Raw genomic sequence first — 288,358 nt, forward strand, 5'->3', positions numbered from 1 at the left:
CACAGGACAGCCCCCCAAAGAATTGCATAGTCCAAAAAAATGCTGGTATTGCCATTGAGAAGTCCCGCTATAGAATAATCCTGCTACCCAGTAATTCAGCAGACTGGTTCTACCCTTTAACTCTCACCCTTAAGGAAACATTTCTGGTTTGCACTAAGAAGAAGAACAAAACGTTGTGGGGATCACCTCAATTACATTAATATGAAAATGCAGACTGAAATTTTATATTTAATTATTCAAGGAATATTTAGGCCATGCAAGGTGGCTCATGCCTGTAATCCTATCACTTTGGGAGGCCGATGTGGGAGGTTCATTGGAGGCCAGGAGTTCAAGACCAGCCTGGGCAACAGCAAGACCTCTTCTCTCCAAAAAAAAAAGGAATAGTTTTGTTAGTTAACAATGTATCCTCTCTTATTTTTAAGGTATTTTTGTATGTTACATGTTACTACAGTTCATGAATAGTTTTATCTTCTTGTTTCCATTTTTCTTCAAACAGTGGGTGTTTACTTACTTCTATATATTTACCTCTCTGCTAAATTCCTCACCTATCCTGAGGTTTATAATATAGTCCCTGCCCCCAAGGACTATACAGCCTCTGAGGAAGTGGATTAATGCACATGCAACAATTAGGGAACAATACAAGATAACATATAATTAAGCTCTAATTGCAACACCCAGAGTAAAGTGGTTCAGAGGAAAGGGAAATGAGTCCGGCAGCAACAGCCCAGGGCTTGCCTTTGAGACTAAGGTGTTCAGGAAATGTTTATTGAGTGAAATGAAACAGTGAATGTTTCTTACATGAGGTAGGACTAGTATGTAAACTCCATAAGAGGATTTAAAGTGCTAGGATTCATCAATGGATGTTGGTGTCTGGTTGTGAATTTATTCTTTAGTTTTTGTTTGTTTGTTTTTGAGACAGGGCCTCACTCTGTCACTGAGGCTGGAGTGCGGTGGCGGATTACAGATCACTACAGCCTTAATGTCCTGGGCTTAAACGATCCTCCCACCTCAGCCTCCTAAGTAGGTGGGACTATGAGCGTGCACCACCATGCCCAGCTAACTTTTTTATTTTTTGAGAGACAGGGTCTCACTATGTTGCCCAGGCTGGTTTCTAACTCCTGGGTTCAAGCAATCCTCTGGCCTCAGCCTCCCAAAGTGCTGGGATTATAGACCTGAGCCGCTGTGCCCAGCCAATTTATTCTTCCTAAAACATTAGTTTAAGCTTTTAACCAAAACTATATATTTCTTTAAATGATTGCACTTTAATAAAACCAAAACACTCATTCGTTTGACAAATACATGAGTGCGTCTTACGTGCAAAGTGAGCCAAAATAGTCTCTACATTTCAACAGAATTGTTCTGTTTGAGAACTTGTTATGTTTGAGACTGTGTCTTGCAAACACAGGCCTTCAAAGGACATATGCTCTCTCTCTGCATAAATTGGATGCATATCTCTTTACTGCAGGTAGGTACTTGCACAGTATGCATTCCAGAGTTTTGCACATTAACACAGATGCAGAGAAATCATCCCAATACAAACATCCATTCCCAACACACACACACCCAGCGCTCAGCACCTTCACACAGAATCCAGGCCCTGACCTGAATACACACTGCACAACACTCACATTACACAAAGCAAGATGTACTTACAAAGACAATCACTTTTTGGTTTCTAGTCTCATTCCCTCTTCCCCCTTCCCCTATAAATGACTAAGGCTTGCCCTTCCTGGGGGACTGTCCCATCTCAGAACTGCCCTTCACCTTGCTTTCTCCCACACCCTGGCCCCCCTATTAAAATGTAGGCAGGCTGGGTATATTGGCTCATGTCCATAATCCCAGCACTGTGGGAGGTTGAGGCAGTAGGATCACTTGAGGCCAGGAGTTCAAGACCAGCCTGGGAAACATAGGGAAACCCTGTCTCTACAAAAAAAATTTTACAAATTAGCTAGGCATGGTGGCATATGCCTCTAGTCCCAGCTACGTGGAGGCTGAGGTGGAAGGATCATTTGAGCCCAGAAGTTGCAGGCTGCAGTGGGCTATGACTGAAACCACTGCACTCCAGCCTGGGTGACAGAATGCGACCCTGTCTCTCTTTGTCTCTCTCTCTCTCTTTTTTTTTTTTTTTTTTTTTTTTGAGATAGATTCTTGTTCTTGTTACCCAGGCTAGAGTGCAATGACTCAATCTCGGCTCACTGCAAACTCTGCCTCCTGGATTCAAGCCATTCTCTTGCTTCAGGCTCCTGAGTAGCTGGGATTACAGGCACGTGCCACCATGCCTCGTTTCTTTTTGTATTTTTAGTAGAGAGAGTTTCACCATGTTGGCCAGGCTGGTCTTGAACTCTTGACTTCAGGTGATCCACCCACCTCAGCCTCCCAAAGTGCTGGGATTACAGGCATAAGCCACTGCGTCCAGCTGACCCTGTCTCTTAAAAAAAAAAAAAAAAAAAAAAAAAAAGTAGTTATATTCTGCCTCATTTCCATTAAGTAATTAGCTCTTTGGAGAGTGTCTCCCATTAGCTGAGATTAAGCACAGCAGACCCAGGTCCGACCTCCCTTCCCTGCTTCATATGCTATGGACTCATTTATAGGTGCTATTTTAGAGCAGTAAGAGTCTGAGATTGCCACCCTCCCAACTCCCGGATGCAACTGCTTCCAGGCTTGCCTCCCCACAATCCACTCTATTTCCTCAACCTCTTGCCTCTGCTTAAAACTCCTCAAAAGCTTTCAATGGCTTTGATAATAAAGTCCCAACATTGCGCATTAAGGTCCTTCATGGTGTGCCTTCCAGTGACATCTCCAGCCTCTACCTGCCCCTCTGCCTCTATCCCTCACATGGCACTCCAGACGCCCAACTGATCTTCTGTTCTTTGCCTGAACAGACTTTCTCTGCTTGTTACATGCTGTTTTCTCTGCCTAGAACACTCTCTACCCTACCCTCTGACCTCTTTACTTGGCTATCTCTGCTTATCCTTCAGGGGTCAACCTAGATAGCATTTTCTCTGAAATGCTTTCATGGGCCTCCAAGACTGGAACTAGGTGCCCCTCCCATGTGTCCAAAGCACTGTGACTCATTGCACTGAAATCTCCATTTTCTTGTCCCAACACCTCAAAAGACTAAATATTTTGTGAGTACAGGGAGTATGTCCTGTTTTCCATTGTATACCCAATACCTAGTACGGTGGCTGGCATGTAGTAGGCACTTTTCTTTGAGTGTGAAACAGGGCTTCACTCTGTCACCATCATAGCTCATTGCAGCCTCCAAATTATGGGCTCAACCAATCCTCCTGCCTCAGCCTCTGGGTAGCTGGGACTACAGGCACATGCCAGCACACCCAGCTAATGTTTTACAAAAATTTTTGTAGAGACAGTATCACTATGTTGCCCAGGTCTTGAACTCCTGGGCTCAAGTGTTCCTCCCACCTCGGCCTCCCAAAGTGTTGGGATTACAGTCATGAGCCACCACACCTGGCCTGTAGTAGGTACTTAATAAGCATTTGTTAATAAATGAATAGCCAGTTGCATATGGGGGACAGATTAGAGTTATTCCATGGTGCAGGTGATCCCTGCTTCAAAGCATGCCTCAGATGCTCAGTAGATTCCTGGGATACTGAAGACCTCTTGCCCATATATTTAGAGCAGATGAGGCCAACAGAATGAACTGAGGCTTCAGGCTCCACCAGAGGCTTGATTTATACCTAACTTGGTTTCCTGAGCTCCAGACTCTTAAAACCAGTTACCTACTTAGCATCTCCACTTGGATGTCTAATTAGATCTCAAATGTACCATGTCCAAAACCAGACTTCTGATTTCCCTTTAAAATATGCTCCTTCCCATTTCAGTAAATTGCAGTTCCCTTCTTCTAGTTGCTCGGGAAACAAACAAACAAAAACTTGGAATTATCCTTAACTCTTTTTTTTATTATTATTATTTTATTTTCTCATACTCCATATCTAATCCATCAGAAAATCCTATTGGTTCTAGTGAAATACATCCAGAATTAATTAATGTTCCAGCATTTCCAGCACAACTTCCCTGGTCCAGCCACCATCTCTCTAGCCTGGCCTTCCACAATGGGCTCCCCCTGGTCTCCCTGCTTTCTCTATTGCCTTTCTAAAAGTCTATTCAACATCCCAGCAGCCACAAAGATTCTTTTGAAACCTAAGTCAGGCTGGGCACAGTGGCTCATGCCTGTAATCCCAACATTTTGGGAGGCCAAGGCGGGCCAATCACTTGAGGCCAGGAGTTCGGGACCAGCCGGGCCAACAAGGTGAAACCCCATCTCTACTAAAAATACAAAAATTAGCTGGGCGTGGTGGTGCATGCCTGTAATCCCAGCTACTCAGGAGGCTGAGGCAGGAGAACTGCTTGAAACCGGGAGGCAGAAGTTTCAGTGAGCCAAGATCGTGCACTGCACTCCTGCACTCCAGCCTGGGTGACAGAGTGAGACTCTGTCTCAAAAAAAAAACAAAAAACAAAAAACCTAAGTCAGATCATATCACTCTTCTGCTCAAAACTCCAACAGCTTCCCATCTCACTCACTGCAAGACCCTACATGATCTTTGTCCCACTCAGCTCTCCAGTCCCACCACCCCATCGCTCTTCCCTGGCTCCTGAAGTTCCAGCCACACTGGCCCCCTTACTCTTCCTCAGCCCCACTCCTAACTCAGTCTTTCCAAGGCTGTTCCTTGAGCTGGAATGATCTTCCTCCAGATACCCATGGAACTTGTTCCATCATTTGATTCAGGTCCTGCTCCAATGCACTCATTGTAAGATACATAACTATAATACCACCACTGAACTGCCCCTTTGCCTGGCCTTTTTTCTCTTCTTTGTACTCATCACTGCCTGATAGTCTGTCTCATCCACTCAACTACAAATTCAATGAGAGTAGAGACTTTGCTTTTACTTACTGCTATATCCACAGCTTCTAGAATAGTGTCTGGCATATACTAGACACTCAATAAATAATCATGAATCAAGGGTCTGGTTAAACTTCCAAGAAGTTGCCCATCAGGATGCCAGATACTAAATTCTTTGCCGCTATGCTTCTCATTCACTTAGACTAGGGACCACATTACCTCTGTGATCCACAGTTCTTTTTTGAGACAGTCTCGCTCTGTCTAAACTGCAGAGTCTCACTGTAGGCTGGAGTGCAGTGACATGATCTTAGCTCACTGCAGCCTCTACCTCCCCCATTCAAGTGATTCTCCTGCCTCAGCCTCCCAAGTAGCTGGGATTACAGGCATGCAACCCAAATGCCTGGCTGATTTTCTTTCTTTTTTTTTTTTTTTGAGACGTAGTCTTGCTCCGTCACCCAGGCTGGAGTGCAGTGGCGCGGTCTTGGCTCACTGCAAGTTCCATCTCCCGGGTTCATGCCATTCTCCTGCCTCAGCCTCCCAAGTAGCTGGGACCACAGGCGCCAGCCACCACGCCCGGCTAATTTTTTGTATTTTTAGTAGAGATGGGGTTTCACCATGTTAGCCAGGATGGGCTCGATCTTCTGACCTCGTGAACTGCCCGCCTCGGCCTCCCAAAGTGCTGGGATTACAGGCTTGAGCCACTGCGCCCGGCCGTGCCTGGATAATTTTTATATTTTTAGTAGAGATGTGTTTTTGCCATGTTGGCCAGGCTGGTCTCGAACTCCTGGCCTCAAGTGATCCACCTGCCTCAGCCCCCGCAAAGTGCTGAGATTACTGTCTCACCACACCTGGCTTGTGAGCCACAGTTCTAAACAAAGCTTTCATACCACAATCTCAAACCACGCTGTGAGTTTCAAATGAAAAGAATAATACTATTAATGTTGCGTCTGTGGCATACTTTGTGCTTTTCTTTTGATTGAGGAAATTACAATGTATCTTAGTGGACAAAAACAGGCCCAGCACCCACTGGAAGTATTTTCACTCTAAGAAGCACAAGAGTCAGGAATTTTAAGAGAAAGTGGTGGGGCAAGTGTGCCCTGGGGCCAATGGCATCTTCTCTCTAATCTACTCAATCTGTAAGGCTTTTCTGGAAGAAGTGGGCTTTGCATTCCATTGAAGAGAAAGGATGGATAGGTTGCAAATAGGTGTTCAAAGGTTAAGGGTATCCCTGAAGTTTCTTGCTTTGAACTGCACAGTGACATTTTCACACCAAGCCCCCATATGTGTAAAGATGGCCACGGGTACACCCCAACACATAAACACCCAGATCTGTGTCTCCTTCCTCTTATCTCTGAAACTCAGTGAATTTGAGCAAATTTCCATATTCAAAAAGGGGGAAAATGAGCTGGCTTTGGGAACAGGGAACATAAGGCCCTATGACTCTTGGTATGAAGGAATGTGTAAGCCTGGGCAGGCTCAGTGTACACATCTGGTTTTTCCCTTTTATGCTTCTGTGGTTTCTATGACACAGGAAATCCATTCTGGAACAACCCTGTCTGCTTTCTAGTGAGTGCATTAAAAGTGGGGATTAAAATTATGTTTATCTCACTGCTCAGGCCATGATGATAAAATCCAGAACAGAACCATTTTGGGGGTGAATCAGCTGAGGCTTCATCCTACCTTGTGCCCCCAGGGAGGAGCTCGTAACTAACACGGGAGGAGTGGGAAGCCAAGGAAAAGATTTATGCACAGGTTAAAAGAATATCTAGACATGGCCAGCCATGGTGGCTCATGCCTGAAATCCCATCACTTTGGGAGGTTGAGGCGGGCAGATCACTTGAGGTCAGGACTTTGAGACCATCCTGGCCAACCTGGCAAAACCCTGTCTCTACTAAAAATATAAAAATTAGCCAGACGTGATGGCGCATGCCTGTAGTCCCATCTACTCAGCAGATTGAGGCAGGAGAATGGCTTGAACCCAGGAGGCAGAGGCTGCAGTAAGCTGAGATTGTGACACTGCACTCTAGCCTGGGCAATAAAGCGAGATTCCATCTCAAAAAGAAAAAAGAAAAAAAAATCTAGACATGGCTCTCCCTCTGAAGCAGACCAGGTCCAGGAACATACCACGTGGTGAAAACACCAATTCAGCTCAACTCAACAGACAGAATTTGAGTAGTCCCCAATCTCACTGGGACCCTCTCCCTTAAGGTGCCACACTACAGCCTCTGCAGGAATACTCTTCTCATAGAAGGTTCTTAACAGAGGCTAAATTCAGTGGCCAGTTTTTCCCACTCACAAGGGAGATAACAGAGCTGTGAAAGAAATAAATAACATTAAATGGCCAGGCACGGTGGTTCACACCTGTAATCCCAGCACTTTGGGATGCTGAGGCGGGTGAATCACCTGAGATCAGGAATTCGAGACCTGCCTGGCCAATATGGTGAAACCCCGTCTCTACTAAAAATACAAAAACTTAGCTGGGCGTGGTGGCACACACCTGTAACCCCAGCTACGAGGGAGGCTGAGGCAGGAGAATCGCTTGAACCTGGAAGATGGAGGTTGCAGTGAGCTGAGATCGCACCATTGCACTCCAGCCTGGGCAACAAGAGTGAAACTCCATCTCGAAAAAAAAATAATAGTAATAATAACAACAATAATAATAATATTAAACAATACGGCAGAGCACCGAGAACCTTAGACTTACAAGATGACCCCGAGGAGAAGCCTGAAGTTATCTGACCCCTTGGATAACAAATGGTACCAGAGAAACTGATTGGGGGCTCCCAAAAGAGAAGGAGGAGAGATACAGCAGAAGTAAAATAGCCAATAAGAAGCAAAGAATTGGGCCGGATGTGGTGGCTCACACCTGTAATCCCAGCAATTTGGGAGGCAAGTGGGCAGATCACTTGAGATAAGTAGTTCGAGACCAGCCTGGCCAACATGGTGAAACCCTGTCTCTGCTAAAAATGCAAAAATTATCTGAGCATGGTGGCACACATCTGTAATCCCAGCTACTTGGGAGGCTGAGGCAGGAGAATCACTTGAACCCATGAAGCAGAGGTTGCAGTGAGCCAAGATTACACCACTGCACTCTAGCCTGGGCAACAGAGTGATACTGTGTCTCAAAAAAAAAAAAAAGAAGTGAAGAACTGGCAGGAAAGTGCACATTGGGAATACTCACCCCTGACACTGTTAGTTTCTTGGGTCCAAATCAACATATAATAGTTATTTTACTGGGTCAGGTGCAGTGGCTCATGTCTGTAATCTTAGTACTTTGGGAGGCCAAGGTGGGAGGATCACTTGAGCCCAGGAGTTTGGGACCAGCCTGGGTAACATAAGGGGACCCTGTCTCTGTAAAATAAAAAATAAAACCTAGACGGGTGTGGTGGCACAGGCCTGTGGTCCCAGCTACTCGGGAGGCTGAGGTAGGAGAATTGCTTGGGCCTGGGAGGTTGATGCTGCAGTGAGCCAAGATTGCACCACCACACTCCAGCCTGGGCAACAGAGCGAGATCTGCTTCAAAAAAAAAAAAAAAAAAAATTAGCTGGACATGGTCGTATATGCCTGTGGTCCCAGCTACTTGGGAGGCTGAGGTGGGAAGCTGAGGTGGGGGGATCACTTGAGCCCAGGAAGTCAAAGCTGCAGCGAACCATGACCATGCCACTGCACTCCAGCCTGGGTGACAGAGTGACACCCTGTCATACACACACACACAGGTTATTTTTCTGCAGTGTGTTTATTGTCACATGACTTTGCTCTTAAGGACCACTTTTGTCCCTTGGCAGTATCACCCCTAGCCCTCCACAGAAGGGGGCTGGTGGCCTTTTCTTTAGTGAACTTACCAGAGTTTCATTTTGGTTCAGCTGTTAAACGTCATCATCTCTCAAATATATTCCATTCTGGTCACCAGCCCCACATGAGCATTCCATCCTTCTTCCTTATCCTTCTACAGCGGCAAACTGCCGCCCAAGGCAGATGTGCCTTCTGCAACCCAGCCTGCCCAGATGGTCAAGAATGGCCCAGATCTTGCGACAATGATCACGCAGAAATATCACAGATCTTGACAAAGCACACAGGGTGATCTTGCATACTGTGGAATGGCAAAGCCATGAAGCATTGGGAAACACTAATAATAATTATTATATATAATAATAATTATTATTATTTCCACAGGGCCACAACAGCAATGTGCTAACTAACCATTGCACAGGATGTGGGGTTGATCAACTGAACAACCTCTTGACAAGCAAAATGAAAAGATTAAAAAACAAAAGTCTGTAACCCCATATGCCAATCAGATAAAACCCCAAATATAAAAGTCTGTTTCTAAAAGCATTTTAAATGGTGCCAATCATTTTATGACAACTTCTGGCCCTTCAGAATTGAATAGCGGATGCTGTTTGTACCAAATATCTTATTGTATTCACAGTCAGCACAGTTTCTTACATCCATCAGAGATCGGCCTCCATCACTCCCCAGTGGTATACCCAACTTCACAAGACTGGTTTGTAAGACACTGGGAGCACAAGTGGGTTCACACACAGCATGAAATTCCCTATTGAGCCAGACACAGTGGCTCACCCCTATAATCCCAGCACTTTGGGAGGCCGAAGTGGGCAGATCACTTGAGGTCAGGAGTTCGAGACCAGCCTGGCCAACATGGTGAAACCCCGTCTCTATCAAAAAATACAAAAATTAGCCAGGTGTGGTGACAGGGACCTATAACCCCAGCTACTTGGGAGGCTGAGGCAGGAGAATCACTTGAACCTGGGAGGTTGAGGTTGCAGTGAGCTGAGATCATGCCACTGCACTCCAACCTGAGCAACAGAGCAAGACTCCATCTCAAAAAAAAAAAAGAAAAAAAAAAAAGAAATTCCCTCTTGAGTTTCAGTATAGATAGCAAGGTCTGACACCTAGATTCTCCTTCCAGTTTAATTTTTCTAAGTGCTATGTTTTGAATGTGTCCCCCAAAGTTCACTTGATCACCAGTGCAGCAGTGTAGGGAAGTGGGGGCTAATGGAAGATGTTTGGGTCATAGTGCACCATCCTCCTGAATGGATTAATGCCCTTATTATGACAGTGGGTTCCTTATAAAAGGATGAGTTCGGCCCCTCTTACTCTCTCTCTTGCCCTCTCTTTGCCCTTCCACCATGTTGTGACATAGCAAGAAGGTCCCTGCAAGATGCCCACACCTTGATTTTGGACTTCCCAACCTCCAGAACTGTGAGGAAATAAATTTCTGTTCATTATAAATCACCCAGTCTGTGGTATTCCTTTACAACACAAAACAGACTAAGACACCAAGTTTGAATCATTTACTGGCAAAAAGTTTCTCCTTGTTTCATAAGCCTACCTAAATTCATTTAGGTGAGGAAGAATGATACTTTTTTTTTTTTTTTTTGAGATGAAATCTCTCTTTGTCTCCCAGGCTGAGTGCAATGGCACAATCTCGGCTCACTGCAACCACTGCCTCCCGGGTTCAAGCGATTCTCCTGTCTCAGCCTCCTGAGTAGCTGGGATTACAGGCACATGCCTCCCTGCCCAGCTAAATTTTTTTGTATTTTTAGTAGAGACAGGGTTTCACCATGTTGGCCAGGCTGGTCTCAAACTCCTGACCTCAAGTGATCCACCTGCCTCAGCCTCCCAAAGTGCTGGGATTACAGGCATAAGCCAGCGCACCCGGCCAAGTATGAGACTTATCTTTAGTTTTTTTTGGAGAGAATCAATACAATATTTGCCAATAAAACACAGAGTCTTACCTTGATAAGATATGTAGTTAACTATTCTTCTAACCTGCAGTTCATCTGACGTTAGGCCACATCTTGCCCTAGTAATCCTTATAATACATTGGAGCAGAAGTCTTGTGAATTATTAAAATCCTGTTCAATTACCCTTTTATATTATCCACCTGGGAGCAGTCTGATTTTCCAATGCTTGTCTTAGAGATGGCCCATCTCACAATCTTCTCACTTATAAGCTGTTGATTTACAAATCCCAGTCTTCTCCCTCTTATACTGCAATTGATTGCTTCTCAAATCACCCCTGACAAACTGTCAGTGATTCCTGAAGGCACAAGAAATGAGTAGCATCTAGGTGTTTGGTAATTCAGCACCCAAGGTAGGAGTGAAGATCTGTCCTATATAGAAACTAGATCTCAATCCACTTCTAGACCATTCTAGATTGTTGTTCCTCTGATATTTCCCTTCTTTCTTTGTGGCTTATCTCTTGATCCAAACCCCAAAGAGACACTTCACTAGTCAATGAGTTGCCAGGCTCCTTCGAATGAATACTAACAGCCAAATGACCGGAAAATCATTCCTATAATGTATTTTAGCATCCACCCACTCCATTCCCAATGTGCTAACCCACCATTTGATAAATGGAAGTATTCATTTTCACCCTGACCTCATGTATGTATTGGGGAAAGGCACAGGAGGTAAGATGCTACAGCACCTTTGGTTAGCTGCAAAGGTTGTGAAATACTGAAGACAGACTTGTGACGTCTGGATGACACAGCCAGGAGAAAAAACAAATCCAATTGAAAAAAGCCTTTAAAGTAATATGTCTTTGTTGACATTCTTATAGGAGGAAGTCAAGGAGGAATTTCATTGCACAACACATAAGAAGCTTTCAAAAATCCTCTTTCCAAATTTCTCCCACCAAAATCCTACTGCCTATAGCTGCTGTTTCTCTCTCTTCCTCCTTCTGTCTTCTACTGTCCTCGACCTTGTTCTCCTCACTTCCTAACTACTCCTTTCCTTTCTTTTCTTTCTCAAGTAGAGAAATACAGCCTGCTCCTGACTTCCCAACTCTCAACTTTGTCAAAGGCCTAGCAGCTGACACAGCCAGCAAATACCCTGTCCCCTTTGTCTGTCAGGGGAAAATATCTAATTTTTTTTCTTTTCATGGTGACAATATCAGACTAGTCTCAGTTTACCTGATGTGTTCCCAAGGAGTACGTATAGGGCCTCTATAATTTTATCCCCAGACCCCTCAAATGCCCATGACTGGCAAAGGATATGAAAAGACCAGCCCTCCCTCCTCTCCATGGACCACTGACCACCTTTTGCTTGGTGACCTACCCAGCTGTCCATCACTGGAATTGTTCAACAGGAAGGAGAATGATCTGTCAGGGACTCTCTCTCTAAGATTCTGTGATTCCAAATGCCCCTGCTCCTTGCAATTCATGTTCTGTCCTCTAATTGCTTCTTTAAAACTGACCCTCTCACCTTTTCCATCCTTCAGCTTTAACCAACTGATAGAATAGTTGTTATTATTATTATTATTATTATTATTATTATTATTATTTGAGAGGGAGTCTTCCTATATTGCCCAGACTGCAGTGCTGTGGCATGATCTTGGCTCACTGCAACCTTGGCCTCCCTGGTCCAAGCAATCTTCCTGCTTCAGCCTCCCAAGTAGCTGGGACTACAGGCACCCATCACCACGCGTGGCTAATTTTTGTATTTCTAGTACAGATGGGGTTTCACCATGTTGGCCAGGCTGGTCTCAAACTCCTGACCTCAAGTGATCTGCCTGCCTCAGCCTCCCAAAGTGCTGGATTACAGGTGTGAGCCACCATGCCTGGCAAGAATAGTTATTATTCTATCAGTCTTTCTTTCTTCCTTTCCTTTCTCTCCCTTCCTTCCTTCCTTCCCCCTTTATTCCTTTCTTTTCTTTCTTTCTCTCCTTCGTCTTTCCCCATGTTGCTAAAAACCTTCTAGTAATCTCACCTCGACAATCTCAGTCTTACCCCCTGCACGATCCAGGCCATCATCATATCCCAAGGTCAAGTGTTATCTGTCCAATCTCTAACTTGGGTCTGTTGAATTGTTTTCTGTGTATAAAAGCAATAATATTGAGGAAGAATTAGATTTTCACGGGACTCACACTTGCTATGACTCATTCTGGGAAGTGAACACTTAAGAAATGATAGCTGTGGCCAGCACCCAATTTCCATTATTCTTTGAGGGATAAATAAATACCACTGTGCCAAACTTATTAGTCAGGCCTGTTTTTGGAGACAAGTGACAGGAACTCAATTCATGCTAGCTTAAGCAAAAAAAATGAACTTGTTAACTTCCTTAACTGGGAAACTCAGGAGTATAACTGGCCCCAGGCACAGCAAGACCCTGGGTTTAAACAAAGTTGGTAGGGTCTGTTCTCTAAATCTCTCATTTCTGGTTTGCTCCTTCATATCAGTCCCATTTTTTCCTACTTCAAAAGAGCCCCCAGCCCTCAAAAATGAGCTTCCCTCGTGCACTTGGGAACATGGCTGCTGGCAGCTCCCAGCTATGACATCCTAATTTAGCAACACCAGCAGAAAACAAATTTTTCTCTCGCACATTCATATATTAGTTCCAGGGAAAGACTGTAATTGATTCTGCTCAGTGAAAATGCTCACCCTTTGGACCGCTGTTGCCAGAGATGGAATCCTACTGTGGCCAGTCCAAATAAAACCACAGGGAATAGAGGAGTGAGGTCCCATAGGAAGGGACGCGGGACAGAGAAAATCACATATGTCCATTACACGAGAGGGAAGGGACACCTTTAAGAGTCAAAGGACACGTGCACTTTCACTAGCTGTACGACCTCTGACAAACCGCTTTGCCTTTCTCAGCCTCCGTTCCTCAGGTGCAAAACAGTTACCTGGGTGGTTATTAGGACATTACCAAATTACGTGTCACAGCGTCTCTCTACTCTGGATTTCTCAGATAATGGAAAACTGACTTCGTGGAGGAAGGCACTGCAACCGAGCCTGCTGCCCTCAGTGTTCATGCAGATACCCTCGTGGAGCGCTCCACGGTTTACGGAAAACTCTTGCATCGATTGCATAAATTAGAAAATGAAGCGTAGGAGGCCAGACTGCCTAGAGTACAGACTCAGATCAGCTCAGTGCGTGACTGGAGTCTCACGCAGGCACACAAACCATAGGGCGATGCTGCCACCGAGTCATTTCCTGGATTAGGAGAAGTGGCAGAGACGCCCTCAGGGACACACGTGTCAGATCTCCACCTCCCAAGCAGCGATGCCCGGACGCGCCGCTCAGGGCCCAGAGCGCTGCGTGCACGCAGCCTCCAGCAACCACTTACCGCGTGTGTGCGCGTGTGTACGTGTGTGTGCACGTGTGTATATGTGTGGGTGCGCGCAGGCGTGTGCGCATGTACGTGTGTACACGCGCGTATATGTGTAGGTGCGCGAGTGTGTGTACGTGTGTGACGCGTGTGTACGTTTGCACGCGTGTATGCGCACGTGAGAGTGCACTCGGGTGTATGTGCTTGTGTGTGCACGCGCGCGTGTGTATCCGTGTGTGTGCGCGTGTATTTGTGCATGTGTGAGCGCGCCCGTGTGTGCACGCATGTGTGTACGTATGTGTGTCGTGTGTGCGCGCGTGTGTATGTGCGTGTGTGCGCACTCGGGGGTGTAGGTGTGTGTGAGTGCGCGCGCGCGCACGCGTGTCTGTGTGTGTGGCATGGGAGGGGGGGCGGCAAGGAAAGCAGGCGAGACATTTTTTAAATAAAATAAGAAAAATAAAAGCCCAGCCGTCCAAGGCGTCTTCAGCCAGCCCCTCCCTCCCTCCCTCCCTCCCACTCCACCTCCGGCTCCGGGGCCGCGGCTCCGGCGCCGCGTTTTCCCGGTCGCCCCGCGCCCGCGGGTTAAAGCTCCCCCTCCAGGAGTAAACAGCGCCCCAGCCGGCAGCCGGCAGCCCCGCCCCTCGGCCCGTTTCCTGCGCCAGCCCTGGCAACAGGCCCCGCCCTTCGCGACAGGCCCCGCCCCGCGCCGTCCGCCTGGCCCTGCGCCGTCCGTCTGGCCCTTCGCCGTCCGCCTACTAGCGGCGGGGTCCCGGCCCGTGCCGAGTGCCCAGCCAGCCTCGACCCTCCTCCCCCGGGACTCTGCGGCTAGAGCCCCAGCCGAGGGAGGGTGCGTGTCGCGCACGTGACTCGTGTTGTAGGCGGGGCCTGCGCGGCGGCGGTGGAGAGAAGAGGGGAGGAGGAGGTGGGAGGGAGGAGGGAGGAGGAGGTGGGAGGGAGGAGGGAGGAGGAGGTGGGAGGGAGGAGGGAGGGGGAGGTGGGAGGGAGGGAGGAGAGAGGTGGGGAGGAGGGAGGAGGGAGGGGGAGGTGGGAAGGAGGAGGGAGGACGTGGGGAGGAGGAGGGAGGAGGTGGGGAGGAGGAGGGAGGACGTGGGGAGGAGGAGGGAGGACGTGGGGAGGAGGAGGGCGGAGGAGGGACGGGGAAGGAAGGAAAGAGAGTGGGGAGGGAGGAAGGAGGGGAGGAGAGGGGAGAAGGAGGGGAGAAGGAGGAGAGGAGGGGAGAAGAGGAGAGAAGGAGGAGAGGAGAGGGGAGAAGAAGGGGAAGAGAGGGGAGGAGGAGGAGAGAAGGAGGGGAGGGACGGAGGGGAAAGCAGGGGAGGGGGAAGGGGAAAGCAGGGGAAGGGGAAAGCAGGGGAAGGGGCGGGGCGAGGGTCCGGCCTAGCATCCTCCAGCTCCGCGGAGCCCGCCTGGGACGCCGCTCTCCCGCCCCCGCCCCTCCTCGGGTCCAGCTGGGAACTGGCTCTGGCCTCCCCGCCCGGGGAGGGCCCCAGTGGGTTCCCCGACGACTTTGCCGCGGTTGCTGCTTCTGCCAGCGCAGCCTCGGAGCGCTGCCCGGCTGCAGGGCTTCCACCTCTTCCCCAGGTCCCTGCTCAGCAGAGCCTCTTAAGCTTCCTGCCTGTGTCCACACAACCCGATATCTCAAGCCCCCTGAACGCACAGGCTCCTGCTGCATAAACACCCCGCCCTCCTGCCTCCTGCGCACACAGGCCTACATTGTAGGGCCTCCCACGCCTCTCCGTTCCTGGAATGGAGCTCACCTAACCCTGTGCTCGTCCTGCTGTCTTCTCTTAAGGGTGGGGAAACTTGAGGTTCAGAAAGCTGGAAGGATTTCAGTGTGCACCATACATCGACCACACATCAGTCCCACTCCTAGGTATTACCCAAGAGAAATTAAAACAGATGCCCACACTAAGACTTATAAGTGCATCACAGCCAACCAGAAAATAATTACAATATCCATGAACAGGAAAGTGAATAAACAAATTGCAATTTACCCATGCAATGGGACGCTACTCAATAAAAAGAAAGAAACTTCTGATGCAGACACTACCTGGGAGGAACCTCAGAAGTATTCGCTCTGGTGGACCCGGCACAGTGGCCCAGCATTGTAATCCCAACACTTTAGGAGGCCAAGGCAGGAGATAACTTGGCCAGGAGTTTGAGACCAGCCTGGGCAACATAGTGAGACCACCCCCATAACCCGCATCTCTTCAAAAATTAAAAAATTAGCCAGGCATAGTGGTGCAGTCCTGTAGTCCCAGCTGCTGGAGAGGTTGAGGTGGGTGGATCACTTGAACACAGAAGTTCAAAGCTGCAGTGAGCTGTGATCTCACCACTGCACTTCAACCTGGGCAACAGAACGAGACCCTGTCTCTCAAATAAATTTAAAATAAAAATACATAAAGTATTAGCTATGTGAAAAAAGCCAGACATACCGTAATGATTCCATTTCTTTGAAATTCCAGAAATGACAAAACTGTAACGGCAGTGAGCATCGGAGGTTACCAGGGGACAGGGTCAGAAGGAGGGGATTGACTAGAAAGGGGCAAGAGGAAATTTGGGGGGATGATGGAACTGTTTTATATTTTGATTGTTGTGGTGGTCACAAGGCTATATACAATTGTCAACATTCATTGAAATGTGCACTTAAAGTTGGTAAATTGTGTTTTATCTAAATTATTCCTGAATAAAACTGATATTTTAAGAAAGGAAAGGTGGAAAAATTTCCTAGATCTGAACCAAGACTGGAACTCAGAACTCCTGTTGCCAAAGGCTTCTTTCTACCCTGATCTCTTTGCGTAATTCAGGGGCAAATGGAGGTAGAAAGCGGGACTCAACTCCAGAGGTGGGGCTTGGACACTGGACCAAACTGAGCACTAACTAAAACAGGGACAGAGAGGAAGCAGCTTTCCCACCAGTGAAGTGGAAAAGACACTTCATGGTGGGAAAGACACGCCCACCATGTCAGGGTATCATTGCCATGGCAATACCCCAGAATGACTGCCCCTTTCCATGGCAATGACTCAATGACCAAAAAGTTACCACCCTTCTCCTAGACATTTCTGCATAAACCACCCCTTAATCTGTTACATGTAATTGAAAGTAGGTATAAATCTGACTGCAGCCTGAGCTGCCACTCTCAGCACACTGTCTTATGGGGTAGCCCTGCTCTGCAGGAGCAGTTGAGGGGGTGTAATGCTGCTGGAGTTGTAACACTGCCACTTCAGTAAAGCTGTTATCTTCTACCCTGCTACCAACTCACCCTTGAATTCTTTCCTGAGCAAAGCCAAGAACCCTCACGGGCTAAATCCCTCTTTGGTGTTCACCTGCCTCGCATCAAGATGACTACCCGGAAACTGGCAGTATCCAGCTATTGCCATCCAGTTAACACCCTCCAGATCTTCCCTCCCAGGGAAAATGCCCGTTACCTTTTATCTGTCTCAAGGTAGCTCCAGGAAATAGATCAGAGCTGGCGGAAAAGGAAGCTGGAGAACCTTCACTAAACCTTCACTGCAAGATAAGCAGTCATGGCCGGGCGCGGTGGCTCACGCCTGTAATCCCAGCACTTTGGGAGGCCGAGACGGGCGGATCACGAGGTCAGGAAATCGAGACCATCCTGGCTAACACAGTGAAACCCTGTCTCTACTAAAAATACAAAAAAATTAGCCGGGCTCGGTGGCAGGCGCCTGTAGTCCCAGCTATTCGGGAGGCTGAGGCAGGAAAATGGCGTGAACCCGGGAGGCGGAGCTTGCAGTGAGCCGACATCGCGCCACTGCACTCCAGCCTGGGCCACAGAGCCAGACTCCGTCTCAAAAAAAAAAAAAAAAAAAAAAAAAAAAAAAAAAAAGAGAAGCAGTCATTTCAGGTAGGCATTGAGAGAGAATGAACTATAGAGCCAGACTACCTGAATTCCAAACCAGCTCCTCCACCTACTTGCTCTCTCGGACAAGTCATTTGACTTATCTCTGCCTCCGGTTCCTCATTTGTAAACCTGGGATGGTGATAGTAACTAAGGCTTAGAGATGTTGTTGGGATTGAATGAGCGAATGTAGGTAAAGTGTGCAGGCAGCATTTGGCATCTAATAAAGCCATCAAAACAATCACTCTGTGCTGTGTTCTTAGTGTCCCTACCACTCTTCCTGATCCTTCCCTCACCTCAGCTTTAGGACTGACTTCAAGATTACCAGCAGAGTGAATGGAGGGTTGGAGGGCAAGGTAGCTCTGTTGACACAGGTGTGCATGATGCGGTGCTGGAATGGGGAAATATGGGGTTCAGAGAAGGAACTCATGGGTCCAGGCAGTGGAGTGGGGAGACAAAGTAACTCCCAGATACAATGTGGACGGGTACTCTGACATCTCCTGGTCTCTGAGCTCTTGATTCACAAGTGAGTATGTAAGTCTAGCCTTCCCTTGCACTGTATGTTTCCTGAGAGCAGACACCGTGTTTTGTTTACTGTTATTCATCCTTTAGCACCTAGCTCAGTGCTTGGGGTGTCAGTGATCAACAGATGTTTGAATATTTGTTCAATGAGATTTTATTTTATTGATTTATTGATTTTTGAGACAGGGTCTTGCTCTGCCAACCAGGCTGGAGTGCAGTGGTGCAATTATAGCTCACTGCAGCCTCAACCTCCTGGGCTCAAGCGATCCTCCCACCTCAGCCTCCCAAGTAGCTAGGACTACAGGCATGAGCCACTACATCCAGCTAATTTTAAATTTTTTTTTGTAGAGACAGGGTCTCTCTGTGTTGCGCAGGCTGAGCTTTTATATGTATCACCACACTGAGCCCTGTGGAGAGGTTCCTAATTTTAACGAATTTTAGAGTTCCCTTATCCAACTCTTTCACTTCAGAGTTAAAGGAATCAAGGAAAGATATTTGCCTGGGGTTATACGACAAGTTGGAAACAGAGGCCAAGTCTCTGCTTTCAACCTGATGTTATTTCCTTGACACCGCTCTGTACTTACAATGCAATTGGAAGGAAAAACAAACTCTCTAAAACTTACAGAATTAAATGAGGCAGTGTGTGGTTAAGACTCGAATGCATGGTACATATGGTAGGTGTGGCTCAAGTTGAGAGGACTGGATTCCCCAGGGCCTGGGATTGGGCAGAAAATGCTCACTGCAAAAGAGGGCTTGAATTTACCCTGAAGGATGGGTAGGATTTGGGATTCAGGAAACAGAAGTCCTGGGAGTGGAGGTAGCTTTCTGCTGAGGCCATGGTGAATGGGTAAGGGTCAATGGGAAAACAAGAGGGGTTTGCACTGGACCATAGTAAGACGAAATGTTGGAGGATTAGGTTGAGGCCAGATTGTGGGAAATTTCAAATGCCAGGATAAGGAGTTTCTACCTTAGTCTATGGGCAGTGAGGAACCCCTGTATATAGACACAGCTAGGCACTGAACCAAGACAAGACACCAGGCAAAGGTCTGCCAATGTGATCTGATTTGCATCTTTTGCAGACAGTTGCTTGCCATATATATGCATTTACTGAATTTACCCCCACACAAAGGAAACTCTACCAGCTAGCTTGTCTATATTTATTTTGCCTCCATATACACATGATACTTGTTGGGAGCAGAGGAAGGGGAGGGAGATTAACGTGGTTGGTGTGTCTGCTGTAGACCAGACAATTTCACCTGCAGTAGTATCTCATTTAATCCTGCCAATCTTGTGGGGAATGGGTGTTATTGCCTCAGTAGCCCCGAGAGAGGGTCAGTAACTTTCTCAGCGCACAGGGCTAGGAAGTGGTGGAGCCAGAATTCAAACAAATTCAGCTTTGACACCGAAGCCCTCTCCAATTGCTTCTCGAAACCTTCCCATGAGAAGATACAGGAATTGGGGTCTCAATGCCAGGTTCCTTGAAGTCAGACAAAGCTGGGTTTGAATTTCCATTTCCACTACTTACTAGCTGGTGGCAGAGGCTCATGACTCTGATGGACCTTAAGCTTCAGGCCCCCTCACTTTACACAGGCCCCTTGCAAGCCTGCTGCTCAATTTTCAAATCCCTAATTTTGCATTATTGTCCTGAAAGAGGGCTCCAACGATGGCGTAAACCTTGGGCCTCATGAAACATGGATCTGCTGAAGGTAGATGATCTCTATCAAGTTACTTGCTGAGACTTAGTTTCTATATCTGGATAAAATCATCCTGGACTCTGGTCTACCAGCTTAACATCCAGTTGACACATAATACTAGAGATGCTGCAGTAACTTGAACCTGATCTCACCTAGCCTTACCCCAAAGGCAAAGGTTCACAGAGCCCCTAGGTCAAAAGAAATACCTAATGGATTGTTAAGTACGCAGGTCCAAACAACTTAATAGGTATTCATGTCTTAACAATTTAGTAATTATTTGCAAAAACAATACATAGAAATTGAAGGAAATTGATGTTTTTATTTTATTTATTTATTTTTTTTTTGAGGTGGAGTGTCGGCCCTTTTTCCCAGGCTGGAGTGCAATGGCAAGATCTCAGCTCACTGCAACCTCCGCCTCCCGGGTTCAAGTGATTCTCCTGCCTCAGTCTCCTGAGTAGCTGGGATTACAGGCACGCGCCTCCACGCCCTGCTAATTTTGTATTTTTAGTAGAGATGGGATTTCACCATGTTGGCCAGGCTAGTCTTGAACTCCTGACCTCAGGTGATTTGCCCACCTCTGCCTCCTAAAGTCTTGGGATGACAGGCCTGAGCCGCAGCACCTGGCCTTTATTTTATTCTTTTTTTTTTTTTTAATTTTTTTTTTTTTGAGACGAAGTTTCGCTCTTGTCCTCCAGGCTGGAGTACAATGGCACGATCTTGGCTCACTGAAACCTCTGCCTCCTGGGTTCAAGCGATTCTCCTGCCTCAGTCTCCCGAGTAGCTGGTATTACAGGTGTGTGCCACCACGCCCGGCTAATTTTTGTATTTTTAGTAGAGACGGGGTTTCACCATGTTGGCCAGGCTGGTCTTGAACTCCTGACTTCAGGTGATCCACCCACCTCGGCCTCCCAAAGTGCTTGGATTACAGGCATGAGCCACCGCGCCCTGCCTATTTTATTCTTAAATGACTGCAATTTCTTTCTAACAGGATGAGTGCACCTGTTGAGCACTGCAAAATTTCCCAAACCTTAGAATCAGATGCACACAATCATCCTGATTTCCTATTTCCCATCCATTTTCATATGCAGTGCTTGCTTTTTAACACAGTATCCAGCAAAACCCAATTCTGTCAAGATACGATGCCACCGAAAGGAATGTAATGCAATGTAATGTTGAAACTGTGCATTGCCTTTGACTAACAGTTCATGCAGTGTGTGACAGATGGCAGGCATCACTGTGTCCCTCTGCAACATTTAAAATATCTTGATGAGGCCGGGCGCAGTGGCTCCCGCCTGTAATCCCAGCACTTTGGGAGGCTGAGGTGGGCGGATCACTTGAGGCCAAGAGTTCAAGACCAACCTGGCCAACACGGTGAAACCCCATCTCTACTAAAAATACAAACATTAGCCTGGCATGGTGGTACACTCCTGTAGTCCCAGCTACTTGGAGAGGCTGAAGCAGGAGAATCACTTGAACCCAGGAGGTGAAGGTTGCAGTGAGCCGAGATCATGCCACTGAATGCCAACCTGGGCGACGGAGCGAGACTGTCTCAAAAAAAATAAAATATCTTGACGTGCCCCTGTGAATTTGTGGCAGCACCCTAGGGCACCTCGACACACAATTTGGGATACGTGGACTTAAGGTAACTGTTAGAGGCTATATCAGGAAGCAACCAAAAGGCAGCATGGGCCAGGCGCGGTGGCTCACGCCTATAATCCCAGCACTTTCGGAGGCCGAGGCCAGCGGATTGCCCGAGCTCAGGAGTTTGTGACCAACCTGAGCAACACAGTTAAACCCTGTCTATACTAAAATACAAAAAATTAGCCGGGTGTAGCGGCGTGTGCCTGTATCCCAGCTACTTGGGAGGCTGAGGCAGAATTGCTTGAAGCCGGGATGCAGAGGTTGCAGTGAGCTGAGATTGCGCCGTTGCAGTGAGCTGAGATTGCGCCACTGCACTCCAGCCTGGGCAACAGACTCCATCCCCACCCCCCCCAAAAAAGCAGCATGGTTCTTTACAGGAGAATAGAAGCAGGGAACCACCTGTATGTATCCTTGTTCACAGTTGGCCACCCTGTCATTGTTCCATGGTCTGCAGGAAATCTTCCTGAAATCTCTCTTCCTAGTACCTCCTTCCACCCTGGGTTATGGCTATTTACATAACATTAGCAGAGGAGAGAATAATGGTTGGTTGTTAGAAGGCCTGGGCTCAAGTCTCAGATCTGCCACTCAGGAGGTACAACACCTTGGTCATAACCTCCTCTTTTTAGAGTCTCTTCCAGCTTTAAATATCTATGAATCTATGCATCTTCCCTCAAGCTTTCTCCTAAGAGGTCAACATTTTGCACTTAATTTTAACTTAGCCTCATCAGAGCAAGAAGGAAAGAAGGAAATGTTTCTTCCGTTGTACACATTCTGCATGCTAGGAAGCTGGGAACTTTAAATCAAACAAAAATCAATTTTCACATCAGGTAAATTTCTGAAAAGAGAGAAGAAAGAGCAAGAACATAAAGCTCTCTACGAGGTGCCCTTGTGTATGGGGTGCTGGAAATGTTTCTCGATCTGAATGCAAATAACTAGGTGTCTTCAGTCTGAAAAAATTCATCGAACTGTACATTGTGATTTGTGTATATTCGACTTTAATTCATTTTAAGGGCAGGAAAGCAAATTGCAGAATTGAAACAATATAGAAATTACATAAAAATACAACACAAACAATACTATTTTCTTTAAAAACTTGATGATGACTTGTAAAGGTGTGAATATGCTATATGCTTGTGGTAATTTTTAAAATAAATTTTAAGTCATTGAAAAACACAATAGGCCAGGCATGGTGGCCCACATCTGTAATTCCTGCACTTTGGGAGGCCGAGGCAGGAGGATTGTTTGAGCTCAGGAGTTCGAGACCAGCCTGGGCAACATGGTGAAACCTTGTCTCTACAAAAAATACAAAAAATTAGCCCAGCATGATGACACATGCCTGTAGTCCCAGCTACTTGGGAGGGTGAGGTGGGAGGGTCACCTGAGCCCAGGAGGTCAAGGCTGCAATGAGCCATGCTCGTGCCACTGCACTTCAGCCTGGGTAACAGAATGAGACCCTGTCTCAAAAAACAAAAAAAGAAAAAGAAAAAAAATAATAAAATAAGGCTTTTGCCAGCTTAATAAGGAAGGTTTGAGACACAGACCAGCAAAGGGAGGCTCATGTCCTCTGCATGGTAGAGTCTGGCTTCTTCGAAGGCAGCCTTTTACTGCTCTGTCCCTGTCACACTACAAAGGGTCAGATGTTCAGCCTATGCAAATCCATAAGAAGGACAATTTATCAGGCTGGGTGCAGTGGGTCACACCTGCAATCCCAACACTTTGGGAGGCTGAGGCAGGAGAATGGCTTGAGTCCTGGAGTTTGAGACCAGCCTGGGCCACATAGTGAGACGCCATCTCTACCAATTTTTTCTTTTTTTTAATTAGTGTGGTGTGGTGGTGCCTGTGGTGCCAGCTACTTGGGAGGCTGAGGCTGAAGGATCTCTTGAGCCCAGGAGGTCAAGGCTGCAGTGAGCTGTGATTGCGCCATTGCATTCCAACCTGAGTGACAGAGCAAGACCCGGTCTCAAAACAAAACAAAACAAAACAGAAAGGAGCAACCATTCTGAGGAGCCAAGGGGCAGAAGCCTGGGCTTGGCCTGCCGGTGCTGATATGTTATCTGCTCCCATAAGCGACAGGAGCTGGCTCTGAAGCTAGAACCAAAGAAACAGCCAGTGCCCAGAGGCTGCTTGTTCTACAAGAAAGAGCACTGTCCTAGCCTTGGGGACACAACTAGCAGAGTGACCAGAGCAAACCATCCATAAAATTATGACCAGGCCAGGCGCAGTGGCTCAGGCCTGTAATCCCAGGCTGAGGCAGGCGGATCACTTGAGGTCAGGAGTTCGGGACCACCCTGGCCAACATGGTGAAACCCCCTCTCTAGTAGGCATAGTGGCACATGCCTGTAGTCCCAGCTACTTGGGAGGCTGAGGCAGGAGAATCACTTGAATCCCAGGGAGGGGGCAGAGATCGGGCCACTGCACTCTAGCCTGGGTGACAGAGTGAGACTTCGTCTCAAAATATATACATATAAAACTAGACAGTGGATAGGAAACCCTATCTTTAAAAAAAAAAAAAGGAGCTTTAAAAGTATTTGTATCATTTGATCCTTTAAAAAATGAAAATGATTACATTTTGGTACAGCTGTACAATGTTAACATCGAACCATTAAACATATTTATGATGTGTTTAAGGAAATGGGAAATGTTTCTAAGATATTAAGTACAAAAAGCAAGACACTAATGACTTGCACAGAATGATCAAGTCTGTGAAATAGAGCAAAACGTGAAGAAATATCCCACTACGTAGTGTTTGCTTCGGGTGGTGGAATTATGGGTGCTTTTCTGCGGGGTTTTTTTTTGGGGGGGGGTCTAATTTACACTTTTCTGTATTTGCCATAGTGTATACACTAAGCACATATTACTTTTATTATAACGCGGCGGGAGGAGGTTGAAAACGATCTCCAATCTCCTCGGTTTCCTTCCCAATCCTTTGCATCAGGTTGATTTCCTCCAGGCCCTTTCCTGAAAGTTCTGCAGGTGACGCAGGGCGCTCTAGGCGCGCAGCCCCGCGCGGGCCGCCGCCGGGAAGATTTGGGAGGCCGCCGGCCAGGGAGCGGCGGCGTCGGGTTCCGCGCTGCTCCCCCCACGGCGAGTGCGGACGAGGCTGCCGGGCCACGTCTGTCCTCAGGCTCGCTGGGGCCCGGCAGCCCCTCTGCAGCGCGGGGCGAGTTCCTGGAAAGGCTGCGTTCGCGCTCCCCGGCCCTGCCCTCGAGGCGGGCACAACCCGCGGCTTCAGCCCGGCGTCCCCCTCCTGCTCGGTCCTCAACCCCGGCTGCGGCCGGCGGAAGCGCCCGGGCCTGGGAGGGAGAGGGAGGCACTTCCCCGCCGGCTCAACCCCCTGGGCAAGGGGCCGGGAGGGCGCGGCTGGGACGTGCCCGGGCCCACGAATGCCTCCGCCCCACCCCTGCGCGCCGCATGCAGGGAATACGGGGCAGGGCGCCCCCCGCCGCCCAGGCCGCTCGCTGCAGGCCGCCGGCGGTGCGCAGGGGACCAGGCGAGGGGGCGGGCCGTGATCCGGGAGCCTGGCAGGCTGTGCCTGCGGCCCCAAAGCTCAGGTCTCGCTGCCGGCTGCTGGACCGGCCCCTTTGTCCCGTAGTTCTGCTCCGCGGGGGATCCTGGGGAGCCAAGCCGAGCGCGCGCGCTGGCATCTGTGTGGACAGCGGGGGAGGCTGCCCGGCCTGATCCCTTGGCGCGCGCCCTGGCACGGCGTCCCCACGGCCTCTCCGGGGCCCGATCCCCGGGCAGGCCTGAGCGCTGAGCACTGCATCCGGTTTTCTTTGGGCGCGTGGCTCGTCCTCGGCCTGCTGCGGCCCCCTCCTTGCCCTGGCTTTGTTTTTCTTTTTCTTTCTTTCGTTTTCTTTTTCTTTTCTTTTCTTTTCTTTTTTTTTTTTTTTGAGACAGGGTGCTGTGTGGCCCAGGCTGGGGGGCGGTGGTGTGACTATGGCTCACTGCAGCCCTAAGCTCCCAGGTTCAAGCGATCCAGCTGCCCCAGCCTCCTGAGTAGCTGGGACTATACATGCGCGCCACCACCCCCAAATAATTTTTTAAAAAACTTTTTGTAGAGACAGGTTCCTGCTATGGGGCTTGCCCAAGCTGGTCTTGAACTCCTGGGCTCAAGCGATCCTCCTGCCTGCAGCCTCCTAAAGGGCTGGGATTACAGGCATGAGTCACCGCGCCCGGCCAACCCCACTGTTTTTCTACCTCCGCTTCTTTGTCTAAGTCTGATCCACCAAAGGCCTTGGGCCCATCTTTCACCTCTATCTGTAAACCCATCCCTGCCGGCCCCTCAGTCTGCCCTGCAGACACACATGCCCGAGGCGAAATCCAAGTTTACTTCCACTTTGACGGTAGGACAAGATCCTGCCCTCTCACTGTCACCCCGAAATATTCCCAAAGGCAAGAAGAGTTGACTCTTGCTCTATTACCCTGGGTCCGCTGCTGCGTAATTTGCAGGGCCCAGTGAAAAATGAAATTGAGCAGAGATGGAGCCACTGTATTCCAGCCTGGGTAACAGAGCCAGACGCTGTCTCAAATAAATAGAGACAGGGTCTCACTCTGTCGCCCAGGCTGGAGTGTGATAGCATGATTGTGACTCACTGCAGCCTCGACCTCCCATGCTCAAGAGATTCTCCTACCTCAGCCTCCCGAGTAGCTGGGATGACAGGTGCGCACCACCACCCCTGGCTAATTTTTTTTTTTTTTTTTTGTAGAAATTAGGCTTTCCTATGTTGCCCAGGCTGGTCTAGAACTCCTGGACTCAAGTGATCCACCTCGGCCTCCCAAACTGCTGGATGACAAGTGTGAGCTACCGTGCCTGACTTTTCCTTCCTTCCCTCCCTTCCTCCCTCCCTCCATCCCTCCCTTCCTTTCCTTCCTTCCTTCCTTTCCTTCGTTCCTTCTTCCTTCCTCACTCCCTCCCTCTCTTCTTTCCTTCCCTTTCTCCTTACCTCTCTTCTTTCCTTCCCTTTCTCCTTCCCTCCCTTCCTTCTTCCCTTTTTATCAGTCTTCTTTCCTCCCTTCCCCGCCCCCTTCCTTCCTGAGCAAAAAGCAAACCGAACGTCGTACCCTTCTAAGTCAGGATGCTTTGCAGCTATGCAGGTGGAACACTCCCAAACCCAGGCTTGCCAGCAGCCTTTCAAAGCATCTCCTCACAAAATATTTCAGTAATTAGAAAGCCCTTAGAAGTAATTTTACCATGGTGAGACCAGGCACACATCATCCTAATCAAATCATGAACATGAACCCACAGATAAAGAGATAAGTTGACATTGCGTGCCACCTGGTGAAACCCAGTGAGGAGTTGCAGCGTGACTTCTGCCACGTTCCCGTCAAAGATGCAGGACCCAGGTCTTATGAGGAAACGCTGGACAAACCCAAATTGAGGGACAGCCTACAAAATGGTCTGTAATATTCAAAAAAGTCAAGACCTTGAGAGCCAAGGAAACTTGAGGAGCCGCCCCAGGTGGAAGTAGATTCAGCAGAGCAACTGTGTCCAACGTGTGATTATTGTGCTGTAAAGAATGTCATTGAAGTCTGGGCGCGGTGGCTCACGTCTGTAATCCCTGCACTTTGGGAGGCTGAGGCGGGCAGATCACTTGAGGTCAGGAGTTCGAGACCATTCTAGCCAACATGGCGAAACTCCGTCTCTACTAAAAATCCAAAAATTAGCCGGATGTGGTGGTGGGTGCCTGTTGCCCCAGCTACTTGGGAGGCTGAGGCAGGAGAATCACTTGAATGTGGGAGGCGGAGATTGCAGGGAGCTGAGTTCGCACCACTGCACTCCAGCCTGGATGACAGTGCGAGACTCCATCTCAGGAAAAAAAAAAAAAAAAAAAAAAGAATGTCATAGAGGCCACAGATGAAAGGTGATGAGTCTCTGGGCAGAGAATAGGTGAGTTATTTTGTTCGATTCTTTCAGATAATTTCCTGTCAATTTGAAATTATTTCAGAATAAAAAGAAAGAATAAAATTTACCATCACAACCCCCCCTCCACACCAGCTTTCCCTCTAGACTTCGGTCAATAGCAGTGACATTCCCTGAGTCACCCGAGCTTAAACACTTTGGTATCCTCTTTGATTCCTCTTCCATCCCTCTGCTGCCCACTTCCCCACCACCCTAACACTAAGTTCTGCTAATTCTTTTTAAAATGCCTCTCACATAGCTACCTTTTTAATTAAATCTCCAAATTAAAAAAAAAGACTCTACCTACCTCACATAATCATTTTAAGTAGTGTCTGTGAAAAGAATTTGTATACCTAAAGTACTGTGTAAACACAAGATCTTCTTGCACCAACTCAAGCCTGGATTACTGCTGTTTACTGCTGCAGTCTCCTAACGGGTCTTCCTGTCTCTCCTTGCTCCCTTTACCAACCCATCCTGTATAGGGTTACCGGAGTAATCTGCCTAAAAGCACATTTTATCCTTTCAAGACCTTGCTTCCCACGGTCCACTGCAAGACTTAATCCATGTTCCCTGGGAAGACTATGGTCTATGAGCTGAACCAAAACGGTCTGCCCTTGTATCAGATAACCCTGACCTTTCCCCAATTCATAGAGAAAAGAAGTTAGTGGATAGAACTTTCTCAGTTTGTAAATATTTTTTCCCTATATGTACTTGTTTTTCTGTAGTAGTAAATCCAAGCTTTCCTCTGCTACTCTTGTAGATGACAAAATGAATGATTAAGCAGCAAATAAATCGTAAAGATTTGGCCACAGCAGATAATATTTACTTCGATAGATTGGTTTTCTCATGGGCACATACGGGTGGTTGTGATTTTTATAATGCATGTCAATTAATTATATAGCCATTTTCTTTCTTAAAAAGTGTTTCTGTTTGTTTCGTGATGGAATGCAATATATCAAAATTTTATCATGAATAAGTTAGAGAAAACACTGCCCTCCCGAACAAATACTTGGCCTCTTATTCACAGTTTTTCCAGCCAGATCTCAGCTACTCCCCTTGATAGCAAAGTTGCCTAATCTCTGTTCATTTTTGCTTTCTTATTTGTTTGCTTTGCATAAACCACTCCATGTCCCTGGTACTCTCCCCTATACCTGTCTGCAGAAACCTCCCCAACCTTAAAAGACCAAATCAACTCTCTACTTGGTGAAAACTTCAAAAATCATGACGACTCCTAACTCAGAGCATGTCTTGCCTCTGCTAGTCATCTGGCACTTAATCAAGTACTGCCTAGTGGATTCTTACTTTTTTGTGTGCTCAGCTGTAGTTAACTCATTCTTCTGGTCGGGCACTGTGGCTCACACCTGTAATCCCAGCACTTTCGGAGACAAAGGTGGGTGGATCACCTGAAGCCAGGAGTTCCAGACCAGCCTGGCCAACACGATGAAACCCGTCTCTACTAAAAACACAAAACATTAGCTGGGCTGGTGGTGCATGCCTGTCATCCCAGCTACTCTGGAGGCTGAGGCAGGGGAATCGCTTGAACCTGAGGGGCAGAGGTTGCAGTGAGCCGAGATCATGCCGCTGCACTCCAGCCTGGGTGACAGAGCTAGACTTTGACTCAAAATAAAAAATAAAATAAAATAAAAAACTCAAATCTTCTACTTGTCAATGCAAGGATACTTTCCTTTCTGAATTGCATCGGAAGCAGAGAGTTCAAGTGTTGGAGTAAGATAAAATAAGATTGAAAAGCTGTTGGAGAACTTTGTTAGGAGTTCAGATTTTGTTTTGTAGGACAAGATTTCCTACTTTACAAGCTTTAATATGCAAACAAATGGAGGGAGAGCTTATTAAACATGCAGATTCTGTGCTTGCCTCAGCAGTGCATATACTACAGTCGAAATGATATAGAGATTAGCATGGCCTCTGTGGGAGGATGACACGCCAATACATGAAGCATTCCATGTCTTTAAAGAAATCAGCTGGGTGCAGTGGCTCACACCTCTAATCCCAGCGCTTTGGGAGGCCGAGACGGGCAGATCACGAGGTCAGGAGTTCGAGACCAGCCTGACCAACATGGTGAAACTCCATCTCTACTAAAAATACAAAAATCAGCCGGGCGTGATGGTGCACATCTGTAGTCTCAGCTACTCAGGAGGCTGAGGCAGGAGAATTGCTTGAACCCGGGAGGCAGAGGTTGCAGTGAGCCGAGATCATGCCACTGTACTCCAGCCTGGGCAACAGAGTGAGACTCTTGTCTCAAAAAAAAAAAAAAAAAGAAAAGAAAAGAAATCATGGGGATTCTAATTCATTAGGCTTGGGGTGGGGACCAAGCTTCTGCATTTCTAATATGTGCCCCATTAATGCTAATGCATTTTCTCTACTAGCCTTGTAGATGACAAAATGAATGAACAAGCGGCGAATAAATCATAAAGATTTGGCCACAGCAGATCATATTTACAACAGCTTGGTTTTCTCATGGGCACGGAAGAATCACCCCGCAGCAAAGCTGTAGGGAAAGCGGAGATAAATGTACCCTTCTTTAAAGAAGGGAGTGACTTAGAAAAGAAACAAAATGATCAAAGACTAAAACTTTAATATTTTATGAAAGTCTGCAAGTCACTCATAGCATATTTGGAAAAACCTGTCGGATTATGTTTACTTTGTTTAACAACATGCATCAATTGGAATGTAGATGCCGTATGGAGAGTTTTGGCACCAGCCTTCCAGAAGTCTGGGCTAGAGGCTTTATCAGCCCTTGGTAATCAACTTGTACTCTGCTTCCTTGACTCACCCTCCAACCCCTACCCTGTTTTGTTTTGTTTTGTTTTCTCAAGGTCCATCATTTTAATCCATCCATTTCTTTTTTGAGATGGAGTGTCACTCTGTCACCCAGGCTGGAGTGCAGTGTCATAATCTTGGCCCACTGCAGCCTCCGCCTCCCAGGCTCAAGCAATTCTCGTACCTTAGCCTCCAGAGTAGCTGGGATTACAGGCGTGTGCCACCATCCTCGGCTAATTTTTTTTTTTTTTTGTATTTTTTGTAGGGATGGGTTTTGCCATGTTGGCCAGACTGGTGTCGAACTCTTGACCTCAAGCAGTCTGCCTGCTTCGGCCTCCCAAAGTGCTGGGATGACAGGCGTGAGCCACTTTGCCCAGCCTAATCCATCCATTTATTTTCATCAATACCACTGTCCTTAATCTAGTCCCAAATTATTGCTGCAGCATCTAAAGTCATTTATCTACTTACAGTTTTTCCCCCTCAGATCTATCCTATGTCCCACGAATCTTCTAAAAATATTTCTTTTATCATATCACTTCTGTATGCAGGAACCTACAAAGGCTCTGGTAGCAAACTCTTTCCTCCCTTTGTCCTCATGCTACTACTATTACCTCCTCCTCTGTGTCTATCCAAGCATCACCCTTCTTGCTTCCAGGCTTAGGTCAAGATTCACCTTCCTGTAGCTGGGTGCGGTGGCTCACGCCTGTCATCCCAGCACTTTGGGAGGCTGAGGCAGGTGGATCACTTGAGGTCAGGAGTTCAAGACTAGCCTGGTCAACATGGTGAAACCCCATCTCTACTAAAAATACAAAAATTAGCCGGGCGTGGTGGCACATGCCTGTAGTCTCAGCTATTCGGGAGGCTGAGGCAGGAGAATCACTTGAACCTGGGAGGCAGAGGTTGCAGTGAGCCAAGATCGTGCCACTGCACTCCAGCCTGGGTAACAGAGACAGACTCTGTCTCAAAAAAAAAAGATTCACCTTCCTTTTTGTATCTGGCTTATTTCACTCAGTGTAATGTCCTCAGGGTTCATCCATGTTGTAGCAAGGGTCAGAATTTCCTTCCTTTTTAAGGCTGAATAATATTCCATGGTATGGATGGACCACATTTTGCTTCTCCATTCATCTCTCAATGGAGATTGAGAGCCTTGGGCTGCTTCCACCTCTGGGCTATTGTGAAGAATGCTGCTGTGAACATGGGTGTAGAAACATCTGTTTGAGCCCCTGCTTTCAATCCTTTTGTGTATTTCCCCAGATGTATGATGACTGGATCACATGGAAATTCTGTTTAGTTTCTTGAAGAACGTCATATTGTGTTTTGTTTGTTTTTTGAGACAGAGTCTCACTCTGTCACCCAAGCTGGAGCGCAGTGACATGATCTCAGCTCACTGCAACCTCTGCCTCCCAGGTTCAGGCAATTCTGCCTCAGCCTCCTGAGTAGCTGGTATTATAGGCACACACCACCACGCTCCGCTGATTTTCTGTATTTTTAGTAGAGACAGTGTTTCACCATGTTGGCCAGGCCGGTCTTGAACTCCTGACCTCAAATGTTCTGCCTGCCTTGGCTTCCCAAAGTGCTGGGATTACAGGCGTGAGCTACCGCTCTCGGCCCACACTGTTTGTTTGTTTGTTTTTTAATTGCAGGTGCACGATTTTACATTCCCATCAGCAATGCACAAAAATTCTAATTTTTCCACCTCCTGGATAACTTATTTTCTGTTTTGTTTGTTTGTTGTTGATAACAGCCATCCTAATGGGTGACATGGTTAGTTACTTTTTTTTTTTTGAGACAGAGTCTTGCTCTGTTGCTAGGCTGGAGTGCAGTGGTGTACCTCCCTGGTTCAACCAATTCTCCTGCCTCAGCCTCCCACGTAGCTGGGACTACTGGCGCGCCGCCACCATGCCCAGCTAATTTTTGTATTTTAGTAGAGAGGAGGTTTCAACATGTTGACCAGGCTGGTCTCGATCTCCTGACCTCGTGATCCGCCCGCCTCGGCCTTCCAAAGTACTGGGATTACAGGCGTGAGCGAGCGCGCCCCACCAGTTGGTTACTTTTTAAAGTGGTTATGTTTCTTTAGACTATAAGTTGTTCAAAAACTGACAATGTGATTATTTGCTTGAATGATTCTAATGGAATCAAAGACTTGAGTGGAATAAGTGAGTGATTCTCTAAGGGTGTCAGCATATATATTCAAAATTTCCCAGAGCCCCCTCCCTAGTAGTGGTGAAAGCTGTGTTTTCAGGAACGTCAGTCCTGTTTGAGTTTTTGAGACACAAATTGTTAGTAGTGATGTGCCCTGAACTCAAATAAGAGGGGAAGGAGCGCCCTCTTGTGTCCATTCTGAGCTGGTGTCAGCTACAGAAGCCGGCTGAGAAATGTACATTTCGGATCTTCCGAAGACATTCCAATGACAGTGCTACTGTCAAACGCCAACCATGTGTCTACTAACGTGAAAGAAAACGTGGAAATATGGAATGAATGAAACTGGAATCCTTTGAAGAATTCCCAGCCTAGTGGGGGAATAAGATACATGCAGAAATCACTCGAGTAGAAGACAGATTGAGCAAAATGGACAGAGTATATGTAACGTGAATACAGGAAGATCAAGACTTCGAAGGGGAGAGAAGTCCAGATTCACACCAAAATGTAAACCTGGCTGGTTAAGGAGGAGTTTGAGATGGCACTGCGGTTTTGTGTGTTTTTATTTTTGTTTTTTTGTTTGTTTGTTTGTTTTGTGTATGGAGATGGAGTCTCACTCTGTCGCCCAGGCTGGAGTGCAGTGATGCAATCTCAGCTCAATGCAACCTCCGCCTCCTGGGTTCCAGTGATTCTCCTGCCTCAGCTTCCTGAGTAGCTGGGATTACAGGCGCCCACCATCACGCCCAGCTAATTTTTGTATTTTTAGTGGTAACGGGGTTTCACCATGTTGGCCAGGCTGGTCTTGAGCTCCCGACTTCAAGTGATCCGCCCACTTCGGCCTCCCAAAGTGCTGAGATTACAGGTGTGAGCCACTTCACCCAGCCAGCACTGGGGTTTTTTAATGGTACCAGCTTCCGCTTGTCTGGACCTGGGAGGGCCAACCACATAGGTCTAGTTGTCGGGTTCCCTAGTCCTTTGGAGCGAGGACCCCAGACCTCACAATTTCCGTGTCTTCTCAGTAGTGCCCTTCCCACAGCTATCTCTCTCTTGAGTTTTATCCCCCGAACTCTCCCTTTCCTAAATTGGCTGATGGCAGGGGCACTGCCTCCATAGCTTCCGCTGTCCGTCACGCACACAAAGAAACTTACATAGGTCCTCTGGTTTTGGGATTTTGCAAATATAATCAGGGTAGGGATGAGTTACAAAGGATTAAGTAACTCTTGAAATCTCTGTTTCTGAGAGCAGCCTTCTGCCATCCTCTTAGAGCCCTGAGGAGGTGACACTCCCAACTCTTGGTCTGCATCCTTCTGTCTCTCTCTCTTTTTCTTTTTCTTTTTTTTTTTTTGTAGCATAAGAATGTAAGTGTTCGACATTACAGGCTTGGCAAATGTGTGTGTGTGTGTGTGTGTGTTTTGTTTTGTTTTTTTGTTTTGAGTCTCTCTCTGTCGCCCAGGCTGAAGTGCAGTGGCGCGATCTCGGCTCACTGCAACCTCCACTGCCCGGGCTCAAGCGATTCTCCTGCCTCCCTGTCCTGAGTAGCTAGGATTACAGGTACCCACCACCACACCCAGTTAATTTTTGTATTTTTAATGCAGACGGGGTTTCGCCATGTTGGCCAAGGTGGTCTTGAACTCCTGACCTCAAGTGATCCACCCGCCTCAGCCTCCCAAAGTGCTGGCATTACAGTCATGAGCCACTGCACCCGGCCATGCATCCTTGTTTACTGTACTGGAGCTAACCTCTCTTTTTTTATTTGGCTTTGGCTTGTTTGTTTTATTTAGAGACAGAGTCTGGCTCTGTTACTCAGACTAGAGTCTTGAACTCCTGCAGCTTTGAACACCTGGGTGCAAGTAACCCCTACTGCTTCAGCCTCCCAAGTAGCTGGGACTACAGTCATGCACCACTGTGCTCAGCTAATTTTTAAAAATTTTTTTTGTGGACACGTGGTCTCACTACGTTGCCCAGACTGGTCTAAAACTCCTGGCCTCCAGCAATTCTCCCACCTCAGCCTTCCAAAGGGCTGGGATGACAGGCGTTAGCCACCAAACCAGGCCTGGTGCTGATCTCTCTTCCTCGGAAGTACTGCTTCTCAGCACAAATGCTGAATGAAGGTGGAATCAAAGCATGGCAGGAGATAGGGAGAAATACACAGGCAGAGAGAAACCAGAGTTTCTGGGGAAGCGGCAAGGTGGAAAGAGCAGATCTTCAGAGTCAAACACATCTGGGTTGAAATCCCAGCTCTGCTTCTTCATAGTTGTGGCCACTTTTAGCACATGAGGATAAAAATACCTACCTACTACCTCATAAGATTCTTGTGAAGATTGGATAAGATAGAACACAAAAATAATTGAGGAAGTATGTGGTTTAATAAATACCTGTCGCTTTCCCCCTTGCCTTCCACACCTCCTTTGTATCCTGAAGTTTCTGTAAGTCTCACGGCTCTGTCTGAGGCTTCTAGGTCAGTTGCACAATAACTGAGATGACTTTTAAGGCAACAAGAACTCCATGGGAAGCAGAAGCATCATTGCTTTGTTGGCATTCTGGGGTAGGGTGGTGTGGCGAAGATATTTCCAAACCATCCTAATTACCTCCCAAAACTCCAGTTTCCCAAGCCAGAAAACTAAGAGTCCTTAATTTCTCCTTCTCTCTCCTCCTACCTCTAAGAAAGTTCTTTTTTTTTTTCTTTTTATTTTTTTTCTTGACGGAGTCTCTCTCTGTTGCCAGGCTGGAGTACAGTGGCGCGGTCTCGGCTCACTGCAACCTCTGCCTCCCTGGTTCAAGCGATTCTTGTGCCTCAGCCTCCCAAGTAGTTGGGATTATAAGTGCATGCCACCACACGCAGCTAATTTTGTATTATTAGTAGAGATGGGGTTTCACCAGCTTGGCCAGGATGGTCTCAATCTCCTGACTTCGTGATCTGCCCACCTCAGCCTCCCAAAGTGCTGGGATTACAGGCCTGAGCCACTGCACCTGGCTAAGAAAATTCTAAGTTCTGCTATTTCTCCTGAAGACATTCTACAACCTCCTTGTTTTCTCTCCACCCTCCTCCACTACTTTCAGTTCAAGTCACCAGCATCTTTTCCCTGGAAAACTGTGATGGCCCCAAACTGGTCTTCAGTGTTGCCCCTCTCCTGCATTATCCAGAAGCCAGAGCTCTTTCAAATGCAAGTCCTAGCAAGTCACTCTCTTCTTTAAAATCCTGTCCTGATTGCTCAGCTATCTTGGAGATAAAGTCTTAACTGCTTGGCTTGGCTTCCCGTTTGGGCTCCTGGCTACCTTTTCGGCTATCTCTCTTTTCCAACCCTGCTGCAACCCAGCCCCACTTCTCTAGGCTCCAGCTGCACTGGACATTTTACAAGGACCACTCACAGTGACAAGGGGTTTCCCGGATGTGGATCTTGTGGTGCTAACGCCAGGACAGCCCTGGCAAACCGGGATGCTTGGTCACCCAGGTTTGGCCTGGGGTCTCTGCTTATTTTATTCCTCTCCTTCCTCTCTCTGGAATGCTCCTCCTTGTACACTCACCTTCTAGTTACTATGAAATACCGTTCATCCCATCCCAGGTTTCTTTATCTTTCTTTCTTTCTTTTTTTTTTTTTCTTTTTTTTTTTTTTTTGAGACAGGGTCTCGCTCTGATACCCAGGCTGGAGTGCAGTGGTGCAATCTTGGCTCACTGCAACCTCTGCCTCTTGGGTTCAAGCAATTCTAGTGCTTCAGCCTCCTGAGTAGCTGGGACCGCAGGCGCGTGCCACCACGCCTGGCTAAATTTTGTACTTTTTTAGTAGAGTCGGGGTTTCACCATGTTGGCCAGACTGATCTCGAACTGGGGACCTCAAGTGATCCACCTGCCTCGGCCTCCCAAAGTGCTGGGATGACAAGCGTGAGTCACCGTGCGTGACCCATCTGGAGTTTCTGCTTGGACATCACTTCTGCAATGCCCCGTGGAGTGGCTTACTTCTTCCTTCTGTGAGCTCTCACAGCCTGGCTGCTCTGTCTCCTTCGCAGCTATGATCAGCTCACTGAAGGCAGGAACAGTTTCTTTCTCAAACCTATATTCCCAGAGACTCGCATAGAGTCCGGTGCAAAGTGGGCGTTCATAAAGTTTTGCTGAATGTGGCCAGGTGCAGTGGCTCACGCCTGTAATCCCAGCACTTTGGGAGGCCGAGGGGGGTGGATCACCTGAGGTCAGGAGTTCTAGACCAGCCTGGCCAACACGGTGAAACCCCGTCTCTACTAAAAATACAAAAATTAGCCAGGCGTGGTGGCAGGCACCTGTAATCCCAGCTGCTCAGGGAGGGGGGGTGCCGAGGCAGGAGAATCGCTTGAACCCAGGAGGTGGAGGTTGCAGTGAGCCGAGATCGCGCCATTGCACTCCAGCCTGGGGACAAGAGCGATACTTAAAAAAAAAAAAAAAAAAAAAAAAGTTTTGCTGAATGAATATCAACACAGTTTACCCACCATTACCTGGTTCCTACCACAATGGGAGATGTGCCTACTTCACATGCCTGTGTCCTATGTATGGCAAGAGTTGCCCAGGGAACCATCCTGAGGCAGAGAGTCTACCCCAAAATGATCACAAGGCTGTTTCCCATCCCACATGTTCTTCTAGAACCTTGCAGCTCTCCCAAGTCTATGTTCTCTCTGCTTGAAATTGGACAAACCCCTCTGGCCAACTGAGGATGGTGGAGGAGACTAGGAGACTTCCAAGGCTGGGACCTCAAAGCTGATTCCAGTTCAATCTGGCTCTCTCTTGGGACCCTCATCCTTAGAACCCAGCTCCCCTGCCATGAGAACCCCAGGCCACATGGAGAGGTAAAGAGGCCCCGCCCTCAGTCCTGACTGAGCTCTCAGTGGGTGGCACACAACCATTTTCCAGCCATGTCCCTGTATCCCCTCGGACATGGATCCTGCAGCCCTCGGTTGAGAGGACCTGGAGGATGCTGTGTGGGTCAGAGACAAGCCCTCCCCACAGAGCCCAAACTGCAGATTTATGAGGAAAATGACGGACTTGTTGCAAACAAGTGCATTCAGGGTGATTTGTTACACAGAAATAGATAACCCAAATACAGCTTAAGACAACATGCAGGCCGGGTGCAGGGGCTCACGCCTGGAATCCCAGCACTTTGGGGGGCCAAGGCGGGAAGACTGCTTGAGCCCAGGAGTTCAAGACCAGCCTGGGCAACATAAGGAGACCCCATCTCTACAAAAAATTAAAAAATTAGCTGGGTGTGGTGGCACATGCCTGTAATCCCAGCTACTCAGGAGGCTGAGGTGGGAGGACCGCTTGGGACCTGGGAGGTCGAGGCTGCAGTGAGCTGTGATGGCACCACTGCACTCAGCTTGGGCCACAGAGAGAGGTCCTATCTCAAAAAAAAGACAACATGCAGTCTCTGGCACTGGAGGAGCCCTTCTTTCTCCTGACATGTCCTTGCCCCAGGGGATCTTGGCTTATTCTGAAAGGGGTTGGGAACAGACTCTGGTCTGGCCCATTCAAACATCTGCTTGCAATGTGACAGGCTCATGATATAATCAAAGAATGCACTGGGACAAAGGGGGTCGGACATGCGGAACTGCAGGCCATCCCAGCTTATCCGTTTGTCCCTGGCTCCTGGGGGCCGCCCAGGAGGAAACCCTTCCTGACAGCCGTCTTCTTTTGGAACACATGGGAGGAACACAAGGTCTCAACTCAGGGAGACACATTCGCTTCACCCTGGATGGGACACACAAATCAACTGAACCCACCTATCATTTGGGCATTGATACCACTGTGTCTGGGGCCATCTTCCCAGGCCACTATCTTAAACCATGCAAAAGTATATATTTACAGTATGTAGCATAAGGACACAAGTATTCAACATTACAAGCCTGGCAAACGTGTGTGGTTTTTTTTGTTTTGTTTTGTTTTAAGACAGAGTCTTATTCTGTCACCCATGCTGGAGTGCAGTGGTGCGATCTCAGCTCACTGCAACCTCCACCTCCTGGGTTCAAACGATTCATCTGCCTCAGCCTCACAAGTAGCTGGGACTACAGGTGCCTGCCACCACACCCGGCTAATTTTTGTATTTTAGTAGAGATGGGGTTTCCACATGTTGGCCAGGCTGGTCTCGAACTCCTGGCCTCAAGTGATCCATCTGCCTCGGCCTCCCAAAGTGCTGGGACTACAAGCGTGAGCCATGGTGCCCAGCCTGTTCTTCTTTTTTTTTTTTTTTGACAGGTGCTTGCTCTGTTGCCCAGGCTGGATGGCAGTGGTGCAATCACAGCTCACTGTAGCCTTGACTTCCTGAGCCCAAGCCATCCTCTCACCTCAGCCTCCTGAGTAGCCGGGACCACAGGCACATGCTACCTGGCTAATTGTTCTTTGGTTTTTTGTAGAATCAAGGTCTCCCTATGTTACTCAGGCTGACCTTGAACTCCCAGGCTCAAACTTGGCCTCATAAAGTGTTGGGATTATAGGCATGAGCCCCCGCACCCAGCTAACATTTGTTTTTCTATCATTCTGCTTTACCTAGATAAATAAGAATCCTAGAGGCTGGGCATGGTGGCTCACGCCTGTAATCCCAGCACTTTGGGAGGCCGAGGAGGGTGGATCACCTGAGGTCAGGAGTTCGAGACCAGCCTGACCAACATGGTGAAACCCCGTGTCTACTAAAAATACAAAAATTAGCCAGGCGTGGTGGCGGACGCCAGTAACCCCAGCTACTCAGGAGGCTGAGGCAGGAGAACTGCTTGAACCTGGGAAGCGGAGGTTGCAGTGAGCCGAGATCACACCACTGCACTCCAGCCTGGGCGACAGAGTAAGACTCTGTGTCAAAAAAAAAAAAAAAAAAAAAAAAAATCCTAGAATGGTAACTTCTAGGACATTGAATTGGTTACATGAGTAGGTGTTTTAGTTCAGAATGTATGACTAATATATTTGCAGCTAAGTGACATTTTCTGTTTTCTAATAACTCCTCCAAGCCCTTTCCCATTGCTCAAACACAGTGGCAGTTCCTCCCCTGGAAGTGTGTGCTTTTCTTCCGCTGTGCTGTTCATTCCTGAGCATCCCACTCACACCCCACCCTCCCGACCCAGACCCACGGGCCACCCTTGCCAGCCTTGTCTCTGCCTTGGGAAGCTGGCATCTGCCAGCACTCTGGGGTTCTCGGCTCTGACTTCCAGATGGGTTTAATCAAAGAGAGGTGCTGTTGAAAGTGAGGAAGGCTGGGAAGGGAGAGAGGTGGGGTCTTCTCCCTCTTCCCTCCCTGCTACGCCTTGGGGTTTGTTGTTGTTGTTGTTGTTTGGTTTTGTTTTCTAGAGATGGAGTCTCACTATGTTGCCCAGGCTGGTCTCAAACTCCTAGGCTCTAGTGCTCCCACCTCGGCCTCCCAAAGTGCTGGGATTACAGGTATGAGCCACTGCACCCAGCTCCCAGGCCTCAGTTTTGATGTGGCTGTGTTGCTCGGCCACACTGCACATGTCCTGGTGGACGGCGCCTCTTCTGTGGCTACAGCTCTCACTGGCCCCAGGAACTCCACCTTCTCTCTCCCCTTTGCCTCTCCAGCCTAAGGGATGATAAGGTTTTCTGCTGTTGCCAGTTCCTGGGCACTTCACCAGCCCTTCTTCATGCTCTTTTTATTTATTTATTTTGAGACAGAGTCTCACTTTGTTGCCCAGGCTGGAGTGCAGTGGCGTCATCTCGGCTCACTGCAACCTCTGCCTTCCCGGCTCAAGCGATTCTCATCATGCCCCAGCCTCCAGAGTAGCTGGGACTACAGGCATGTACCACCATGCCCAGCTAATTTTTTCTTTTTTTTTTTTTTGTAGAGATGGGGTTTCACCATGTTGCCCAGGCTGGTCTTGAACTCAGGGGCTCAAGCGATATGCCCACCTCAGCCTCCCAAAGTGCTTGGATTACAGGTGTGAACCACTGCACCCAGCTCCTTCTTCATTCTCTTAACTCTGCCCACAGCATGTGCTATGGGCTACACTATGTCTCCCACAAATTCTATGCTGAAATCTTAACCCCTGGGACCCCAGAATGTGACTGTATTTGGAGATAGACTCTTTAAAGAGGTGTTTGGGATTAAATGAGGTGGTTAGGGTGGGCTGTAACCCAGTAGGACGGGCGTCCTTTTAAGAAGAAATTAAGGCCAGGCGTGGTGGCTCACGCCTGTAATCCCAGCACTTTGGGAGGCCAAGGCCAGTGGATCACCTGAGGTCAGGAATTCGAGACCAGCCTGGCCAACATGGCGAAACCCCGTCTTTACTAAAAATACAAAAAAATTAGCTGGGCGTGGTGGCGGGTGCCTATAATCCCAGCTACTCCAGAGGCTGAGTTGGGAGAATTGCTTGAGCCCAGGAGGCGGAGGTTGCAGTGAGCCGAGGTTGTGCCATTACACTCCAGCCTGGGCAAAAAGAACAAAACTCCATCTCAAAAAAGAAAAAAAAAAAAAAAAAAGGAGAAGGAAAAATTAAGAAACAGACATATACAGAGGGATGACCACATGAGGACGCAGGGAGAAGACGGCATCTACAAGCCCAGAGAGAGGCCTCAGGAGAAACCAACCTTGCCAGATCTTGGACGTCTAGCTTCTAGAACTGCAAGGAAATAAATTCCTGTTGTTGAAGGCTCCCGGTCTGTGGTGCAGCCCTAGCAAACTAAGATACCATGGTAAACAGCCCCTCCATTCAACTGTTCATGCAGCCTTGGGAGTGCGCCTGTAGCCTTCTGGGACCTACCTCACCCACCCAATATTACCAATGGTGCCATCATATGTCCCATCACCAACCTCATGATATCTATCATCATGTTTCTACATCTGTAAATCTGTCCACATTTATGCCATGAATTCCTTTTTACTGAAATACTGTAGGACTCACTACCACAATAAGTACTTAAGCTGAAAGAGTTTCTAATGGGAGCCAAGTAAATTCAGCTCTCCACCGTGCAAAGCATCTTGTCATTTCTATAATAAAAGTCTTTCCATGTTCAGTCCACTTTGGCTCTGGAACCTGGATGAGTCATGCTTGGGGCCCAAGGTGCCTGTGAAGATGTTGCATGAGAATTTCAGCTGTGGTGGCAGTGGCTGGGAGTCCCACTGACTCAGGGGGAGGCCAGGTGAGATGAGCTGGAACTTTTAGGGACAGCTGGAACTTAGGGACATCTAGAAAGGAAAAAGGAATCATGAAAGCGAGGGTTATTGAAACACCACGGGAGCTATCTAGTTAAACTTATTTTTAACGACATAAAACAATTTTACAAAATTATAGGGCTGGATGGGATTTATTGAGATTTCCCAACTTCACTCCCCTCTGCCCCCAGGCAATCTTCACCCTGAGCTACAGATAATACGGTCTTTAGCGTCCAAAGTGCTCTCACTAACATTATTTCATCTGAACCTCAAGATCACATGTGGTAGAGAGGATAGTATTAATAAGTTTCATTTTGCAAATAAATGAAACTGAGGAATTTGAGTGACAGTCCAAGTTCACACAGCTAAAAAGTGTCACAGCTGGGGCTGGAGACTTGGGATTTTTAGATGAGAGTATTGGCATCATTCCCATATTTTAATTTTAAATATTTTTTAAAATAGATATTTTTTAGAGATGAGGTCTCCCTATGTTGCCCAGGCTGGTCTTGAATTCTTTGATCCTCTCGCCTCCGCCTCCCAAAGTGCTGAGATTATCAGCGTGAGCCACCGTGCCCAGCCCGTTCCCATAATTTACACTCTCCATTAATCAATACATGCGCACGATCTCTCTAAAAAGGCGAATGTCACAGGTTGACATCACAACCGAAACTCACAGTGGGAAGGGATTTCTCCTCGACATCTGGCCGCGAGCAGGAAAGGGAAGAGAATGGAGAGAGGAAAAGAAAGAAATAATCCGAGCTGAGCTTGAAGGGAGAGAGAGTGAGGCATTCTTTAAAGTTCGCCCTTATCTTGGTTCCAACTGTGCAAGGAGAGACCTAAGAGGATTGGGCTGAACACAGATACCGCAGCCTCCCCCGAGCACAATGCCCCCCCGTTACTCCATACTAAGCTGGCAAGTCACAGGAGTCAGATCAGAGTCCTTGTCACATCTCTCTAACACTGTGGCAGGTATGTTTGCAATACACAGGGTTTCTGTAAGTCTGTGAAAATCCTACTTTAGACTTTCATTGACTCAGCAACAACATCTGCCGATGACAGCTCCCTGGTCCTCCCCTCCAGCTAACGTGCTCCCTCTCATTCCACAAGGAAGCTCCACACCTGCCTGAAGTGCTCTCTGTAGTCCTCCCGTAAGTCTAACCTGTCCTTCCAGGCCTGCCTTCCTGCAAGAAGCTTACATGTCTCCATCCACAGGAAGTTTCCAGCAGGTGGATTCCTGAAGCCTTTATTATCGACTTCTCTGGCTTTGTGTTGAATGTATGCTCTAAAGCATTAGTACTCTACTCACTTCTAAGTGTAATTCTTTGTCCCTCAATGAGACTGCAAACTCCCTGCAAGCAAAACACAAATCTGTATTTTATTTTATTTTTGAGACAGGGTCTCACTTGGTCTCCCAGGCTGGAGTGCAGTGGCATAATCACAGCTCACTGCAGCCTTGACCTCCTGGGTTCAAGCAATCCTCCCACCTCAGCCTCCCGAGTAGCTGGGACTACAGGTGCGCACGACCATGCCTGGCTAATATTTTTACTTTTTTTTTTTTGTAGAGATGAGGGTCTTCCTATGTTGCCTAGGCTGGTCCTGAACTCCCGAGCTCAAGCAGTCCTCCCGCTTTGGCCTCCCAAAGTGCTGGGATTACAGGCCCACTGTGCCCAGCCAAAGCTGGAAGCTTACACTTCATTAAATCGACAGGTGTCTGCCTATAGTAGGTGCAGACATGTTTGTTGATTTTTCTGGGAAAGAGTGGGCAAAACTGGGGTTAAAGTAGCAAGTTGTTAGCATCGAAAAGGAAAAGGGGTAAGAGATGGGAGTAAATAATCTTCCCTCGTTTGAAGTTTTCGGTGTTGTTTAAGGTCCCTGTAGCAGAAGTATTTTCATTCCTGTTTCAAATAAACAGGAAGTTTCCTCTATGCTCTTTTAGTAACAATGAAGATAAAAATAATACCTGTTGAATGGCCAGGCGCAGTGGCTCATGCCTGTAATCCCAGCACTTTGGGAGGCTGAGGCGGGTGGATCACCTGAGATCAGGAGTTGAGACCAGCCTGGCCAACATGGTGAAACCCTGTCTCTACTAAAAATGAAAAAAATTAGCTGGACATGGTGGTGGCCGCCTGTAATCCCAGCTACTCAGGAGACTGAGGCAGGAGAATGTCTTGAACCTAGGAGGCAGAGGTGACAGTGAGCAAGACCACACCATTGCACTCCAGCCTGGGCAACAAGAGTGAAACTCCATCTCAAAAAATATAAATAAATAAAATAAAATAACACCTGTTAAATGAAGAAAAAGCCTAGCTCTCTATGATACAAGAATGGGCTAGTCACATCTCACCTGTAACAGTTTCAAATTTAATCCTATTACCATGCAACGCTTATCTGTCACTGCATTTGCAAAACCCCTTTCTCCTGAGTCCCCGGGCAGTTCACAGGTCCAGGCAGGCTCCTCACAGCCCTCCCTTTTCACCGTGGCAGGCCCCAGGGCCTCCCCTGCTCTCCTCTCCTCTTGGTAGCTGTCACCACCCATCCAGACTGTGGCATTTCTCTTCCCTCCAAGATGGGCTGAGGCAAGATGGTCTTCTGGCCACCATTCCTTGTGGTCCCGGAACACAAGCTCACAGACCGTCTTCATTTTGAGACTTTCATGTCCATTATTACAAGAGAAAAGGCAAGATTTAAGGGAGAAAACATGGGGAAGTTCTATAAAAGGGTAAAAATCTTATAGTTCTGGATCCTGCTCTATAGCACCTGACTATCTGGCTGAAATAACTAGAAGTTTCTTCTATACCAATGTTGGGGTCTTCAAAACCTTTTCTTTCCTACTGATCTTTTCCCCTGGCTGTGAATCCACCCCCACCTTCTTCCCCCAGAAAGGTCCATCTTTCTGGGTCCCACATAGACTTAACAGCAAGAAGCATCTTAGCGGGATAACTGAGGCCTAGTTTCACATGGTTTAACTTCTGAGCACCTCGAGACGCGGGAAGGCACATTTCATGCCACCTCTATTCTCCATGAGAATCTTCCCTAAAGGGCATTTTCCTATGACTCCTCAGGGATTATTTTTGCTTTTCTCGTTCTTTGAAAATAATTAAGATTGTTTATTTTTGAATAGGTTACTTTTCTACATAGTTCAATATTCAAAAGGTACAAAAGCAATCAGTGAAAAATCTCCCCCTACCTCATCCTCGAGCCTCCTATTTCCCTTTCTCAAAGTTACCAGGGTTGTATTTTTTTGTTTTTCTGTTTTTTTTGTTTTGTTTTGTCTACTTCCAGTGATATTGTATATGTAGGTGAGCAAACGTAGACATAAAACGCAAATTGTCTCCCTTTCCTTTTTCACACAACTGGCAGCACGCTGTGAACACCACTGCTGTTTGCTCACTATATATGTGAGAGGCTATGTATGGAGTGTGTGTGTGTGTGTGTGTGTGTGTGACTGTTACAAATCAATACACGAGGCTGGGTGCAGTGGCTCACGCCTGTAATCCCAGCACTTTGGGAGGCCAATGTGGGCGGATCACCTGAGGTCAGGAGTTCGAGACCAGCCTGGCCAACATGGTGAAACCCCATCCCTACTAAAAATACAAAAATTAGCTGGGCATGGTGGCGGGCGCCTGTAATCCCAGCTACTCAGGAGGCTGAGGCAGGAGAATCGCTTGAACCTGGGAGGCAGAGGTTGCAGTGAGCCAAGATCGCACCACTGCACTCCAGCCTGGGCAACAGAGTGAGACTCCATCTCAAAACAAAACAAAACAACAACAACAACAAAAACCCAAATTAATACAGGAAGAACTTCCCTAATCTTTCATTGGCTGTAGAGCAGTTCACATCCAGATGAACCATACCGATAAGATATTTGGGCCATTTTCAATGTCTTGCTTTTACAAACGATGCCAACATGAATGACCCTTTACGAATGTGCAGGCTCCTCTGCTGCAGCTGTCTGCTTTCTGGTAGGTGGACATTGCCAACGGCCATGCCGTCCATCAGCATTCCTAGTGCTGCCCTGGAACACCATCATAAGAATATTCCAGCCAGGCGTGTTGGCTCACACCTGTAATCCCAGCACTTTGGGTGGCCAAGGCGGGTGGATCACCTAAGGTCAGGCATTCAAGACCAGCCTGGCAAACATGGTGAAACGCCATCTCTACCAAAAATACCAAAGAAATTAGCTGGGCGTGGTGGTGCACTCCTGTAATTCCAGCTACTTGGGAGGCTGAGACGGGAGAATCACTTGAACTTGGGAGGCGGAGGTTGCAGTGAGCCGAGATTGCACCACTGCACTCCAGCCTGGGCGACAGAGTGAGACTTCATCCAAAAAAACAAACAAACAAAAAACAGACAAACAAAACATAACAACAACAACAAAAGAATTTTCCAATCCTCCATCTGTCCCTATGAAGAGGGATGGGATCAGGTAATTCAAAGATATTTTTCTCATCGGTTGAGCTTTGTGTTCTTTTTCTAGAGGTATTCGCCCAATATCCTGATGTGCCGTTATTGTGTCTTTAAAGCGAAGGAAATAGAAGAGAAATGCAAGGCCATGCGTTTGACATTGGAATTCTCCAGGGTTCTGCTCTTGGCCTGCTTCCTGGCCAATCAGTGCCTGAATCTTCCATGGCTGGATGTGTTTCTGTTGCCCTGCTGTTCCCCTGGGCTCTGGGCCCATCTATTCAGCTCTTTTCTGAACTCATATACTTGTGGTCCCATAGTTACCTCCAACCTGACATTTCCTGCTAGGTTTCCCGTCCCAGTGGGGAGAGGCATGAACCTTAATACAACTGCCTGCCCAAGATTCCTGGGACTTTTCCCTTCCTGGGCCGGAAGCTCTCCCGTGTAGCCTGGAAGCTCTTGAGGGCAGGGGCTGTGTCTTATGATTATCTCCCTAGGGCTAGTTCAGTGCCTGTAAAATCCTTGTTCATTAATGATAAACATGCCAATGTTTCCTCCTTCTTTCTCGTCTCAGGGCAATGGCTGAAACAGCCTTGCAGGTGCACTTTGCATGGGGATAGAAAATTCCTATTTTCAGGCTGGATGTCACTTTATTGGGCACAGAGAAGTGGGTGAGAATGCCAAGAGGCTACTGAGGGTGAGGGGCCCAAGAAAGACGAGGGTCCCACAGGAGGCTAAGGCCCAAGAAGAGGTAGAAACAGGAACAGCCTGTATATACCAGCTTGTCTACAGACCTGTGTTTTTCACTCCCTGATTTTTTTTTGTTTTGTTTTGAGATAGAGTCTCACTCTGGTGCCCAGGCTGGAGTGCAGTGGCACGATCTCCGCTCACTGCAACCTCTGCCTCCTGGGCTTAAGCTATTCTTCTGCCTCAGCCTCCTGAGTAGCTGGGATTACAGGCATCTGCCACCACGCCCAGCTAATTTTTGTATTTTTGGTAGAGACGGGGTTTCACCATGTTGTCTAGGCTGGTCTTGAACTCCTGACCTCAGGTGATCCACCGGCCTTGGCCTCCCAAAGTGCTGGGATTACAGGTGTGAGCCACTGCACCTGGCCCCTGATTGATTTTTTTGTTTGTTCTCCATTCATGTTATTTGCAGACATTTGCAAACGATCACTGATGCAAACAACACCATTGGATCAACCCAAGGATCAGTTAAGTGAACACATTAGGTAAAGAAGTATGTGGATATGGAAAATAGATAAATATAGTAACAACAATGACAGCACCTGCTTTGTGCCAGTCCCTCTTCTAGGAATACCAATGACAGTAATAACTGCAAATATCTGACAGCCAGGCATTATGCTAACATGCATTTATTAATTCATTTCTTCTTCACGACAAGCCTGTGATGTGGTAAAGAATCTTACCACATCTTCACTTTTTGTGACAATCTTCACTTTGTAGAAGATTCACCTCCTCCCTTTAAAAAAATCTCCCTCTCAACGTTTTATTATGACTCCCAGTTGAGGAGCTGATGCAGGATTTTTCTCGGCCCCTTTGCTAGACTTGCAGCAGGGGTGCCCTGTCTATTTGGCCTGCTGTGCTCAGCCCCTTGCGGGAGGGAGCACGCGAGTGAGTGAGTGCGGGACCCGGTCGGCCCCTCTAAGCGCCAACACAGGAGCAAGCTCCGTGCAGGGCCTGAGGCCAGGCCAGGCATGTTACCTCAAGGGAACGTGGTGGCTCCCAGACAAGGGTGCCCATGACCCTGAAGCCCCAGAGGGGGCGTCAGTGTGCTAATTAGCTCTTTTAGTTCCGTTGTCCATAGCCCAATGGACTGCAGCATGTTAGCAGCTCAGTTGGCCCCTGGCCCTGTCGTGTGGGGCAGCTGCCCTCTGCTGGTGAGGGCAAAAGGCCAGTGTGACAGCCTTTTTGGGTACCCACACTCAGTGGGTCCTGAGCTCTTGCCCAGCGTCCAAGAAGAATGAGGTCACGCTGACAACTGAAGGGATGAGGGCAGATTTTTTTTTTTTTTTGAGACGGAGTTTCACTCTTGTTGCCCAGGCTGGAGTGCAATGGCATGATCCTGGCTCACTGCAACCTCTGCCTCCCGGGTTCAAGTGATTCTCCTGCCTCAGCCTCCCGAGCAATTCTCCTGCCTCAGCCTCCCAAGTAGCTGGGATTACAGGTGCCTGCCACCACACCTAGCTAATTTTTTTTTGTATTTTTAGTAGAGATGGGGTTTCACCATGTTGGCCAGGCTGGTCTTGAACTCCTGACCTCAGGTGATCTGCCCACCTCGGCCTCCCAAAGTGCTGGGATCATAGGCGTGAGCCACCGTGCCTGGCCTGAGGGCAGATAATTTAATTGAGGACAGAACAGCTCTCAGCAAAGCGGGGATGCAGAGGGGTAAGGAAGTTCCCCACCCCCACAGTTGGGTGGTTTCTCTCTCCGCATGTGGCTGGGTCAGGGCTTTTTATGGACTCAGAATGGGGAGTGCATGCTGATTGGTTTGTGAGTATACAGAAAAGGTTAAAGCAAAGACACCATTCAAAGGTGGGCACAACGGTGTAGAAAACCGATTAGGAAAGGGTAGGTACATGTAAAATAGGTGAAGGGTGGGGATCAATCAGGGGAAAGCACGCCAAATGGAAAGACAGATTCTCAATTGGTCTGTGGATTTGACTCGTAGCGTGGCTTTCAGGCTTTCAACTGTCTAAAGGTTGGCGGTGGGATTTCACCAGGGACCCCACCCCTATCTCTCCAGGCATTTGGCTGCCTCCTGCTGCTATCAGAGTGATGTGGTAATACTGTATATAAATATGGATTATTGTGTTTGAAAAACATAAAATCAGAAGTTGTTGGTTTTAGCAGTGCAAGCACAGTTTAAACTCACCCCTGTAAATTGCCTAAAGCACAGGCTGGGGGCTGAGGTCATGAGTAGAGACAAAGGCTCAGAGTGCAGAGGAGATGGCTGAGGAGGTCCTCCCTGGGGGACCTTCTTCTAAGAAGAAGGCCTAAGAGGCTGATGCTAGTCCCAGTCCCAGCTTCATCCAGTTGATAGGATGCTTAATCCTCAGGATGGAGTTGCTTCAAGGACTTTCCATCTAGGAATTCTGGAGAAGGACCCCTGCTGTCTCCTGTCTGCTCAGGAGCCCAGAAAGCTGCTCAGTCCTGTCTGGATACCTTCCAGAGGGCCCCTGCTTTGGCTAACGCCTATGAGCGAAACATTCCCTTTTACTCCCAGCTTATGCTTCTGGTGGAAATAGAGGCAAGGTGTTAGAAAGAAATAACCAACGCAGTTTTAAAGAATCCACAGGCCTGGCTTTGTGTTTATCTTTTAAGTAACCTTGGGGTAATATTTTTAGCTGCAGAGGAAGGCTAAGCAACTCGAGCCAGGGTTTTGAAATTCAAATCCAAGACTATGTGACTACATCTTTCAGCCTTCCAAGTAGGTGAAATAGGTAGGGATGTGGTGCAAACATTCAAAGGCCATAAGCTCTGAGTGGTTGGTTGTTAGTAATCATTGTGAACTCATATTTCAAAACACCTGTGTCTTAGAAAATTGGCTTCCAGTGTAGTTTGTGGTGAAATACTATATTACGAAACACACATACACACACACATGCTACATACATATATCTTATTTTATGTTATATATATATTTTTAAGAAAGGGTCTCACTGTCACCCAGGCTGAAGTGCAGTAGTGCAATCATAGCTCACTGCAGCCTCGACCTCTCAGGCGCAAGCAATCCTCCCACCTGAGCCTCCCCAGTAGCTGGGACCACAGGTGCGCACCACCATACCTAGCTAACTTTCATTTTTTGTAGAGATTGATGGGTTCTCATTATGTTGGCCAGGCTCATCTCAAACTCCTGGACTCAAGTGATCCCCCTGCTTCAGCCTCCCAAAGTGCTGGGATTACAGGCATGAGCCACTGCATCCAGCCTACATACATATATATAAAACCCCAATGGTAACAGTGGCTAAAGCATGTTATAACAATACGTATATAACTAATAATATTATATAAATCACAAACACAGTTCTCTTCTGGTAGGTCCTGAATAGAAGTTAATTTTTGTCAAATATTTTGTGTTAAAATAAAAACAAATAGCCATTTGGCATTGGTCTAAATGCTAAGTGAACGAGAGCAGGTAGAATCATTTCCATTGGAAATGCCACAGTAATTTATTATGGATAGCCTGATGAAACAAGAGGCAACAAGACAGAACAAGTAAACTCAGCTCTCTTCCAGGCAAAGGAGAAATGCAAAGACTCCAAGTAGCGGGCTCACCTGAGAGTTGATTTTGCCCCCAGGATTCTTCCCAGGGAGGCTTTTTCATCTTTTAGGTATCAAAAATTAACAACAACCAAGATTGTAGTTCTTAGGCTGTGGAGTGCACATAGCATATAATCCATGGCACTGAGTTCAACACACATGCATTCTTCAGTCTAGGAGCATGGAGTAAGAAACAAAACACTGGCTAGGTGCCGTGACCCACACCTGTCATCCCAGTGCTCGGGGAGGCCAAGGCGGGAGGACTGCTTGAGGCCAGGGGTTCAAAAACAGCCTGGGCAACATAGTGAGACCCTGTCTCTACCAAAATTTGAAAAATTAACCAGGTGTGGTGGTGTGCATCTGTAGTCCTAGCTACTCGGGAGGCTAAGGCAGGAAGATCATTTGAGCCCAGGAGGTCAAAGCTGCAATGAGCTCTGATTGCACTGCTCCACTCCAGAATGGGCAACAGAGTGAGACTCTGTCTCTAAAAAAAGAAAAAGAAAAAACAAGAAACACCACAATGATGAGGAGTCCACACATAGGCACAAGACTATATGGAGGCCATGCAGGAGCTGAAAATATATGGCTTATATTCCACACAGCTATTGATGCAACTGTTCCTTACACAGTGGAAACTGACTATAAGGGCCAGATGCAGTGGCTCACATCTGTAATTCCAGCACTTTGGGAGGCTGAAGCAGGCAGATAGCTTGAGACCAGGAGCTCGAGACCAACCTGGGCAACATGGAGAAATCCCGTCTACTAAAAATACAAAAATTAGCCAGGCATGGTGGTACCCACCTGTAATCCCAGTTACTCGGGAGGCTGAGGCATGAGAATTACTTGAACCTGAGAGGCAGAGGCTGCAGTGAGCCAAGATTGCATCACTGCATTCTGGCCTGGGCAACAGAGTAAGACTCTGTCTAAAAAAATAAAGAAAAGAAAAGAAAAGAAACTAAATGAAACTGACTATAAGGAAGAGAAAAGACAAACGGGGAAGAAGAAAAATGGGGAAGGTCAAGGAAAAAGCAAAAAGGAGACTCTTGTTCTATGGGCCAGGGCCTCCCGCCAATGCCTTCTGGCAGCCTGGCGGGTCCCTCCTCCACCTGTGTCTCAGCCACAGCTCACCATCAGATTTCTCTCATCTTTCCTTGTGGGCTCTGGTGATGGCTTAGTGTGATTTTTACTGCTGTTACTACTACTATTACTACCACTAGCTTTGAGCTAGGTACTGTGCTAATGCTTTACATCGTCCTCCCAGTTCAGTGACGTTAGTTAGTCCTGTTACTAACTCCATTTTACACATGAGGAAAAAGAGGCTCAGAGAGGTTACATAACTTGGCCAAGATCACCAGACTACTAAAATAGTGGTACGATGGGAATTGAACCTAGGCTATTTGCATCCCAATCTATGTCCTTAGAAAGCAAAATAGGTCAGGCGTGGTGGCTTATGCCTGTAATCCCAGCACTTTGGGAGGCTGAGGCAAATGGACTTCTTGAGGTCAGGAGTTTGAGACCAGACTGGCCAATATGGTGAAATCCCGTCTCTACTAAAAATACAAAAATCAGCCCGGCGTGGTGGCAAGTGCCTGTAATCCAAGCTACTTGGGAGGCTGAGGCAGGAGAATCGTTTGAACCCAGGAGGCAGAGGTTGCAGTGAGATGGCCCCACTGCACTCCAGCCTGGGCAACAGAGTAAGACCCTGTCTCAAAAAAAAAAAAAAAAAAGAAAAGAAAATAGAAAAATAACATAATATTGAATGAGAGCACGAACACGTATTACATGCTTAATATAATATACCGGGGATTTAGGTAGATGTCATTATTCCCACTTTACAGATGAAGAAACTGAGGCTTAGAGAGGTTAAGTAACATATCTGAAGTCATACCGTTTAGTACAAGAACCCAGGTCTGTCTGACTGCAAAGCCCATATTCTTTGTTATTCTTCCTTCCAAATGGAATTCCCAGGAATTTCATTGCTTGAATTAAATAGTTAAAAATCTCTCCGATGGATATTTTTGGTTCTGCACATTCAAACCAAACAGACATTGTTATAAAATGAACACCCGGCCGTGCACAGTGGCTCATGCCTGTAATCCCAGCACTTTGGGAAGCTGAGGCAGGAGGATCGCTTGAGGCCAGGAGTTTGGGACCAGCCCAGGCAAAATAGCGAGACCCTGTCTCTACAAAAAATACCCCCAAAAACCACAATTAGCCAGACTTGGTGGTGCACAGGTCCCAGCTACCTGGGAGGCTGAGGTGGGAGGATCCCCTGAGCTCTGGGAGTTGTTGAGGCTGCAGTGAGCTGTGATCACGCCACTGCACTCCAGCCTGAGTGACAGAGTGAGACCCTGTCTCAAAAAAAAAAAAAAAATTAAATTTAAATTAAAAAAACCCCAAACACCTGAGAAGTGCATCAGAATTTGATAAGAAGTATATCAAAGATTGCCTGCAAGGAACCTTCTACAGAAACTCTGTTTTATAAATTCTTCTGTTTTGGTTCATTATACTTCCTAAAGTTCAAAGAAAAAGATTGGAAACAGAAATTAGTTTGTGTTGGTTTAAAATTAGGATTCATGAATGTAACGGATTTTTTTTTTTGTATTCTACATAAAGCCATTTTAATTACAGCTGTGTTCTTCAGGCATCAGGGGAGAAAGGGGTGTGAACGCCTAGAAACCCATGGGGCCCCATAGCAAACACTCATTTTATTACTACTACCATTATTATTATTTATTTAAGTGCTCTGTCACCCAGGCTGGAATGCAGTGGCACAATCATGGCTCACTGGTCCCTTAACCCCCTTGGCTCAAGTGATCCTCCTACCTCAGCCTCCCAAGTGGCTGGGACTACAGGCATGAGACACCACACCTGGCTAATTATTTTATTTTTTTGCAGAGACAGGGTCTTACTAAGTTGCCCAGGCTGGTCTCAAACTCCTGGCCTCAAGCCATCCTTCTACCTCGGCCTCCTGCGTCCTTGGGATTACCCAGCCACTGCACCCACCAAACTCATTTTATAAATGAAGAAACAAAGACTCTGGGAATTTGAGTGACTACTCGTTAGTGGTAGAGTTGAAACTACAACTGGGGTTTCCTGATGCTTAAACCATTGTTCATTCCACAGTATGATCCAGGATTCACTTTAGAGTATATTCTTGTGCGTGGTTTTTCTTCTTTTTTTCCCCCCCCCTCTTTTGAGTGAAGGAAAAAAGGTGAGAAAGCTTGAAGAAGCACTTTTAAAAATTAGGACACTAAGAGTAAAGTTATCCCTGGAAAGAGGTGAAGAAGGTAATTTCAAAGGCTGGAATTAGCAGAGCACAGGAAAAGATAAGGTGTAATCTAAGGCAATCAGGGTAAGCAGGCAGTTAAAGACTTTTGTTACTTGTATTTAAGTGAATGCTCTGAAACGGCAGGCTTTTTGAAATCCATGGCGAACCAGGACCTAGAAAGTGAGGACATTTAACTCCCAAGTAAAAGTTCAGTGTTAGACAAGAGGTATGTGTATTCATACTTGATACAGGAAAAAACAAAGAAAAGAAACAAGATGTCAGCTAGGGTCCTCTTAGCCCAATTCCAGGGCCTCGGAAGTTCAAAGCCCATCTACTTGTTTTCTGTGAATTGTCCTAAGGAGTGTTCATTTTCTTAGCATTCTAGACTTCTAAGATCTTGCTTCCATGTGTAAATGGAGTAGAATTTACTGCAGAGATGGAGGGAGGTATTTACATCCCAGTAACAGCAAACAGGTTTAATTGGAACAGGTGGTATCTAATACTGTTCCCGCCTCTCTCCCCTACCTAATCTTGGCTTCTCTCCTCCTCTTCCTCCTACCTCTTTCCTCCCTACTCCCTCTCCTCCTCCTCCTCTTCCCTTCCAGGAGCAGAAACAACAAATTCTTCCCCTAATCTCTAGCCCAGCAGGTTTTCCCTGCCTCTGAAGTCCTAGAGTCTGCTGACATCCTTGCTCTCAAGGCCTCCTCCCTCCCTATGCGTTTAGCAGTCTCTTCCTCAAGAAGACAGCTCTTTCCTTCCCTAATAATTACATGGATCTGCTGTTAAAATTAAAAATATAGGGCTGGGCGCAGTGGCTCACACCTGTAATCCTAGCACTTTGGGAGGCCAAGGTGGGTGGATAACCTGAGGTCAGGAGTTTGAGACCGGCCTGGCCAACATGGCAAAATCCTGTCTCTACCAAAAATACAAAAATTAGCCAAGCGTGGTGGCAGGTGCCTGTAGTCCCAGCTACTCGGGAGGCTGAGGCAGGAGAAGCGCTTGAACCCAGGAGGTGGAGGTTGCAGTGAGTCAAGATCGCGCCATTGCACTCCGGACTGGGCAACAAGAGCGAAACCCCGTCTCAAAAAAAAAATTGTATATCTTTACACAAGGTTGAAAATCTTTGAAGTTTAATGAAGATGGTATCTGACTACTGTGGAGTTTATATATGTATGTGTGTATATATATAAACTCCACAGTATATATATACATATGTGTATGTGTATATAAATGTGTATATATATGTGTATGTGTATATATATGTGTGTGTATATATGTGTGTATATATATATGTGTGTGTGTGTATATATATATTTTTTTTTTTTTTTTTTTTTTTTTGAGACAGTGTTGCTCTGTTGCCCAGGCTACAGTGCGGTGGCGCAATCTCCGCTCGCTGCAACCTCTGCCTCCCAGGTTAAAGCAATTCTCCTGCCTCAGCCTCCCAAGTAGCTGGGATTACAGGCACGCACCACCATGCTTAATTTTTGTATTTTTAGTAGAGACGGGGTTTCACCATGTTGGCCAGGCCAGTCTCCATCTCCTGACTTCGTGATTTGCACTCTTCAGCCTCCCAAAGTGTTGGGATTACAGGCATGAGCCATTGTGCCTGGCTGGAGTTTATATTTTTAATTGCTTTGTTTTATATGGAATCTTGTTCTCATAACTAATTGTAATGGGAGTGTCTTGACATTTACATAATTTTCATAAGGAGTCTTCAAAACTGCAAAGGATTAGCAATCAGGTCTAAGCTTTATTCCCATCTTTTTTCTTTTTTTTTTTTTTTTCGAGACAGAGTCTTGCTCTGTTGCCCAGGCTAGAGTGCCATGGTGCGATCTCAAGTCACTATAACCTCCGCCTCCTGGATTCAAGTGATTCTCTTGTCCCAGCCTCTCAAGTAGCTAAGATTACAGGTGCCTGCCACCACACCTGGCTAATTTTTGTATTTTTAGTAGAGACGGGGTTTCACCGTGTTGGCCAGGCTAGTCTCAAACTCCTGACCTCAGGTGATCCGCCTGCCTCAGCATCCCAAAGTGCTGGGATTACAGGTGTGAGCCACCTCACCCAGCCCATCTTTTATCAATCATTCACCCCAAAAAGTGGTTAGACTAAGTGGTTCTGACTAAGGCAGCACTTGGGGTCCGCTTTAGAATCAAAAGCGGAAGAGCAAATCAGGTACACTTTCAAGGGGGCGGGTTTTGAAACCTCAAACTCATCGAATAATAGGAAACATGACAAGCTCACCGCAACATGTGCAAGATGTGAAACCGTTTCCCCAAGTATGGTTCTGTTTTTGGAGACAGCGCTCACATCTGAAGGCTCTAAGTAATGACAGGCAAAAAGGGAGGCTGGTGTCAGTGATCTGACAGCCACATCCCCAGAGAAATGGACTAAGGAATATTACTTGTCCTTTTTTTTTTTTTTTTTTTTAGGTAGGGTCTCACTCTGTCACCCAGGCTGGAGTGCAGTGGTGAGATCATGGCTCACTACAGCTTCAAACTCCTGGGCTCAAGTGATCCTCCCACCTCAGCCTCCAGAGTAGCTGGAACTACAGGTGTATGCCCCTGCCATGCCCAGCTAATTTAAAAAAGTTTTATTGTACAGATGGGATTTTGCTGTGTTGCCCAGGCTAGTCTCAAACTCCTGGCCTCAATTATTCTCCCATCTCAGCCTCCCAAAGTACTGGGATGACAGGTATGAGCCACTGCCCCCTAGCCATGTGTCCTCTTTTATTCTCCCATTATCTTCTCTCTTCTTGCCCTTTCCATTTAACAAAGCCTCTTTCCTGATAATAGGAGCGAGGAATCTTCAAGTGTTCAGGTCTCAGGTAACCTCCTAGGTTTGGGGGTCAGGGTTTGGGGGTATGTCACTTTCATCTTTGCCTTTAGAAGGTGCTCCCCTAAGTTTGTCCTGCTCACCCACTTCTCTAGGTCCTCCTGAAATCTTCCTCCATAAACCTGTCGAAATGATGGGGGAACTTTCTGTCAGAGGTGTTTGAACCAGAGCAACTCCATCTTGAATAGGAGCTGGGTAAAATGAGGCTGAGACCTACTGGGCTGCTTTCCCAGATGGTTAAGGCATTCTAAGTCACAGGATGAGACCGGAGGTCAGCACAAGATACAGGTCATAAAGACCTTAATGATAAAACAGGTTGCGATAAAAAAAAAGCCAGCCAAAACCAAGATGGAGACGGGAATGACCTCTGGTCATCCTCACTGCTACACTCCCATTAGCGCCATGACAGTTTACAAATGCCACGGCAACGTCAGAAAATTATCCTATATGGTCTAAAAGGGGGAGGCATGAATAATCCACCCCTTGTTTAGCATATAATCAAGAAAGAACCATAAAAATCGGCAACCAGCAGCCCTCGGGGCTGCTCTGTCTATGGAGTAGCCATTCTTTTATTTCTTTACTTTCTTAATAAACTTGCTTTCACTTTATGAACTTGCACTAGATCTAAGAACCCTCTCTGGGGGTCTGGATCCAGACCCCTTTCTGGTAACATTCATGTATCAAATGAATACATGATTTTCTGCACTGGAATCACACCTAGGCTGTGTCTACTGTAACAAATTCACTCTATGGCTGCAGTTACCAGAGTTTTACCCTCACTTTCCTTTGTTCCCCTGATTGGATTTCCTCAGTATCCATTTCCTCTTCTCTTGCCTCACATCCAATATTTCTTCTCCTTTTTTTTTTTTTTTTGAGATGGAGTCTCGCTCTGTCACCCAGCCTGGAGTGCAGTGGCGTGATCTCAGCTCACTGCAACCTCTGCCTCCCGGGTTCAAGCAATTCCCCTGCTTCAGCCTTCCGAGTAGCTGGTACTACAGGCGTGTGCCAACATGCCCGGCTAATTTTTTTTTTTTTGAGACAGAGTCTTGCTCTGTCGCCCTGGCTGGAGTGCAGTGGCGCGATCTTGGCTCACTGCAGGCTCTGTCCCGGGTTCACGCTGTTCTCCTGCCTCAGCCTCCCGAGTAGCTTGGACTACAGGCGCCCGCCACCTCACCCAGCTAATTTTTTGTATTTTTTTAGTAGAGACGGGGTTTCACCGCGTTAGCCAGGATGGTCTTGATCTCCTAACCTCGTGATCCGCCCACCTCGGCCTCCCAAAGTGCTGGGATTACAGGCGTGAGCCACCGCGCCCGGCCTTTTTTTTTTTTTGTATTTTTAGTAGAGACAGGGTTTCACCATATTAGCCAGGATGGTCTCAATCTCCTGACCTCGTGATCCACCCACCTCAGCCTCCCAAAGTGCTGGGATTATAGGCGTGAGCCACTGTGCCCGGCCTATTTCTTCATTTTCACAATCATCTTGCATCACTTAGGAGGCCGATGAGGGCAAACTACCATCCTGTGGAGAGAGGAACTGAGTCACACCCGCCTTGTATCCCAAACAGCCAAGCTTGTCCTTGGCAAGCTCATCACCGGCATGAGTCAAAATATCACAGCATACTTTTTGGGGGATTTAATGATGCCTTATGCTCTTTATCAAAACTACGAAACATAAATAGTGATTATAATTAGTATATTTACAAAAAACACAAGAATAGACAGATACAATCATGAGCCTCATTCACGAAGAGCTAATTCTTCTCTCATTGCTTAACTCTGGTTTCCCTTTCAGCCTTAATTAGCACAACGTTTTAACTTTTTAATTTATAATGAATGCTTTCACTTAAGCAAGTCCTGCTAGTGTTTGACAGATGGTTAATGTCAAAAGCCCATGGGGATGGCTTAGCTTTGGGTTTTGTGTTTTCGAAGCAGGAGAAATGTTTGACTGTGCTGATAATTTCTCAGCATATATCACCATCAACTTTTATTGTCCTGCAAATTCCCCATTCTCCCTTGGATTTCTCTTCCACTCCTTGCCTATCAGGGGCTGGAAACCAGGCAGAAGCACGACATAATGGCCCATGTGATAAGCCTCATAAAGTTATTTTTCTCAATTAATGGCTTCACTGATAATTTTACTGCTTTGCTCTAAGCTCCCCCGTTCCCTTGGGCATCAGGACACATGTCTATGGTAAGCCTCATCCAGTCCAACAAAACTGGCCCTACAGAATTCAGATGGCCCTGTTTAAAGAAGCTCATCTCTCTCTCTTTCTTTTCTTTCTTTTTTTTTTTTTTTTTGCAACATAACACTTGAAAATACATTTAAACAGAAAGTTATAGAGCTTTAAAGCAGAGCTATAAAAGTGATTTATTCCTGAGTACTTACTTATTCCTCTCCCAGCTGACATCCATTTTATCTTAATTTTCCTTGAGTGTGTATCTTCATCTCTTTTCTAAATCCTTACTACTATATATGAACTTTTAATTCCACCCTTATTCCTTTCTACTTCGTGCCAAAGACTTGCATAATGTGCTGAAAGAGTTCCACAGGGCTTTGGAGCCACGATTTGGGAAACTCTGCTAGGCAATGATAATGCTCCCTAGTCACAATTACTGGCTTTATTAGGTAGTCAATTCGCTGTTTTTTAATTAGGAAAGGAAAAGTTCTTAATTCATTTTTTCCAAAGTTACTTTAAATGCATTTTTCCTTTTTTTTTTTTTTTTTTTTGAGACAGCTTCTCGCGCTGTTGCCCAACCTGGAGTGCAGTGGTGCGATCTTGGCTGACTATAACCTTTGCTTCCTAGGTTCAAACCATCCTCCTGCCTCCCCCGCACCCGCCACAGGCATGTGCCACCACGCCAGCTAATTTTTATATTGTTAGTGGAGACAGGGTTCCGCCATGTTGCCCAGGCTGCGCTTGAATCCCTGACCTCAAGTGATCCTCCTGCCTCAGCCTCCCAAAGTACTGGGATTACAGGCATGAGCCACCATGCCTGGCCTAAATGCACTTAGATCAGGAGAACCTTCACTTAGAGATAGCAATTTCTGATAGCACCTCCCCCTGCCCCAAAGGACTCAGCAGAAGAAAGAACCACTGATAAAAAAAATACTGCCCTTGGCCAGGCGCGGTGGCTCATGCTTGTAATCCCAGCACTTTGGGAGGCCGAAGCAGGTGGATGACCTGAGGTCAAGAGTTGGGAGACCAGTCTGGCCAACATGGAGAAACCCTGTCTCTACTAAAAATACAAAAATTAGCTGGGCATGGTGGTGGCACCTGTAATCCCAGCTACTTGGGAGGCTGAGGCAGGAGAATCACTTGAACCCAGGAGGTGGAGGTTGCAGTGAGTCGAAATCACACCATTGCACTCCAGCCAGAAGACAAGAACAAGACTCTGTCTTAAACAAACAACAAAAAAAACTCCCCTTATATCATACAGTTTTCAAAGCAATTTCTTACACATCAGTTCATCCAGTCTTTTTCCTTTTTTAACAGATGAGAAAACAGAGGCTCAGAGAGATTAAATAAAGTCTATCTTCAAGGTCATGGCTTCTCTGTCAGTCAGTGTCAGAAACCCAAATTTAAATCACCACTCCATGATTCTGATTAAATAAACGAATTCAATTTTGCAAATAGGATTAGAGATCTGGAGATTTTCATTAATGTTATGGTGATGAATCTTTTATAAACAATACTTACCATTGATTGTGCTTTTCTTAGCCTAGTTCTGTCCTGCAATTTGTTTTTCTTATCATGTGACTGTCGGCTGAAATCTGGGGTCATTTGGTTTCTTTTTCTTCCTCTGTAAGTTGGAAAGCAGTGGGAAAATTACAAAGTATCTTTTTAAAACTCGGGTGGTTTGCATAGCTATTTGTCTGTTTGAGTTTGTTGTTCCTGTGATTTAAAAGATTGTCTCCACTTAACTGGAAATAAGCCAAATGTCTATCAATAGAGAACTGGTTGCATCAACTCCGGCATCTCCACACAATGCAGTACTATGAGCTGCAAAAGGAAGGCAGGATGTTCTATATTCAACTGTGGAAGGATCTCCAGGATATACTGTTACATGAAGAAAGAAGGGTGGATGAGATGGTATGTACTGTGTGCTGCCATTCATTTCAAGAAGGTATTAAGATCTCTGCCTCTATATATTGTGCATATGTATTTACTTGTACTTTTTAAAATGGAAGGAGTATGGCCAGGTGGGGTGGCTCACGCCAGTAATCCCAGCACTTTGGGAGGCCAAGGCGGGTGGATCACCTGAGGTCAGGGGTTTGAGACCAGCCTGGCCAACATAGTGAAACCCCGTCTCTACTAAAAATACAAAAATTAGCCGGGTGTGGTGGCACACACCTGTAGTCCCAGCTACTTGGGAGGCTGAGGCAGGAGAATCACTTGAACCCAGGAAGCAGAGGTTGCAGTGAGCCAAGATCGCACCACTGCACTCCAGCCTGGGTGACAGAGTGAGACTCCGTCTCAAAAAAATAATAATAAAATAAAATGGAAATATTAAACCATAAAATGAAAAACAGTTACCTGTAAGTAGGATCCCCATGTGAACTGATCAAAAACAGGGAATGTGAGCTGGGCACGGTGACTCGTGCCTGTAACCCCAGCACTTTGGAAAGGTGAGAGGGAAGGATAACTTGAGTCCAGGAGTTTTGAGACCCACCTGGGCAACATGGTGAGACCCTATCTCTACAAAAGATTAAAAAATTTAGCTGGGCATGGTGGTGCATGCCTGTAGTTCCAGCTACTCAGGAGGCTGAGGTGGGAGGATCGCTTGAGCCCTGGAAGTCCAAGCTGCAGTGAGCCATGACTGTGCTACTGCACTCTAGCCTGGGCAACAGAGTGAGACCCTAAATCAAAAAAAAAAAAAAAAAAAAAAAGAAAGAAAGAAAAGAAAAAAAAGGAACAGGTAATACGGAGGAACAGGGACCAAAAGTTAGACTTCTCCAAGTATAGCTTATTTTGTATATTTAATTTTGGAATCATCTAAATTTTTCTCAAAATCATAAAATAAAATGACGTGAAAAATACCTAAAATCTGAAAAGCAAAATGAAACAAATATATATCTATTGAGTTGGTGGCATTACTACACACAAGAGTTACTTCATGTGAATTTAATGCAGTAATTTGTCTGAATATTCTTGATAGAATATATCTGAGAGATAAAAAGACAGGGAAGTCAAACTGTTTTCAGTAATCATACCACTTGCTTTAATATTAGCATTTGTTTTCTAAAACTCCTGTATGTATTACGATAAAGCAAGGATCCTCCAACCACAGTCCACAAGCTCAATCCAGCCTGCTGCCTGTTTCTGTAAATAAAGTTTTATTGGAACATAGTCATGCTTATTTCTTGCGCATGGTCTATTACTATGTGCAGACCGATGCACATAGTCTACAACGGCAGAGTTGAGCAGCTGTGACAGAGACCATATGCCCTGCAAAGACTAAAATATTTCCTGTCTTGCCATTTACAGGAAAAGTTTGCCTGATGTAATGGATCTAGGCGATGAGTATCCATGGCTACCAACCAGAAATGATGTGCGTTGTGACAGAAGTACATATCCCTGTTTAGCATATACATAAGCCTCTAGGTCTGACTCTCAGTATAGCCAGGTACGGGGGACAGAAGAACCTGTTAAGATGCATGTGGGCGGTGCAATCAACAAAATCCAGAATGTGAGAAGTTCTCCAGGATAAATGATCTGATAGTTAAACAAATTGCAAGGAAAAAAAAAGGACAGAGGGGAAATCTATGGACAAAACAAAAGAAACGAAAATGCTGAAGTGACATGTAGATCAAATGCAATACGTAGACTTTTTTTTTTTTTTTTTTTTGAGACAGGGTCTTGCTCTGTCACCCAGGCTGGAGTGCAGTGGCACAACCATGGCTCATTGCAGCCTCCAAGCCTCCACTTCCTGGGCTCAAGCAATCTTCCCATTTCAACCTCCTGAGTAGCTGGGACTACGGGCATGCACCATTACATTTGGCTAATTTTATTTTACTTTTATAGAGACAGGTTCTTGCTATGTTGCTCAGGCTGGTCTCAAACTCCTAGACTCAGGTGATACTTCTGCCTCAGCCACCCAAAGTTCTGGGATTACAGGTGTTTGCCACCACACCTGGCCTGATCTTCTTGGGCGTTCACTCCAACCACTCAGCTCAGCTCCCTTGGCCCAATAAAGAAGGGTGATACCGGTCAGGTGTGGTGGCTCATGCCTGTAATCCCAGCACTCTGGGAGGCTGAGGCGTGAGGATCATGAGGTCAGGAGTTCGAGACCAGCCTGGCCAACATGGTGAAACCTCGTCCCTACTAAAAATACAAAAATTAGCTGGGCGTGGTGGTGCGTGCCTGTAATCCCGGCTACTAGGGAGGCTGAGGCAGGAGAATGGCTTGAATCCAGGAGGCGGAGGCTGCAGTGAGCCAAGATCATGCCACTGCACTCCGGCCTGGGTGACAGAGCAAGACTGTCTCAAAAAAAAAAAAAAAGAAAAGAAAAAACAAAAAACAAAAAAAGAAGGGTGATTTGCATAAATGTCCCAAAAGAAGATCAAAATTGGGGGACTCCCACTTTCTGGTTTTAAAATATATTACAGAGCTACAATAATCAAAACAGTGTCATACTGGTGTAAAGACCAACATAGAGACCGATAGAATAGAATAAGGAGCCCAGAGTTAAAACCCTCACATATATGGTCTATTGACTTTCAACAAGGGTGTCAAGACTATTCAGTGGGACAAAGGACAGTCTTTTCAACAACGGTGCTGGGGAAACGGGATATCTACATGCAAAACAATGAAGTTGGACCCCAACTTTATACCATATGCAAAAATTAACTCAAAATGGGTCAAAGACCTAAACTGCAGAACTAAAATCACAAAACTCTTAGAAGAAAATATACAGGAAAATTGCCATGACATTGGATTTGGCAATGATTTCTTGGATATGACACCAAAAATTTAGACAATTTGGACTTCATCAAAATTGAAAACTTTTGTGCTCTAAAAGATGCTATCGAGAGAGTGAATGTCTTGGGTGTCAGGTCTACTTGGGGAAATGAGCTTCAGGGTTGCTCCGTTTCATTTGTTTAATCTTTGCACTATCTCTTGATTTTTCTGTCACCAACCTGACTCCAGCTCAGTCTCTTTGGCTTGCTCCATTCCCAGGACTCTAATCTCAATTATGTGCCTCTGAAATTGGACCTCTGTGGAGTAATACCTCAGCCTTTCTTGTACCTATGTGCTGGTTCATACTGGGCTGGTACTGTCCATCATGCCAGCAGTAGGCACCAAAACTAATGAAGACCTAACAACTAGCCAGGTACGGTGGCTCACGCCTGTAATCCCAGCACTTTCGGAGGGTGAGGTGAGAGGATCACTTGAGTCTGATCGCTTGAGTCTGGGAGTTAGAGACCAGCCCTGGGCAACATAATGAGACCCCATTCTACAAAAAATAAAAATAATAATTTTTTTAAAAGGCTTAGCAATTTTTAAAAAATGGCTAAATCCTTGACAGATCCAATCCAATGGTCCTTGATTTGTGTTTCATTCATCTAGAAGTGAAAGGTAATGCCCTTTACTAAGGGAAACATTTAAGCAAGAAAGAGGCACCTCCATCCCTGCACTCACCCAGACTTCTTTCAAGTACAATATTTTAATAAACAACAAAGGAGCTCCACCAGGAAACCCCAAAGATCCAAGGCTGTTTCACATATTCTGCATCTTTGGGGAGAGCTGAAGAGTCACTTTCCGCTTAAGATATTGTACTAGAGCCCTTTTGGCTCCTGACAGGATGTTTTTTAGGTTTGAAAGACACTCATGAAGAGATTTCTGGTGTGTTTGTCAAAGAACCAAAAATCTTTTTTCTTTGTGTTCTTTCTCTCTTTCTGTCTCTCTCTCTCTTTTTTTTTTTTTTTTTTTTTGAGATAGGGTCTAGCTATGTTGCCCAGGCTGGTCTCAAACTTCTGGGCTCAAGCGATCCTCCTGCCTTGGCCTCCCAAAGTGCTATGATTACAGACACATGCCACCTTACCCAGCTTTACTTTCAGAATGTATTTATAAGTAAATATTATATATACATATATATATATATTACAATCAATAAATCTAATGAGTGTCAGGTTTCTTACCATCAGAAAAGGGAGTCACAAATACAGAAAGAATAAAGGCTAGAATGAGCCCTTTGGTGCCGGACTGCAATTTAATATTAAAATATTAGAAGAGGCCAGGCACAGTTGCTCACGCCTGTAATCCCAGCACTTTAGGAGGCCGAGGCATGTGGATCACCTGAGGTCAGGAGTTCAAGACCAGTCTGGTCAACATGGTGAAACCCCTGTCTCTACTAAAAATACAAAAATTATCTGGGCATCGTGGTGGTCGCCTGTAGTCCCAGCTATTTGGTAGGCTGAAGCAGGAGAATTGCTTGAACCCGGGAGGTGGAGGTTGCAGTGAGCTGAGATTGCACCACCGCACTCCAGCCTGGGTGAATGTCAGAGCGAGACTCCAGACTACGTCTCAAAAAAAAAAAAAAAAAAAAAAAAATTAGAAGAAGCAATGTTAAATCCTTACTATTACAAAATGCAAACAAACTGTAACCAATAGAGCAAATTTGCTAGTAATGGTTAGCATCCTGTTCTATTACTTTTTGCTTCTATGTACTGAAAAGTTTTTGTATTTCACAGTAAGTTCTATTTTCATCTCTTCATATACTGAAATGCCAATAAATTATTTTTAAAAACAAAGAAGTTGAGAAGAGCACGGAGCTTCTTACCCTTGCCAGACAGTCTCCATGGGGTCACAGTTGTCTAGGTAATTAAAACGAATGATATCTGTCGGATGCTTATCAGAAGATCGCCAGGGTGGAAGTGCTTTCTCCCCTGAGTTATTCTTCTTTCTTAAAGAGGAAGAGGACCGAAAAGCTGATAAAGGGGACTGTTTTTCCTCTGGAGAATTGCTTGTAACTAGTTGAACGTCAGCGATTACAAATCCATCCTTTGGGGGTGTCTAGAAGAAGAAAGTTAATTATGTTCTCAAAACACTATAATACGCTGGGTGTGGTAGCTCACGCCTGTAATCCCAGCACTTTGGGAGGCCAAGGCAGGCGGATCACCTGAGGTCAGAAGTTCGAGACCAGCCTGGCCAACATGGTGAAACCCCGTCTCTACTAAAAATACAAAAATTAGCCGGGTGTGGTGGCGGGCACCTGTAGTCCCAGCTATTCGTGAGGCTGAGGCAGGAGAATCACTTAAACCTGGAAGGCGGAGGTTGCAGTGAGCCAAGATTGTGCCTTTGCGCTCCAGGCTGGGTGACAAGAGTGAGACTCCATCTCAAAAAACAAAACAAAATGAAACAAAACAAACAAACAAAAAGCCACACACTATAATAATAACAACAACAACAAAACAAAGAATATATTGATGTGAGTTGCCTGAAGGATAAAAAAAGAAATAAAAAAATAAAGAAAAAAGGAATAATATCATCATCATCATCATTGCCATCATCATCACCATCACCAATGTCATCATCGTCATCATCACGATCACCATTACTATGGTGATAATGATTATAGCAGCCACCACTCCAGGAGTACTTGCCATGTTGCAGGCACTGTCTGAGGCAGTTTTCATGCATTATATTGTTTAACCTTCACAATAACTCTATAAGGTAATCATTACTACTTCCATTTTGCAGAAGAGGAAATAGAATATAGGAGAAACTAATTAATTTGCCCACCACTACAAAAGTAGTAAGTTGGAGGGCCAGAATTTGAATACAGGACTGTCTTGCTTCAAGCCCACACATAAGACCTCCCTAACCTACTCTTGTACTATGCAATTGTCTAGTTTGTCACAACTGCAGCTAATTTATTCATAAAAAGTACACATTCCCCCAAAAAAGTACTCCAGCTCTCATGACTTCTAACACATAGAAACAACTTTGAGTTGTAGAGAGGTAGACTAGAAATTTTATCAATTATCAAAACCTCAACCACTCCCAAAGAATACTTTGCTTTAATCTCCAAAACTGAAAGCCTGTCTTGTGTGTGTGAAATTCATAACGTTTTTATGTGGTTGTAGCCTAAGGAAAGTACTATTGGTATGTTGAGAAGCCATTAAGGGCTTAATTTTTGTTCATTAAGAGATTAGGGAAGCTTTGCTTGGTAAATCAGTTTGCTTCCATTGCTAGTGAAAATCAAGAAATTCCCCAGTTCCTCCAAGCATAATCAGTTAGCTTCTCATCCTTGTTTCAACAGCTCTTTGTATACAATTCTATTACAGGATAACGCTTAGTACTCAGTGTTGTAATTATTTATTTATTTGTCTATGTCCTGGGCTACTAGACTAGTCTCTGTGAAAACAGGGTTGGGATCTTTCTATGTTTAGCACCTAGCTCACAACAGTGTTCAATAAATATTTATTCAGGCCAGGCATGGTGGCTCACGCCTGTAACCCCAGCACTTTGGGAGGCCGAGGAGGGTGGATTACATGAGGTCAGGAGTTCGAGACCAGTCTGGCCAACATGGTGAAACCCCGTCTCTACTGAAAATACAAAAAAATTAGCCAGGCGTGGTGGCGCATGCCTGTAATCCCAGCTACTTGGGAGGCTGAGGCAGGAGAATTGCTTGAACCCCGGAGGCGGAGGTTGCAGTGAGCTGAGATTGTGCCACTGCACTCCAGCCTGGGTGACAGAGCGAAATTTATTTATTCAATGAATGACTGTAACCTAGAAGCAGATTAAGAAGATATTTCATATTTACATAATTGATAACTCATTATTGGTTTAGTATTCAGTATTTTGTGCAAGTCTCATTTAGAATGGACATTCATTTCATTTCCCTGAGCTTATATTGAATTAAATCTGTTTTTGCTGGAAGAGGTCTAGTTTAATACTGCTGGGAATAAATAACGTATGATAATAAAAAATAACTTCAGGGGGAAATTTTAGGCATAAATGCTAGTAGTTACATGTAAAAAATCATTAATTCTGGCCGGGCGCGGTGGCTCAAGCCTGTAATCCCAGAACTTTGGGAGGCCGAGGCGGGCAGATCACGAGGTCAGGAGATTGAGACCATCCTGGCTAACACGGTGAAACCCCATCTCTACTAAAAATACAAAAAATTAGCCGGGCATGGTGGCAGGCGCCTGTAGTCCCAGCTACTCGGGAGGCTGAGGAAGGAGAATGGCGTGACCCCGGGAGGCAGAGCTTGCAGTGAGCCGAGATGGCACCACTGCACTCCAGCCTGGGTGACAGAGCAAGACTGTCTAAAAAAAAAAAAAAAAAAATCATTAATTCTGTGTAATACAAAATGCTTACACTTTAACAAAATAGGTAATAGTGAAATCTGTGATAATTTATTTGTATTAAGTAAAAAAATTTCTGTTCACATCACCTGAAGTCTTTTTGAGAATTTTTCTAATCATGAATAGATGTTGAATTTTGTTAAATGCTTTTGTTTGGATATATTGAAGTGATCATATATCTTTTCTCTCTTTAAAAAAAATATGGAATGCTTCACGAATTTGCAAGTCTTCTCTGCATCGTTCCAATTTTCGTATATGTGCTACTGAAACATGCACTTTTTTCTCTTTTATTTCATGAATTACATTGATTTTTTTTTTTTTTTTGAGACAATCTTGCTCTATCGCCCAGGATGTAGTGCAGTGGCTTGATCTCGGCTCACTGCAACCTCCACCTCCTGGGTTCAAGTGATCCTCCTGCCTCAGCCTCCTGAGTAGCTGGGATTACAGGTGCATGCCACCATGCCCAGCTAATTTCTTTTTTTTGACACACTCTGTCACCCAGGCTGGAGTGTGGCACAATCACAGCTCACTGCAGCCTCAACCTTCTGAGCTCAAGTGATCCTCCCAACTCAGCCTCCCAAGTAGCTGGAACTGCAGGAGTGTGCTACCGCACCCAGCTAATTTTCAAATTTTCTGTAGAGACAGGGTCTTCCTATGTTACACAAGCTGGTCTCAAACTCCTGGCCTCAAGCAATCCTCCCGCCATGGCCTCCCAAAGTGCTGGGATGATAGGCATAAACCACTGTGCCTGGCCCCAAAGTCAGTTACATATATAAAACTCACAACTTCTTTTCATTTTACTAGTTGGTTAATCACTTTTCTCTCTTCTGCCCCTGAACAGCCTGAGCTTCAGCTATTGCTCCCTAACTGAGAATGAGATGCAAGAGAAGTCTCACTAGGAAAGGAGTCAGAGCTACGGGAATTTTCAAGAGAACTTTGAAAATTCTTCACTTAAAACTCTCTTTTTAAAAGAAATCCTCGTGGAGCATACCAACTACTGAAATCAGAAAGAGTTTTATCATTGCAATTGTAACAATATTAATTATGCATAGTTTATTACTGTATTAAGTGTAGGTGGAATCTATTTCAAGAAAACACAATAAAGCCTAAACCAAAATAAGCAAGCTAGGAGTTGACTGTTCATATTTCAAAAGGATTCTCCAATTTTAACAGGATTCATTGCCGTTTTTTTCACAAGCTTTAATACCTCTGTGGTTTTAAAAAATCATTTTAAAAATTTAATTTACACATAATTTTTCCGGAACTCATCTATTGTATACAATGATGCACAACTCTGCATGTGTATAGATAATGCTATAAACAAAGGGCTCATAACATTTTCCCATAAATTATCTCATTAGCTGGGACTATACAAATGAATATAAGCATTGGTTAGAATGCCTAGGAAGCCACTAGAAAAAAATATTCTTGCATTATTTACTTTTTATGAATATATGTAAATGCTCTACATTGCTTAGTTCCTGGCAAAAACTAAGAATGCTAATATGCTCATGAGGCCCTTCCCTGATGACTTATTTATTAGAAAACTTTTCCTTATAAATGATACAAAAATAAACTTCAGCTCACCTGGTAGAATCACAGAAAATTTGAATTAGTAAAGTAAAACTTGAAGACTCATAGGTAACAAATACTTCATGTTACCCACAGAGTCCCCATGTCAGAACTGTCTGATGTCACCGTCAGAGACACAGAAACCAGGGACCTAGACAGAGAAAGAAGTTCCATGGTCCTAACCGCCGGGATGCAACTGTGGTTTGGGAGTGGCAAATGAGGGCTCTCAACTAACATGAATGTCTTGAAAACAACTATCAAGTCTCAGAAAAGGAGAATTTTGAAATCATAGTATAGGTTCTTTGAACTACCTCCCTTCCCCAACTTCCAATCTGATCCTTTATTCTTAGTTCTAGAATTTGCAAAGAGCTGATGTTTGCAAGCTTGCGGCTTTCTGTCTAAAATTCACCTTAGGCTTGGTAACATGAAGTTCTTTCACCATTTGAATATAGTGCTTCTTCCAGATCCCCTGCTCAAACGGAGTTGGAGAGAAATTGATGTACCAGTTAAACCGTAAACATTTCAGCATCCAGAGCTGGTCCAGCTCAGCAAGGTTCTTCCAATGCCAGCACACCTGGAAAAACAATTAACAATTAAACAGAACCAAATCAAACAACCCCCTCAGTTTACATGCCCACTTTCTCTAGGTTTTGAGCTGTCATCCTGGACCTGAGATAACTTTTTTGTCCTTTGCCTCCAAACCATAGCTTAAATGGTTACCTCCTACCTGAAGTGTTTCCTACTCAGGCAGATTTAAAGTAAATTAGCATTTGCTTTAAACGCTAATTCAGATTTAGAATCAGAGTCAATTAATATTTATGGAGCACCTATTAATTATCTTCATAGCAACCTAGGGAGGTAAGTACAATTATTACTCTCATATTGCAAATGAGGAAATTGAGGCTCAGATAGACTTTGGAACTTTCTAGAGGTTTCTGAAGGACATATAAAAGTTGTATAAGGATTATATAAACTCAGGTCTGCACTTTGTTTATTCTTTTCATGGTGTGCTTCCTTTTCCCTTCTGTATTAGTCCATTTTCACATTGCTGATAAAGACATACCTGAGACTGGGTAACTTATAAAGAGAAAGAGGTTTAATGGACTCACAGTTCCATGTGGCTGGGGAGGCCTCACAATCATGGCAGAAGGTGAAAGTCATGTCTTACATGACAGCAGGCAAGAGAGAATGAAAGCCAAGCAAAAGGGGAAACCCTTTATAAAACTATCAGATCTCATAAGAGCGACTCACTACCATGAGAACAGTATGGGGGAAACCACCCCCATGATTCAATTTTCTCCCACTGGGTCCCTCCCACAACACATGGGCATTATGGGAGCTACAATTCAAGATGAGACATAGGTGGGGACATAGCCCAATCATATCACCTCCATTCTTTCAATTTCACTAAATGGAATATAATCATTGATACTATGTGATGTATAGAGCCTTTAGGATTCTACAAAGCATAAAGCACTTATTATGTACATACCAGTTCCATAGCATTATGGATAATCCCACCCATCCAGCAAATGGCAGAGATGGCCCTACCATGTGTAGCAATATTTATAATAATTTACCCAAGGGTTTGAGTAAGTCTTGCCAGTATCAAGTTCACATATAAAGCTGAAACTAGGGATTCAGTGTCTTAGTTGTAAGAGCTGCAAAGATGACATACAACCTTCAAGCCCAAATTTCACCCTTAGAAAACTGGCCTCTTTTTCAAGATTAATTAAATAATTAATAATTTTTGAGTGCCCCCTCACCCCCAAAAGGGGAACACTCTGTAATGGCCCTTGCTATCCATACACCTATTTTTCTATTCCTCTCTGCCTCCCTCCTTCCACCCACCATTTATTGAGTTCCTACTATGTTTAGTATTGTTTTATGTGCAGAAGATGAGACGTTGAGGAAAGAGTAGGGCACAATTAGAAGAAATAATCGATTCAGGAAAGGTTAGGGAAGGAGGAAAAAGTTTAGAGGATTTGATAGAGCCCTGCAGGCAGCAACAGAAATCACATTTAGTTTGTTCGACCCAGAAATGAAACAACACCCACCTCATCTCCACATGGTAAATTAGCTCAGAATTCAATGGAGAGATGGAGTTTTTGGGAAAGGGAAGGGGGAGAAAAGTCTCTCAATTCTCATTCCTTTTCTCCTTTTCTTCTTCTTCTTCTTTTTTTTTTTTTTTTTTGAGACAGAGTTTTGCCCTTGTTGCGCAGGCTGGAGTGCAGTGGTGCGATCTTGGCTCACTGCAACCTCCACCTCCCGGGATCAAGAGATTCTCCTGCCTCAGCCTCCTGAGTAGCTGGGATTACAGGCATGCGCCACTATGCCCGTCTAATTTTGTATTTTTAGTAGAGACAGGGTTTCTCCTTTTCTTTAGATCATGTTTTGACCTGAGTACTTAAGTTGTTTTTCTTCCCAAGGCAAATACAGTTTTCGTTTTTTGTGTTTTTGTGTTATTTTGTTTGTTTAAAGGTAGAGAGGAATGAAGAGAATTGAAAGGTAAGTAAGAGCTTTCAAATCTTCAAGACACAATTCCTCCACAACCTTCCATCTTTTTAAAACAGCAATGACTTTATATGGTTTACTTTAAATCTAGCTGAAGAATGATGGTCTGTGTCTTCCCCACAGTCAGTGATGAGAAGAAATTATGACTTATAGTGCATACAGATGATAGAATTAGCTATTTCAAATGACATTTCCCTCTAACAATAATATTATCCTTGTGGAAAATGAAAAATTCTGAGAAGTTTAACCCATGACCCTGTTAATCAGAGATGACCATTATTGACAACCTGGTAGAGTTCTTTTCCTTTCAGTCTTTATTTGAAGTATATACAAAAGAAAATTGGGAAACTCTATATACAACTTAAAATCTTTCTTTATTTTAAATATTATAGTATCTCTGTTCTTCCAAAACATGTTTACTAATGGTTGCATAATAATGCATCATAGGCTGGGCGCAGTGGCTCACGCTTGTAATCCCAGCACTTTGAGAGTCCAAGGCAAGTGGATCACCTGAGTCCAGGAGTTCCAGATCCGCCTGGCCAACATGGCGAAACCCTGTGTTTCCTAAAAATACAAAAATTAGCTGGGCATGGTGACATGTGCCTGTAATCCCAGCTACTCGGGAGGCTGAGGCAGGAGAATTGCTTGGACCCGGGGTGGGCAGAGGTTGCAGTGAGCCGAGGATCGAGCCATTGCACTCCAGCCTGGGCGACAAGAGAGAGATTCTGTCTCAAAATAATAATAATAATAATAATAATAATAATAATAATAATAATAATAATGCATCATATATGGCTGTATGATACCCTCTTATTGCTGGGCATCCAGATTGCTACGTTCTTTTAAAAAATCATTTCAGGCCAGGTGCGGTGGCTCAGGCCTGTAATCCCAGCACTCTGGGAGGCCAAGGTGAGCGGATCACTTGAGGTCAGGAGTTTGAGACCAGCCTGGCCAACATGGTGAAACCCTGTCTCTACTAAAAGTACAAAAATTAGCCAGACATGGTGGCACATGCTGTAATCCCAGCTACTCCAGAGGCTGAAGTAAGAGAATCGCTTGCACCCGGGAGGCAGAGGTTGCAGTGAGCCGAGATTGTGCCACTGCACTCCAGCCTGAGCAACAGAGCAAGACTCCATCTCAAAAAAAAAAAAAAAAAAAATCATTTTTGGAATAGGTATCTGCAAATTAATACCAAATTCAAAGAAACAAAAAATCATTTTTGGAATAGGTATGTGCATATTAATACCAAATTCAAAGAAACAAACATCACTATCCCCCAGTTACCCATTCTTCTCCTTGGATGAGACCACTGTTACCAGTTTCACCAGAATATTCTAGGCATATAGTAACATATATATATTTTTTTTTTCTTTTTTTTTTTTTGAGACAGGGTCTCACCCTGTTGCTCAGGCTGGAGTGCAGAGGTGTGATCATAGCTTACTGCAGCCTTCAACCCCCCAGGCTCAAGCAATCTTCCTGCCTTACTTAGCCTCTCAAGTAGCTGGGACTCTAGGTACATGCCACCATACCTGGCTAATTTTTTTTTTTTTGGAGACAGGGTGTCACTTTGTGACCCAGGCTAGAGTGCAGTGGCATGATCTTGGCTCACTGCAGCCTCCAACTCCCAGATTCAAGCAACCCTCTTGCCTCAGCCCCCAAGTACCTGGGATTATAGGTGCACACCACCACACTGGGCTGATTTTTGTATTTAAAATAGAGATGAGTTTTCACCATATTGGCCAGGCTGGTTTCAAACTCCTGACCTCAAGTGATCTGCCCACCTTGGCCTCCTAAAGTGCTAGGATTACAGGTGTGAGCCACCTCTGCGCCTGGCCGACTTGGCTAATTTTTAACTTTTGTAGAGATAGGGTCTTGCTATGTTGCCCAGGCTAAAGTACAATGCTGCAGTCTTGGCTCACTGCAACTTTAACCTCCTGGGCTTCTACCTCAGCCTCTCGAGTAGTTGGGAATTTGGGCATGTGTCACCACACCTGGCTAATTTTTATATTTTTTGTAGAGATGGGGGTCTCGCTATAATACCCAGGCCAGTCTCAAACTCTTGGCCCCAAGCGATCGCCAGCCTTGGCCTCCCAAAGTGCTGGGATTACAGGCAAGTCACTGTGCCTGGCCATATATATTCTTTATACTTTACAAAATGGTAGGACAGCTCTACAACTCTGCTTTCTTTTTTTTTTTCCAATGACATATCTTGAGACAGTTGCAACTTATTTACCCAGTCCCTCCTGGTAGACATTTTCGTTGTTTCCAACCTGTTGCTAGGACAGACAATGCTGCAATAGTCTTACACAGGTATGGCTTTTACCATGTTGCAGGATATCCATCAGACAAAGTCCAAGAAGTGGAACTGCTGGGGCAAAGGGAATTTTTATTTGAAATGTTAACACTGCCCAGTGGTTCTCCATGGTGGTTACATCAATTTATCTACCAGCAATATATGAAAGTTCTTGTTTCCCCACATCCTCACCAATATAGAATATTATCATCTAAAACAAATCTCAATCTGAGTCATGAAAGATGGCATGCCATAATGAGGCTAAGCATCTTACGTATTTTAGAGACATCTGCATTTCTTTTTCCATAGATTACTTGTTCATTTCCTTTGCTCATTTTTCTGCTGGGTTGTTGGTCTTTTTTTTTTTTTTCTTAATATAGATTTATAAGAGCTCTTTAAAAAAAAATAAAGAAATTAGCCCTTTGCAATGCAATCGATTTTTTTTCCCTGCCTACTGTTTGGATTTATTTATGGTGTTCTGTTCCATGAATAATATTTTAATTTTTATAGTCACAATTTAAAAATCTGCTTCTTCATTCTTGCTCATGATACATAAAATGAAGAAAGCAAGATTTTAAATTGCGTATTTTCTTTTAAGACTTCTGGGTATCATGGGATACTCACAAAGGCTTCCTTTCCTGTTTTCTTTGAGGACTTTAATAGTTTCCTTTGGTTTTATCTTTTATCCTACTGAAATTTTTTTTTTCCAGAGAGTTGCTCCATTGTCCCTACACCATTTATTGAATAATACATTTTTTTTTGAGACAGAGTCTCACTCTGTTGCCCAGGCTGCTGTGTAGTGGCACAGTCATAGTTCACTGAAGCCTCAACCTTCTGGGTTCAAGTAATCCTCCCACTTCAGCCTCCCAAGTAGCTGGAACCACAGGCACACGTCACCACACCCACCTAATTTAAAATGTTTTGTAAAGACAAGGTCTCCCTATGTTGCCCAGGCTAGTCTTGAACCCCTAGGCTCAGGCAATCCTCCCACCTCCGCCTCCCAAAGTGCTGGGATTACAGGTGTGAGCCACCACACCCGGACCCATCTTTTCTCCCGCATTCATTTTCTTAATTTTAAAAACTAAAATTAACATGTCACACATATATGAATGCACACTGGCGGGTAATTTCTGGTCTTGCCAAACTCTATGAAATGACTCAACAAAATGACTACCAGTTTTATATCTAAAATAATTTAACTTCACTTTAATACAGGACAGAATTACTTGTAAAAGAAAAAAAAATAACAATCAGCTCCTTTTCCAAGGCCTGTATGAGCACACCTGCACACCTGGATCCCTGGATCTCTTTTAGTCTCATTCTCTTTTGTACATATCTCATTAGGCCCTTATTTTGAGCTTTTTTATTCATTAGTGCCCTGTGCTCTACAATTGAGGACCTTATTGCAGCTGAATGCTGTGCAGTATAAGACCGTCCTGCTGATGAACCATTTCTTACATGTGTATTTAGAGTCCCAACTAGCTAATACTTCTTTGTTGTACACTAATGTGGCTTATGCTTTTTTCCCCATTTGAGTTCTAAATAGAGTTGGGCACAAAGATGGTGGAGGTTAATCCAAATGTACAAACATATTGATCATCCCTTCTCTTTCTTAGTTTTGTGTGTGTATGTTTGTGTGTGTATGTGTGTTTGTGTGTATGTGTGTATATGTGTGTTGTTTGTGTATGTGTTTGTATGTGTGTTTATGTGTGTCTATGTGTGTGTGTGTTTATTTGTGTACACGTGTTTGTGTGTGTTTGTGCACGTATGTATTTGTGTGTGCATGTGTATATGTATGTGTATGTGTGTATGTGTATGTGTGTTTGTGTGTATATTTGTGTTTGCATATATGTGTGTATATGTGCGTGTGTTTGTGTTTGTGTATATGTATTTGTGTGTGTGTATGTGTATACGTGTGTGTATATGTGTATATGTGTGTGTTTATGAGTACACGTGTGTCTAAGTGTACATTTGTGTGTGTGTGTATGTGTGTATATGAGTGTGTGTATCTGTGTGTTTGTGTGTATGTGTGTATATGTGTGTGTGTGTATGCCTGTTTCCCCTTAACTTCTAGTTTCAAGTTTCAAGTTTCCTAAGGCTGTCCTCACAAAACACCACATACCCCTTCCTTGCCTTTACCTGTGCACAACGACAAAGGCTCCGGGGGTCCAGGAAAGAAAAGATGTATAAAGATAACACCCTTGGAAGCTTGGTCGTAAAGTCCAGGGCTTCTGCTGGAATTTTCTCTTGAAGCTTTCGACAGCAGAACTTTTGCTGGGACAGTGAGCAGCGCTCCAACAGGCCTGTGAGGATTCTTCTTCTTTGAGAGTCTGTCCATTTGTCAAACTAGAAAAACAAAACAAAGCAAAATGCAAAAACTCCAGGTTTAGTCTGATAGCAGATTCATTACGAGTAAGAGATGACAATGGCATAGAAAGGGAGTTTAGTAATTTATTTCTAGTGTTTATTTCCCTAATCGGCAAATTCCATGCTTTGCCACCTGTCTTCTCTGACATTTATATGGGAGCATGTGCATGACCTAAGTGTGCACACAGAAGTGCATGTGACCTCAAAACTTGCAGTCACATATGAACAATAAATTGGGAGCTGGCCATATTCATAAACTGAGAATATATCTGCTTATAAAAGACAATTTTAAGATAAAATAACTGCGCAGCTCCTCCCCTCAAATAGTTTCTGCATTATCCCATCAGTGCTTAAAACAGCAGGACCAGAAACAAACCCTTGTATTCACAATTGGAGAGAAAGTATTACAAGCAAATATCCCTCAGAAGGAAAGTATATTGGGGTAAATTCTCACTAGTATGTAAATGACTGATATGATTGGAGAGGATGTGTTGATAAAGGAGGACTTGAAGAGAGGAAGTGAATGCCAAAGGAAGCCAGGGTATGTCCAACAATTGGCTACTTCACAATTTTCCTCAGAGATTACCCTGAACAACACCCAAGATCAGGGAATGACCAAGCATGAGCACCTGGAGACTGCCCAAAACCAAAAGAGAAAAAGGGAACAACACCTACCAGCTCAGTGAGCCACTTCACTGGAAGTCTAAATCTCTTTTCTTCCCTGGCCCATTGGGGAAGAGAAAATAGGGAAGTTTGAGCTGGTTGTATCTTTGTATATTATTGCATTTCACATATAGATATTCAGTACAGTTATTATAAACAGAATTTTTTTTTTTTGAGACGGAGTCTCACTCTGTCACCTAGACTGGAGTGCAGTAGCGCAATCTCGGCTCACTGCAACCTCCACCTCCTGGGTTCAAGTGATTCTCCTGCCTCAGCCTCCCGAGTAGCTGGGATTACAGGCACGTGCCACCACGCCTGGCTAACTTTAGTATTTTTAGTAGAGACAGGGTTTCACCATGTTGGTCAGGCTGGTCTCGAACTTCTGACCTCGTGATCCGCCCACCTTGGCCTCCCAAAGTGCTGAGACTACTAGCGTGAGCCACTGTGCCCGGCTATACACAGAATTTTATAATCTGTTTATAATATTTTAGTCATAATCATAAAATACACTGACTACCTAAAAAGGCATGTAAAGGAAAAATTTATTTTTTGCAAGCCTTAGAACAAGTTAACTTCGTCACAGTTGCGCAATGTATTTTAAATTTAATTTGATGTTTTTTTTTCTTTTTGGCTTCTCAAGGGTCAATTTGATATATATTTTTCAATTAGTAGTGTTAAAAAACAAAATGTCAACAAATTGTGTTTAAAGATCTAATTGGCTTTTATTAGCGATTCATGAATCAGGTAGCATCCCATCAAAAGAACAGATAAGAGCTCCTCAGAGCTGAGCAGAGGAGGTTGGTTGGCTTCAGAGGCAGAAAAGGGTTGAAGAAAGGAGAAATAGGCCCCGTGTGGTAGCTCATGTCTGTAATCTCAGCACTTTGGGAGGCAGAGGCAGGAGAATCTCTTGAGCCCAGGAATTCGAAACCAGCCTGAGCAACATCCCATCTGCACAAAAAAATAAAAAGTTAGCTGGGTATGGTGGTGTACGCCTGTGGTCCCAGCTACTTGGGAGGCTGAGGTGGGAGAATTGCTTGAGCCCGGGTGGTGGAGGCTGCAGTGAGCTGTGGTCATGCCATTGCACTCCAGCCTGGGCAACAGAGAGAGGCCCTGTCAATAAAAATAAAAATAAATAAAAAATAAAAAAGCAGAAATAAGGAGCAAAAAGTGGATTGATTGTTTCAGAGTTACTTTCCTCATAAGATTAAAACAGAGGGGACTTTCTTATGCCAGCTCAGATAAACTGGGGCCCTTCAGATTGGGTTGCTGTGAATCTCCTGTTTTGGGTTTTGTTTTTTTTTTTTTGGTCCTGGTTTTCATTTCTAATTTAAACTGGCACTTTTTAAAGTTCAGTTTGATTACATGAGAGTGCCTCCATTCTGGGTTGGTTTGGTCTGTTGGGGCCTAGTATAGGAGCTCAGTCCAAAACAACAGCCTTCCATAAATTTTAACATTAGAGGCGCGGTGGCTCATGCCTGGGAGGCTGAGGCCGGTGGATCACGTGAGGTCAGGAGTTCAAGACCAGCCTGACCAACATGGAGAAACCCCGTTTCTACTGAAAACACAAAATTAGCCAGGCACGGTGGTACGTGCCTGTAATTCCAGCTATTTGGGAGTGTGAGGCAGGAGAATCACTTGAACCCAGGAGGCGGAGGTTGTGGTGAGCCGAGATTGCGCCATTGCACTCCAGCCTGGGCAACAAGAGCAAAAACTCCGTCTCAAAAAAAAAAAAAAAAAAAAATTAACAGTAGAATAACAGTAGAAATACTTCCTAATTAAAACTATTCACTACTATAGATTTATTCTATGACCCACAAATCTCACTTTGGAAACTATCACTGCAGTGGGGAGGAGGGGGACCCTAAAATGAAAAAACAAAAACTTTAACTGTGAAGACCACAGGAATAAAACTGATTCACGTGTGAGTGTTCCCTGCCTTCTCCCAGCCCCGTTTCTATACAAGCCATATCTCCAACTCCCATAAAAGAAGACTTCTGGCCGGGCGTGGTGGCTCACGCCTGTAATCCCAGCACTTTGGGAGGCGAGGTGGGTGGATCATGAAGTCAGGAGATCAAGACCATCCTGGCTAACACGGTGAAACACCGTCTCTGCTAAAAAAAAAAAAAAAAATTAGCCGGGCATGGTGTCAGGCACCTATAGTCCCAGTTACTCAGGAGGCTGAGGCAGAATGGCGTGAACCCGGGAGGTGGTGCTTGCAGTTAGCTAAGATCATGCCACTGCACTCCAGCCTGGGCAACAGAGCAAGACTCCATCATTAAAAAAACAAAAAGAGAGAGAGAGACTTCTTTCCCAGCTCTTTCAGATGGGTTCTCAGGAGAATGAGTGAAGAGAAACCAGGCAAGAATGGCTAAGGCCGGGGGAACTGGCCCTAGAAGCTGAACTGATCTATAAAATAAAGAGCCAAAAGGAAGGTGAGAGGCGAGAGAGGAAGAACAGTTGGGAAGTTGGCTTGACGGGAATTGCGGGGCTCACAGAGGCGATGGTAGCCTCTATGGCAGCTAGTGTGGGAGAGCTGGGGAGTGAAGGCAGATTGGAGGAGTATGGCTGTGAGTTTTGAACTGGATCTCCTGTTTTCCTTGAAAGAGACAAAATGAAGATTGGAATTCATTTTATTTATTTTTTATTTCATTCTGTTTTTTTAGAGACAGGGTCTCACTGTGTCGCCCAGGTTGGCGTACAGTGGTGCAATCCTAGCTCACTACAGCCTCAACCTCCTGGGCTCAAGGGATCCTCCCACCTCAGCATCCTGAGTGGCTGGGATGTGCTACCACATCCGGCCTGGAATTCATTCTAAAATTACTTTCGGGCAGTGCTATGTGAGTCTGGCGGGGCTGAGCTACGTTGAGACCCAGGATGATTACGGTTACAAAAAATTTTCATAAGATATTATGGCTGCCACAACAAAATCAAAGATAACTCAAAATGCCTAATAGTAGGGGATCAGCCAAACAAACCATAATATATCAACATGATAGGGGAAAGCAGGACATTATGGGTTGATGGTGGGCTTAGGAATAAGACAATTTGGTGTCTCACTCCCAATATTCTATTAGTTCTTTTACTCATCAGAAATATGTCAACCTCGATTTCCTCATTTATACATTAGAGATAATTACATCTACCTTGTAGGGTGGTTGTGAGGATTAAATACAATAATATATGTATAAAATTCCTAATAGAGTGCATGACTCATTGTAGACATGGCAGCTACTATTAGAAAATGTCACAGTGATGTTAAAAATAATATGTATGTGGGTTAAGTAACTATAAAAAGATGTGCGCATAAAATTACCATGTTTGTACATTGACAAGGATGGAAAGTGCATTGAGAATAAATGAGGTTAGCTCATCTACTTTCCTGCTGTCCCCAAAAGAGAATGGGCTTAGGTTGCAGAATGAGTGATTTAACATGAATATAAAAGAACATTAGTATTATACAATACTGAAGAAATCTATAAAAGAAAACATTAAAACACTTTCTCCAGCGATTAAAAAGATAATTACATTGGTTCCTCATTTATTTCCCTGATTACAACGGTCAGAGGTAATTTGTTTGGCTTTGATAGGTGTTCTTTGCCTCAAGGGATTTTCCTTTCTAATTGTGTTTGTTTAGGCTAATAGAAAACTAATTTACATTCCTTAAACTACCAACTGAAGAAGGTTAGATGACTCAGAAGAATGCTGAACAGCAGGGGAAAATCCCTCTAGGATTTAGAAGGTGCTAGAAATAATCCAAAAAGTAGATAATCCATGGAGGGGTTAACTGTACAGGAATTCAGTTATCCCCCACATCTCTTGCGTCACCTCTCAAGCAAAAATAACCCTAACTGAGTAGCCAGGGACCTCATGTATGAGACTGGGGGACTGTCAGGACCATTATTCTCCTATTCTAGCATCACGTACGGTACCTTGCTTCCCGATTCATTCCTGAAGGATGCCTTTTTTAAGGCTTTCTTGACTCAATATAACTGTGCACATCCTATTTTTAGAGTAGTTGTTACAAGGATTCTTGCTGCCATTTCAGGAAGTGAGAAGGTTGCTAGGGCGATCAGGTTCCACCCACCTCACACTGAATGGCAAAAAGAGGGTGGGAGGGGGATAAAAAGAGAGGCTTGTTTCTGTTGGCTTATTGGTTATATGATCTCTTCTGGTTGAGTTTCTGAGTCCTATTATCAAAAATTTAATTTCACCAAGTGTAAATACGTTTTTGTCTTAAAAGTTTCAAACAGGGCTGGGCAAGGTGGCTCAGGTCTATAGTTCCAGCACTTTGAAAGGCCAACACGGAAGGATTGCTTGAGCCCAGGAGTTCAAGACCAAAACCAGCTGGGCAACATTGCGAGATCCTGTTTCTTAAAATAAAAAATAAAATAAAATAAAAAATGGGCATGTTGGCGTATGCCCATAGTCCCAGCTACCTGGGAGGCTGAGGTGGGAGGATCACTTGAGCCCAGGAGGTAGAGGTTGCAGTGAGCTGAGATCACATCACTGCACTCAAGACTTAGCTACAGAGCAAGACTCGGTCTTGAAAAAAAAAAAAGTTTCAAGCAGGCACATATAGAATCAATAGAATAAAAAATGAAAAGCTTCTTTAACACTGCTCCCCATCAAATCTCACTTCATCTCCCACAGATAACCACTGTTCAAAAGTTTGATGTTCATGCATTTCCTTTTTTTCCAATTAAAAAAAAATTTTATTAGGGCTGGGCGTGGTAGCTCATGCCTGTAATCCCAGCACTTTGGAAGGCCAAGGCAGGCAGATCACCTGAGGTCAGGAGTTCGAGACCAGCCTGACCAACATGGAGAAACCCCATCTCTACTAAAAAAAATTACAAAATTAGCTGGGCGTGGTGGCACATGCCTGTAATCCCAGCTACTCGGGAGGCTGAAAGAGGAGAATGGCTTGAACCCGGGAGGCAGAGGTTGTGGTGAGCCGAGATTGCACCATTGCACTCCACCCTGGGCAACAAGAGCGAAACCCTGTCTCAGGGAAAAAAAAAAAAAAAAATTGTTTTCAGAGACAAAGTCTTGCTATGTGGCCCAGGCTGGAGTGCAGTGGCTATTCACAGGCATGATCATGGCGCGCTACAGCTTCAAACTCCTGGGCTCAAGTAATTCTCCTGCTTTAGTCTCTGGATTAGCTGGGACTTGAGGCATGGCACCACCATGCCTGGAAGATGGTCATGCACTTCTATACATTCACACACACACTTATCTCCATCAGCTTGGTGGCAGTGAAATAAATTAGAGTACACCCATCCCAGGGAATACTATGTAGCAGTTTAAAAAATAAACAAAATGGCTGGGCGTGGTGGCTCACGCCTGTAATGCTAGCACTTTGGGAGGCAAGTGGATCACAAGGTCAGGAGTTCAACACCAGCCTGACAACATGGTGAAACGCTGTCTCTACTAAAAATACAAAAATTAGCTGGGCATGGTGGCGCACGCCTGTAATCCCAGCTACTCAGGAGGCTGAGGTAGGTGAATCTCTTGAACCCAGGAGGCGGAGGTTGCAGTGAGCCGAGATCGCGCCAATGCACTCCAGCCTGGGTGACAGAGCGAGACTCCATCTCAAAATAATAATAATAATAGTAATAATAATAATAATAATAACAATAATGGGCCGGGCACAGTGGCTCACACCTGTAATCCCAGCACTTTGGGAGGCTGAGGCGGGTGGATCACGAGGTCAGGAGATCGAGACCACGGTGAAACCCCGTCTCTACTAAAAATACAAAAAAAATTAGCCGGGAGCAGTGGCGGGCGCCTGTAGTCCCAGCTACTCGGGAGGCTGAGGCAGGAGAATGGCGTGAACCTGGGAGGCGGAGCTTGCAGTGAGCCTAGATCGCGCCACTGCACTCCAGCCTAGGCGACAGAGCAAGACTCCGTCTTAAAATAATAATAATAATAATAAATAAGTAAACAAAATGTAGCCACACATGTCCTGACATGTAATGAGCTCCAGAGCCTTTTGTCTTCTCATTAAGTCATAGTAGGATGAATATGGCATTTTCTATTTACTCAATTTACTACTGATACCATTACTACTGATACCTTTCCAATAGGAAGAAAGAAAAAGGAGGAGGAGGAGCAATATCTTGGCACATGCTTTTTCATGCCTTTTCATGTTCTGAATGAATATTTCTCTAGCATACATAAATAGAGGCTCAAAGCATACGTGCATTTAAAATTTTAACAGATCCTGTCAAATGGTCTTTAAAAGGTCTTTACCATTTTACATTCCCTCCAAGTGAGTTTAAAAGTATCTTCCTGCTTTCCAGTAAATCCTTTCTTACAGGGTATATTATATATGTAATATATATAATGAAGAGCTATATATATTATCTAGCTCTTCAATTTTTGCCATATAGGCAAGGAAGAGAGAATTTGGGAATTTCGTTGTTTTCATTTGCATTTCTCTGATTTTGGTAAAATTGAGCATATTTTATATGCTTATTGTTCTTTTTTTTAAATATTCCTCATTCTTATATTAGCCCATTATTCTGTAGGGATATTTGTATTTTTCTTATTGACTTGTAGGAACTCTTTATATATCCTGGATATTAATCTTTTTTCTATCATGCAATTTGCAAAATAGTTTTCCTTGTTTCTCTTTTGAATTCTAACTCTGATTATGGTTGTTTCCAGCAAGTTAAAAGTGATGCCATCTACTTTATTAAAATGGGTTATTATATTACTATTATTTATATTAGCAACAGAGCAGAAGCTGAGAGAAAATCTGAGATTCTTTCTCTTTTCACTTCTCCTGTGGTGTTCTCTCTCAATTTGGGAGGGAATCGCCTTTTCTAACAGGGATTGAAGGGCAGAGAAGATTTGAGAGGAAGGGGATTAAGTAGTAGCATGAAACAGCAAAGTAGAAGAGCTTTTCAGTTTCTCTTATTTGCTGTTGTACAGAACATTAGACAGAATCATGTGCAAATAAATGAACAAAAATTGCCAAATTCTATGGCCAAATATAAAAATACTTCTGGACTGTCTATCATTGAATACAATTCATATTATATCTGTCACTGTCTAGATTCTTTTTTAAAAAATGATTTCACTTCTAATACTAGATTAAACTTTAAAACTCAGACAGTGCTTGATGCCTACAGTGAAAATCCCAAGTAATGCTAAGTAAAAACACTGGTATCCTTATTTCCCCTTCCTTCCTTCCTTCCTTCCTTCCTTCCTTCCTTCCTTCCTTCCTTCCTTCCTCTCTCTTTCTTTCGAAAATGCATTTCTTATGTTACTGTCTTGTCCATGAAACACACAAACAAAAGAAATCTAAAAATTAAAATGGAGACAGAAATGTAAATAAAAATAAATTAGAAATATCTCCCTTAAGCCCAATTCATTGGGTTTTTGCAGGGGTACATAGGCTACCATATGACTTAGTGATTTTAAGGAATAAGTTTGTTTGGGGAAAGGAGAAAAACAAGAGACAATTATTTATTGATTTAGAAAATATCTGTTAATGCCTGGTAAGCATCAAGGAATGTACAACGAAAAACAGGAAGAAGCCAGCCCTGCCTCCGTAGATTATTCTCTTAAAGAAAGAAAATAGAGAATCTCAAAAAAAAAAAATGCCCAGAGATAGATATTTTGATCATCACCCAGGGATGGCCATTGAGACTTTGTGTCCCTCCTTTTGAGGAACAGATGAGAAAGTCCTAGTTTTTGATGAAGGATAGTTGTATCTTGTTAGGTAAAAACATAACATTGTTATAGTTCTTGTATGGAAGTGTCAGGATCTATAGAAGGGTATATATGAATGCTGAGTAGCCAAATGGGTAAACTGTGCTGGTTACTAAGCTACTGTCCCTCAGATCCAAATTCATCTTTCTATTTTGGGGTTTGTTTGTTTGTTTTGAGACATGGTCTTGCTCTGTTGCCCAGGCTGGAGTGCACCAGTGCAACAGCTCACTACAGCCTTGAACTCCTGGGCTCAAGCAATCCTCCTGCCTTACCCATCCCAAGTAGCTGGGACTATAGGAATGCACCACCACGTCTGGCTAATTTTTTTAATATTATTTTTGTAGATATGGGGTCTTGTTATGTTGCCCAGGCTAGTCTCAAACTCCTGGCCTTAAGCTCTCCTCCTCCCTCAGCCTCCCAAAGTACTGGTGTTACAGTTGTGAGCCATTGCACCTGACCCAAATCCACCTTTCTGTGCTCTACTTTGTGAGCATAGAAGGCAGGATCTCTTGGGCTGGGCATGTGGTTCACACCTGCAATCCCAGCACTTTGGGAGGTGAAGGGGGATGGATCACCTGAGGTCAGGAGTTCAAGACCAGCCTTGCCACATGGTGAAACTCCGTCTCTACTAAAAATACAACAAACTAGCCAGGCATAGTGGTAGGCACCTGTAATCCCAGCTAATCAGGAGGCTGAGGCAGGAGAATCACTTGAACCCGGGAGGCAGAGGAGGTTGCAGTGATCTGAGATGGCGCCATTACACTCCAGCCTGGGCAACAAGAGCAAAACTCCGTCTCAAAAAAAGAAAAGAAGGCAGGATCTCTATCACCATATTTCTCCTTTGACAGCTGGCTCCCTGATAAATGCTGCCAATGAGGAGGAAGGTGCTAGAGGGAAATTGAGGGAGGAGAAACTTACTCCTATTTGGTTGCTGTTCGTATCAGGATCACCTAACTCTTGATCCTGACAGTAGCTGTTGATTCCAAGGTCCAGCTTTTTTTCCCATACACCCAGAACCATCATGCTTCACCAACTGTATCAGAACCAGCTGGCTGTGATGTCATCTACTTTATTCTATAGAAATCTGGCTTCCCCATGGGGCTGAAGCTCTTCCCTCTGAGCTCCCAGTACCAGGAAAGCTGATGGTAACTAATTCCCGCAGTTCTATCTCCCTGGAACCTCAGCATTCCCTTTTTGTCTCTTCTGCTCTCCAATATTTGCTTAACGAATCCTTTTCATTAATTATGTCTGTTAAAATAAGATACGACTTCTGTTTTCCTGCCCAAATCCTAACTGATACCTACAGAAAGCACCTGCCATGCTTCTCAGGAAATGAAGAAGCACTCCCTTAAATCCATGCTGAATTCTCTGGCCTCTGTGATAATGCTACAGACTGAATGTTTACATCACCTCAAATTCATGTTGAAATCTCAACCCCCAGTGTGATGGGATTAGGAGGTGGGGCCTTTGTGAAGTGATTAGGTCGTGAGGGTGGGGCCCTTATGAAGGGGATTATTGTCCTTATAAAGTAGACCCCAGATAACTCATTCTCCCTCTTCTGCCAAGTGATGATGCAGTGAGGAGGTGGCTGTCTATGAAGAGAGGCCTCAGCAGACACTGAATCTGCCAGCACCTTGATCTTGAGCTTCCTAAGCCTCCGGAACCATGAAAAATAAATGTCTGGGGTTTTTTTCTTTCTATCCAAGTTGAGTAAAATATGTCTGTTATTTATAAACCACGCAGTCTGATTTTTTAATAGCAGCCTGAAAGACGAAAACAGATAATATAACATAATGCAAAAATAGTATATTTTAAATGTTTACCCATTTGCCAAGCAGGGCTCTTCTTTCTTCAAATACCTACAGTAAGTAAAAAAGAATATGGTAATTTCATATATCATAGTTCAAAATACCCATTACAAGAAAGATATCATTAAGCGATCGGTGAATAAACATTCATTGTATCAACTGAATATTAAAAGACAGATTTTACTTCTGAGGTTATGTATTTTTACCCTGGGCAAGGTTTCTCTCTCTTTTTTTTTCTTTCAGTTTCTACATGTGGAATAATTCATATGAAAGAAAAAGTAATAAGGCTGGGTTCAGTGGCTCACACCTGTAATCCCAGCACTTTGGGAGGCCGAGGCAGGCAGATCATTTGAGCTAGGGAGTTTAAGAGCAGCCTGGGCAACATGGTGAGACTCCACCTCTACAAAAGTACAAAAAATTAGCCAGGCATGGTGGTGTGTCCCTGCAGTCTCAGCTGAGGCTGAAGTGGGAGGATCGCTTGAGTCCGGGGAGTTGAGGCTGCAGTGAGCTATGATCACGTCACTGTACTTCTAACCTGGGTGACAGAGCCAGACCCTGTCAAAAAAAAAAAAAAAAAAAAAAAAAAAAAGAAAGAAAAGAAAAGAAAGAAAAAATGGTTTTTTTAAAGTGAAAGAAATTTTAAAAATGGAATTATAAAGAGAAATCAATTTTAGAATTTGAAAGATGAAAAAACTACGAAAAAACAGGAACATGAAACTCCCCCATCTGAAATGTTTCAATATTAATAGTATGAGAATTTACAAAACAAGTGAATGATCAGTTCTGTTTTTCTATTTCAGTGTATACACATATCACATATGTGATAAGTACGCACATATGCGTATAAGTACGTACACATGTGTAGGATTAGAAATGTGTGTGTGTGCACCTCTGGGCTTCCACTTGAATATTTGTTGGTATAGGTTTATTAAGATATATTATTTAGGATAGAAACTAAGTCTTATTCATCTTGACATCTCCAGTAGAGTGCTTACAGAGCATGTTACAGGTATCTATGTTTATTGAATTGAAAGAATGTGATTGTGAGAACGAATATCCTTATGGATGTATCAGTACAATGTGAGTACCTTTACATATTGGTGTCAAGGTGCTTTTCTGAGCATCAGTGCATATGTATATTTCAGTGAGTGAGGAAAGGAAGACTAATGTGGGGACACGTGACAGAGAAGGGGGTTATTAAGAGAGGAAGAGAGAGTAATGAACATACGTGAATGTCTCACTTGCTTTATCCCATACACCCTCTGTCAGCTTTCAAAATTGGGATTGATGTTTTTCCCTCCTCTTGGCAATTGCTACATTCTCTAGTGCTGTAAGAATGTTCCCATTTGGAGAGGTGGCACAGGCCTATTTCTTCTCTTTTTATGGAAGAGGCTGAGGAGCTGGTTTTATGCTTCCCACAGATGATGCTTTCCTTCCTTTTTTAACTCTCAAGCTCTGGTTGCCAAGGACATACAAAATAGGAATTGAAATAACTGGTTCAACCACCACCTTGGGACCAGTGAAATGTCAGTTTTGCTCTTGGCCAGGGAATCTCTTCTGTCATAGACAGTTTTTGCACATAAGAGAAGAAGAAAAAGACCCTCCCCCGCAGCTAACTGCCACCTGGGCTACCAGGACCCTCAAATAATGGCAACAGATAAACTCAGAAATTCTAGATGAAAAGAAGTAGAGGAGAATCTGTAGAACACAGGAGACTCAAAGTATCCGGATTCAAATATTGTCTGAATTCTTCTCTATCAATCATGCATCGCCCAACCCATGCAACCAATGTTGTCACTTTTCTGATGCCCAGGGATTTTTCTCCTCCTAACTCCCACTCAATTTATAGTTCACGCTTCACTTAGACTTTACAGTGTTTGTTTTGCTCTCTAGTGGTTTCTGTTAATTTTATCTTCCCAAGTAGATTACAACCACTTTCTCTTACGTGCTCCACAGAACCCTCAAGTACAGAGTCCATGGAAGGCCCTCAATAAATCATTTTGCTGATTGACTAACAACAACAAGAAAGCTTCAGAAGTCATAGAATTTTAGAGCTAAAAGGAATCCTAAAGGTCTTTTTGTTCGATTCCTATATTTTAGAAAGGATAAGCAGAGGACCAAAGAGGTTATATTTACAGATATTTTAAAAATCCCTGGGTCCAAACTATGTGTTCAGCTCAACACTGCACTCGATTCCTCACCAGATCCTTGGTCTTCCCCATTCTGACTTCCAGCCTTACATTCTTGATGAACTTCTGCCCATGCTTTGGTCTGACTATAGGAAGAAGAGACCACAACAGAGCTTCAAGAGGAAGTTGAAGCATGGTGTCCAATGATGGTGTGGCCCATTGGAAACAAAAGGAAACTGACTTAAAGGGGAAAAGACAGTCAACAAGAAGCTGTAGAAAAGGAATGGGGTAGATGCTGGGAAGTGCTACGCAGGTTAAAACACGAGACAAAGTCTAAATGGAGTCCATGCAAGTCCAGCTCTTTACCAGAAGGCATCTAGACTCAAGTAGAAACTGATGGGACAGAAGGGGTAGAGGAAAGACACTAGACTGAAAGTCAAGAGACCTCAGATCTGGTTCTGACTCTACCCTTGACAAGACGTATCATTTTGGGCAGACAATTTTGTTGTCAGGTTCTCAGTTGGACTTACAGTCTTATACACCCTGGTTTGGAGCAAGTCTTTATTCCAAAGATTTGCAATCAGGTTCTTCATTTTAAAGAGCTGGAAAACAAAGTATTTCTTCCAAATGGAAATATTAAAACGGATCTTCTTTTCTTGCAAGATGCTGCAGTCTGTTTATATCACAGTTTACTCAAAGCCTGCTGTTAAGTCAAAATCCCACGGTTGTTATTTTAGTCTGTTGACACTGTAGTTACATATTTTACCGTGTGACATCATTATAATGTAGGAGTGAGATATTTAGGGGCCCCTAAATAATGATTGATTGATGGTAACTGGGTGCTTTTTCTCAGAACACTTTTTTAACATGTACTGTACAACATGTGTGAACCATACCCTAAAAGAAATATGGATCACTTTCTTTTCTTTTAAAAAACTGTGTATATTTAAGGTATACAACTTGATGTTTTGATATACACATACACAATGAAATGTCAAGGAAATTGTCCTATCCGTCATCTTCCATAGTTACCTTTCTACGTATGTGTGATAAAGATCACTTTCAATTAAAACACTAGTTGGCAAAGAAATACACACTTTAAAAACATTCCTTCACCCAAAATTCACAATGCTTGAATAACTTACTAATCTGTTATATATGCCTATCCTGATGATGCAGTTTTTTTTTTAGGCGTCTAAATTTGAATTTAGAGAATTCAATCTTCTGCTTAAAGCCTGCTGTGAAGTTAAAATCCTGTGACTCTTATTTTGTCTAAGATAGTTACATATTTCACATTTTACTACAGAATAGAAGAAAGACAAAATTAAAACAAAAACAAAAAACAGGGCCTTAAAATTTCACTGATCATTGGTGACAAATGCCCTCATTTAGAAGTGTGGAAGCCCCTTGAAATTATTGTCTGGATGCCTTTTGGCCAGCTGTCTCCTTGGGCATCTATTTTTAATTCCTTTCACACAGTTAGAACGTTAGATCCAGAAGGGACCTTCAAGGTCATCTGATCCAATCCACTCATTTTACAAAGGAGGATAAAGCCCAGAGAAGGTAAAACTGGTACAGCTGATTTGAAACCAGAGTTTTCAATTCCAGAGTTATTGTTCTTTGTTTACTTATATGTATGGGGGTGTGTGTGTGTATAATATACGATACATATTTATGTTCTAATTTGTTTTAAAATTGGAAACATTGCTGCATTGTATGAAGTAAGAAAATGAAAGCTCTCTCTTCTAACACACCCTCCTCTGTCCACCAACACCCATATAACTCTTTGGGAAAAAGCAGTATTAACAGTTTGATATAGCTGGGCATGGTGGTTGATGCCTGTAATCCCAGAGCTTTGGGAGGCTGAGACAGAGGCTCACTTGCACTCAGGAGTTTGAGACCAGGCCTTTTCTCTAATAAAAACAAAAAAAATTAGCCGGGCATGGTGGTGTGAGCCTGGTGGTCCTAGCTACCTGGGAGGAGGAGACAGGAAGATCGCTTGAGCCCAGGAGGTGGAGGCTGCAGTGAGCCGTGATTGTGCCACTGTACTCCAGCCTGGGTGACAGAGTGAGATCCTCAAAAACAAACAAACAAACACCAGCTTGGCATAATCATATACAAATTCTATATGTGTGACTCTGCATTTGTACACATACTTATGTGTATATATACACACAAAGATTTTTAAAAATTAATTTACTCCACACAAGAACCTAACTAAACCAAAAAATTATTATTATTATTTTTGGAATAAAATGGGAGTTCGGGACAATAAAGTACATATTATCTTGGGACGTGATCGTTACATTGGATAAAAATCTATTAAAGAAACAACGAGTGCTGTGATGCACTCGTTCCCCTCCAGAACTGAAGGATTTATTTCCCCACCTGTTGGAAGGCTGCTGGTTGACAGTTATGAGCTTGAGAGAGCTGCCTTGCCCAAGGTCAGACCTGGCGGGGGTGGGTAGGCAGCTAGCAGCCACTGAATGTTCGGTCAGTGTGGAAGTATAAAGACCAGATCCTCTTCCTCCCTTTCCCCTTGCCACAATGTAAGACAAATGTTGGGGTTTGGATCTCCGTCCCCACCAAATCTCATATCAAATTATAATTCCCGGCTGGGCACAGTGACTCATGCCTATAATCCAGCACTTTGGGAGGCCAAGGCCAGCGGATCACTGAGGTCAGGAGTTCAAGACCAGCCTGGCCATCATGGTGAAACTCCATTTCTACTAAAAATATGAAAATTAGCCAGGTGTGGTGGTGGGTGCCTGCAATCCCAGCTACTCAGGAGGCTGAGGCAGGAGAATCACTTGAACTGGGAGGCAGAGGTTGCAGTGAGCCAAGATCACGCCATTGCACTCCAGCCTGGGCAAAAGAATGAATTCTGTTTCAAAAAAAAAAAAAAAATTGTAATCCCCTATGTTGAAGGTGGGGCCTGGTGGGAGGGTGATTGGATCATGGGGGCAGTTTGTCATGGCTTAGCACCATCCCCCTAGCGCTGTCATCAGCGGGAGTGAGTTCTCACGAGATCTGGTTGTTTAAAAGTGTGTGGGACCTCCCCTGTCTCACTCTTCCTCCTGCTCCTGCCATGTAAGATGCCTCCTCCTGCTTTGCCCTCTGTCATGATGGAAAGCTCCTTGAGGCCACCCCAGAAGCAGATGCCATTATGTTTCCTGCACAGCCTGCAGAACTGTGAGCCAATTAAACCTCTTTTCTTTATAAATTACCCAGCCTCAGATATTTCTTTACAACCAATCTGAGGCATCTTGGCAGCTTCAGGGAGTCCTATGGGGTCAGTGGAGACCTCATTGAGACTGCATTCCAGCCCAACTTCTTCCTTTGCCCCACATCTGCCCCTTTTCTCTCCTTTTCCTTTTATTTCCTTCCCTTCCCAGGTGCTGATCCTGAAAGTCCTCTCCAGTCAACGCTCTACATGCTAATCTCAGAATCAGCTTCTCTAAAAATCGAACTGCAAGAGGCATTTAGGCAATTTTTTGCCTCCTAAGACACTTTTCTTCTCCGCAGCTGCTAAATTGATCAAGACTCGTAATTTTTCGAAGAAAATTTCTGAAAATCAAGGAATTCAATGAATGCGTATTTGAATTGAAGTCACTTTTTCACATGTGTGTAAAACCTTCACAATTCTATAGGAAGACAGAATTCAAAATGAGACCCTGAAGTTTTGGTAGGGGAAGCAGATAAGCTGTTACATAAACTGTTGGAGAGCTTCGAGCATTGCAAACAGGTGCTCAGTAAATTACTGTTGAGCTGGATAAAAACAATTTTCTTTCTTTCTTTTTTTTAGAGACAGGGTCTCTCTCTGTCACTCAGGCTGGAGTGAAGTGGTGCAATCGTGGCTTACCCCAACCTCCAACTCCTGGGCTCAAGCGATCCTCCTGCCTCAGCCTCTCAAGTAGCTGGGACCATAGGCACGCACCATCATGCCAGGCTAATATTTTATTTTACTTTTTTTTTTTTTTTATAAAGATGAGGTCGCACCATGTTGCCCAGGCTGGTCTTAAACTCTTGGCCTCAAGCGATCCACTGGCCTCACCCTCCCAAAGTGCTGGGATTACAGACCTGAGCCACTGTGCCTGTCCCCCAAAATTTTTTCAATAGATTTGCTTGGTGTTCATGGCTAGATGAAGGCTGAGTCTCTCTGTCTCCCTCTTTCTCTGCCTTTCCTTTTGTTTCTCCTGGTCCCTCTATTTTTTTCTCATTCTCTTTCCTCTTTCCTCATTTCCTTTATCATTTTCCTCTTTCAGTCTCTCTCCATTTTATTTCTCACTATTCCAATCTCTACTTTGGCCCTTCTGTTCCTCTCCTAAAATTGCTCATCAGTAGAAACTGATTCGACCAGAAACAGAAAGTACTGAGCAGGAGGGTTCAGGTTTGATGACAGCTTTGCCAAGGGATGAGCCCATCTGTTGAGTTTAGAGGGGCAAAGGGGCAAATCCAGGCTAAGGACACAAAGATGAAGAGGCAGGAAGACAAGAGTCAGTGAAACAGGTACCAGGGAGTAGACCTGAACTCTGATTCAATTTCTTTTTTCTTTTTCTTTCTTTCTTTTTTTTTTTTTTTTTTTCCTGAGACAGAGTCTCACTCTGTTGCCCAGGCACTGAGTGTAGTGGTGCAATCTTGACTCACTGCAACCTCCATCTCCTGGGTTCAAGTGATTCTTCTGCATCAGCCTCCCGAGAAGCTGGGACTACAGGGGTGCATCACCATGCCCGGCTAATTTTTATATTTTTTAGTAGAGACAGGGTTTTACCATGTTGGCCAGGCTGGTCTTGAATTCCTGACCTCAGGTGATCCACTCGCCTTGGTCTCCCAAAGTGCTGGGATTACAAGTGTGAGCCACTGTGCCCAGCCCTGACTCCATTTCTTATGCTTCAGGAACCAAACCAGGTTCCTGGAGGTACAGAAAGAAAAGACGGAATCTCAACTCTTCATGCATGGGAGTTGACTGGGAAAGCCAGTAAACAGTGATGACAGCAAAAAAAAAAGGAAGCAGGATGCAGGGGGAGGCTTCACAGAGGAAAGGACATTTGAATGGACTCAGATAGGAGGCGAGGGCGAGAGCACATGCAAAGGCATGGATGTGTGGGAGAGCAGGGTTCACCTGGGGGCCTTGAGCCGGGCCTGGGCATCGAATGTGAGGGAGCAGTGGCAGGGGTGGAGCCGGGAAGTTGACTGAGGTCAGATCATGAAAGATCTTCAACGCTATGCCTGGGGGTGTTGGAATTTACTCTTGGGAGTGGAGCCTGTTATTGGTTTCACATAATAGAATCGGAATCTTAGAAAGATCTCTCTGGGACAAGAATAGAGGATGGATTGGCAGGGACAGAGCCAGTGAAAGCAGTTGGGGGTGCCTGCAGTGTACTAGGCAAAGGGTGCAGACAGTGTGAGCTCAGAATGGAGCTGGAAGTAGATAGGCGGGTGGAGAAGACAGGCCTGAATGAGAGATTGGGAGGAGGACTCAGAGTACTGGAAAGCAAATTACATATGGAGGCAAGGGAGCGTTGGTAGACACTTCTCTGTGTGTCTCTCACACTCCAAAACATCTTGGCATGCCAAGAATGCAAGGGCCTGAGCACTCTTGGCTGAGTGCGCTGGCTCGCGCCTGTAATCCCAGCACTTTGGGAGGCTGAGGCGGGTGGCTCATGAGGTCAAGAGGTCAAGACCATCCTGGCCAACATGGTGAAACCCTGTCTACTAAAAATACAAAAATCAGCTGGGTGTGGTGGTGTGCGCCTGTAGTCCCAGCTACTCAGGAAGCTGAGGCAAGAGAATCGCTTGAACCCGGGAGGTGGAGGTTGTAGTGAGCTGAGATCGCACCACTGCACTCCAGTCTGGTGACACAGTGAGACTGTTTCAGAAAAAAAAAAAAAAGAATGCAAGGCCCTGAGCATTCGTGACTTGGGCCATTCTTGCAGGTTGTGTCTGCAGTAAGGCAACCTTGAGGGATGAGGTAACATCTCCCTTTGGGAGCAAGAGCAGGCTGACTTACTGCTTACTATGAAAAGCAGTGAATGCCCTGGGCTCATTGTTCCTCAGCTGTGGTGCAAACCACTGTTACGTGTATCATTTACCTGGGCCCTATGCGTCACACCTGTGGGACGGGGAGGACCAGCAGAACCCACGCAAACATAATGTTCATGCCACTCGCTGCTTTGTGAGTAAAGTTGTTTTTGACCCAAGAATCTCATCTTTTATTGTGAAACAACAGAGTCTTCTATTCCATAAGCCACAGGCTAACTTATTAACTTGTAATCTGGGGGAAAATCAAATCCCAGACTGGACAGGGAGAAGCAGAATTTCTGGCTTGATTGACTTGGTATAAAGTAGTGCCTCTCATCAGGGGGAGGAATTGGTGTGTAGGAGCAAGAGGATGATGTCAGTTTTATACATGGTGATTGTGTTTTCCTGACAAATAGGTGTGGTCCTTGCATACAGCGATTGGTCACTGGAGCTCACAGACCTGTTGGTAAATTCTGTCCCTAACTGAAGCAGGAATAGAAACCCCTAGAGGTTGGTCAGTCCCACACCCCAGCCGTCCACCATGATCCTTTAGTGTATTCCGCTAGCACCTTCCCAGAGTGCAGGTGGAAAATAAACGTCTTTGTTGTTGTTGTTCTTATTGTTGTTGTTGTTGTTGAGACAGAGTTTCCTCTTGTTGCCCAAGCGGGAGTGCAATGGTGTGATCTCGGCTCACTGCAACCTCCGCCTCCTGGGTTCAAGCGATTCTTCCGCCTCAGCCTCCCGAGTAGCTGGGATTACAGGTGCACACCACCACGCCCAGCTAATATATATATTTTTTGTATTTTTGATAGAAACAAGGTTTCACCATGTTAACCAGGCTGGTCTCGAACCCCTGACCTCAGATGATCCACCCGCCTCGACCTCCCAAAGTGCTGGGATTATAAGCATGAGCCACCGCATCCAGCCATGAAAATAAATGTCTTAAGAGAACCTGAATAATGTGAATAATCAGTTGAAATGTATGCATTTTATATATCTTATTAAATGTGCAGCATTACCCAGCAACCTCAACTATACCAAGAAAACTGGGTTTTGGGGAATGCCATGGACCACTCTCTCTTTTCTCAGTCCTGGTGGTTCCAGGGGAGAACAAGTGATGGAAGAAAAAAGGCAAGTGGGGTGGGAGAGGAAGGTGACAGCGGTGGAAAGAACAAATCCAAGACTTTTTCTTCTTGGGCAAGGACTTTGGGTCTATTGCCAGCCTTGCCCATATAGCAAGGGTTCAATAAAAGTTTTTGAATATCTTCATTTTGGTTTTTATTCATCCATTACACAATCCTAAATAATCCCTGTTCATATTTTGGTAAGTAAAATTTTAATATCTTTTTTCCTTTAAGTCATGGATTCAATTGTTAAAATAGTTCTGTTCACTTACCCGGTCATTCAATAGCTGATGGTTTAGGGGTGTCCAGGTGCTCATCTTTGTGTGCATTTTGGGACCATCTGTGTTTTTCGGAGGTGCAAATGCCATCATGAAACAACTGGATATCCTTCCGTAAGAAAAAAACACCTATCAGAAGAAGTGAATCATATAACCCTCAGAAAACAAAAATTACTAATACCAGCCGGGCACAATGGCTCACACCTGTAATCCCAGCACTTTGGGAGGCTGAGGTGGGCGGACCACTTGAGGTCAAGGATTCGAGACCAGCCTGGCCAACATGGTGAAACCCTGTCTCTACTAAAAATAAATGTAATAAATAAATAAATAAATAAATAAATAAATAAAAAATAGCCGGGTGTGGTGGTGCATGCCTGTAATCACAGCTACTAGGGAGGCTGAGGCAGGAGAGTCACTTGACCTCAGGAGGTGGAGGTTGCAGTGAGCCAAGATGGCGCCACTGTACTCCAGCCTGGGCAGCAGAGTGAGACTCCACCTCAAAAAAAAATAACAATACTAATACCATATAATTTTTTAGCATGTTGGCAGAGGGAATGCGTGGGAAGAGCATTTATTGGGGGCATCTTATATGTCAAGCACTTCATACAACTCCTCAATGGAAGTGCACAATTACCTGGTGAGGTGGTGGGTTTTAACTCATTTTACATATGAGGAAAATTTGGCTTATTGATGTTACCCTGTCCAAGGTCATACAGATAGCAAGTGGTGGAATTGTAGTCGGACCCAGGTCAGTTTGATGCCACTTTATTTTCACTGGACTCTAGGGGGAAATCCAGAATCACTCCTAGCTAAGGACATACTATATTGGCCAGGAAGAGAAGTATTTTAAATTTAAAATCATCATGCAATATGAAACACTTCATTCTTGTCCCTTGTGATAGTAACTCTCCTCCTCCCCTCTTAACTTCCAGATATCCAAGTAACAAGAACTCCTGCCTGACAGCGTATTGAAGAGGTAGCACGGTGGGAGAGACAAAGCCAAGGCTTTGGAAATGAACAGATTTGAGTTTATTGGGGGAAATTTGCTATTTTTAGTTATCCAGTATATGTCTGCCTCCTTTTGATTAAAGCACTTCAATTTTCAGGAGGAATTACTTTTCCCTCATTGTTTACAGCCTGATGGTTTAACTAATTAAGGTAGCCTGTCCTTCCCTAGCCAAGAGATGGTCATGAGACCAGGCTAGGCCAGTTGGGCTGGCAATAGCTTACTCTTAATCTTATTTTATTTTATTTTATTAATTGATTTATTTATTTTGAGACAGAGTCTCGCTCTGTCGCCCAGGCTGGAGGGCAGTGGTGCGATCTGGGCTCACTGCAAGCTCCGCCTCCCGGGTTCACGCCATTCTCCTGCCTCAGCCTCCCAGGTAGCTGGGACTATAGGCGCCCGCCATCACGCCCAGCTAATATTTTTTGTATTTTTAGTAGAGACAGGGTTTCACCGTGTTAGCCAGGATGGTCTCGGTCTCCTGACCTTGTGATCCGCACCACCCCCCCCCGGCCTCCCAAAGTGCTGGGATTACAGGCGTGAGCCACCGCGCCCGGCCGAGATGGAGTGTTGCTCTGTCACCCAGGCTCAAGTGCAGTGACACGATCTCAACTCACCACAACCTCCGCTTCCCAGGTTCAAGCGATCCTCCTGCCTCAGCTCCCCTAGTAGCTGACCGAGAGTAGTTTTGATACATACATTCGGGGTTGCAGGCTTCTGCATTTTCCACTCTGTGATGGTGGGTTTCACAAGGACAGGTAGCAGAGATGGCTAAGGGGACCAGGGCCTGCTTGCCTGATCAATGAGCTCCACAAATGACCCCACAGCAACAGATACTGGATATTTTTTATTTTTTGAGAAAGAGTCTTGCCCTGTTTCCCAGGTTGCAGTACAGTAGCTGGGGTTACAGGTGTGCCTGGCTAATTTTTGTATTTTTTTAGTAGAGATGAGATTTCGCCATGTTGGTCAGGCTAGTCTCAAACTCCTGGCCTCAAGTGATCCGCCCGCCTTGGCCTCCCAAAGTGTTGGGATTACAGGCATGACCCACTGCACCTGGCCATTATTTCACAGGTGAGGTGGTCATTCAAAGTAGCATTGGTGCCCTGGGCTGACTGTTCAGTTGTCCCTGCTATTTCATTGCGCCTCCCTACTCCCTAAAAAAGCCCCATGTCCTTTCTAACATGGGGCTAATGTAAGCAAATAGGAAACTTATTGCAGTATCCTTGCGATAAACTTCCTATTTGCTTACATTAGCTAGAATCTGTTTCTGTTGTTTGCAACCAATTTTTTTTTTGTTTTTTACTTTATACAGGTTTAATCCTGGCTCTAACCTGTACTAAGTGTGTAGCTTTATGCCAGTTATTTAATCTGAGACTCAGTTTCCTCATTTGTAAAATGAAGATGTATACAATCACTCTCAACTGCTCTTTCAAAGATTAGAGAAAAAGGGTCTGGCAGAGGGCCTGACAGGCAGGTGGTCTTGATAAGTGGAAACCTTCCTGAAGCTTTTCTTAGAACTTGTCATTCGCAGAGTGCCTCAAAACCTGTCCTTTGAGGCCAGGTGTGGTGGCTTATGCCTATAATCCCAGCACTTTGAGGGGCCAAGGTGGGTGGATCACCTAAGGTCAGGAGTTCGAGACCAGCCTGGTCAATATGGTGAAACCGCATCTCTACTAAAAATACAAAAATTAGCTAGCATGCTGGCGCATGCCTGTAATCCCAGCTACTCAGGAGGCTAAGATGGGAGAATTGCTTGAAACCAGGAGGCGGAGGTTGCAGTGAGCTGAGATCGCATCACTGCACTGGAGCCTGGGCGACGAGAGCAAAACTTTGTGAAAAAAAACAAAAACAAAAACAAAAACAAAAACCCTGTCCTTTGGAGAGCCATGACAAAATATTTCAAGGTGCGAGACACTTACAGCAGATTGAGAGTAGTTTTGATATATACACTCAGGCTTGCAGGCTTCTGCATATTCCACTCTCCGATAGTGGGTTTCACAAGGACAGGTGGCAGAGATGGCTAAGAGGACCAGGGCCTGCTTGCCTGATCAATGGGCTCCAGAAATGACCCCACATCAACAGATACTGGATATTTTTTATTTTTTGAGAAAGAGTCTTGCCCTGTTTCCCAGGCTGCAGGATAGTGGTGCAGACACAGCTCACTGCAACCTGCACCTCCCAGGTTCAAGTGCTTCTCCTGCCTCAGCCTCCTGAGTAGCTAGGACTACAGGCACCTGCCACCACGCCTGGCTAATTTTTGTATTTTTAGTACAGATGGGGTTTCACCATGTTGGCCAGGCTGGTCTCGAACTCCTGACCTCAGGTGATCTGCCCACCTCAGCCTCCCAAAGGGCTGGGATTACAGGCACAAGTCACTGTGCCCAGCCTTGGATATATTTTTTTTTAAATCATGATTTTTTGGCTGGTATGGGATTTTCCCAAACACTATCTGAGATCTTTGAGTTTCTCATTTGACATTAATATTCTCTCTCAGGAAGATAAAGCCCACGTTTTAAACCCTCTGGGGTGTCAAGACAATGCCTTCCTGCAGTTGCCTGCTGCCAATATGCCACTGGAATGAGGGGCGCACAGATCAGCTCTCAGGGTCTTCTCAGCCTCAACAGCTAACTATCGGACTCACATTTAGGTATGTTACTAAGCAGAAAGAAATGATTTTATTACAGTACTATTAACTGGAGCTAATGATAAAAGTACATGTGAGCAGGCAAGTTATAGATACAGGCTGGCATTGTGGCTCACACCTGTAATTGCAGCACTTTGGGAGGCTGAGGCAGGTGGATCACCTGAAGTCAGGAGTTCGAGGCCAGCCTGACCAACATGGTAAAACTCCATCTCTACTAAAAATACAAAAATTATCTGGGCATGGTGGCGCACCTGTAATACCAGCTACTCAGGAGGCCGAGGCAGGAGAATCGCTTAAACCCAGGAGGTGGAGATGGCAGTGAGCTGAGGTCGTGCCACTGCACTCCAGCCTGGGTGACAGAGTGAGACTCTGTCTCAAAAAAAAAAAAAAAAAAGTTACAGATACAAAGTGTAGCCACTGAGTCTAGATCTCCCCAGCTAAAAAGTGATATATTTGTTTTTGTTGTTGTTATTTATTTATTTTCTACATTTCTTCTTCTTCTTCTTCTTCTTTTTTTTTTTGAAAGAGTTTTGTTGTTGTTGCCCAAGCTGGAATGCAATGGTGAGATTTTGGCTCACTGCAACCTCCGCCTCCTGGGTTCAAGTGATTCTGCTGCTTTAGCCTCCCTAGTAGCTGAGATTACAGGCATGAGCCACCAGGCCCAGCTAATTTTATAGTTTTAGTAGAGACAGGGTTTCACCATGTTGGTCAGGCTGGTCTCAAACTCCTGACCTCAGGTGATCCACCAGCCTTGGCCTCCCAAAGTGCTGGGATTACAGGTGTAAGCCACTGCCGCACCTGGGCTACATTTCTTCTTTTAAAACTAGTTGTTTTGTTGCCTGTAATCCCAGTACTTGGGAGGCTGAGGCAGAAAGACTGCTTGAGCCCAGGAATCTGAGACCAGACTGGGCAACATCGTGAGACCTTGTCTCTACACAAAGTAAAAAAAACCAAAAAATTAGATGGGCTTAGTGGTGCACGCCTGTGGTCCCAGCTACTTGGGGTGGGGGCAGAGGGCTGAGGTGGGAGAATCGCTTGGGCCCAGGAGGTTGAGGCTGTGGTAGGCTGTGATTGCACCACTGTACTCCAGCCTGGGCAACAGAGCAAGACCGTTTTTAAAAAATATTAAAAACATAAAAATTAAATGAGTTGTTCTGAATCCTTTCTTAAGAGCTACATGGAGAATATGATGAAAGCTACGAATTCTCCCCCTAGAAAGATGCACATACACACAAAATTTTGCTTACCCCTGCTCTATGCTGAACAACTCTCTCCTTTCCAGTTTGTGTAGGAAACCATGTGACTGATCCTAGGCACATCCTTCTGAATGAGGAGAAGTAGCTTTCCTTGGTAACTCCCCCAAGCTCCTGCACTGGTTGTTTTCTTTTTCCTGGTTCCTCAGAGCTACATGTCACTTAGATTAGACTTTCTTTCAACCTGCTTGAAGATGGGTTTTCAGAAGGTGGGCCTGGCCCCGGGAAGCAGCCCTCTTGGCCATATAGGCCTGCTGAAAGCGTGCCAATGTGGACATCCTGCCTCGTCTCTTGCTGTTATCCTTTTACAGTATTTTCCTCCTTCCTCCATTCCAGAAGACAGGCAGTGTGTGTATTTGCATGCACATAACATGTTCACAGAACAGACCACTTGCTACTATTAAGAAGACAGTTTTTTGGTTTTTGTTTTTTTTTTGAGATGAAGTCTCACCCTGTTGCCTAGGCTGGAGTGCAGTGGCGTGATCTCGGCTTACTGCACCTACACCTCCCAGGTTCAAGTGATTCTCCTGCCTCAGGCTCCCGAGTAGCTGGGATTACAGGCATGCACCACCATGCCTGGGTAATTTTTGTATTTTTAGTAGAGATGGGGTTTTCCCCATGTTAGTCAGGCTTGTCTTGAACTCCTGACCTTAAGTGATCTGCCTACCCTGGCTTCCCAAAGTGCTGGGATTACAGGCGTGAGCTGCCGTGCCCAGCTACAGAGATTTTTATATAACACATACAAAACATAATTGTCCCCACTTAATCAACAAAATAAAGCAAGTTGTCATCCCCTCCTTCCACAGATGTCTTGCTGTTGCTTTTTTGTTATCTCCTTCCCTGTAAGGACTACCTTTGAATATTCATCTTTTTTTCTTTTTTTTTTTTTTTAGAGGTGGAGCAAAGTCTCGCTCTGTCGCCCAGGCTGGAGTGCAGTGGCGCAAACGCGGCTCACCACAACCTCCGCCTCCCGGGTTCAAGCAATCCTCCTGCTTCAGCCTCCCGAGTAGTTGGGATTACAGGCGCCTGCCACCATGACCGGCTAATTTTTGTATTTTTAGTAGAGACAGGGTTTCACTATGTTGGTCAGGCTGGTCTCAAACTCCTGACCTCGTGATCCACCCACCTTGGCCTCCCAAAGTGCTGGGATTACAGGCATGAGCCACTGTGCCCAGCCGAATATTCATCTTTAATTTTTCTTAGAATTAAAATACAGAAAGAGGGCCTGTGACCCTAGTTCTTGACATATGGTTCTAGTCTCATTTTCAATAGCAAGGATGGGTCCCCTGGCCACATACTTCCAATTTGATCTTCTAAGCCATTTTTTTTTTTTTTTTTTTGACAAGGTCTTGCCCTGTCACTCAGGCTGGAGGGCAGTGGTGTGATCACAGCTCACCATAGCCTCAACCTCCTGGGCTCAAGCAATTCTCCATGTCAGCCTCCCAAGTAGCAGAGAATACAGGTGTGCACCACCATGCCTGGCTTATTTTATTTTTATTTTTTGTATTTTTTGTAGATATAAGGTCTTGCTTTGTTGCCCAAGCTAGTCTCAAACTTCTGGGCTCAAGCAATCCACCACCTCAGCCTCCCAAAGTGCTGAGATTACAAAGGTGAGCCACCACCTCCTGCCCTAAGCCATTCTTCACACTGTCATCATTATTTAACCACCTTACTAAGTACCTACAAGGCAGGTGTTAGGGGTACAAAGATAAAAGTCTGCTTCAATGGAGCTCACAGTCTCCTGTTAGGTATTTTTTAAAAGACCAGTTGATCATGTCACTTTTCAGCTCAAAACCTTCAGAGGTTCACTGATGGCTACAGGATCCAGACTTCCTCGCGTGGAAGTCTAGGTCTGCCATGATTTTACCTCCATCTACCCTTTCAGACTCACCTGGCCCCACCTTCATGCACTCTCTGCCCAGACACACTGAACTCATGGCCACTCTGAGAACATGCCACAAAACTCTGATTATTCTTGGCTTATGTGGTTTTCTGATGCTCACTGCTCACCTGAATCATCACAGTAGTATATCATAGGTACTCGATATTTGTTAAATCAATAGAAAAAATGACTATAGCAGTGCAAGTGGGGAGCAGTTTAAGGATTAAAACTTGTAGAAATGTTTGGGAGGCTGAGGTGGGTGAATCACTTGAGCTCAGGAGTTCGAGACCAGCCTGGGCAACACAGTGAAACCTCGTCTCTACCAAAAACAGAACAAAAACAAAAAATTAGCAGAGAGTGGTGGTGTGTGCCTATAGTCCCAGCTACTCGGGAGGCTGAGGTGGGAGGACTGCTTGAGCCTGGGAGGCAGAGGTTGCAGTGAGCTAAGATCATGCCACTGTACTCCAGCCTGGGGGACAGAGTGCGACTCCATCTTGAAAAACAAAAAAAACACCACCACCACCACCACAACTTGTAGAAATGTTGGCCAAGTGTTGTGGCTCACGCCTATAATCCCCGCATTTTGGGAGGCTGAGGCAGGAGGATCTCTTGAGCCCAGGAGTTGAAGCCCAGGAATTCCAGACCAGCTTGGGCAACACAGCAAAACCCTCTCTACAAAAAAAAAAAAAAAAATTTGCCGGGTGTGGGTGTGGCGGTAGGCACCTGTAGTCCCAGCTACTCAGGAGGCTGAGATGGAAGGATTCCTTGAGCCAGGGAGTTCAAGGCTGCAGTGAGCGATGATTGCACCACTGCAGTTCAGCCTGGGCAACACAGCAAGACCCTGTCTCAAAAAACAAAAACCAACCAACCAAAAAAAAAAAAAAAAAAAAAAACCCTTGTAGAATTGTAGAAATGTAGAGTGAAACTCAGAACATGATACTGGGCTCTGGGGTTATATGCAGAGTTTACTGAGCATAATAGGACTGGGTCTCTCTGCTAACAGCATTTACCCATACATTGTAATATCATCAGACAAGGGAATCTCAAATTATTATCAGGAAATTATCAAGAAATAGGGTATGGGTAGATTTAAATACGAATTCATCTTCCGCTTAACCAGTTTTTAAAAAGCAAGAACTATAATACAACGCAAAGAGCTAATGCTTGGTAGGCATATAATTATCTGTGGGTTGTTAATTTCACTAGTATGAATATCTGGCAGTTGCACTGTAGCCCAAATGAGAGGGCACAATGAAATCCCCAGGAGCACTGATAAAGCTCATAAGAGGCCCTGGAGCTTTCCAAAGAGAGAGTCTCCATCTTTTTCATGCACTGCCCACAGCTCTCACCTCTTTTAGCTTGTCTCCCTCTTCAAGCCTCAAGCGCTGACGTTGCCACAGTTGCATTAGGTCAGCTTTTTCTCTGACTCCCCCGAGTCCCTCACCCCTCCCAGCTTCCTGCAGCCCAATCACCGTCTATAAATCCCGTTGCTGGCATCCGGGGTCTCTTAGGCAACAATGTGTGGGCTCTTGATTGGCCGCGAGATCCAGGAGGGCTGGTTACAAAATTGGGCACGGGGATAAAACTAACAAGTGTGGCAGCCAAGAGCGTGGGAGAGACAGCAAGGTCTCAATATAACCCTAGAATGAAGATGCGTCGAATCCTAAAACAAGTAGCGTTGAAAACCTTCATTCAAGACGTAGTGTGTCCCAAATCAGCCCTACCTACGGAGCGTGCCCAGTCACATTGTCCTGGTCACTCCGGAGCTGCGAAATGCAGGCTCCACTGTGCCAGGTTTTAAGAGTGGCCAACAGGTAAACAGAGGGTTGGAGGAAAAAGAATTCGAGACTGGTTCAATGAAAGAATAGCACCTGCAACAGGAAGTGGAAGGATGGGGCCAGGAGGAATTGCCCAACACAGAGACACACAAATGCTTCAATGCAAATTTCAATTTATTGGATTATAGAATTCAGGCTGACTGACAGATACACCAGGGAACCAGCAGATGGCATGCCCTAATAAGAATAACTAAATTTAGGAACTCTTAGAATCCCGTCCAATTCATTAAATTTATTGAGCGCCTGTCTTGTAATACGAAGCAAAATGAGAATACAAGGATAAAAAGGAAATCTAAAGAGGAAGACTGGAAGGTGCAATATACAAATATTTAATGGAAGGCTCACACGGGTAACAGCTGTTATAGAGTTATGAACAAGTGCTGGAGGATACCAAAAAGTTCAAAATTCCGGAACAGAGGTCCTTTGGTCAATGTAAAGCAAGTTTTATAGGCAACAGTCAACAACAACAAAAAGCAAAACAACAGCAAAAAAAAGACCTTCCTTACTATCTTTGTTTCTCAAAATAAATAAGAATGCATTCCCCTTCGACTTAAATGTACAAACCCTGTGTTTCTGTTGTGTTTTATAGGTTTTGTTTTTATTTTTGGGGGGACGGAGTTTTGCTCTTATTGCCCAGGCTGGAGTGCATTGGTACGATCTCAGGTTACTGCAACCTCTGCCTCTCGGGTTCAAGGGATTCTCCTGCCTCAGCCTCCTGAGTAGCGGGGATTACAAGCATGCATCACCATGCCCGGCTAATTTTTTTGTATTTTTAGTAAAGACGGGGTTTCACCATATTGGCCAGGCTGGTTTCAAACTCCTGACCTCAGGTGATCTGCCCGCCTCGGCCTCCTGAAGTGCAGGGATTACAGGCGTGAGCCACTGTGCCTGACCTGTTTTATAGTTTTTAAATAGGCAGCATTTGTGTATCTCCAGTTTAAAAAGAAAAAGTGAAGCTCGTAGAAGTTGTTGCTTTCCTTAGGTTAAAATGGATCAGTAAGTGGGCAAGCTGAAATTGGAACCTAGGTTGTTTGAATTCCAGCCTAGGGATTTTTTCCACATGACCGGGTTGTACCTAAATGAATAAACAAAGCCTTGGGGGCAGAGGCGGTGAGGGGGTGGCCTGGAGGAGGTACTTAGATGCAATACTAAATTACCATGCATTACCAGTTAGCTTTTATGGTTTCAAAACGGGTTCATCCAGAAAGAGACCAGTTTTAACAATGTTGGGAGTGCTGTGTCTCTCTATGAAGTTCCCGCTCATTAAAGACTTCGTATTGGTGGTTACAACATGGAATGAAAGAGAGATGGGATCACAGAGAGCATCTCCTTTAGCCCTGTTGGATTTGAATATTTTCATCCCTGAAAAGAAGGTCTCTTTCTTCTTGCCTCTCAACCAACATCTTCTGGGCCTCCTCTTGTCCTGCACCTCATCATCAGACTACTGTCCTCCCAAAAGAACCTGAGTCACACCGTCCACACTGTCTGTGTTCACAGTGAGCACATAGAGCTCAATGTCTGACACTGCAACATTACTTTTTTTTTTTTTTTTTTTTAAGAGACAGGGATGGCTTTGTCGCCCGGGCTGCAGTGTAATGGCACAACCATAGCTCACTACAGCTTTGAACTCCTGGGCTCAAGCAATCTTCCCAGGCTAATTTTTTAGTTTTTATTTTTGTAGAGACAGGATCTTGCTATGTTCCCCAGACTGGTCTCCAACTCCTGGCTCAAGTGATCCTCTCTCCTCGGCTTCCCAAAATGCTGGGATTACAGGTCTGAACCACCTCACTCAGCCCCAAATATTAATTACTTTTAAGAGGGACATTTCAAACACAAAGAAAGATTTGGACACTTTCATAAGAAACACCCTTGATTCTTCACGAAGATTTTTTTTAAAATAGTACATTTGTGTGTATTTCACAGATACAGTAGAAGCTTCTTTTGTCTCATTCCCAGGTTTCATTCCCCTCCCTTCCTGCCTAGAGGCAGTCATTGTCACGAAATTGGTGTGCAGCGTTTCTGTCCATTTTTATGCTTTTATTAGATGTACGTTTGCCCTCATAAACACTGTATAGTATTGCTAGTTTTTTTTTTTTTTTTTTTTTTTTTTTTCCTAAGAGGCATCATCACTTACATATCTTGTGGTTTGGTTTTTTTTCACTCAATGTTCTTTTTCTGAGATTTAGTCATGTTGATACAGTGGTGATCATTTCTACATCATTCCCACCTCCCGATGTTGAGCTATGATGTGTCCCATTCCTGACAGTCTTTACAAGATGGTGTGTAAGTTGAATAAAAATGCACCTCGCAGCGCATCTCTGGAGGTTCCCCAGCTACAAGGGATCTGACACACAGATTTCCCCCACACTATCTGCCCCCTCACTCACTCTCCACAGAGGCACCGCTGGCTCCAGAGGATACACTGCCCTGCCTAGAATCAACCTAAGAATCAATATTATTTTAAACATTGTTTACTGCACAAGTATTTACTTATTAGAGAAACTGAAACTGTCATTTCAGATCTCATTTATCAGGCCTGTTCACACAGCTCACTTTCTGATGTGAAACTCTAGGTCTAAGTTCAATACTCGTCAACATTTACTTAACACGTATCAAGCGCCTTTCTTAAAAAAATTGTAAAACACACATAACGTAAATGCACCACTGTAACCATTTTTAAGTGTACAATTCTAATAGTCCATTCACATCGTTCAATTTCTTTAAGTTCTATGTGCTACCGACAGAACAAAATGATGCCCATGAAATCTAGGTTGACGAGGAACGAAAAAGAAGAGAAAGAAAAGACAGGTTAAACGGTGCAGTGAAAAGACAAACAGCCCTAGGTTGGGATGAATCCAGGCCCCGTTGTTAAAACGCTGCATGGCTTTAGGTAAATCATCTAACCTTTGGGGGCGTTCTTTTCCTCGTCTGAAAAATGGGAGGTTCGGTTTAGATTATCTTTAAGAATTCTTTCAGCTCTAAAGCCGCTTATGTAGAAAAGGAGAGGAGAAACGTTTCCTAAGGAGCAAAAATTGGGGCGCGCACCAGTAACGACCAGCTCCACCTGTTTCCTAAGGTCTTGGCCAAGAGGATATAAACTATCCCGGGCGAGTAGCCTGTTCTGTCCGCTACGCTGTTTCGCGTGGAGCTCTGCAGCAGGCCAGAGCTCCTGCACCCCATTCCACCCTCGGCATCCGGGGATCTGCCTCTCGAGCACCCCAAATCCCCAGCTCCGGAGGTCGGCACCTCTGGTTCTCAGACCAGGTGTAGGTGGTCCTGCAATCACACCTCCGCGCTGTGTCATCAGGGGACGGAGTGCATTGCGAGGAGGGCTCCGAGTGCATCTCAGATGAGCGCCTCCAGGGCTGGGAACGAGCACGCCGGAGCAAGGGAGCTCCAGGCGTCACTCAGGGCGAGAGGCAGAGAACAACGAGACGCGCCAGGCCAGCCCCGCACGCCCAGGCTCCGGCAGGGAGCTTTCGGCCGAGCGTACCCAGTGCGCCTGCCCCGTGCGTGCGCGCGCGCTCGTGCGCTCGCTCCCCGGGCCGCGCGCCCCGGTGCTCGCGAAAGCTCGCCGTCGCTGGGAGGCGCGCGCCGGCGGTCCTCGGCCGCTCCAGGTACCTGAGGGACGCGCGGCCGCCCCCGGCCGGCGGTGCAGCCCCCACCCCTCGGAGCCAGGCGCTGGGGTCTGAGGTGAGCCCCGCGAAGCGTGTCGGCCCCTGGGCCGGGGCAGCGGGAGAAGGAGCGGCGAGTGTGGAGCCCGAGGAGGCGCCGCGCGGCTGCCTGCTGCTCCGCCTTAGCCCGCGCCGAGGAGCCAGCAGCAGCCCGGCGCCTCCTCCTCAGGGATCGTTCCTCTCGCCGCGGCCACAACAAAAGCCTTGGGCGCCAGGCTGTGGCGGGCGGCGGAGCGGGGGCCCGGGCCCGCGGTGGCGGCTGCGGGCCTCGGGGACGCCTAGTTTGGGGCTGAGGGCTGAGGGCTGAGTGGGGAGCTGCCCCAGGAGACTGTTAACCCTGTCCGCCCTGAGCCCGCGCTCGGCAACCTGTGCGAATGTGGACCGCGGTTCGCTCGCCTCCACTCCGGCCCAGACCCTCCGCGGCGGGGAGAGGGGCCCGGCCGGAGCCGGCGGCAGCGCGGGGTGCCGGGGGCCGTGGGCGGAGGACAATGCGCCGGGGGCTCCCGGCCGCCCGAAGCGCGCGCCGCCAGGCTCCCGGCCCCGGCTCGGGTCGGCTTCGGGCCCACCTTTGCCTGCCCACGCCTTAAAGTTTCCCCTCCCGTCCATCAGTTTGCAAAGTCCTTGCTCCCTTCCGCGAGCTTCCCACGGCTGCCTCCTCCGCGGGCTGTGGGTTTGCCGTGGGGTGGCTGCTGCTGGATCCCCGAGGGTCCGCGTCTGAAATCAAGCTGCTGTGAAATAGCCAGCAAGGTTAAGGAGCCTTGTGTCCTTTCAAGACATGTAAACATCTTCCTAGAGGTGTTTTACATCTTAGGAGTCTTGAGTTCGATCCCTCTGTTGTAAGAGAAGCCAAGGGGGCTTTTCTTGGCTTTGTTTTTAAGAACAAAAGCACGTGCCATGAATTGAGGCAGAGGAGTAGACTTCAGATTTAGAGAGATTGGCTCCATGAAGGAGGTCCGGCGGTTTGCCCAGTGTAGAATGACTCTTTGAATTTTGGTTTCCGTCTGGGTTGAGGGAGATGCAGCAGCAGCACAGCAGAGTAGCCGCATCAGTGACTGTTATGGGAAAGTGTTCAGACACAGCCTCATCTTAGAGAAGTAGTTCTGATCGGGAATGCTTATTGATGGGAATTGAGTTACTTTGTAAAGCCAATATGATAAGAGCAAGGAAACAAAGACCTGACTACCCCTGGGGATGTTACCTCCTTCCCTCACCCTCCTTTAGTCCTTGGTGGTGTGCTGGTGCCGTTCCTGCATTTTAGTCTGGAAAAAGAGTAGAAGTCCTTAGTTCTATTATTAAGAAGTGGTTACTCCTGAAGATAATGCTTTCCGTCTTTACTTTTAAACAAATCAATACTATCTTTTTCCTTCAGAAAAAAGGACAAAAACTCACAAAGATAAAAAAAATTCAGAGTCGGAGAGCCTAGGAAAGAGGTGTAAGAGCTTGACTGGGTGGGGCTGGAAAGATAAAAGAGCTGAAGATAAAATAAAACTAAGATGCAGCCCTTCTTCTACCATACCCCCCTACCCCATTGTTTGAAACTATTAGGAAAATAAGTAAATTACTGGTAAAGCCTATCATTCTACCCTCTCTTTCCTCCTACCCCTTTTCCCTCATCCACTACTAAAATTCTGTATCTCCATCTCTCCTAAATCTATAAAAGTGTCCCATTTATAAAAGGAGAAGGACAATGAGCTGTTTCCTCATCCTAGCTGCTCTATGCTTCTGAGCTTTATTTTGTGCTTTGAGCATTCAGGTGGCTATTTCTTGGGAGTTCCGTGATTGAGATATTTGAAGTAGAGAGGGCTAGGGGAATTTAATAGCAAAGTGCATATTCTTTCTTTGTATAGAACAAAGTGAAAGCTTTATCACTGGGGAAGGAGAGAGGAGTTTTTTGCTCACAATAAGTTATCTGTTTCCCAGGAAACAGACTTAAATTTCACGTTAGTTTGATAGTGAAACTCTAAGATTTTATATTCAAAACTTTTTCTGAGCATGTGAGTTTGTTGATGTTAAGCTGCTGTTGACTTTCTTTTCCTTCAGAGACAGATAGTAGGAAACAATTCTTACCGCTTCTTTGAGCGGTTTTGGCCTCAAGTTTTTGTTTTTGTTTTCCTATCCCCAGAACTCTAGAATTATGCATGATTAAAACTGCAGCTGTGCACAAAAATAAAAAGAATGATTTTAAAAATATGTACTGGATAAATTATTCAGTATAGATTGGAGGAAAATATGTGGTAGAGTCTCGAGGAAAGAAATTAGATTTTCAGTAGTGATATTTCTATAATGCTGGGAACAAATGAAGTGTAACAGCTTCTTACTGGCTAGGAAAGAGTTTTACCTACTATGTCAAAAAGTGAATTTCCTCTTTTTGCTTTCCAATTCATCATGTTGGGAACTATTGACAGTTTGGTATATTCAAGGAGTGTATTGCACATGAAGTTTGAGATGAATGTAACTAGGCTAGTGGGCCTGAAAACCAAATCCTGATCCCCAGATTTTATCTCATTAAAATAATTCTGTGGTCAAAGCATGCAAACCATACAACCTTGTTAAGGGGGGTGGAAAGCGGGGGTTTGGTATTAGAGAATTTTTTGATAGGAGATTTAAGAGAAGCTGGGCTGAAATTTCAGCCCATTTTAAAGTCCAGAATCTATCTGTCTCTTAACTTTCCAGTTTTATTTTCAGGTTAATTTTTAAAGATCTTCTGTCTTCTTTAGTCTTAGTAATGAATAATTTCTAAATTGAACTGAATTTTGATGCCTACCATTCATTTAAATTTTGAACCTAGATGGATTTACTTTTCCTCTGTGTGTGTGTGTGTTTTAAGCCTTAATCACTTAACACATTGGAAGATTAAGTTATTTGTTGTAATCAGTAGATGATGACAAATGGACTTTAAACATTCGATGAAGCAGGAAAGTTCAGAAAAGAGATACTCTGAGATTAATAGGAATCTAGGTCCTGTGAATTAAATATGAAGCTATATAAACTTTCTTGTAGCAACCAGTAGGCAAAGGGCCAAAGACTATATAGACTTTGAGCAATGAGTGTGTACACTGAGTGTATATTTTGTCTAACAATACAATAATTTCCTTAAGAGAAGGAGCTCTCATTTAGAGATAGTTATTGCTAATCCTTGCAATGCATTCTCGGAAACGTGTCTGAAAAAAGACAAAGAATATCCCTCCTGTTCCCTCTGTAGGCACTGTGTAACCAGCATTTACTTTGAGACAACCTTTAGATGATCTTTCTCAATTGGAAATGCAAAATGTTACCTGCACTTATCAGGTGTCAAGAAAATGAAATCTCAACAGAATGATGGAATGGAGCCCTTTCTGTAGAGAAAGTGTAAATTGAAATGGAGTTGCTGAACATAATCTTTTGTTGCAGAACCCCTTTGACAAGCCCCTAGGGCCCACTTTTCTCATCATCCTTTCTTCTGGGATTCAGCCTGCTTTCCTCTTCACAGTTGCCACCTCTTGCGTTTCCCACCGAGTTCTTTGGGTCTGATTTTGCAGCCAGCCTGGGAAGACAGTCTTCCAAGATTGGAATCCCTTCCCTTTATTGCTGTCTTTCAGGACAAATACTTAGTTGATTTTATTTTAAAGACTTTTACTTTTTGTCATCAAAAGAAACCTGATAAATAATGGTTGGAAATATAAAATTACTGATGTTATACATTCATAAAAATAGAAATGTGTAAGCTTTAAAGTATCTAGTCCTTTTTGTTTTCTGATGGAATGTTAACCAAGTAACTTAGTCTGAAATCAGCCTTCCAGATATTCTGAAATATGCTGTATGGAGAACTGAATGTGTCTCTTTTCCCATACAAAGGGCGTGAGCAACTGTTGCATAGCATTCACTTTTCGCAGGGCCCTGGCCCCTGAAGCTGCTCACTCCGAGTATGTTAATCCAGTATGTCCCCCCTTTTTTTTTTCCAGTTGATATACTACAGTTTCTTATAATAAAAAAAAAATCAGTAAGAACGCCCCAAATGACTGTTAACTTTTGTTTAATGACTTGCTACATTTTGATAGGATCTCTTTGGGTCCAGAATCTTTGCTATGTCCTGCAAGTCTGGAACTTCAACTTACAGCTTTTCCATGGATGACCTTACCTTAGGAAAAATGGCATACTCACATTATTGTGATTAGAAGCAGATAATTCATTATGTTATTAAAGACATATTATTTGGAATGTTTATCAAAAGTTTTTATTTTATTTTATTTAATTTTTTTGAGACAGTCTCTCTCTGTCACCCAGGCTGGATGCAGTAGTACAGTCTCCGCTCACTGCAACCTCCGCCTCCCATGTTGAAGCAATTCTCAAGCCCCTCCTGAATAGCTGGGCCTACAGGCGCATGCCAGCTAATTTTTGTATTTTTAGTAGAGATGGGTTTTTGCCATGTTGGCCAGGCTGGTCTCAAACTCCTGGCCTCAAATGATCTGCCTGCCTTCGTCCCCCAAAATGCTTGGATTATAGGCGTGAGCCACTGTGCCCAGCCAGGAATGTTTATCAAAAGTTTTTAAATTGTGCATACCATTTGATTCAGTTGATTGGTTATCTGATTTTTTTAGTATTGAAAATCATTTTGACTCTTACTAAATTGATCATCACTGATTTGCTTTTCTTACTAGGTACAGTAGAGCAGTAGTGTATTCCTTGGCTTGTTGCTTAATTAGTAGTCAATAAACCAGTCATTTTTACTAGTATTTTTTCTTGTCAGCTAGTCAGCACATATTTACAGATTTAGCAGAGTTAATTACTTCATACACAAAATAATGTACTATAGGTTCTTTCATAAAATTCCATAAAGCATTTAATATTTTATTTTTAAATAATCGAAATAGTTTTACTATATTACGTGTACATATATTTTTTTGACAAAATGAGAGATATATACATATACTGTTTTGTAAACTGCCTTTAAATTTTATTTTTTATTTATTGTTACTATCTTACTATATCCACAAATACAGGTTTATGCTCATCATTTTTAGTAACTATATAATATTCCATCATGTGGTTATACCATAATTTATTTAACCAATTTCTTATTGGTAGACTTTTTGGTTGTTTCCAACTTTTAGGGTTTTTTTTGTTATAAACAGTGTTACACTAATATTTTGGTTGTGCATCATGTGTACTTATATGTTTACTTAGAACAAATTATAAGATAGATTTGTTGGATGAAATTGTGTACATTTTAAGGGCTTTTGATATAAGTAGCCACTTTTTTTTTTTTTAAGTACCAACTAGTTTACTAATAGCATTTGAAAATGTTGAAATGTTGAAGGTGTTCTTTACCCTATACTCCCACCCTCTACTGTGTTCTATCATTATTGTTTTTTCCTATCTGATTGGCAAAAAATCTTATCTCACATTTGCATTTTTTATTACTAGTGAAGTTGAATATCTTTTCATATGTTTCTTGGCTATTTGTATTTCTTTTGTAAATTTATGTCCTTTGCTTATTTTTCTATTAAAATGTTATCTCCTATTTGCTTTTATTTTTAAAATTCATTTAATGTATATAATTACATAAACAATACCTTTATTCTTTTTAATTATTCTGTTCTAGGACAGCATTTCTCAAGACCTGACTTATGGAGCACTTGTAACCTAAGGTAATCATTAGAATGCATATCATCCTCCAGGATTCAGATTTCTGGGGGAATCCATGAATCTGCTACACTTTAAGATTAGAGAACTGCTGTTTTGGGGGAAATGAAAATTCTTTAACACCTATACTTTACCTGTTTTCTTCTTGTCTCACTGAATTCCACTGCTGTTTTTTCCCTTCTTTTAATAATCATAAACTACAGTCTTGCTATATCAAGATTATTGTCCTTTCACAGCTTAACAGTAGATTTTACAAAAGCATCTTGGTACATGGTAATTTGAATGTCATAGTACATAAGGAAGCACTTTTATAAGAAGGTAGGATGCTTTACTTTCAAGTAAGGCAAAAAGAATAATCAAGAGGAAACCAGGTAAAATAGATGGAGTAGGCAGAAGTGTAGGGGGACATTTCATCTAGTTTTGAAAGCTCAGTGAGATATTGCTCAGTTTCCTCCTCAGGTTTTATGTGGTAGTCTTCTTTGAACCATTGATTTGAAACCCATACCTGCTTGAAAAATAGATTAGTTTAAATGAAATTTTTGAAATTCTTGGTGTTACTATATGCATATTCAACAGGGAGTAATGTTCCCTTTAATTTTTTTTAGTTGCAAGCAGATGAATATGCTGCATAAGTAATAAACTACAAAGACTGAACTTACATGGATGTTTTAATACTACAATCAAATAAAACTTTCAACAGTTACTTGACATATTTAATGATATGCATAATTGTTACTGTGCTGCATGGTAATTAAGATAAATATGTTTTTAACTATGGTTAATACCAGTTTTCTTTTTTCTTCTGACGGAGTTTCGCTCTTGTTGCCCAGGCCTGGAGTGCAATGGCACGATCTCAGCTCACTGCAACCTCTGCCTCCCAGGTTCAAGCGATTCTCCTGCCTCAGCCTCCCGAGTAGCTGGGACTACAGGCGCATGCCACCACGCCTGGCTAATTTTTTGTACTTTTAGTAGAGACAGGGTTTCACTATGTTGGCCAGGCTGGTCTTGAACTCCTGACCTCGTGATCCGCCTGCCTCGGCCTCCCAAAGTGCTGGGATTACAAGTGTGAGCCACTGCGCCCGGCCCAGTGTCTGTTTTCTATAGGCAGATCTCAACATTTGTGGGAAGAAAAAAAATATGGCAGGCCAAGAATCTGTTTCAGAAATTTCTGATGTAGAACATGAGGAGCTTTAGGGCTTTTTGAGCAGGGTTTGCTTTTATCTTAGTTTCCTAATTCTAGGGACCATAGACTTTTCTTTTCCCTTCCGTTAGTCAAGACCATCTACTAGAGGGAGAAATTGGGAAGGTTCAGTCACTGTTTTACTTTCTCCAAATAGTTTTCTGCCTAGTAACTGAAGCTTGGGACATGGAGTTCCCAATCATTGATAGTTAATGCACAAAGGACCGTTTCTTTCCCCACTTAAGCCAAAGCAATTCCAGGTCCCACAATCTAAGTTCTCATAGGTGCTAGTATTTGAGTTGTCCTATTAATCTGGGTCTTTGAGAATTTCTGAACCTTAATTTCTCATCTTTTCCCAACCTAGGCTCTCCACAACAAACATAAGACTATCCAATGCATATGAAACAAATTGAAATAAAAGCAAAGTTAACATCGTTACTAAACCAAATCAAAATGTGATAGCTTAGAATATGCTTTTTTCATACCAGACCTGCCTTCCACTCCACCCACACCCTCTCAGCTGAAATTGAGAATCACACATATTTTTGCCCCTGGAAAAGTACATACAAGTCAGAAATTCTAAAGCTCCGTGGAAACAATAACTGGGAATTATTCTTAATTTTTCTGTGACTTTTTAGGGATGATTTCTATTCTCTGTGCAGCATGGCTGTGTGTAATGAGCATTCATTGATGAAATATTTCTTAGTGCTACATCTGTGTTATTAAATTTTTGTACTGTCTAAAAAATAATGTAATGTAATGTGAAAATTTCCTAATATTTTAGAACCTTCTATATGTCAGTTCAGTATTGGTTGACAGAGGTAGCATTTGTATAAACTAATTCAATGATTAAAATGTCTAACGTTTAATACTGCTTTACCATCTATAAAGTACTTTTGCATACATTATCTTATGATTCACTCATATCATCCCTGTGAGCGAGGTGGTATTGGAATCATTTTCAAGAAGAAAAATTCTAGGTGCATAGAAGTTAAGTGGTATGTTTATATTCACACAGCTAGCAAGAGGCTTGAATCTGTATCTTTTGACTTACTTTTCAGACCACTTTCACAGATCCTTCTGCTACGTCAGTTAATACAAAAATATACTATTAAAGATTAAAACACACAAAATTTTAGTTCAGTAATTTAGGTTATAAGCGTAATATTTATTATTTAAATAAAATTTAGGACAATAGCATAAGAATTTTTCAAAATGAATCAATTATATATTGTGACAGATGAAAAATTGCCATTATAGATGAGAATTTGAACCATGTGTTATATAAGCAACTGAGGGATGAAATTAAATTTGCACTTAAATGCTGTTTAAGGATCATTTTAGTGTAGCTATAGCATAAATGATAAAGTAGAAAAATTATGTCTTTATAAAGTACCCACGTATTGTTAACTATTAGGTCAGTATAATATCTCTCATCAAAGATTTTTAATGTCAAGTCCATAATACTTGGAGAGGAAATGACTAATTTCTCCCATTTTTTAAAATGATACTTTTCAGATATTTCAGTCGAAGGAAGAAATAGCTCTTCTCCTAAGATGGAATCTGTGGTTTGGGAATGTGGTTGATCAACTTGATATGTTGGCCAAATGTGCCCCATGTAATAAAATGAAAAGAAGAGACAAGATGATGTCATTTTCCCATATTGTGAAACCAAAAACAAACGCCTTTTGTGAGACCAAGCTAACAAACCTCTGACGGTGCGAAGAGTATTTAACTGTTTGAAGAATTTAACAGTAAGATACAGAAGAAGTACCTTCGAGCTGAGACCTGCAGGTGTATAAATATCTAAAATACATATTGAATAGGGCTGATCATCTGAATCTCGTTCAGACCCAGGAAGGATGGCTATGACTTGGATTGTCTTCTCTTTTTGGCCCTTGACTGTGTTCATGGGGCATATAGGTGGTCACAGTTTGTTTTCTTGTGAACCCATTACCTTGAGGATGTGCCAAGATTTGCCTTATAATACTACCTTCATGCCTAATCTTCTGAATCATTATGACCAACAGACAGCAGCTTTGGCAATGGAGGTAAGACTTGATCTATTCTTTGACGTATCTTAGTAAATGACTCTTGTGTTGTCCCATCAGCCAATCTAATGAATGTGTTTGATAAACAACAGGAAAATAATATGCTATTTTAAATTATATCTTATAAATTTAAAAATGTATATGTTTTGCTTCAGACTCTAATAGATTGAAGAATTCACATTTGGTGAATGTTACTCTTATATTTTAGACATTATACTTTTATAAAGAAATTTGAAACATCAGAACATGGGAGATAGTAGCCATTCAGAAGTTTAAAATTTAAGAATAACTCCCAAGCAGTGAAAAAGTTTTTGTCAAAGTGAATTATCTGTTCTTGATCTCTCAGAATTTTAGGAAAGTTTGCTGCCTTATTTGAATTTTCCAATGGTAATTCTTCAGACATTTCTTAATTATTTTAGTTTAGAAACTATTTCAAATTTAGAAACTATGGACACATTAATTGATATAGTTAATAATAGGTTTAAATAAGGGTATATATGTCTATAATGGTTTTAGAATTGAGAACAGGGATATATATGCCAGATAAGAACTAGGAGGCAGTAAGCAGTGGTGGTAATGACCATAGGCTTTGAGGTAGACAAACCTGCGTTTGAATTCTACCTCTACCACTTTCTAGCTGTATACTTTGGCCACGTTATATGAACTTTCTCACCATAGTTTCTTTGCTTGTAACTTAGAGACTTCTGTGAGGTACAAAGTGAAAATCCATGTATAGTACTTGGCACATAGTAAGTACTCTATAAGTGATAGCCTTTACCGTTAATTCATGTTCTCATATTAACGTGGCTACATAATATAATTTAGAGGGAATGTTTGATACATTAGTCTTCAGCCTATTTCCATAGCGCTTTCAGCAAATGGAAGCCTACATGTTTTGGAATTCTTCATTTTATAATAAAACTGAAAAGTTGGTCATTTTGAGGGAGACTAACCTAAGTCTGAGAAAATTTGTAAGATTATTATTCATAGATTTTGAAATGAGGGCATCTTACATATTCCAAATATTTGAAAATGCTGTAGAGGTTGAACAAAACATTTTTTGCTTTTCCTCTGAGTACACGAGGTCTAAGTGGTTGAAGAGAGAGATTTGGTATAGGCTATCAGATTAGGATATATAAAAATGGGTATTGGTTTAATACAGTAAGTTGGTTCCAGGCATGATAGTCTTGCTATGTATTAAAGCTATCAATTTCTCACAGAAAATTGAATTAGAAACATTTTTATTTCTGGTATCATTTTAAATCATAACTCCTTTGGGAAGCAAATAGGTTAATAAGAAGCAGGTCATAAAGATGTTTGTCCTGACTTGGGTTCAACTTTTGGCTCTGCCATGTAGTAAGTTTAAGACTTTGGACAGGTTACTTAACACTCCTGATCTTTGTTTTCTTCATTTGTGAAAAGGCAGTATAATGATATACCTTGAAGGGCTGTTAGGATTAAATAAGAGATTTATGAAGTAGCTAGCACAATGCATCATACACAATAGGTGATTCGCAAATATTAATTCTACTCCAAATTCCATTTCTAAATCATCTAAAGGGAAGTACTAGAAACACCATGTATTTGCTCCAGTGAATTTGCATCCTTCATTGTAGGTTCATGGGGCATTCATTCATAGTGATAGCATGATAGGCTCTCTCTGACTTCTCAAATATACACAAGTAGTCTAGATGTTTCAGTGACAATGGGGTTGCCTCTGTTTGAATTTCAGACGTTGACATTCTAGGGAGAGCACCTAAGTGAGTAATAGTTTCTAAGAGAAGGCTGTAATGACTTGAAGTAATGTTGGGAATAGTTGCATATTGCATGTTCGTCATATCAGGACAGTGATGCCACTGACAGAAAGAATAATCAAACACCGTTTGAGAGTGTAACGTTTCTTTAATAGCAAATGACTTGGAAACTTAGCAGACAACACAGCCTGCTCAGTGCTGCTGATGACTCTCTCCACCTCCATCCCTCTACTGATCCAGGAACCAGCTTAGCAGGCACAAGTAATTGGAGGAAACCCAGCACATTCTTGAGTGTTTGCTGTGAGACTGGATGAATTCAAAGACAGTTTCCTAGGTGTAGCATCTTTCAGCAGGCCCCAGGCTTTAAGCCTGCCTAGAGTCGATTCCTTTTTTCTTTTTTTCTTTTTTTCTTTTTTTTTTTTGAGACATTCTCTCACTCTGTGGCCCACACTGCAGTGCTGTGGTGCAGTCATGGCTCACCACAGCCTCAACCTCCCAGGCTCAGGTGATCCTCCTGCCTCAGCCTCCCAAGTAGCTGGGACTGCAGGTGTGTGCCGCCACCCCTGGCTAATTTTTTTTGTATTTTTTTAGAGACAAGGTTTTGCCATGTTGCCCAGGCTGATCTCGAACTCCTGGGCTGAAGCGATCCACCCACTTGGGCCTCCCAAAGTGCTGGATTATAGGCGTGAGCCACCGCGCCTGGCTGGAGTCCGTTCCTTTACAGTTTTGTGAGTTAAAATGAGTGCCTGGAACACAATGGTATGTGGGCAGTAAGCTAGATTAGCCACAAATAGGAGAAAGAGCAGAATCTGGGTTATTTTAAGTTTTATTCACAATCAACAAGTTGGATGTTCTTACATTGTGTCCACAGGGTACATACTCTGTACTTTTATTGAGATTGGGACATGTTTAAATGGATAAGTGTCAATCCATTAAGTTAGAAAAGAAGATTCTTGCTAATATGTTTATTTCTTTATCTCTGCCTTCCAAAACATGCACATCAATATGCAAACACACATGCTACATTTTTCTAAGTTGTTAACTTGATGTTCTCTTTTCCCCCTGTGTATGAGTAGCTTTTGATAGGAAAAAAATTCTCACTTCTGAGCCTTCCAAACCATTTTGAGCTGTCCAAATTGCTAAGTAAATTTTTGGGAACTGTTCAGCATGGAGCAATAATCAACAAATGTCAGTAGCAGTCTTTACCGAGCCACCTATTATCAGGTATTTACGACTCTAGTGGTAATAAAAGAGATCTGGGCAGGCTTTTCCTCATACTGAATAATTGAACCAAATTGGCTAGGACGGGAACAGATTAGTGGAAGAAGCACTAGAATAGGGATAGGAGACTTGTGTTCTGTCACTAACTAGGTTTGAGACCTCTTTGTGTTGATTTCCAATAGGAAGTAAATTTTTTCTCCTGCCATTTTATAGGGTTATTGTTAAGATCAAGTGAGATAAGTGGCATTTATGTTAAAGAATTTTGAAAAGTTAAAGTGCTGTGTGAATACAGAGCATTCTTCTTTGTTGCCTGTCACCCTGTTTTTTCATTTCAGTTAGTGTGTGGAACGAGCAATCTTTAATCTCTTTGGGAGGTTGATTGCTTGCTCCTCCCCACCCCGTATATAGAGGAAAGTAGGCCTCTCTATAGGATAATCAGAGGAAAAACTCCTGGGATGGTTTGTGTTTGCCTCCATTTCCTGTTTTCCTTTGTTGTTCTCATTAAAGATTTTTTTGTGATTTAAGGTTTTCTTATAATGGGAGCATGGGAAGCTGGCAGTGAAATAATCCTAGTAGGAACACAGAGCCTAAAAGCCTGAACATCCTGTATCTTTTATGGTTCATTAAGAACAGAGTATGTTTCAACCAGTTTCTCAGTTATCCAAACTCAAATTTGAGCTTTTTACTAAAAAACTTTATTATGGAAATTTCCATTATATACAAATAGAATAATATAATGAAGTGCCGTGTATCCAGCATCCAGCCTTAAACATTACCAACTCGTAGCTTGTCTTGTTTCATTATCACTGCACGCCCTTCTGGGTCACCTTGAAACAAATTGCAAATATCAAAATTTCATCCATAAATATTTTGTTATATACCTCCGAAAAGTAAGGTCTCTTTCAAAATATATGAACACAATACCTTTATTCCTTTATCAGTGTCAAGTATCAAATTAATGTTCAAATTACTCTTGCATATTTCACAATTTTTTTTCATATTGGCTTTTTCTATTCAGGGTTCATACATTGCATCCAATTGATATGTCTCTTAAGTATGTTTTAATTTATAGGTTTTCTTTTCCTGTTCCCCTTTTTTCTTGTAATATATTTATCTTATAGAGTTTCCCATAGTCTTTATTTTGCTGATTGCATCCCTGTGGTGTTGTTTACCATGTCTCTGTCTCATTTATTTTTGTAAACAGGCACTGTAGAGGCTTGATTAGACACCAGTTTGGTTTTTTATTGTTGTTTTGGAAGGAATACTTCATAGGTAGCTAACATACTTCTGCCAGGAGCGCATAATATTAAGTTGTTACTCTTTTTATAAATATTAGCAGCCATTGATGATTTCCTAGACCAATAGTTTTGTTAGGGTTTTGCAAAATGGTGATATTCTAATTCTGTCACCCTTTTTCATTTCTTAGCTGGAATATTTGGAAACTTCTCATTGACTATTGGATTACTTTCATGTACAGTTTATATAAGAAAGATAGGATAAGTGCTTGCATGTTCCCCCTTTATTAGTTTTTAGAATAATTAGTTGATTCTCAAGCATCCATCAAAGGTGACCAGTGAGGGTTGTTTTTGTTTTTTTTTTTTGGTTTAAGTTTCATTGTGAACTCAAGGATTTTTTTTTTTTTTAACATATTTGATGTTTTAAATCTATCACAGTGATTATTGAGGCTCAAAATATTCCATCTTTGGTAGTGGGAACCTCTACATGGTAGCTCCTGAGTGTTTTGTTTTTGAGACAAGGTCTTGCTCTGTCACCCAGGCTGGAATGCAGTGGAGCAATCATAGCTCACTGTAGCCTGAAGCTCCTAAGCTCAAACAATCCCCCTGCCTCAGCCTCCAAAGTAGGGACTACAGGTACATGCCATCATGCTTGGCTAATTTTAAAGAACTTTTTTTTTGTAGAGGCAAGGTCTCACTATGTTGCCCAGGCTGGTCTTGAACTCTTGGCCTCAAGCTATCCTCCTGCCTTGGCTTCCCAAAGCACTGGGATTACAGGCATGAGCCACTGTGCCTGGCCCTCTTTAGTGTTTTTGACACCACCCTAGTGGTGTTTAATAGTTTCTTTTCTTTCTGGTGTGATTCAAGCTCGCCTCATAAAATTCCACGTCAAACCCTGAATCATCAGTTTCTCTAGGAAGCGCAGGTTCCTTTTATTTGGAAATGATGCTTAAGAGATCACTATCTGGGTGCTAAGCCTAGTGATACTAAGTCATTTTTAGGCCTTTTCATGAACACAGCTAGGGAATACTTTTTTTTTTAAGAGAAAGTCCATCATGAGTTTATATTGATACTTGCAATTCAAGTAATATTACAGGTTGTTGTTTGTTTTTGAGACAGGGACTTGCGCTGTCACCCAGGCTGTAGTGTAGTGGCACAATCACGGCTCACTGCAGTCCTAATCTCCCAGGCTCAGTTAATCCTCCTACCTCAGCCTCCTGAGTAGCTGGGACTACAGGTGCTTGCCACCATGCCTGGCTAATTTTTGGGTTTTTTGTTTGTTTGTTTGTTTGTTTGTAGAGACAGGGTTTCACCATGTTGCCAAGTCCAGTCTCAAACTTTTGTTCTCAAGCGATCCACCTGCCTTGGCCTCCCAAAGTGCTGGAATTACAGATGTGAACCACCATGCCTGGCCATGGATTTTATTTAGCATCTTTAAATTCATTTTTGTTTCTCTACTCTCTTATCCTCAAGTTTATTATACACATACATTATATAGTTTCAGAATAATATTAGCAATATTTTTACTAACAATGATTACAGCAAGCAGTTTAAGATTTCCTTATACTTCTTTTTGTCCTTTAGGGACAAAGATTTCTTTATACTTCTTTTTGTCCTTTAGGGATGTATATCAGCAAGGATGTACAATCAAATTATTGTGTTTTAAGTCACTGAAATGTTTTTTCTTCATGTGGTTAAACACAATACACAGTTAGGGTTCATACGTTTTATTTTGATTTTGAGGAATGACTTTTTAATTTTTTAATTTAAATTTATTTTATAATTATACTTCAAGGTACATTCAGAGAAGTCTAGTTTCTATCCCTCTGTCACCTCTATCTTATTTTTTCCTTCCACCTAAAGGTAGCCATTTTAAAAAAGTTTTTATCCTTCCATTTAAAAACCTTAAATATAACACATATAAAATATTTATATATCTATATTCTTTCACCTTTTTTATACAGTTATAATGTTTGTTTTCCCCACATTGGTTTTTTTTCCACTTAATATATTTCGGATATTTCATAGTAGCATTTATAGATATTCCTCATTTTAAAATTTTTAAAAATTGTAAGATATGCATAATACACTTATGTAACATAATTACAATTCCATCTCCAGAGTTTTCTCTTCTTCCAAAATTGAAAATCTACGCTCATTAAATAACAAATCAGTCCCCATTTTTTCTTCTCCCCAGTCCCTGGCAACTACCATTTTACTTTCTTTGCCTCTGAAGTTGACCACTCTACGTATTTCATATAAGAGGAATCACACAGTATTTGCCCTTTTGCAACTGGCTTATTTTATTTAGCATAACGTCCTCAAGGTTCATCAATGTATCATGTGTTGGAATTTTCTTATTTTTTTAAGGCTGAATGGTATTCCATTGTCGGTATATAACACATTTGGCTTATCCATTTATCCATCAGTGGACACTTGGGTTGTTTCTACCATTGGAGTATTATGAATAGTGTTGCTATGAACATAAATGTACAATCTGAGTTCCTGCTTTAAATTATTTGGGGTTTGTAGTCAGAAGTGGAATTGCTGGGTCATATGTTAATTCCATGTTTAATTTTTTGAGGAACTGTCAAAGGGTTTTCCATGTGGTGGCACCATTTTACATTTCCATCAGTAATACACAAGATTCCAATTTCTCCACATCTTGGCTAACACTAGGTATTTTCTGTTTTGTTTTTGTTTTTGTTTTTTGTTTTTTGTTTTTAATAATAGCTGTCTTCATGAGTATGATGACATGATCCTTATTTTTTTATAGCTAAATTTTACTCCATTGTATTGGATATACAGTATTATTCATTCAGTCCCTGTTGATGGACACAGGAAACAACTGTGTTTCTGGTCTTTTACTGTTATAATGTTGCAAGTGTGTTTTCACATTTTGACTAGTGTATTTTTGGGTTAGGTTCCTAGAAGTATAAATGTATGTGTTACTTTCCTTGATATTGCCAGACCTCTCTATAGGGGTTGTACTATTTTGCATTCCCACTAATAATGTGTGAGAGTATCTGTTTCTTCACACCTTTACCAGAATAATATGTTGTCATGTTTGTTTGTTTTAAACCAGTATGATAGGTGGGAAATGGTGTCTCAGTGATTTTCATCACCTACTTTACAGAGACAGAAACACCTTCATAATTATTGATACATGAGGGTTCTTAATACCAGCAAGAGTATGAAATTCAGAGACAAAGCAGTTCAAGCCCAAGTTTTGCTGCTTATCAACTGTGGACAGTAACAATATAATATCCATGTACCATCATTAGAATAGAATTGGTTATAAGGATCAAACGAGATATGTGAAAATTGCTTTTTAAAATAACAGTGGACGGGGCGTGGTGGCTCAGGCCTATAATCTGAGCACTTTGGGAGGCCGAGGCGGGCGGATCACCAGAGGTCAGGAGTTGGAGACCAGCCTGACCAATATGGTGAAACCCCATCTCTACTAAAAATACAAAAATTAGCCGGGCGTGTTGGTGGGCACCTGTAATCCCAGCTACTCAGGAGGCTGAGACAGGAGAATTGCTTGAACCCGGGAGGCAGAGGTTGCAGTGAGCTGAGGTCATGCCACTGCACTCCAGCCTGGGCGACAGAGTGAGACTCCGTCTCAAAAATAAATTAATTAAATAAAATAACACTGCCGGCAAGGCACGGTGGCTCATGCCTGTAATCCCAACACTTTGGGAGTCTGAGGTGGGCGGATCACTTGAGGTCAGGAGTTTGAGACCAGCCTGACCAACATGGGAAAACCCCGTCTTTACTAAAAATACAAAAATTGGCTGGGCACAGTGGATCTACGCCTGTAATCCCAGCACTTTGGGAGGCCGAGGCGGGCAGATCACGAGGTCAAGAGATCAAGACCAGCCTGGCCAACATGGTGAAACCCCATCTCTACTAAAAATACAAAAATTAGCTGGGCGTGGTGGCGCGTGCCTGTAGTCCCTGCTACTTGGGAGGCTGAGGCAGGAGAATAGCTTGAACCCGGGAGGCGGAGGTTGCAGTGAGCCAAGATCCCGCCACTACACTCCAGCCTAACGACAGAGCGAGACTCTGTCTCAAAAAAAAAAAAAAAAAAAAAAAGGCCAGGCATAGTATCGCGCGCCCGTAGTCCCAGTTACTCGGTAGGCTGAGGCAGGAGAATTGCTTGAACCTAGGAGGCAGAGGTTGCAGTGAGCCGAGATTGCGCCGCTGTACTCCATCCAGTCTGGGTAATGGAGTGAGACTCCATCTCACAAAAATCAAAAATAAAATAACAGTGCCAGTCCTTGCCTAGAGGATCAAATCCAAAGCATAATAGACATTCACAAATTGGCTTCTACTTATTTAGCATTCCTTAAGTCTTTCAAGTCTGTAAATGCCATCTCTGCCTGGAAGGCTCTTGTAGTATCCCCTTTGGTAATATCTTAATTTTCAAGGCCTGGTGTGGATGTTATTTCCTTGTGAAACCTGGGATGCCTAGAAATTAGTGACTCTCTTCTCCATACTCACCAGTGTGTTTTATATGTACCTCTGTTTTTGTGTGTATATTATTATGTTGGAATTGTTGACGTTTTTATTCCTTCTACTAGAATTTAACCCCTTGAAAGTAGAGCTTGTCTTTATTCATCTTTGTATGTCTAGTACCCGACACAGAACCTTACACGTAGTAACTGCTAAATAAATGTTTGAATTAATTCATGAACTTTATAAACCCTAAATCCCTTAGAGGTGGCAGTAGTAATTGATTATGGTTTTACTGCTATACCTAAGCTCTTAATCTCCTAGGGTTATAAATAGTTCTGTGGTTGGTGGGGATGGTGATGGTAATTCTAGTACCAAGGTTACCACATACTTTTGAATACTAGTATTTTACTTTTCTTTTTTTCTTTTTCTTTTTTTTGGGGTGGGGGCAGAGTGTCAAAGTGACTTGAATCCTTCAACATTATGTGTTTGTATTTATAAGTGGTGTAATTAAGCAAAGAAAGCAACACAACTTTCTCATCTCTAGGCCTTTCATGTTTCTTCTGCATGCATATTCTCCATCTTTGCTTATCAAAATTCTGTTGTACTTGATCCATTGTTAGGTTGAAAAAATAAAGTAAAGTAGATAGCAAAACATTAGTATGGTATCATCCTGGTTTGGTTGAAAAACATATATGCATGTTCATTCAGAGTGAGTGATCTGGTGGGATTTTCACCAGGACCAACATTGGTTGTTGCCGAATTAGTAGTTTGTGTTTTCTGTTCTTCATTTTTTTTTTATACTTTTATACTTTAAGTTCTAGGGTACATGTGCATTTTCTGTTTTTTTCTGTAAGGAACACATTATGCTTTTAAAATAGTAAAACTAGTAAAGAAATTTTATTTTTAAAAAATTTCAACTGTCCTTTTTTGCTCAGCTCCTGGTGCAGGGTCTAAGATTTAGTATTTATTAAATATATTTTGATTGGATAAGTACAATATTGGGAAGAACTTGGTAAATACCGCAAAAAAGCAAAGTGCTAAGGTGATTCAAAGAGAGAATATGTGGAAGGAGTCATGGAAGGCTTCAAATTGCAAATGGTATTTAAATGAACCTTGAAAGACAGATTTTTTTACTGTGGTTTTTATTTTAAGAGAATAGTATAATGTACCCCCATATAACAATAATTATTAACATTTTATGGATAGGCTTTTTAGAAAATGAAACTTCTTTTATTACGTTTATAGAATTCATGGTGTTAATCTTTAGAATACATGCATTATCAAAAATTTACTTTCTTTATTATTTTTTGTTGAGATTAATATTAATAAGGTGGTTTTCCCTAAACAAACATCTAGCAAAGTGGCCTAAGAAGCCTGGTGTGAGGAGAAACCAGCCAGGAATTAAACGTCTAAATACAAGTAGTAGATAATTGCATTTAGTCATTTCAGACTTTAGGACAAAAAAATAGCAGCTTCTGAAATTTTTAATTGATTTTCTTGTGTGACAGATCACTATAAAGTGATTTACTTGTCTTAAATTATTAAATACGTTGGAATTTGGTTTGTAAAGCTTTATCTTTTGAGACTTAATTCAGAACTGTCCATGATATTGGAAATATTAAAAGTTTACTTCCTATAGGAAAGTCAGATTTATGGACCTCTCTGGGAACTCTGCTTTGACTTATGAAAATACATATTCCTCTGTGATAATGAGAAATTTCTGTAAAAAACTCACGGAAAAAGTATTGGAAGGTATTTAATATGCTATCACAGAACATTTTAAAAAATTAAGATTTGAACAGGAAAATAAATCTATGGGATTAAAGACGTTTTTACAAACCTAGAGTTTTTTGGTTTTTTTTTTTTTAATACAAAATAATTCTTAAAGTTTGGACCTTTTCTCATTAGGCATTTTATTGTTACAGAAAGGGGATTTTTAAAAGGTGTCATTTTTGTCACAGTTATTCTAAAAAGTTGTTTTTGAATAATTTCTCATTCTAAGGGATCTGAAATAGCCATTTTTAAGTTTTCAAGACCATTCCACATTTGGTTTTATATTTAGTGAATTTAGTCATAATACTCCCAAACCCCATAGGGTACAGTTTCTATGGTTACCAGACCCTTTGTAGAGTGACAAAGGTTGGAATTCTGATTCTCGTGAGTCAAATTTTGGCCTTTGACTGGGTCCCCTCTGCACATCCTTGCTAAGCTTGGGCTGTTGCTATGCTTGAAGGCTTGTCAGCTAGCAGGTTCCTATGGTAACAGGAATGGAAATTTGAAAGAAGAAAGAGAATGGTGGCACAAAGGCTTGGTTGATTTGAATTTGAACAAAGAATGGAAGGTTCCCTGTAGTGCACCTTTGTTGTAGAAACCAGAAATTTAATTTTAGAAAGTTACTTTCCAGTTGTAAACTTCCTATACCCTGGTCTTGATTTAGTGAACAAAAGTATTATGGTTTAGGGAAGTACTCAATAAGAACCTTTATAATTCAGTTAGCTAAAGTTCCTTTTCTATACTTCATAGAGCTTTCATAGTATTTCTTATGTTATACATTTGTTCTCAGATTTTTAGTGTTCAGGCTACCTCATTTAATTTTGATTTTGCTGAGGTCAAAAATTGTTAAGGTTAAAAAGAAATCAGGGCAATTTGCTTATTTGAAAAATATTAATATTTGTATTTGTTTTTATGTACCAGCTTTATTGAGATATAATGTGAGTACAGTAAACTGCCCTCATGTAAAGCATTCAGTTTGATGAGTTTTGACAGATCCTGTGAAACCATCACCACAGTCAAGACACAGAGCATTTCCATCACCTGAAAAGCTTTCTTGTGCTGCTTTGTAGTCACCCCGCTCTCTACTGCCTGCTTCAAGCAACACGGATCTGCTTTCTTTCATTATGGATTAGTTTCCATTTTCTAGAGTTTTGTATAAATAGAATCATGCCATATCTACTTCTTTATGTCTGGTTTCTTTCACTCAGTATAATGATTTTGAGATTCATCTGTGTTTTGTTTTGCTTTTTAAAAACTTCATTCCTGTTTTAAAAACTGTCTCACTTGGCAGTTGAGAACAGAGAATTTAGCAGGGTTCCTCCTTATGCCCACCAAGTAGGCCTGCTACAGCTCTATTAACTTGCACCTATTCCCCAATCCCTTTCAAGCTATCATTTATTAATTGTGTTCTGTATGCTAACTTTATCTTTTTACTTATGGGTTATTAAGACCATTTTACAGAAGAGGAAACTGAAGCTTAGAGAGATTTAAGTACAACAAATTTGTTAAATGCAAGGGCTCTGGATAAGAATGCCAAGATTTGCCTTAATCCTGGGTCTATCTTTGTAGTTGTGTGATGTTGGATAAGTTACTTAGTTTTCTATATCTCATTTTCTTCACATGTATTGTAAAATGAGTTCATAATAGTAGTACTTACCTTATAGGATTGTTGTGAAGGTTAAATGAGATAATATGTGTAAGGCATTTTGAACAGTGCTTGTGTTAGCATTGGAATGTATCCAAGTCACAAAGCACCAAAGTATGTTACCAGTGGCAGTGAATCCATACGGGTCTGCAGCAACCTCAGTTCTTGTCTCCTCAGAAGAATTCAACTGAGGGACGTAAGGCAGAGTGGGAGACTGAGGCAAGTTTTAGAGCAGGAGTGAAAGTTCAGTAAAAAGCTTTAGGGCAGGAACGAAAGGAAGTAAAGTACACTTGGAAGAAGGCCAAGCGGGTGACTTGAGAGATCAAGTGCACGGTTTGATTTGACTTATGGTTTTATATGTTGGCATACTTCCGGGTCTTCTCCCCTGAGTCTTCCCTTGGGGTGGGCTGTCCGCATGCGCAGTAGCCTGCTAGCACTTGGGAAGGGGCTGCATGTACAGTGTGTTTACCGGAGTTGTATGCATGCTCACTTGATGCATTCTTCCCTTACCAGTCTAGCCTTCCTAGAGGAAGGTCATACACCAGTAAAATGCTGCTGTTTTGCCTCTTAGCATGTTTGAGCCCACTCCCTCAGCTCCTGAGATCTTATCGGGAAGCTGCTGATCACCAATTTCAGGTTTTTCTTATCTGTTGGGAGATGGCCTTCTCTGACATCAGCTGAAACCAATTATTATTTTAGAGAGGCTTGAACATCAAATATTTTCTTCCATTTTGTTGGTTGTCCGTTCACTCTCCTGATAGGGTCCTTCCATACACAAAAGCTTTTATTTTTGTTGAAGTCCAGGTTGCCAATTTTTTTCTTTTCAACTTGTGCCTTTGGTTTCATATCTAAGAAACCACTGCTAAATCCAAGGCCATGGAGATTTGCCCCTGTGTTTTCTTCTATGAGTTTCGTAGATTATGCTTTTATACTTAGGCCTTTGATAAATTTTGAGTTGATTTTTGTGTATAAGGTAAGGTAAGAGTCTAACGTTATGCTTTTGCATATGGATTCTCTCTCGTTCAGTATCTTTTGTTGAAGAGACTTTTTTCCCATTGAACAGTCTTGGCATCTTTGTTGAAAATGAATTGGCCATACATGTGACGGTTTAATTCTGGACTCCTAATTCTATCCCATTAAGCTATATGTCTATCCTTATCTAGTAGACACTTTTGATTCCTATAATAGCTTTGTGATAAGTTTTGAAATTGGAAAATATGAGTACTCCAGTTGGTTCTTTTTCAAGATTGTTTTGGCTATTCAGAGTCTCTTGTAATTCCATATGAATTTTAGGACCAGCTTTTCCATTTCTGCAACAACAGAAGGCCGTTGGGATTTTTGAAGGGATTACACTGAATCTGTAGGTCTCTTTTGGGAGTATTGCCATCTGAACAACATTATCTTCCAAACCATGAACACAGGATGTCTTTCTGTTTATTTAGGTCTTCAGTTTCCATCAACAATATTTTATAGTTTTCTGACTTACATGACATTGGATAAATTTATTCCTAAGTATTTATTATTTTTGATGCTCTTATAAATGGAATAATTTTTTATAATTTTCTTTTCTGTTGGTGGTTTTTAAAATTTTCATTGATCTACTTGGGTTTATATCTACAGTCTTATTATTTGATTTTAATTTGTTCAAACTATTTTGCATTCTTTTTTTTCTCTCTTATCTTGCCTTCTTTTTATCGTTTGTTTCCCTCTCTATTACTTTGTTAGTTGTGCATTCTTTTATTGTTTACCCTAAAAATTATGATATGTACTTTTGACTTATAATATTCTAATAGAAATAATTACTTCAACCGTTCCCCCATTAATGCCCTTCTGACCGTCCACCTTTTCCACTTTACTATAATGCATGTTAATTTTACGTGTATTTTAAGATGATATTATTTTTGTTGGCACAGAGTATTCATTTATATTTTCCCACAGTCATCCCTTTTGTTGCTATTCATTTTTAATTTTCATCTTAGATCATTTCCCTTCTGTCTAAAGAACTTTCAAGCATTTCTTTTAGTGCAGTTTGCTGATGGCTAATTTTTCTGTTTTTGTCTGTCTAAAAGTGTATTTGCCTTCATTTGTAAATAATATTTTTACTGGCTAGAGATTATAAGTTTGCAGTTATTTTCACTCAGCTTTTTAAATAAGCCATTCCATTGTTATCTGGTTTTCTGAAGTCAACTCTGAAACTTACTGTCGCTTCCTTGAAGGTAATATGTCTTTTTTCCACTGACTGCTCTTAACATATTTTTCTTTGGTTTTCAACCGTTTAAATAAGATACGCCTAGCTGAGGTTTTCTTGTATTTATCCTTCTTGCGGTTTGCAGAACTTCTCAAATCTGTAAGTAGTTGTCTTTAATCAGTTTTGGAAAATCCTTAGCCATCATCCTTGTGTATATTGCCTCTGCCCCATTCTTACTGATCTGTCCTTTTGAGATTGCATTTACATGTGTTAGATCTTTTTTGTGTGTTTTACATGTTTCTTACCCTCTTTTCCATATGTTTTGGTCTGTGACCTTCTTTCTGTTTGAATATTTTCTATTGCCTTGTTTTCTGTTTTGCCAGTCCTATTTTCTGATATCTCTAATAAGTTCTTAATTTCAGTAATTATATATTTCAATTATAGAATTTTAATTTGATTCTTGTAATAAATTCTAATTTTCTGATGAATTGTTAATCTTTTATTGAAGATATTAGTCATAGTTATATACAGTCTTGTCTGTTTAATAGCTGGATCACCACATTTTTTTATTTTTTATTTTTTGGTTTTCAGTTTTATCACCCTGTCTCTTGGGATGCCCAGTAATTTTTTACTAAGTGCTAGACATTATAAAATATTAGTGAGGTTCCAGATACGTTATGTTGCTATATAAAAGATTAATCCTCTTACCTGCTTAGCACATAAATGCAATTAGCACTTTATTTTTATTTATTTATTTATTTTAGAGACAGGGTCTCACTCTGTCTCCCAGGCTGAATGTAGTGATGTGATCATAGCTCACTGCAGCTTTGATCATAGCTTACTACAGCCTCGAACTCCTGGGCTCAAGTGATCCTCCTGCCTGTGCCTCCCAAGTAGCTGGGACTACAGGCATATGCCACCATGCCTGGCTTTTTTTTTTTTTTTTTTTTTTAACTAGAGATAGTCTTGCTGTTTTGCCCAGGCTGGTCTCAAATTCCTGAGCTCAGGTGATCCTCCTGCCTTGGCCTCTCAAAGTGCTGAGATTACAGCCGTGAGCCATTGCGTCTAGCCAGCAGATCACTTTAATTCAGTCAGTAACTGAGCTGAGTAGAGGCTGCATTGCAATGTTGGTAGGTCTCTCCCTCTGATTTGTCTCTGCTACTAGGGTGTAGTCATTCAGGACTTCTCAGCAGGAAGTCTGGTATGTTGAGATGCTGTGCAGAGGTTGAACTGTAATTCATGTCTCTTTAGACTGATAAGACTGCCAAAATCTCTACTCTGTTCTCTTTCTGCTTAGCTTCTTAGCTTCCTTCCCTGTGTAGCTTTAGAATTTTCAGATACACACAGGGAAAACTGGCTCTGTGTTAGGCTCAGTCCTTCCCACTTCTTCTCATGTAGATCTTGTTTCTTTAGTTTCCCATTTTGTCTCTATAGCCTCACAAGACCACCTACAGCTCTGCTGGTTTCTCAGTTTCTCCAGCACAGCCTAGGCAAAGCTTGATTCCTAGCCTCTTGTCTTACGCCCAGTTCAACAAATACCACCTTTGAAAAGTGGCTGTACGTATCAGGCTACCTGTTTGTGCTTTCCTGCTCTTTGAATTCTTATTCCCTTTAAAGTTCTTTAGCAGTTCTCCAGTGGCTTTAAATAGATAACTTAAAACTTTTTTTTTCTTTTTAAGTCATTCTTGATGGAAACATTGGTCTAATACAGAGTACTCTTTCTTAGAAGTGAAAGTCATAGATAGTTTATTGTTATATGTCAGTTATTATATTCATTTTATAGTTCTTTGACGTCAGTTTCTTTAAGTGACTCTTGATTTTCTAATTGTATTATGTATAGGAGGCTCTGGAAAATAATATACATCAGTGCAGAAACAAATTGATTCATCCACATTTGAAAGGCCTGGTGGTAAGAATATCTCTAACCACTTCAAAATCAGCAGTGACTCAAACTATTATATAAATAAATGCAAAAAATATTCCATAGTCAAAAGCCCAGATGCACATCCTTGGGATATTTTATCTGTTCCTGTGGTTGAAATGATTATTTTATTTTGGTTTTATGTTTGGGGCTGCTATTTTTTTTCCTTAATACTAGCTTACAGCATTAGCTTTGTTTACATCATGTGATTTCACAGTATAAAAAATTCTGTTTAAAATGTGAAAAAGGCATGGTGGCTCATGCCTGTAATCCCAGCACTTTGGAAGGCTGAGGTGGACAGATCGCTTGAGCCCAAGAGTTTGAGACCAGCCTGGGCAACATGGCGAGACCCTGTCTTTACAAAAAATACAAAAATTAACCCTGTGTGGTGGTGCGTGCCTGTAGTCCCAGCTACTCAGGAGGCTGAGGTGGGAGGATTGCTTGAGCCTAGGAGGCAGAGGTTGCAGTGAGCCGAGATCCTGTCACTGTACTCTGGTCTGGGTGACAGAGCAAGACCCTGTCTTTAAAAAAAAAAAAACAAGAAAATTTGAGCCCAAAGTGAGAGACCTTGCCCCGCCCTCAATGCCTAAATTACTACTATATTACTATTTACCTTCCTCTCCTTCTCCCAGTTTTTCTCCTATTACTTGTTGTCCTCCCTCCTGTTGACAATTGTTAATTGAAGAAGATTTAGAAATTGAAATACTTAAAGGAGGCCAGGTGTGGTGGCTCACACCTGTAATCCCAGCACTTTGGGAGGCTGAGGCAGGCGGATCACTTGAGGTCGGGAGTTTGAGAGCAGCCTGGCCAACATGGGGAAACCCATCTCTACTGAAAACACAAATATTATCTGGGCATGGTGGTGCATGCCTATAATTGCAGCTACTCGGGAGGCTGAGGCAGGAGAATTGCTTGAACTTGGGAGGCGGAGGTTGCAGTGAGCCGAGATCATACCACTGCACTCCAGCCTGGGCGACAGAGTGAGACTCCATCTCAAAAAAAAAAAAAAAAAAAAGGAAGAAAGAAAGAAATACTTAAAGGAAGAAAACGAAAATTTTCTTGTAATCCCATCACCAATCTAGTCACACTTTTGAACATTTGGTGCATGTCTTTTGTGGATTTATTCTTTGTAAAATGGATGTTGTCAGTGGTTCTCAACCCTGCTTCTTCATCAATATCACCTGTAATACCTAAAATATACTTATAGATTCTGGGATACACCTCACATTTAGCTAGATTAGGATCTTCAAGGGTAGGGCTAGGACAGTTTCGTTTAAAAAAACAAAAACTCCCCTTCAGAAAATTTTAATAACCCTCAGAATTTTCTTATAATGAAAAAGAGAATGTTGCAGTATTATAGAAAGCTTTAACTTTTATACAGCTCTTTAACTAATTATTCAATTTTAACTTTTCCCTAGCCATTCCATCCTATGGTGAATCTGGATTGTTCTCGGGATTTCCGGCCTTTTCTTTGTGCACTCTATGCTCCTATTTGTATGGAATATGGACGTGTCACACTTCCCTGTCGTAGGCTGTGTCAGCGGGCTTACAGTGAGTGTTCGAAGCTCATGGAGATGTTTGGTGTTCCTTGGCCTGAAGATATGGAATGCAGTAGGTGCGAAAATCGTAGATTTTCATGGATCATTTCTTATGTTGCAATATGTTTAAAATTACTTGTCGTCTTTTCCATCTGTTTTAAAAAACTTTTTTTGAAGTGTACATATTAGTCATTAATTTTGAACAGTTTTATGGCTTCACAATTGTTTATTTGCTTAGAAATTTGGAAGCACTAAATGAAAAAGAAAACATTTCTGTGAAGAAGTTTTTAAAAGACTTAAGAATTACATAATCAAGACAGTTGATTTTTTCCCCCTTTAAAACATTTTTTTCTGATTATGAAAATAGTGCTATTTGTGAAAAATTATACGGAGAAGAAAACCATTTATTACCTCATCATTGCGGGGGCTTAAATACCTTTATGATTTAAATATAGATTTGTAGGATAGTTCTGTCAGCTCTTTTTTTCTGTCAAGTATTAACATACCAAATCCAGAAAATGTCAAATACTTTTCAAATTACATGCAGTATATCGACTATAAGCATGTCTTAAAGTTTTGAGATTTATTAGACATTCTTAAAGTTTCATTTGAGTGAGCATTATTATTAATAATGTACCATATTTATTATGTAATAATGTTTTACCTATTTGTATTCTGAAATATTTCAAGGATAAAGAATAAGGTGAATAGTTGTGTATCTATTATTATCTAGATTTGCCCAATCTTAACAGTTTGTAATATTGGCTTCAGATTTTTTTTAAGAAATAAAACAATACAGGTAGAATTGAAGGTTTTTCCTTGTTATCCATCTTGAGCTTATTATCTTCTTTCCCTGCCAGGAGTGAGATAATCTTTATGTTGAATTTGTTTTAAAATCATTCCCACGTTTGCTTATATACTCGTACTACATATATGCATATCCATAAACAATACAGTTTTTGTGTATGTATCTATCTATGTTTGTACCTGTAACCTGTAGGTCTGGTACATTCCTTTTAATTGCCGTATAGTGGCCAATTGTGTTAATATCCTGCAGTTATTTAGCCTTCTACTGATGGTCATTCAAGTTGTTTCCAGGTTTTTGTTATTATAAGCAACATTCTTTTCTCCTTCATATTTAAAAATAATTTTGTTTGTTACCTGGCAATAGCTCTTGGAGGCGAGTAAAGCAGATGTTGTTACTCTTACTTGACAGATGGAGAAACTTAAGAAATAATAAATCCTGTACAGTAAGTCCTAACTTAACGTTGTTGATAGGTTCTCAGAATATGTGACTTTAAGCACAGTGACATTTAATGAAACCAATTTGTTTTCTTTTCTCTTCTCTCTCTTTTTTTTTTTTTTTTTGAGGTGGAATCTCACTCTGTCCCCCAGGCTGGAGTGCAGTGGCATGATCTTGGCTCACTGCAGCCTTCACCTCCCGGGTTCAAGCAATTCTCCTGCCTTAGCCTCATGGATACCAATTTGTTTTCTTACAAACATTATAACAAAATAACATTGAAAAAAAAACAGTGTTATTTAAGGACCTGCTGTATGGTTTCTTGCTTGAAGTCACAGTTTACAAGAACTGATCTACAATTTTAAATGAGGACTACTGTATTTGTTTCTTGTAGTCAATTTATTGATGTTCTGCTTTCTCATATTTGTCTATTTCTCACCTATTTTACCTGCCCTTTTGTTTAGCCCCATCTAACCATTCATGTCTTCTGTCTCCAGACACCTGGAAGTGTTTCTAGTCTCTCTTTTAGAAGTCTATAAATTGGTGTAAAACAATTATGAATTGCCTGGACAGGAACTCTTGTTTTATGCTTCTTGTATTTAATGCCTATTGTTTAGGTGTCTTTTTATTTTAATAGCTTATATATAAGCATATTTATTTTTTTAATTTGTTTTGATAGGATTAAACCTATTTTATGTCCTCATTATACCCTAGGATTGCCTAAATTTGAAATCTTAAATTCTGAAAAAGGAAACTTTCTTTTCTTTTCTTTTCTTTTTTTTTGAGACAGAGTCTCGTTCTGTCACTCAGGCTGGAGTGCAGTGGCGTGACTCGGCTCACTGCAACCTCCACCTCCTGGGTTCAAGCAATTCTCCTACCTCAGTCTCCTGAGTAGCTGGGTTTACAGGTGCCCACCACCACATCCAGCTAATTTTTGCATTTTTGGTAGAGACGGGGTTTCACCACTTTGGCCAGGCTGGTCTCGAACGCCTGACTTTAAGTGGTCCGCCCGCCTCAGCCTCCCAAAGTGCTGGGATTACAGGCGTGAGCCACCGCGCCCAGCCTCAAAGGGAACTTTCATAGCAACCTTTTTATCCTTTCATAGCTCTCATACTTTTGTGCCTACTATACTGGTTGCCTTGGTTCATTTGTGCTGCTACAACAAAATACCACAGACTGGGTAAATTATAAATAATAGAAATTTATTTGTCACGGTTTGGAGGCTGGAGAGTCTAAGATCAAGGCACAGGCAGGTTGTGTTTCTAGTGAGGGCTGCTTTCTGCTTCCAACATGGCACCTTGTTGCTGCATCCTCCAGTGGGTAGGAATACGGTATCCCCATGTGGCAGGATAGCAAGAGGGGTAAGCTCACTCTGCAGCCTCTTTTATAGGGACATTAATCCTTTAATTGTCCCAAAGACCTCACTTCGTTTTTCCCTTTTGGAGATAGGATCTCACTGTATTGCCCAGGCTGGAGTGCAGGGGCACAGTCATAGCTCACTACAGCCTCAAACTCCTGGGCTCAATCAGTCCTCCTGCCTCAGCCTCCCAAGTAGCTGGAATTACATGGGCGTGTCATCATGTCCAGCTAATTAAAAAAAAAAAAAATTTGTAGAGATGGGCTCTTGCTTTGTTGCCCAGGGAGGTCACAAACTCCTGGCCTTAAGCACTCCTCCCGCCTTGGCCTCCTAAAGTGCTGGGATTACAAACTAAGCCACTGCACTTGGCCAGGCTCTGCCTCTGAATACCACTGCAGTGGGGATTGTTTCATGAATATTCATGTCCCCCAAAGTTCATGTATTGGAAACTTAATTCTCAGTGCAGCAGTGTTGAGAGGTGAGACCTTTAAGAGATCATGAGGACTCTGCCCTCATGAATAGATTAATGCCATTATCTCAGGGGGGCATTAGTTATTGCGGGAGTGGGTTCCTGATAAAAGGATGAGTTTGGCCCCTTTTCCTCCCTGGCCCCGCATGCTCTCTCTCCCTTTTGCCATGGGTTGATGCACCAAGGAGGCACCTCCTTCCCAGATGCAGGCCCTCTTGACTTGGACTTCCCAGCCTCTAGAGCTGTAAGAAATAAATCCCTGGTTTTTATAAATTACCCAGTCTCAAGTATTCTGTCATAGCAGCACAAAATGGGCTAAGACAGCACCTATTCTAAAAATTCATGGACACCCCCAGAATTTTTATCTTTTTATCCTAAATAGACCCTTCCTGATCTCATTTGTTTCTTTATTTAGCTTAAATGTTGTTGTCTATCACTTGAAATAACGTGTCTGATAGCAGTTTCATCTCATCCCTCCTACTGTACTTATTTAGACCTCCAAGTAGACTGATTAATTTCTTACAAATTGATTATGCTATATATTTAATGATTCTGAAATTACAGCAGTTGTATTTTCTATTTGTAACCACTTGTCTTGGTCAGAAAAATTTCTGTTCATTTTCCTCAGCACTTGTGCCAAATCTGTATCACTTACTTTAAACTTGTATCTCACCTTTATTTCCTTCAAGCTCAGCCTGTCCTTTCCTGAAAATGATTCAGTCCATCATGTAAGAGAACTATTGTGATCTGTTATTTCTCAGACTGTTCCTTCTCAATTTCCTTCTTGGATCCTCCTTTTTTCTGCCCCTTGAATAATGGTGCTTCCCAGAGTTCAGTTCCTGTTCTCCACAGCCCTCCCTGGATAATCTCATCTCACCTATTTTCACTCTTATTTATATGCCGATGACTCCTAAACCTGAGTCTGTAGCCTCTCTCTGCAAAGCTCAAAACCTGCATATATCTAGCAGCTGTTGAAAATCCTAACCTATATCCAGTAGCCATTGGAAATCCTGGCCTCAGTTTGTCTCCACGACCTCAATTTTGGCATATGTAAAATTGATTTTACTTCTTGGCTCACTTTTTTATTCCCTGGAAGTATCTTCTGTTCCTACTTCATTGATCTTAACTCCCACATTCAAGTTATGCATTCTGTTGCTTTCACCTAACTAATTTTGTATCTGTCTCATTCTCACTGCCTTATTTGACTTTCATTTTGGCACATCTGGTATCCCTGCCTCCATTTTTGCCCCGCTCAAGTCTGTCTTTTACACTGCTCCTGGTTACCTTTCTGATTACTTGGGTTAGGCTTATATGAATATATTCACTCAACATTCATTAGTTCAACACACGTCAGTTGAATGTCTTTGGTGTGCTAGGCACTATTCTAGATGCCGAAGATGAGCAGTGAGCAAAACAGAGATCCTGTTCTTATGGAGTGAAAATTCTAATGGTGGTAGTAAATAAATAGAGACAATGTCAGATGAAAATGAATGCTAATAAGAACAAATGTGGTAGGTGATAGGGATACAATATAGGAGAGCAGAGGGATTCTATTTTCTATAGAGTCTTTGGAGAAGGCCTTTTTGATAAGGAGGCTTTGCACCAGGGACTTGAATGAAGTGAGAAGACAAATGATGATATCTGGGGGCACAGCGGGCTAGGCAGAGGAAACAGAGCAGCAAGTACAGAGACTCTGAAGTGGAACCACGCTTCCTAAACTCACGGAATAACAGGAGACCAAAGTGGTTGGAGCCAAGCGAGTGAGGGAGAATGGAAGGAAATAAGATCAGAAAAGTACTGGGGCTGAGGGTCTTTGTAGCTCTGGTAAGGAATTTGGATTTGACTCTCAGATGAGAAGCCATTCGAGGGTTTGAAGCAGAAGAGGCATGATCACAAACACAGGAGCAGCATATCTTTAAAGGAGTACTTTGGCTGCTGTGTGGAAATGGAGATCAATTGGAGGCCCCTCTAGAAGTCCAGGGAAGAAATATTTATGGCTCAGACCGGGCACCAGCAGGGGAGGAAATGAGAAGAGGTCGGTTTCTTGATATATTACAAAGTAGAATCACAGGAAATGCTGGTAGATTGTGATGTGTATATGAAAGATAAGGGACATCAAGGATAACCCCAAGGTTTTTGGCCTGAGCAGCTAGAAGTATAGAATAACCATTTATGGAGATGGGGAAACCTGAGGAGTGGAAGTCAAGAATTTGCTTTCAGAAGGGTTGAAGATTGAGGTGCCTATTAGATATCTAAGTGTATATGTTGAGTTGGCAGTTAGATATACAAATATATCCATAGATATATTAGTATTGGGTAACATAGGAAAATTGTAGTGTTTGCATGGTTTTAAATTTTATGTTAATGTTTATACACACACACACACACACACACACACACACACTCACACACACATTTCTGCAATGTGCTTACCTCTCCAGTCTCATCTCCTGCCACAAGTCATGCATACTTTATATTCCAGCAATAACAAACACACCCTGTTCAAACATCTATGCCTATGCTTATATTTGCTTACTAGAATGCTGATTGGCTTACTGCTAATACTGATTTAAAATCCTGTATTGGGGGACTGTGAAGTCTTTCATAATTCCTTCCCCTTATGTAACTAATCTCTCTTTATCATTAACATTTTTGTGCCTTATATAGATTTTAATTGCTAGCAGAGTGTCACACTACTGTATTTTGTGTATGTTGTGTTTATAAGTATGTGTCTCCTTCTGGATTCAAGGATAGAGATCTGTATTTTTATATTTTTAACTCCTAGCATATTGCAGGGTTCCAGTAAATACTTGAATGCAATACATTCTGTCATTTGGCTTTATAATTCTCTGTGAAGAAAATGGTTTGTATTAGAAAATTTGAAAGATTTGAAGATATTAATCAGCTACAGCATAAAGTTATGTATGTGTTTGGCAAACTTAATGATAGTTTCTTAGAAACTATTTGATGCATATAAAACAGTAAACAGCTAGTTACTGGGAGTCTAAAGTCTTAGAAACAGATATTGGCAAAAAAAATTAACAATGAAGGGAATTCATGACAACGGTCTCCTTAGTTGCATAAATGTCTGCAACACAACCTTGTTTTCTTTGTCTTGAGGCTATCATACTTTTTCAAGACATACAACTAGTATTTTTTGCTCAACTGTCGAAAATCTAGTTGTATGGACCACAAACAAGATATCACCATTTACTTTATTTCTACATATTACATTTGCTTTCCAGGAATAAATAAGGTTGTGAGTGCCAGATTTGGAAATCCAAATTGTTAGATCATGATAGATTTCCCCATAAGTAAAAATAGTTCTCATCTTGTTTTGTTTTTTAGGTTCCCAGATTGTGATGAGCCGTATCCTCGACTTGTGGATCTGAATTTAGCTGGAGAACCAACTGAAGGAGCCCCAGTGGCAGTGCAGAGAGACTATGGTTTTTGGTGTCCCCGAGAGTTAAAAATTGATCCTGATCTGGGTTATTCTTTTCTGCACGTGCGTGATTGTTCACCTCCTTGTCCAAATATGTACTTCAGAAGAGAAGAACTGTCATTTGCTCGCTATTTCATAGGATTGATTTCAATCATTTGCCTCTCAGCCACATTGTTTACTTTTTTAACTTTTTTGATTGATGTCACAAGATTCCGTTATCCTGAAAGGCCTATTATATTTTATGCAGTCTGCTACATGATGGTATCCTTAATTTTCTTCATTGGATTTTTGCTTGAGGATCGAGTAGCCTGCAATGCATCCATCCCTGCACAATATAAGGCTTCCACAGTGACACAAGGATCTCATAATAAAGCCTGTACCATGCTTTTTATGATACTCTATTTTTTTACTATGGCTGGCAGTGTATGGTGGGTAATTCTTACCATCACATGGTTTTTAGCAGCTGTGCCAAAGTGGGGTAGTGAAGCTATTGAGAAGAAAGCATTGCTGTTTCACGCCAGTGCATGGGGCATCCCCGGAACTCTAACCATCATCCTTTTAGCGATGAATAAAATTGAAGGTGACAATATTAGTGGCGTGTGTTTTGTTGGCCTCTACGATGTTGATGCATTGAGATATTTTGTTCTTGCTCCCCTCTGCCTGTATGTGGTAGTTGGGGTTTCTCTCCTCTTAGCTGGCATTATATCCCTAAACAGAGTTCGAATTGAGATTCCATTAGAAAAGGAGAACCAAGATAAATTAGTGAAGTTTATGATCCGGATCGGTGTTTTCAGCATTCTTTATCTCGTACCACTCTTGGTGGTAATTGGATGCTACTTTTATGAGCAAGCTAACCGGGGCATCTGGGAAACAACGTGGATACAAGAACGCTGCAGAGAATATCACATTCCATGTCCATATCAGGTAAGGGAAACCTTGTTACAAATTTCAGAATATGTGATAATGAAACAAAAGCATATTACTATAATGAGTTAATATCAGCTGTTTTTTGAAATGTCATGAACCTTCAACTTGTACATTAACATTTTAAGGGTGAGATAACAAATATGTTTAAATATGTAATACACATATTTGATAGACATCTTCATTTTAAAAGATGACTTAACAAGTCTACACTATGGGCTTTTAAGCAGTGTATGTCTATTGGTGATTTTTTTTTTTCCAGAAGTGTGCAGTTTCATGGGGGAGAAGCACTTTACCAACATTTATAAAAATGTGCTTTTTATGGGAATTTTACTGATGCTCAGGTTAGAAATTGTTTTATTTGTAGCAGTTTTGCAAAAGTAACAAGATGCAAGTATAAAAACTCAATGATCTTGATTTTTCTTCTTTGCATACTGAATATTTTGTGATTTTTTTTGAGTTTAAAGAGTTCAGAGCCTCTGGTAGTCTTAGAATTATGGAATTTCAAATCTAGAAAGAACTTTAGAGATCATTTATTCAGATTCCCTCTGTAATTTAGAGTTCTTAAACATCTAGTATCTTATTTGAAGCTTTGAAATGTTAAGTGACTTGCTCTTGAGTAGTAAATGAACAGCTGGGATTTAGTCTTAGATAAATGTAGTCAAGGAAAATAGATCAGAGGAGTTAATGCTAAGTATTTCTCTCTCTCATCTTTAGTACTTCTAGAATCTGTGTTCCTACTATTACCCTATCTTCTTTTATATATTTATGATGATTATTTAGAGACAGAGTCTTACTAGAATGCAGTGGCGTGATCATAGCTCACTGCAGCTTCAAACTCCAGGAGCTCAAGCAATCCTCCTGCCTCAGCCTCCCAGTTAGGTAGGACTACAGGTGTGCACCACCATGCCCAGCTAATTTTTTATTTCATTTTTTTAAGAGATGGGGTTTCACTATGTTGCCCAGGCTAGTCTCGAACTCCTGGCCTCAAGTGATCTTCCCTCCTGGACCTCCCCAGATGCTGGTATCAACAGGCGTTAGCCACCACGCCAGCCTCTCTTCTTTCTTTTAAAACAAGTTTTCTTAAAAGAGTACTCTAATGTGGTGTCTCCTGTTCATCATTTTCCAGATTTCCTCTTATAAAAGTGCACCAGCCACCTTTCCATCTCCTCCAACCTTTGTTACTCTAATATTTTTAAATACCTTTATTGACGTACTTATGGATTACAGATAACTTTTGTTTACTAGTCTGTTTCCCCTACTACTATACACTGAACTCTTTGCAAGAAGAACTTCTTTTTTGTTTTTTGAAGACATTCTGTAGATGAGAGTAATGATAATGTGGGTATATTGCTTGAGAAGAGGGGACATTTTTAAGACATGGTAACAGAAATGTATATTTAACAAATGGTTACTGCTACAGAGAGTATGGGGTTAGCACATAATAAATGCTGATACATTTTTGATAGCTGAGAATGCCAATTTCCCTTTTATTTTGGTATAAGTAGTCCTATACAAATGATATTTTATCATTGTATATTAGCTACTGACTTTTTAAAAATAAACCAACTCATAACTTAGAGACTAGGAAAAAATGAATAATTGAAATTCCATTCAGTTTCTTGCCAGAACTGCTTACTAAAAACTCTTAATATGAGTTTTCAGACCTAAAGGTAAATAATCCAATTTTCCCTCTGAGAGAGAGATGTTGAATTATACTTTATGCTTCCCCATGTCAGTTTCTAGGATTCTAAATTATTATTTTAGGGCTACTGAAGAAATAATGTTTGACCATGAAATAATGGTCTTAAAAAATACCAGACTTCAAACATGTAAATCAGTAGAGTAGTTGGGATGCTGCTTTTTTCATGACATACCTAGAATTCTTTTAGCATCTTTAGAACCAGTTTGAGCTACACTGAAATATATGTATATGTGTGGGGGTGTGTGTGTGTGTGTGTGTGTGTGTTGGGGGGGATTAATAGTGTTTTCTAAGAAATATTTTCAACATACAGAAATGAATAACAAATGATGATAATAACATAGGTATTAAACTGTAAGCTGGAGTAGGAGTCCTAGCTTCTTTTCTTACTTTCATTAATTACTTAACTTTGTAACCTTGGATGAACTTCACCTCCCTCTGCTTCAGTTCCTCATAATATGAGGATAGTAATGAATCTACCTCCTAGGGTTGTTTTTAGGATTATGCATGTAAATACTTAGAAGTGTGGCTGCTAGTCTACGGCCACACCACCCTGAATGCTCCCGATATCTTCTGATCTCAGAAGCTAAGCAGGGTAGGGCCTGGTTAGTACTTGGATGGGAGAAATGTGGCTACTACATAATAAGTGCTCAAAATGTTGGCTCTATTCTTACTTGTTATTGTCTATTATTGTTGTTGCTACCATTATTTACATATAGATATGTTTTTTAAAAGCCACCTCGTACTAAGCTTTAGCAAATGCAATATTTGCTTCAGACTTTTTAAAGAAGTCATAGATTTAGCTGAAACTTCCTGTGTACCCTTCCCTAATCCTGTTCCTCTTATTGACTCCCCAGAGACAACCATCATCGTGAATTTGGAGTTGTTCATTCCCATAAAAGCCTATACAATTACCAATACATACGTAGTTATAAAAAATGTTTGTTTTACCCAGTACATAAATTATATCACACTATACATGTATTTCTTTGACTAAATTCTTTAACTCAACATTTTGTTTTTGAGTTGCATTTATTTTAATACTGCAACTCTATTTTTTAAAATGTTTCCTTTTACTAATATAAAGGAAATGTATAACGTATTTCAAATATATAGAGATATAGAAAATAAATATCCATGTACTCACAACCCAACTACCTTGAAATCTTGAAATTATGGCATATGTATCTGTATCTGTCTGTGTACCTGTGTATCTAATATTAAAGATACAGTTGATACCTCCTCTGTTCCTTTCCATATTTCCATTCCTCTTCTTCCTCCCTTCCTAGAGAAACCCTTCTCATAAATACGGTATTTTTCATTCTCCTGAATATTTTTATACTGTCGCTGAGTGTTTATCCGTAAAATTTGCTGTTATGCAAGTTTTTAAAATGTATATATGTGAGATCATTCTGTAGCTCATTTTTAAACTCAGTTTTATGTTTTTGAGAATATATATGTTGATATGTGTACTGATAATTTGTTTTAACTGCAGTGGAGTATGCTATTGTATAACTGTACTGCAATTTATTCACTCATTTATTGATGAATTATATAGTTTCTAATTTTTTGTTGTAAGCCATTTTTCAGTGAATATTCTTTTAACACTTTCATTTCTTACATATGAACAAGAGTTTCTATTGGAATTTTTGCATTGTAGGCTATAAGCATGTTCAACTTAAGTGGTTATTTTAATTTATACTCACACCAGAATATGAGTTTCCCCTTTGTCCCCATTTTGGCACTCTCAGGCTTTTACATTTTTGCCAGACTTTGAAATAATATCTCAATTCTGTAGTAATTTACCTTTTCCTTATTATAAGTAAGGTTGAATGTGTTTTCGTATATTTATTGGCCATTTGGGGTTTCTCTGTGATTTACCTATTTGTTATCTTTGTCCATTGCTCTGTTAAGTTATTTGCTTTTTACTGTTTAAATATTATTGGTTTTCTTTGTCAGTCATTTGCATTACAGATATTTTCTGCTTTGTGGCTTGTCTTTTCACTTTATTTGTGCTTTCTTAGTCTTTTGTGTTTTAAGATAATCCTTCCCTGCCATTAAAGTGATTAAAATGGCCTGCTGTATTTTTTCTAGCAGTTTCTACAATTTGCTTTTTTGATTCATATCTCTAATCCCATAAAATTTATTTTTGTGAATGTTGTAAGGAGCACAATTTTATTTTTCCATATGGATAAGACATGTGCTTTCTGCATCGTTGATCAAATAGTTCATCTATTTCAATTGTAATGCAACCTCTGTCATGCACAAGTTTCATTTTTGGGCTCTCTCATTTGTATAACCATGTGTCAACTCCACATCTTCCTTACCTTGTTCTTCTTCTTCAAAACTATTTTAGCTATTCTTGGTACTTTGCTCTTCTGTATGAATTTTAAAATCAATTTTCCATGAAAACACTGTCAGGATTTTCATTGAAATTGTTTTCAACTTATAAATGAATCTGAGGAACATTGCCATTTTTGCAATACTGAGTTTTAATATCTTATTTATGTTTTTATGCATTAAATTGGTTATTGATGGTGTACAGGCATGCCATTTAAAATTTTTTTAATTTATTTATTGTGACAAAATCTTGCTCTGTTGCCTAGGTTGGAGTGCAGTGGCACAGTCATAGCTCTCTGTAACCATGAACTCCCAGGTTTGAGTGATCCTCCTGCCTCATCCTCCCAAGTAGGTGGGGCTACAGGCGTGTGCTACCATGCTTGGCTAACTTTTTTTTTTTTTCTTTTTTTGTAGAGATGAGGTCTCCCTGTGTTGTCCAGGCTGGTCTCAAGTGATCCTTCCACCTTGACTTTCTAAAGACTGGGATTGTAGGTGTGAGCTAATGTGCCTGGCCTGATTTATTTTGTGTATTGGTTTTATATCAAACATCCTCGTTGAACTCCTATTAGTTCTGATTGTGTATCGATTCTCTTAGATATTCTTTCTAGAAATCATGTTGTTTGCAAATAGGGACAAATTTGTCTCGCTTGCTTTCCAATTTCTATATTTCATATAAGAGCTGTCTACTCTTGGAAAGGATTTGCACATCCTCCTGTAAAACTCTGTCCTCATGTCATTGAAGTAAAAGGAAAGAAGTTGGTTAAGAAAGTAGATTTTTGTTAAGTTACCATTTAATCTCTTCAATACTAATGGTTTTATTCAGGTCTTTTATTTCTTCTTGAGGCATTTTTTGTCATTTATATTTTTCTGGAACATTATTTCATCTAACTTTTCAAATACATTAGCATAAATTTGTTCATTTTTAAAATGTTTTTACCATTTTAGTTTTTGCTCCTAATAAATATGTTCTTTTTTCCCCACGTTCAATCTTGTTAAAGGATTTTTCTTTTTTTTTTCTTTTGGTAGAGATGGGGTCTTGTTATGCTGCCCAGGCAGGTCTCAAACTCCTGGCCTCAGGGATCCTGCCTCTGCAGCCTCCCAAAGCACTGGGATAACAGGCCTGAGCCACTGCTCCCACCAAAGATTATCTTTTTAATTCAATTATTTCTTGTCTTATTTCATCCCTACTGCTTTCTTTAGAATTACTTTGTTTTTCTAGATTCTTGAATTGAAAGCTTAACTCATTTATTGTCAATATTTTAAAATGTATTTTAAAAATACATTTAATAGTTACTTTAAATTTAACCAAAAGACCATTATTAACCAGGTTGGTCGTTCACACTCATTCTGTCTTCTGAACTTAACTTTAAGTAACTTTATGTTTGTTTTGTTTCGTTTTGTTTGAGAACTTTTATTTATTGAAGTTTGGGAATCTCTGGCTTTTTGTTCTTCACAGAAAGGTCCCCTCACAAAGCTGATGGAAAGGGATGTTTTTTACCCTAACATCTCATAGGTTAATAACACTTGGATACGTTTTAAAAATTCCCTCCAACGTGTATTTTTTTTTCTAGGATTTCCTTTCTCTTTAGCATATTAATTCAGAGACTGTTCTGGAAGATAGTGCTGGTGTGGCTAAAGTTTTATTCTATATGTGAGTCCCATGAATTCCTTTGTGATTCTTGTGCTTTCCAATCTTGCTTGAATAAATAGATGTTGAGTTAAACCTGGCCTGTTCAAAAAAGATAAAGTACTATAAATATGAACTCTTATTTGTATAGACTTCATTGTGGGTAAAATCTGTGATTGCTAATATCCACAACAACCTTTTCAAATAGATAGCATGGCTTCATTCCTGCCATTCAAAAGCATTTAAAGCAGAAAGAAGTAATGTGTCTTACATAGTTACATTAGCTTAAGGATCAGCAAACTATAGCCCATCTGAACTGTAGCCTACAGATAAACTAGAAGACCAGCCACCTGTTTTTTTAATTGTAGTTTTATAGACGCATACACACATTATGTATACGTTCTCATTTTAACCATTTTTAAGTGTACAGTTCTGTGACATTAAGTAAATTCACATTGTGCAAACATCACCACCATCCATTTCCAGTAACTTTTTCATCTTTTCAAACTGAGAAGACTTAGCAACATGGTAAGACCCCATTTCTACAAAAAATACAAAAATTAGCCAGGCATGTTGGCATGCGCCTGTAGTCCTAGCTACTCGGGAGGCTGAGGCAGGAGAATAGTTTGAGCCCAAGAGGTCAAGGCTTCAGAGAGCTGTGATTGCACCACTGCACTCCAGCCTAGGTGACAGAGCGAGACCCTATCTCAATAAAAATCAATCAATCAATCAATCAGTGAAACTCTGTACCCATTAAACAATAACTCCCCATTCTTCTTCCCCACATCCCCTGTCAACTACCATTCTACTTTGTCTCTATTAATTTAATTCTAGATATCTCATATAAATGGAATTATACAATAATTTGCCCTACTTTGATTTTAATATTCAGATATTAGGAGATTAATATTTGTTTTTGTTCGGAATTTATTTTTGGAGGAATCTTATACAGACTTCTGAATTGAGCACCAGTGATGTGAAATTTTTATATTGAAGTAATACCCACACATACTTGAATAAAGATCTGCTGTTATTGAGTGTGCCTTATAGAACACTTAGTAGGCGCTGATGATAATTCCTAATAAGAAGTTTTTTAAATGTTTTAAGCAATGATGGAGCAGTCTCCTCAGGTGACTTAGAAAGAGAAAATATTTGAATATATTTGCTTAAAAACCAATAAGGTTGCTTAGCAGTTATCTCTCATATTACAGAAACTTTCAAATATCTGAAAAAATTAGTTCCTGAGTTGTTTATCATGTTTTTTCAAAATACCAATTGGGTTTAGTGCAAATTGCGTGAATGTAAATTCATAATTTGAAGAAAAATTGGCTGGGTGTAAAGTATTTTAAAATGAGTGTTCTCGCTGAAAACAGTTTCACTGGCTTTTTTTTCTGTTTTCTAAATAAAATTGTAGGTTTTAGCACAGTTCTAGATTGACAGAAAAATTGTGAAGATAACACAGTGAGTTCCCATATGCCTTGTACCAGTTTTCCCTGTTATTAACATCTTATATCACTATGGTACATCTGTTATAATTGGCTAACCAATAGTGATACATTATTATTAACTAAAGTCCATACTTTATTCGGATTTCCTTAGTTTTTATCTAGTGTCCTATTTCTGTTCTAAGATCCCACCCAGGAGATGACGTGTAGTAGTCATGTCTCCTTGGCCTCTTGGCTATGACAGTCTTTCAGCCTCTCTTTGTTTTTGATGTCACTACCTAGATTTTAAAATACTATACCAACCATTTTTAGCAAGAACACTCATTTTTAATGTTTATTAAATAATACTTGAAAAGTAGTATTGAATGCCTAAATTCTGAATTAATTATGAAATATAGTCTGAGTAGTCAGAGTAATATTTCACAATTTAAAAACTGGTTTATTTCTAGAATACTTTTTTATATTGTGTATTTTAAAATAACAGATCAGTAATTTTACAGATATTTGGGTTTTTTTGGTCTAATAATAATTTCCTCTATTTTTAGTGCCTTCTAAGAGTTTCAAAGTATCCTGTGAAAGTTACAGTTCTCAAAGATTCTTGATATTTCTAGAAAAGAATTTGAATTTAGCATAATATTCGTTAAAAATGTGGGCTTTAAAATCAGACAGGCTGGGTTTGTGACTTGTTGCTACCATTCCTTCATGTAAAATGCAGAAAATAATATGTTAAATGCAGTAATATCTACCCCATGGGTGGCAATGAAGATTAAATGAGAAACATAAACCTCTTACCAGAGTGCTTTGCACAAAGTAAAATTTCAATATTAACTCCTGTTATTACAAGTACATAATTCTTGAGGCTTTAAAAAGGATTATCTTATACTCTGTACTAGAGTCATTTTTTTCTTTTAAACATCGATTTTGAAAAGCACATGTTTCCTTCCTTTCCTAAAATGCCCCTTCATTTTTTTCATCTCTTTCATCCATCTAATTTAATGCAGTATGTCCCAAGGAATTTTGACACTAGAACTTCTATTTCGGTAACAGAAATGTGTTACCATAGTACAAGCAGGTTAGCCAAGACTGTCAAATTCACATTACAGCCATTTGTAGAATTCTTTAAAAATTATTTTTATAGTCCAGGCGCAGTGGCTCATGCCTGTAATCCCAGCACTTTGGGAGGCCAAGGAGGGTGGATAACCTGAGGTTGGGAGTTCCAGACCAGCCTGACCAATGTGGTGAAAGCCTATCTGTACTAAAAATACAAAAATTAGCCGGGCTGTGGTGGCACACGCCTATAATCCCAGCTACTCAGGAGGCTGAGGCAGGAGAAGTGCTTGAACCCAGGAGGTGGAGGTTGCAGTGAGCCGAGTTTGTGTCACTGCACTCCAGCCTGGGTGACAGAGGGAGACCCTGTCTCAAAAAAAAATTATTTTTATAGAAAACAAACAAAAAATATTATTTCTATTCTTCTGAGCACACAAGGCATCCCATCTGTTATTTTATCTAGCCTTGATTCAGAAAAATACAAAAATAGCAGAATAACATTAAATCTAATTTGTTATGATTTTAGCTTCATTTTCTGATGAGTCTTTCCCTTTACCAGGCAGTTGCAAAAGGAATCAGAATTGTTTATGAAAGGACCATGAGGGAAATGGGTATGTTTTACGCTGCCAACATTAGACAATGAGTAATTCTTTTGTATAAATATGTAGTACTACTAACCTTTTTTTTGTTTTTCTACTAATCTTTAAATTGGTAAATATCCTGCCTACCTATGACTTCCTAGGGCCAAACCTCAAAATTATTTAGTTTCTGTAACAGAGGAAAAGAATGAGAATTCCCTGAAAAAATATTCTATATCTCTTGTTTTGCCAGAAAATATTACAGAATACGATATGAAGGAAACATAGACTATTATAGAAATTTATAGAAACTGTTAATACTGTTATGTACTGGTTGTAAAATACTGTCAAATGACACTTTTGGATAAATATGATAAAATATACAAGTTATTATTCTGGCCTCTGTTAAACAGAATAACCTAAGTTGTGTGTTCAGTTTAAGTCTTCACTGCAGAAATACCTGATATGCTTACACATTTTTAGAAAAAAATTCAATGTACTTGCCATTATCTACAGTAGGGCATGGCAAACTAAAAGATCAGATAATAAATATTTTAGACATTGCTGGCCATTGGTTTTTGTTGCAGCTACTCAGCTTTGCTGCCATGGTACAACTACTCAGCTTTGCTGCTGTGGTACAAAAGCAGCCATAGACAGTAAGTCAGCAAATGGAAGGAAGTATTCCAATAAAGCTTTATTTGTAGAAACAGGCATTGCGACAGATTTGGTCTTCAGGCTGTAGTTTGTTGACCCTTCATCTATAGCAAGTATTATTCTATGTCATCTTTGATCATTCTTTTATAACAGTGGTTGGTGACCTATGACATTTTTCTGTCCCATATAAATTGTCACTGTTGCATTCTCATTTCTGCTTTTGAGGATCAGCCTTTTACTCTACTGCATAATAGTATTAAAAATATTTAATATAGGCTGGGCGTGGTGGCTCACGCCTGCAATCCCAGCACTTTGGGAGGCCGAGGTGGGCAGAACACCTGAGGTCAGGAGTTCGAGACTAACCTGACGACTATGGTGAAACCCCGTCTCTACTAAAAATACAAAAATTAGCTGGGCGTGGTGGCGGGCGCCTGTAATCCCCGCTACCTAGGAGGCTGAGGCAGGAGAATCACTTGAACCCAGGAGGCAGAGGTTTCAGTGAGCCGAGATTGCGCCACTGCACTCCAGCCTGGGCGACAAGAGTGAAACTCTTGTCTCCAAAAAAATAATAATAATTCAATATAATCTAGTACTGTTATCACTATAGTAAATAAATAAAAATGAATTCTAACCTATCACTATAATAAACACATGTAAATAAGACGTATTTCCAGTAATCTTTGAAGGCATTACCATACCAATTTAAGGAAATAATTTTAGTATTTTATGAGAATAGTAGAGTAGAAGCAACATAGTTTAATAATCATAGTTGCTTCTAGTTTTTTAAGTTACATGCCGTGTGTCATGTCCTATGCTCAACAATTTATACACATCATCTCATTTAAGCCTCACATTAGCCCAGTAAGTTATATTGTACTCAGTTTTACAAATGAGAAAACTGAGTCTCATATATTTATACAGTTTATCCCAAGTCATACAGTAAGTTACAGAGCTGAGATGTGAACTGATTCCAAAGCCTACAGACTTAACATCATTTTACACCTCTTCATATGCAAAAAACACAGGTCTGAGTATTTGGAGAGACATCATGTAGTTCTGGCTATATCTCTAACTAGTTTTGTGTCTTTAGGCTAGTCACTAAGTTTATACTTTCTTCATCTCTAAAATTTTAGGGGATTGGATTGAATAATCTGTAGGGGTTTTTCCTCAGGTCTAATATTAAATGAATCTAGAAACTATTCTCCCATAAACCACAACTTGTTTTTCCCCTTTTATAAAATTCATTCATTAATGCAAAACCATTTATTATATATGTTATATATTATATATATTATATGTTATATATTATATATATTATATATGTTATATATTATATATATATTATATATGTTATATATTATATATATATTATATATTTTGGCATATTGATAGTTGCTGGAGAAGCAACTGTGAATAAAATACAGCCTCTCCCCTACAGTTCATAGCCTAGTGAGAGAAAATAAACATGGAAATCAGATAGTTCTGTGACTAAAGAACAGTTAGTTTTTAGTTCTTACTCTCTCATCTCTTAAAAAAAATACGGGGAAACCTAGTAAAAATAAAGATACCTTCAGGAATATGATAGTTATACCCTATATCAGGGATCCCCTACCCCCGGGTGATGGACCAGTATAGGTCCACACAGCAGGAAGTGAGTGGTGGGTGAGCCAGCAAAGCTTCATCTGTATTTACTCCCCATCGCTTGCATTACTGCCTGAGCCTCCTGACAGGTAAGCAGCAGCATTAGATTCTCATAGGAGCGCGAACCCTGTTGTGAGCTGCGCATGTGAGGAATCTAGGTTGCGTGCACCATTTATTGACTAGTTCATCTTTTCTCCACTGATCTATAATACTGCCTTAGTCATATATCAAGTTCCCATATGTGAAATTTGTTTTGCTGTTCTATTCGAGGGTCTATTTTTCTGTCCCAGTGCCACATTGTCTTAATTACTATCACATAATAAGCCGTTGTATTTGATAGGGCAAGTAGGTGACTTTTCAAAGCATAATAACAGTAAAGGTTGCTAAGCAGTGTAGTGTAGTTAAAAAGTACACAAAAGCGGGAATCAGAAGACCTCCATTCAGGAACTGTTGTCACTTAACAGTTGTATGACAGACTCTGTATGAACCTGATGAATAGTTCATTTTTATGTGAGCTTTAGGTGACCATAGGCTTGATATAAGTCAATATTTTGCAATGAATTTATTTAAAAAAATAAAAGCAAACCCAATGCAATATGTACTTCTATTAGTAAAGTATAGATTCCTCTTGATAGGGAAAGAAGCCAAGGACTCTGCCAACCTGATTCAAAGCTAAGGTCTCAAAAACAAGTATTGAATTTAGGCCATCACAATAATAAAAAAAAAACCTTAAGTGTTTTTCTTTTTTTGCAGGGTATTTCACCCTTAGCATGAGTAGTTTTTTTTCCATTTAATTAAAAATAATTTAAGCCCTGGGGTCTTTGGTGGATTATGTATCTAAATAGAAAAATCAAAACGCAGGTAAATGGTTTTTATATGATGGTTGAAAAGAGTTATTGCAACTCTGTAGATTAAATCGGAGTAGTGTTAGTGGAGATCAGTGATTCAGAAGATAGTGAATGTAGGCTATTTATAGCTAGCCAGGCTGTTGTAGAACAGGGACAGTCATCAAGACCCAGGGCTTATAGCAAGTAGATGCTGATGTCTCCCTTTTTTGCCAGGTATTCTCCAGGTAGATCAAAGAAATACATCAGGTAAGTTTTTTTTGTTTGTTTTTGTTTTTGTTTTTTTTTGAGACAGAATCTCGCTCTGTTGCCCAGGCTAGAGTGCAATGGCACGATCTCGGCTCACTGCAACCTCCGCCTCCCGAGTTCAAGCTATTCTCATGTCTCAGCCTTCCGAGTAGCTGGGATTACAGGCGCCCACCACCACACCAGGCTAATTTTTGTATTTTTAGAGACAGGGTTTCACCATATTGGTCAGGTTGGCCTTGAACTCCTGACCTCAGGTGATCCACTGGCCTCGGCCTCCCAAAGTGCTGGGATATACATCAGGTAAATTTTTTCCAATTGCAAAGGTGATATAACATCAATAGGAATATAACGTTTTTAGGAACACTTAAAAAGAATACTTGACAGTTTTCTTATTTGTCCATTTTAATTATGCAAGGAACTGAAATATTTTGTGAGTTTTTTCTTTAAAAATTCTATAGCCAAATGTGGTGACTTACACCTGTAATCCCAGCACTTTGGGAGGCCAAGACAGGTTGATTACTTGAGGTCAGGAGTTTGAGGCCAGTCTGGCCAACATGGTGAAACCTTGTGTCTACTAAAAATATAAAAATTAGCTGGGTGTGGTGGCGGGTGCCTGTAATCCCAGCTACTCAGGAGGCTGAGGCAGGAGAATCATTTGAACCTGGGAGGTGGAGGTTGCAGTGAGCCGAGAATTGCACCACTGCACTCCAGCCTGGGCGACAGAGTGAGCCCCTTTCAATAAATAAATAAATAAAATTCAGTTTATTATAGGGCTTTTTAAAAATAAAAACTAAACACTGTATCCCATTTCCTTTATTTAAATATTTTTCTTTAGTAGGCTTTACCTTTCTAGCTAGTGTATGGCCTGTTTTACATACTAACTACCTCACTATTTTTGTGTCTCTGTGTGATTTATAAGTAGATAATAATGTATTCTTCTTCTTTGTTCTTCATTTATAAGGGGGCACTCCTTTATAGCAGTAGCTTGGCTCTTCCTCAGTATCTTGGCCCTCTGGCTCCAACACTCTGCCTGTGGCATCTTCAAAAAACAGGTGTTGTTTGAGTTGCTTTCGCACTGTATCCCTGCCATGGGCAGGTGCTGACTTGTCTTTTCTGGAATTTTGGCTTTAACCAGAACCCTGTAATGCAAAATGTTCTGTGTTACATCCCTGCTGTCTTCCAAATCTTCTTGCCTAATTGGAGGTTTTGGTTGTTGCTATTACTGATTTTGTTTTTAGCGCTCCTTCCCTCTTATTCAAGCATTTATGTTACGTGAACAATATTTCTAATTTACACAGACAATGCAGTTTAAGGTGCTAAAGAATCGAAGTTGGAAGATAGGGTTTCTCTCCTAGGCTCTCTGTTTTCTTTCCCTTCTCCTTTTTTTCTGTATAATCTTATCCAGTCCCATGTTTCAGACTATACAGCCCAACCTTGTTTCTGTGCTCCAGAATATCTATTTACATGACACTTTATTTTGAAAGTCTACAAAGCATTTTAAACTTAATATGTCTAAAACACAGCTCTGAATTTTCCTCGGATCTGCTTCCTGCATCGCGTTCCCAGTTCTGCTCCATTCAGTAAATGGTATCATTATCTGCTAGTTGTTCAGATCCAAATTTGGAGCTATCTTTGGACCCTCTCTTTCTCACATATCTCAGATCCAATCCTTCAGCTTCTCAGTACCTCCACCTCTACCTTAGTCCAAGCCATTCAGTAATTCACAGTGGCCTTCCTATTCATCTTCATGCTTCTACTTTTGTTTCCTTAGTTTATTTTCAACACAGTAGCCAGAGCGAGTTTTAAAAACATAAGTGAGATCATGTTGCTGGTTTGTACAAAACCCTCCAGTGGCTTCCTGTTACTCTTAGAATGAAATCCTTTTTTTTTTTTTTTTAACCATTCCCTGCAGTGCCATATATGACTGGACCCCTACCTCCTTCTTTGACTTCATCTCCTACCATTTCTCTTCCATCCATGCTCACTTTTAGCCTTGCTGGCCTCTTTGTTATTGTTCTTCAGAGACAGCAAACTTGTTCTGTCAGGATTATTGTTATTGCTGTTTCTTCTGCCTAAATCCCTACTTAAATGTCATGTCCTTGAAGAAGCCTTTACTGACCACTTTGATCTAAAATTGCTTGCTGGCCAGGTGCTGCGGCTCACGCCTTAATCCTAGCACTTTGGGAGGCTGAGGTGGGTGGATCACCTGAGGTAGGGAGTTCGAGACCAGCCTGGCAAAATGGTGAAACCCCATCTCTACTAAAAATACAAAAATTAGCTGGACCTGGTGCCGCATGCCTGTAATCCCAGCTACTCGGGAGGCTGACGCAGGAGAATCGCTTGAACCCAGGAGGCGGAGGTTGCAGTGAGCCAAGATCCCGCCACTGCACTCCAGCCTGGGCACAACAGAGTGAGACTTGGTCTCAAAAAATGAAATAAATAAGATAAAATAGCTTGCCCATCCACTACCACACCACACCCACACACGCTATCCCCTACCTTGTGTTTTAGTTCTTATTGCTACCTGAAATTGGAAGATTTCTTTAGTTCCTATACATTGATACCACTGCACCCTTACCCTGTTCTACAGTGTAAGTTCAACAAGGGCAGAGAATTTTCTGACTATTTGCTGTTATGTCTTTTGTACAAGCTCATGGTGGCACTCAGTATTTAAGTGACTGAGTTAATTAGCTGTGTGACCTTGCAGATCAGTTCACTTCCCTAGAGTTTGATTGCATCTGTAAACAAAGGGATGAGTAGGATAGGATGTATCTCTAAGGATAGAATTTAGATTCTGGATGATCAGTCATCTAGAATTGAAGACAACCTTGAAGTCATCAAGTTCAAGCCTCTTATTTTATAAAAAGTGATTTGACCCATGTCACGTTGCTCAGGCCAGTGCTCTTCACATCACACAATTGTTCTAATTCTGCAATCAACTCTGATTAGCTCTCTTTATCTTTTTTCATTACAATTCTATTAGTTTTAATTTTTATGTTCTTTGCCTTCATCCTCTTCATCATATTACTTACGTAAGTCACCTCTTTACAAATAATTATTTTTCTTCAGTTAGTCCTTGTTTTCTCACCATTTATTGAGTATAAGCCAGTGTGATTTGAAGTCTGCTTCCCAGCTCTCATTCTTTGCCTTGCCACACTCCACTGTTTTTTTTTTTTTGAGATGGAGTGTCACTCCGTCACCCATGCTGGAGTGCAGTGGCGCAGTCTCGGCTCACTGCACCCTCTGCCTCCCAGGTTCAAATAGTTCTCCTGCCTCAGCCTCCCGAGCAGCTGGGATTGCAGGCACCTGCCACCACGCCTGGCTAATTTTTGTATTTTTGGTAGAGACGGTGTTTCGCCATGCCATGTTGGCCAGGCTGATCTCAAACTCCTGACCTCAAGTGACCTGCTCGCCTTGACCTCCCAAAGTGCTGGGATTACAGGCATGAGTCACCGCACCTGGCCCACACTCTACTTTTATGAGATTTTCTCTTTTTGTGAGCCAAAAAAAAAAAAAAAAAAAGAATGTATACAGTCATGGTTAACATGTATATTTTAACTAATATGGTAGATTTTTTAATCATGGAAAAGGAAAATAACTTTTGTAGCAAAACTAGTCTCTAATTCCCCTGTAAAGTTTTTCCAGCTTAATAGGCTCATAGGCTATTAGAATAAACCTTAGAATTTACCTATTTCAACTTCTTAATTTTCAGTGGGGGAGATGTATCTATCAGCTTAGAAAACACTGAGGTAAACAAAAATAAACAGTTCTTCAGGACTTCTCAGAACCTTGAATATATTAATGTATAATCCCTCCGGGTGGGGAGGAGGCTCATAATACCCAGATTTTATTTTACCGCAGAGTATGATACTCTGCGGTAAAATAAAATCGGATAAAATATGGATTACCTGTTAATATCTTCTGGGATAGTAGTGCTCCTAAAACACATTTTTGAATATTTATTAGGTGTCAAACACAGTTCTAAGTACTTTACACTTTTCAGCCTGTTCTATCTGCTACATTCATGTGTTCCTCCTTAATATGATGTGAATATCTGCCTTTAAGAAGTAGTATGCCATATTGGAGAATGCATATTGGAAAATGCAAGAAAGGATGTGATTGTGTATGCAGAATATAAGTCCTAGGTATTGATTCATTTAGAAATTTTTTGTGTTTTCTATCTAGTTTATCATTGATTTATTTATATAGCTTACTTTACATATTTATGATATTCACTATATACTGTAGATTAAATATCAGTATAATGTTTGATAATTTCTTAGAGCAATTCATTTGTAGAACATTTGTTGATATCTATCATAATATAAATTTACATTGTATCTCATGAACTTTTGGCATTCCATTAATACAGTAAAAGTTTTCTTGGTTAAATGTTTTGTCAATTTTGATTATACACGTATAGTCTTTTCCACTTTTTAAAAAGTCCAAAATATGTGGGAAGAAAATGATAAAACATACTCAGAGTAAAAGCCCGCTTACCCCTGCAAATCAATATAACCACAATTTACATTTTTCCATACTTTTTGATCCCTATGTGTCTAGTCTGTTTTCTGTTGAGTGAAACAGAATACCTGGAACTGGCTAATTTTTAAAGAAAAGGAATTTATTTCTTACAGTTATGGAGGCTAAGAAGTCCAAGTCCAAGGTTGAAGGGGCCACATCTGGTGAGGGTCTTCTTCCTGATGGAAACTGCAGAGTCCTGAGTTGATGCAGGGCATTACGTAGCGAGAGGGCTCAGTGTACTAGTTCAGTCCCTCTTCCTCCTTTTATAATGCCACCAGTCCTATTCCTGTAATAACCCATTAATCTGTTTATGAGGCAGAGCCCTCATGACCCAACACCTCTTAAAGGCCCCACCTCTCAGTATTCCCCCACTGAGGTTTAAGTTTCAACGTGAGTTTTGGAGGGGACAAACATTCCAACCATATGTAGCAACCACTATGGTAGCTACTCTTCAGAGAGATGCAGCCTCCTGCCTCCAACCAGGGAGCCACATCTCTTGCTCTTGAGTAGTCCCTTTCCTTAAATCATGCTGGCACTGTGACTTGGCTTTGATTAGTAGAATGCAACAAAAGTGATTCTGTATGACCCCAAGACTTTGCTAAGATCTCTTGGAATGCTTGCTTTGGGAGAGGTCAGCCTCTAGTAAGAAGTCAGACTGTCTTGAGACCACAAGATGTGTGGAAGCCCAGGCTGGCCCTAAGCTGTATAGAAAGGCTTCATGAAGGGAGGGAAACAGAAAGAGAGAAAGGTGACTGAGAAGACCAATCACAGAGAGAGGGAGAGATCTTCTCAGTCAGCTCCCGTCTTTTCCAGCCATCCTAGCTGACATTTGAGTGAAGAAGTCATCCTGTATGTATGTCCAGCTCAGACTAACATCCAGATGATTCCAGCCGCAGCCATCATCTGACTGCAGCTACATGTGAGAACCCAAGTGGGAATCACCCAGCTGAGCCCAGTCAATTCACAGAACTGTGAGAGAGAATAAATTCTGGCTTTAAGCCGTTAAGTTTTGGTGTAGTATTTTACACAGTCATAGATGGCCAGAACAGTGTATATTGGTATATTAAAAAACATACCAAAAGTCATATTTAATATATGTATAAATAATGTTATAGATATTACAGCCATGCACCACATAACAATGTTTCAGTCAACCATAGACTGCATATGCGACTATGGTGGTCCCATAGGATTATAATTCTGTATTTTTATTTTACCCTTTCTATGTTTAAATAGATACCCAAATATTTAATATTGTAATACAATTGTTTGCATTATTCAGTACAGTAACCTGCTGTACAAGTTTGTAGCCTAGGAGCAATAGGCTATACCATAAAGCCTAGGTGTGTAGTGGGCTATACCATCTAGGTTTAGTCTAAGTACACTCTGATATTCGCACAGTGACAAAACTGCCTAACAACACATCACTCAGAACATATCCCTGTTGTCAAGTGACACATGACTGTATAATTTTGAAACATAAATGGTGATCGTATTTGGCACATCAGTCTACACCTAGTTGTGTGCTGTAGCTGGCTCTCAGGCCCGTAAGATGCAGCTCCACCTTCAGTGATATCACACTGGTTGCTTGAAAATGACCATCGAAATAGGCAGATGCTGCAAATCAGGGCTTCCCTTGATCCAGAGAGCCAGTTGTTGAACATTTACCAGCCAGTTGTTGAACGTTTACCAGTTGTTGAACATTTACCACTGTCTGTATTTTCCTTTTTTCATATACATTATTATTTTTTGAATGACTGTATATTTGGTAATTTGGATGTACCATAATTTATTTAAACAATCCCCTATTATTGACCTGTTATTTCTTTAGGATGTTATTTCTCAAAATAGAATTGCTGAATCAAATGGAATATACATTTAAATTTTTTATAAGTTTTACAAGATTGTATACTAGTAAGGTTATACCAATTTACCAACAGTGAGGGTGTTTCCCAGTGCCCCACCCAGCACTTATTTTTATATTTAGAATCTTCATACATATATTTTTTTAAATTCTGGGTTTTTTTATTCTTAAAAGTTTTTAATGGTTCGAGGCTGGGCGCAGTGGCTCACACCTGTAATCCCAGCACTTTGGGAGGCTGAGGCAGGCGGATAACAAGGTCAGGAGATCGAGACCATCCTGGCTAACACGGTGAAACCCCATCTCTACTAAAAATACAAAAAATTAGCTGGGCATGGTGACGGGCACCTGTAGTCCCAGCTACTCTGGGAAGCAGGAGAATGGCATGAACCCGGGAGGTGGAGCTTGCAGTGAGCCAAGATCGTGCCACTGCACTCCAGCCTGGGAGACAGAGCGAGACTCTGTCTCAAAAAAAAGTTTTTAATGGTTCGAAACCCAAAAGCTACAAAAGTATATGGGAAAAGTCTCCCTTCTATCACTGCCTGTGTTTCGCAGCTTCCCAGTGCCCCTCTCAAGGGTAACTTGGAATTTTATAAGGAATTCGTATATCCTCTTTCAGTGATGTTCATGCGTGTACAAACAAGTATATTCCTTTGCTCCCTCTTTTTTTACTCACTTGGTAGCTCCCATACACAGTTCCCCACTTGCTCTTGTCGTTTAATGATATATTTTGGAGATCAATACCAAAAGAGAAAAGTCTTCCTCAGTATCTTTTCATGCCCTCATGGTATTTCATTGAACGGATAAATCATATTGCTTCTAATATTTTACAATTGGTATATGATATGTGTACAATACTTGAACATACATCATTTCACATATATATGAATATATCTGTAGCATACATTTTTAAAATAGTTGCTTAATCAAAGGGTATAACTTTGATAGACATAGCCAAATTGTCTTTTATAGAGGTTTATGAATTTACCTCTCCATCACCAATATATAATATCTCCACACATTTGCTAATGCAATATACTGTCAGACTTTTGGATCTTACCTATTTGATAGGTTAAAAAATAGTACCAGCATATAATTTAACTATGAGTCTGAGCTCTAGATGTGTCTTTTGTTTTCTGTAAATTGTTCATATATTTTGCCTATTTTTCTTCAGGTCATGGGCTTTTTTAGTTGTAGGAGTTATTATTCATTAATGAAATTAGCCCTTTTATCTGCCATATAATTTGCAACAATTTTATATCAGCTTTTTTATTGTCTTTTGGCTGTTGTTATGATAGTTATGGCCATGCAGAAATGTGGGATTTTATGTAGCACAATTGTCTCTCTCTTTTTTTTTTTTTTTTTTTTTTTTTTGAGACAGAGCCTAGCGCTGTCACCCAGGCTAGAGTACAGTGGCATGATCTCAGCTCACTGCAACCTGTGCCTCCCAGGTTCAAGCAATTCTTCTGTCTCAGCCTTCCAAGTAGCTGGGACTACAGGCACCCACCATCACACCTGGCTAATTTTTGTATTTTTAGTAGAGACGGGGTTTCACCATATTGGTCAGGCTGGTCTCGAACTCCTGACATCAGGTGATCTGCCTGCCTCGGCCTCCGAAAGTGCTGGGATTACAGGTGTGAGCCACCATGCCCGGCTCACTTGTCTCTTTTTGATGGCTTCTAAGTTTTATGGCATTGTTAGAAAGTCACTCTTCATCTCTCTCCTCAAAATAAAAGCTTTCATCTACAGTTTTAACTTTTATGGTTTCTTTTTTGTTGTTAATTTTTTTCTTACATTTGAGGTTTTTTTTGTTTGTTTTTATTTAATTATTTACTTTGAGACGGGGTCTTGCTGTGTTGCTCAGGCTGGAGTGCAGTGGCGCGATGCAGCCTCTGCCTCCTGGGCTCAAGCGAACCACCCGCCTGAGCCTCCCTCAGTGCTGGGATTACAGGCCTGAGCCACTGTGCCTGGCCTGAATTTTTGATCATTTAGAAATTCATCTAGGTATGAAATACGGTATGGCTTCAGCTCTGTTTTTTTCTAGAAGCCTGTCCAGAGTCCATTTATTGAATAAACATATTTTTCTGAATGGTTTGAAATGTCACTTACTTAAATACTGCTTATATTAAACACTGTGTTCTATAATTACACAGTTTTAATTATTATAGCTTAATGATATATTTCTCTTCTCTTTCAGGACTTTCTTGTTTGTTCTTGATTGTTTTTCCATGTAAACTTTAAAATCAACTTGTCTAATTCTCGTATAACTCTTGGTATTTTTTTGGAATTTGGGGATTGTGTCACATTTAATAACTAAATCAAGGAGAATCTGCATTCTTATGATAAATTATTTCTAAGAACATGTTTGAAGTGGGGTGTGTTTTAAAACATCTTCAAACAGATCATTTTTCTTATTAAATTTATTCTTAGGTGTTTTGTCTCTTTTGTTGTAGTTTGTATTAGTATGCTAGGGCTACCATAATGAGAGACCACAGACTGGGTAGCTTAAACAACAGAAACTAATTTTCTCACAGCTCTATAGAAGCTGGAAGTCCAGGATGAAGGTGCTGGCAGGTTTGGTTTCCTCTTAAGTCTCTCTCCTTGGCTTATAGATGGGAGCCTGCTTGCTGTGTCCTTACATGGCCTTTCTGTGTGTGTACATATGCCTGGTGTCTTTATGTCCAAATTTCCTCCTCTTATAAGGATACCAGCCAGATTGGGTTAGGATCTACCCATATAACCTTAATTACCTCTTTGAAGGCCCCACCTCCAAATACAGCCACATTCTGAGGTACTGGGAGTTAGGGCTTCAACATATGAATTTGGATAGAGAAGACAGTTTAACCCATAACAATGGTAAATGAAGAATTTTCTTTCTTATATCTGCCAATTGATATTTATATATGTGAAAGTTATTTGTGTATTTAATTTCATACCTAGTCATCCAGCTTATAATTTATAATAGTTTTTACTTTATTCACTTAGTTTTTCCAGGTATAAAATTATATTATTTATAAATAATGATCACATTGCCTCCTCCTTTCTAATTTTTATAACCTTTATTTCTTTTATCTAATTGCAGTCTAGAGCTGTTGAAATGGTTAACTAAGAGTGGTGGCAGTAGATACTTTTCTTGTATTCCATATTTTAATGAAAATATTTCTAGTGGCTTTTGGTGTTTCCATTAAGCATGATGTTTGCTTTTGGATTGAGATATAGATATATAGTGTCTTTAAGGACTTCATCATCTATTTGTATTTTATTACAGTTTTTAAAAATCAAGAATGGATACTTTTATCAAATGCCTTTGTGGCATTTATGAAGATGATCATATGTTTTCCCTTTGATCTAATAATATGTTGAATTTGTAAATAAATTTACTAATATTGAACCATCTTTGCATTCCCCTGTTTGGTCCTGGCCTATTCTTTTAATTTGCTGTTGAATTCTGTTTGCATACAAATTCCTAAATGAGACATAAATAAATAGTTTCTTTATGGAGGCTTTGTTAAGTACAATTTTTTGCTTGCTTTATATAAATAATTTTAATCGTTTTCTTTTTCTGTGTTTCAGACAATTTGAAATTATGTGTTCTTTAATTATTTATTAGAATTTTCCTATGAAACTTGGGTCTAGTGCTTTCTGAGAGGAGGTGGCTCTTTGACAACTTTATTTCTTCTATAATATATCTGTTTAAATTTTTTATTTCCTCTGGAGTCAATTTTGTTAAATTACATTTTCCTATCATTTGTTTCCATTGGGTTTCAAGTCTATTTGCATGGAATTGAGCAAAGTAATCTTTTTAAGATTCTTTAATTTTTCTCTATTTGCATCTGTTTCTTTATTATCATTTCTGTGTCTGTGTGTTTGCTGTTTTCTTCCCTTTGTTGTTTTGATTAGACTGGAGTCTGGCCTATCCTTTTTCAATAACAAACTTTGGGTTATTAATTCTGCTATTTTTTTGTCTTACAAATACTTTATTTCGTCTTTTATCTTTTTTTTTTTGGAGACATTGAGTCTCACTCTGTTGCCCAAGCTGGAGTGCAGTAGCGCAATCTTGACTCACTACAACCTCCACCTCCCTGGTTCAAGCGATTCTCCTATCTCAGCCTCCTGAGTACCTGGAACTACAGGTGCCTGCCACCATGCCCAGCTAATTTTTGTATTTTTAGTAGAGATGGGGTTTTGCCATCTTGGCCAGGCTGGTCTTGAACCCCTGACCTCAGGTGATCTGCCTGCCTCGGCCTCCCAAAGTGCTGGGATTGCATGCATGAACCATCACGCCTGGCCTATTCTTCATTTTCTTTTCCTTAGGTTTGCTTTATTGATTGATAATACAGTTGATATTTCTAGTTAGTCATTATTCTATTAATTTGATTTAAGGCTTTTTGTTCTATAGAAGTGTTAAATTTTTAGTAGTCAAAAGTATCAGTGTTTTCCTTCTATGGCATCTTATTTTCACATTACTCTTTTAAAAAGTTCATCTACATCACCACTGCCTCTCTCCTGCCATTGTACAAATGCTGTCTGTTCTTCCCTATTTTAGAAGATGACTAATGTCAGCCAAATATCTATCATCTATCTATCTAGATAGATAGATATGGCTCAATGTATAGAGTATAAATTTATTGTCAAATTTTCAGGAGTATATTTTTTCCACATAATAAGAAAATTACCTATAAAACCTTATAAATGAAAACATCAAATTTGTAGAATTATTTTACTCTACTTTATTTAAAAGATTTTGGGCCAGGCGCGGTGGCTCACACCTGTAATCCCAGCACTTTGGGAGGCTGAGGCAGGTGGATCACCTGCAGCCTGGCCAAGATGGTGAAACCCCGTCTCTACTAAAAATACAAAAATTACCTGGGCATGTTGGCACATGCCTGTAATCCTACCTACTTGGGAGGCTGAGGCAGGAGAATTGCTTGAACCTGGGAGGCAGAGGTTGCAGTGAGCCAAGATCACACTCTGTCTCAAAAGAAAAAGAAAAAGATTTCATAATGGCCTTTAATAGAAAGTTATTTTTATATATTTAAGATGCTTTTCTTTCTGTTCTTCCAGGTTACTCAAATGAGTCGTCCAGACTTGATTCTCTTTCTGATGAAATACCTGATGGCTCTCATAGTTGGCATTCCCTCTGTATTTTGGGTTGGAAGCAAAAAGACATGCTTTGAATGGGCCAGTTTTTTTCATGGTCGTAGGAAAAAAGAGTAAGTTGAAATAAATGATCACAGTGTTCACAAACCTCACATTTACGTAAATTTTTTTGTGTTGCTTATGTTAAAATGACTTGGATTTGGAGAATTATTCAAACAAGACTAACATTTTCAGCAGTATTCAGTTATGATTGGCACAGTAGCATGTCTTAATTTAAAACTAAAAACTTATTTTGAGAAGATGGCCAAGTAGTCCAGAAGATGACCAGGCCTCCTGTACTAATTCAGAATACTTGAAGGAAGTCCAATCTTTGTGAAAAAAATTCAAATTGTAATTTTCCTAAAAGCAAATTAATGCTTTTCTCTACATTCTTACCTAATCTTCCTGATATTCCTTTGAAGGTTGACTTATATTCTCATCTCTCTTTTACAAATGAGAAAACCAAGATAGAGGTTAAGTGCTTGGCCAGAGTCACACAGGTATTTACTGATAAGAGCTAGATAAACTTCTGTCTCCAGTTGTCCATCGTTCTTCCAAGCATACCAAAAGTGATATAAAGAAATACTCTTATTCCATTCTAATATAGTACGTTAAAGCCAAATAGAAAAATGATATTAGTAGAGTAATTGAAATGTGTTAGAGGTTATTGTAATTCATAGTTGGCCATACTGCATACATATTACAGTGTGATATAAGGGCATATTTAAGGAATCTTTAAATTTTTGTACGTTAGTTTGTAAAACAAAACAAGACCCTTCAGTTTTCACAGTGGAACAAATGATTTCAAACTCTACTCAGTTTTAAGTCTCATGGGTATCTCTATCTGAATTATCACAAACTCTAAGTTAGTGGATTCTATATTTCTTATGATTTTACTTAATCTAGGATCCATGGAAGAATGATTTTTTTGTGGGGTAGTCTGTAAATATTTTAAAATTATATGTAGAATGCACCTTGTATTGGTTAATGTCATTTTCTTATACAATTTGAAGTTACTTTAGTTTCTGCCTCACTAATAAAGTTTATATTTACTAAAATACCAGTAATTAACAATTTCTGTTGTACAAATTATATTAACATCACAGTTTAATATACAGTCAGCCTTTTGTATCTGGGGGTTCCATATCAGTAGATTCAACCAACAATGGATAAAAAATATTTGGGAAAAAAAAAATTCAAGAAAATTCCAAAAAGCAAAACTTGAATTTGCTGCATGCTGAGCACTACACTGAATCTATGCAAATAAAGTGATGTATTAGGTACTGTAAGTAATCTAGAGATGATTTAAAGTATACAAGAGGTTGTATGCAAATACTACACCATTTTGTATAAGGGACTTGAGCATCCTCGAATTTTGGCACCCACAGGGGGTCCTAGAACCACTCTCCTGAGGAAATTGAGGGATGACTGTATACATTTCTTATTCTGATATCTGAGACTGCTACTAGTGATATCAGATAATGCATTTCTCCTTTAAATATAATTTCGTAGAGCAGAGAAGGAAAGAAAGGGATCAGTTCACTCAATAGCAACCAAAAAAATTTGTCTTCTAGGCATTTATTCATTCTTTGAAAGACTTGTTGAATGCTTACTATGTGCCACCAACTACTTTTGGATACCAATGATTTGATAGCAAACAGAACAAGCCAGGACCCTCCTTTCTTAGAGTGTCCTCCCTTATGGGATTTACTGTGATTTATTTGTGTATTCTTTGGAAAACTGTATTGTAATCACAGTAAAACATGATGCTGAGGAAAGGACTTGAATTAAACATTCCTGGACACCTCTGGGCCATGTATAAATAATTCTGTAATAGAGTTGCATTAGAAATTCCAGATAGAGCTAAAACTGAAGCTTTCCTTATAGAGATTTATCCTAGTTAGTTTGTGGGGATACTGGTTGGGCCGAAATCCTTTTGAAACTGGTTAAAACTCTCAGGGGCCCTTCCATTTGGTTTTCTGCAGCTGTGGATTCCCAACCAACAGTCATTGTGATCTTCCAAGCCAGAATGTGCTCTGGGCTGGAGTGGCAGCCCCTTATTCTGGTGTTCAAGAGCGTGGGCACCCTTTAGCTATTTCTAGCATTTGTCTGGTTAGCCTTTGGGAAACGACTATAAGATAATAATAATGGGTACTAATTTATTGGGCACATTTAATACTCAAAGCACTGTTCTAAGCACTTTACACATTAAATCATTTAATGCTGTAAACAGCCTTGTGATGGAGGACATCATTTTACAGATAAGGAAACTGAGGCATAGAACCAAGATTTCATAACAAGTGATTGCTAACATATAGATTCAAACCCAGTCTGACTCCAGAGCTTTGCTCTTAACTACTTTGTGACACTGTGCTGTAGACTGGTTTCTAACATTGTGCTAATCAAATTAATGTTCTCCCCTTAAGTGAAGCCAGATTTAAGACCATACTTATGCTAATAATTCTGACATAGATTTAAATATTTTTAGAAATCCTCTTTTGGATTACCTGGGTCATTTCACTTAATTTCTCTGGACATTATCTGTAAAATGAGGGGACAAACCTTCACCATTTGGAGGTGAGTTAAATTTTTGGAAGAACTAGAAGTCAGTTTTAACCAAGTTTAGAAAATAAAGTCAACAACCAAGAATGACTTGGTGGGATGTACATATATATGAATAAGGCCATTGATTACAGAGGAATGAATCCAGATTTTTGTGTGTTTTTTTACTGTTTTTGACTTGTTCTTTTTTCTGTCATGTTTTTGGCACTTTGCTTTCCAGATACATGTAAACACTATTTTATCATTACCTTGTGATTAGCCTCTAAGACTTTAAACTTAAGTTTGATCCTTGACTGTTGGTTTCGTTGTGTGATTTTTTGAAAGTTCTTTAATTTCTTAAAACTTTAGTTTCTTTGTCTATGAAATGGGGATTACAATATCTATTATTAATAGATATCCAATATTCCCTTAGAAATACACTCTTAAGACATGAATCTCTGTAATGATGACATTATTAAGAGGATTCAAAGGAGAATATATATAAAGTACTCAATAAATACTAGACTTCCTTCAGCCCATCTACCCCAACACGAAAAACAACAGCAATAATGACAATCCTTTTGTAATGTGAGAATTTATAATGTATGTAATTTCTCAATATATGATCCAATCTTTACATGCTGGAGTTTTATTTTTGAAATGAAATTGATTATCTAATTTTAACTTTATGAGTTTTCATAGTAAGTCCTTTATTTACATAATCCAAGACACTAACCTTTACAACTGTTTAATTAGCTCTTGTATTAATTTAATTACTGCCTTGTTCATCACCATAAGCCATCTGTCTACTTAATCCTTTGATAGCAGTTAAAATTTTTTGTTCTTAACAATAATTTTTCCCCTAAATGTTTCCCTTTAAGCTTCTAATATGTCTGAGACTTAATTGTAACTTTAATTTTTCATTTTGTTTTGTTCTAATTATGACTGCTCATGTTTATTCCAGCACTAGACAACTGCTTCTGCATAAAATCAACTTGTAGACTAAAACAACTGCTTTTACAACTTAAAAAAATGTTGTATCCATGCTACAGTGAAGCCTCTACTAGTTATATAAACCATGCAAGAAAACAATTTTTCTATTTTAGAGTTATATCTTCATAATATTTCAGTGTCTTGAGAATGATAGATTTCTTTGCCTGAAAGGGACCTTTTAGAAATGATGAAATTGTATACTTTCATTTTATAGATGAAGAAACGAAGGAAAGAAAGAGGAGATAATGACATGCTTAAGATCAGATTTTTATTGATAAAGTTGGAACTAAAATCCTGATTTCCTTATTCTAACACAGGCCTTTTTCCATCATACCACCTTAGGGGACAGATTGACATAGATTGTTGTTATATTCTTTCCTCTGTCAATAATGTTTCTTCATATCAGTCCTATAAATCTAATTTGGCAAGCAATTAATTTCAAGAATAATATCAGTGTTGCACAGAAGTATTGCTTATTGGTCTGAAGGAAGATTGGTATGAATCTTAAACTTATTATTTTATTGTCTAGGATAGTGAATGAGAGCCGACAGGTACTCCAGGAACCTGATTTTGCTCAGTCTCTCCTGAGGGATCCAAATACTCCTATCATAAGAAAGTCAAGGGGAACTTCCACTCAAGGAACATCCACCCATGCTTCTTCAACTCAGCTGGCTATGGTGGATGATCAAAGAAGCAAAGCGGGAAGCATCCACAGCAAAGTGAGCAGCTACCACGGCAGCCTCCACAGATCACGTGATGGCAGGTGAGTTTTGTTAGTAGTGTAGTTTATTTCATAAGCTGAATTATGATCATACAGCTTAAGAAAGAAGAGCAGCCAATTCTGAAACAGAAGTCGAACATAATTAAGCCTTTGAACTTTGCTAGATAGAGTTGTCCCAGACTATGGTCAGACTTAAAGTCAGTCAGAGTTGTTTAGATTTGATGCAGTAAGCAATATGGGAGTTATTGCAGGGGATTGAGCAGGGAGAAGACAGGGTAAAAGTGGTTATTTTAGTAAGATTAATTTAGTAAACAATTATGGAACACCTACTACATCTAGCACTCTTGCTAGGCCCTGAGAATACAAAGATGACAGGCATGATCTTTGTTCTTGGTAAGCTAACAGTCTATTTAGAAAGATAGTATAGTCAGTTTGTGGTTTAGAACATGGATCTGGAATGATAAGCCTCAGTTTCCTCATTTATAAAATGAAAATAGTAGTAATATCTGCCTCTTTAATAATGTACAAATTAAATGAGATAGCATACCTAATTCCTTGGAACAGTGCCTGTCTCAGTGAGTACCTCATATCAGCTTCTATTATCATTGTAGTTGACAATTGAATTAACATATGATAGTATAGTTCAGGAATTGGCAAACATTTTCCGTGAAGAGCCAGGTAGTAAACATTTTAGGCCTTATGAGCCATATGGTCTTCACTGCAACTATTTGAGTCTGCTGTTTTAGCATGAAAGCAGTCATAGACAATATGTAGTCAAATAGAAATAACTGCATTCCAATAAAACTTTATTTGCAAAAATAGGATTTGGCCAGCAGGCCTTAGTTTGCCAACCCCTGTTTACTAGGTACAGTAGTAGCACAGAGGAAGTAGTGATTAATTCTGGTGGCTAGGGAGGGGGTTGGTTTCACAGAGAAAATGTTTGAGAGAAGCCTGGCTGTGGGTTTCTTGTTAAATTTGAGAAATGAGACTCTAGAATTAGAAACTGCCTGGGAGCTTTTCAGTAATTCATTTGAGAGATGATAAAGGCTTATAGGAGAATGGTGGCAGTGGGAAGAGAGGAAGAGCTGACCTGAAAGATATTTAGAAAGAAGGAATGATATAGCCGGGTGTTGTGGTGGGCACCTGTAATCCCAGCTAACTCAGGAGGCTGAAGCGGGAGAATCACTTGAAGCTAGGAGGTGGAGATTGGAGTGAGCTGACATCGTGCCACTACACTCCAGCCTGGGCAACAAGAGCAAAACTCTGTCTCAAAAAAAAAAAAAAAAAAAAAACAAGAAGAAATGATAGAGATTGGTAAGAAATTAATATTAGCAGCTGGAGAAAAGGAATGTGCTAAAGATTTTTGGGGTTTTTTTTTTTTTAAGATTTCTTTTGGGAAACTGAAAGAATGAAAATTATAATACCTGAAACTGACAGGATTCTATGTTCACTTGAAAACATCTGTTTCCATAGCTGTTTCTATCCTGTCAGTCTCAGTCTTCTCCCTGTCCTCCTAGTGTAGAATCCGATTCTCTGTACTTTTCTTTTTTAATCTTGTTTTTTTCCTCTCAACTTGTTTTCTTTTACCTTCTGTTATTCAGCTACCCTGTGTTTAAAAGAGCAGCAGTCTCTCTTTGTGCTGATTTATCTTTTATCAATTTCCTTTTTCTTTCCTGGCTAGATTTTTGAAATGACTATTTTGAATATTTTTCTTCTCCCTAATCCATCCTTTATGTCTTGAAAGTGTAGTCTTTTTCTCCTCTCTGCCTGCCTGAACTGCACCCTCTAACATCACCAGTGACTTCATTTTAACCACAAGGATCTTTCTCCTTCCTTCCTTCTTTTGTTCCACTTAGCACTCCTATATGAGAAGCATTCTTCTAAGTGCTAGGGATGCAGAGATGGAAGACAGAAGAGTAAACAATCAATTACAATACACTTCAATAGGTATAGTAAAAATGTGTACAGGGTGCATTGGGATCTCAGAGAAGAAAACCATTTAATAAATCATAGAAAGTGAAAGCTTCACAAAAGAGATGGCACTTCTACATTGAATAGGATTCAGAGGAGGCAGTTGGGAGTTAAAGACAAGGAAACAGCACATGCAGAGGCAAGGAAGACAGGCAAGCAGTTAGGTACGTGGGTATGGCTAGAGCATAGACTCTATGTTTCAGCAACTGAAGGAGAGGAATTCATACTGAGGAGTTTGCATTTTTCCCTGACAGCAGTGAGAAACTATCATAGGACTTCAGGCATTGGGGTGAGAAAATCAGATTTGTATTTTAGAAAAATCACTTGGCAGTAGCATCGGAATGAAGGAGATTATGCGTAAGACTAGTTAGGAAGTTTCTACAGTAATTTAGGGGTCCCAGCTGAAAATACTGATAAGGAGGGAGGGAATCAGAGTTCTTTTAGAATATATTTATCAGTCACCACCCTCCATGAACTCAGCTTTATTTGACATTATTGGCCTTATCCTTTCTTTATTTCTTTCTTTTATTTATTTATTTTTTTTTTTTTGAGGCAGAGACTCACTTTGTTGCCCAGGCTGGAGTGCAGTGGTACTCTCAGCTCACTACAACCTCCGCCTCCCAGATTCCAGCGATTCTCATGCCTCAGCCCACTGAGTAGTAGCTAGGATTACAGGCGTGTGCCACCATGCTCAGCTAATTTTTTGTATTTTTATTAGAGACAGGGTTTTGACATGTTGGTCAGGCTGGTGTCCAACTCCTGGCCTTAAGTGATCTGCCCGTCTCAGCCTCCCAAAGAGCTGGGACTACGGGCATGAGCCACCGTGCCCGGCCTGGCCTTATCCTTTCAATGATGAATGAATGATTATTTATAGTATAATACCTATGCATGTGGCATACTGTGTATAAAGATGTACATGGAAGAAAAGTAAGATGCAATTTATGCATTCTAGGAGCATATAACCTTATAGGAAAGATAAGACATACACATATGAACCAATTAAATAATAGCACAAGCCAGGAATACAATTAAGACAGTGAGTGTTAAAGATAATAGATGTAGAACTGCAGGAAAGAGAAAGGTCAGATTGGTTCGTGAAAGTATCTTACAGGAGATAAGTAGGGTGAATGAACAGTAAAAGATGAGTTTATATTAAGTAGAGAATTTCTGAGGGCAGTTAAAAATAGATTTCAGCCACTCTCATCTGAATAGAGCTGTAGCTTAGATAAGAAAGTTTACGATCATCAATATAAGGTAGTTAGCAATTAAAATTGTGAGCTAGAATCCCTTGAGTCACTATTAAAAAAAGAACAACAGGCCAAAAACAAGACCTTGGGAAATATTCACAGTAATAATAATACAGAAAGAAGAACAGTGGGCATATGAGTCAGAGAAATTGCTTATCATTCTTTTTGTTGCTATCTATTTTCCACATAATTGTCTTTCCTCAGCTAAGTTTGCAGCTTCTAGAGAATAAGAACTAGGTGACACCGTATTCCTCCACAGTATCTAGCCAGTGCTAGGCATATATATATAGTAGGGGATGACCAAATCTATCAAATAAATAATGACTTTAGAAATAATGTGGATGTTTCCCAGAAATTCAGGAGCCAGAATGACAGTGGCACCCTACTGAAGGTGTTCTGTAATGTGGCACATGAATACTCCTACTGTAGGACTCTTTGCTGTACCCAGAACTTAGGTCAGATTTGAGAGATTCCAAGACTGTGGTGAACCAGAAGTCTGAACAAGGATTTTCATAATTTGAAAAGCCATCTCATGGAGATTTCCTTCTGCTTCAGTCAGTTTTTAACTTCGTGTGTCAACACTATGTTTTGGTCATTTTCTAATCATCTCATGGTAACTTGGCTGTGGGATCACACACATACCCACTTCCCAGTACTCACTCTGGCCCAGATTCTTTGCTGGATAATTATTGATCTCTGTGCTATATAAAACAAAATAGGCAGAGGTGAATACACCTACACACATATGTCAGCTTCAAAGAATAAGTAATTGGTGGTTAGATGAGAGGGTGAGTGAAAAAGGAAGTGGATAAGTAGGTAGGTGGAGGTTTGGGAATGAATGATTAGGTTGGTAAGTGGGTGCCATGACAAGAAAAAGCTAGGGAATAAATAAGGAGGTATTAGTAAAACTACAGTTAATTCAGTTATTTAGATTAGTGATAGCAAATAGTATGGAAACTTAAAAAGAGTAAATCATCTTCAAGGTTTTTTTATGTTGACTTTGGAAGGCACCATAGTATCTTTTTGACAACGGCAGCAAATTAACCATCCTAATTGTTTTGCCTAAGCTTATATTAAAATTAATTTACATTTTCACACTGTGTATTAGAGTCAGTGGTCACAGTGGTTTAAATGACTGTCAAAAAATAAACTTGGTAATTCCTACATATACAGTTGAGATTAAACAGTATATTTAAATTTATTTTTCTATGTAGTTGACTCTTGATTATCCATGGGCAGGTTGTTCATATTCTAAAATGTTTTGTGGATGGCCATATATGTCACTTGAGGAATTTAGATTAAATTATTCAATATAGTAAATTTTTCTATGAAAAATATATTTTTGTTTTTGTAACTCAAAGCTTTATATTTCATTTTATAAAATACTCAGCTTATATTTTTATATAATGATTTTTAAAAGATAACTTTATATCATTACTAGAAAACCGCATCATATTTTGCTCTTTTCATTTGCCATATTTATTTGTGACAGATACTTGGGAAGCCATTGAGAGGTGAAAGATCTCCAAATCAGCAGCCAAGTCATATTTGGAAACTTGGAATAATCTTCTACTCAGTTTTAAGGCAATAATCATTATGCAAAATAATAATTATTAGTCTAGAATAACAAGCCCATTCTGAAATGTTTTCATCTGCAAACATTGTCATTATTTACCAAAACATGCAGAACAAATTTAAAACTGTTTTAGGTCCTAAATGTGAAGTATCTTTTAATAAATAAGAATTAAATAACTTTTTACCCATTAACATGAGAAATGTTTAAAATGTTTAAATATTTATCTTTTCACATTTTTCTTTTTTGCTTTACTGAAACAAAATACATGTTTTTGTTTTTTGAGACAGAGTTTCGCTCTTGTCGCCCAGGCTGGAGTGCAATGGCACGATCTCAGCTCACTGCAACCTCCGCCTCCGAGGTTCAAGCAATTCTCCTGCCTCAGCCTCCCGAGTAGCTGGGATTACAGGTGCCCGCCACCATGCCCAGCTAATTTTTGTATTTTTAGTAGAGACAGGGTTTCACCACGTTCGCCAGGCTGGTCTTGAACTCCTGACCTCAAGTGATCTGCCCATCTCAGCCTCCCAAAGTGCTGGGATTATAGGCATGAGCCCCTGCGCCTGGCCAAAAGACATGTTTTTAAAAAAAAAAAAAAAAAATTTCAAAGGACTTCTCAAGTTTTAAACTCTGATCTAATGAAAATGTTACTAGAAGATCACCTCTGTGGTGTATGAATCTATCTTTAAATTTTATAAATAATTCACACTGAGTCATGAAATTTGTTACAATTATTTTTGTGAAGGAATGATGGATTAACGCTTTCTGACAGCCAACAGATCTGCAGCTGCTTATGATTAGTTTTTTTGATGACTGTTTAAAAAAAAAAACCTAGCCTGCTATATTTTATTTTTAGAAACATTACTTAAAACTTAATTAAAGTTATAAATTATGCTAAGTTTTCTTTGAGGTTTATTATCCTAAATCAAATACTTTTACAGAATGGCATATGTATAGGTGTTAAGTATAAACAAAAAGTATTTTAAACAAATACTTCTTGAGGCACTAGGGATTAAAAGATAAAATATGGTCCTTACCTTGAAAGAGCACGCTATAAAACCAGAATCACTGATAAATAGCATGCTAGCTCCATAAGCAAAGGCCTAATAAAAAAGTCATAATTGATTTTCCTGACCTTGACTGGCCTAGAGCTAATCTCATTCCTCATGGCAAAGCTCAGTGAGTCAGGACTGCAACAAAAGAAAATTTAACAGCCCCACTGCTGCTTTTCAAGATAAGTGCAGAGGAGATAGCCTGCAGTTAGCAGAGGAGCCCAGCTCACATACTCCAAGCTGGGTCTAGAGCTGAAGGTACAAAGAATTTGCTTTAGCCAGAATATAGGTTACAGTGTTAGGATGTAACTTCCAAGCAGATGTAGCTTCCATGAAGGAGCGTCTTCACAGCCTCAAGCCCTGATGAGAAGTAATTAAGATAATTTACAGGTAGTTAATTCAGTTGTTAACTGGGCTATCTGGAAAGCAGCTTTCGGCACATACTGTCATCATTGCTTGCCAGTTTATTCATTTTTTTTTTAGATTACTCCAATTTCTCCTCTGATTTCATATTCTCCCTCTTCCAGTCAGAGTCTTTTAATAAAATTTGAATGCACCCCTCTACTGATTATAACCACTCTTCTTGGCTGCCAGGGGCAATGCCACATTTCTTCTATTTGTTGTTACCCCTCTCCCTGAACCCACCCCGTTCAAAACTCCTTTGAATGAGAAAGGTATCCATATCGAGTGCAGCTTCAAATCGGTCAGCCTTATTTAATCTTAGTTTCTGTCCTTTTGCAGAGAATGGAACCTTAATTCTGATTGGATTATTTCTTCTCTTGTGTTGGCCATGTCAATAATTCTACAGTGTTAACGAAGTTAAGCAATCAAAAGTTGGTTATTACCTTCTCATGGTTGGTTTCCTAATAATTGCCCTTACTGAGGCATTTTTATGAAAATTATTAGTGTTATTATATTTTCTAGTGTGTTCTGTTACCCACTTCAAAATAAACTCTCATGACAGGTACACACCCTGCAGTTACAGAGGAATGGAGGAGAGACTACCTCATGGCAGCATGTCACGACTAACAGACCACTCCAGGCATAGTAGTTCTCATCGGCTCAATGAACAGTCACGACATAGCAGCATCAGAGATCTCAGTAATAATCCCATGACTCACATCACACATGGCACCAGCATGAATCGGGTTATTGAAGAAGATGGAACCAGTGCTTAATTTGTCTTGTCTAAGGTGGAAACCTTGTGCTGTTTAAAAAGCAGGTTTTATTCTTTGCCTTTTGCATGACTGATAGCTGTTACTCACTGTTAACATGCTTTCAGTCAAGTACAGATTGTGTCCCCTGGAAAGGTAAATGTTTGCTTTTTATATTGCATCAAACTTGGAACATCAAGGCATCCAAAACACTAAGAATTCTATCATCACAAAAATAATTCGTCTTTCTAGGTTATGAAGAGAGAATTATTTGTCTGGTAAGCATTTTTATAAACCCACTCATTTTATATTTAGAAAAATCCTAAATGTGTGGTGACTGCTTTGTAGTGAACTTTCATATACTATAAACTAGTTGTGAGATAACATTCTGGTAGCTCAGTTAATAAGACAATTTCAGAATTAAAGAAATTTTCTATGCAAGGTTTACTTCTCAGATGAATAGTAGGACTTTGTAGTTTTATTTCCACTAAGTGAAAAAAGAACTGTGTTTTTAAACTGTAGGAGAATTTAATAAATCAGCAAGGGTATTTTAGCTAATAGAATAAAAGTGCAACAGAAGAATTTGATTAGTCTATGAAAGGTTCTCTTAAAATTCTGTCGAAATAATCTTCATCCAGAGATATTCAGGGTTTGGATTAGCAGTGGAATAAAGAGATGGGCATTCTTTCCCCTGTAATTGTGCTGTTTTTATAACTTTTGTAAATATTACTTTTACTGGCTGTGTTTTTATAACTTACCCATATGCATGATGGAAAAATTTTAATTTGTAGCCATCTTTTCCCATGTAATAATATTGATTCATAGAGAACTTAATGTTCAAAATTTGCTTTGTGGAAGCATGTAATAAGATAAACATCATACATTATAAGGTAACCACAATTACAAAATGGCAAAACATTTTCTCTGTATTCATTGTTGTATTTTTCTACAGTGAGATGTGATCTTGCCAAAGCCACCAGACCTTGGCTTCCAGGCCCTCCTATAGTGAGTTGATTGTCTGCACTTGCCTTGCCCAACAGCCAGTAGGCTACAGCTTTTGCCCCACACCCTTATTTTCAGATTCTGGATCATTCTTGTTTACAACTGAAATATATATAACCTCAGTCCAAAGTGGTGATTGATTTGAGTATTTGAAAATCATTGTAGCTAAATGAAGCATGATTAGTAGTCTTACTATGAATATCATTTAATCTTAAAAAAATCAAGTAAAAATGTTTATCTGGTAATGTTTAAATAATTTACAATATAAACTGTAAACCTTACTAGGCATGAAATCAATCAGAAGAGAAAGAAAAATGCTGGAACATGCTTGATGTATTATGTAAAAAGCATATTTAAACAAGGGTCCTCAACCCTGACTGCAGATAAGAATCACTTGGGTTACTTCAGATGCCTAACATCTTCCTCTCATACAAATAAGAATTGGTAGCTTTCTTAAAAAATAAAAAAAAGCATTCCAGGTGATTCTAATCTGCAGCCTGGCTTGAAACTCACTACTTTAACTTGCCCCTGATGATCTGATGGCATCATATATCACAAGAACATCCACATGGATTCAGTCTTTTGCTTTTATATCATTATCTAATATTCAGTTGTTCCGCACCTGATGCCAAATTCTGGGCTCCACTCGTAGAGAGACTTACTCAGTAAGGCCAAAGTGATAGGACTTTAAAATCTGTAGTTATAAAAATACCACAGGTGATTCTTATGCAGGTAATCCAAGAATCATACTTTGAAGAATTATTCTAGACTCTGAAGAGGCCTGGCTCTGCCTTATGCTATTATAGTTTATGACCGTTAACAGTTTAACTCCCTGAGCCTCAGTTCCCTTGTTTGTAAATGAAGATAGAAGATAAATACCTACTCTACCTACCTCACAAAGCTGTCAAATTAAGATCAAGTGAAAGCTCTTTGAAAACTGTAAAGCATTATGAATGATAAGGGATTAGGTTATTGTGGATTTAAGAGGTGTGAGGACTGCTATAGTAACATTCCTTGACATGTGTTGAATTCATGTATACTTTCTTTCTCACCCTTTAAAACAAAAACTGCCAAGAAATTAGGTGTTGAAAAAGAATCTTCTCATCAGGCAGCAATGTCAGTTTTCTGATAGTAATAATTTGTCTATTATGTTATATATTTCAAAGTACATATATGATAATATGACTTATTCTTCATGAGAGATATTTGAATATTTGGCCCCAAATGTTTTTCATTTTTCTCCGTGTTCATTGCCTTTCTCCTTGGAACTGGAGTTAATGCTCAAAGCAGGCAGGTCTGAATTCCCTCATAACTGACAATTAGTAAACATTTTCTCTGAAAGCCAAACATATAACAACTTATTTATCAATAATTCATGAAGCTTTTGTCTGAGAATCTCTCCTGCAAACAGCATGAGAGAACTAAAACAAACATTCACAAACAAAAATAAGTTAAAATAGAAGGTACCAGTTTGAGCTCGAAGATGTTGTCATCCATTGCCATCTGCATTATATTATCAACTGCCAAAATGTTAATTGGTTTTCTTTTACAAGTGGGCCAAGTATAGACAGTTAAGTGAACATCACTATGAAAATCTTAACTTGGTGCTTCTAGATTTTTAGATAATCATTTGTATTTTCTCTATTAAATTAATTGTTGGTATGTATGGGAATACTATATTGACTTTTCAGTTACTTTCAGTAAGTATCTTAATTTTTCTCCCACAAAATTTATGTAATATTATTAATCCATGATTTTAAATAACAGTATTTAGTTTGGGCAGCAGTTTTAAGTCTCAACTAGCTTAAACCAATCTGAATAAGTCTGGACAGTTTTCCTACCATATGTTTAACTTTGATTGGCATATGATAATGTTTAGTGTTTTCTTTTTTCAGTTGACAACTGAGAAAATAATAGTTCTCTCTAAAATGTTAATATATTATCAAAAGATTTTCAAAAAGTACTTTGATTTGAGCAACATTGTTTTATTCAATAATTAGACAAAAGATCTAAGATAATATTAAACTCAAAACTGTTTGTTTCAAAGAACAATTGGTTAATAGCTGGCACAGGGATTCATACACAGTTTTTCAATAAATATTTAAATGAACAATTAATGTCACACAACTTGCTTTTACCCTAGTACTGAGTCTCACATCAAAGAAATTTGAAAGATCTATAACCTATGTGAAACGAAGTCTCTGCTTTACCAGAATAATATATGGCAGGTAATAAATATGTAAAGTACACCAAATGAAACATATTTTGCATAGATAACAGTCCATATCACTATTATAATTAAAGAAATATATGTACAGACATGTACCAATCCTTTTAATTAATTTTAGAAGATGAACAGTGATTCTTAGAAGTGAGTAATTAGACTCCTTTTAGTCTTATGCTATTAGATCTTTGTGGACCAGCTGGGTAAATGAATCTTCAAATCAACCTTTCTTTTTCTGCTGCTCTTAGAGCAGATTTATAAAAATTCTAAGAATGTCTTAAAATTAGAAAAATTTACTACATTTTAACCTACCTCATCAGTTTCTTTGTGATAATAGCTGAAAATAACTCAAATTGTACCCATCTTAGTTTAGGCTGTATCTCTGTGAAATGAAAGGAACCACTTAATTTTTTAATATAAATTAGTGAATCATTTGCTGGAGCTTAGAAAATATTAACATACCAAAATTTCATTATGATGATATTTATATTGCTTTTTGACATGCCAAAGGTACATTTACATATTACCATATTTGGATGACTTACATAGTCTAGTGTAATGAAAATTCCCCTGTGATAGGAATTTTAAGACTCATGATGTCAACTGGGCTGGTCATTTAATTTCTCTGAGTCTTTGTTCCTTCAGTGTAAAATGTAGATAAGGTAATTTTTGGTTTTAGCCTCCCTCACTGGATATTGTAAGGATCAAATGAAATAATATTTATTATAATGCTCTGTAACCCATAAATTATTCTACTTAAAAAAAATGTTTTTAGAGACAGGTTCTTGCTCTGTCACACAGGCTGGAGAGCAGTGGCATAATCATAGTTCATTGTAACCTTGAACTCCTAGGCTCAAGCAGTCCTCCAGCTTCAGCCTCCCAAGTAGCTAAGACTGTAGGCATGCACCACTACACCTGGTTAATTTTAATTTTTTTTTTTTCTTTTTTTGAGATGGACTCTGGCTTTGTTGCCCAGGCTGGAGTGCAATGGCACAATCTCGGCTCACTGCAACCTCCACCTCCTGGGTTCAAGTGATTCCCCTGCCTCAGCCTCCCGAGTAACTGGGACTACAGGTGCACGCCACCACGCCCAGCTAGTTTTTGTATTTTTAGTAGAGATGGAGTTTTGCCACGTTGGCCAGGAGTTTTGCCATGTTGGTCTCAAACTCCTGACCTCAAGTGATCTGCCCACCTCGGCCTCCCAAAGTGCTAGGATTACAGGCACGAGTCACTGCACCCGGCTTAATTTTAATTTTTTAAATTTTTTGTAGAGATGGGTCTCACCATGTTGACCAGGCTGGTCTTGAACTCCTGGCCTCCTAAAGCACTGGGATTACAAGCATGAGCCACCATGCCTGATCCATAAATTGTTCTCCTGATACCATTTGGTTTTGTTAGAATTTGGGGGGGCTGTAGAAAACAAGGTTACAGTCTTCATTAGTATTTCTTTTTAGCAGTAACAACAAAATAGGCAATTAGACCAGTATTCATTTGGTACAGTCTTTAAATCGGTCATCCAATTAACCTTTAAAAAGTAGGTTATGCTCTTAAATTGTATTGGCTCTTAAATATGTGTTATACCAGAGTATGCACTCAAATTTTATGTAGTTGAATTTGTAGAACAAATTTGGGGATATTCATTTTATTTTTCCTTTTATATGAAATTGTATAAGTACATTCGCTTGACTTAAATTATAAAAATATATATATGAAGAAGAATGTAGACCCTATAATGTTTTTTGTCTTTGACTTTTTGGCTTTTATGTACCTCATTCTTTCTGATTGAGAACAAGTTTTGAAAAAGTGATTCACTTGTTGGTTTTCATCATGGCAAAACTTTAAGTCATCACACTATGAGAATTGTTTGTACACATTTATAATTTTTTTAAAGTGTGTAAAGTAAGGATTTTTCCTCCATTCTTCACTCACAAAGGATAGCATTTTTATGGAACCTAGATTTACAAAGGAACTTGTGATTCTTTTAAATGCTTTTATGTTGTTTTACAACTGATTAAGAAAAAGTGTTTACATTTAATTCAGCTGTATTTCCTAGTAGCTGTATAATCTTACACATTATTCTTATGTAATTTTGACCTATTTTATATGAAAATAATTGTATTGGCATCTCTTCATAATTTAATTCTCTTCTCTCCTTTTTTTGTTCCAATTAGATGAATTTGGGAAAGGAGTAGGAAGACTAGGTATCACATGCCTTCCGTCTGATTGTAATCAGTCTCCTGGGTTTTTTACTAATTTAATCTTAATCCTGTGCTTCTTTAGTCATCAAATTGATATAGGATTACAATTTTCTCTCAGGATCCAAGTCTTCTAAGAATGAAAATGTTAAAGTCCACCCAGAACCAGCCATCCATCCTTGTAGACATTTCTATTTGGTTGATTTATAAAGATTTAATATGAGTTAAACATGTTTCTTATTCTGTGATCTCTAATTAGAAAGTAAAATTCTGTTGCCATAAATATAAAAGAAAGTAAAGTTTTCACTTATATTTTAGTCTAACACCAAACCACTATGTTACTTACTTCCTATAAGACACAGTAGTTCAATCTGTTGAAATGCATTGAAGGATAATTTCCTTCAGATTACTTTTTAAATCACCATCTGCCTCAGGAAATCTATTATGTTCTTTCTTGAATATTTTTGTTGGTGTGAAAGCGTTGCTTATACTTTATGCTCGTTTTATTGGTCACTGTCACCAGTTTTTCCCGATAGAGATTAAAAATGTTTTTTACCTTGAAATAATTCAGATTGTGAAGATTCACTGTTTCATTATTTTGCTAATTACCATTAACTAGTAAAGTTAGTTTTTAAAGATTTTTTAAGGTTGATGTTTTATCATATTTCCTGGAGTATGATGGATTACTTTATTATTATTGTAGCTTTAAGGTTTTTTGTTGTATAAGTCAGCTTGTTTGTATATGCTAAATTGCAGATATTTCTTTGTGTTGTGCTTATTGGGTTTTTTTTTTTTAACTTAGAGCTTAATAATTTCTATTTTCTATCCTGGAGTCTAAAATTAAACAAAGAAATCTATTTTCTAAATTGGCAGGATTTTTTTAATGATTACTAAAAATGCATTATTTTATTTTTAAAAATATAGTAGGATTTTGAGTCAGGAAACTTGACTTCTACTCTTGCCTCTTTTTTGCAGTTAGCTGTGTAACTTTGGATAAGGCATTTTACCTCGTGGTGCTTCCATTTTCTCATTCTCTAGGGAACAAGAGAATTAGTTTAGGTAACGTCTAAAATTCCACCCAGCTCTCATTTGGTTCTCATTTGACCATTTTATAATCATTATTTTGGTCTCATTTTTATTCTTGTTATTCATCCCATGAACTAGATCAACTTATATTATTTTACTAGATCAACCTGTATTATTAATGTCATTTACATGTAAATTGGTGGGATTCAGATATTTTATCAACTTTGTTTTTCCATTAGTGATTTTAAGTAATTTTAAAGAAGGAAAATTATATTACAGATAATAAAAGTGAAAGAAAGTTATAAATATTGGACATGGCTTTTTTAAATGGGAAAGTCTTCTTAAGCACCAATATAAGCACCTTAAATTGATATATAGAGAAGAATGACATAACATTTTGTGGTCTTTGTTCTCTTAAATATGAATATAGCTAGTTAGCCTAAGATTTACACAAAATGTATTCAAGATCAAATTAGTGAACAAAGCAATGGTTTGTATGGCTAATTTAAAAGCTATTCAGTTTACCAATATTAAAATAATTATAAAATGTAAAAGAAATTTCAGAGGAGTTGATTGAAAATTTTTTGTTCAGTAATTATTCTGAAGCTGCATTCTTAGGTTTATTACATAAATATAGTTGCCAGATTGCCATGGGCAAGTGAATGTCTTCATTTGAAATATTGTTAGAGATCAATGTGACTTGTTATTTTTAATTTTTTTCTGGCTATACAGAAAATGTTTCTGGAAAGGTTCCTTAATTGTCATCTGATAGAATGTAGAGATCGAGGCCAGATGCAGTGGCTCACGCCTGTAACCCAGCACTTTGGGAGGCTGAGGTGGGCGGATCACCTGAGGTCAGGGGTTCGAGACGAGCCTGGTCAACATGGCAAATCCCCTTCTGTACTAAAAATAGGAAAATTAGCTGGGCGCAGTGGCTCATGCCTGTAATCCCAACACTTTAGCAGGCCGAGGCGGGCGGATCACGAGGTCAGGAGATCAAGACCATCCTGGCTAACATGGTGAAATCCCATCTCTACTAAAAACACAAAAAAATTAGCCGGGCATGGTGGCAGGTGCCTGTAGTCCCAGCTACTTGGGAGGCTGAGGCAGGAGAATGGTGTGAACCCAGGAGGCGGAGCTTGCAGTGAGCCAAGATCACACCACTGCACTCCAGCCTGGGCAACGGAGCGAGACTCCATCTCAGAAAAAAAAAGTAGAGACTGCATTAGTTCCATATCTCGGCAGAGTTCTCTGGTAGATTAAGTGTTCTCTGTGCACTAGGCCAAGGAAGTTCCTGTTAACTTTGAAGATCATTGTGTTTGCTCTGATTGTCTACATTAGCTCATATCAATCTTTTGAACACTGGTTCAAATCTGGGTGTTGGGTTAGGATCTGATGAGTAGAGAATAGTGGAATGTTGATATAGGAAGGTATACTGGTTTCTGGTGTGATTCTTTAGCTATACTTGATTCCTTGTCTTATGTCATTTCACTGGATCATGTAACTCCTGACTTTCAGAAATTAAATTAGATGCCCAGCCTTTCTCATTCAGAGATGCCTATATTATTATGTTACTTTGATTGCCTACCAAAAAAAAACAAAACAAAACAAAAAAAAACGTTTGTTTTCAGTTCTCTGGCTCTGCAAGTCTTTGTGATCACATTTGTTAAATTGAATCTGAGATTCAAATATTTCATTTAATATTTTCTGGGTTTTGATAATGGGATATTCTGTAAGATAAAGCAAGTAATCCTAGAGTGATTTGCTTTATGTTTAGCCATCCACCATTTTCCTGTTTCTCTACTCCTCCCATTCTCCATTTTTAAAAGGAAATTTACAAATGTCTTCCCTTATCCGTGCCTCAGATAGTTTTTCCCTGAACTCATATGTCAGCAGAAACATTTAATATGAAATAATTGTATATTTCTGAGACAAGATCAACACAGTAGTTCTTTACATTGAGCTGAGGCAAATGTATACTTAAAAATACTCTATTTTCTTTTTACATGAACTTAAAAATTTAAAAATCATATATAGGACTCCCCAGTGTGAAAATATTAGTCTGGACATTCTCTTCCCATCAGGTGCTATTTCTACCTTAGCTGTGAGTTAGACTAAATCTAAATTTTGTATCATTCATCTTTTTATAATATTTAACTTCCCTAGAATCACCCCATTTCACGTCTTTAACCTCAACTTCCAACAGCTTTTCTGCTTTTATTTTCAAATGCCAAATTGTATTTTTGTGTTTTATTTTCTCATTGAAGTTAAAAGTATCACATATATGAAGGAATGACTGGTTTAGACATTTACTGGCATAATAAAGATTGATATTGATACCACCCACCATCCTTTCCTCTAGCCCTAAAAGGAAAAGTTTGACAACTCAAAAACGATTAAATTATCTTATCTTGTTATTTAATAGAACAGTGGAAGCAGTTTCTTCAAAATTAAAATATTTTACCAAAAAAATGCTTTTTTATATTTTAATCTGATAGTGAATTTGGGGATTATTTATGTAAATGTATCATAATTAATAGTAATTATGAGTTATTTCACTCTCTGTAATTTGTGATACCCAAGACTCATGTTTATTTAATGTGAGGTGTTTTTTGAGGCTTTTTTGTTTTATCTTGTTTTCTTAACTTTTTACAGTGTTGTTAGATTATCATGGTCACATCTCAGCATGTGGATCTCTCCTCCTGTAGATCAGCTGTTCTCTCTTAGAGTCAGGACAAGGAGGTTTTTGCTACGTGGTCGTAGTTAGATAATACAGTATTATTCTGAACTATCTGAAATTGCTGGTTTTATTGGTCAAAAATGATCAGATGCTAGCAATTTCATAATAGGTATATTCAAGAAGGAACCAAACAAAAGATCTTTTAGAATAGGTATGTTAACTTATCATCCTAACCCTATCAACATATCAGAGGCTTTATGAAGGAGACTCTACAGATAACCACAAATCTTATCAAGAAAATTCTCCTTAAAAAAAATTATCCTTTATTTTGTTGTTAAATTTCCCAGTTTTCAAAAATGTTTTATCAAAATGACTTCATAATTGAAGCAAATACCTTTTGGGAGTGTATACGTTACATAAGACTTTCACTAAATCTGTGTGTAGTTTAAAGCTTTTATAATCTGAGATATTGTTATATGTTAGGTTCGTGCAAACCTAGTATAAAAGGATTCATCTGTAAGTATCATTTAGAGGCAAAATAATTTTCCCCCTCACATCTAATGTGGACTCAAATTTTGGCAACTGGAATTTTATCCTCTTGGTAGGCATTCTAAATTAATGACTACTGCTGTGTGGTGTAGTAAACAAATTTGCCATAAAATGCCATTTAAAGATTTTCTTTTTACCTTTATTTCATTATAAGAATAAAAGTATATGAGTTGAAGATCATAAAAAAATATGAAACTTCTACACAGGAAATCCCCAATTTTGTGATTTAATAGGTTGTAAATTGAGTTGTTCCAAATTCAGACTACATCTTCATATAAATAATATTATGAGTAATAAGGGTAAAAGATTAGCCAACAAAAGCTAATCTAGTACACTGTAGAGGTGCTCTAGGTGTCTTGGTTTTGGATAAATTTTTATAGTGGAGAAAGTTTACTTTGATCTCTCAATAATTGCTTGGTACACTTCTTCCTAGGCAATGTGCTTATGATACCCTCTTCATGTGACCTATTCCTCAAATGCTACATTCTCCAAAACTTCCTACCTACCTTCCATCCCCCAGTCATTCTTATCAGTACTTCCAAAATATAACCTATCTCAAGTGTTAGAAATTTGCTTTAACTAATTTATATTAAAGTGTTAGCGACTATAGCCCTTTTATCTCTCTTAAAGAGAAATCTGCATTAAAAGCAAACACGTTGCTGTTAGCTCAGATTAATGTCAATTGAGTAGAATGTTAAGCTTTAAAACAAAAGTGGAGGCCGGGCGCGATGGCTCATGCCTGTAATCCCAGCACTTTGGGAGGCCAAGGCGGGCGGATCACGAGGTCAGGAGATCGAGACCATCCTGGCTAACACGGAGAAACCCCGTCTCTACTAAAAATACAAAAAATTAGCCAGTCGTGGTGGCAGGCACCTGTAGTCCTAGCTACTTGGGAGGCTGAAGCAGGAGAATGGCATGAACCTGGGAGGCAGAGCTTGCAGTGAGCCAAGATCGTGCCACTGCACTCCAGCCTGGGCGACTGAGCGAGACTCTGTCTCAAAAAAAAAAAAAAGTGGAAATAATTTAAGTTAGTGTTAATGGGACGATTTTGAGGCAAGAGATACCATTAAGTGACCTAGCTTGGAAATCTGCCCCCTTTGCCTAAACCCATGTGATGTCTGAAACTGCTGTATATTTTCAGTGACCTTGAGAAAGGGAGCTAGTCATTTGTATTTATGGGCCTTATGAAGTCAGGGCCTGCTGATCCTGTTTTTTAAGTTCAAGGGCAATGCCTGAAGCATCCTAGATCTCCTTCACCCTTATTCTACCTGACCGACAGCTAGGTCTGTCTGCCAGCTCTTTCTCATTGATACTACGTTTACAGATGAATACTATCTGTGCTTGTTTAAAAAAAAAAAAAGTCCCCATTTTACTGTTACAATTTTTCAAGAGCTATAAAGCTAGTAAAGGTATTCCTTTTCATTATTCTAAAAAATATATCATTTTTAAATAGCTAGCACTTAGCAGTTTAGTTTTCCAAACTTTATTCTGAATCAAATTGCTGAGGTGATTCTAAATGTCTAATCTTGATTTATCATATAAACATCTAATTAGAAAGTGTTTATGCTAAAGACTTGTATTTTGTGGCATTAGTTCTTCATGTTTCTTTTTTATATGTTTATTAAAATTGTTCACTTCCAAATGAGTGGAAAAGTTGCTGTTGTTGGGATGTACAGGGCAAGTGCACTTGGTTAGAGCATGAACTGGGAATTTCACATTAGCTGATGTGCTTTGCACTCTGCTCTTGTAGATTTATTTTGTTTACAGTAGACTGATGTCAGTTTTTGTAAATGTTTTTTCTTAGCACTTTAACTGTGAGTGTACAAACTGATTTTAAATGTAGTGGTTGTATATTTTGGTTATAAATTGGAGATTTTTAATAAAATTAAATAATTTGTTCTCTTTTCTGTCGTTAGTACCTGATTAATTATAATTTTCTTTGTCATCTTCCAGACCCTTTAAACAGTCTATTTAACACTATTGCACTGCATTTTTAAATGTTTTCATATTGTAAGTTTTTCATATACTAATGTAGGAATCATAGGAATCTGCCACATAGAAATAAACACACACCATCCTATATTATATCCCTTTTTCTCATACTTGTTTTGTCAATACAGATAAAACCCATCTCTGTTCATTGTTGTATAATCTTCAGCACATTACACTATTAGACACATATTAGAGGCTCAATAAATATCTGTTAAATACATTAAAGTATTGTATTTATATCAATTTCCCAATAAGAAATCCTACCCATATAAGCAAATAAACTATCAGGTGATTTATTTTCATGCATAGGAAGGCAGAAGAGGATTTAAACTATTAGTATGTATTAGCATATGTCTTGCCTGGATCACACAGTCTTTTGTTGGGAGACCTTAGAAATCCTAAAGTCCAGCTTAACCTGGTGCTGGACTTCTTCAAAACACCATCCTTTATAACCCTCTGCTTGAATGATTTCAGTAGCAGGAAGCTCACTATGTAAAGCCTTCTATTTCATTTTTATTTTATTTTATTTTTTTATTTTGTTTTTGTTTTTTTGTTTGGCCTTCCATTTCATTTTGAGACAACTCTAATTGTTATAAAAGACTCCATTTATTGAGTGGAAATTGTACCTTCACTCATTGATACTATTCTACAGATCTACAGTAATTCTATCACAGAAGTACTTTCTAGATATTTGAAAAAAAGGCATCCTGTTTCCTCCAAATCTCTGCAGGCAAAATGTGTCCTATTCTCCAATTCCTATTCTCCAGTTCTCCTATGACATCCTGTCGACCCTAGTTCTTCTCCAAAACACTCCAGTTGTGAATATTCCTCTTAAAGTCTTCCAGAGAACTGAACACTCATCTCCAGATGCTGTAAAATCGGTGAAGATTGCATTGTACATTATATTCTGTACACTAGTGTTAATTCTAAGTTTATGCAGAAAAACAGGAGCCCTTTTTTACAATCATCTCCCTCTAACCATTGAAGGGTCTAGCCATTTATATGTTGAAGATATGTATATATACATATTAATTGTCCAAACTCTAATTAATTTGTCAACTAAAGTCAAATATTTCCCTGAGGCACTGATTATCTACTATGTGCCAGGCAGTGAACAAAATAAAGTCCCTAATCTCCTGACAATTTAAGATATACCAAAGAATTAAGATGGAAAAATATCCTAAATGATTGTTGCTAAATTTAAGGTTCACCTCTGAGGGAAGGGAGGAGGGTATTTTTGAGTGTTTTATGTTGATCATTGGCTAACTTGGTGGGCAAATGCCGGTCATTCGCCAGTTGAGGATTAATCAATGTGTGTGCTGGAGCACAGAGGTACATATATGCACAGTTTCTTCATCTGCAAAATGAAAGTATTGGACTAAGCCAGTGGTTTTTAGCTATGGGATCCTTCATCAAATAAAATAGTATATGTAGTCTCAGTACATAAAATAGATAAAAGCACCCTTTTATTTAAAAGGAATGTAAGGTCCCTGAATTCCACTTACTTGGCCCAGCCCTTCTTAACCCCCCTCCATTACAGCATCACTTGAAGCACCTAGACAGAACTCTGAGCTCAAAGAGCCCACTTTTAAAATTACTAAACTGTTCTGTATCTTGACTGGTGGGGGTCACACAAATCTGCATGTGATAAAATTGCACAGAATTGTATATACACACACCCAAATGAGTGCATATAAACCAATGAAATCTGATTAATGTAGATTGTATCTATACCAATTTCCTGGTTTTGATATCATAGTAACCATTGGGGAAAACTGGGTATGGGTATTCTTTAAACTGCATGTAAATCTACAATTAAAAAGTGTAGCAACATTTTTTGGTAAATTAAAATGATCTCTAGGTCCCTTCTAAAATTCTCTGATTAATGCCCCATTCATTTCCTAGCTGCCTTTGCTTTCTGTTAAAGAAACAATTAGCATTTGTTTTGAAGAGACTCTTGGTAAAAGTATCTTACCCGGGAATTTTTGGTAAAAGTATCTTACCCGGGAATTTTTCGATTCTTATTTGGCCCTCCTAATTGGGTGTTCTCAGTGAAAACGAGACACTGCTAATGTGCTTTACATAATTAGAAAATAGCCCTCACATTCTACCTGTTCCCAATGCCCCACTTACTCTAAGCTCCCCAGGAGCAATAATTCAGAAGTCAAATTGCTCAGCACTCCTACTCCGAGTGTGGCAGAAGAATGGCCTCTTAAAGATGTCCACTCCCTGATCCCCAGAACCTGAGAATACTTTACCTTATATGGCAAAAGGGACTTTGCAGATGTGATTAAGGTTACTGATCTTAAAATGGGGAGATTATCCTGTATTATCCATGGAGGCCCTATCTAATCACATCATTCCTTAAAAGAAGAGAACTTTTCCCAGCTGTGGTCAGAGAGGGATGTGACAATGGAAGAAGGCTAAGAAAGATTCCACATTGGAAGGACTTAACCCAAGGTCACTGGCTTTAAAGATGGAGGAAAGAGGCCATGAGCTAAGGAATGCAGGCAGCCTTTCAAAGCTGGGAATGGCTTTCAGCTGACAGCCAACAAGAAAATACGGCTCTCAGTCCTGCAACTGCAAGGAACTAAACTCTGCCAACAACCAGAATGAGCAAAGGTATTAATCCTTCCTGAATGTCTCCAGAAAGGAACCGCTGACATGACTTTAAGGCAGTGAGACCCACGTCAAGACTTCTGAGCTACAGAACTGGAAGATAATAAATTCATGTTGCTTAAACCCCTAAATTTGGGTAATTTCTTACGGCAGCAATAGAAAACTAATATACTAAGCCTTACACCTCCACATCCGCAAAGTGTAGGCAGTAAACAAATGAGTAATGGAAAATGGCCCAAGGAGGCCATTAAGAGTCAGAAACATTTCAGAGAGCTGGCCAGTCGCCATGAAACAGACTGTTGAGGTGGGTGGAGGCAGGTTGGAGGAATTGAGATTAATAAGAGCAATCGGTCCCTGCTGCCTTTCTTCTGATTTCGTCTCTTTTATTATTCTTTTTTTATCATTATTTTTTCAGTTTTCATTTATTTCCATATGGTCTTCATTTTTCTCTCTTAATCTAATCAAGCATGGTGGTTTTTTTTTTTTCAACCCCACACTTCCACCAGCAAATGCACCCATTTGTCAGAAGGAGATGAGGAGCAACTTAGGCTTTGGAAAAATGAGATTTTCACATGTACCAACTATTAAAAAGTTAGGGAACACAGCTTTAGTATCTAGTCTCTGGGTTCTCCTGAGACCGTGAACATACACAAAAGAGAGTTATACACAAATCCACTTATTTAAACAAACAAAAGCTACAACACCAGGCACTCAAAAATATTTTGAAAATAACAAAAGCTCTCTAGTAAGGTACTGATGAGTCACTGTCTTCTATTCTGCATCTGAAGAATTATGTTGAGCTCTTTTTACTATCTTTTGGACAGCTCAAGACTAAAAGCCCTTTGGGGCTAATGGAATGTCCTCATCAGCCTCAAATAATATTAGACAAGCTACTGTACAATAATAAAAACAGCAGAAGAATTTAAACACTCCACATGAAGTGAATCATTTTTTGAAACCAGACTTGTTAGAAAAGTGTTTGCTAAATATGGGAAATACATTCATACACTATGTATGCAAGCTTCTGATTTCTCACAGGTCCAAGTGACCAGAAAGACAGAAAGAGGGAAGTTGTTCTCTGACAACAGATTGGGTACAGTTGAGCCAGATTAGGGGAACTGTTGGTACCAGCCCCCTAGGGCACAGGTAATGCATGGGCCTCCACTCATCAATTTGGTGGATTCCAAATGAACCCTTATGATAGTGACAAAGATTCCTGTGCATTCTCAGTGTGATGGTAAGCATTTCTGAAAATTCCAAAAATGTGTGGGCCAGATATTGGCTTATTTCTGGAGCCACTGCTGCAGCACTAAAATTAGCAAATCCAGAGGTTCTCAGGTGAGAACAAGCTAAATCCTTTAATCGAAAAATCCTTGACATCCTATTTTGGGGGAGAAAAAATTGAAAAATCCTTCCTTTCTTCTCCTTGTCCTGTTCATTGATAAAGGCTCTTTACATGACATATTTAACTGTAAGCCTGTTTTAGCTGTCATAATTTTAGTTTTTTTCAGAGCCTCATCTGTTGATGAAAATTGCTTTAAAAATGATGTTTCAAGTATCTGTAACCATTCAATAGCATTCATTAATTCATTTATTCAGTAAATACTCATTTGTTTACCTACTCCTTCTGTAAGACCCTAGGCATGTAAAGGAGAAAATGACATGGTTTCTACTCTTGCAAAGCTCACACTCTTGTGAGGAGATGGGCTCCTAAACACCTGAGTACTGCAATACTGCTGTGCTCAAAGCATCATGGAGGCACACATGTGGAAGAAGTTACTTCTGCCATGAGGACTGAGGGTACAGAGAGGTTTATAGAATATGGAAAAGTCAATCAATATTTATTGACCACCTATTCATTGTTGAAATTACATCAGGGAACAAAATGCACTTGTTCTGTTGAAGTCCTGTAATCAGAATTTTGAATCTAAAGGGAGAACATAGACAATAAACATTAATTTCAGATAGTGATAAATATTATAACACTGTCTGATAAGAGACCCCTAAAGGTCTTCAAAAACAATGTGGATATTGTTTAAAGTACTAAACAGTGGTTTTAGTTAAGGGATTAACATAACATAATTTTATTTTTTAAAAAAATTATTCTGGCAGCTCCATAGAAAATGGGTTATGAGGACCAAGAGTGCACACAGGAGCCTGGGCAATATGGTGGAAACCATCTCTACAAAAAAAATACAAAACTTAGCAGGGCATCATGGTGTGTACCTATGGCCCCACCAGCTATTTGAGAGGCTGAGGTGGGAGGATCATTTGAGCCCAGGAGGCAGAGGTTGCAGTGAGCCAAGACTGCACCACTGCACTCCACACTGGGTGACAGATCAAGATCTTGTATTTAAAAAAAAAAAAAGCACACAAGGAGACCAATTCAAAAAGCAACTATGCTAGTACACGTTAGAGATAATAGTATGACTGGGACTCAGATGAAAGTTGTAGAGATGAACAAAAAAGGGAAGTATTTTGAAAGTGGAACTAGACTTACTGATGTACTGGATGTGACAGATGAAGGAAAGGGGATGAATAATAGATGACTTCGTGTTTTGACTAGAGCAGCCTCATGGATTATGGTGTCACTTACTGAAATGAAGACTGGGGGAAGAGCAGATGCTGGAGAGAGAAAAATGCTGTGTTCTATTCTGAACTGGTTAGATGTAAGGTGACTGCTAGCCATCCAAGTGGGAAACCCAAGTAAGCAGGTAGACATATGAATCTGGATCTCTGGTTGAGATTTTGACCTGAGATAGAAATTTGAGAATCATCAAGATTTAGATGGTATTTAAAGCCATCAGGCTACATGAGATTACCTTGGAGAAGACTTTGTAGTGAAGAGAATTTGTGTAAAGGACAAAAGGTCAGGAAAGCAGAGAAGGAGAGACCTGTGAGATAGGGAGACAGTCAGGGGGATGTGTTATCAGGGAAGCCAGGAGAGAAAGGTGATTTGTAAAGGAGAGAGTAGTTCAGCCCATCAAATGATCCTTAAAGAGCAAATAAGGCAGCGGGCACAGTGGCTCATGCCTGTAATCCCAGCACTTTGGGAGGCTGAGGCTGGTGGATCACCTGAGGTCAGGGGTTCAAGACCAGCCTGGCCAATATGGTGAAACCCTGTCTCTACTAAAAATACAGAAAATTGGCTCGGCGTGGTGGCGGGTGCCTGTAATCCCAGCTACTCGGGAGGCTGAGGCAGGAGAATCACTTGAACCCAGGAGATGGAGGTTGTAGTGAGCTGAGATCATGCCATTGCACTCCAGCCTGGGCAACGAGTGAAACTCCATTTCAAAAAAAAAGATCAAATAAAGCCAGACACTGTGACTCACATCTGTAATTCCAGCACTTTGGGAGGCCGAGGTGGGAGGATTGCTTGAAGCCAGGAGTTTGAGACTAGCTAGGCAACAAAGTGAGACCCTTGTCTCTACCAAAAAGAAATATATATACACATATATATATTTATATATATAATATATATAATATTTATATTTATATATAATTTATGTTTATAAATATATTATATATATTTATATTATATATAATATATTTATATATATTATATATATAAGATAATATATTATATATATATTAGCCAGGTGTGGTTAGCTCATAGTCTCAGCTACTCAGAAGGCTGAGGTAGGAGGATCACTTAAAACCCAGGAGTTTGAGGCTGCAGTGAGCTATGATGCTACCACTGTACGAGACCCTGTCTTTAAAAGAAAAAAAAAAATCAAATAAGATGATGACTCAGAAAGACAATTTGATTTGACATCATGGAGGTTACTGAAAAGAACAACTTCAGTGGATGGGAGTAAAGGCAATTGCAAATGGATTGAGCAGTAACTGGGGAATTTGCATTTCCGGCACTTGGAAGGTTAGATACTTTCAGTGACCTTCCCAACGAAAACAGCCCAAATTCTGGACTATGTATGAAAATCTTTGTAATTTGCATTGCTAAGCTGCCCTGATCTTACCAATAAAAGTCAAAAACAAAGTGAAAGCAAAAATCATTGGTAATAAGCACCAGCATCAGCTTCTGCTGTGAGAGTTTCTGCTGAATGCTAAAGACAGCACAGCATATGGGGGGCGAGAGATTGAGCCTAAGCTCCAGCCCATTAGAGAATGTAATAGGAGGCTTCCAAAGGGGTATACTTTCAATGTGAAGGTGAGGGAGGAAAAAAAGAAGAAATCATGCAGAACAGGACATCAAAGAAACTTTATTGCTTCAAATTTAGCATTGGTTGGCAGGAGTATGGTGAATACCCCCTGAGAATTTGTAACCATAACTGCCTTCATGAACATTGTTTGTTCCAAATATACATTTTTCTCTGTGTGATCTGAACCTGAAGCCAAGAATATAACTCAAAGGGTCCTGGATGACTGTAATTTCATGCAACTGGCAGAAGCAAATGCACCGTTTCTTTGGAGGAATGCAATTTCAGTTCCAGTGTCAAGGAATTCCCACAGAGAAATTTGCAAGGTAAATGAAAAGTTCGTAGTCAAAACTAGCAAAACACACAAAAGAGAACAAGACATTGTGAGTGAGAGCCTATTCTCCAAAGACTTCCATATTCTAAAATTAATAAAGGATACAGAATAATTTAATATATTTAAAGAAATAAAAGAAGGTATCGGGGTATAACTTCAAGGAACAAGATACTATGAAAAATGGCAAGGCAGATTTGGAAAAAAAAAAAAAAAAGACCTAATAGAATTAATAGGTATAAACAATTTAATTAGAAACAACAGAAGAAACAATTGATGAGAGATTAGTGAAATAAAAAAGTGATTTTTTTTTAATGTCCAGAATTCTTTAGCTTTTTGCTTCTAACAAATAAAATAAAGCAGAAGTGAAGCTCTACGGTTTTGGAGATAAGCTCATAGAAGTCACTGTGGCTTCCGGCAGCTTCTTGCTGTTTCTCTTGGATCCCTTTCTGGGGAAGCCAGCTGTCATGTCATGAGGGCACTCCAGCAGCCCTGTGGAGAGGCCAGGTGACAAGGAGCTAAGGCGTTGGGGCAAGCCAAGGCCTTGGAAGCAGCTACTTTAGCCCTGGTGATGCCCTCACACGACCACAGCCCTGGCTGACGGCTCCTTGTGAGACGCTAAGCCAGAACCACCAAACCAAGCCACGCCTGGACTCCTGACTCTCAGAAACTGTGAAATGATCAACCTTTGCTGCATTACGCTGCTCCCTTTTGGAGAAATTTGTTATGCCACAACAAATAACTAACACAAGATTAATTTGAAGAAGTTATCCCAAATGCAGCACAGAAAGACAAAGAAATAGATGTGAAATGACATTAAATCAGCATTCTAGAAAAAGTAATGGGAAAAAGAAACATTTCAAGTGCTAAGAGCTAAGAATTTTCTAGAATTGTTGAAAGATATTGATCATCAAGTCCATGGAGCCAAGTCAATGCTAAGATGAGTAATTTTTTTAAGTGCCTTTGGACACCTTGAAAGTGGAAGAATACCAGAAGGGAAAAAATGAAGCAGCCAGAACGGAGACAGATCAATCATAAAGGAATAGCAATTACACCAACGGCTGGTTTCTTTACAGCAATAGCGGAAGTCAGGATTCGGGAATATATTTTACATTATTCAAAGAAAAGCAACTGTAAACCAGGAATTATCAGCCAGCTAAACTATCTCTCAAGAATGAGGGCTCAGCAGGGCACGGTGGCTCACGCCTGTAATCCCAACACTTTGGGAGGCCAAGGCAGGCGTATCACCAGAGATCAGGAGTTCGAGACCAACCTGGCCAACATGATGAAACCCTGTCTCTACTAAAAAAAAAATACAAAAAACTTGGCTGGGTGTGGTGGCGCGCACCTGTAATCCCAGCTACTCAGGAGACTGAGGCAGGAGAATTGCTTGAACCTGGGAGGTGGAGGTTGCAGTGAGCCAAGATGGCTCTGCTACACTCCAGCCTGGCGACAGAGCAAGACTCCATCTCAAAAAAAAAAAAAAAGAATGAGGGCTCAAATGATCTGGGTAGCCAAGATCACTGTGGCCACCTACCCCAAGTCCCTCCATATCTACCTCTTACTGTTTTTCAACAAAAAGAATACAACCATACTCATCACACACGTTTAGCATAAGAAGAAGACAAACACCGCAAACTTCAAATTACCTAAAGCAGGAAAGTAAACACTGTCCTACAGCAGAGATTTCTCTTGAGACCTCATTGCCAAACTTTGCAGAGAGCCAGAGGGTCTAGAAAAACTGCACTTAAGAGAGAAAAGGGGCCCAGCGCAATGGCTCATGCCTGTAAACCCAGCACTCTGGGAGGCTGAGGCAGGTAGATCACTTAAGGTCAGGAGTTCGAGACCAGCTTTGCTAACATGGTGAAACCCGATCTCTACTAAAAATACAAAAATTAGCCAGGCATAATGGTGCACACCTGTAGTCCCAGCTACTTGGGAGGCTGAGGCAGGAGAATCGCTTGAATCCGGGAGGCAGAGGTTGCAGTGAGCCGAGATCGTACCACTGCACTCCAGCCTGGGTGACAGAGCAAGACTCTGTCTCAAAAAAAAAAAAAAAAAAAAAAAATAGGGAGAGAAAGAGAGAAAGAGAAAAGGGGATTGAGCTAAAATCAAAGTTCCACTCACATTATGAAAATATTGGAAAAGAGTCTTGTCAGATTAGAGGTCACAGGACCTTAAGAGTACATGCAAAATTCGAGGACGTAGTCATCTTCTCAGGGCAAAGACAGTAAAAAAATGGGGAGTAGGAGAGGCAGAAGTGCCCTGTGGAAACTGAGTAGTAAAGGGGAAAAGAATCATGAGGGGAAGTTTCAGAATCTTGCAAAATGAAAGAAAACCAAAAAGTCAAAGGACAGCTAAACCCTTCCCTTGACTCCTTCCCAAAAGCTGCCCATTGAAGAAATGTACTTTACTACACCATCAGAAGAGGATGCTCCCAAACTCACCACCAACCCTGCTCAGGAAACGCATAGATGTAAACAGTCTTCACTTATATAAACCTACTTCAAGAATGAAACAGAAAAAGAAAAGCAAAAGATTTTGGCCGGTAAAATTTCCATCACCACCGCCCAAAAATAATATCTGCAAAGCTGAGAAAAACCAAAACAGAACGCTACCCAGAAATATAAGAAGACTTGAGTCTACATATTGATAGGGTCCACTGGGTACTGAGAAAACTGATTTGGAATTATCAATTCTGAAACATATCCTGGCAAGGTAAACTGTGGCTGTAACCGAAATGAATCACACCACCTGGCATTCACATCCTTTGTAATCTCCTCCCACACTGACTCTGGCTTGGCCATGTGAGTTGCTTTGGTCAATAAGACATCAGCATGTTGCAAGCAGGTGCTTGTTAAGTGTTTGTATATTAAGGGTTGTCCTCTTGGAATGCTCCTATTTGGAGCCATGAGCCCCCATATAAAGAGGCCCAGCTACCCTGTGTTTTAGCCACCCTAGCTAGCTAAGGCAATAAATATGTGAGTGTCCCAACAGAGACCATGGGTAGCAGAAGGATTGCACATGTAATTTCAACTCAAATTGCAGAATCATGAGATATAATAAATCATTATTGTCTTAAGTCACTAAGTTTTGGGGTGGTTGGTTAACTAAAGCATCTGGTAAAATGATCAGACTTTAAGGACACAGAAAAAACCCTGAGAGTCTTGAGAAGAAAAAAAAAGTCAACTAACTTAAAAAGACAAGAGAATTATTCTGGCATTAAACTTCTCTAAAGCAATACAAAGCAAGGCCAACATAAAGCCTAATTTTTAGGAAACTCAAGAAAAGAAAGAATTTTATATTCAGCTAAAGTGTATCTTTAAGTATTGAAGCTTTAGAAAAAAAAGCTTTAAACATACAAGAACTAAATAACCAATGGCTCAAATAAGAAATCAGAAGGGAAATTAGAAAATACTTTGAAATATATGAAAATAAGAACACAACATACCAAAACTTATGGGATATAGTGAAAGGAGGGAAATTTATAGCTTAAAGGGAAATTTATAGCTGTAAACTACATTGAAAAAAAAAGGTTTTCAAATCAATAACCTAAATTTTTACCAAAAAAGAGAGAGCACATTAAACCCCAAGGAAGCAGAAGGAAGAAAATGATAAAAGTTACAGCAATCAATATCAGGAAATTAACATTGATACAGTACTACCATGTAATCCACGGATCCCATTCAAATTGTAAACAGATACTTTGAGCCCATGTATATATTCTATTCCTCAACAAATTTTTACCCACTTGCTTTTTTTTACCCACATCCTTCTATGAGTTTTACCTGAATAAATGTTAGCAAAGTATTACTATGACAGCTGCCAAATAGTTGATTTTGCAAATTCTATCATTCCTTACACTTTTTTTTTTTTTTTTTTTAAGACAGGGTATCCCCAGGCTGGTGTGCAGTGATGCAATCTCAGCTCACAGCAACCTCTGCCTCCTGGGCTTAAGCAGTCCTCCCACCTGAGCCTCCTGATAACTGGGACCACAGGTGTGCACCACCACACCCGGCTGAGTTTTTAGTTTTTTTGTAGAGATGAGGTCTTGCTCTGTTGCCCAGGCTGGTCTTGAACTGCTGGGCTCAAGTAATCCTCCTGACTCAGCATGAGCCACCATGCCCAGCCTGTTTACTTTCTGTTATACCTTATGCTGTAACTTATAATTAATGTTAAAATAATCTGTAATTTAGTGAAACTGTGTTTTCCGCAGAATAAGTTACTTATTTTTTAAATGCTAATTTTTTTTTTTTTTTTTTTTTTTTTTTAGAGACAGGTTCTCACTTTGTCACTCAGGCTGAAGTGCAACAGTGCAATCACGGTGCACTGCAGCCTCAACCACCCAGGCTCAAGCAATCCTTCCCGTTCAGCCTCCTGGGTAGGTGGAACTACAGGCATGCACTACCATGCCCAGCTAATTTTTTTAAATTTCTTCGTAGAGACAGGGCCCAGCTATGTGGTGCCCAGGCTGGTCTTGAACTCCTGGGCTCAAATAATCCACCTCAGCCTCCCAAAGTGCTGGGATTACAGGCATGGGCCACTGCGCTTTGCCTAAAATGCTATTTGAACTTAAACATATTAATGTATTTTATGGGCCAGGCGCGGTGGCCCACGCCTGTAATCCCAGCATTTTGGGAGGCCGAGACGGGTGGATTGCTTGAGGTCAGGAGTTCGAGACCAACCTGACCAACATAGCGAAAACCCGTCTCTACTAAAAATACAAAACTTAGCTGGGCATGGTGGCACATGCCTGTAGTCCCAGCTACTCAGGAGGCTGAGGCAGGAGAATTGCTTGAACCCAGGAGCAGAGGTTGCAGTGAGCCAAGATTGTGTCACTGCCCTCCAGCCTGGGCGACAAAGTGAGACTCCATCTAAAAATATCTCTATATATGAATGTATTTTATTAGTGCTACTCATTATTTCAGTGCCCAACCCAATCATATCTCTCCCCATCTAATAGTTTTGTGGGGCCTCCCAAGGTCCCTCAACCAGACCCAGATTGCCGACTCAGCTCTCTTCCCTCTTGGCAATTTTTGGGGATATCTTGGATTCTGTCATGAACTAATGGTCATGAGGCTCTGTTTGGGTCCTCTTGTCTCTCTAGGCTTGTTGCCTGCAATAAGTCATAATCCTAGGAAGAGTTAACGACAGGCTTAAAAAGTGGGTAGTGTGAGTTAAAAAGTCAGTGGTGTTGGGGCCGGGTGCGGTGGCTCATGCTTGTAATCCCAGCACTTTGGAAGGCCAAGGCGGGCGGATCACGAGGTCAGGAGATCGAGGCCATCCTGGCTAACATGGTGAAACCCCGTCTCTACTAAAAATACAACAACAACAACAACAAATAGTCAGTGGTATGTGTTGGGCGTGGGGGCAGTGAGCGGACACTCTGGCTTTGAGTGACTCTGGCTCCAATTTCTGGAGATAAGAAGTCCAGGGTCTGACTGTGGGAGATGGTGACCAAGGTGGAGCGTAGGAGATGGTCATTGGAGATGAGGGTATCAGGTAACCAAGAGGCTTCAGTGTTGGATGTATTGTTGGCCTAGACCTTGAAGCTGCTGAGGCAGCGGCAGGAACCAGGTTGCAGAAGAAACCTTGGACCAGGTGCTGCAGTCTTTAGCACATGAAGGAGGGAGAGGGAGTGGTAAAGAGATGTTGCAACAAGAAGTGGGGAGAATGCTATAGATGGCGGCAGGGCACGTAGCCCAAGTCCTAGAACCCAGTAGATGCTCAATTCACTTATTACACTGAAATTCTCAACATCAGAGTGGCGCATAGGTTAGAGTCTAACCATTAGACAACAGAAATGCAGTTAAAATTCCTTTTTCTACTTGAGAGTGGGCTTTTTTCTCTTCCCCATTAGCTTATCAGCATGGATTAATTTACAGATTAACATCTTTATTTTGGAATGGATGAGATAAATATAGGAAATTTTGTAAGGTAGAAGGAAATATAAGGGTTCGGTCTGGAGATGTAAGTTCTAAGCCTGGAAAGTGTTCTGAATGAGGCTAGGCGAAAAGTTGTAGGCACCAAAACCAATTTCATCTATTAGGTTGATGCAAAAGTAATTGCGGGTTTTGACATGAAAAGTAATGGCAAAAACCGCAATTACTTTTGTACTAACCCGATACTTCACAGTTTTAGACCAGACCACTCTTCACTGGTTTAAAACAAACTCTGAGAAAGGAATCCTGCCTTCTCTTCAATTCCCCCTTCGTTCGTCTTTTCAGTGGTACTAATCGCCTAATTCTCAGGCTCCAACTGTTGTCTTCCTCTGCCATCCCTGGTTTTCCTCACTCTTCCCGGCCATGTCAAAAATAAAAGAAATTCTTGATGCAGGAACAATATAAATATGTCTATGGAGGGAGGAATTCATTCTTTTGAAAAGAATCTCAGGATTGGAAAAGTGCTTAGAAATCATCCAACCTGGGGACTGGCAGGCTTTTTCTGTAAAGGGCACACAGTTAACATTTCAGGCTAATTGTGACAGTTGTCTTGGGTGTGACTGCTGGGGCCCGTGTCGTCACGGGTGGTAAAAGTATTTACCAAGACAGTCATGGGTAAAGAAAGGAAGATATATTAGAGAAAGGATGAGAATAAGTTGCAAGAATGCAAGGGGCAGCACAGAGAGAAGGGGCTGTCTGCAAAGATGCAGGGGCCGGAGGGAAGCTGTACACAGTCGTGCTAGAAGGGGTTACGTGCAAATAAGATTTGGCTATATACGTTTAGAATATGCTGGGGTGAATTATAACTGCCAGACCTTTCCAGGTCCCTGAGGGAAACACTTTGCTGATCTTAGCCTTCTTGCAACTCACACACCTTCATTTCTGGAGTTGCAAGATAATGGCTGTGGTTTTTCACATAAAGGGGTTGCAAACAGGGTTAGGTCCCTGGATTAGGTCCCTGTTCTGCTAGCCTGGCTCCTTCCTACTTCCTGTTAACTTATTGATTTGTTAGGGCCCCACAGCAGTCTCTGTCACAACCCCTTAGCTCTGCTGTTGTAGCACAAAAGTAGTCATGGATAATACAGAAACAAATGAGTAAGGCTAAGGCTATGTGCCAATAAAACTTTATTTACAAAAGCAGGCTGTGGGCCAGATTGGGTCCAAGGGCTGTGGTTTGCTGACCCCTGATCCAAACCAACAGATGATAAAACTGAGGCCCCTTGAAGGAAAACCAGGACTAGAAATCCACTTCCTGTGAGTCTCAGAGAAGAGCTCCTTCTATTGGAACAGAGATTCTCAAATTTTACTTTGCATCAACATCACCTGGAGGCCAGAGAGGTGAGGGGCAATTATGAGAAAACAGATTCCTAAGGGATTTTTGATTCAGTAGGTCTGCGGTAGGATCCAGGAATCTGAATTTTAAAAGCACACATGATTCTGCCCTCTGTGGCCCAGGGATCATGCTTTAAAAAACATTTCCCCACATCACAGATTCTTTTTTTTTTTTGAGACAGGGTTTCGCTCTGTCGCCCAGGCTGGGGTGCAGTGGTGCAATCATAGCTCACTGCAGCTTTGACCTCCCTGGCTTCAGTGATCCTCCCATCTCAGCCTACCAAGTAGCTGGGACCACAGGTGCATGCCACCATACCCGGCTGTTTTTATTATTGTTTTTTGTTTTTTGTTTTGTTTTTTTTATATACGAGGTCTCGCCATGTTGCCCAAGCTGATCTCAAATTCCTGGGCTCAAGTGATCCTCCCACTTCAGCCTCCCAAAATGCTTGGATTACAGTCATGAGCCCCTGTGTCCAGTCCCCCCACATCATGGATTTTTGAGTCGCCTGGGCAACAAGTAAACCCTCTGTATCCCAGACAGACAAGTAAGCAGGTGATGACGAGATGTCTTTAAAGCGCCTCTCGATTTGTCCTCCCTCCCCCTTTGCCCCAGCAGCCTTTTCTCTTTAGCAGCTGGCCTCAGCCATGGGGAGCAGGTGGGGAGTGTGCAGACACACCTGCCGGCAAGCCCAGGAGGGCGTCTCTCTAGGGAGCTTTCCTAATGAGCACCGCCTGTTGACTGACTGGAGGGGAGGAGCTCATTATTCGCTTTTGGCCCAGAGCCTTGTCTTGTAGGATTGCAAATGAAGGAATGCCTGTGGCTCCCACGTTCACCTCGGTGGAAAGATCTCAAAGCAACAGTGTAGTTCACACATCTCACTGAAAGGGGTCAGATCAGCTGGAAGGAAGCTTGTGGAAGTTGTTTGGCACCGAATTTTCACACTTGATCTATTCCTTTTTCCTCCATCCAGTACTCCCAACTTGATCCCTTGAATGGGAACATTGTTTGCCCCAAGTCACCTAAAACAAAGTCTCTGTTCTTCTGAACAATACGTGCCCCCCAGCCCCCAGATGCTTAGGAAATATAACCCATAAGAAAATAACAGGACGTTAAGAGTATTATGTCAGCAGTCCTTATTCCTGTAAAGGGGCGGGCCTAATCCAGCCACTTTATTCCTTACGTTAGCCCTGCTTCAAATCCCCGACGGGACTTTTTCTTGTAGCTCTTCTTCTCTTGGCAAGAACTCTAGAATGAAAGCTCTAGAGCCAAGCCTAGATATTTAGTGTTAAAAGTTAAGTTGGAATTGATAGATGTCAATTCCAAAATGCCCTTCTGGGCCATCCCACAGCTGACACCCAAGGAAAGGGAAGAGGCCAAGGGCAGAGATCAGATTTAGACACAAGGTTGATGGCCTCGCTGCAGTAACCACCTTCTTTAATCACAAGACCACACTAAGCAGACTGGGTATGGTGGCTCATGCCGGTAATCCCAGCATTTTAGGAGGCCGAGGTGGGCAGATCACCTGAGGTCTCCATCTAAAAAAAAAAAAACAAAGGACCACACTATGCAGAAGTGCAAAAATGAGGTTCCTCCCTCCACCAAAAGAGGGAGGTTCCCTTCATTCTGTCCCCCTGCTCCTGTCACCCACAGGTCTTAGAAGAGAGGGAGCCTTAGCTGGTCTTCCTGGCAGCCTTTGCACCTGCTGTCTGTCCATGACACCCTGACTCCCACTGCCCCCTGCGCTTCTGAGCTGACATCGTATTCATTCAAAAATGTCTGTTATCCTCTACAGATGTCCCCGACTTAGGATGGTTCAACTTAACAATTTTTTGACTTAACGATGCTGGTAACAACAACATGCATTCAGTAGAAACCATACTTCCAGTACCCAAACAACTTTTCTGATTTTCACTGAATTACATGAGGTATTGAACACTCTATGTAAAATAGGCTTGTATTAGATTATTTTGCCCAACTATCAGCTAACATAAGTGTTCTGAGAACATTTAAGGCAGGCGTGGCTAGGCTGTGATGTTCTATAGGTGTATTCAACGCTTTTTTTTTTTTTTGAGATGGAGTCTCACTCCGTTGCCCACGCTGGAGTGCAATGGCATGATCTCAGCTCACTGCAACCTTTGCCTCCTGGGTTCAAGTGATTCTCCTGCCTCAGCCTCCTGAGTAGCTGGGATTACAGGCGCCCACCGCCACACTCAACTAATTTTTGTATTGTTAGTAGAGATGGGGTTTCATCATGTTGGCCAGGCTGGTCGAACTCCACCTCAAACCCCTGACCTCAAGTGATCTGCCCGCCTCAGCCTCCCAAAGTGCTGGGTTTACAGGAGTAAGCCACGGCACCCAGCCTCCTCAATGCATTTTCGACTTAAGATATTTTGAATTTACAATGGGTTAATGGGGATGTAACCCCATCCTCACTGAGGAGCATCTGTATTTGAATCCTCCATTGTACAAATGAGAAACAGGGGACTTGAGAGGTAAACAGGGGACCTGAGAGCCAAGGTAGCACAGCCTAACAGACCGCAGGACTGTGAGCCCTGCTGTTGCAATGGAATGGCGCACCTCGGTGAGTTTTGAGACCATGGCGCTCCCTTTCCTGTGGGGAGCCAGCTTTGATAAGGAGAGAGAGGTGGGCGGGCAACACAGAGAGGCACTGAGGGAAGCCCATCTTCAGAGATGAGCCCAGGCTTAGCCTTGCAAGGGCTTCAGGCACATGCAGAGGTGGGGAAAGTGTTGGGGGGAAGAGGCTGCTGGGCCTCCTCCCTGCTGCTAGCTCGCTTTCCTTCTGGCTCTTTCTGTGTGTCTCTCCATCTTTCTGCCTCTCTGCCTCCTTCCCTTGTCTTCTGCTTCTCTGTAGCCCTGTTTAGACCAAGAGTTGTTAACTTAGGGCTCCTGGATCCCTGGAGTATAGAAACACGTTATCTATTTTATGGAAAAATGGCAGTGAACATAGGAGTACATGTGTTTTTTTGTAGAACAATTTATTTTCTTTGAGATATATACCCAGTAATGGGATTGCTGGGTCAAATGGTAGTTCTAAGTTCTTTGAGAATCTCCAAACCGCTTTTCACAGCGGCTGAACTAATTCACATTTGCAACAACAGCATACCAGAGCTCCCTTTCACCACAGCCTCATTGGCATCTGTTTTTTCACTTTTTTTTTTTTTTTTTTAGTAGAAGTTTAATAGGCGAAAGAGGCCGGGCACGGTGGCTCACATCTGTAATCTCAGCACTTTGGGAGGCTAAGGCAGGTGGATCACAAGGTCAGGAGTTCAAGACCAGCCTGGCCAAGATGGTGAAACCCTGTCTCTACTAAAAATACAAAAAGTAGCCAGGCGTGGTGGCACATGCCTGTAATCCCAGCTACTTGGGAGGCTGAGGCAGGAGAATCACTTGAACCTGGGAGGCAGAGGTTGCAGTGAGCCAAGATAGTGCCACTGCACTCCAGCCTGGGTGACAGAGCAAGACTCCATGTCAAAAAAAAAAAAAAAAAGGCACCCAGAGAAATAGGTTGTTGCCGTCACCTTTTAATAATAGCCATTCTGACTGGTGTGAGATGGTATCTCATTGTGGTTTTGATGTGCATTTCTCTGATGATTAGTGATGATGAACATTTTTTTCATGTTTCTTGGCTGCTTGTATGTCTTGAGAAGTGTCTGTTCATGTCTTTTGCCCACTTTTTAACAGGGTTATTTCCTTGTTGAATTGTTTAAGTTCCTTGTAGATTCTGGATATTAGACCTTTGTCAAATACATAATTTCAAATATTTTCTCCTATTCTGTAGGTTGTTCACTCTGGTTTTTATTTTTTATTTTTGTTGTTGTTTATTTGTTTTGAGACAAAGTCTCATTTTGTTGCCCAAGCTGGAGTGCAGTGGCATGATCTTGGCTCACTGCAGCCTCTGCCTCCTGGGTTCAAACAATGTTCCTGCCTCAGCCTCCTAAGTAGCTGGGACTATAGGCACATGCCACCACGCCCAGCTAATTTTTGTATTTTTGGTAGAGATGGGGCTTCACCATGTTGGCCAGGCTGGTCTCGAACTCCTGACCTCAGGTGATCACTCTGTTGACAGTTTTTTTTGCTGTACAGAAGCTCTTTAGTTTAATAGATCCCACTTCTCAATTTTTGTTTTTGTTGCAATTACTTTTGAGGACTTAATCATAAATTCTTTACTAAGGCCTATGTCCAGAATGATGTTTCCCAGGTTTTCTTCTGGGATTATTATAGTTTGAGGTCTTAACGTTTAGATATTTAATCCATCTTGAGTTAATTTTTGTATCTGGTGAAAGGTAGGGGTCCATTCTTCTGCATATGGCTAGCCAGCTATCCCAGAACCATTTATTGAATAGGGGTTCCTTTTCCCATTGCTTATTTTTGTTGATTTTGTTGAAGATCAGATGGCTGTAGGTGTGCAGCTTTATTTCTGGGTTCTCTGTTCTGTTTCATTCGTCTATGTGTCTGTTTTTTTTTTTTTTTTTTTTTTGGTACCAGTACCATGCTGTTTTCATTATGGTAGCCTTGTTGTATAGTTTGAGGTTGAGTAATGTGATGCCTCTGGCTTTGCTCTTTTTGCTTAGGATTGCTTTGGTGATTTGGGCCCTTTTTTGGTTCTATATGAAATTTTAGGATAGTTCTGTCTAGTTCTGTGAAAAATGACGTTGGTAGTGTCATAGGAATAGCATTGCATCTGCAGATTGCTTTTAGCAGCATGGCCATTTTAAGGATATTGATTCTTCCAATCCATGAGCATGGAATGGTTTTCTATTTGTTTATATTATCTCTGATTTTTTTCAGCAGTGTTTTGTAGTTCTCCTCCTTAGTTAGATGTATTCCTCCTTTCACCTCCTTAGTTAGATGTATTCCTAGGTATTTTGTTTTTGTGTGGGTAAACGGGATTACATTATTGCTTTGTCTCTCAGCATGAATGTAATTGGTGTATAGAAATGCTACAGGCTTTTGTAAATTGATTTTTTCTTTTTTGAGACAGAGTCTTGCTCTGTCGCCCAGGCTGGAGTGCAGCGGTGTAATCTCAACTCACTGCAACCTCTGCCTCCCTGGCTCAAGCGATTCTCCTGCCTCAGCCTCCCAAATAGCTGGGATTACAGGTGTGCACCACCACGCCCAGCTAATTGTACATTGATTTTGTATCCTGAAACTGTATTGAAGTCTCTTGTCAGTTCCAGAAGGCTTTTGGCGGAGTCTTTAGGGTTTTCTAGGTATAGAATCATACGGTCAGCGAAGAGAGAAAGTTTTGACTTCTTTTCCTATTTGGATGCCTTTCATTTCTTTCACTTGTCTAATTGCTCTGGCTAGGACTTCCTATGTTCCTAATTTTAAAAGCCACTTAGCCGGATATTTTTTCCTTAAAAAAAATTTTTTTTATGAGGATAGTTGCAGGCTGCTTTTGACTTGCCAGTGACAATTCACTTTGCCCCCCGGGAACCCGGTTAATGGGAAGTTCCCGAGGATGGCCTACTTAGGCATCTGGAATGTAACGTCTCCCTCTAGCGTCACTGTTTCAGATTGCATATTGCTCGGGTGAGGAAGGTGAGTAAGAATTCCAGTCGGTGGACAGGATTGGCTTTCAGCAGGCTGTGGGGCCGCCAGGACAGGTGGCTGCAGAGGCAGGGGAAAAAAGGAAGAGTCTGATACTGTGCTCCTGAGCAATGCGAGACTTTTCATGATTTGCCTCAACAATTACAGAGAACAACCTTTGACATTCAAGGGTACAGACTGCACCCCCACTTTGTGGCGTTCTGATGTCTTGGCATATAAATATTCCCGTATGCTGTATTATTTTTCAGTGTTGAAATATTGGTATTTTTGTTGACACGATGCTGTCATTGTGGTATGTTGAAAATCTGGGCTGGGCACAGTGGCTCATGCTTGTAATCCTGGCACTTTGGGAGGCCAAGGTGGGAGGATCACTTAAAGCCAGGAGTTCCAGACCAGCCTGGACAATATAGCAAGACCCCCATCTCTACAAAAAAAGAAAAATTAGCTGGGCATGGTGGCATATGCCTGTAGTCCCAGTGACTCAGGAGGCTGAGGCCAGAGGATCACTTGAGCCCAGGAGTTTAGGCTGCACTGAGCTATGATCGCACCACTGCCCTCCAGCCTGGGCAACAGAGCAAGACCCTGTCTCAAAATAAATAAATACATAAATAAATAAGTGAAATCTTTACATCTTGAGATATATTTAGAGATTTAGACACTAGCTTAATTTTCAAATGCAGTAAACATGTGCTCATCTAGGAAGCGTTCTCAGATGCCTAGGTAAGGAACAAGGACAGAAAGGAAAGTAACTGATAAGAATCTCTGGGAAGAATGAGTCTCAGTTCTCAAAGACATTTGAACCAACACAATACGGACATGACAGCGTTGAAGCTGAAACAGGTAACTCTGTGTTAGAATCTCTAGCTGTCCATGCCAGAAGTAAAAATGACAAAAAACAATCCAGACAGAAACTATAACTAAGAGTCAATAAAATGATTGCAGTTGCTGGAAGCCAAGCACAAAGCCGTTGTCCTAAAAAGACTTGTTTCAAAGTTATAAAACAAGACCAAAAACATGTGTAATTTGAAATGGACTCAGAGAAGAAAGTCAAAGCTGTTAACTCTGAGGATGCCACCTGCATAACATAGCATGTCTGGAGCTGAGATTCTTCCACCCAGCAGATAGTTGTGTTTGCATTGCCACTGTGTTTGGTACAGTAAGAGGAAAAGGTACAGTAATGAAGCACAGAGCAGGGAAAGCCGTGCCTACTACACCCAGGGGACACAGTCTCCAATGAAGTTGTTTCCGTATTTCACCTTTAGGGACTGGCAAAAGTTACCTTGACCTTCAGGGGTTAAGTGATAACCCAAATTGGAGTGCCTTTTTTGTCTGTCTAAGGACAATTTTTTTTTGTTTTTTTGAGGCAGAGTCTCGCTCTGTCACCCAGGCTGGCGTGCAATGGTATGATCTCGGCTCAATGCAACCTCCGCCTCCTGGGTTCAAGCGATTCTCCTGCCTCAGCCTCCCGAGCAGCTGGGATTACAGGCGCCCACCACCACACCAGGCTGATTTTTGTAATTTTAGTAGAGATGGGGTTTCACCATGTTGGCCAGGCTGGTCTTGAGCTCCTGACCTCAAGTGATCCGCCCACCTCGGCCTCCCAAAGTGCTGGGATTACAGGCGTGAGGCACCATGCCTGGCCAGTTTTTGTGTCACTAGATAGGTTTTCCCAATATTATCATTATTTCCGCTTCATTCTCTCCCTTCACAGTCTCTCCTTTCTTCCACTCTGAGTCCCATCCATCCCTGCCTATGTTTCTCCTGACCCTCACATCTTCCCTGCTTCCACCCAACACTCTCTGTCCCACACAGCTCTCTTCACCCCCTCATGTGGTTTCATCCAGTCTCTATTTCATCCCTTCCTGGTTCCAGAAGAGAGCTCCTTATAAGGTCCATTAGCCAGGAGTGCTCCTTCTGTCTTGAAGGGCCTCCCCCTCCTTCACATACCTTTCTCCTTTTTCCTCTGCCCTTCTCTCTTGTTTGAGTATGAAACCGATGTCAGATTTTTCTTCTTGGTCACTCTGCAAGCTGGGGACCCTCGGCCGGCAACATTCCACCCGGGCCTCGGTTGGCCACACGGGCATGCCCCAGCTCACCTGTGTTATAGCTTGGACCTGCGTTCAGTGGTTCCCAAGCTCTTATACCCGCACCCAAGAAGAATGAGGATATGCTGGACATTGAAGGGTGAGGAGGGCCGAGAAGAATCATATTAAGCGATGGAACAGCTCTCAGTGGAGAGGGGACACGGAGCGGGGTCTCTGGGTAGTTCCCCTATCCGATGGCGGGAAAGTCCCCTGTGTGGCTGGGTCCGGGACCTTTTACGGACTCAGGATGGGGAATGCAAGCTGATTGGTTTGTGCGTATGCCAAAATGGTTAAAGCGAAGACACCACTCAAAGGTGGGCATGACAGTGTAGGAAACCAATTAGGAAAGGACAGGTATATGTCAAATAGGTGAAGGGTGGGATTAATCAGAGGAAAGCACGCCAAGTGGGAAGACAGGTTCTTAATCCGGTCTGAGGATTTCACTTGTAGCTTGGCTTTCAGGCTTTAAGCTATCTTCAGCTTGCAGGTGGGGTTTCACGGGGGATGCACCCCTATCTGCCCAGGCATTTGGCTGCCTCCTGCTGCTCTCAAAACTGTCACTGAGTAGTCAGGATTTGGGTTCTTTGGTCTGACGATGCTGGTATAACCTTGCTCTCCAAATAAGATTGGCGAGAGTGTCCATTGCATGCCCAGGAATATGCACTCATTTCTGTGACTTCCCGAGTGTGAGCCCTGCTCCCACCATGAGTTGAGCTGATGGATCTCACCCAGGCCCTGTAAGTACTGTCTGGGTTCTGCACTTCCTTGATCCAGAAATGAGACTCAGCCATCCCCCACTTTTCCACCTAAAACCTACTTTCCAGAGGCGTTTGTGTAAAGAATAGACTTAGCTGATGTTCAGGAAGAGAGAGTAGGTCTTTCAATATAATCCATAGGCTCTCAGAAAGGAAAAAAAAAAGAGTAGGTCGCTATGCTTCAAGGCAAACAGCTTGAAACAGACATCAGAAATGTCTGTGTTTAAGAGTCCCTCGGGTAGCCAATGATTCCTGGTCATTTTGCCCCCTTATTGCTCTGTTCTTGTGACATCTGCACAGCTCTCCTCACTCTTCCCTTTCCCACCTCTCTCCTCCCGTGATTTTTCTCAGTTATCCCCAAGAACTACACATGTATTTTTCTCTATTTCACAGAGCCATTCTTCATTCTAGCCTACTAGTTTTCAAAGTGTATCATAATCCATTAGCAGGAAGTAGAACAAGCTTAGTGGGCCACAAGATTTTTTTTTTTTTTTTGAGATGGAGTCTTGCTATGTTGCCCAGGCTGGAGTTCAGTGGCGCGATCTTGGCTCACTGCAAACTTCGCGTCCCGGGTTCAAGCAATTCTCCTGCCTCAGCCTCCTGAGTAGCTGGGACTATAGGCATGTGCGACCACACCCACCTAATTTTTGTATTTTTAGTAGAGGTGGGGTTTCACCATGTTGGCCAGACTGGTCTCAAACTCCTGACCGCAGATGATCTGCCCTCCTCGGCCTCCCAAAGTGCTGGGATTACAGATGTGAGCCACCAGGCCCAGCCTAAGATTTTCTTTTTCTTTATTTTTTTTAATTAAGATGGAGTCTCACTCTGTTGCCCAGGCTGGAGTGCAGTGCCGCAATCTCGGCTCACTGCAACCTCAGCTGCCCGGATTCAAGGGATTCTTGTGCCTCAGCCTCCCAGGTAGCTGGGACTACAGGTGCCTGCCACCATGCTCAGCTAATTTTTTTTTTTCTTTTTATGAAGTAGAGACAGGGTTTTGCCATGTTGGCAAGGCTGGTCTTGAACTCCTGACCTTAGGTGATCCACCCGCCTCAGCCTCACAAAGTGCTGGGATTACAGGTGTGAGCCCCTGCACCCGGCCTAGATTTTCTTTTAATTGAAATAGAATGGAATGGAAAATATCCATGTGGGGTGGTGGGGGAATAGGTATTGTTGCTGGACACAGTGGCTCATGCCTGTAATGCCAGCACTTTAGGAGGCCGAGGTAGGTGGATCGCTCGAGCCCAGGAGTTTGAGACTGGCCTGGGCAACATGGCGAAACCCTGTCTCTACAAAAAATACAAAAATTAGCTGGGCGTGGTGGCACACACCTGTGGTCCCAGCTACTTGGGGAGCTGGGGTGGGAGAATTTGGGCCCAGGGAGGTCAAGACTGCAGTGAGCTATGACCACACCACTGCCCTCCAGTCTGGGTGACAGGGTGAGACTCTGCCTCAAAAAAACAAAAAGTATTGTTTTGTGAAATATGTTTGGGTTTTGTTTATTGGGTTTTTTGTTTTGTTTTGTTTTGTTTTTTGTTTTTTTAGAGACAGGGCCTTATTCTGTTGCCCAGCCTGGAGTGCAGTGGCATAGTCATAGCTCAATAGTGATATAGATCCTGGAATTCCTGGGCTCAAGTGATCCTCCTGAGTAGCTGGGACTACAGGCACATGCCACCATGACTGGCTAAGTTTTTATTTTTTATATTTTGTAGAGATGGAGTCTCACTATGTTGTCCAGGCTGGTCTCTAATTGCTGGCCTCAACTGATCCTCCTACCTCGGCTTCCCAAAGTGCTGGGATTACAGGCATGAATCACCATGCCTGGCCAGTTTTGATTATACTATACAAATAAGTGTTATTAAGAGTGGTAATTTTTTTTAAGTCTGTAAAACACCATCTGGTCCCCATGGATGAACTTAGCTACAAGTCTACTTTTTTTTTTTTTTTTGCCTCGCATTAATAAACATTTATTTCGTTCAAATTAGACCAATAATCTTCCATATTTAAGTATCTTCCCTGCCCAATAATTCAAAGGAAAAAATCCAAAATGATTAGTAAAGAAAAAATGTGAGGATTAGTAGATCCTTTTAATTTGTTTTAATTTTTTTTTTTTTTTTTTTTTTTTGTGATGGAGTCTCGCTCTGTCGCCCAGGCTGGAGTGCAGTGGCACGATCTCGGCTCACTGCAAGCTCCACCTCCCAGGTTCGCGCCATTCTCCTGCCTCAGCCTCCCAAGTAGCTGGGACTACAGGTCCATGTTGGCAAGGCTGGTCTTGAACTCCTGACCTTAGGTGATCCACCCGCCTCAGCCTCACAAAGTGCTGGGATTACAGGTGTGAGCCCCTGCACCCGGCCTAGATTTTCTTTTAATTGAAATAGAATGGAATGGAAAATATCCGTGTGGGGTGGTGGGGGAATAGGTATTGTTGCTGGACACAGTGGCTCATGCCTGTAATGCCAGCACTTTAGGAGGCCGAGGTAGGTGGATCGCTCGAGCCCAGGAGTTTGAGACTGGCCTGGGCAACATGGCGAAACCCTGTCTCTACAAAAAATACAAAAATTAGCTGGGCGTGGTGGCACACACCTGTGGTGCTAAAAATTAGCACGGCTAATTTTTTGTATTTTTAGTAGAGATGGGGTTTCACCATATTAGCCAGGATGGTCTCGATCTTCTGACCTCGTGATCTGCCTGCCTCGGTCTCCCAAAGTGCTGGGATTACAGGCGTGAGCTACCACGCCTGGCCTGTTTTAAATATTTTTGAGCTTTAAAAAGTGTTTCAAGTTTGTAATTCCTAGTAGGAAAACATTATCTGAATGAATACCCTAATGGCAAACCACTGTAAAAAGCTTGAGATGCAGCCAGGCGCAGTGGCTCACACCTGTAATTGCAGCACTTTGGGAGGCCGAGGTGGGTGGATCACTTGAGGTCAGGAGTTCATGACCAGCCTGGCCAACATGGTGAAACCCTGTCTCTACTAGAAATACAAAAATTAGCCAGGCGTGGTGGTGGGCGCCTGTAATCCCAGCTACTCAGGAGGCTGAGGCAGGAGAATCGCTTGAAATGGGAGGCGGAGGTTGCAGTGAGCCGGGATCATGCCACTGCACTCCAGCCTGGGCTACAGAGTGAGACTCCGTCTCAATCAATCAATCAATCAATCAATCAATCAATCAATATAAAAAATAAGCTTCAGCTGCATTTGGGGTAGTGGGGTAGGGATTACTGCAGAACTGACATCCATCCGGGGATAGGAGAGCAGAGATGTCTTCAATAGGGTTAATCTCATGGCAGGAGCAAGAATGTTTATAATTTGTGATGTTTCCTAAGGTAAGTAACAATGGGCCGGGTATGGTGGCTCATGCCTGTAATCCCAGCACTTCGGGATGGTGAGGCGGGTGGATGACTTGGGGTCAGGAGTTCAAGACCAGCTTGGCCAACACAGCGAAAACACATCTCTACTAAAAAATACAAAAATCAGCTGGGCGTGGCGGCGTGTGCCTATAGTCCCAGCTACTCGGGAGGCTGAAGCAGGAGAATCGCTTGAACCCCAGGAGGCGGAGGTTGTAGTGAGCCGAGATGGTGCCACTGCACCCCAACCTGGCTGACAGAGCGAGACTCCTTCTCAAAAACAAAACAAAACAAAAACAAAAACAATGATGGTTTTTAAAACTGTCAAAAATGCCCTTGCATCAAAGCAGCTACTGTCACAAATCTAGTAGAATATGGAGTTCCAGAGACCATCAGGCTGGAACCAAGCTGGCTCTGCCCACATGGGGGGAGTGTCTCTTAATTGCCGGCCAAGCAGTCTGAAATAAACTTACCAACTCATCTTGTTTAAGGGGCATGGAACAGGGGGAGTGGGATGCTAGTGAGAGGAGCAACCGCGACTGCACACCTGCTGTATACCAGGCCTCGTATCTCATTTAGCCTCAAAACAACCCTGTGTGTTAAGTGTTATCACCCTCATCTTGAAGATCTGGGAACTGATAATTAGGGTAAGTGACCAGATTTTTTATTCTTACTGGGGATTTTTTAAATGCTCCAGCAAAAACTCCCTGCAGGGCTGATTTAAAGCCTGGGCCAGGGCCAGTAATCCCAACACTAGGAGGCTGAAGTAGGACGATCACTTGAGCCCAGGAGTTCAAGACCAGCCTGGGCAACCTAGCAAAACTCTGTTTCTATGAAAAAAATTCAAAATAAATTAACACAATAAAGGCTAAGCCAACTGTAGTGGCCCAGACATCAATCTCTAAAGAGTGCAGATACCTTACTGGACACAAAATGAGGTGAGACTGTTTCACTTCCGGCTCTTTTCCTGGAGAAAGGAGCATAGACAGCAGATAGTAAGACACAGTTGATGAGTCATACCCCTGGCTACTAGGCGGAGGGTGGAGCAGGGCCCGGTGAATGCAGGGTTTGAGTCAGGTTGCAGTGATACCTGAATCCTCAGGGTAACAGAAGAAAGGCGGAGCAGAGCCACCAGAGGGTCCCCTACTCTTCCTCCCGGCAACCCTACCCCATCACGCCATGCGGTGTGGCCTCCCCTTCCAAATACTGAACACTCTAACGTTTAGAGTGACAGCTATGTAGTTTAAAAATAAAATTTCCACAGTTATGTACGAGTCTAAATGAACAGGAAGTGCATTTTGTAAAACAAAATTGAGCTTTCTCCAAATTCCTTTTTAAAAGAAAATAACTTAGAATGCTGTAAAGCATTGTGAGACCTTTCTTCCACAGCCTTGAGGTTTTATGTGAGGGAAGATTGGGAAGAGAGAGGGAATCACTGAGAGAGGGTGGGGATAAAAAAAGAAGGAGGAAGACAAGGATGTGTGGGCACAGAGAAGACTACTGTTTTGAAGGAGAAGCAGGTGGTCTGCGTCCTGCAGTTCCCAAGGTAACTTGCACCCAACCCTGTCTGTCACCAGCATGCAGGCTTTTCTCTGCCCTGGCAGCCTCCCTCAGGGGGCCTCACTTCTCCCCCCAACCATACCCCAGCTGCATTTCCTCTCTCTGCGGGTCACACGGGATAAATGAAACAAATCTCCCACAACAGCGTTCCCACCACGAGGCATTTTGTAAATTACTGTGTATATAAATGGAGGCTGTTTAGAAATTGTATGTGATTTTCAGCTGGAGTAAATCTTTTCTGTACTTAATGCCGGCGTTGCTGTAAATTGTTTTCCTGGGGAGAAAACAGCAAGCCTACCATACCACAACCCCAACAGGCGTTATTTCTTTATTTTTTTTTTAACTTTTAGAGTGACAGCTATGCAGTTTAAAAATCAAATTTTCATGTGGTAATGTACATGAGTCTAAATTAACAGGAAATGTGTTTGATAAAACTGAGCTTTTTCCAAATTCCTTTTTAAAAGGAAATAACTAGGCCGGGCGCAGTGGCTCATGCCTGTCATCCCAGCACTTTGGGAGGCTGAGGCGAGGGGAATCACTTGAGGTCAGAAGTTCGTGACCAGCCTGGCCAACATGGTGAAACCCCATTTGTACTAAAAATACAAAAATTAGCTGGGCGTGGTGTCACGCGCCTGTAATCCCAGCTACTCAGGAGGCTGAGGCAGGAGAATCGCTTGAACCCGGAAAGCAGAGGTTGCAGTAAGCCAAGATCGCACCACTGTCCTCCAGCCTGGGCGACAGAACAAAACTCTGTCTCAAAAAAATAGAAAAAAAGAAAAAGAAAAAAATGCAGCCGGGCACGATGGCTCACACCTGTAATCTCAGTACTTTGAAAGGCCAAGGCGGGCAGATCCCATGAGCTCAGGAGCTTGAGACCAGCCTGGCCAACATGGCGAAACCCTGTCTCTACTAAAAATACAAAAATTAGCCAGGCATGTTAATGCATGCCTGTAATCCCAGTAACTAAGGAGGCTGAGGCAGAAGAATTGCTTGAACCCGGGAGGCGGAGGTGGCAGTGAGCCGAGATTGTGCCACTGCACTCCAGCCTGGGAGACAGAGTGAGACTCATTCTCAAAAAAAAAAAGGAAATAACTTAGAACCCTGTAAGCAATCGTGAGATCTTTCTTCCACACCCTAGAGGTTTTATGTGAGGGAAAAGAGAGGGAATCACCGAGAGGGATGGGGATAGAAAAAGGAAGGAGGGAGACAAGGCTGTATGGGCACAGAGAAGGAACTGGGAAAAATAGGGTAAAATAGGAGATACAATAAGATAAAATAGGGAAAGAGAGAGACAGAGGCTCGATGGGTGCTGGGCCCCTTGCCCATAGTGGATCCCACCTGTACAAGTTAGACCACAGATGCGGTGCTTTTTGAGAATTTTCCTTAACTCTTAGATAGAGCATGAGTGTGCAATCAGGGAAGACACAAGGGGAAAAACACAATCAGAGAAACTTCTTATTCCACTGCTTTTCTCAGGGCATACACTCATCTCTTTATCCACAACCTAGGAGATTGCACAAGTGCAAAGGGAGGGTCCGGATCGCTGCCTGTGGCGGGGCGTGTGCTTCCACCTGCTGCGTGTCTGCTTGTCTTGCACACTCACAGCACCCTCAGATGCCGCTGGGCACAGACACCGAGCAGGCAGCAAAGTGAGAACATGGGGAGAGGGACAGAGCCCCGCTCATTTCTGCTTTGCAATTTGTGATAATCTATGGGTTACTTTATTTTAAATTTCTAAATATATTTTCCTTTTGTTGTTTGTTTGAGGCAGGCTCTTGCTCTGTCAGCCAGGCTGGAATGCAGTGGTGTGATCACCACTCACTGTAGCCTCCCAGCTCATGCGATCCTCCCACCTCAGCCTCCAGAGTAGCTGGGACTACAGGCACACCGCACCACACCAGGCTAATTTTAAATTTTTTAAAAATATATATATTTTAAATAGTAGAGACAAGGTCTTGCTATATTGCCCAGGCTGGTCTCAAACTCCAAGGCTCGAGCAATCCTCCTGCCTCAGCTTCCGAAAGTTCTGGGATTACGGGTGTGAGAATATTTTCTCACTTTTTGATTGAGGTGTAATTTACATACAGTAAAGTGTACAAGTCATACAGTTTCTGACATGTGTATAGGCCCATGTGGCCACCAACCACATTAAGACATAGGATGCTCCTGGACTCCAGTGGGCTCCTTGTGCCCCTCCCAGTCAGCATCCCCCAGAGGTGACCACTCTTCTAGTCTCCATCACTATGCATTGGCTTTGCCTGTGTGATTTGTACCTATGGAGACAGAGTGCTAGACAGAGATATGGAGACATCTCTATATGCATTAGTTGCATTAGTTGTGTGTTTGGCCTCTTTTGCTCATTATTGTTTTTGCCATTCATCGGTGGATGGTGGTGCATATAGCAACAATTCATCCTTTTTCTGTTCTTTTTTTTTTTTTTTGGAGACAGAATCTTGCTCTGTCACCCAGGCTGCAGTGGTGCAATCTCAGCTCACTGCAACTTCTGCGTCCCGGGTTCAAGTGGTTCTCCTGCCTCAGCCTCCTGAGTAGCTGGGACTACAAATGCATGCCACCATGCCCAGCTAATTTTTTTATTTTTAGAAGAGATGGGGTTTCACCATATTGGCCAGGCTGGTCTCGAAATCCCAACCTCATTATCCCCCCGCCTCAGCCTCCCAAAGTGCTGGGATTACAGGCATGAGCCACCGTGCCCGACCTGTAATTCATCCTTTTTCTTCCCTGTATATCATCCCATGATGTGACTGACCACAATGTATCTATTTCATTGTTGATGGGCATTTGCATTGTTTCTAGCTTTGAGTTATTATGAATAAAGCTGTCATGAACACTCTTGTACATGCCTTTGATGGACATAGACTCTTATTTTTCAGACTCAGGAATGGAATCCCAGAGGCAGACCTATGCACACATTCAGCTTCAGTAGGCACCGAACCCGCAGTTGCTTTAACCTAAGGTGCCTTGGAGAGAGAAGCATCCTCCATGGAAACTCTTACCTGTGGCTTCTAGAAACCCACTCAGTTGCCAGCTGGTGGGAAGTGATGAGGGATATAAGGACAAACTGACTGGAGAGTGTCAGAGAAAAAGAGAGAGAAGCGGGGAAGAAAAGGGAGGAAGAGTGAGGGCTCAAGCACATGGAATAAAAACTTATCAAGGGGCACTGAGGTCAAGGCCAACGAATAAGACCGTGTTGAGGGTGCTGTCCCCAGAGCGCTCTCCAGGATTGAGTGTTCTCTTGCTGATGACAAAAAAGAAAGAAAATGGAAACAACAAAGCTTTTATAAGAGGTTAAAATCATTCAGAGTTATGCCATTTGCCTGTAAAAATGAGTAAATTAATTTTCCTGATGACAAAATCAGAAATAAATATCTCCTTGAAATCCTCTTATGTCACCACCCTGCAGCGGTGGTGGAACCTTAGTCATGTAGATCAAAATTTACTGTCCCTAAGAGGCAGTGGCCATGAATTTCCCGTCTTATTTACTTAAAAACAAAATTTTATTACAAAGTTGAACTTTATCCTTTACAAGATGGCATCTTAGAAAAACTTTATAAGCAAGTACTAAAGTTGTATATTTTCTTCATTAACGTGTAACGTTTCATCTTTTTTTTTTGAGATGGAGTCTCACTCTGTCGCCCAGGCTGGAGTGCAGTGGTGCAATCTCGGCTCACTGCAACCTCCACCTCCCGGGTTCAAGCGATTCTCCTGCCTCAGCCTCCCAAGTAGCTGGGATTACAGGCATGCACCACAACGCCAAGCTAATTTTTATGGGTTTGTTTGTTTGTTTGTTTGTTTTGTTTTTTGAGATGGAGTCTCGCTTTGTTGCCAGGCTGGAGTGCAGTGGTGTGATCTCAGCTCACTGCAACCTCTGCCTCCAGGGCTCAAGCGATTCTCCTATCTCAGCCTCCCAAGTAGCTGGGACTACAGGCATGCGCCACCACACCCAACTAATTTTTGTATTTTTAGTACAGACTGGGTTTCACCATGTTGGCCAGGATGGTCTCGATCTCTTGACCTCGTGATCCACCCATCTCGGCCTCCCAAAGTGCTAGGATTACAGGTGTGAACCACAATTTTTGTATTTTTAGTAAAGACAGGGTTTCACGATATGTCCAGGCTGGTCTTGAACTCCTGACCTCAAGTGGTTTGCCTGCCTTGGCCTCCCAAAGTGGTGGGATTACAGACCTGAGCCACCATGTCCGGCCACATCTGTTTTTTGTTTGTTTGTTTGTTTGTTTTTTGGGATAGAGTCTCACTCTGTTGCCCAGGCTGGAGTGCAGTGGCGTGATCTTGGCTCACTGCAACCTCTAACTCCTGGGCTCAAGTGATTCTCCTGCCTCAGCCTCCCAACATTTCATCTATTGATTCACCCCAAATATATATGTGTGTATATATATATATATGTATATTTTAAAGCCTATCTTAAGTGGATACAAAATTACAGCTAGAATACGCTCTAGTTATAGCACTATAGGGGGACTACAATTAATGACAATTTATTGTGTATTTTCAAAAGCTAGAAGAGCAGATTTTGAATGTTCCCAACACAAAGAAATGATAGATATTTGAGATGATGGATATGCTAATTACCCTGATTTATTACCCATTGTATACATGAATTGAAATATCACGAGGCCGGGTGGGGTGGCTCATGCCTGTAATCCCAGCATTTCGGGAGGCCGAGGCGGGCAGATCACCTGAGGCCAGGAGCTCGAGACCAGCCTGGCCACCATGGCAAAACTCTGTCTGTACTAAAAATACAAAAAAAAATTAGCCAGACGTGGTGGCACATGCCTGTAATCCCAGCTACTCAGACGGCTAAGGCAGGAGAATCGCTTGAACTGGGGAGGTAGAGGTTGCAGTGAGCCGAGATTACACCACGGCACTCCAGCCTGGGCAGCAAGAGCGAAACTCCATCTCAAAACAAAAAAATAATAAAACAAAATAATAATAATAATAAAAGAAAATAATTATTATTATCATGAACAAAAGTCTGATCCTAGCAGTTCCTCATCTACCTTCAGGATGACTGGACATAGAGACTTGTGGTTGCTTGGTAATTTCTCAGTGCCTGGCGTATTGCCCTGACAAGGTGGGAGGTCTGGACCTCTGGTCTGGGTTACTTGAGCAAATCAGCAGGTGTTTGGTTTGCACTTTCAGTCTCCCTGTGCTGAGAGGAGAGAAGATAGCTATGACGAACTGCTGGCAGAAGTTTAAGATCCTCCCCACTCCCTGGGTCTGCTTTCCCTAGTCTTAAAAAGGTGTTCAGCTACCACCTGACTAAAAGGAATACTGCTTACTCTCTCTTCGATTTTTTTTTTTTTTTTTTGTGAGACAGGGTCTTGCTTTGTCACCTAGGCTAGAGTGCAGGTGTGATGATAGCTCACTGCAGCCTCAAACTCCTGGGCTCAAGTGATCCTCTTGCTTTGTCCTCCCAAATAGCTGGGATTACAGGTACGTGCCACCACGCCCAGCTAATTTTTGTATTTTTAGTAGAGATGGGGTCTCACTATGTTGCCCAGGCTGGTCTCAAACTCCTGGCTTCAAGTGATACTCCTGCCTCAGCCTTCCAAAGTGCAGGGATTATAGGCGTGAGCCACTGTGCCTGGCCTAAAAAGTGTTTTAATTGTGGAAAAATACACATAACAAAATTTACCACCTTAATCCTTTTTACGTGTACAGCTCAGTTGTGTTAAGTACATTCACATCATTGTGCAGCTTCTCCACCATCATCCCCAGAACATTTTCATCTTCCCAAACTGAGACTCTGTCCTCGTTAAACACTAATCCCCGTTCCTGCTGCCCTCAGTCCCTGGCAACCCCATTCTACTTCCTGTCTCTGGGAATCTGACTCCCCCTGGTGCCTCCTGTAAGTGGAATCTTACAGCTTTGCTTTCTGTGACTGGCTCATTTCACTAGCATCATGTCCTTAAGTTTCATCCATGTTGTAGCATGAGTCCAAATTTCCTTCTTTTCTTCCTTTTTTTCTTTTTTTTTTTTTGGAGACAAAGTCTCCCTCTGCCACCCAGCCTGGAGTACAGTGAAACGATTTCGGCTCACTGCAATCTCCACCTCCTGGGTTCAAGTTGTTCTTGTGCCTCAGCCTCCTGAGTAGCTGGGATTACAGGCACCAGCCACCATGTCTGGCTAATTTTTGTATTTTTAGTAGAGATGGGTTTTCGCCATGTTGGCCAGGCTGGTCTTGAACTCCTCACCTCAAGTGATCCGCCCACCTTGGCCTCCCAAAGTGCTGGGATGGCAGGTATGAGCCACCCCACCCGGCCTTCCTTCCTTTTGAAGGCTGAGTAATATTCCATCGAATACATATACCACATTTTGCTTATCCATTCACCTGTAGTTGGATATTTGGGTTGCTTCTACCTTTTGGATTCCTTTATACATTTTACTAACATTTACTGAGTACCTACTCAGTATAACTAACTGTGATAGTTGCTAAAGGGAGATTAAAGAAAATTATAAGTTCTTGATTCTTCCCTCAAGAACTTATAATTTTGTAGGTGTGGGTGTATAAAAGTAATTATACGAGATAAGATGAAATAAGTACTATAATGTATGTACATTCAAAAGAGTACTGGGGCTAGGCATGGTGGCTCATACCTGTTATCCCAGCACTTTGGGAGTCCCAGGCAGGCAGATCACCTGAGTTCAAGAGTTCCAGACCAGCCTGGCCAACATGGTGAAACCCCGTCTCTACTAAAAGTACAAATATTAGCTGGGCATGATGGCACATGCCTGTAGTCCCAGCTACTCAGTAGGCTGAAGCAGGAGAATTGCTTGAACCTGGGAGGCAGAGGTTGCAGTGAGCTGAGCTGAGATGGCACCACTGCACTCCAGCCTGGATGACAGAGTGAGACTCTGTCTCAAAAAAAAAAAAAAAAGAGTACGGGAATCTGGGGAAGCAGTGACCAATCTCAACCTGAAAATATCAGACAGGTTCTCAGAAGGTGCAGCACCTGAGCCATAGCTTCCCTAAAGAGGAAGAAATGGGGTTTCCATAGGTGGTGAGTGGGGGTGGGGCGGGAAGGAGCTCAGGTAAAAGCAGATAGTGTGAAAGCATGTGGCATGCCATGAAAATAAGGAAATAATGGAATTTCATGTTTACTTTAGGTAACTGATCGTCCGAAATGACTGCTAAGCACAGGCTTGAGGCAGTAACTTCCGTGCACATATCTGTGGTAAGAGACCATCCACTGCCATAGCACAGAGCACTGGGAACACAAGTTAACAGTCTTGAAATAGGTCATCAAGGCCGGGCACGGTGGCTCACGCCTGTAGTCTCAGCACTTTGGGAGGCCGAGGCGGGCGGATCACAAGGTTAGGAGATCGAGACCATCCTGGCTAACACGATGAAATCCCGTCTCTACTAAAAATACAGAAAGTTAGCCAGGCATGGTGGCGGGTGCCTGTAGTCCCAGCTACTCGGGAGACTGCAGCAGGAGAATGGCGTGAACCCGGGAGGCGGAACTTGCAGTGAGCTGAGATCACGCCACTGCACTCCAGCCTGGGTGACAGAGCAAGAGTCCGTCTCAAAAAAAAAAAAAGAAATAGGCCATCAAGCTGGTCCCATTACTGAAACACACAGAGAACTCCCTTTGCAGAGATCTCCTGGGGGAGAAGCCTTTGGATGTCCAGCCAGTTGGGACCCCTTGGGACAGGGTTCAGGGTATCCTGCTGAACTCACCCACGCTCCCGTGAGTCCTGCCTAGTGAGCTTGTGCATTTAGGCACAAACGTGCCTAATGTGAGACCATCTTGGGAGTCCAGTGAAAATGAACACTCCCCCAAGATAAGGCTCTCCACTTTACTACTAGTTTTTGTGGGTTGGAATTCAGTCTTTGATTTACCCAATCAACATATATTTGTTGACAGCCAAAGAGTTTCTGGGTGCTAAGATATAGTTAACAAGATACATTGATAAGATCTCTGCTGTCTCATAGATCTTCCCTTCCTGTAGAGTGAGATCAAAAATAACGAAAGAAATAACCTGGCCGGGCACAGTGGCTCACACCTGTAATCTTAGCATTTTGGGAGGCCGAGGTGGGAGGATCACTTGAGCTCAGGAGTTCAAGACCAGCCTGGGCAACACGGTGGAACCTGATCTCTACCAAAAATACAAAAACTTAGCCGGTCCTGGTGGCACACATCTGTGGTCCCAGCTACTTGGGAGCCTGAGGTAGGAGGATCGCTTGAGCTCGGGAGGCAGAGGTTGAGCCAAGATCATGCCACTGTACTCCAGGCTGGGAGATAGAGCAAGACTCTGTCTCAAAACAAAAACAAAAACAAAAACACACATGCACACAAAACCCAAAGAAATAACCAAGAAAATTATCAAACAGCAATAAGAGCTGCGGAGAATTAAAATAAAATGGCCTAACAGTGAATGGGTGGCTTCCTGTGTTGGGTGATCTGAGATTGCGACATTAGGCTGAGTTCTGAAGGAGCCTACACACAGAAGTCTGCTAGCAGAGCATCCCAGGCAGAGTCACAGGTCGTGCAAAGGCCCTCAGGCAGGACTGAGCTTGACACATTTGAGGCACAGAAACAAGGCCGATTTGTCCAGAGCACAGTGAGTGAACAGAGAGTGGGTACAATATGAGTTAGAGAAATAGCCTGGGGCCATCACAGAAAATTTGTGACTCAGAGAAAGGAGTCTGGATTTTTTTCTAAGTGCTATGGGAAATCGTTGGAAAGCTGTAAGCAGAGGGAAAACTTGATATGGTGCATGTTTTTAAAAGGTCACTGGCATGAGGGTTTGGCTGGAGGGGAGGGTGGTACAGTAAAAGTGGAGAGTGGACTTGGGTGCATTTTGGACATGGATTCCACAAGCAATAAAGAAGATTAAAAAAAAAGAAATCTAGGCAAATTCCTACAGTTTTGATTTAAGTAACGGAGTGGATTATGTTGCCTTTTTAAAGATGAGGATGCCTGAAGGAGGAGCTCTGGATGGGCAAGGGGAAGGTGGAATCAAGAGTTCTCTTTTGCGTAAGTTCTTTTGAGATGTATGCAAGGCCAGGCACGGTAGCTCATATCTGGAATCCCAGCGCTTTGGGAGCCCAAGGTGGGTGGATCTCTGGTGGAGCCCAGGAGTTCAAGACTAGCCTGGTCAACATGGCGAAACCCCGTCTCTACAAAAATTTTTAAAAAATAACCGCGTGTGATGGTATGAGCCTGTAGTCCCAGCCACTTGGAAGGTTGAGGTGGGAGGTTCGCTTGAGCCCAGGAGGTTGAGGCTGCAGTGAGCCGTGATGGAGCTACAGCCTGGATGTTAGAGTGAGACACTGGCTCAAAAAAATAAAAAAAAAAAGCCGGATGCAGTGGTTCATGCCTGTAATCAATCCTACCACTTTGGGAGGCCAAAGCAGGTGGATCACCTGCGGTCAGGAGTTCGAGACCAGCCTGGCCAACATGGTGAAACCTCGTCTCTACTAAAAATACAAAAATTAGCTGGGCGTGGTGGTGGTGCCTGTAGTCCTAGCTACTCAGGAGGCTGAGGCAGGAGAACCGCTTGAACCTGGGAGGTGGAGGTTGCAGTGAGCCAAGATCCCACCACTTTACTCCAGCCTGAGTGATAGAGCGAGACTCCATCTCATATATGTGTGTGTGTGTGTGTGTGTGTGTGTATGCATGTGAAACAATTCCAGAGTTAGTCGAGAGTCCTGGGAAAAGAGGTCACGGCTGAAAATATAGATGTGGGGAATCCTGGGACAATTTCCTCATCTCTTTGTTAACAGATTGTTAGGTCCAGTTCAGTGTCTTGTGTGCTGGACAGCTACTGTAACACACCCAGGGATCTCTTTCACTTCCAACCTGACCTAGTCCTGGCAAATACACTACCTGTGGTTGTCATTTGGACCAGAGGAAAAAGGGATGAACTGGGATCCCAGAGCCCAGGCACTGAGGACCGGCTCTGATTCCAGGAACCAAAACAAAGAAAAATAACAGTTATCGGGTGCTTTCATGTGTCAGCCCTACATGGTGCTTCACGGAATCTCTGTCTTAATTTTCACACCAGACCTATGCGATGATTCTTACTTTCCCCACTTCACAGATGAAGAAATGGGCTCAGGTTGGTAAAATGACTTCAAGTTTGTAAATCAAGCCCAGATCTGTTTCTTTTTTTTTTTAGACAGAGTCTCTGTCTTCTAGGATGAAGTGCAGTGGTGCGATCTCAGTTCACTGCAACCTCCACTTCCTGGGTTCAGGTGATTCTCCCGGGAACCTCAGCCTCCCAAGTAGCTGGGATTACAGGCGCCTGCCACCACGCCTGGCTAATTTTTGTATTTTTAGTAAAGATGGGGTTTCACCATGTTGGCCAGGCTGGTCTCAAACTCCCAATCTCAAGTGATCCACCCACCTCGGCCTCCCAAAGTGCTGGGATTACAGGTGTCAGCCACTGCGCCCCCCACATCTGTTTGATGCTGTTCTACTGTATTACCTCTCCTTGCTGCGTGTGCTTGGGCCAGATTTTTAGTCCCTCTGGGCTGGGGTTTCTTCATTTATTAAGTGGGACGTTAAGAAACTGATTATTAGGATGGGTGCGGTGGCTCAGGCCTGTATAATTCCGGCACTCTAGGAGGCCGAAGCAGGAAAATCGGTTAAGCTCAGGAGTTGAAGTTCAGTGTGGGCAATATAGTGAGACCTCATCTTTACAAAAAATAAATAAAATTAGGTGTGGTTGTGCACACCTGTAGTCCCAGCTCCTTGGTAGGCTGAGGTGGGAGGATCACTTTGAGCCCAGGAGTGAGCTGACCCAGCAGTGAGCTGTGGTCGTGCCACTGTACTCCAGCCTGAGTGACAAAGTGAGACTCTGCTTCTAAAAAAAAAAAAAAAAACCACATTGACTGTTATGGTCCCATCTAGCTGTAATATTCTGGATTCCGAATGCATTTGAGTGTGTTTATGTTTCAGTTTTCTAAGTGACTTTGAATCTTACTGTAGCTGAAGTGCTTTAGCTAGAGCATGATTTCCACGCTTTCACAGCGAGAGGGGTGATGACCCAGCAGCTGGGGCATCTGAAATGCAGGGTTTTGTTGTTGCGAGCCCCGAGGTGAAAGGCCTCTTGGAAGCATAAAGGATTCTGTCACAGCCACTTTGCTCCCTTTGCCCACAGTGCCTTCCTTTCCTTAGCTCTGGGAAATAGTTCTCATTTTCTAAATCACTGTGCTTTGAAGACCAAGTCTGCTGGGGAATGTCAAAGGGGTCACAGGGTTAAATACAGAACCGAGTCTGTTCGCTGCGATGCCAGCCGCTGTCTCCCACCCCAGCTAGACCTCGTCATCGGGGCTCCCTGCAAGAGGATCATCATTTCCTCTAGGCTTTGCCAACAGCAAAGAGAAAAGGGCTCTTTCTTCACTGATGTGTGCCCGCCTGGATCCAGAACGGTATTCTGATGGCAGACAGGAAGAGCCGCTCCAGCTTAGTGGCGTGATGTTTGTTCAAAATCTATCTTCAGTGCAAATGTTCTTCGGATGTTTAAGTCTCCTATTGTAACTTTTTGGTGGTTGTACATCTCTAACATGTCTTAAAACTCTAGCAAGGTGGGCTGGGCATGGTGGCTCACGCCTGTAATCCCAGCACTTTGGAAGGCTGAGGCAGGCAGATCACCTGAGGTTAGGAGTTCAAGACCAGCCTGGCCAACATGGTGAAACCCTGTCTCTATTAAAAATACAAAAATTAGCTAGGCGTAGTGGCACATGCCTGTAGTCCCAGCAACTTGGGAGGCTGAGGCAGCAGAATCGCTTGAACCTGGGAGGCAGAGGTTGCAGTGAGCTGAGATCATGCCATTGCACTCCAGCCTGGGAGCCTGGGTGACGCAGCGAGACTCCATCTCTTAAAAAAAAAAAGAAAAAGAAAAAACAAAACTCTAGCAAAGTGAGTCAACTGTCCCAGTATGCTTGACCAATAATTTATCCAGGTAAAATTTATTATTATCTTCTTAATTTTTATAAAAAGCCCCAGGGTGAATTCTTATTATGAACAGGTGCTGAATTTTATTAAATGCTTTTTCTGCATCTATTGCTGTGATCATATGAGTTTTCTTCTTTAGCCTATTGATGTGATGGATTTACACAAATTGACTTTTTTTTTTTTCAGACAGGGTCTTGCTCTGTTGCCCAGGCTGGAGTGCAGGGGCGCAATCATGGCTCACTGCATCCTCGACCTCCCAGGCTCAAGCAATCCTCCCACCTCAGCCACTCAGGTAGCTAGGATTACAGTCACACATCACCATGCCTGGCTAATTTTTAAGTTTTTTGTAGAGATGAGGTCTCTATGTTGCCCAGGCTGGTCTCAAACTCCTGAGCTCTTGTGTTCCTCCTGCCTTGGCCTCCCAAAATGCTAGGATTACAGGTGTGAGTCACCACACCCAGTTATAATTCTTTTTAAACATTGTTGTATTCAATTTGCTAATAATTTGTTGAGGATTTTTGCATCTATGTTCTTGAAAGATATTGGTCTATAGTTATAGTAACATCTTTGTCTAGTTTCGGTATTAGGGTTATGCTGTTTTTTGGTATTTTTTTTGTTTTGTTTTTTCTTTTTTTTGAGATGGAGGCTCACCTTGTTGCCCAAGCTGGAGTGCAATGGCATGATCTTGGTTCACTGCAACCTCTGCCTCCTGGGTTCAAACGATTCTCCTGCCTCAGCCTCCTGAGTTGCTGGGATTACAGGCAACCTCCACCATGCCCAGCTAATTTTTGTATTTTTAGTAGAGATGGGGTTTCACCATGTTGGCCAGGCTGGTCTCAAATTCCTGACCTCGTGATCCACATGCTTCGGCCTCCCAAAGTGCTGGGATTACAGGCGTGAGCCACTGCGCCTGGCCCTATGCTGTCTTTTATAGAATGAAATGAAAAGTACTCCCACTTCTTCTATTTTCTGGAAGAGATTGTATAGAACTGATATCATTTCTTCCTTAACCATTTCTTAGAATTCACTAGTGAAACCATCTGGGCCTGGTGCTTTCTGTTTTGGAAGGTTAATGATTATTGATTTGGTTTCTTTAATAGGTATAGGTCTATTCAAATTATCTACTTCTCCTTATGCGAGTTCAAGGAATTGGTCCATTTTATCTAAGTTATCAAATTTCTGGGCATAATTGTTCATAATATTCATTAATTATCCTTTTAATACCATGGGATCAGTAGTGATGGCCTCTCTTTGTTAGCCTATTAGCCTAGTCACAGGTGTATTTTATATTTTTGGAGACAGGGTCTCACTTGGTGCAGTCATAGCTCACTGCAGCCTTGACCTCCTGGGCTCAAACGATCCTCTGACCTCAGCCTCTGGAGTAGCTAGGACTACAGGCCCATGCTGCCACACCCAGCTAATTTTTTTATGTTTTTGTAGAGATGGGGTCTCATGGAACGTCATGAGCCCAGGCTGGTCTCAAACTCCTGGCCTCAAGCAATCTTCCTGCCTCAGTCTCCTGATCCCTAGGATTATAGGCATGAGTCACGGAACCCAGTCAGGTTTATCAATTTTGTTGATACTTTCAACAAACCAGCTTTTAGTTTTGTTGATTTTCTCTATTGATTTTCTGTTTTCAGTTTCTTTGATTTCTAGCCTAATTTTTATTTGTTTTCTTGTTTACTTTGTGGGGTTTTTGGCCTTTTTTTTTTTTTTTTTTTTTGGACAGGGTCTCAATCTGCCACCCAGGCTAGAGTGCAGTGGCACAATCTCAACTCACTGCAACCACTGCCTTTCAGGTTCAAACAAAACAATTCTCGTTCCTCAGCCTCCCAAGTAGCTGGATCGACAGGCACGTGCCACCATGCCCAGATATTTTTTGTATATTTTGAATAGATGGGATTTTACCATGTTGCTCAGGCTGATCTCGAACTTTTGGGGTCAAGTGATCCACCCGCCTTGGCCTCCCAAAGTGCTGGGATTACAGGTGTGAGGAGCCCAGCTCTTCTGTTTACTTTGCATTTATTTTGCTTTTTTTAAATTTTCCTGAGGTGGAAGCTTAGGTTGCTGGTTTTGATATTTCTTCTTTTCTCGTATCTCCATTCAATGCTATAAATTTCTCTCTCTGCATTGCTTTCACTGCACCTACAAATTTTGATAAATGATATTTTCATTTTCATTTAGTTCAAAATGTTTAACAATTTTTCTTGAGACTTATTCCATGAATTATTTAGAATTATGTTTTTTATTTCCAACTTTTAAGTGTGGGTTACATGTGCAGGATATGCATGTTTGTTACATAGGTAAACATGTGCCATGGTGGTTTGCTGCACAGATCATCCCAGCATCCATTAGCTGTTCTTCCTGATCCTCTCCCTCCTCCCACCCCCGCCCTCCAAATTATGTTGTTTAATTTCCAAATATTTGAGAATTTTCCAGCTATTTTTCTGCTATTGATTTCTAGTTAAATTCCATTGTGGTCTGAGAGCATATTTTGAATGAGTTCCATTCTTTTACGTTTCTTAAGATGTATTTTATCCAGAATGTGGTCTATCTTTGTCAGTGTTCCATGTGCGCTTGAGAAGAATTTGTAATTTGCTGTTGCTGGATAAAGTATTCTGTAGATGTCGATTATATTCAGTTGATTGATGGTGCTGTTGAATTCGGCTGTATCTTTACTGATTTTCTGCCTGCTGAATCTGTCCACTTCTGATAGATGAGTGTTGAAGTCTCCAGTTACAATAGCAAATTCATCTATTTCTCCCTGCAGGTCTATCAGTTTTTGCCTCATCTATTTTGATACTGTTGTTAGGCACATACACATTGAGTATTGTGATGTCTTCCTGGAGAATTGACCCGTTTGTCGTTATGTAATGTTCCTCTTTATCCCTGATAATTTTCCTTTCTCAAAAGTCTACTTTGTCTGAAATTAATATAGCTACTCCAGTTTTCTTTTTTTTTTTTTTGAGATGGAGTCTTGCTCTGTCACCCAGGTTGGAGTGCAGTGGCTTGATCTCAGCTCCCTGCAACCTCCACCTCCTGGGTTCAAGAAATTCTCCTGCCTCAGCCTCCCAAGTAGTTGGGATTATAGGCACGCACCACCATGCCAAGCTAATCTTTGTATTTTTTTTTTTTTAGTAGAGACGAGGTTTTACCATGTTGGCCAGGCTGGTCTCAAACTCCTAACCTCAAGTGATCTGCCTGCCTGGGCCTCCCAAAGTGCTGGGATTACAGGCTTTAGCCACCATGTCCGGCCTGCAGCTTTCTTTTGATTGATGTTAGCATAGTATGTCTTTCTCCAACTCTTGGATTTTATTACATTAAATCTATCACTAGGCCAGGCACAGTGGCTCACACCTGTAATCTCAGCAGTTTGGGAGGCTGTGGCAGGCGGGTCACTTGAGGCCAGGAGTTTGAGACCAACTTGGGCAACATAGGGAGATGCTATCTTTTAAAAAAATAAAAAAGAAAAAAAGATATCACTGGTGAAATTATTATTGTGAAATATGTAACTAAAATATTCTTGCAAAGGGCAGTACAGTAAGCTACTTTCAGTCATTTATACCTTAGTATGAATTAGTATATAAGCGACTTTCAAAAAACAGGCAAAGAATACTTTTCTGTGGAGGGAAATGGGGTAGGGGTGTGAGGGATTAAGAGTCAGTAACTGAAGGAGAGAGATGGAAGCCCCACAAAGAAAAAGAGAGGCAGTCAGACATAAAAGCCAAAATGTGCTGGGCACGGTGGCTCACGCCTGTAATCCCAGCATTTTGGGAGGCCGAGGCGGGTGGATCATGAGGTCAGGAGATCGAGACCACCCTGGCTAACAAGGTGAAACCCCGTCTCTAAAAAAGTACAAAAAATTAGTGTACAGGCGTAGTGGCGGGCGCCTGTAGTCCCAGCTACTAGGGAGGCTGAGGCAGGAGAATTGTGTGAACCTGGAAGGCAGAGGTTGCAGTGAGCCGAGATTGCACCACTGCACTCCAGCCTGGGGGACAGAGCGAGACTGTGTCTCAAAAAAAAAAAAAAAAACAAAGCCAAAATGTGTGCTCTTCTGGATTCTTGCCCAGGGCTGATACTGCCTGAATGCTTAAGAGTTTTCCTCTCTAAGTGAATTCAGTTAACAGGTGTGCGCTGAGTATAGATTTGGGTGTGGAGAGTGAACCAGGAGTGCATCAGGGTTCCCAGGAAACAGCTGGTGATGCAGCACCTGGAGACTCCTCTTCATCTGCCTAGGAATGCGTTGCCTCAGAAGCAGCTGTGGACACTGAAGGGAAGACAAAACGGACTTCCAGACTTATTCTCAATGTTCCTCTTTTCTTCCTTCTTATGGTCACGTCCTCTTTTGCAATCTCGAACCCTTTTCACAAAGGCTGCATCAAGGAAACACAGTATGCCTACTAATACCTAACTCCAGGAATCCCACTTCCTGCTAAGAGTGTCTCAGTCTTGAGAGGATTTGTCCCGGCAGGACTTGCTTTTTAGCCAAGCCAAGTATGTGGTGTGTCTGTGGGATGATTTGAGGAGTGTCTGCAACATTGCCCTGTCCTACTCATGCCAAAAATTCCACCATGAATGAGTCATACCTGTTGCTACCAACACCCCGTGCCGAGAAGGACACAGAAAGAAGATGGGGCAGCTTCCCTCCTCATTTTTCATGGGGATGGCCCTTGACTAGGGTCTACAGTGGAAATAAGGTCTTATGCAGAGGGGAAAACATATGTGAAGGGTAAGCTAATGTTCATAGCAACATTATTCATGATAGCCAAAATGTGGGAACAATCCAAGTGTTCATCAAATGAATAAACAAAAAGGAATGTATATGTACAATATACACTATACAATAGTACAATATATATGTACTATTCAGCCATAAAAAGAAATGAAGGTCAGGCCAGGCATGGTGGCTTACACCTGTAATCCCAGTACTTTGAGAGGCCAAGGTGGGTGGATTGCCGGTGGAGCCCAGGGTTTCAACACCAGCCTGGGCAACATGGCAAAACCCTGTCTCTACAAAAAATACAAAAATCAGCCAGGTGTGATGGCACATGCCTGTAGTCCCAGCTACTTGGGAGGCTGAGGTGAGAGGATCACTTAAGCCCAGGAAAATGGAGACTGCAGTGAGATAGTGCCACTGAGCTCCAGAATGGGTGACAGAGCAAGACGCTGTCCTCAAAACCAAAACCAAAAACAACAACAAAAAAAACAAGAAATGAAATTCTGATACATGCTACTACACGGATGAACCTTGAAAATATTATACTGAATGAAAGAAGCCAGACACAAATGGGCAAATATTGAATGGTTCCATTTATATGAAATATCTAGAACATGGAAATTCATAGAGACAGAAAGCAGATTTGAGCTCACCGGGGTCTAAGGGGAGGTGGGAGTGGAAATTATTGCTTTAATAGATACGGAGTTTATCTTATGGGTGATGACAAGTTTTGGAAATAGTGTTGATGGTTGCATAACATTATGAATATAGTTAATGCTATTGAGCTCTATACTTAAAAATGATTAAAATGGCAAACTTTATCTTATCTTAAATATTTTACCATAATAAAAAAGACAGTGAGGCCAGGCGTGGTGGCTCACACCTGTAATCTCAGGTACTTTGGGAGGCCGAGGCGGGTGGGTCCTCTGAAGTCAGGAGTTCAAGACCAGCCTGACCAATATGGTGAAACCCCATCTCTACTTAAAAAAAAGGTATATAATAATAACAGTAAAACTATAGATGTGACTCGAGATTCCTGGCATGGGAATAGACTGAGGGAACTATGGAAAAGAGACAAAATTCAGAAGGGGAAAATGCAAAGGCCTAGAATTAGAAGCAAACAAAGCTTGTTGGGAAATGGGAACCCGGGTTCAATGAAGTCACCCAGGGCTGGCAGTGAATGAAGCTGGGGAGCTGAGTGGAGGTCAGATCAGGAGAAGCCTCACGTCCGGCACGAAAGAGGTTGAACCTGGTGCAGCAAGGTTTCTAAGCAGGAAGGAGCATATGGCTGATCAGGTTTGACTGTGGGCAAAATCACTCCAGCAAGTGTCGGGGATTTATGGCCTGAGAACTGTGCTGAAAGCAGTGAGAGAATCCCGCAGGGTCAGGCCAGGCACGAGAAAATAGGCTCTAGCCCAGCTCCCACTCCCCAGCAGCGCCTAGTGCTCCTAAGAGCCAGTGTAAGAAACAGGAGACAAGCCAGATGCGGTGGCTCACGCCTGTAATCCCAGCACTTTGGGAGGCTGAGGCGGGTGGGTCACGAGGTTAGGAGATCAAGACCATCCTGGCTAACACGATGAAACCCCGTCTCTACTAAAAATACAAAAAAAAAAAAAAAATTAGCCGGGCATGGTCGCATGCGCCTGTAGTCCCAGCTACTACAAAGGCTGAGGCAGGAGAATCGCTTGAATCTGGGAGGCGGAGGTTGCAGTGAGCCAAGATTGCACCACTGTGCTCTAGTCTGGGAGACAGAGTGAGACTCCGTCTCAAAAAGAAAAAAAGAAACAGGGGACCCACCTGTGTCTCAGTTCTGTTACCTGATTTAGCACGAGCTTTCCCTGCTCTAGCAGGAGACCATATGTCCTTCTCAAGGCCCACCTGGATACCAAGTCTCTAAACCGGGGAGGAAGCCCATGTAGAAATTAGCTTAGTGATTTAAAAAAAAAAAAAACACCTGTGTGAGCCCTGGACACTCTAACCTAAATATCTACCTTCCTGGCAAGGTCTCCTGGGGGAGAAGCAAAATAAGGGTGTTTTCCTTCCGCCTGAAAATTCAGATTGCCTCTCTTTTGTGCTCCAAAAGAACACGCTTCCTCCTGGTGTGTCGGGGCTCCCTGCCGTTCCCCACCCCTTCTGCTCCTCCCTGGACTGACCCACTGCCCATGGCTCCCAGCTCCCCTCGCCCACTGCTGCCAGTTGGAGGTTCTGCTCCTAACCCCCAAGGGCTGCTTCTTCTGTCTACTTTTCCCTGTGGTGCTCCCAGATACAGCTCCCTGCCAGCAGCCTCCCCACTTTGAGACCCTGTTAACTCAGTCACCTGGGCCCCAGCTCCTTGTTCAGTGACCTCATGTTGGTAGCTTGAAATCAGCGAGGGTGGCAGTATTACAGCACAGGCATCTGCAGACACCACACATCAGAGCTTTTATTTCTGGAGAGCCAGCTGTCATCCGTATCCGTATACTGCCGACAGGGCTTCTGGTTCTTTTTTTTTTTTTGAGACGGAGTCTGGCTCTGTCTCCCGGGCTGGAGTGCAGTGGCGCGATCTTGGCTCACTGCAAGCTCCACCTCCCGGGTTGACGCCATTCTCCTGCCTCAACCTCCTGAGTAGCTGGGAATACAGGCTCCCGCCACCACGCCTGGCTAATTTTTTTAAAAAATATATTTTTAGTAGAGACGGGGTTTCACCGTGTTAGCCAGGATGGTCTCGATCTCCTGACCTCATGATCCGCCCGCCTTGGCCTCCCAAAGTGCTGGGATTACAGGTGTGAGCCACGGCAGCTAGCCGGCTTCCGGTTCTTGTAGACAGACTCCTGCAAGAAAAAAACTGATCCCACAGTCTCAGGCAAGGCTTCATTTCTCTGAGATCCGCTATGTCCCCACTACCTTAGGAGGCAGGGCCAGCGCTCCCTGACATTGTAGAACTTCTCATTTCACCCCTGTGGTTGGGCTAACTGGAGAGGTGGCTCAGTTCACAAGCACATTCTGCAGGCTCCTATGGAACTTGAACTAGAGCTCTGAGCTCTTCAGCAGGAAGGATTGGGTGCGCCATCCAAGAATGGGGATGCTGTTTCCCATAACTGCCAACCCATGTCCTCTCATGTTCCTGAGGTTCAAATGCAAGAGATGCTTTCCCTACACCCGTGTCAGGCATTTGGACCGAAGTCCAGGCACATCAGATACACCATGCAGGCTTCATGGCCTCTAGGCTGTCTTAGCTCATTAACATCTCGGAGTTAAACTGGAAAGGCCAGAAAGGTGTTAAACAGAAACAAAAACACTGTAATCAATTTGGTTTGACTGTATTTAACCGTTTAGCTTTTCTTTTCTTTAAGAGAGAGAGTCTCACTCTGTCACCCAGCCTGTAGTACAGTGATGTAATCATTAGCTCACTGCAGCCCTGAACTCCTAGGCTTAAGTGATCCTCCTGCCTCAGCCTACTGAGTAGCTGGGGCTATGGTGGGCACCATTATGCCTGGATAACTTTCTTATTTTTGTAGAGACTGGGTCTGGCTATCTTGCCCAGGCTGGTCTCTTAACTTCTGAGCTCAAGCGATCCTCCCCTCTCAGCCTCGCAAAGTGCTGGGATTTCAGATGTGAGCCACGGCGCCCATTGTTGGCTTTTTGATACATTTAAGATCATGTACATTATTGTTAATTATGATTGTTTTTGTCATTCAGTGTGTGTGATTTTCCAAAGATTACACTTTGAATCTCCAGGTGTGCATTGAATTGTCCCCCTCCCTCCCCACTGACAGGCTGAAGTCCTAAGCCCCAGTACCTCAGAATATGACCTTATTTGGAAATCAGATGATTGCAGATGTAATTAGTTAAGATGAGGGCATGCTGGAGTAGGGTGGGCCCCAAATCTACTATGACTGGTGTTCTTATAAAAAGGGGATATTTGGACACAGGAAGAATACCACGTGTACATGAAGCTGGCCATCTACAACCCAGGAGAGAGGCCTGGAACAATCTTCCCTCACAGTCCTCAGAACTGGAACCAACGCTGCCCACACCTTGAACACAGACTTCCAGCGTCCAGGACTGTGAGACAGCACACATCTGCTGATTTAGCCCCCCAGCTTATGGCACTTTCTGACAGCAGCGCTAGCTAACCAATACACTCCCCACTAAATGTACTTTTCCATTTGTGCCCCACCAGGGTTTGCAGACAAGCAAAATTGTCATAGTTCCCTAACGCCTCAGAATGTTTTCTTCCTAGATCACTTTTTATAATTATTACTTACAGTGAGGGAAAACTGAAATATTGCAATGCCATCCACAATTAGGATTAGTCCCAACCACTCAGAAACGTTAAAAACTGATCTAATAAAAATAAAGAACCTTAAGACGCATTAAACTCTAAGCTGCTTAGAAGCTGCTGCTTCTGTTTGTGGACACGCAGATTTGCCACAGTTGAAATCACTGGCCACGTGCTGTCTTGTGTGTGTTTGTCACTTAACATCGCATGACAGAAATATTTCCACGTAGTGACAATGTTCATATTCTTATTTAAGTAGCGAGTTACTAGTCATTTGTTATATTCTCATTTTTCACTACATTTTTGTGTAATTTATTTTTTAACTGCATTTAAACTTTTTCCTCGGGACATGTACAGGAAGAGTTCTGGATTCCAGTTTTAGCCCCTATCACACAGAACCCCGTTCTTCTCTAGACTGAACTGATCTGTGGTTTCCGCAGAAATAAAAATGACGCGTGCAGGTTTCTCCCTCCCCTTGACGTCATTTCGTTTGATCCTTTGTAATGATTTTCCCTAGTTTCGAAAGCTTGCCCTAGTCTTAGCGCTGCTTTCGCGTTTCCTTATGTCGCTAAGCGGGAGGTGGTCCCGCACTCTAAGCATCCGGCTCATTTTCAAGCGTTACCGGGACCCCAGCGACCGGCGCCCGGCGCCGTATAGCCCTCCGCGGTGTGCAGCCGGGTGCGGGTGTTGTTGCAGCGGCGCCCGCCAGGAGGCAGCGCAGGCTCGGCATTGGCTGCGGCGTCCCACAATGCACCGGGCTCTGGGGCCTGCACTACAGTCTTGAACCCAGCTGCGGGGCCGCGAGAAGGCGGGCCCGAGAGCCGGCGAGGGCGGGGCCTCCGAGGAAAGTGCCGGGAACCGACGCTGGGGCGGTGGGCGGGGCATCAGGGGGCGGGGCCGGGAGCCGCCGAGAGGGCTGTGGGCGGGGCATTCGGGGGCGGGGGCGGGGCCGGGAGCCTCCCAGCGGGCGGTGGGTGGGACCGGGAGCTGGCCGGCTTGGCCCGGGATGCAGTGAGCCGAGGGCGGGGCCTCAGGGGGCGGGACCGTGGAGACGGCGGGGCCGAGCCGCTGGCGCTGTCGCCGGCCGCAGTGGCCGCCGCTGGAGACCGCGGGACCTGGCGCTGCAGCGAGGTAGGGGCTCTTCGGGATCTTCCCTTTCGGGGGTGGGAAGTCTTTTCTTCGTCGTGCTAATGGGAGAAGCGGCGAGCTGCTAAAATTTAGAGACGGCTTCGCACTTCTCGCTGTAGCCCGGGCTTTACCCGGGGGATCGATTTTAAAACTCTTTGTCTGGCCCCGTCGTCCTGCCCGCGGGCCGGACGTGGGGCGCCTGCTCTGGGCGTCTGGGGCGGGCGATTGCAAGCTCGCGGTCCATGCCCCCTGCCTCGGAGTGTGGACGTGAACTCCGGGGTGGGCTGGGCTGGGTTTCTACAGAGGCGGGAATTTGTGAGAACCGGGAGAGTGTGGCTGTCAGCGGGGGTCCGTATCACACTGTGGGCAGGGGTCCCGACACCTGCTGCCTCGGGTACGGGGTAAGCGGCATCTGCCACGCGCCCGCCTCGCGCGCTGTCAGGAGGCGCTGTCCCCGTGGGTAAGCCCGTGCCGTGGGTGCCCTCCAGTCCCTGCAGCCCCCAACACACCTACCCCAGAGGACACCACAGAATGCGGACCCCAAAGCCAGCCGTACCTGCGAGCCCCTCAGCACAGCTGACTTTAATTTGGGATCCCACAATTTGAGCTTTTCAGAAGTTAAGTTTGGCAGATTGGAAGCCCGGGAATAGGGGGCGCTCGGAATGCTGAGTTTTGCTGGTGTCTGTTCTCAGCCTGTTTCTGGGTCACCCTGCAGGGCTCCATCCGTTCAGTCTCACCCCTTGGTAAGAATGTCCTGTCCTGAAGGCTCCAGGCTGAAAGTCTAAGGTGACCCCATCTTTGCCTACTTTTCAAGGCTTGGCAAAGCACGTGTGTCTTTTGATCCTTATCCCCCATGTAACCTAATTCATGTTTTTAAAGATATGTTTTTATTTAAAACCTTCACCCTATATTTTCATTCCCATAAATACGAATTGGTTGATTTTACTTGTGAACTCCTTTAGGCATTTAGTAATAAAGGTTATAATTAGGAAAACTGAAAGATATTCATCAGGTAAACACGATCCTCCTTAACAAATTTGCTGGTCGTAAAAGGCAGCAGATGGGAAATCAGGCAAGTTTGGTTTTAAAACATTTCTGCCTCTGAGAAGGTTGAACTATTAATATTATATTTATTGTTCATTCCAAGTCTAAAATGCTAGCAATGAACTCACATTCCTTTTTTGCTAGACAGTCATACCTGTTGACTTGAGATAATAAGAAAATTCTCCTCATCCCCAGAACTGAAGAAAATTCTTTCAAATTGTTCTCACCTTACCTATCCCCAGGGAAAGGAGGTAAGTCTCAGAGTTGTTGGGATTCTAAATATTTTGTTAAGCAGAAATTCGTGCTGGTCCTTAACAAACTCTGAGTACTTTGCTCTGGAATTATCAGTTCTTTTTCAAAATGTGAAATTATGAATTGTCTATTACATACAATGTTCCACATCTCACGTTAATATTCATTTAAAAGCATTGTGAGGCCGGGTGTGGTGGCTCACACCTGTAATCTTAGAACATCGGGAGTCCAAGGTGGGAGGATTGCTTGAGCTCAAGAGTTCAAGACCATCCTGGGCAACATGGCAAAACCTCATGTCTACAAAAAATGAAAAAATTGGCCGGCATGGTAGTGAGCACCTGTGGTCCCAGCTACTTGGTAGGCTGAGGTGGGAGGATCACTTGAGCCTGGGAGGCAGAGGTTGCAGTGAACTGAGACCACCCCACTACACCCCAGCCTGGGTGACAGAGTGAGACCCTGTCTCAAAAAATAAAAATCATTTTGTATTTGTGAGTAAAAAGAAACAAATCTTTAAAAGATTAAAAACAAGAAAAAATTAGTATATGTTAGTGATTACCATTTTGACTTCCCTGGAGCGACAATAAACCCAAAAGATAAAACCAAAATCTAGTTATTAATGGTCACCGACACCATAAGAACTAGAAGGCACCATTTGAAGCTTAAAAGGAAGTTTAAAGACATGTTAAATTCAGACAATAACTTTGCACAGTGGTTTGCAAACATCAGTAAACCCATAGCCTCAAGTGATTCCTGTGGAAAGACACTGACACTCAGATCAAGAAATTTAAATGCAAATTCATGGGCTTTCTAAAAAAAATAAGCAGATCAAGTGTCTCCAACATCAACTGTAAATACACACACATTAGGTTAATTTAAAAAATGACCCACTGTTTTTTACAGACTTCCAATGCCTGTATGCTTCCAAAAAGGCACAGCTGGCATAGTTTTTGCTTCTAAAGGAGGTAAACTTTAAAAACTGACCCATAGTTACAGACTGGCACTTAGGAGAGTTAACACAAACAGGTGAGTGATTCACCAATTACTCATTTTTTCTGCGGATTATTTACCTACTAAGTGCAAGACTGGACTCATAGCTTTAGCTCACTCCTAGTGAAAACACTGCACATAGGATCTATAAATGGAGGCTGTGTCATCAAGACCTCAGAAGTAGGGGCCGGCGTATTTCTTAGACACTGATGAAACAGAAGCATCTCTCAGAAGAACCATAAAGACATGAGAAGCTCTGTGTTAAAACACATCATTTATTTTGAAGGGAAAAAGGAACGCAGAAAGAACAATAGAGAGGAACTCAGAGCATTTCCTCTGTGGCTTCCCCCTTTGTGGTGCCAATTTAAAAAAAAACATTGTCTAATGATACTAATTTTTAAATAATAGTCATGTAATGTGAGGTTATAGAAGCAGTTATTCTGAAGGAGATAGTCACTCATACATGAACTATCCAGGTTTCCAATAATAAAAACATCACTCTATTCCGTTCAATAAACACCCTAGCACAGTTCTAGGATTAGGAATATGAAGATAAATAGTTTAACATCTGACTTTAAGAAGCTGATCTAGTTGGGGAAATCAACCCAGAGATAATTATGCACTTGGTATGATGATAGATGTCTGCTCGTAGTGCTATCAGACCTCTGAGAAAATCAATGCCTGAAATTAGTATTAAAGGATGACTGAGTTTTAGCCAGAAGTGGGAAGAGAGTGCTCCAGGTAGAGGGAACAAACATTAACAAAATCATGGAGGTAAAGGCCAGGCACGGTGGCTCACGCCTATAATCCCAGCACTTTGGGAGGCCAAGGTGGAAGGATTGCTTGAACCCAGGAGTTTGAGACCAGCTTGGGCAATATAGTGAGACCATATTTCTCCAAAAAAAAAAAAAAAAATTAGCCAGGTGAGGTGGTGCACGCCTGTTGTCTCAGCTACTTGGGAGGCTGAGGTGCGAGGATCTCTTGATTCCAGAAGGTGGAGGTTACAGTGAGCTGAGATTGCACCATTGCACTACAATCTGGGCAACAGAGTGAGACCCTGTCTAAAAAAAAAAAAAAATTAAAATTTTTTTTAAAATGGTGGAGATAACGTACCAAAATATGAGGCCCAGAAAGATACAGAATAAGACTAAAGAAAGAGGACGGGGTCACACCATAAAAAGTCTTGTAAAGGCAGGGGGAGCCCCTGGAAACTCTGGTGGGAGAATAACAGGATCAGATCTGCTTTAAGCAGCTTACTCTGAGGCTTCAGTGAAGAATGGACTTAGGGTAGGAGGCAGGAAGAGCTGTTAAGAGGCTGCAGCAGTGATTAGGAAAGAAATGATGAGGGTGCAGCATTGGTGAAATGTGTGGCCAAATGGTCATGCATTCTTAGACATTATCAGCTTTCTTAGACATGATTTCATTTGGTTTTTGTAACCACCCTTTGCTTTTTGTAGGGTGGATTAATAGGCTCATTCTGTAAGTGTTTACTTAGGCGCTTTGTGTTCACTTTCCCTGAACTGTACTGAGGCACTGGTGAGGGCAGAGGCACAATCAGCCCCAGGTGCAGTCTTTTCATACAGGACTCATTCTGAACAGCAGGTGGGTCCTTGCCTCTGAAGACTGAGGTGGGACAGCGCTTCCAGGTAAACCCACACCTCAGGCATCAGCATGGGAGTGAGACCGCAGTGCCTGGCTTCTCAAGCAGTGCTGTTTATGACTTTAAAAGTCCCCGGGCGGGGCGCGGTGGCTCATGCCTGTAATCCCAGCACCTTGGGAGGCCGAGGCAGGCGGATCACCAGGTCAGGAGATCGAGACCATCCTGGCTAACACGGTGAAACCCCATCTCCACTAAAAATACAAAAAATTAGCCGGGCGTGGTGGCGGGTGCCTGTAGTCCCAGCTACACGGGAGGCTGAGGCAGGAGAATGGCATGAACCCAGTAGGTAGATCTTGCAGTGAGCCAGAGCCAGGATTACACCACTGCACTCTAGCCTGGGCGACAGAGCAAGACTCCATCTCAAAAAAATAAAAAAATTAAAAAAAATAAAAATTCCCCTCGAGGCTGGGCGCAGTGGCTCATGACTAATCCCAGCACTTTGGGAGGCTGAGGCAGGTGGATCACTTGAGACTGGGCAACGTGGCAAAACTCGTCTCTACAAAAAAATACAAAAATTAGCCTGGCATGGTTGTACGTGCATCTGTTGTCCAAGCTACTAGTTGGGGCTGAGCTAGGAGGATCACTTGAGCTGAGGAGGTAGAGGCTGCAGTGAGCTGTGATTGCATCACTGTATTCCAGCCTGGGTGAGACCCTGTCTCAAAAAAAAAAAAAAAAAAAAAGTCTCCTTGAAGAAGATCGTATAGAAGCTCTGGAAAAAATGAAACATAGAATTATCATGTGATCAGCAATGCCACTTCTGGATTTAAAGCCAAAAGAATTGTAAGCAGGGATTTGAATAGATATTTGTACATCCGGGTACCTAGCAAAGCTCTTTACAATAGCCAAAAGGTGGCTGCTGCCTCAGTGTTCATGGACAGATGAATGGATAAATAAAATGTGTCAATACAAACAATGGAATATTATTCAGCCTTAAAAAGGAAGTTCTGACACATGCTACAACATGGATGAACCTTAAGGACATCATGCTAAGTGAAATAAGCCAGTCACAAAAGGACAGATACTATATGATTCTACTCGTATGAGGTCCCTAAAGCAGTCAAGTTCATACAGACAGAAAGCATGGGGGTTGCCAGAAGCTGGGGGGAGGAGGAGTGGGGAGTTCATGTTTAACGGGTACAGAATTTCAGCCTGGGAAGATGAAAAAGTTCTAGAGAAGGATGATGGTGATGGTTACACAACAATGTGAACGTGCTTAATGTCATACACCATTGCACTTAAAAATGGTTAAGATAAGCCGAGCGCGTTGACTCAACACCTGTAATCCCAGCACTTTGGGAGGCTGAGACTAGCGGATCACCTGAGGTCAGGAGTTCAAGACCAGCCCGGCCAACGTGGGGAAACCCCGTCTCTACTAAAAACACAAAAATAATCTGGGTGTGGTGGCACGTGCCTCTAATCCCAGCTACTCAGGAGGCTGAGGCAGGAGAATCGCTCAAACCCAGGAGGCAGAGGTTGCAGTGAGCTGAGATCGTAACACTGCACTCCAGCCTGGGCAACTGGGTGAGACTCCATCTCAAAAAATAAAAAGAAATGGTTAAGATAGCTGGGCAGGGTGGCTCACGCCTGTAATCCCAGTGACTCAGGAGGCTGAGGCAGGAGGATCACTTGAGCCGAGGTTGAGGCTGCAGTGAGCTATCATTTCACCACTGCTCCAGCCTGGGCAACAGAGCGAGACCTCATCACTTAAATAAAAAATGGTGAAAATGGCCAATTTTATGTTCAATCTATTTTACCACACACACAAAAAGTCCTATGGTATGTCATGTTATGATCAGATTCCCAAGGCCTAGGAGCTTGTGACAAACTTGTTTTTTGTTTGTTTTTTGAGACAGAGTCTCACTCTGTTTCCTAGGCTGGAGTGCAGTGGCACAATCTCTGCTCACTGTAACCTCTGCCTCCCAGATTCCAGCAATTCTCCTGCCTCAGCCTCCCGAGTAGCTGGGATTACAGGTGCACACCATCATTCCTGGCTAAGTTTTGTATTTTTTTGTAGAGATGGGGTTTCACGGTGTTGGCCAGGCTGGTCTCCAATTCCTGACAGATTTGTGATAAGGAAGACTAGGAAATGCAACCAGGAAGATTAAAATGGGCATCTCATAGATTCCAGCCCAAGGAAAGAATGCTGGTTGGATTCCTGGAGGAAAAATCACAGAATGAGAAGCTGGAAGGTGGCAGAGATGGCATTTAGTTCAACTTCCTCTTTTTACAGATGAGAACAGTGAGGCCCGAGCTATCCAGTGACTGCCTAGGGTCACTGAGCAACTTCAAGCAAAGGGAGGATGTGAAGCCAAAACCTGTCCACCCTCCCCCACCCCCACCCTCCAATTCCCCCTGAAAGACAACCAGTGCCTGGTACTGAGAAGGAATCTCTGGGCTGACTGACAAAGCTGTGCTCTGGCTTGCTTTTCAAGCAGAAAACAAACTGAGTTTTCCATCTCAATCAGTCTTGCTACAGCACATTCATAGGACTATCATGGCTGAAGAGATTTGGGTGCTTAGAATTTGGTGTTTGGTTGCTGGTGGTCTAGGTATCAAGGTGGGAAAGTGGGATGTTAGAGTGAGTTAGTTCATTCATTCATTCATTATCAAATATCTGAGGGCCAACAACATGTCAAATATCTTCTCCAATTTCTAGTTTTTCTATCTAGTAACAACCATCTGCCATCTTTATTCTAGATGTTTTGCCAGTTGCCCTTGGACATAAACTCCTTTTATGTAAGCTTTCATTGACTCCTGGATGGGGCCACTTGGGAATAGGTAGAGTTGGAGGGGAGATGATAGGAGATGAAGGTGGGCGGTGCCAAATGCCAGAGAGAGTTTCAGTTCCATCAAGGAAGCCACCCAGAGCTACAGGGTTCCAATTCGGATGTGTGTCTAAGGGCTCTAAGATGCAGAAGGACTGGAATCCTGTTAGTGTAACTTGCTCTGGCAGCGACCAGGTATGGGGATTGCCTGGAGGTCTTAAGGCCTGCATGGAGGTTCAGAGTGATACATGCAGCAGAAAACCCAAAAGACAGACTTAAAGGAGAGCTATTCAGAGATAAGCAGAGATGCAAAGAGAGAGAGAGAGGTATGGGAGGGAGTGCAATCTGGAAGAACCACAATTTTCCTGGGACGACATCCCAATCTTGTGGCCTCTAAGGATAAAGCCAGGTTGACTCATCACGATGATGCATAAAGGTAGATAGAGCCTCTTTTTCTTTTTAACTGGTATGGTTTGGCTATGTCCCCACCCAAATCTCATCTTGAATTGTTACTCCCATAATCTCCATGTGTCGTGGGAGGGACCTGGTGGGAGGTAATTGATACATGGGGGCAGGTTTTTCCCATGCTGTTCTCGTGATAGTGAATAAGTCTCATGAGATCTGATGGCTTTATAAAGGAGAGTTCTCCTGCACATACACTCTTGCCTGCCGCCATGTAAGATGTGCCTTTGCTCCTCTGCCTTCTGCTGTGATTGTGAGACCTCCCCAACCATGTGGAACTGTGAGTCCATTAAACCTCTTTTTCTTTATAAATTACCCAGTCTCGGGTATGTCTTTATTAGCAGTACTAATACATTAACCCACTATTTGTACCTGCTTGCTTTCAGGAGAGTTGAGTGGTAGACTACAAGCTAAAACATAACTTAAAAAATAAGGCACTAGGGTAGTTTAGTAAAACAATGACCAGCTTTGAAACCACTTATCAAATCTGGAACCTTGGAAAAATTACCTAACCTACCAGAATGTTATGTTTCCTCATTTGTAAAATGCAGTAACAACTTTACAGAGTTGTTGGGAGAATTAGAAATCCATTCATGTTTTCATTCAGCACTTTCACTGAGTGCCGCGTTAGTGGCAATACTGTGTTAGGAGCAGAACAGGTAAGGATGGGTAAGACATGGCGCCTGCCATTGAGAGGCTTATAACTGGGGCGGAGGAAGACAGACACGTAGATAGACAAGTGGGTGAGGTGTCAAAGAACTTTGCTGGAAATGCATACAGGAAAGAAAGAAGGTATATCAGGAAATGTGTGCAGAAAGAAGGAAGGCATGTCAGGAATGGCATGGTGCCAGGCATATAGGAGACGCACAGTAGAGACTAGCTGTTTTTAAAATTATAAAACATAAAAGTGATCAAAGCAGTGAAGCAGAAATAAATCCCGTGGGACACCTGAGATGAGACATTTTGGCAGAGAACTTGGCTTTAAGTTTCTTAGAAGCCACGACAGAAAAGGAAACAGGTTGGGTGACATCATTTTCTTATTCTAGTAAGAGAAAGTACGCAGATTCAACTTTAGAGAGGACTTTTTTTTTTTTTTCTGGAGCTAAATCAAGGAAGGATTATCACATGGCCTCCCTTGAATATAATTTTGAAGCTGTGAACAGTACCATCAGCAACATTTTATGGACAGCTCTGATGGTTTTTATACCATGGCACTCTTCTTACCTTTGGTGGAAGCTATCTGGAGTTATGACTGATGTGTAAAGTGGTTTACTGTTAGAATCCTGGTGTGCTAGGATTCTGGGAGAGTCACTTTCAGGAAGTTACCTGGCGATGAGTCATCAGAAGAACCTGGAGAAGTGAGAGGATTGGAAAAGTTCTCATTGTTCTGAGCTCAGTTATTTTCTCTGTGCTACAGGGCAGAGGATCCTTTGGCATGAAATAAGAGCTAAGTGGTCCAACAGGCATTGAAGTGTTAAAACAAGAATAGAATAAGTCCTGTGCTAATCCTGACACAAGATAGCAGGCTCTGGGGATGATAATGCCTGCTGCTGATGGGCAGACCAGGGATTAGCAACCAACCAGGGAATATGCTTCAGATAAACTAAACAGGAGGTAGGGTGATGCCATGGAAAAGGCATGAACTTTGAAGTCAGGTATATCAGGTTCAAATCCTAGGTCTGCTAGTTGCTAGTTTCACAAAGTACTTAATTTTCTGATCCTCAATGGGATACTAAGAGTTATCCTGGGCTGGGCACAGTGGCTCACGCCTGTAATCCCAGCACTTTGGGGAGGCCGAGGTGGGTGGATCACAAAGTCAAGAGATCGAGACCATCCTGGCCAACATGGTGAAACCCCGTCTCTACTAAAAATACAAAAATTAGCTGGGTGTGGTGGTGCACGCCTGTAGTCCAAGCTACTTGGGAGGCTGAGGCAAGAGAATCACTTGAACCTGGGAGGTGGAGGTTGCAGTGAACCAAGATTGAGCCACTGCACTGTACTCCGGCCTGGCAACAGAGTGAGACTCAGTCCCACCCTGCCACCCTCTCGCTCCCCCCGCCAAAAAGAAGTTATCTTGGGCCAGGCGTGGTGGCTCACTTTGGGAGGCTGAGGCAGGTGGATCACCTGAGGTCAGGAGTTCGAGACCAGCCTGACCAACATGATGAAACCCCGTTTCTACTAAAAATACAAAAATTAGCTGGGCACCTGTAATCCCAGCTACTTGGAAGGCTGAGGCAGGAGAATCGCTTGAACCCGGGAGACAGAGGTTGCAGTGAGCTGAGTTCATGCCATTGCACTCCAGCCTGGGCAACAAGAGTGAAACTTCATTTCAAAAAAAAGGAGTTATCTCATATTTCTTGGTTGTTTTGCCAATTAAAGATAAGGTATATAAACAATAATAATAGTAATAATAATGAGTGCTAACAATGATTGAGACTTTAGTGCATGCCCTCTGCTAAGTGCTTTAACTGCGTTATCTCATTTATTCTTTTTTTTTTTTTTTTTTTTTTTTTTTGAGGAGTCTTGCTCTGTTGCCCAGGCTAGAGTACAGTGGTACGATCTCGGCTCACCACAACCTCTGTCTCCTGGGTTGAAGCGATTCTTCTGCCTCAGCCTTCCAAGTAGCTGGGATTTACAGGCATGCCACCACACCCAGCTAATTTTTGTATTTTTTAGTACAGACGGGGTTTCACCATGTTGGCCAGGCTGGTCTCGAACTCCTGACCTCAGGTGATCTGCCTGCCTCGGCCTCCCAAAGTGCTGTGATTACAGGCGTGAGCCACCACGCCTGGCCACATTTATTCTTAATAACAACTCTCTGTGGTACATACTACCTGGCAACTAGAAGATGCTCAGCAGATGGTATATATTAGTATCATTTGTTTAAAATTAATAAATAATAAAAATATTAAATCTGGCCCATTGTCTGTTTTTGTAGTCCATGAGCTTAGATTGGTGTGTAAATTTTTAAATGGTTGGGAAAAGAATTAAAATAGAGGCTGGGTGTTGTGGCTCACACTTGTAATCCCAGTGCTTTGAGAGGCTGAGGCAGGAGGATCACTTGAGGCCAGGATTTCAAGACCAGCCTGGGTAACATAGCAAGACCCCATTGCTACAAAAAATTTAAAAATTAGGCAGGTGTGTTGGCGCACACCTGTATTCACAGCTACTCAGGAGGCTGAGGCGGGAGGATCACTGGAGCCTGCGAGGTTGAGGCTGCAGTGAGCCATGACTGCACCACTGCACTCCAGCCTGGGCATCAGAATGAGACCCTATCTGCAAAAATAATAATAAAAATTAAAAAATCAGGCCAGGTGTGGTGGCTCACTCCTGTAATCTCACTTTGGGAGGCTGAGGTGGGCAGATCACTTGAGACCAGGAGTTTGAGACCAGCCTGGCCATCTCTACTAAAAATACAAAAATTAGCCGGGCGTGGTGTTGGGCGCCTGCAGTCCCAGCTGCTTGGCAGGCTGAAGCACGAGAATCACGTGAACCCAGGAGGCGGAGGTTGCAGTGAGTTGAGATTGCTCCACTGCAGTCCAGCCTGGGTGACAGAGTAAGACTCTGTCTCAAAAATAATAATAATAATAATAATAATATTTTATGACATGAAAATGATATAAATTTAAATTTCAGTGTTTATAAGGTTTCCTTGGAACACATTCATGCCCTTTTGTTTACATGCCGTCTAAAGATGTTACATGCCGTGTAAAGCCATCAGCACTGCATTAATCTTCAGTGGCTGTGACGGAGATACGAATGACCTGCAGAGCCCTACATGTTTACTATGTGGCCCTTGACAGAAAACGTTCGCTGATACCTGATTTAGAACAAGACCTCCAGGGGCAGCTACAGAACAGAAACTCAGCCGACCTCTGTGTTAGCAAGACTGCCCAGGGGTGACTTTTCAGACATGGAATCTGGTAGGAGTGGAAATCCCATCTGCCCCCTTGTTGAGACCCGTGGACAAGGCCTGTGCTGGACAGTCCCGGCATCCACATGGGCCGGGTTGAGGAGAGAAACAGGGCTGGGGCCAAGCCCATCTGGGGCCAGAACTTAGTGGAGCAGGCTGAGAAATCTGGGATCTCTGAGCTTTTTGTTTTTATGCTTTTGTATTTGTTTGCTTTTCCCTTTGTGTTTTAGCAAAAATTCTCTTTTAAAATTCTCATCTAAGCTAAACCAAGGAGGAGAAATGATCGATTCACATCTGGGCCAGGATAGAGTCCAAAGTTCTTCACTGTTCTTAAGTCATGCTGTATCTGCCTGGCCCCTGTCACTTCCTTGTCAGGACTCCCCTCCTGATTGCTCCCTACCCCCGGCTCTGCTCAGGCCGTGCAGCTCGCAGCACCCAGGAAGAAGTCTGTTACACCTTTCATGCTGTTTTATCCTCTGCGGGTCTCTCCGTTTCCCACCCCTCCACACCTTCCCAACCTGGCGGAATCCTCAGCCTTCAAGATTCTGCTGAAGTGCCACCTCCTCCTCCGGGAGGCCTTCCCTGGCTCTTTCTACCCATCGTGGAAGAGATGACCACATCTGCTTTTTTTTTTTTTTTTTTTTTTTTTGAGATGGCGTCTCACTCTGTTGCCTAGGCTGGAATGCAGTGGCGGAATCTCAGCTCATTGCAACCTCCACCCCCCGGGTTCAAGTGATTCTTCTGCCTCAGCCTCTGGAGTAGCTGGGATTACAGGCATGCATCACCACACCCAACTGATTTTCTGTATTTTTAGTAGAGACGGGTTTTGCCATGTTGGCCAGGCTGGTCTTGAACTCCTGACCTCAAGTGGTCCGCTCACTTCGGCCTCCCAAAGTGCTGAGATTACAGGGGTGAGCCACCGTGCCCGGCTGACATCTGCTTTTTTGCCACACTCTACCTCCTATCCTACCACCTGTCACTCTGCCTAGGCGATGTCCACTGTCTATGGATTCTTTCCCGTTAGGGATGACATTGTAAACTTAGCACCCCACACGGCTCCTGGACCATGGTAACCCGCAGTGTGCAAAGGCTGACAATGAGGATCAGAGTCCTCTGAAGGACCAGGAGGAATGAACTTTCTAGCTCAAGAACTAGAAATTCCTCAATAAAAGATGATGTTGATAAATGGAAACTCAAGCAAGGAAGGCCTAGGGTGGCAACGTTCCTGCCTGGGCTTTTTTCTTTTCTTTTATGTGAAGGATATTGAATAATTCAGTAGGAAATACCCTTAACTATAAAAGACAGAAAACACTAAGCAAGGAATGGTGGCACGCACTTGTAGTCCCAGCTACTCAGGAGGCTGAGGCATGAGGATCACCTGAGCCCAGGAGTTTGAGACCAGCCTGGGCAACACAGCAAGACTGGTCTCTAAAAAAAAAAAAATTGGCTGGGCGTGGTGGCTCATGCCTGTAATCCCAGCACTCTGGGAGGCCGAGGCGGGCGGATCACGAGATCAGGAGCTCGAGATCATCCTGGCTAACATGGTGAAACCCCGTCTCTACTAAAAAATACGAAAAAAAAAATTAGCCAGGCATAGTGGCGCATGCCTGTAGTCCCAGCTACTCGGGAGGCTGAGGCAAGAGAATGGCGTGAACCTGGGAGGCGAAGCTTGCAGTGAGCTGAGATTGCACCACTGCACTCCAGCCTGGGTGACAAAGCAAGACTCCGTCTCAAAAAAAAAAAAAAATTTTTTGTTTTAAATTATCTGGGTTCAGTGATGTGCACCTGTAGTCACAGCTATTCAGGAGGCTAAGGTGGGAGGATCACTTGAGGCCAGGAGTTCAAGACCAGCCTGGGCAACATAGTGAGAACCCCGACTCCACACACACACACTATTCAAACGGAATATTCATGTAATACCTCTCCAAGGACTTATAGCACAAGGTTACATTGTAATTCACAGAAGACATTTCAGGAGGGGCTGAGACAATATTGTCCAACAACTTTGTTGATGATAAAACAAAATATAAGGATAGAATTTTTTTTTCTTTTTTAATAGAGATGGGGTTTGCCATGTTGGCCAGGCTGGTTTTGAACTCCTGAGCTCAAGCAATCAGCCTGCCTTAGTCTCTCAAAGTGCTGGTATTACAGGCGTGAGTCACTGCCCCCGGCCGAGGATAGAATTTGAAAAGTGCAAATGTTGGCCCAGCGCAGTGGCTCACACCTCTAATCCTCGCACTTTGGGAGGCTGAGGCGGGTAGGTCACCTGAGGTCAGGAGTTCAAGACCACCCTGGGCAACACGGTGAAACCCTGTCTCTACTAAAATACAAAAAAATTAGCTGGATGTGGTGGTGCCCACCTGTAGTCCCAGCTACTTGGGTGGCTGAGGCAGGAGAATCGCCTGAACCCAGGAGGCAGTGGTTGCAGTGAGCCGAGATCGCGCCACTGCACTCCAGCCTGGGGCGACAGAGCGAGACTCCATCTCAAAAAACAAAAACAAACAAAAAAAAACAAATGTCTAACTTCACCAGGAGACAAGATCTTTCAAGTACAGATATCTCACATGAGCTCTTATCACCCTCAACGGAATCTTGTCACAGGACAAGGAAGGATTTGGGGCTGGAAGGATCTTACCTAATAGCCTCTTGGTATCTGCTCTCTCCAAGGGCAATATCTGCCCTTAAGAGAATTGTTGTCTGTAACTTTGATCTCAACTGGGTGATTGCTGAGCTCTCAAGACCTTTATCTTATAAGCACAGTTTGAGTTGGTTTTTTCATGCTCTCACTCTAGCCTAGGAATCCTTTCAGCCACTTTGGGCCTGTTGTGAGTTCCTAGGGTGGCAGATCTCCATGAGCTTGCCCGTTTACTCTGCAGAAAACTTAGTGTTATAGCAGGTTGGTGCGTGGTGGCTTATGCCTGTAACCCCAGCACTTTGGGAGGCTGAGGCAGGTGGATCACCTGAGGTCAGGAATTCGAGACCAGCCTGGCCAACATGGTGAAACCATGTCTCTACTAAAAGTACAAAAATTAGCTGGGCATGGTGGCGTGTGCCTATAATCCCTGCTTGAACCCAGGAGGCAGAGGTTGCAGTAAGCTGAGATCCCGCCATTGCACTCCAGCCTGGGCAACAGAGTGAGACTGTCTCAGAAAAAGAAAGAGAGAGAGGGAGAGGGAGAGAGGGAGGGAGGGAGGAAGGAAGGAAACAGTGTTGTATCAGCCAACCTGAAAGTTCCTCTTTCAGGTCATTAATGAAAAATATCCCAGTAATAACATTTCTTTATAAAAGAAACCTTTTATAAATCAGTCGTTTTATTGTAATCAAAATTCTAGATTCCATTCTTTCTGAACAGGTTCTGGTCAAATGCGAACGGTTTCTATGATCAACTGGACTCTCCTAGCTTAGTCGATTTTCTAGCCAGCTTTCTCTCTCCTGTTCTCCACAGCTGATTTTCAAACACCCCCATTCCCCTTAAACCTCCCAGGCTCCCATCACTTCCAGCAAAAAGCCAGCCCGCTACTTTATGGAGACAGGAGAGACTGTCAGACAGTTCCTGCTGCTGTCCAGGTGCGTCTGAGTAAGTTTTTCTCTCTTTCTATCTCATTCCAGCTGAAGAAGTATCACTCCTTTGATTAGGGCCAACCTTTAAATCTGTCGATTGAGTCAGCATGATAGCAGCCTATGTCTATAATCCCAGCTACTCAGGAGGCTACGGTGGGAGGATCACTTGAGCCCAGGAGTTTGAGACCAGACTGGGCAACATAGCAAGACCCCATCTCTAAAAAAAAAAAATCAATCAATCTGTGGATTGGCCTGTGCTCTAGGCCTTCTCCCTCCTCCCTCCTCTAGGGTCTGTCTCATTGATGATCACCTCTCCTGCATCCTTCTCGGCCTTTGCACCTTGTCCCATCTCATCCATCAAAATCCGTCTTCCTCCAGCAACCCTCCCCTTCACAGCCCAGCTTCTTGGCTTAGAGTTCTTTCTATCCAGGGACCTCCTTCCTCCTCGGCTCCCCAGCTGCCTTCACTCTGGCTTCTATTCCCCTGGCTGCAATGAAACTATCCTCGCAAAAGTCACAACCAATTCCCTGCTGCTAAACCCAATGTATGTGTCCTAGTCCTCATCTCATTTATCTCCTGAAAGCATTTGGCTTTCCTGACGCACGTGTCTTTGAGAAATTCTCTTCTGCTGGCCCTGTCCTCTCCCACTTTCTTTCCTCCTTTTCCTTGTGCTGTTTGTTCTTGGTCTCATCTTCCTGGATCCCTTCTTCCATGGCAGTTCTGCCCTGGGCCCCCTACTCTCCCTGTACCCATCTTCTTGGAATTCTTTTGGTTCCAAGTGACAGAACCCAAACTCATGGTTTTGTTGGTAGTGGTGTTTTGCTTGGTTGGTTGTAACAGCCAAGCAAAGGGATAGTTGAGTTTATGGAGCTATTTATGGTTGCACAATTAACTCCACAAACTCAACCAACTAAAACACCACTACCAACGAACCCTATGACAAAGGAAATGCATTGTTTCACGCACCTGAAAATCCAGAGGTAGATCTGTGATATCTGGCCCAGAGACATGAAGTAAGGTCATCATGCTCAGCCTCCCTCTGCCTGTCTCTTGGCTTGTTTTCCTCTGTTAGCTCCACTCTCAGGCAGCCTCTTTCCAAGTGATGGCAAAATGCCTGCCAGCATCTCCAAGCTGAGATCCAGCCCTCTTAGCAAACACAAGACAATCTTCTACCCAATTTCTTAAGCTAGAAGTCTAGGATTCTTTTTTTTTTGGCGGGGGGAGTTTTGCTCTTATCACCCAGGCTAGAGTGCAATGGTGCAATCTCAGCTCACTGCAATCTCTGCCTCCCGGGTTCAAGCGACTCTCCTGCCTCACTCAGCCTCCTGAGTAGCTGGGATTACAGGCATGTGCCACCATGCCTGGCTAATTTTGTATTTTTAGTGCAGACGGGGTCTCGCTATGTTGGCCAGGTTGGTCTTGAACTCCTGACCTCAGGTGATCCGCCCACCTCAACCTGCCAAAGTACTGGGATTACAGGTGTGAGGCACTGAGCCTGGTTAGGAATAATTTTTTTTTTTTTTTTTGAGATGGAGCCTCACTCCGTCGCCCAGGCTGGAGTGCAATGGCGTGTTCTTGGCTCACCACAACCTCCACCTCCCGGGTTCATGCAATTCTCCTGCCTCAGCCTCCCAAGTAGCAGGGACTATAGGCACCCACCACCACACATGGCTAATTTTTGTATTTTTAGTAGAGACAGGGTTTCACCATGTTGGTCTGGCTCGTCTCGAACTCCTGACCTTGTGATTCGCCTGCCTCGGCCTCCCAAAGTGCTGGGATTACAGGCGCGTGAGCCACCGCGCCTGGCCAGGAATCATTTTTGACTCCTCTTCCCCAACATCGGCCTAGTCACCAAGTCCAGTCCCGGGTTCTCAGTCTCTCTGCGTCCCTGCTGCCAATAATCTAATTCAGGTCACTGTCCTTTGTCTCCATCCCTGTCCGACCTCCTGGGGATTTCCTGCCTCAGGTTCTGCTGCTCTGCAGTCCGCTCTTCCCATCACAGCCGGGACCATCTTTTGAAAATGCTAATCTGGTCCCATCCCTTCGATATACAAAGTCCCCATTAGCAGGAAGCTGAAGCAAAACTTCGTGTTTTCTGTAAGGCACTGCCTGCTGCAGCTCCTGCCTGCCCCTGCCTGCCTACCTCTTTATACTTCCCCTCTTGGTCCCTGCGGTTTGGCCTCTGATGCCAGATGAGCCACTCCCTCCCGGTTCTCTCTCCATCCTACTCCCTCCACCTGGACCGTTCCCCTCCTGAGTCCCTCCTGACAGCTGCTTTTTGGGTCACAAGTTAGACATAACTTCACCGAGGACAGCCTTTCATACTGCAGTATGTATATACTCTTCCTGTTAGAACGTTCTACTTTTTTCCATCTTAGCACTTATCACCCTTTCTTGTAATTGCTTGTTAAATCATCCATACCTATGGGTTGGGCATGGTGGCTCATGCCTGTAATCCCAGCACTTTGGGAGGCCAAGGTGGGCAGATCACTTGAGGTCAGGAGTTCTAGACCAGCCCAGCCAACATGGCAAAACCCTGTCTCTACTAAAAATACAATTAGCCAAGTGTGGTGGTGCATGCTTGTAATCCCAGCTACTTGGGAGGCTGAAGCATAAGAATCACTTGAACCCGGGAGGCAGAGGTTGCAGTGAGCTGAGATTACACCACTGCACTCCAGCCTGAGCAACAGAGTGAGACTCTGTCTCAAAAAAAGAAGAAAAAAAATCCATACCCCTCTGCAGACTCTAAGGTTCATGAGTGCAGATATTTGCTTTGCTTTGTGAAATATCCCCAATATTACAAAGTAGAACTCAATATGTATTTGTTGACTTGTACCATAAAATGAGATGCAATTGTATTAGTGGTTTTCCAATTCTCTTTTAGATTTTAGAATTTAGATTGATTCCATAAACTGGAAAAATCTAAAAATATAATATCTACTCTTTGTCTTTATATGCTTATGGTTCCCCCTTAACAAACGGTAAAGTTTGAGAATTGAAAAGATCTTAGTAAAATCTAGCACTAATTCACTTCATTTGACCGCTTAGGAAGGGGAGGCTCAGAGGGTCTCCATAACTTGCACAAACCACAGAGCTATTTATGGTTGCATAATTAGATCCATAAACTCAAACTCAGAGCCCCCGACTTTCAGTCCAGGGGTTCACCATGGTATTAACACTTTTATTAGCACTTTTATGTATTTTTAACTTCATTATTTTTTTTGAGACAAGGTCTTGCTTTGTTGCCCAGGCTGGAGTGGAGTGGTGCAATCATAGCTCACCGCAGCTTTGACTTCCTGGGCTCAAGCAGTTCTCCTGCCTCAGCCTCCCAAGTAGATGGGACCACAGGCATGTGCCACTACAGCCGGCTAATTTTTATATTTTTGTGGAGATGGGGTCTCTATGTTACGCAGGCTGATCTCAAACTCCTGGGTTCACATGATCCTCCTGTCTCAGTCTCCCAAAGTGCTGGGATTATAGGCGTGAGCCACTATGCCTGGCTGTTATTAGCACTTTTAAGAGACTAGTGTAGATGATTTTTTTAAATTATTAATACAAAGGAAACTTATTGCTTATAGCCTCACGTTTTACTTTTTAAAATGTACTTTTGGATCCTGTACATCTCAACAGATTTTCAGGAGGAAAATCACTCCCAGGTCTGTAGACGCCTGGGTATCCTCTAAGGTTCTGTGCTCCACGGGCCGGGTTAATACCTAACACACTGCTCACAAACAGCCAGATGTTACACATTGTATTCAGTTCGCCTACACTTTCACCTCAGAAGGATAATGGCTGAGTAGATGCCATCTGGATTTGATGATCTGGGGAATGCTTATGTTGTGTAAAAGAAGTAACAGACTGGTTTAACTCTTTGTATTAACCGTTCCCTACTGCTTCTGTGAAGTTTACAGGACTCACTGTTAACTTCACAGGGGCAAAGGAACAGTCCATTATGAAACATGAGCTTGAAAGCTGTTTCTATAAGTTAAGGTTTGGAAAAGACCGAGCAAGAGCAACACTTGAAAAATAATTATTTTAGAATTGGGTATGGATTAAAAAACAAATATTGGGGAAAAGTATTTAATTTTTTTTTTTAAAACGGAGTCTCTTTCCTCCAGGCTGGAGTGCAGTGGCATAATCTCAGCTCACTTCAACCTCCGCCTCCCGAGCTAAAGCGATTCTCCTGCCTCAGCTTCTGGAGTAGCTGGGATTACAGGCATGTGCCACCACGCCTAATTTTTGTATTTTTAGTAGAGATGGGGTTTCACCATGTTGGCCAGGCTGGTCTCAAACTCCTGACCTCAGGTGATCCACTCCCCTGCCGCCCCCCGGCACCCCATCGCGTGGCCTCCCAAAGTACTGGGATTACAGGTGTGAGCCATGGCGCCTGGCCATAACTTTATTTAAATTTAAATTTAATTTAATTTAATTAATTTATTTGTTTTTCTTGAGACGGAGTCTCGCTCTGTCACCGAGGCTGGAGTGCAGTGGCGCGATCTCGGCTCACTGCAAGCTCTGCCTCCTGGGTTCACGCCATTCTCCTGCCGCAGCCTCCCGAGTAGCTGGGACTACAGGCGCCCAACACCACGCCCAGCTAATTTTTTGTATTTTTAGTAGAGACGGGGTTTCACTGCGTTAGCCAGGATGGTCTCGATCTCCTGACCTCGTGATCCACCCGCCTCGGCCTCCCAAAGTGCTGGGATTACAGGCGTGAGCCACCATGCCGGGCCTTTTTTTATTTTTAATTAAAAATTTAGGCCAGGCATGGTGGTTCATGCCTGTAAATTCTAACACTTTGAGAGGCCTAGGCGGGCAGATTGCTTGAGTCCAAGAGTTCGAGACCAGCCTGGACAACATGGTAAAACCCCATCTCTATAAAAAAAAAATACAAAATTAGCATGGGGACATGCACCTGTGGTCCCAGCCACTTGGGAAGCTGAGGCAGGAGAATCACTTGGGCCCAGGAGGTAAAGGCTGCAGTGAGCCAAGATTGCACCACTACACTCTAGCCTGGGTGACAGAGCGTAACACTGTCTCAAAAAAAAAAAAATTAGGGCTAGGTGTGGTAGTTCATACCTGTAATCCCAGCATTTTGGGAGGCTGAGGCGGGAGGATTGCATGAGCCCAGGAGTTCGAGGCTGCAGTGAGCTCTGATTGTGCCACTGCACTCCAGTCTGGGAGACAGAGCAAGACCCTAGCATTACAAAAGAAATGTTTTAAGGAAACCAAAAGTGGAACCGATTGACCAATATATTATAAAACTCCAATGAATGGATCTATTCCAAAAGGAAATTCCTTGGCCACAGACTGCACATAAGTGTTCTTCAGGTGTTAATTATTTTTTACTATTAACTTTTTTTTACTTTGAAATTTTATTTTAAAAATTGACATGCAGAAAATTGACTTTTGAGATATATAGTTATAGACATTTTAATTTTAAATTTAGCATGTAGAAACTACTTTTAAAATGACTTTTATATAAATATTGAGTAGATGCAAAAGAAAATGTGCAATACAAGTGTAGGGTACAGAAATAATACCACAGTGAGCCAGGCGTGGTGGTTCACGCCTGTAATCCCAGCACTTTGGGAGACCGAGGCAGATGTGTCACCTGAGGGCAGGAGTTCGAGACCATCCTGGCCAACATGGTGAAACCCCATCTCTACTAAAAAGACAAAAATTAGCCAGGTGTGGTGGTGGGTGCCCATAATTCCAGCTACTCAGGAGGCTGAGGCAGAAGAATCGCTTGAACCTGGGAGGTGGAGGGTGCAGTGAGCCGAGATTGAGCCACTTCACTCCAGCCTGGGTGACAGAGCAAGACTCCATCTCAAAAAACAAAAAAAAGAAAGAACACCACGGTGAATCCTGTGTACTCATCAACCATTTTAAGGACATAATGGCTTGTCTTAGAGGCCCCCATTGGCCCATTCTACTCCCTTTCTTCCCCCATAAGAGGTAACCACTATCCTGAATTTTGAACCTATCATTCTCCTGCTTTCTTTTTTTTTCCTTTTTTTTTTTTGAGACGGAGTCTCGCTCTTTTGCCCAGGCCGGACTGCAGTGGCGCTATCTTGGCTCACTGCAAGCTCCGCCTCCCGGGTTCACGCCATTCTCCTGCCTCAGCCTCCAGAATAGCTGGGACTACAGGCGCCCGCTACCGCGCCCGGCTAATTTTTTTTTGTATTTTTAGTAGAGACGGGGTTTCACCGTGTTAGCCAGGATGGTCTCGATCTCCTGACCTCGTGATCTGCCCGCCTTGGCCTCCCAAAGTGCTGGGATTACAGGCGTGAGCCACCGCGCCTGGCCTCTCCTTTCTTTTATTACATGCATTTGTATTTCTTAACAATATAGGTTTTGTTTTTGTTTTATGATACAGGGTCTTGCCTTGTCACCCAAGCTGGAGTACAGTGTCACAATCACAGCTCACTGTAGGTTCAACCTCCCCGGCTTAAGTGAACCTCCCACCTGAGACTCCCGAGTAGCTGGGACCACAGGTGGGCACCACCATGCCTAGCTAATTTTTAAATTTTTGTGGAGATAGGGTCTCACTATGTTGCCCAGGCTGGTCTCAAACTCCTGGGATAAAGTGATCCTCTGCCTCGGCCTCCCAAAATGCTGGGATTACAGGCATGAGACATTGTGCCCAGCCTAAGCAATATGTTTTTAAAACATTTTTACAGTTTGATTTTTTTTTTAGTTTGACTTTTAGATGAATGAAATGATACTATTTGCATACTTATGAGCCTTTTTTTGCTCAATATTATGTTTTTGAGATTGATTCATTAAAGATGGATGTGATTCATTTATTTAGAGTAGTACTGTATTATATAAAGAGATCACAATTTACTTATCAGTTTCACTATTGGACATTTAAGGCATTCCAAGTTTTTCTTTTTTTCTTTTTTGCTAGTGAATCAGTGCCACTATGAACATTACTCTGGGTGTATGCTTGGACATAGAATCTCTGGAGTACAGTCTCAACTGTTAATTCAAAATAAAATGTTTGGCCCAGTGCAGTGGCTCACACCTGTAATCCCAGCACTTTGGGAGGCCAAGACAGGAGGATCACTAGAGGCCAGGAGTTTGAGACCAGCCTGGTCAAGAGAGTGAGACCCCATCTCTACAAAAATTTTGAAAATTAGCCAGGCACAGTGGTTCATGCCTATAATCTCAGTACTTTGGAAGCTCGAGGTGGGAGGATTGCTTAAGCCCAGGAGTGCAAGGCTGCAGTGAGCTATGATGGACAGAGCAAGACCCTGTCTCTAAAAAATAAATTTTAAAAGTAAATTAAAATGTTCAATGTATCTTTTCATTATGATTCCTTGCTTCAACTGATTATTTCAGTTAATAGAACTACCTACTCTCCTACTGTATGTACATGAGCTTGTTCTATGCTTCTGAATCTTTTCATTTATTATAATTTTGCTTTTGAAATGAATTTTAAGCTTCTCAAGGGCTAGTACTGGACCTATGGATTTCACATCTCTTAGATCTTACCATGGTGCCTGATGCAATGTTCTGTATACGCCTCTGGTGGTGGAGTTTTATTTCCCTAGCTATTGGTCAGGCCTAGTCTTTCTCATTTTGGGTTAACATTATCATATTGTTTTCATCTTTTCTCCTCCTTTCTTTTCTTCTTAGTTTGGGGGACATTGTTTCTTCCGAAAAGGGGAGTGAGAAAGGGAATAATAGAAGGAACTGCTCAACCAGTCTCTCTTGGGGGCCTGCACTGTATTTGTCATGGTACTTGACACTAAAAAAGAAACTAACATGAAATGAAAGACAAGTTTAAAATATATTTAAAACAGATGTTTGTGCTTTAATTTAAAAATTCCAAATGCAACCCTTTGACCCAGCAAGTCTACTTCTGGAAATCTATCTTATGGAAATAATTAAAACTCGTGCAAAAACATTTAGGTCTAACATGTTCATCTCAGCCTTGTTTAAATGGAGAAGAATTAGAAACAAATTTTCAACCATGGGAATTTAACACATAAGTACAATGGAATTCCTCTGTTAAAAATAATATATATACCGACACAGATATTTATGATTTATTAATTGGAAAACATGAGCTATAATGTACAGTGTCATCCTGTTTTTGTAAAAGACAAGTGTACAACAATGACTAGGAGGCTGGTCACAAAGAATGTATGCTGGTAATGAAATTAAATTTTTTTGCCTATCTGTGTTTTAAACTTTTCTACAATAAACCTTTATTTTTTATTATAACCGCTTGTAGTCTTACCATAAAATAAGCCTTTCTAAAGTTACTCTTTTTTTTTTTTTCTTTTTTTAAGAGATGGGGTCTTGCTATGTTTCCCAGGCTGGTCTCAAACTCCTGGGCTCAAGCAGTCTACCCACCTTGGCCTCCTGAAGTGCTAGGATTACAAGCATGAGCCACTGCACCTGGACTTTTTTTTTTTTTTTAAGTTATTCTCTTATTGATTGATTGATTGATTGATTGATTGAGACAGGGTCTTGTTCTGTCACCCAGGCTGGAGTGTGGTGGTGTGATCATGGCTCACTGCAGCCTCAACTTCTCAGGCTCCAGAGATCCTCCCACCTCAGACTCCTGAGTAGCTGGGACCACAGGCGTGCGCCACCACACTGGGCTAATTTTTGTATGTTTGGTAGAGATGGGTTTTGCCATGTTGCTCAGTCTGGTCTTGAACTCCTGGGCTCAAGCGATCTACCTGCCTCGGCTTCCCAAAGTGTTGGGATTATAGGCCTGAGCCACTGTGCCCAGCCTAAAATTATTCTTAAAAACTACTCCAGCCACCAGAGCTTCTATTAATGCAATTATTTTATATAGTTCTTTTTCCTCAGAAGTAATCAATTACAAATAAATAACTGTTAATAGTTGAGGTCCTGTGAAAAGGAACACATTTCTTTTACTTCGTTGTGTTGATAACACTTTTTCCCCAGCTGCAGTGGGTTCCAAATCCATAGCTATGTTAAGTTAGAGCCTTGTGAGAAGAGAACAGGTGACTTGGATTTTGTTTATGGTTGACATACTAATTCTCTTTATAACCTTGGCATATTTACTTTTCTGCTTTTTGTCCAGAAACTCTCTGTGAAATGTGGACAATGCCTTTCTCATTACTACCCTAGCAGATGTATTAAAAGTCTCCGGGGACTCCCCTCCTGGAATGAAACATGGTCCATCTTGGCCAGCCAGGGTAACCTTTCAGGTTACCTTGTAACTTCCAGTGTAACTACTATGCACATTCACTAAATTCTTAAGTTAAATCTGAATCATTACTTATTCATTAATTCAACAGATATCTGAATATTGACAGCCTGGGTTCACATGCCAGCTTAGCTATTTAACTCTGTGAGCTTGGGGAAGTCAGTTAATTTCTCTGGGCTGCCATTTCCTCATTTGTGAAATGAATAGTATGAATACATAATTGTTGTAAGGATTAAATGAAATACAAAATGCATCACGCCTAGCACTATAGTAAATTCTCAACAAATTACAGCTAAGTGCCAAATACTGACCTTTAAGCCCCATTCATTCAGCATACACTAAGTGAATCTTACTGTGGGCCAGACAGTGTTCTAGGCACTTGGTTACTTCAGTGAACAAAACAGAGAAAAATCTCTGTTCTTGTGAGGCTTACATTCAAGCAGATGCAAACATGAAGTAAACTGTATTCTAATCCATGGCTGTTGCTAATGAGCATTCCTATTAATTTAGTTCTTTTTTTTTTTTTTGAGATGGAGTTTTGCTCTTGTCATCCAGGCTGGAGTGCAATGGCATGATCTTGGCTCACTACAACCTCCTCTTCCCGGGTTCAAGCCATTCTCCTCCCTTTGCCTCCCTGGTAGCTGGGATTACAGGTGCCTGCCACCACGCCCAGCGAATTTTTTGTATTTTTAGTAGAGATGGGATTTCACCATGTTGTCCAGGCTGGTCTTGAACTCCTGACCTCAGGTGATCCACCTGCCTCGGCCTCCCAAAGTGTTGGGATTACAGGCCTCAATTTGGTTCTTTTTATGTGACAGCCACTGTGTGGAGTGATTGCCTGCATAATCACTCATACATAATCTCATTTTCTCATTAACTCTGTGAGGCAGGGATTCCTGTTGTCATCTGACGGTATGGCAGCTGAGCATCAGAGAGGTTATGTTAAGTTCAGGAGACAAGCCAGTGGAGCAGATGGTATTCAAACCCAGGCTGTCTGTCTCTAAAGCTCACGCCTGATCCCTGCATGTTGGGAGTCTCACTTTCAGCCTCTGTGTGAGGCTGTCATTTTTGCTGATGGTTATTTTCTGACATTCTTGCCAACACTTTTTTCTAGGCAGCAGAAGCTGTCGGGGAAAGAAATTTGAGTTTTCCTCTTTTATATTAAAGTATTTAATGATCTCTGCAGGAAATGATCGGAGAAGGCATAAATGACAGCTCTGCTTAGAATGTTTCTTTGAATTAATCAGGAATTGCAGGTGACTCTCCTCAGTGTGTGGAAAAGAGGTCTCAATTAGAAGGAGAAGTCGGGGTGCAGCCTTGAGGGGGCACTAGATGGTTGGGGGTGGGGGCTGGTCGGGGAGACCATCAGTGGAGGTCCTTTGATGCTGGTCATGCTACCAGGCTAAGGTGAAGAAATCCAAGAGTTGACACCTCTTGTACACTGCACAGTGTTGTATGGATATTGGATAATGGATTGGTCCAGCACCTTTACTGTATTTATTCTTTACTGATTATTTCTCTGTTCTTTGCCTACTGGTTTCTTATGTCTTTCTGATGCTGAGTTTCCATGCGGGTAGGAGTTTGTTTTGGGCCCCTTTGGTTGATTGGTCTGGTTATCTATTTCTGGGCTAATATGGTACAGTCTAAATACTATACTTGGTAATTTGGGGTTTTTATTTTTTCCTGGCCCTGAGTCTTTCGGAAAGGTGTGGTTCCTCAGCTCCTCTAGCTCCCCCATATCCCTCTTTCTCTGCCAGTCTGCAGTTGCCCAACCCTCTGGAATGTTCATGTCCTCCAGAGGTAGTGTTGAATAAGTCCTGCACAAATTTTAAAAATTATCATTTGGAGATATTTCAAGTATTCAGAAAAGTATGAAGAATAACATCTCGTAGTCACTACTTATCTTTGACACATCATAACATTCTGCCTTTTGGCTCCAGATCCTTTTTTTAAATAATAAGAGAAAAAGTCATGAACACCCACTATGCACCACTTCCAGTTTCACTCTCCTCCCTCCCTCCCTCCCTCCCTTCCGGAGGCCACCACTGTCCTGAGTGAGATATGTGTCATTACAGGGCATGCTGTCCTCCTGTTACTACATATGCATGCGCAGATCATAAGGCACATTCTTTTATTTTTTTAATCTATTTTTATTAGAGTTAGGGTTTTGCTGTGTTGCCCAGGCCGGACTCAAACTCCTGGGCTCAAGGGATCCTCCCACCTCAGCATCCTGTTAGCTGGGACTGTAGGCTTGCACCACCACACCCAGCTAAGGTTTGTTTTGGTTTGTTTGTTTGTTGAGACAGAGTCTCACTCTGTCGCCCAGGCTGGAGTGCAGTGGTGCAATCTCGGCTCACTGCAACCTCTGCCTCCGGGTTCAAGAAATTCTCCTGCCTCTGCCTCCTGAGTAGCTGGGATTACAGATGCCCGCCACCATGCCCAGCTAAGGTTTTTTTGTTTTTGTTTTATAGAGCCAGGACAGGATCTTACTATATTGCCTAGGCTGGACTTGAACTCCTGGGCTCAAATGAGCTTTCTTTCTCTGCCTCCCAAGTAGCTGGGAATACAGGCATGTGCTACTGTGCTCTGCATAAGTCATATTCATGTATCATTTCCTTGTACCTGTAGGCAATTGTTCCTCTAGGGTATTTATCTAGAGCTGCAATTGCTGGGGCTTAGTGAATGCACACTGATCTGGTCAAATTTCTTTCCACAGTGCTTGTCCCAGTTGATGGTGTGTATGACAGCTTTTGTTTCTCCTCTGTCTCTACCATGCTTACTACTGTTGGCTGACTTAAATTTTTTGCCAATCTGATGCCTGTGAAATTGTGTCTCATAACTGTTTGTATGTGCCTTATTGCTAATGAAGTTGAGCATCTTTTCATATGTTTATTGGCCATTTGCACCTCCTCCTTGTTGAATGATCTGTTCATATTCTTCGCTTTTTTGTCTGTTGTGTCATCATTTTTCTGATTGGTTGAAGTAGTTATTTATATATTCTGGTTACTAAACCTTTACCAGCCGTGTGCCATGCAGGTATCTTCTCCAGGTCTCTTGCTTGTTTGTTTCTTTACTTTGTCTATGGTGTATTTCAGTGTGTAGATAAGTTTAATTTTAATGTAGTCAGCCATTTCACGATAATTTCTTTGTGGTTTATGCTTTCAAGTCTTATTTTAAAAATTCTTCCTCTTCCCCCAAATCATGTATACATTATCCTATGTTTTCTTTCTTAAATTCTATAAGGTTTTGATTTTTTTTACATCAAGCTATCAGCAATAAGGTAATCCAAAATATAGATGTTGTTGAAAGGCCGGGCATGGTGGCTCATGCCTGTAATTCCAGCACTTTGGGAGGCTGAGGCAGGCGGATCACCTGAGGTCAGGATTTGAGACCAGCCTGGCCAACATGGTGAAACCCCATCTCTACTGAAAATACAAAAATTAGCTGGGTGTGGTGGCACACACCTGTAATCCCAGCTACTCTGGAGGTGAGGCAGGAGAATCGCTTGAACCCAGGAGGCGGAGGTTTCAGTGAGCCGAGATTGCACCACTGCACTCCAGCCGGGGTAACAAAGTGAGACTCTGTCTCAGAAAAAAAAAAAAAAATCCAGATGTTGTCGAAGGCCTCTCTTTACCTCTCCCCAATTTCACAATTTATTCTGTGATTAGTGTGAGGTAGAGGTCCATTTTTCTTTTCTTTTTAATGTGGATAATTGATTGGTTCAGCAACTTTATTGTATTTATTCTCTATTATTATTATTATTATTATTTTGAGACAGAGTCTTGCTCTGTCCAGGCTGGAGTGCAGTGGCGCGATATTGGCTTACTGCAACCTCCACCTCCCGGGTTCAAGCGATTCTCCTGCCTCAGCCTCCCAAGCAGCTGGAATTACAGGTATGCGCCACCATACCTGGCTAATTTTTGTATTTGTAGTAGAGACAGGGTTTCACCATGTTGGGCCAGGCTGGTCCCAAACTGCTGACCTTGTGATCTGCTCACCTCAGCCTCCCAAATTGCTGGGATTACAGGCATGAGCCACTGTGCCCGGCCTGTATTTATTCTTTACCGATTATTTCTCTATTCTTTCCCTACTAGTTTCTTATGTCCGTCTGATGCCAAGTTTCCATACAGGTAGGGGTTGGTTTTGGGCCCCTTTAGTTGATTGATCTAGTTATCTATTCTGGGCTAATATTGTACAGTCTAAATAGTATACCTTGTTAAAAGCCTTGATATCTTGTAGGGATAACAAGGCCTACCTTCTTTTTCTTTTTTCAAATTTACTTCTTGTTATTTTCAGTTCTTTGTTTTTCCATATGTATTTTAGAATCAGCTTATCTAGTACAGGTTGAGTCTCCCTTATGTGAAAAGCTTGGGACCAGAAGTGTTTCAAATTTTCTTTCTCTCCTTCTTTTCACAGGTGTTGAATGTTTCAGATTTTTGATTTTTTGGATTTTGGAATATTTGCACTGTTACCGAGTTAAGCACCACTAATCCCAAACTGCAAAATCCAGAATGCTGCAATGAGCATGTCCTTTGAGTGCCATGTCGTTGCTCAAAAGTTTCGGATTTTGGATTTTCAGATTTGGGATGCTCAATCTGTACCTTTAAAAACAGAATACATAATCCTGGGTATTTTCCTAGGCTTCATCTAGACCACCATGCTGCTGTTTGCACTAGACCCTGTGACATTATCCTTCCTGATAAGCTTTCAGAACAGTTTCTTCTGTTTTTTTTCAAAGACAGGGTCTAACTTTGTCCTTCACGCTGGAGTGCAGTGGCACTATCATGGCTCACTGCAGCCTCGAACTCCTAGGCTCAAGCAATCTTCCCGCCTCAGACGGCAGAATAGCTAGTACTACAGGCATGTGCCACCTCACCCGGCTAATTTTTAATTTTTTTGTAGAGACATGCTCTCCTTATGTTGCCCAGGCTAATCTCAAACTCCTGGGCTCAAGTGATCCTCCTGCCTCAGCCTCCCAAAGTGCTGGGATTATAAGCATGAGCCACCATGCCTGACCAGCAACAGTCTCTAATTCCTGTATTCATAGGTCATTTTGCACATATTACTTTTTTCTTAAAAAATGTGTTGAAATGCATATAACATAAAATTTCCCATTTAAGCCACTTTTGTGTATAACTCAGTGGCATTCATTACATTCATAATCTGTGCAAGCATCACTACTCTGACAAAACTCTCTTCCCATTAACCAAGGTTAATAACTCCCAATTCCTTTCTCCTCCCAGCTTCTGGCAACTACCATTAGACTTCTGTATCTATGAATTTGCGTCTCTTCTTGTATGTGGAATCATACAATATGGTCCTTTTGTGTCTAGCCTCTTTCATTTAGCATGTCTTCAAGGTCCATCCATATTGTAGCATGCATCAGAGCTTAATTTTGACGGCTGAATAATATTCCATTGTGTGTGTGTGTGTGTGTGTGTGTGTGTATGTGTGTGTGTATATATACTGAACCACATTTTGTTTCTTCCCATGTTGGGCATTTCAGTTGTTTCTAGCTTTTGGCTCTGGTGAATAATACCTCAGTGAACATTGGTGTGGAAGTATTTGCCTGAGTCCTTTTTACTTCTTCTGGGTGTTTTCATAGGAGTGAAGTTGCTGGATCATATGGTAATTCTGTGTTTAACTTCTTGAGGAACTGCCAAACTGTTTTCCACAGTGGTTGCGTTGCTACATTCCCACCAGCAATGTCCAAGGGTTCCCATTTTTCCACATCCTCTTCAACACTTGCTATTTTCCTTTAAAAAAAAAATTATAGCCTGGTGTAGTGGCTCCTGCCTGTAAACCCAGCATTCTTGGAGGCCGAGGTGGGATGATTGCTTGAGCCCAGGAGTTCCAGGCCATCCTGCGCAACACAGGGAGACCCCATAGCTACAAAAAAAAAAATTATCTAGCTGTGGTGGTGCATGCCTATGGACTCAGCTACTCAAGAGGCTGAGGTGGGAGGATCACTTGACCCCAGGAGGTGGAGGCTGCAGTAAGCCATGATCGTGCCACTGCACTGTAGCCCAGATGACAAAGTGAGATCCTGTCTCAAAAAAATATACATATATTTATATATAGCCATATATATATATATTTATATATAGCCATATATATATATATTTATATATAGCCATATATATATATAGCTGTCTTGGGTGTGAAATGCTATCTCATTATGGTTTTCATTTGCATTTCCTTAATGATTAGCAATGTTGAGCATCTTTTCTTGTGTTTATTGGTCATTTGTGTATCTTCTTTGGAGAAATGTCTGTTCAAGCTCTTTGTCCTCTTTTTCTCCCCACTGTATTATTTTTTAGAATAGTTTTTAAGTTAACAGCAAAACTGAGCAGAAAGTAGAGAATTCCCGTATACCTCTCACTTCCACACATGTATAGGCTGACCCACATTCAACATCCCTCATCAGAGTGGTACATCTGATACAATTGATTAACCAAATTGACATATCATTAGCATCCAGAATGCATATTTACATTAGAGGTCACTCTTGGTGTTGGTATGCAGGTTTTGATGAGTGTATAATGACATGAATCCACATGATAGTAGCATATAGAATAGTTTTACTGCCCTAAAAATCCTCTGTGCTCATCATATTCATTTCTTCCTTCCTGCTAATCCCTCCCTTTGCACATTTTAAAATGGGATTGTTTTTGTGTTGTTCAGTTGTAGAAGTTTTTTTACGTATTCTGGACATCAAACCCTTATTGGATATATGATTTATACATATTTTCTCCCATTCTGTGGATTGTGTTTTCACTCTCTTGATAGTGTCCATTGATGCATACAAGTTTTTTATTTTCACAAAGTTTAGTTTATATATTCTTTTGTTACCTGTGCTTTTTAAGTGTCATACTTAAGAAACCACTGTCTAATCTAAGACCATGCAGATTATGTTTTCTTTTAAGAGTTTTATAGGCCAGGCGTGGTGGCTCACGTCTGTAATCCCAGCACTTTGGGAGGCCGAGGCGGGTGGATCACGAGGTCAGGAGATCGAGACCATCCTGGCTAAAATGGTGAAACCCCGTCTCTACTAAAAATACAAAAAATTAGCTGGGTGTGGTGGCGGGTGCCTGCGGTTCCAGCTACTCAGGAGGCTGAGGCAGGAGAATGGCATGAACCCGGGAGGCGGAGCTTGCAGTGAGCAGAGATCGCGCCATTGCACTCCAGCCTGGGCAACAGAGCAAGACTCCATCTCAAAAAAAAAAAAAAAAAAAAAAATTTATAGTTCTACCTCTTAAATTTAGGCTTTTGATTCACTGTTAGTTTTTATATATGGTATAGGGTAAAGGTCTAACTTCATTTCACATGTGGATATCCAGTTTTTTCAGCACCATTTGTTGAAAACACTCTCTTTTTCCCATTGAGTGGCCTTGGCACTCTTGCTGAAATCAATTGACGATAGACATTTGGGTTTCTTTCTGGGTTCTAAATTTTATTCCATTGGTTGATATGTCTATTTTTATGCCAGCACCACACTTAGTGCTGTTTTGATTACACTTTTTTGATTACTGTAGCTTTGTAATAAGTTTTGAAATCAGAAAGTGTGAGCCCTCCAACTTTTTCTTTTTCAAGATTATTTTTGGCTATTTTGGGTCTCTTAATTCTTCATGAATTTTAGAATGGGATTTTTCATTTCTGCAAAAGATGCCCTTGAGATTTTGATAGGGATTGCATTGGATCTGTATGAAGCTTTGGATAGTATTCTCATCTTAACAATATTAAGTCTTCCAATCCATGAACATGGGATGTCTTTCAATTTATATGGGTCTTTTAAAATTTATTTTGGAAATGTTTTACATTTTTTTCGCTGATTACATTTTAAGTTAGTTGTTTGCTGATGCTCTCTAGGAAGACAGTAGCATATCTCTAGAATATAAGAGGGTCTTTCTGAGATGCTGAGTCTTATAAAGTTTAGCTAAAAAGGGAGAAAGCAGTATTTATTTTTAATACCAGAATTGGTTTCCCCAGTCATGATTTTTGAGAATCGTTAAACAAGGTGAAAAAGAAACTTATATGGCTTTCAGATTCTTGGGAGATTTTGTTGATTTCATTGAGTTTACTCTGTGCTGAATGGTTTTATTCTTTTTGTTTGTTTGTTTTTGTTTTGCTTTTTTAAAGACAGGGTCTTGCTTTGTTGCCCAGGCTGGAGTGCAGTAGCATCATCATAGCTCACTGCGGCCTCAATCTCTTGGGCTCAAGGAATTCTCCTACCTTGGCCACCTGAGTAGCTAGGAGTACTCACCATCACTTCTAGCCAGCCTTTTATATTTTGTAAAGATGGAGTCTTACTATGTTGCCCAGGCTGGGGAGTCTGGCTTTAAAAAAATCTTTCAGGAAGATATTATTGTTGAATCCATGTTCAATATTGTAATAACATCTCTAATACCATCTTCTATTATTATATCCACATTGCAGTCTGTATCATATAATAATATAGAACAAACACTTTAGATGTTTGACTTTCTGGAGCCCCATCTTCTTTTTCATACCCCAATTTTGTTGTAATTCTGCAAACATTCAAACCTGAACATTCAAACATTCTAACCCTCTTCCAAGAATGACTCTTGACTTCATTCTTCAGGTAATGGTGCCACATCAAACACTGCCTAACAAGGCAGAGAACTATTATTTAGTCAAAACTTTTGGGCTTAGAGAAATAAAATGGTAGCAGATCTTTGTTTGGGAGCCAAAGCAAGGTGAGAAGAGTAAGGCCGATGTATTTTTCTGACCCTCATCATTTCCCTTGTGTTTGTTTATTGACTTTTGTAAGGTTAGCATGAGGCCTCTGATATTAGCAGCATATATTGAATATTCTCTCAATATTCTGAGCACTTTAAAAATCTGCCACCTGATTTAATCTTCATAATAAGTTCACAAAGCCAGGCCTGCTGGCTCACACCTGTAATCCTAGCACTTTGGGAGGCCAAGGTGGGAGGATCACTTGAGTCCAAGAATTCAAGACCAGCCTAGGTGACAGAGTGAGGCACTCTGTCTATTTAAGAAAAAGAAGAAAGAAAAAAAATTCTACAAGACAAATATTATTATGCCTATTTTATAAGAAAGTCAACTCAGATTGAATACTTTGCCATGGTCATCCATAGAGTAAGTGATAGAGCTATATTTAAGCCAGAACTATCTGATTCTGAAACCCATGCTCTTGTGATCTTCCTAGTCTTCTTTAATATACTTTGAGAAAAAAATCATTCTTTTTTTTTTTTTTTTTTGGAGACAGCATTGCACAGGCTGGAGTGCAGTGGCACAATCATAGCTCACTGCATCTTTGACCTCCCTGGGCTTAGGTGATCTTCCCACCTCAGCCTCTGGAGTAGCTGGGACCACAGGTGTGTGCCACCACACCTGGCTAGTTTTTTGTACCGTTAGTAGAGGACAGGGTTTTGCTATGTTTCCTAGGCTTGTCTTGAACTCTTGGGCTCAAGTGATCCACCAGCCTCGGCCTCCCAAAGTACTAGGATTGCGGCATGAGCTACTGCACCTGGCCTAAATCATTCATTCTTAATGGGTAGTTAGCTAACAAGCCCAGGCATCACATTTCTCAATCTGCTATTTATGGAATGATTCAACCTGGTCATGATGGGGGCCTGAACAAGGACAGTAGTTGAGAGAGAGGAAGGGACTAATTGGAGACCTATTACTGGCTTAGAAATAATAGGAGTTAGTTGATGATGGGTGGGTGAGAAAGAGCAGGTGGTGTCAAGATGAGTCCAGATGCAGGATCATTGAGAACCTTCTGCCTTTTAGACAATAAATCCATTCATTTCAGGGAAGCACCTGCCATTAAAACTTATTTTCTCTGTGGCATGCTAGACCCTGGTCATTTATAATTTATAATTTATCATCCGTGAGCAATCAGAAGGTTGTTCAACCATTTTTTTTTTTGAGATAAGGTTTCTCTCCCGTCATCCAGGCTGGGGTGCAGTGGCATGATCTTGGCTCGCTAAAGCTTCTGCCTCCTGGGAGGTTCAAGTGATTCTCCTGCCTCAGCCTCTTGAGTAGCTGGGATTACAGGTGAGCCACCACACCCGGCTAATTTTTGTATTTTTAGGATTTCACCACTGTTGCTCAGGCTGGTTTTAAACTCCTGACCTCAAGTAATCTGCCTGACTCAGCCTCCTAAAGTGCTGGGATTACAGGCATCAGCCACTGTGCCCAACCTGTTCAACTATTTTTTGAATTCTATCCTCCAATTCATTCCCCTCTGTGTCATTTGAGTTTCTATAATTTATAATCAAAAGAGTCCTGACTAATAAAGGGGGAAGTTTTTTGCTATAGGGCTGTTCCCAACCTTGGGATTAGGAAAGGTTTTGGGATAAATACCTTGCACACGTCAAGGTCTACTGTATTTTTTCAAGTATTCAGGGGCTTGATTTTGCATCTCATTTTACTGACTTTATGTAAAGCCTTGTGTTAAATGGTGGGAAACTTTGCTAGCTTCAAATATGCCTAAACCTCCTCAAATAGTTTAAATATTTGCTTACTCCTTTCATAACCCCTAAAGAGCTGAGAAAAAAAATTGATGAAGACTCAAAAATTATTTGTTGTTTCTGAGATGAATGTGACCATTGTTATGATCGGTCTTTCTTTCTTTCTTTCTTCACACTCTCTCTCTCTCTCTCTTACTTTTTTTTCGTTTATTTCGAGACAGGGTCTCACTCTGTTGCCAAGGCTGGAGTGCAGTGGCATGATCTTGGCTCACTGCAGCTTCTGCCTCTGGGTTCAAGTGATTCTTCCACCTCAGCCTCCCAAGTAGCTGGAACTACAGGCGCCCACCACCACCACCACACCCAGCTAATTTTTTTTTTTTTGTATTTTTTGGTAAAGTGGAGGTTTCCCCATGTTGGCCAGTCTGCTCTTGAACTCCTGACCTCAGGTGATCCACCTGCCTCGGCCTCCCAAAGTGCTGGAATTATAGGCATGAGCCACTGTGCCCCGTCTCATTATGGACTTTAGCGAATATAAGGAAGAAAGTGGTTTGAATTGCTGGATAGAGAGTTTTAAACTCAGTGGGAGGAAGACTGGGGAGGAGCTATTGGCCTGGACAGCACACTGAGTAACGCAGTCATCTCTGCATCCACTGCCCTTTCTTATCCTGCCACCTTGGACAGCTCCACTCTGCCTGGCCCGACTAAGTGGGCCCCACTGACCTGCAGTCCAATGACATCTTCAGCATTATGGGAACATTTTTTTTATTGTAATATTTTAATTTTAATTGTTTAGAGCTGTAACATTCTTATGCTGTCCATCTGAGCTTCCTTTTTTATCCTTCAAGGTTTCTGGACTACATGGTTTGGTAACAATCATGGTTTGGTTTTTATTTTTAATGTATACATCTTTCACATTGTACACTCTATTTTTTTGCTTTGTAAGAGTCATCTGTGCTTATTTAAAAAAAAAATTGGAAAGCACATCAAAGCATAAAAACCAGGGGGAAAAAAACCTACCCATTATTACACAACTTGAAGCCAGTAGCATTCGCATTTGGGCATATTTCTCTGTGGTATCTTTTGGGAATGTTCCAAGCTTAGCTTGGCAGCTAGCCTTGCTTCTATCCTGGGCTCTTTGACCTCCTGGGCTTCACTCCTCCCTTAATAGAGGTTTATTTAATCGACCTTCCCTTCCTCTTTCTGCCTTCCCATAGACACAATTAAAGCCAGCTGCTTGAGGATTCTGGTAACTGGTGAGGACAGCTGATCCTGAGCCCACTGGCAAGAGGGCAGGCCGAGAGGGTGGGGTCAGACTCTGGCTGATGCAGGGGCACCAGGCAGGAAGCTCAGCAGCTGGGCAGGGGCCTGGACACAGGGCTGCCCGTGCAGAAGCCATGTGGTCCTGCTCTAACATTTTCCCTGCTGTTCAGAGCCAGTCAAAGCTGAGGGCATATGCTTGACACCGGAAGGTGGGTGGGGGGGGTCCCCCAGAAACCAACTTCCTGCTCATTATGTCAGGCCTCAGCAGGGGATATTTTTTCATTATTCTCTTAATTGTTTTGAGTAGGAACACAGTCACATGGTTCATGGAGCAGAAGTCTCCCTCCTGCTCAGCCCCATCCACCCTGTTTTCACCCTCCCTAATCCACTCCAGGTAATCAGCTTTTCATTTCTGTGTGTATTCATCTAGACTTTATTTGTGAATACTAAAGCACATACAAATATATTCTATATTCTTTTTTTTCCTTCCTTGTAAACAAAAGGAAGTATCTTATACACCTTTTCTATACCTTGCTGTTTCCCCCGCCCCACTTAATATATCTTGGAGACTTTAAAAATATCTGTACCTTGAAAGTTTCCTCATGCACTCTTTTTTTGAGCTCGCTCTGTCGCCCAGGCTGGAGTGCAGTGGCACAATCTCAGCTCACTGCAACCTCTGCCTCCTGGGTTCAAGTGATTCTTCTGCCTCAGCCTCCCGAGTAGCTGGGATTACAGGTGCCCGCCGCCATGCCTGGCTAATTTTTGTATTTTTAGTAGAGATGGGGTTGTGTTGTGTTTTTCAGGCTTGTCTTGAACTCCCAACCTCAAGTGATCCACCCACCTCAGCCTCCCAAAGTGCTGGGATTACAGGCATGAGCCACTGCACCCGGCCCTCCTCATGCACTTTTATATCTTCAAAATATTCCATTGTATGTATGTAGCACAATGTATTTCATCAGTCTTCTATTCAAGGATATTTGCCTTCTTTCCGATCTTTTGTTATTTTGAGCAATGCTACAGTGAGTAACTTAGAGTATATGTTATTTCTTAAGTACGGCTGAAGGATAAATTCCCAGAAGTTAAATTACCGGGTCAAAGGAGATACTCATTTGTAATTCTGATCTCTGTGTCCCACTGCCCTCCATGGGGTGCTGTGCCAATTTGTACTTCTATCGGGAAAGTATGCAATGCAGTCTTTGTTTCTCTTGGGGGATTATTACATACTTCTTATATGTTGCTTTGAACTGTTCTTCATTTTTTTTTTTTCCCATTTGGATGCTGTCCTCCCAGTTAGAGGGCAAGTTTATTGAGAGCAAGGGCCAAATGTTTTATTGCTTTTGAAGTGTCTGCATTTATAAATAATACAATACTGCACCCTAGGAGCATAAGAACTACTACTGCCTTCAGTATCATTTGGGAGATTAAGCCAATTAAACTTGAATGACAAGAGGATTCTCACGCCTGATTAGAGTTCAGTTGAACTGATTTCGATTTCTCTCTCCAAAGTCAAGGTATTCCAAATCCTTGTTTCAGGTAGTTATGGGAGGAATCCTGAGAGGAGAGCCCTTGACCGGGGCCTACAGCAGTTTTGCTTACTTCTATGTCAGCTTCTATCCTGGATCCGGGTGTCGGTTTCCCAGATGCAACCACCCCAGGGTCGCCCCAACATCAGCAAGTCTAATTGCTGCCGGTCCCGTCACTTACTTTCCTCAATTTGTGCCAGTGCCTGCCCCAAACTCAGCAAGAGAACAAAGAGCTGCTTTTAAGCTTTTTGTATCTGCCACATATGCAAACATGACATCATTGCAGTTTCGTTTGCCTATATCCTGGTAGTGAAAATGTCCTCAGTGTTTCTTTGTTGTCTCAGTTGCCACTGTACTGGAGTCTCCCCTGTGTCTAATTCTGCCTGGGGGTCCAGGGGTCTTCACACTCTTTGGCTTGAATATCCCCTGAAAGAACTTTGTAAAATTGCATGTCCCCTCGCATGTTGACAATCTACATGCAACATTTTACTATACGTTTAAATAGTTGTAAGGATATATTTTACAGAATATTGTCAATATTGACACTCAACTTTATTTAAAAAATAAAGTTGGGCCAGGTACAGCAGCTCATGCCTGTAATCCCAGTGCTTTGGGAGGCCAAGGCAGGAAGATTGGTTGAACCCAGGAGTTTGAGACCAGCCTGGGTAACATACCAAGACCTCATCACTACAGAAAATTTTAAAAATTAGCCCAGTGTAGTGGTGTACACCTGTAGTACCAGCTACTTACAAGGCTGAGGTAGGAGGATTGCTTGAGCTAGGGAGATTGAGGCTGCAGTGAGCTGTGATTGCACTACTGCACTCCAGCCCGGGCGACAGAGCAGTAAGACCCTGTCTCCAAAAAAAAAAAAAAGTTGTTAGGTGGACATTTACACATGTATATGTATGTTAAGCTCTCATACAAACATACACATACTATATATACACACACACTCCCAATTATATATATGTGTGTGTGTACACACACACACACATATATATACACATACACTCCCAATTTTTGTTGTGTTAAAATATACATACAATTTATCATCTTAATCACATTTAAGTGTACAGTTCAGTGGTATTAAATACATTCATAATGTTGTGCGACCATCACCACTATCCTTCTCTAGAACTCTTTTCATCTTGTAAAACTGAAACTCTGTACCCACTAAATACTAACTCTCCATTCCCCATCCCCCTGGCAACCCCCACTCCACTCTCTGCCTTTGATTCTCACTATTCTGTGTGCCTCACATAGGCACGTACAATATTACTTACTTATCCCATACTAAGGAAATAGCCCAGTATTCCGATTTTTGGCTTTTTTTTTTTTTTTTTTTTTGCTATTGCTATTTTAATGGGGAAAGTTTTCCTCTCTTTTGTTCGTTTCTATTATTTTTTTTTTCGAGACGGAGTCTTGCTCTGTTGCCCAGGCTGGAGTGCAGTGGTGCGATCTCTGCTCACTGCAAGCTCTGCCTCCCGGGTTCACACTATTCTTCTGCCTCAGCCTCCCAAGTCGCTGGGACTACAGGCGCCAGCCACCATGCCTGGCTAATTTTTTGTATTTTTAGTAGAGACGGGGTTTCATCCTGTTAGCCAGGATGGTCTCGATCTCCTGACCTCGTGATCCGCCCGCCTCGGCCTCCCAAAGTGCTGGGATTACAGGCGTGATTGTTCGTTTCTATTATTTACATACAATAAAGTCTACCAATTTGAAGTGTATAACTTGATAAATTTTGGTCATTGTATATAGTTGTATAATCTCATCACAATCAGAGCATATTCACGTTGAGGCTTTATATATATAAGCTTTATTTTATATATACATATACACACACACATATACACACAATATATGTATTATATAAAGCCTTAGCATAAATATAATGCATATATGCATATGAATAGATAAGTATGTGTATACATAATAAAAAATATCTAAATACACACACCTAAATATAAAGCCTTAACATGAGTATATATATGTTGGGGCGTATATAAACACACACATATATATAGTATACATATGTATTGATATTAAGGCTATATGTTAATATAAATTATAACTGTAGGCCAGGTGAGGTGGCTCATGCCTGTAATCCCAGCACTTTGGGAGGCCGAGGTGGGTGGATCATTTGAGGTCAGGAGTTCCAGACCAGCCTGGCCAACATGGTGAAACCCCGCCTCTACTAAAAATACAAAAAAGAATTAGCTGGTTGTGGTGGCAGGCCCCTGTACTTCCAGCTACTCAGGAGGCTGAGGCAGGAGAATTGCTTGAACCCGGGAGGCGGAGGTTGCAGTGAGCTGAGGTTGCACCACTGAACTCCAGCCTGGGCGACAGAGTGAGACTCCATCTCAAAAAAAAAAATTAAAATAAAATAGATAAAATATAAATGAATATGTGTATAGATGTGTGTGTATGTATGGGTGTAACATACACATGCACAGAAACCTGTTACATTATTATTATTTTTTGATGGTATACAAAGGAATCTCATCGTGTTTGATTCCTGCCATCATCCATTAAAATAATACCTGGACAAGCTCTCCTTGAAACATAAGAAATGTTATATCATTTTTTTTTCTAAATTTGAATTTCCATTCCACTTCCCACACAGCTTTTTCTCATATATATTTTTATCCTTGAAAGTCTTTTGCTGGTCACCCTATCATACTGCACAAAAAGGATAGACCTATATTGATATTTTTATTTCCTGTGACCATTGAACAAGTGTTTAATCATTTCTTCTGATGAAGTTGTCATCAGTAGTAGTAATACAAATTGGCCAAAACAACAATATGTATTTCCAATGAATAAGTCCTTATTAAATAGGAAGTTAGATTTAAGTTAGAAATATGTTCCTTAACAGGACAGTTGGCCTTTTTCTCCAATTAGTTTATGTGTCTAGGTTTGGTTCCTACTCACTGCTAGAATCAATTCTGTTTCTCCATGACACTGCAGAGGAAACTTATTTGTATAAAAAGTAGAGCCAGGCTTGGTGGTTCACGTCTGTAATCCCAGCACTTTGGGAGGCCAAGGTGAGTGGATAGAGTCCAGGGGTTCGAGACCAGCCTGGGCAACATGGTGAAATCCTGTCTCTGTAAAAAATACAAAAATTAGCCAGGTGTGGTGGCACGCGCCTGTGGTCCCAGCTACTGGGGAGGCTGAGGTGGGGGAGGATTGCTTGAACCCGGGAGTTCCAGGCTGCAGTGAGCTGAGCTGCGATTGCGCCATTGCCCAGTTGTTTGAGGCTGCAGTGAACCGTGATTGTGCCACTGCACTCTAGCCTGGAAGACAGAGTGAGACCCTGTCTCCAAAAAATAAAAAAGTAGATAGAAATGGAAATAATTATATTACCATACTGTCAGTTAATTCTTTGAGCTCATTCTGAGCCAAAAACCCTATTCTGATTTATCGTCAAAAATAATTTTTAATGCTCTATCCACATGCAATTCAATGAGATCTCCTTGGGCTTGAGGGAAAGGAAAAATGTTGGAAAGCCTCTGACTTTGCAAAAGCAAATTTTACTCAGTCCTTGTGGTTATATGTTGGTTCAGAACTAATACCAGGATTGGGTTTGGTGCCCCAGGAAACATGCCATGGTAAGATTAGGATGGATAAGGGGTGTCCTCTTCTTTTTATAAAGTAGAAAAGGGCTACTGGGGAAAGTAAGACCCTGCCCCTCCCTCGCAGGCAAGGGCTCAGGCAGATCAGTTGCAGAAAAGTGGGCCTGGAAATCAATTCCTTTCAAACTGTTGGTGCCCTTGTACTGAAGAGGAAGTGTTCTTATACCTCCATTTGAAGACCATTATTCTTTTATTTTTATTTGCGATGGTGTCTCGCTGTGTCGCCAGGCTAGAGTACAGTGGTGTGATCTTGGCTCACCGCAACCTCCACCTCCTGGGTTCAAGCGAGTCTCCTGTCTCAGCCTCCTGAGTAGCTAGAGTTACAGGTGCACACCACCACGCCCAGCTAATTTTTAAATTTTTAGTAGAGATGAGGTTTCACCATGTTGGCCAGGCTGGTCTCGAACTCCTGACCTCAAGTGATCCGCCCACCTCAGCCTCCCAAAGTGCTGGAATTACAGGTGTGAGCCACTGCACCTGGCCTGAAGACCACTATTCTTTGAAACCCCTAATCTCTTCCACTTTACAAGACAGCGTTCTCAAATCTCCCCTCAGCAGGACAGTTTCAGACAGAAGATGATTTCTCTGTTTTCCTCTCTGGGGCAGGGCTGAGGAGGCTGCCATTGCTGGCTGCAGGCTAAATTTGGCTGCTCAGTAGACAGGCATTACGAAGTGAATAGACTCCTGGGAAAAGAGGAAGAAAATAAGTGAGAAAACATTGCTGTCTCTTTATCCTTTGAAAATACACGTGGGCCCTGACCAGGCGACACCTTCTTCACCAGTGACGGAATGACTATTGGTGAAGACACACTTGACAGGCAGTGGGTTAGAGAATGAGCAGAGAGATGGACCCAGATTTGGCGGGCTGTCATGGTCTGCTTGGGCTGCCCTAACAAAATACCACAGCAGGCTGGGTGGCTTCAACAGCCGGCATTTATTTTCTCACCATTCTGGAGGATGGAAGTCTGGGATCGGGTGCCAGCATGGTCACATTCTGGTAGGGACCCTCTCCCTGGCTTGCAGGTGGCTGCCTCTCATTGTGTGCCCATGTGGCCTTCCCTTGGTGAGTGCATGGGCAGAGACAGAATCTTTCTTTCCATCTTTGTTTGTTTGTTTGAGACAGGGTCTTGCTGTGTCACCCAGGCTGCAGTGAAGTGACGTGATCACGGCTCACTGAAGCCTCAGTCTCCTGGACTCAAGTGATCCTTCTGCCTCAGCTTCCCAAGCAGTGAAGCCCACAGGCATGCACCACCAAGCCCAGTTAATTTTTTAAATTTTCTTAAGGAGATGGGGGTCTCACTATGTTGCCTCCCTCTTATAAATCTGCCAATCACCACCAATTTTTATTGAATTAGGACTCTACCCAATGACCTCTTCTAACCTTAATTAACTCCTAAAAGCTCCATCAATAATTAGTCACACTGGGGGTTAGGGTTTGATATGGTTTGGCTATGTCCCCATCCAAATCTCCTCTTGAATTGTAGCTCCAACAATTCCTACGTGTTGTAAGAGGGACCCAGTGGGAGGTAATTGAATCATGGGGGTGGGCCTTTCCCTTGCTGTTCTCATGATAGTGAATAAGTCTCATGAGATTTGATGGCTTTATAAAGAGGAGTTCCCCTGCACAAGCTCTCTGTCTTTGCCTGCCACCGTCCATGTAAGATGTGACTTGCTCCTCCTTGCCTTCCACCATGATTGTGAGGCCTGCCCAGCCATGTGAACTGTGAGTCTATTAAACTTCTTTCCGTTATAAATTACCCTTACCTTTATAAAGTCTCAGGTATGTTTTTATCAGCAGCATGAGAATGGACTAATATAGGGTTTCAACATATCAATTTTAGGGGACAATTCACTGATTCACCGAGAATCAGGATATGAGGCGTCTGACCCTGATTCTGCCACTAAGTGACTGTGATCCCAATGGACTGGTGGCTTGGTTGTTCTTCTGGGTTTCAAGGCAGGCATGTATTATTCTGGGGAAATGGTGACCCAGTTGTGGTTATACATACAAGATCCTGTGTTGAGAAGCAAATTGCATTCTTTTCACTGTGTTGTTTACTGTGACAAAGTTGAAGCTAACATATTCAAGTTTTGTTTTGTTTTTTTGAGACAGGGTCTTGCTCTGTCACCCAGGCTGGTGTGCAGTGGTGTGATCACAGCTTACTGCAACCTCCGCCTCCTGGGCTCAAACAATCCTCCCACCTTAGCCTCCTGAGTGGTTGGGACTACAGGCATGTGCCACCGTGCCCAGCTAATTTATGTAATTTTTTTGTAGAGACAGGGTTTTACCCTGTTGCCCAGGCTGTTCTTGAACTCCTGGGCTCAACCCATCCATCTGCCTTGCCCTCCCAAAGTCCTGGGATTAAACATGTGAGCAACTGTGCCTTGTCAAAAAAAATTTTAAAAATAATAAACATTGAAAGATAGTTGGGCATTAACATGAAAAGTCTAATTTAAGACATTAACAAGAAAAGTTTAATTTCCCAGAGACCCCCCTGTATAAGTCAGGTTTTACAGTATACCAACCCCGGAAGGATGACGAAAAGGACAAAAAATATCTGTGTAGGGTTAGGTTGATTAAAGGAAAATAATAAGCCCAAAGTCTGAATCTGAGTTTGTTAACTGATCTTTCAGCCAGCACCAGGGCAGAAAGAGGGTAAATGACCCAGAGAAAAATGATGAGCATCTCATCTGTAAAATTAATCATGGTGGTTACGGGAGACCCAGGCCATCCTCTTTCTGGGGTCTTTTTCTTTTCATTTCTTTTTTTTTTTTTTTTTTTTTTTTTTTTTGAGATGGAGTCTGTCTCTGTCACCCAGGCTGGAGTGCAGTGGTGCGATCTCGGCTCACTGCAACCTCCACCTCCCAGGTTCTCCCGAGTAGCTGGGATTACAAACACGTGCCACCACACCCAGCTGATTTTTGTATTTTTAGTAGAGACAGGGTTTCACCATGTTGCTCAGGCTGGTCTTGATCTCCTGACCTCAGGTGATCCACCCACCTCAGCCTCCCAAAGGGCTGACATTACAGACGTGAGCCACTGCACCCGGCCTCTGAGGTCTTTTTTCATTTTGAGTAAGCAAACACCTGAAGTACTTTTTTCATGTGGAATGGGTGGTGGTAAACAATGTGAGTTTTGACAGGTCTGAATATTTTTTTTCATATTGATTCTTGAACTGTATCAGATGATTCTTTATAGAATCCAGAGTTCAAGATATTCCTTTCCCCAGACATTTGAAGATATTGTTCCATTGTCTTCCAGCAACCAGTATTGTTGATGAAATTTGATGGCAGTTTAATTCCCTTTCCTTTTTATATACATCTCCCCCCAGAAGCTTTCAAAATTTCCCAGCATTCTGAAATTTCACAAGAATGCAACACCATTAGGTCTTTTTTAATTCACTCTGTACAGCAGATTACTCAGTGGCCATTGTAATCTGAAGATGAGTTCCTCTTCAGCTCAGGGTCTTTTTCTCTCATATCTTTGATGATTTCCTCCTCTTCCGTCTTTGTCTCCTTTGGAATTCCTATGAAAGGAATATTGGACTACCTGACTCTATCACCCTTGAGCCTTTTCTCTCACATTTACCTATTTTTGTCTGTTTCCTTCTTATTCTGAAAGTTTTCCTTTACTTTTTTTTTTTTTTTTTGAGAGGGTTTCTCACTCTATCGCCCAGACTGGGGTGCAATGATGTGACATCAGTTCACTGCAGGCTCCACCTCCCATGTTAGAGTGATTCTCATGCCTCAGCCTCCCGAGTAGCTGAGATTATAGTTGCCTGCCACCACCATGCCTGACTAATTTTTGTATTTTTAGTAGAGACGGGGTTTTGCCATGTTAGCCAGGCTGGTCTCAAACTCCTGACCTCAGGTGATCCACCCACCTCGGCCTCCTGAAGTCCTGGGGTTATAGGCGTGAGCCACCGCGTCTGGCCACCTTTACTTTCATATCTCAAGCTCAGTCATCACTTGTTTACATTTTTTTTTTTTTTTTTTTTTGGAGACAGGGTCTCGCTCTGTCACCCTGGCTGGAGTGTGGTCATGGCTCACTACAGCCTCAATCTCCTGGGCTCAAGTGATCCTCCCACCTCAGCCTCCCAAGTAGTTGGGACTACAGGCACATGCTACCACACCAAGCTAATTTTTGTATTTCTTGTAGAGATGCGGTCTCACCATGTTGCCCGTGGCTCAAACTCCTGGGCTCAGGCAATCCGCCCATCTCAACCTCCCAAAGTGCTGGGATTACAGGCATAAGCCACTGTGCCTGGCCTACTTGTGTACATTCTAAGGAAGGGAGTCCTGTCATCTGATTTTGTTTTGTTTTGTTTTGTTTTGCCCTGTAATCATACCTTAATTACCAAGTACTCTTTTTTATTCTTTTCTGGATGGGTTTTCTATGTTTAGCTGGAGGGCAAAAGCTGAATGTGTTTAAGACACTGGCAGTCCCAACTCTCCCAGCTTTAATGAATTATCCTAATGATCGCTGTGGTGCACTTCTGTGCCTTCTGTCTGGCGTCATCCAGTTAGAAGCTTCCATGGACTTCTTTTCAAGACCTGGCCTTCCTGGTGGCGTTTTCTTGTCTGCTTCTTTGTCAGTCTCATCCTAATGCTTTCTGCCCTCCAGGAGTTTTTAAGATTTCTTGCCTGCTGATGGCAGCCTTTATTTTTGTGCCTCTTATTATTTCATTCTTTTTCAAAATATCTTTTTCATCATTTCAATGGGTCCTTGAATGGGAGATGAGAGAGATCTTAGGTACTCAGTGCATCAGTTTAAACTCCGGAAGGTTCTTTCTTTCTTTCTTTCTTTCTTTCTTTCTTTCTCTCTTTCTCTCTTTCTCTCTTTCTCTCTTTCTCTCTTTCTCTCTTCCTCTCTTCCTCTCTTCCTCTCTTCCTCTCTTCCTCTCTTCCTCTCTTCCTCTCTTCCTTTCTTTCTTTCTTTTCTTTCTCTCTTTCTCTCTTTCGTTTTTAGACAAGGTCTCGCTCTGTCACCCAGGCTGGACTGCAGTGGCATGATCATGACTTCCTACGTTCTCAAACAACTGGGCTCAAGTGATCCTCCTGCCTCAGCCTCCCGAGTAGCTGGGACCACGGGCGTGTACCACCAAGCCTGGCTAATTTTTTTTGATGGAGTCTCACTATGTTGCCCAGGCTGGTCTCAAACTCCTGGACTTAAGCAATCCTCCCACCTTGGCCTCCCAAAGTGCTGGGACTGTAGGCGTGCTTACGCCCAGACACGCTTTTCTTTTCTTTTTTTTTGAGACAGAGTTTCACTCTGTCACCCAGGCTGGAGTGCAGTGGCGTGATCTTGGCTCACTACAACCCCCACCTCCTGGGTTCAAGTGATTCTCGTGCCTCAGCCTCCCCAGTAGCTGGGATTACAGGCACATGCCACCACACCCAGCTAATTTTTGTATTATTAGTAGAGGTGGGGTTTCACCATGTTGGCCAGGCTGGTCTCGAACTCCTGACCTCAGGTGATCTGCCTGCCTCGGCCTCTCAGAGCGCTGGGATTACAGGCATGAGCCACCATGCCCAGCCCCAGCCACTCCTTTCTTAAAATTGTATTCCAGTCCTCTCCTCCTGCCTTCGACTCCCTGGTTTATCTCCTTACCTTGCATAAAGGTCCCCACAGCAATGCATCCTGGACAGTCCTCCTGGCAGACTCGACTTGAAGGTGTGGGAGCTTCCTGTGCTGGTTGGTCTGTTGACCTAGACACCAGATCCTCTGGGGTGGCAAGGATGAAAGACTCTGGTTGTGCTAATGGAGCTCCCTCATTGTTTACCTGTCAGAGAAAAATTGCGCTGGACAAGTTAAGTAGGCAAAGAAAACTTTTTTCAAGACTATTGCATTGGGGGTCAAGACTCAACTCTGAATATAACAGCGGCAGCTGGGGATTTGTAGGCAATGGACAAGGTACAGGGGCCAGTGGATGGAAAAGTAATGCGAGGAACTTGGTAAAGTAACAAGGGTGGGGGATTCTTGCAGAACCAGATTCAGCAGGCCAAGGACGAGGCCTGGTCAAGAAGAGCACTCAGAGGAGCCTGACTCAAGTTTGGTCAAGGACCGGGAGTCACTGTTGGCCCCTCCTTCATTCAAGGTGCTGTGAATATTTCTGTTCAGTACTGGGCCTCCTGGCCAAGTGGCTACCCTCCTCACGGACTTGATAGCTCAGGCCTCTGATATTTCTTTATTTTGCATGGTTCTGATTGGTGAGGTTGCCTTAAAGCTTACTCAGCTGTAATGCTTTGGCAAGCAGAATCAAATTGTGTTTAAGCCCAGGCTTTGGAATCAGAAGCACTTGGGTTCAGATCTTGTCTCTGCCACTTATTAGCTGTATGACTTTGGGCAGGTCACTTAAGAATATTTTCTTCCCTTGGTGTAGGGGAAGGGGAGAAGGATAGCATTAGGGAGATATACCTAATGTAAATAACAAGTTAATGGGTGCAGCACACCAACATGGCACATGTATACATATGTAACAAACCTGCATATTGTGCACATGTACCCTAGAAGTTAAAGTATAAAAAAAAAAAAGAATATTTTCTTCCCTTGGCTGGGCGCAGTGGCTCACACCTGTCATCCCAACACTTTGAGGAATTGAGGCAGGAGAATCTCTTTAGTTAAGGAGTTCAAGAGCAGCCTGGGCAAGCTCAGTGACTCACGCCTATAATCCCAGCACTTTGGGGGATTGAGGAGAGAGAATCTCTTGAGTCCAGGAGTTCAAGACCAGCCTGGGAAAAATGGTGAGACATTGTCTTTACAAAATAAAACTGAAAAAATTAGTCGGGCATGGTGTCGTGCACTTGTAGTGGCAGCTACTTGGGAGGCTAAGGCGAGAGGATTGCTCGAGCCCAGGAGTTCAAGGCTGCAGTGAGATATGATTGCACCACTGCACTCCAACAAAATGTGAAGTCCTGTCTCAAAAAAAAAAAGAAAAGAAAAGAAAAAAGAAAAGACAAAGAATACTTTCTTTCCAGAGTTGTTAACCTTTTTTTTTTCTTTTTTTTTTTTTTTTTTTTTTTGAGACAGAGTCTCACTCTGTTGCCCAGGCTGGAGTGCAGTGGTGCGATCTCGGCTCACTGCAACCTCTGCGTCCTAGGTTCAAGCAATTCTCCTGCCTCAGCCTCACCAGTAGCTGGGATTACAGCTACAGTGCCCACCACCATGCCTGGCTAATTTTTTTTTTTTTTTTTTTTTTTTTGTTTTGAGACGGAGTCTCGCTCTGTCGCCCAGGCTGGAGTGCAGTGGCATGATCTCTGCTCACTGCAAGCTCTGCCTCCCGGTTCATGCCATTCTCCTGCCTCAGCCTCCCGAGTAGCTGGGACTACAGGCGCCTGCCACCATGCCTGGCTAATTTTTTGTATTTGTAGTAGAGACGAGGTTTCACCATGTTAGCCAGGACGGTCTCGATCTCCTGACCTTGTGATCCGCCCGCCTCGGCCTCCCAAAGTGCTGGGATGACAGGCGTGAGCCACCGCGCCCGGCGTGCCTGGCTAATTTTTGTATTTTTAGTAGAGACGGGGTTTCCCCATGTTGGCCAGGATGGTCTCGAACTCATCACCTCAGTTGATCCGCCTGCCTTGGCTTCCCAAAGTGCTGGGATTACAGGCGTGAGCCACTGTGCCTAGCCCAGAGTTGTTAACTATTGATGTTATTATCATTGTTCACTAAATGGAAGCTACCATTAATTTTCACATTTTATTGATCCAGACTCACACCATGTAGATCTCCTGAAGCCAGCACCAGCCCAACACACTTCCCATATCATGGCTAGTGTACAAGCTTACCTAGGCTTGGCATCTGGCAAGCATCTAATATGTACCAGTAACCAATAGCATACCCCTGTCTCCTTTGATAGAAACAGAATCGCTCTCTTTTTTTTTTTTGAGACAGAGTCTTACCATGTTGCCCAGGCTGGAGTGCATTGGCATAATCTCAGCTCACTGCAACCTCCGTCTCCCGGGTTCAATCGATCTCCTGCCTCAGCCTCCCGAGTAGCTGGGACTACAGGTGTGTGCCACCATGCCCAGCTAATTTTTGTATTTTTAGTAGGGCGGGGTTTCACCATGTTGGCCAGGCTGGTCTCAAACTCTTGACCTCAAGTGATCCATCCGCCTTGGCCTCCCAAAATACTGGGATTACAGGCGTAAGTCACTATGCCTGGCCTGATAGAAGCAAATCTCTGAGGCCCTTTATGGTACCTCTCATACTCTGAAAAGCATTTCTTGGTCTTCTTCAATTCACACTGCACTAACTATAAGGAAAATGTCCTAACTTTATTCCGATGGTAGCATGTATCAATGCCATTGGAACACTCTTTCTTAATGGCATAATTATTACAGCAGTTACCTACATCAGTACTTAAAGTGGAGTGGGGTGTTAATGTTATGCAGCTTTGCTGCTCTTTCATGCCTGTCAGATGCTTCTCTTCAAGTTACCATTTCCTGCATAATGCTATTACTCTATTAGATAAATTGATATGTCCTCTATAGCCTCTTTACTTTCAAAAGTATGTCTGAGAGCTTTCAGAAGTTTGAGAAGGGGTGTGTGTGTTATGCAAACTAAGGGGGAAATGGAGGGCAGGAAGCCCTGTCGTTTTTGTAGTAGCTCACACAGAAGCTCAAGACAAAAGACAGAAACGGAATCTGTCCCCATAATTCACAAATTATGGGGACTATACATGTTGTTTCCACTTTTGATATAATCTCCAACTTCTCTGTTCTCTGATATTAAGCAAGAAAAATTAGCATCACCCAGTATATTACAATGGGTGTCTAAATGAACATGTGTTCCACTTTCAGCAAGCCTCAACCTTGGCTTCACTTCCAGGG

At 42.4% G+C, this 288,358-nt stretch overlaps 2 protein-coding genes and 1 non-coding gene across 7 annotated transcripts; 2 read left to right on the top strand and 1 right to left on the bottom strand.

The window, feature by feature from the left end:
• Positions 1-29,433: 29,433 nt before the first annotated feature.
• LOC112134764 (U6 spliceosomal RNA) lies at positions 29,434-29,537 on the top strand. Its single transcript, XR_002916121.1, has one exon. It is a non-coding gene; the product is annotated as a U6 spliceosomal RNA (small nuclear RNA).
• An 11,750-nt stretch (positions 29,538-41,287) lies between these two features.
• On the bottom strand, positions 41,288-108,323 carry FBXO16 (F-box protein 16). 4 transcript variants are annotated; one of them, XM_054561388.2, is made up of 9 exons: positions 104,314-108,322; positions 96,174-96,308; positions 86,643-86,678; positions 76,213-76,419; positions 69,676-69,840; positions 65,165-65,397; positions 60,082-60,184; positions 42,271-42,296; positions 41,290-41,629 (listed from the first exon to the last, which is right to left on the bottom strand). In XM_054561388.2, the coding sequence occupies exons 1-9, from the start codon at positions 104,368-104,370 to the stop codon at positions 41,620-41,622; spliced, it is 972 nt and encodes a 323-aa protein (XP_054417363.1). In that variant the 5' UTR covers positions 104,371-108,322; the 3' UTR covers positions 41,290-41,619. The 4 variants fall into 4 exon arrangements, with proteins under 4 accessions (XP_054417364.1, XP_054417363.1, XP_054417365.1 ...); XM_054561390.2 differs by having other exon boundaries at positions 41,291-41,629; positions 96,174-96,288; positions 104,314-104,420; XM_054561389.2 differs by lacking the exon at positions 86,643-86,678 and having other exon boundaries at positions 41,288-41,629; positions 104,314-108,323.
• A 1-nt stretch (position 108,324) lies between these two features.
• Positions 108,325-188,463, top strand: FZD3 (frizzled class receptor 3). Of its 2 annotated transcripts, XM_002818953.6 has the most exons (8): positions 108,325-108,495; positions 114,058-114,103; positions 116,797-117,329; positions 134,946-135,142; positions 141,480-142,497; positions 166,075-166,223; positions 170,213-170,446; positions 177,209-188,463. In XM_002818953.6, the coding sequence occupies exons 3-8, from the start codon at positions 117,141-117,143 to the stop codon at positions 177,420-177,422; spliced, it is 2,001 nt and encodes a 666-aa protein (XP_002818999.1). In that variant the 5' UTR covers positions 108,325-108,495; positions 114,058-114,103; positions 116,797-117,140; the 3' UTR covers positions 177,423-188,463. The 2 variants fall into 2 exon arrangements, with proteins under 2 accessions (XP_002818999.1, XP_054417362.1); XM_054561387.2 differs by lacking the exons at positions 166,075-166,223; positions 170,213-170,446; positions 177,209-188,463 and adding an exon at positions 151,218-151,378.
• Positions 188,464-288,358: the final 99,895 nt, after the last annotated feature.

The sequence above is a fragment of the Pongo abelii genome, chromosome 7 (genome assembly GCF_028885655.2).
Source record: "Pongo abelii isolate AG06213 chromosome 7, NHGRI_mPonAbe1-v2.0_pri, whole genome shotgun sequence".
NCBI lineage: Eukaryota > Metazoa > Chordata > Mammalia > Primates > Hominidae > Pongo > Pongo abelii.

Excerpts from the sequence above, each read along its gene's own strand:
- FBXO16 (XM_054561388.2), bottom strand. The coding sequence starts at position 104,370 with ATGCAACTGTGGCAACGTCAGCGCTTGAGGCTTGAAGAGGGAGACAAG. Across the intron at positions 65,398-69,675 it reads TTCATGTTACCAAGCCTAAG|ACACCCCCAAAGGATGGATT; the intron begins GTGAATTTTAGA and ends TTCTTCTTCTAG. Across the intron at positions 42,297-60,081 it reads TAAGAAAAGCACAATCAATG|ATGTCGAGGAGAAATCCCTT; the intron begins GTAAGTATTGTT and ends GCTCGCGGCCAG.
- FZD3 (XM_002818953.6), top strand. The coding sequence starts at position 117,141 with ATGGCTATGACTTGGATTGTCTTCTCTTTTTGGCCCTTGACTGTGTTC. Across the intron at positions 117,330-134,945 it reads CAGCAGCTTTGGCAATGGAG|CCATTCCATCCTATGGTGAA; the intron begins GTAAGACTTGAT and ends ACTTTTCCCTAG. Across the intron at positions 170,447-177,208 it reads CACAGATCACGTGATGGCAG|GTACACACCCTGCAGTTACA; the intron begins GTGAGTTTTGTT and ends CTCTCATGACAG.